The sequence below is a fragment of the Stegostoma tigrinum genome, chromosome 4, assembly GCF_030684315.1.
Source record: "Stegostoma tigrinum isolate sSteTig4 chromosome 4, sSteTig4.hap1, whole genome shotgun sequence".
Taxonomy (NCBI): Eukaryota; Metazoa; Chordata; class Chondrichthyes; order Orectolobiformes; family Stegostomatidae; genus Stegostoma; species Stegostoma tigrinum.
Genome location: NC_081357.1, coordinates 38,991,277 through 39,253,348, shown reverse-complemented (window position 1 = coordinate 39,253,348; position 262,072 = coordinate 38,991,277). Strand labels below are relative to the sequence as shown.

The 262,072-nt window shown below is 42.0% G+C and overlaps 3 protein-coding genes across 4 annotated transcripts; 2 read left to right on the top strand and 1 right to left on the bottom strand.

The window, feature by feature from the left end:
- Positions 1-6,825: 6,825 nt before the first annotated feature.
- On the bottom strand, positions 6,826-11,338 carry smim8 (small integral membrane protein 8). The gene is made up of 3 exons (XM_048531212.1): positions 11,245-11,338; positions 9,612-9,772; positions 6,826-7,864 (listed from the first exon to the last, which is right to left on the bottom strand). The coding sequence occupies exons 2-3, from the start codon at positions 9,744-9,746 to the stop codon at positions 7,706-7,708; spliced, it is 294 nt and encodes a 97-aa protein (XP_048387169.1). The 5' UTR covers positions 9,747-9,772; positions 11,245-11,338; the 3' UTR covers positions 6,826-7,705.
- A 12,027-nt stretch (positions 11,339-23,365) lies between these two features.
- LOC125452175 (gap junction beta-7 protein-like) lies at positions 23,366-44,821 on the top strand. Its single transcript, XM_048530255.2, has 3 exons — positions 23,366-23,484; positions 27,427-27,500; positions 42,954-44,821. Exon 3 carries the CDS (start codon positions 42,980-42,982, stop codon positions 43,736-43,738), a length of 759 nt encoding a protein of 252 aa, XP_048386212.1. The 5' UTR covers positions 23,366-23,484; positions 27,427-27,500; positions 42,954-42,979; the 3' UTR covers positions 43,739-44,821.
- A 364-nt stretch (positions 44,822-45,185) lies between these two features.
- On the top strand, positions 45,186-224,361 carry ube3d (ubiquitin protein ligase E3D). 2 transcript variants are annotated; one of them, XM_059645730.1, is made up of 11 exons: positions 45,186-46,643; positions 70,498-70,621; positions 73,245-73,441; positions 77,630-77,720; positions 81,251-81,491; positions 85,989-86,058; positions 91,078-91,156; positions 92,537-92,645; positions 118,787-118,959; positions 155,917-156,055; positions 224,126-224,361. In XM_059645730.1, the coding sequence occupies exons 2-11, from the start codon at positions 70,545-70,547 to the stop codon at positions 224,192-224,194; spliced, it is 1,245 nt and encodes a 414-aa protein (XP_059501713.1). In that variant the 5' UTR covers positions 45,186-46,643; positions 70,498-70,544; the 3' UTR covers positions 224,195-224,361. The 2 variants fall into 2 exon arrangements, with proteins under 2 accessions (XP_059501713.1, XP_048386211.2); XM_048530254.2 differs by lacking the exon at positions 224,126-224,361 and adding an exon at positions 202,793-203,089 and having other exon boundaries at positions 45,187-46,643.
- The last annotated feature ends 37,711 nt before the right edge of the window (positions 224,362-262,072 follow it).

Here is a 262,072-nt window from a genome sequence, read left to right as displayed (position 1 = left end):
TGGGTAAAGAGGAAACCTGAGGTTGGATTGGGAAGGTAAAGAGAAAAAAGGAGCAGGGGGAAAAAGGGCGAAATAAGTAATGGTGGAATGGTGGGGAGGGAAAGGAAGATAACAAGAGGGGAAGAAGGATGGATTGTAATTGACGGGCGCGGGGAAGGAGCGGTGATAAGGATAGTAGCGGAAGAGCAGACAATCTCTTCAAACCCCCGTCCAATTCAGTGTGGTCAAGGGTGATCTTCTACAGTCTGTATTTATTGATGGGACGTGAGTTCAGTGGCTAAGTCAGCATTTACTTCCCATGCCTAACTGCCCGTGGTGGTGAGCTGCTTTCTTAAACTTACAGTCCCATATGGTGTAGCTTCACTTACAGCAGTGTTAAGGGAGTTCTCGGATTTTGATCCAGCAACTGTGGAGGAATGGTGATATAGTTCTAAGTCAGGGTTGTGTGTGGCTTGGAAAGGGACTTGGAAATACTGTGTTCTCATGCGTCTGTCGCTCTTGACCTTCAAGATGGTAGTAATCATGGACGGGGAAGGTGCTTTGTTAGGAGCCTTGGTGGGTTACTGCGTTATATTTTGCAGATAGTACATACTGCTGAAACTGCAATGGTGGTTGAAGGTGTGAATATTGAAGATGGTGGATGTGGTGCCAGTCAAGTGGGCAGCTTTGTCCTGGATGGTGTCAAGTCTCTTGAGTATTGTTGGAGCTGCACTTATACTGGAGAGTATATCCTCATGTCCTGGTTTGTGCCAATTAAGATCAATGGCAAGCCATTGAACACCATGAATTACTTCTCATACTGTGGGTGCCCACTATCATGAAGGGCAGTCATTAACAGCAGAACTCCATGTGCCCTTCAGTGTTCCAGTGCAGCCTAATGTTAGATGACAAAGACCTCAAACACAGCACCAAGCTCATGGTCTACCAGGCTACAGTCCTCCTTTGTGATTCAGGGAGATAGATAATGTACAGCAGACACTTCACATCCCTGGAGAAATATCATCAGCAACGTATCTGCAAAATTCTGAAAATCCAGTAGCTGTGTCCTCTCACAAACCAACAGCTTCTGTGAAAAAGCTTTTACTCATCTCATATTCACTTCCTTTAAAAAAGCAAACTTCTCAATCCATTTAAGTGCTGGAAAAATGTCTCTGCATCTACTCAGTCCGGAACCCCATGACTCTAAAAACTTCTTTCAAATGTCCTCGTAGCATTCTCCAGTCCAAGGAAAACAGACCCAACTTTTCTGACCTATCTTCAAATGTCTTATCCCTGCAACCATTCTCAAAAAAACTCTCTTCATACTATTCAGATCCTTCCTATAGTGTAATGCCCACAACTGCACACAGCTGATGTCTAACCAGTGTCCTGTTCATCATAGCCTCCCTGCTCTTGTATTCTATGGTCTATTTATGAAGCCTGTAATGCTGTATATTTCAGAAACAACTTTCTCTACCTGTCCAGCTACCTTTAATGACTTATGCACATATACATCCAGGTATCTTAATTCTTGCACACCCTTTAGAATAGCGCCCTTTATCTTACACTGTCACTCTTCCTCTGTTCTTTCTGCCAAAGCATACACCTTCATTTTCTGAAGAAGGGTCTCAACACAAAACATCAGCTTTCCTGCTCCTCTGATGCTGCTTGGCCTGCTGTGTTCATCCAGGTCTACATCCTGTTCTCTCAGATTCTTCAGCATTGGCAGTTCCTACTGTGTCCATAATACTTTCACACTGTCTTTAAAATTCATGAACAGGATGTGGGCATCACTGGCTAGGCAGCACTTATTGACCATCCCTAATTTCCCAGAGGGCAGTTCAGAATCAACCACATTGCTATGGGTCTGGAGTCACATGTAGACCAGATCAGGTAAGGATGGCAGTTTCCTTCCCTAAAGGACATCAGTGAACCAGATGATCTTTCCAACAATTGACAATGGATTCACGGCCATCATTAGATTCTTAATTACAGATATTTAAAATTGAATTAAATTCCACCATCTGCCATGGCAGGATTTTGAACCCAGGTCCCCTGAACGCTATCTGCATCTCTAGATTAGCAGTCTAGTTATAATTCCACTAGGCCATTGCCTCCACTATGTATTGAACTTCACTTGCCATCTATTCACCCACTCCGCCAATGTGTCAATGTCCTTTTGATGTCAATAAATCATTCTCCTCACTGTTTACAATTCTCCCAAGTCTTGTGCCATCCACAAACTTTGGAATTGTACCTTTCAATGAGATCCTCAAGATCTCGATCAATAACATGAAGAAAAGCAAAAGGTCCAATACTGATTCCTGAAGGTCCACTACAAACTTTCTTCTAGCTCCCCCGCCCCCAAAAAATCTGCTTCTGATCCCTCAGCCAATTTTGTGCCTTATTTTGGGTCAGTTAATCGTTGATATAGATTGTAAATAGCTGACAGCCCAACAATTGCAGTCTTCTATCCTGCAAATGACCCATTTATTCCGGCTCCGTTTTGTTCCTGTTTGCCAACATCTCAATCCATGCCACTACTGTATATTACTTCACTTGACACTTTATCAAATGCCTGCTGAAAATCTCAATGCAAACTCTTCTTATCTGCCCTGCCAGATACTCCCTCAAAAATTAATAGATTTGTTGAGGAGGATTTTCCTTTCAAAAGATTGAGGTGAGTCTGTGAGGGAGAGAAAAAGGAGGGGAGTTAAGAGCAGGAGCGAACGCCAACTGAGTTTTTGAAATTACCCAATGGGCTAAAGCTATTTCTGCTGGTGAGCTGTTTTCCATTCAGTGCCAATTCTGTTCTTCATAATAAGCAAAAACACTGGAAGTATTCAGCAGGCCCGAAACGTCAGCTTTCCTGCTTCTCTGGTGCTGCTTGGCCGGCTGTGTTCATCCAGCTCTACACCTTGTTATCTCAGATTCTGCAGCATCTGCAGTTCCTATTATCTCAGGAAATATTCAGCAGGTTGGGAAACTCCTGTGGAGGAATAAAATCCATGAAATATTTGCTGCATTTTTCTCTCCCCATGCATGTTTTCTACCCTGAGCTTCTCAACCTTTCTCTGCATTTTAAGTAAGACTTCCGACATCTGCCGACAGTTGCCCCATTCCATTCTGAATAAGACTTTTAAACATGAAGTTAGCACTTTTACTCCCTCTGGTGGCTGTTGTGTGTAGATAGTTTTAGTTTAAGAAATTCATTACAGCAAGAATATGAGACTGTTCAGAAACAGGGGCAGGAATAGGCCATTCAGCCCTTCAAACCTGCACTGCCATTCACCGAGAACACGCTGGTTTTCTACTTCGGCACTATTTTCCTGCATTATCTCCATATGACTTGACGTTTAAATATGTGGAAACCTATCAGCTTCATGCTGATATATATGTTTTATGCAGCTCTGAATACATCAGTTCAGTTGGTAAAACTACCAATAGTCCTGTTATCAAGTCATCTCCAATTTGAAGCACTGGCTAATAATAATGTGCAATACACATTATTACGCACACGGTCTTTGGTAACATCTTGGTAAAATTCTGAAACTTTTGCCATTAGAGACGCCAAAACTCTCCTGTACCAACCTTTCACTTAGAGTCTCCTATTAAAAGTGTTGCCATCAACCGTAATAAATAATGTTAGCAGCACCATCCCTTGAGCCTCCTCTGCCAGTCAATGAGATCTGTTTGCATTTTGAATTTCACATTTGCATCTACCCCTTGATTACTTTGTCTAAAAAGAATGAGGGGTGGTGAACAGCAAGGGTGATAGCCTTAGTTTACAGGATACCGATGGGCTGATCAGTGGCAAATGGAATTCAGTCTGGGTAAGTCCAGGTGGTGCGCTTGGGCAGGACAAACAATGCAAGGGAATACATAATAGGTGGTAGAACCCTGGGAAGCGCTGAGGAACCTTGGTGTACATGTACACCAGTCCCTTAAGGTTGCAGAACGGTTTGGTAAAGTGGTTAAGAAAGCACAAGAGATATTTGCCTTTATTAGTTGAGGCACAGAATTTAAGAGCGGGGAGGTTACGCTGCAACTGTACAAAACGTTGGCTAAGCCAAAGCTACAGTACTCTGTTCAGTTCTGGAATCGACATTAGAGGAAGGATGTGATATCACTGGAGAGGATGCAGAGGAGATTTACCAGGAGTTGCCTGGTCTGGAGAGTTTTAGTTATGAAGAGAGATTGGACAGACTGGCTCAGAGGATACTGAGGGGGGTCGTGGAGGCAACATGATTGAGATGTATAAAATTATGAGGCAGAAACTTTTTGCCTTGCTGGAAGAATTGGGTGACCGGGAGTAAAGATTGATGGGAAGGAACAGACGATTTAGAGGAGATGTGACAAAAAACATTTTCACCCAGAGGATGGTGGGAATCTGGAACTCACTAACCTGTAAGAGTGATAGAGGAGAAACCCTCATAACATTTAAACGTTTAGATGTGCACTTGCAAATGACAAGGCATACAAGGCTGTGTGCCAGGTGCAGCAGAATTGGATTAGAATAGGTGACCAGTGCAGACTCGATGGGTCAAAGGCCTTGCTCTATCTGTTGGCCTCTATGATATTTGTCTGGGAAGTCCATCAATTAGGCAGAGCTATTTCTTAAGACATTCCTGCCCTGCCAGCCAGATTCTCCAAACTTTATGTTTGCTACACATTATGGTTCCCACGTTATCACATTGTTAAAAAATCTGCAATTTTTTGTGGGGCAAGTTCGGTCACAAACAGCAAGTTTCTGAGCTACTTTCAGGAAAAGAATTAACAATTTACATTTGGGTAGCTTCTTAACATGCCTTCAGGGCACTAAAGAAGCTGTACAACCAATAAATGCATCTTTTTTCGATAACAGAGACCATTACCTTCAAAAACAGTTGTCAAAAATTTGGGTAGAGCAGGGTCTGACAAACAACATAATAATAATTTGTTTGTCATTGATGTTAGTCAGATTTTTTTAAGAGGTTTGAGTCTTGTGCAAACTGTAGCACTCCAAACTATGTGGCAAATGCTCACTCCAGTCCTGCCAGTCAACCTACAGGGGCAATCTAAATTCTGACCAGTCCCATGGATCTGGTGGTCTACATCCTGGGGTTTTAAAAGAAGTGGCAATAGAGGTTTAACTTTTCCAGAATTCCTTAGATTTTAGAATGGTCCTGATGGATTGGAAGATTACAAAAACAACTCCATTACACAGGATAGGAGGAAGAGAGGAAACCAGTAACTGAAGTGTGTATCTCAGTGAAGTAAGCTGATCGTACTGAAGTGTGCATCTCAGTGAGATAAGCACATTGGTGCATCAAAATCACTAAGTCCATCAAATCTCTTAAAATCAGATGCAGATCACACTAAACTGCATACCTCATTGAGAAAAGCAACCGTGAACAGCAAAGCATTCAAATCAATCAAACTGCTTAAAATCTACTGAGGGTCTTACTAAAGTGCATATCTCAGTGAGAAAAGCAACCTTGAACAGCAAAATATCCAATTCAATCAAACTTCTTAAAATCTAATATTTATCATACTAAAATGCATATCTCAGTGAGATAAACAACCTTGAACAGCAAAACATTCCGTTCAATCAAACTTCTTAAAATCTAACATTGAGGATACTAAAGTGCATATCTCAGAAAGATAAGCACAATGACACATCAAAATCCATAGGTACATTAAGTCTCTTAAAATCTGGTGCTTGGCGTCAGTGATAAGGAAAATCGTTCAATTTATTATTCAGGATGAATTAAGGAAACACTGAGAAAATCATAGTTATTTTGTGGGTCAACGTGGAAGAGAAATTTGGTCGACAAATCTGCTGAGTTTTTTTGAGGATGTAACTAAGATAGATAAGGGGGAAGCAGTGATTATGATGTTGTTTGGATTTTTGTGAAGTATTTGATAAGGTATCACATTAGGTTATGATGCAAAATTGGGACTCATTAGACAGGAGAATAATATTAGGATGGTTTGAGAGTTGGTGAATGGCAGAAAACAGAGCAGGAATTCACAGGCCATTTTCAATGTAGCAGAGTATAATTACCAAAGTGCCACAACAACCATTGTTTGGGCTTCTGCTATTTACATTCTAACACAATGACTCAGAGAGGACTGAGTATAATACCACAGAACCCCTATAGTGTGGAAGCAAGCCATTCAGCCCATTGAGTCTGTACAGACCCTCCAAACAGCATTCCACCCAGACTCAGCTCCTTACCCTATCCCTATAACCCTTCATTTCCTATGGCTAATCCAACCAGCCTGCATATTCCTGGACACTATGGGACAATTTAGCATGGCCAATCCACCTAACCTGCACATCTTTGGACTGCAGGAGGAAACCAGAATACCCAGAGGAAACCCACACACATGGGGAAAACGTACAAACTTCATACAGACAGTTGTCTGAAGGTGGAATTGTACCCAAGATCGTGGTGCTGTGAGGCAGCAGGGCTAATCATCGTGCCATATATTCAACATTGCTGACAAAAATAATTTTAAAATTAGATGCTCTCAATGAATAATCTATCATTTTACTGTCACCTATAAGTAATTCTTGTGTCTTTATTTTAACTGTCTGACTTGATGACCATTGTACTGATATTTCCACTGGACACAGCTGTGTGCGGCGAGTGCAAATTCATACAAATTACCGATAAAAAGTACTAACCCTCAAACTTCAGTCCTTCTCCCAGGCCTGTAGATCCCTGAATGAGTCAGTACTGAACACTGTGTTGTTATATGTAGTATATCCTACTTCATATCCATTATCTTAAATTATTTTTTCTAATAGAACAGAAACATTTTCAAGAAATCTAGAACTTTGAAAAGAAACCAGAAAAATGAAACAAAAGATAATCTTTATTTTACATGATCTTGAATGCAATTATCCAGAAACAGGTATCTTCAGTTGGTTCAGAACTTGGCCTGGTGTAACTTAGGGCATCTAACTGAAGTGTTCAGCTTTGTTTCTTTTCTATTCAGATGCTAACAGAGCCGCGGTCTATTTTCAAAATGTGTTTATTAGCAGCAAATGCATTTGACACAATAAACATGGATTTGAACAACTGAAAAATATTAGGTGTCAAGAAATTTTGCAATGAAGATGAAAAGCAAAGGTCACTGAAAAAAAAAAATTTAAAATTAAGAGGCAGTTTAAAAATTACATTAATACCAGGCTGCTGATAAGGAGCAAGTTTCTTTTAGGGAGAGCTTTTCGTGATGACAGACTGAAATAATCTGCTCAATCTGTTTGACCAGAGTGGTACATATTCTCAGTCATTTTTTGTCTCTTTCACACCTAATGCTTCTCGATAAAATAATGACACTCCCTACTGCTTTGATGACAGCAAGAGGAAGTCACACACTTTATAGAGGGTACATTAGGTAAATGGCGTCACATGCATAAAATGGAAGCATTTTTGTCATATTCTGAGATTCAAATTTATTAATGTACCATGTAATAGTTTGAACGCAATTCCCATGAAGGTTTATTCGTACATTTATACATTCTTTGGGAAAGAAAAATATATATTTGGGAATCTAAAGTGACCAAAAAATTAACTAAAAATTTTACTCAATATTATTAGAACTGGAGTTGCTGACGTGTTTCATACATTCACAACTGTATGCTGTAACTACATAACATTAATTACTAACTTTGATACAAATGCTTTTCAAGTTTGTTGGTAGCAGTATTGCTTGTCAGTTTTCATCTGGTATTTCATTCCCACTTTGAAGTCTTTTGTCTCATGTATCTTGTTCCTTCACTGTCAATTGCTTCATACAAATCTGCCTTGTTTTCTGCTGTGGCATTCAAATAAGCAATATAGCTCACACATAGAGTTATGGTCAGCAGTCCAAAAGCCATCACAGGTTTATTCTGTTGCAAGAATGAAAACACAGAAATTAAATATTAAAAAAAGCAATTTTTTTGTTATGTGAAAGAATATTGCTATTTTTAAAATTTTGCCTTATCACACCACTTTGTAGAACAATTTGTAAAATGCGATGCCTCGGCGTACAATTTTTGCTTTTCACAGAAGCAATTTCTTTTAAATTCACAAATTTTGTACTTATAAAACCAAAGGAAATTAGGGAAGTCAGACCATCTGGGTTAGATTTTCACACTGGTTAACAGAAGTAGGGAATACTCCTGGCTCCCGAACCTAATCCCATGAGGAGAAAACAGTCACTCTTCGGGATTTTCATAGAGACATCCCCTTAATTGGCATGGAAAACAGTTCACTGCATAAGGACAGATAGCAGGCAGGATGTCAAAGCTGACAAAGCCAACCTATCTATCTCAGGTTTGCTGCAGTGTTCCAGTGAAGCTCAGCACAAACTGGAAGAACAGCACCTTATTTTGTGCATGTGAACTCCACAGTTTTCTGGACTCAACAGTGCGTTCAACAATTTTACAGCTTGAGGCACCGTCTCCCACATCTTTCCTGCAAACCCCACACACCAGGCATTGTTATCACATGAGTGATAATGGGAACTGCAGATGCTGGAGAATCCAAGATAATAAAATGTGAGGCTGGATGAACACAGCAGGCCCAGCAGCATCTCAGGAGCACAAAAGCTGAGGGCACAGTTTACAACGTTTAAAAGACATATGAAGAAGTGAATGAATAAGAAATGAATAAGAGATGCTGCTGGGTCTGCTATGTTCATCCAACCTCACATCTTATTGTTATCACATGGTCTGCTATTAAACACCACATGTTGTTAGTCACTAATTATCTCCATTGATAGGCTGTTATCCACTCCTTTATCTATCCAACTACTCTTCTCTCTTGTATCAGAGATAATGGGAACTGCAGATGCTGGAGAATTCCAAGATAATAAAATGTGAGGCTGGATGAACACAGCAGGCCAAGCAGCATCTCAACCCTTCTCTCTTTTTGGGTTCTATTCCCACCTATCTCCTTGCTACCTCCCCCCACCCACCCTGTCTTCTTCATAAAAAAACATTTTCCGAGCTACCACCAGTTCTGAGGAAGGGTCACCGGACCTGAAATGCTAACTTTGATTTCTCTCCACTGATGCTGCCAGACATGCTGAGATTTCCAGCAACTTCTGCTTTTGTTTCTGACTTCCAGCATCCACAGTTCTTTTGCTTTTTTACTGCCAGTGAGCGGTTTAGTACTCTGAAGATGTAATCATGAAGAAAAATGCCTTAAATTTTATCAAACTCACTTCATACTGACTCTGACAACTAACAATGTGAAAGATTTATGTCTCTTACTTGGCTAGACTGGAATCAAGGACAGAAGTAAAATAGCAATGGGCTAATCTGTTACAGTTTTTCACGATTATATGTGCAGGCCTGACAGACTGCCAATATAATTCTGATTAGCCAGCAGGAGATTTATTTGCAATGGAGGATAACAATATTTACTACCTATCACCGACTGCTGGGAGAGGTTGAAAGCAAACAAAGCTTAGAATTCTGGCGCTGGTGGAGTAGAGTTAGGAAGAAGTGAGCAAATATGGAAGCAGGTGCTGTGTTGAGCCTGGAAAATGACAGCCAGGTGTTCAGTTGCTTTGTTTTCTCGATTAACCTCGTAGACAATCCTAACTGTTTAAAAGCGGTGCTGTCAAAATTTAAGTGGTAACTTTCTTACAGGTTTAATGAAGAGCTCTGGATTAACAGCTCGAAAGAGATTGGTGGTTCGGATTCCTCTCAGTCCTGGACTTTTGTAACCAGCACTTTTTGGATATTCTGTCTTGGTATCAGTTGGGTTAGGTGAAGAGGACATAGCTGACAACTGTCCAATATATGAACCTGCGGTCAAAATGGTAAATAACATTAATGTACCAAAATATATCCAAGATGCGTCACAGAAACATTATAAAGCAAAGCGATAAACAAAACACCGAGCTAGATAATATCGTTATAGTTCAAATGACCAAAAGCTTAATCAAAAAGGTAAGTTTGAGGAAGAAAGGTGGAGAAGCGTATGTAAGTTTACCATTTGGCGGGCTGATTAAAATTGGGGATGCACGTGAAGCCAGTGCCAGAGGAGCATGGATATCCTGCAGAGGTGTGTGGCCAGAGAAAATTAGACACAGGAATGGAAGAGTACATGGAGAGATTTGAAAGACAGATGAGAATTTTAAGATCAGTAGGGTGTTTCACTGGGAGGCAATGTGAGCCAGCCAGCACAAGGAATGATGAGTGAACAGGATTTGTAGTGAGTTAGGAAATGGGCAGTCGAGTTTGAACAAAATCAAGTTTAGAATGGGGGGGCGGGGGCACAGTTGTTAGCACTGCTGCCTCACAGCACCAGGGACTTGGATTCGATTTCAAGCTCTGGTGACGAGCCGTGTGGAGGTTGCACGTTCTCCGTGTCTGCGTGGGTTTCTCCCAGGAGCTCCGGTTTCCTCCCACAGTCCAAAGATGTGGAGATTCGGTGGACTGGCCATGTTAAATTGTCCATAGTGTCTAGGGATGTGCAGGTTAGCTGGATTAGCCAGGGGAGATGCAGAGTCATGGAGATAGGGTAGGGCAATGAGATGCTCTTTGGAGGTTCGGTACGGATTTAATGGGACAAATGTTGAGTTCTTTATTTCTACGAATGTGAGGGACCCGCCCAGTGTATGTTGGAATAGGCGAGTCTAGAGGAAAGAAAGGGATGACTGAGTGTTAGAGCAGCAGCAGAGCTGAGATGGGATGAAGTTAGGTGATGTTATAGAGGTGCATCACTACAGGATGAAATGTAACACGAAGGTTGCAAACAGACTGGCTCAACGTCAACCTGTTGCCCAGAGAGGGTTGGAGTCAGTAAAAGTTCTAAACAGATGGGGCTGAGGGAGTTTGATGGCAGCTATGTTTAGAAAAGGTCAATTTCTGCTCATTGTAACATAATCCAACACTGTTCACCCCAAACATTAAAGGTCAAATCAATAACATAGGACAGAAATAGCTGCAAAAACATTGTGAACATCACGTCAAGGGAAACGAGTTTATAATGGCCTTTCTGAAAGTCACGTATGCTAAACTGACAGTATGAGTAGTTTAAATGTTGTCTTAGTTAAAGATAAATTCATCTGCAATACACTCGACAGCAATCAATCGAATGCATTAAAACATTTCTTAACCAAAAGATTTATTTATAAAATGAATACTGATTTTAAAGAATCATAATTATAATTATCCTGAATATTTTCAGGGTCAATGCGCCCCTGTACAGTCTAGTCCTTGTTTGCCTGTTTACACATCACCCTGGCAATTGCAGTCAATGTAACACAACTCACTCTGTCTCAGCCGAAACAAAATAAACTGCTCCCGAACTTCCCTTCCTGCCGACAAGCTGCACAAAAATCAAGCTGAACATGCACTTTGTCTCTCTACAAAACAAGCAGCGCCACCGTATGCTCGGGAGATACCACAACGACTCAAATAAATTAAAGTACTCCAGCCTCCAGGTTACTGTGCTAGCAACTTACGGGACGTGTCTGCCTGGATGACTCAACCAATTTATTCTGACCTCGAAAATTATGGTGATGAAAGGACATAACATAATATAGCAGCCAAGCTACTCAAACCTCTTTATCATTATCAGAACAATCACTGAAACACAACATTACTGTCATCCTGGATAATAAAATGTGAGGCTGGATGAACACAGCAGGCCAAGCAGCATCTCAGGAGCCCAAAAGCTGACGTTTCGGGCCTAGACCCTTCATCAGAGGGTCTCGGCCCGAAACGTCAGCTTTTGTGCTCCTGAGATGCTGCTTGGCTTGCTGTGTTCATCCAGCCTCACATTTTATTATCTTGGAATCTCCAGCATCTGCAGTTCCCATTATCTCCATTACTGTCATCTTGGTTCTGCTGCAGCATTCAGGTTGATCTGTACACCTTCATATGTAATTAGTCGTAAATTGAGCTACCAATGCTCCCGATGCTGAATAGCTTGAGGCTCGTCTGTCCCACCCCTGCCACACCATGACATTGGTTTACATGCAGTCCTACAATGTGAAGTTCAAACATTTGGTTCAATTGTCGTATCAAAGTTTTCACCTCAATCTCTCCTTTCAAATTCTAAAGAAATGTATTTCAAAAAAATTGTTTTTCAGTTACTGCAATCCTATGTTGTCTTCCATATTTCTTTACATAAAAACAAAACCTGCATTAAATTGTTTTGTGTTGGGTGGTGTAAGGTCTATACTTAATTCTTTATCAAATAACTTCAATTTCCAGTCAACCAGATTTAGAACAAAGCATTCAGAATGAAGTACTTGAATTTCTAGCACATATTGAAGGCAAAAAAATGACCTGATAACCATGCAGGGACGTGGCTGCAGGTTGATGAACATTGGGTCCTGAATATAAAGGGGTACATGACACTCCGGAAAAATAGGAAGCTAGATAAATGTGGAGGGGTAACATACTTAATAGAGGATGGCATTTGTCTAATAGATATTACATTGGTTCAGAAGATTGAGAAGTACGATCAGTTTGAGTAGAAATGTAGGATCGGAGGGAACATAAGAGACAAGTGGACGTGATTTGGGACAGAGTATTGAAAAATAAATATTGTGAACATGTAATGTTGGGATGGCAATAATCATGAGACACTTTACATATAAACTTGAACAATCAGATTGGCAGCAATAGCCTGGAAGAAGAGTTCTTAGCATACATTCAAGTTTCTTAGAGTGATGTGTTGGAATTGAACAAAGAGCAGTTATATTTGAGATAATAGGAACTGCAGATGCTGGAGAATCGGAGATAACAAGGTATATTTGACTTGGTATTCTGTAAGATGATTAAATTAACTAATGGCCTTAGACTCCTGCTAGCAGCAACCTCAATATGGCTGCATTTTACATATCATTTGAAGAGAGAAGATTGGCTCTAATATTAGTATTTTACACTTAAATATGGGCAACTATATGAATGCTGAGCTAGCTTAATTAAACTGACATTCAAGGGTGGGGAAAGATCAATAGAGACCTAAATGCAAACAACTACGGAAACATTTCAGAATACGTGGAATATTTGTATTCCTACAGTAAAGTAAAATTATAAAGTGAGACTCACCGTCTATGGTTAACTGAAGAAGGTGGGGAAGACATCAAACTCGTGGAAAAGACGTTATTCTGCATGGACAAGTGGCAGGCCAGGTGATTTGTCAAAATATAAAAATCTTGACCCTCCACTCATGACCTCCCAACTGTCCTGCACGACCATTTCTCTATTAACTTTACCCAGGCCTTGGTTAACCTTGGCACTTGCAGCTTCACCATTTACAATTATGTTTGATGATTTTTCTATCATGAACTACTTGAGCAGATATTAATCTTTCTTCTGTCATACAGCTTCCTCTCTCTGTGCTTCATGATTTTTTCTAAGGCCACCAGGATCCAACCTCCCTACCTCAGACTGTCATAACTCATACTAACTTGGCAAGACAGCATCTGAGCTCACTGCAACAGTTCAAACTTTCTCCCCTGTTCTATCAAAATTTTCCATACTTGCTCCAAACCCGGAAGACTGCCTGAAGATACACCTATCCAGGCAAGTAGAGAGTATCCCTTTACACTGTAAGGTGGTGCAGAAGTTAAGGGGAGGCAGGAGGTGAGTTCTCCACTGCAGTATTCCTAGCCTCTGATTTGCTTTTGTATCCACTGTGTTTATATAGCTAATCCAGTTCAGTTTCTGATCAACTGCAACTCCCCAAGATCTTGTAAGTGGGGAGTCAGTGATGGTAATGCCATTGAATGTCAAGAGCTGTGGCTAGATCCTGTCTTGTTGGAGAGGTCATTGACTGTCATTTATGCATCAAGAATGCTATTTCCACTTGTCAGCCCCAATGTGGATAATGCCCAGGTCTTGCTGCATTTGGAAATTGACTACTTTAGTGTCTGAGGAATCGGGACTGATGCTGAACCCTGTGCGGTTGTCAATGACCATCCCCACCTCTGACCTTATGATGGAGGGAAGGTCATTGTTGAAGCAGCTAAGGATGAATGAGCCTGGGATATTATCATGAGGAACTCCTGCAGAAAAGTCCTGGAGCTGCGATTTCTCACTTCCAATAACCACACCCATCTTCTCTTCGTGTTCAATGTTACTCCAACCAACAGAAAGTTTTCCCCCAATACCCATTGACTCTAGTTTTGCTAAGGCATCTTGATGCACTCAGTCAATTCTACATTGATGTTATAGGCACTCACTCTTTTGTCCATGTTTGGAACAAAGCTGTAATGAGATCAGGAGCTGAGTGGTCCTGGCAGAATCCAAACTAGGGGTCAGTGAGCAGGTTATTGCTAAGCAAGTGCTGCTTAATAGCATTCTTAATGACACATTCCAACACCTCACTGCTGGGAATACCGTAGAAATTTATTGCATTCCTCAGCACTGAGAATTACATTCTTACCATATTTGTATTAGGTCACAAGAAGCCTGTAGCTTAAAGGCTGATTGAGAAGCTGTCAAACAATTATTGTGTTTGACTACTAACTTCTTTTCTATTGTTATACATCTAGTTGCAGAGAATGAAATGATCTATAAAGTAAATGTTTGTGTGTTACTGTGATGTGGGAGTAAGTGAGAGGCAATTTCAGGTTAGACCTCTCCTGGATGAGTCACTTTGTTCTGGCGAAAGGGAGGAACATTCCTGGATCCATTTGCCATAAGACTGCACTGATATTTTATCTTTCAAACTCATTTATTCAGTTTAGTTCAACGAATGTCAGCACTAAGGTATAATATTAAATTCAGTTTTGACTACAGAGTACAATTAAAACAACATTCAAGGCACCAATCAAATAAAAAAAAGGATGAATCAGTAAGAATGACTCAAAATGCACAATAATACATAGTTAGGAAATGTAAATTGTAATTGAAAAGGTATAAACAGAAAAAAAACATACATAACGATTAATAAAGTTAGCAATGTCATCCCACAAATGCCATTTTGTGCATCCACGTTCTGCCTAACGTCAAAATTCCCAAACCACTGAATGTGTCATTTTTAATTACTTTATTCAACAATCAAACGTTTGGTCATAAATTCCCTTTACTGGGAGCTCCAGTCGATCAGTTGAGGAATTTCTAAAATATAGCTTCTTCAATAGATGAATATGGAATAGGATATGATACTGAACCATACAGACTGGCTTGCTGCTTGTGTTCTTGGAATTTTGGGAGGTACCCAATCTCAGCCATGGGCCCTGATCTGGTCCGGGGTATTTTCTTTGCTTTGTTTTTTTTTCCTTCTTTGTTTTTTTTCCTTTAGTTGGTGTATGTACCCCCTGGGTAACCCGGAACGGCTTGCATGACTGGGTAGGTGCGTAAATATGTTTTATTTTTTGTACATCTTACGAATAAAGTATATTTTTTTCAAATAAAATAAAAGTTTGCAGATAGGTATCTCTGCACCACCGCACGCTGCCCTCGAGGTGGCTGCGGGGGGGGGACGAGACTGTCGATCACCTCCTTCTGGAGTGTGCCTATGCGCAGGAGGTCAGGAGGGGGATGCAGTGGTATTTGTCGAGGTTCGTCCCGAGCAGCTCCGTGACGCGGGACTCCGTGCTCTACGGGCTGTTTCCTGGGACGCACACCGAGACCAACATCAACTGCGCCTGGAGGACCATCAATGCGGTGAAAGACGCTCTTTGGTCTGCCCGCAACTTGCTGGTCTGCCAGCTGAAAGAACTGATCCTGACCGAGTGTTGCAGACTGGCGCACTCCAAGGTCCAGGACTATGTGCTGAGGGACGCGCTAAAGCTTGGGTCAGCCGCCGCCAAGGCGCGGTGGGGAAAGACCACAGTATGAAACCCCTCGTCCAGAATAGGAAAAAGGGCCCTATCTGGTACCTGGGCCCAGCTGGCGCCTTCCCCAACTGGTCAGGGGGCCAACAGGGACTGTGCGGGGTGACGACTGCCGGGGTATTTTCTTTGCTTTGTTTTTTTTTCTTCTTTGTTTTTTTTTTCTTCTTTGTTTGTTTTTTTTCCCTTTAGTTGGTGTACGTACCCCCTGGGTAACCCGGAGCGGCTTGCATGACTGGGTAGGTGTATAAATATGTTTGTTTTTGTACATCTTATGAATAAAGTATATTTTTTCAAATAAAAAAATATAGTTTGCAGATAGGTGTTTGTAGTACAGTGTTGATTGTATAGCCATCAAAGCCCTTAATTATAAATCCTTGTTGGGAGCAGGGGAGTGTTGACTTCAGTTCATTTTTTGAATTTAAATCCCCTCCAGTGCAATCACACTCTTCCTCTAATGTAGTGACCTGAACTGGACGCAGTACTTCAGCTGTGGTCTAATCAGGCTTTGGTATAACTCCAATTAAATCTCCCTGCTCTTACAATCTGTGCTGTGACTGATTAAAAACACGCATCCCATATAACTAATTACTGATCTCATTTACCTGTCCTGCCACCTTTGGGGAGCTGTGGACAAACACCCTCAGATTCCTGTATGATTCTATTAAATTTTGCCATGATTGAATAGAGTCACAGAGTCATGGAGGTCTGCAGCATGGAAACAGGTCCTTTGGCCCAACTTGACCTGTACAGGAAGGATAGGTTGCACCTGAACCGGAATGGCATAAATATCCTGGGAGGGAGGTTTGCTCGAGCTGTACAAGATGGTTTAAACATAGAAAAGTACAGCACAGTACAGGCCCTTCAGCCCACGATGTTGTGCCGTGGAATAATCCTAATCCAAAAATAAAATAACCTAAACTACATTCCCCTCAAATCGCTGCTGTCCATGTGCATGTCCAGCAGTCGCTTAAATGTCACTAATGACTCCGCTTCCACGACTTCCACTGGCAAACTATTCCATGCGCTCACAACTCTCTGGGTGAAGAACCTCCCTCTGACGTCTCCTCTATACCTTCCTCCCAACACCTTAAAACTATGACCCCTTGTGGCAGTCAATCCTGCCCTGGGGAAAAGTCTCTGGCTATCGACTCTATCAATGCCTCTCATTACCTTGTACACCTCAATCAGGTTACCTCTCTCCCTCCTTCTCTCCAGATAGAAAAGTCCGAGCTCAATCAACCTCTCCTCGTAAGACAAGCCCTCCAGTCCAGGCAGCATCCTGGTAAATCTCCATTGCACCCTCTCCAAAGCCTCCACATCTTTCCTATAATAGGCCAACCAGAACTGGACACAATATTCGAAGTGTGGTCTCACCTGGGTTTTGTAAAGCTGCAGAATAACCTCGCGGCTCTTAAACTCGATCCCCCTGTTAAAATAGATTGGCAGGGGGTGGGGACCCAGACGTGTAATTTAGAGGATGAGGTATTTAGCCTTCCAACAGACACAAGAGGGAGTGAGGTTGTTTATAAAGAAATGTGGTCAATGGAGTGAGATTATGGACACAGGGATGGTTTGAAGTGCGTGTACTTCAATGCTAGAAGTATCAGAAACAAGGCAGATGAACTTAACAGCATGGATCAGTACTTGGAACTACGATGTTGTGGCCATTACAGAAACTTGTGTAAATCAGGGGCAGGAATGGTTGTTGGAAACTCTGGGATTTAGATGTTTTAAAATAAATAGGGAGGGGTGGTAAAAGAGGCAGCAGAGTGGCATTGCTAGTCTGGGCTATTATAGCAGCTACTGAAAGGCAGTTCGACAATGATGTCAACAGAGTCAGTTTGGGTTGAGGTCAGGAACAAGAAAGGAGCAGTCACTTTGTTGGGGTTTTTTTTACAGACCCCCCAAATAGTTGTAGAGAAGTTGAGGAGCGGATTGGGAGGCAAATACCGGAAAGATGCAAAATTCACAGGGTTGTAGTCAGGGATGACTTCAACTTTCCAAATATTGATTGGAAACTTGTTAGTTGTAATAGTTTAGATGGAACAGATTTTGTCCAGTGCATTCAGGAAGGATTCCTGACACAGTATGTAGATAAACCAACATGAGGAGAGGCCACTTTGGAGACGTCAGAGGTATGTTCTTTCCTCAGATAGTGGTAGAGGCGTGGAATGCATTGCCGGAGAGGGTGATGGAGTCGGCCTCATTAGCGGCATTTAAGCAGCTATTAGATAGGCATATGGATGATAGTATAGGTAGGGGTGGAGGTTAGATAGACCTTAGGTTTAGGATAAAATTTCAGCACAACATTGTGGGCTGAAGGGCCTATACTGTGCTGTACAGATCTATGTTCTATGTTCTCTGTTGACATTGCCTCTTAGTTTTCACAATTTAAACTAGTCCCATTTGCCTGTGTGTTGTCCATATTCCTCTATACCTATCCTATCCATGTACCTGTCGAAATGTTTCTTAAATGAATACATTGTACTCGCTTCCACCACTACCTCTGGCAGCCCATTTCAGGCAGTCACCACCCTCTGTGTGAAAAAATTGCCCCTCTGGACCCTTTTGTATCTCGCTCCTCTTACCTAAACCAATGCCTTCTAGTTTTTGACTTCCCTACCAGGGGGAACAGTGGTTGGCTATCTCCTTTATCTATGCCTCTCATGATTTTAAGACCTCTATAAGGTCACCGCTCAGTCTCCTGCATACCAGGAAATAAAGTCCCAGCCTACCGAACCTCTCCCTATAACTCTTACTTTCCAGTCTGGGTAGCATCTTAGTAAGTCTTTTCTGCATCCTTTCTTATTCAATAATACATTGAGGGAGCATCAGATCGTATGAAGGCTTCAAATAGTTTGTAATCTTAACGTTAATTATGAAACAGAAAAAAAAAGATGAAATTCCATTTGCAGTTGAGATTAAACAGAGTTTGTTGGCCTCAGCAGTACCAGAGCATTTGCAGTTCATGAAAGATAACTTCCTGTGACTCAGTTCCATTGTAAGTGAATGGCAAATTTGCCCAGCCTGGGTGGCTGTGGGCAATGAGCTGTAGGATGGTGAAGATCGTGCACCTTCTGAAGAATGGATTTTCATTGCATCCTGTCACATACTCTTGCGGTATCCTCCACTTGTCTGAAACGAGCCATCCAAAAAATAAGCAGCACACTCTGTCTGCTTTGTAATGTATTGAACCACCAGACATGGAGTGCATTGAAATCTGATATTGAGGAGACATTTTATGGCCCTCATTGGTTCCATGGGAAGATATAGTTGCATTGTAGATACACTGGGCATCATGCCATTGTGGTCTGACCCCTAACTCTACACAGAGAAAAGCATCACTGTCCTTCTCCCATCTCCATGTCATTTCATGAAAGATGAATGACTGGATCTCCTGCACTTTTGCCGCATCGTGAGGGCATCTTTGGCTGAAAAATCTGCATGTGGAGACAGCTCCATATCCACTGGATGTTGCTGCTGGTCCTGAGTTTCCAGGTGTATGTGTTCCTTACAAATTCCTGTGGATGCTCATAGCATGGCAAACACAGAGACAATAACAACTTCTGTGCCTGGATCTATTGGGAATGGTTCCAAAGTGTCTTTATGGGCAATATCAGAAATAAAGCAGATCCTTCATAATTTGATCACTCAGCAGTCACAGCACGCAGCCCCACAAACATTGGCACATGGACACCCCAACAAGGAGGTCAATGGAAGGCCTTTACATAGACCTTTTACATTGTAGACCTGATTCAGTAGTACGTGGCACAAGTTGCTTGGCACACATGCAGAAGGAGTGGCAGCAAAAATGAGAACTTCTTTCCCTCCATCACCCCACATTTCACCCAAGAAAGATAGCACTGTATAGAGGATAAATGTGTAGGCATTTTGTAGTCCAAAGTATGAAAGGAGAACAGCTACTGGATCTTGTGCAGGCTAGAATGTGATTGCAAATTGAGGCGGTGCTTGCTTTATATTTCTCATGTTTCATGACCGTGGGATTAATTTATAATGTTCAATGACATGTCTTTTTAGTATGACAGCAGTATTCCGTTAGTAGCAAACTGTTAATGTTGCTCCTGAATAGTAACAGCTTCATTTGTTGCTCATACTTTTGAGATACTTTATATTTCAATGGTAATTTCAGGTAGAAAGTAAGGACCCCACCTAAAGTGGTCAATAATGCTGGCCTAAGGGAATTACCCCGTTTGAGTCATTGGGCCAATGAAAAGAAGTTTTGTCTTTTTATATTTCCATTTTATATAGTGGAACTGAGAACCTTTATCCATTGCATATGTCTGTTACCAATTAAGCTAGTTGATTTTGTTAATGAATTAATTATTTAAAAAATTGCCCATGTAAACTATTTAAAGTACAGTAATCTTCATACTGTAGTTATAGATATTGAGTCTGCCGTCAGCTCATGATCTGTGTACCACAAATAACATGAACTACTGAACTTATGAAGTGGCCCAATGATTGACAAGTCCCATAGGACCTCTACTTTCTTCCAATCAAATTCGCTTCTTCTAGTATTTGTGCTGCTATGATAAAGAAATAAAATGCCTCCTGTCTCTGAGTGTGTAACAATGATTAACTTAGAGATTTATACTTCCCAGGAGTGATCTAATGCAGAAAAGACTTGCCATTCACTGAAATCATAATTGTAATTACTCTTATCCAGCACCATAACGTAAGGATTCTGGTCACTAAGTGAACAGCATCATAAATTTTTTTTAAAGCATTCTTAGTGAAACAATAAGCAGGTCATAAAGGAGCTTAACTTTGACTTTACTCGAAATGACAATCAGAGGGAGGCTAAAAGCTAGAAGTACACTCTGCCATGGAATGTCAGTGACAGTTTTGTCATCAAGATCAGGAGCTCAGCCTTACCAGTGTGACAGACTCTAAGTACCATTCTCAGGTATGCACCCAGACCAGCAGGCACTGCCATGCATTTGTTTGTGTCATAGAGTTTTTAAAGTATAGAAAGAGGCCATTCAACCCATCACATCCACACTGATCATCATTCATCTACTTATACTAAATCCATTTCCAGCACTTGGCCCACAGCTCTGTGCGCTATGGCTTTATTCTTTTATGGATGATTTGGTCATCCATCCTTGGTGTCTGTTAATAAGACCAGTTACTATCTTCTGGATAAAATCTGAGTAAATGAAAGAGAAGGTCAAGTTGTGATTTTCTTGAATGATAGGGCAGCTTTAAAGGGCTGCATACCCTACTTCTGACCCTATTTTCTATTTACCAAGTGGATAGAAAAGAGACTCTCATAAGTAAGTAGAGAAGAGCGACATACTCATTCTTGTAAACTGAGATCATTAAAGGCTAAGATATGAACTGACTCAAATTTTTGTTCAATAAATACGTATATGGCTTTCCTTGACAGCTCTATCATTGGTAAATACTTTAACTGAGCTTACGCTGAGCCATGTAAACTAAGAAATTCACAAATTTAATTATTGAGTTAGCTGATCTTATCTTAGGTGGTCAACATAGCCACTTGTTTTGGGATACAAATAAACCAAAGCTGGCTTTCACAATTCATCACTATCCAATGGACCATGCCAGAAGACAACATTGCAAACAGCTTTAATGGCCTGAGGGTTACAACATTAGTTCATTTAAGGATAGAGACTGGATGACAAATTTCACATTGCCACTCATCTCAAAGACACCTGAAGTAAATCCAAAGCTATACTGACCATGCACAATTTCCAGCTGTCATGGCCAGCTGAGGTCAAGCTAAGGTCAACTGATGTTGAACCCTTGTCTGCTAAGAAAGGACCTAATAACTGCTCATGAACTTGTTGTCAAGACTTGTTGGTGCTGAATTGGGCCAGGCGTGCTTCAGTTAGCTGTTGTTGGGATGGTGGCAATCACAGGATTGCAGCATCATTACAGCACAGCAGGAGGTCATTCAGTCCATCATTGTTTACACCAGATCTCTAGTCATCACCAGAAGGTAGGTCGTTGTTAAAGTTATTTTCCCACTGAGCTTGAAAGCAGGAAGCACCTTCTGGCTAGATAGCTCTCAAGATGGGTGCTGTAACCTTGAGATGTGCCCTTATACCTCACACCATGGTTTACTTGAGGGCTGCTTGTCACAAGACAGATACGTCAAGCTGGACAGTTACTAAGGTTCGCGGTATTGCAGCAGGAACAAAAGCTGCTGGAATAATTCCCATTTAATAAAACAGATGCTTCGTAAAATAGTGGAAGAGTCATCAATATTGGGAGACAACATTAGATCTTCAGGAGAATAATTAGTTGAACTAAGATAATAAAGTGTGAAGCTGGATGAACACAGCAGGCCAAGCAGCATCTCAGGACCACAAAAGCTGACGTTTCGGGCCTAAGACCCTGCAACCACAGGAAATGCTACACTTGCCCCCACACCTCCTCCCACACTCCTATCCCAGGCCCCAAGATGACTTTCCATATTAAGCAGAGGTTCACCTGCACATCTGCCAATGTGGTAGACTGCATCCATTGTACCCGGTGTGGCTTCCTCTACATTGGGGAAACCAAGCGGAGGCTTGGGGACCGCTTTGCGGAACACCTCCGCTCGGATCGCAATAAACAACTGCACCTCCCAGTCGCAAACCATTTCCACTCCCCCTCCCATTCTTTAGATGATATGTCCCTCATGGGCCACCTGCAGTGCCACAATGATGCCACCCGAAGGTTGCAGGAACAGCAACTCATATTCCACTTGGGAACCCAGCAGCCCAATGGTATCAATGTGGACTTCACCTCCTTCAAAATCTCCCCTTCCCCCACCGCATCCCAAAACCAGCCCAGTTCGTCCCCTCCCCCCACTGCACCACACAACCAGCCCAGCTCTTCCCCTGCACCCACTGCATCCCAAAACCAGTCCAGCCTGTCTCTGCCTCCCTAACCTGTTCTTCCTCTCACCCATCCCCTCCGCCCACCCCAAGCCGCACCTCCATCTCCTACCTACTAACCTCATCCCACCTCCTTGACCTGTCCATCTTCCCTGGACTGACCTATCCCCTCCCCACCTCTCCAGCTATCTTCTTTTCTCTCCATCTTTGGTCCGCCTCCCCCCTCTCCTTATTTATTCCAGAACCCTCACCCCCATCCCCCTCTCTGATGAAGGGTCTAGGCCCGAAATGTCAGCTTTTGTGCCCCTGAGATGCTGCTTGGCCTGTTGTGTTCATCCAGCTTCACACTTTATTATCTTGGATTCTCCGCCCTCTCTGATGAAGGGTCTAGGCCCGAAACGTCAGCTTTTGTGCTCCTGAGATGCTGCTTGGTCTGCTGTGTTCATCCACCTTCACACTTTATTATCTTGGATTCTCTAGCATCTGCAGTTCTCATTATCTCTGAATTAGTTGAACTAGTTTTTTTTTGAAAGGTGTCTATCGTGTGTGACTGAATCTATTGCTTGTGTAGTTCAATGTTTCAAAAAACAGAAACCATGGTAGCTATGGGTGGTTCCAGTTTGAAGGATTGGATCCAGGCAAACTGGAACTGTGCAAGCTCAGGTTACATCTGCTGAGATCACAATGAGGGAAGAACAAACAGAAATCACTTTCAATATGCAGTGAAACAGAACGTATTGAGCACTTCCAGTTTGCTTGATGTACAGAGAAAATCATTTTACAGTCTATATAATTAACTTGAGAGAGGAGTTAATCTGGAGAAGATTGTGCTGTCAGCTGTTACAAGGTAAATCCTCTCTTTTTGTGTGTTTTATTTCAAAGGAATAGTTTAATTGGAGCTTAAGGTGTGATAGCTTATTTGCGTTATAGTATATTTCGAACGTTCAGGTCATAATGTGGAAAGAGAGTGAAAATTTGATTCATGTTTTATTTTAAGTTTTCATCAAGTCAAGATCCATTGATAGTGATTCCAACTAATTACATGGTAAAACTAACATTCTGTAAATAAAATAGGGAAACACAAAACATGACAATTGCCATTTTTGCAAACCTTTAACGTTTGTGTGCCTTTGGCTACCTTACAGAGTTGATGATTTTTGATCATTTCTGGGGTAACATTTCACACAATAATGGCAGATAAAAGTGGTTTGAATAATTGGTAATGCAGTTCTGCAATAGTAAAAGTACAACACTGAATTGACTTACGATTTGAATTGAATTATTCAAATGGGGAATTAATGCCATACTTTCCCAGTAGTGATCTCATAAAAGGGAATTGGGCAGCATCAGAACTTATCTCACAATGTCAGTGATGTTAGTACTCAGTGTTAATTTTAGGTTCAATTTGAAGGCATTCGAACTACAAAAAGTCTACCGTACACTGTAGTTAGTTTTTAAATCTAATATAATCCACTCATAACTCTTGGTTATTGAATGCTGACATTTCAACGTTCTTTAACAAGCAGTCTCCCTCTTAATATTTAAAGCTATCCAGGGACTGCAGGTGTTTTATCAATGTGGAGCATAGTCCTGTCTTCACTTAGTGTCCATAGTCCTCTCTTTTCCTCGTTGATGGAGAGCAAGAGACGGTACCTGACTAAATCTAATGCCTCACAATCCACTACCATCTTCCCCCCAATCCCACCTCAGTCCAGGAGTTCTGAGATCCATTGTGGCAGATTAGCTAACTCAGCACAAACCAGGGATCAAACCTGGATCCTTATTGATCTGTTTGGCACTTTTCCATATTGTAAGGCAACGTAACTCACAGAGGTATTTGGCAAGGGGCTGGGAGGCAGAGCGTGGCGGCTTCAGGCTTGCCTGGTAACCTCAGACAGAATCAATGGCACTGTGCAGCAAACTGTGATGTACGTGTACCATGTCTTTAAGAGCATTCATCTTTAAGGACTCAATTTTTACAATGTTGTGACTATGCTTGCCATTTATTCTGTTATGGCTTTACAAGATGCGTGTATCACAGAAATCAGTTGGTTTGCTGTACTATTTGCTTCATAACTGGGAATATGTTTTACTGTTTTAGATAGGCTAATATAACTAAAGGGAGATAATCAATCCCTCATAAGCAATTAAACCACTATTATCAACATGATGTTCTGAACAGCAGTCTAAAACATTGTGTTAATCATGCTAATCTCCTAGTTTAAATTGGGACACAGCAGACATTCTAACAGAATTCAAAATTGTGTTCAAAGCTTGGTTTCTAGATTCCAATGTGCTGAAGTAGAAAAGCAAGCCATTAAGATATGCTAAGTAATGGGGAAGAGGTCTACACAGATTTAACATTTTAGGATTAACATCTGGAAAGCGGAATGAGTCCCAAAAGACATAGATTATTATTTGAAGACCAAATTGGAATCAGGTTAAACTTTCATCAAACAGAATTCATGTCATTAAGACAGAAACCCATGTAATCCATTTCCAACTTGATGTGCAGGTATGAATAAAAGGGCTCACAATGTGGTTTTTCAGATGGAGGTGCTCATAAACGGAATTGTTAAGCCGGTGATTGCACCAGTCCCTAAGGATGTATTTCTAAATAATTTGCTAGACAAACTAAAGACTTACAGCATTGCAGGGCCACTGAGGGATGGACATAAGAATGAATCAATCCTCCCAAGTTGATGAGATTTACAGGTCCTAACTACAAATTCAACAAATGGCAAATCACTAGAACATCCAAACATAGCAAGACATGTATAAGGTGTGCCAATCTGTATGGACCAGGAAAATGTGTGGCTTTCAATCAATTTTGCAAGTGTTTCTAAGATTCCATGTGGTAGAAAAGGCCATTAGCACAGACAGTGCACAAGAACAAAGTTTGATGTAGCAAAGGGCCATGCACCGACCCAAGCAGATTGCTCTCACAAGGAGTATATTCAAGCTACAGTAAAAACCATTCGTGATATCCTGCCAGAGGCAAATGGTATATGCATGAAGTGCCCAACAAGTTAGAATCTTACCATGAGACATAAATAATGAACATATGTTTCACACTGCCAACCTCATGGAAAACATTAACATCATCATTCCATCTAAAGTGTTTACAAATGAAATGACCTGTTCTCAGAAAGCTGATAATTACTTATTATATTGGTGAAGATTGACAAAAGGGGCCAGCACTAATATACTGCCTTTGTGAATTACCCACTGACATGACAAAACCTACAAATGTAAATCTTTCGGCATTTAACAGTTCACCAGTTCATCATGCAGGATCGAGTGCTGGATGGCAAGTACAAGCCATCTGACTGGATGTCACAGATGGTCTACATCACAAACACTGCAGGGCTAGTAATTGCAGGTATACTAGTATGTTGTGACCTAACACTAGTCACTATTCATTGAACCTGACAGACATTGGAGACGCAAATGAAAGTACAACAGGTTATTTAAGAAAAACTTACAGAGCTAAATATGGATGAAGAACAGGCACTTCACTTTCTTCAGAATTAGTGGAGCAAAAATCTCAGCAATCTACTGAGGACAGAAAAGTTAGATTTCAAGAGGAAAAGACTAAATTATTAGTTCTGGACTTGAGAATATCATCTCTGGGGTGAGGAGGTCTTTAGACCATACCTCAGCTGAGTTCATAAAGAATGACATGCACATAAAAGAGAACAGGTTTAGCAGGAGCAGGTACAAAACTGTACTGAGCTCAAAGCAATGCTGAATAAAATGACAGACCTGCAAAACCAGGTAGCGATACATAGTGCACAGAACAAGGAGCCGCAAATCATTCATAAGACATGTTCTTTCAGAAATAAATGTCAGTCATGATACGCTAATGAAAGAGCTCAAGCAGAGTACGGAGGAAGCTAAACAATAAAACATGAAAGCACTGTGGATGCTGTAAATCAGGAACAAAAATGGAAGTTGCTGGAAAAACTCAGCAGGTTTGGCAGCATCTGTGAAGAAAAAATCTGAGTTAACATTTCGGGTCAGGTGATCCTTCCTCAGAATGGAAGCTAAACAATTACTGAAGTGGAGGCAAATGGAAGAGGACCAAGCTTGTAAGAAAACAATAAGAAAAAAAATTAGTTGAAGAGACGGGATAGTAATGAGAGGCAGTTATGAAGGAAAAAAAGTACTGGACCAATAGAAAGATAAAACGCTGATGCGATTAAAAGAATACAAGATGTAAATCCACAAGCTTCAAAATGAGCTGGCAGTTCTTAAGGAGCAGTAAATTCAAACAAATTTGAGCCATTCAATTACAGCTTGAGGAACGGTCAGTGGATCTGGAACAAATTTTGACTGCGCTGCACCATGATAAGTATGTTCAGGAATGACAAATGCGAACAAAAGCCTTGACAACTCCTCTGAAGTCACCATCCCAAAATCTGAATGTATCAGCAAATTACCTTTACATTTTAGGCACTTATCAAGAGTTCTTGTGGTACAGTGATAGTGTCCCTACTTCTGAATCAGGAGGCCCAGGTTCAAACTCAACCTGCTCTGGAGGTTTATGATAATATTCCCGAGCAGGTTGATTAGAAAAGTGTTTACATTTTATTTTCGGCTGACTTGTTATTGGAAACAATTAAACTTTCTTTTGGAAAGGAAAGGGATATTATACGTTTACATTGCCTTTAAGAGAGTTTACACTTAAGGATTCTGTGTGTGGCAGGTATACGATGTTGCAAGTCTGCCTGTCAGTTCGTCCGCTTTGAGTTTGTAAGCTGTAAGAAATCAATTTCTTTGTTACAAGGTAAGAAAACAAGAGGCTGGAAGAACACAGCAGGCCAGGCAGCATCTGGAGGAAAGGATCAGTCACCGTTTCAGGTATTACCCTTCTTAAGGACTTCATTTCAATGTCCAATTCATACTTCCAATGAATTTTACTTTTTTAAATAAACTAAAGTTGACAAGGCGTGATGGTCTCATGGTGTTAAGACTAACTAATAATCCAGAGATAATGGGAACTGCAGATGCTGGAGAATCCAAGATAACAAAGTATGGAGCTGGATGAACACAGCAGGCCAAGCAGCATCTCAGGAGCACCTGAGATGCTCCTGAGATGCTGCTTGGTCTGCTGTGTTCATCCAGCTCCACATTTTGTTATAATAATCCAGAGAACCAGGTAATATGGCAGAATACAATAAATAAGATCTGGAGAAAGTATATATGCTATTCTTTGGGGAAGGAAACTGCCATCCATACCCGCTCTGGTCTACATGTGACTCCAGACCCAAAGCAATGTAGTTGACTCTTAAATGCCCTTTGGGAAATTGGGAATGGGCAATAAATGCTGCATGCTAGCCAGTGGCATTCACATCCCATGAATGAATAAATAAATTGCTGATGACCAATTGACTATTATCAATAACATGACATAACTGTACAAACAAGCAGGCACGATCATCATAAAATCACGGAATTAGTATGGCACGGAAGAAAACCATTTGACCTGCAATGGCTGCTCAAACTAATATTATTATCTAGTGTTAATGTCCTGCTTTGTCTCTATAACCTTACAAATATTTCTACCCAAATAACTATCCAATGTCTTCTTGAATGCCCCAGTTCAATCTGCCTCCATGGCATTTCCAGGCAGTGCATTTCAAACCACATCTACTGGCTTACTGAAAAAGTTTTCCTCACATCACCGTTGCTGCTTTTGCAGGTCTTGTTAAATCTGTACCCTCTCATTTTTGTCCCTTTTACAAGTGGATTATCTTCATTTTTCTCTTTCCAAGGATCATAAAGTTAAATTCCCAGATTAAGCTACGACTCTCTGTACTTTAAACCGAACATGGGAGGATCAGTTTGAAACATCCTACCCTGGAGTATGATCGGGCCGGAGTGAGCTTCAATGGTATCATGTTATTTTGTTCATGAGCATCTTGGAAATTTGAGGGACTGTGCATAGGAGAGCCGTATACCAACATGTCATCGGATAGATCAGCCGTTGTAACATGAAATGATCCTGCTGTCAACATTTTTCCTGAAAACCAATTTGAACCACACCCTGTGAAACTGGTAACAGCAGTTCTCAGACAGTATTGCAGTTTCATTGCGGTTTCCAGTAGAAGTCGAAGGTCACCGTATGGCTATACCATCACATGCGTGGGCACAGTTACCTCCCCAGGCCTCATTTTTGGGTATGGGAAATTAACCTGTACTGTGACCATCGCCTGCAGGTTATACTTGCTTCTCAGATGTTGATCACTCCCTGGAATCCTGCTCCAGTTTTTTCCACTGGCACGCCCAGTTGACCATATTTTGTCTACCTCATTCTGACTGTCTATCATGTATTTGCCTACTTTGACCTTGTTGCAAAACTCTGCCTTTGTGAACTTCTTTTTGCTTAATTACACAGCATGGAAAATTGAGGTCAGCTACCCCTTCATAGCACCACTTTGATATAGAAAGTGTTTGCCTATCCCTGGTTTTGGGACTCTATCCCTTCATTTGATATTCAAAATGGAGCAGACATGCTGAAAATTGGATAACATTGAATTTCTATAATGATATCTTCAAAAGGTCCAGTGGTCAAGGACTTGCTCAAAAACCTATACATATTTACAACACAGGCAGAGACCAAATGGCCCCATGCGTCCAAACGGATTAATAAGTATTTGATTAAACTTATCCTATTTACTAGTTCTTGACCTGTACCCCTAGAGGCCACAGCAAAGGAAATTAATATTTAAAAACTGCTTAAATTTTCTGACTCTACCAGGCAGTGAGTTTTAGACTCCCACCAGCCAAGTGCATGAAAATGGTTTCTCCTATACTCTCTTCTGGCATTCCAACACTTTCCTTAAACCTATACAACCCCTACCCACCTTATTTCCCCTATTGTAATGGTAAAACATGTCTTCCTATCCATTCTATCTATCCCCATCAAAATCTTACACAACACGAACAGGTCCCTTCTCAACCTTTGCTGTTCCGAGGAAAAGAACCTGATCCTATCCAATTGTTCCTTCTAGCTCAGACCCTCCAACCCAGGCAATATCCTGGTGAATCACCTCCATACCCTCTCTGGTACAATTACATCCTTCCTAAAACACAGTGACCAGAACTGTGATAGGGTTAGGCTTAGGGTTAAGGTTAGGGTTAGGGGTTGGATTAGGGTGGTGCATGTATGGAATGAGCTGCCAGAAGAAGTGATGCAGGCTGGTACAATTACAACATTTAAAAAAGCATCTGGATGGGTATATGAATAGGAAGGATTCTGAGGGATATGAGGCAAATGCTGGTAAATGGGACTAGATTTATTCAGGGTATCTGGTTGGAATGGACTGGTTGGACCAATGGATCTGTTTCCATGTTGTATATCTCTATGACTATAACTGCACACACTACTCTAATAGTTGCCTAACTAGTAGTTTGTACAATGCCACATAACCTCCCTGCTCTTGTATTTTATCCTTAGCTAACAAATGCAAGTTTGGCATTGACTTTCTTAACTATGCTATCCACTTGCTCTGCTTCCTTAGGAATCTGTGGATATGCATGCCAAAACCCTTTGTGGGGTCCTACCATCATACTGTAGTCCTTGCCTTGTTAACCATCCCAAATGCATTAACTCACACTTTTCTGAGTTGACTTCCATTTGCCATTGCTCTGTTCACCTGACTGTTATGTTGGTATCCTTCTACAGTTTATGGAAATCTTCCTCACTATTACCACCACACTAATTCTCATGTTAATTGCAAACCTATTGATCATAAACCCCAAAAGATTAATTATTCTCTGCCTCCTCCCTCTTAGGTATCTTTGAATTCAACATGTCATTTTGCATTGAGTCCTGTGGGCTTTTATGTCCATGAACAAACTTCCATGAGAGAACTTAGCAGTACTGAAACACAACCTTTTCTGGTTCCCAGCCCTCTTGGACCAAATTGTATCTTTTCTTATTAACATTAGCCTTTCCTCTGTTTTGAACTTTTTTCCCAACTCATTCTTATCCTTTTCCATAATTATCCTAAGTCTAACTGAGTTACAGTCACTATCTCCAAAGTTCTCACCTGCTGATTAACTTTTCACCTCCTAACATAAGGTCCAGAACTGCTCCTTCCTTAATTAGGCTTTCTACGTACTGAAAAAAAAGTTCTTCTTGATGTAATTTACAAATTTTGTCTCGTCCCTACAAAAATTAATCTGTATTTAGCTGGTTAAAACCAATTTTATTAATGCCTTAATAAGATTACACTTCTCTGAAGTTTGATTACATCTTTTCTTGTCTCTATCTCTTTGTCTCTCCCTGAGTATTACTTGTTCCTTTTGTGTTTTATATGTACCCATATGGCCTCATTTGGTAATTTTTCGAAGATATTATCCCCCCTCACAGTTATAATTAGTTTCTTAATCAATATTGTGATTCCCTCTCCCCTCACCCCAACTCTCACTGTTTTCCAATGGTGAAACTTGTTTCCAAGTGAGATGCACTTGGGAGCTCCCTCACTACCTGCTTGATCCTCTTCCTCTGTCTGATGGTCACCCAATCTCTCTCTGCCTGCTCTTCCTTTAGTTGCAGGATGACAACATCCTTTAAAGTGCTGTCCTCAAACCTCTCAGCCTCATGAATGTGCTGGAGTGCGCTCAGTTGCTGTATAGCTCCACGACTCCCAAGTCTTTGTGGCTGCAACCTGAGGCACCTGAACACAGGGTCAGTCAGCCTGCTTAGGAGCATCCAGGATTTTTCACAGTGCATATACCTTAACTAAAGAGAAGATGGACTGTTGCCTTTATTTAACAATTACACCTGCTTAAGTATAGATCAGAAAAATATTTTCTTCACTGTCGCTGCTGCTGACTCTCAAATAGTTCACCCACTGGCCTGGCACTCTCTGCTCTCACTGCTCTGTGGTCTCACCACCAACACATGCCAGTCTTTTTCTGGGACTTTTCTGCTGTCACTGCTCCTTTTAGTCTCCCTACTGCCATGCCTCAGTCCCACCTAGCGCCTGCTCTGGCCTGTCTGCTTCTGGGAATCCTTCACTCTCACTAAAAAAAAAATGAAAGAACCGCAGATGCTGGAAATCAGAGAGAGAGAAAAGAAATTGCTGGAAAAACTCAGCAGTCTCACAACATTTGTGGAGGGAAATCAGAGTTAACAGTTTGGGTCAAATCACTCTTCCTCAGAATTGATGGTAGCTAGAAAAATGTTGGTTTATATGCATAAGATAGGGTGGGGGTAAGGAATAAATAACAAGTGGGGATAAAGCCCAAAGAGAGAGAAAATCAGTTGGATAGACAAAAGAGTGGACAATGATCTGGCTAGGAGGGTGAAAAAAATCATAACGTCATAGTATTATACAACACCGAAACAGACCCTTCAGTCCAATCAGTCCGTGCTGAACACAATCGTCAACTAAACTAGTCCCCCCCTGCCTGTTCCTGACGCATATCCCTCCAAACCTTTCCTACTCACAAAGGTATTAATGGGGGCTGTTAGTAGCTAACAATAGGTTATGTGTAATAGCAGATCATGTGATAACAAGGCCTGGTATGGGGGTTAGGGTAAGGACATGGGAGAGTTCAAGCCCTAAAGTTATTGAACTCAGTATTGAGTCCTGAAGGCTGCAGGGTCCCCAAGTGGAAAATAAAGTGCTGTTCTTCCAGCTTGCACTGAGCTTCGCTGGAGCACTGCAGCAAGCCTGAGACAGAGATGTTGGCCAGTGAACATGCTGGCGTGTTTAAATGGCAGGCAACTGGAAGCTTAGGGTCTTTTTTGTGGATGGAATGCAACTATGTGCGAAGTGGTCACCCAGTCTACACTTTGTTTCCCCAACATTGAGCAAACAGTGAACGCACTCCACTCTCACTCTTCCTTTTAATCTCACTGTTACTATTCCAAAATCCCATGTAGTTTTGTTGCTGATCCAGCTACTTCTCTGACTGGATAAGATATTAGGTGTTTGGCAGATATGACTCTAATCCACAATTTGTGCTGTGCTGATCAAACACTCACTTCACGAAGTGCCAAAAACATATGCTGATCTAATTAAGACCATAAGACATAGGAACAGAAATTAGGCCATTCAGCCCATCGAGTCTGCTCTGCCTGTTGCAGCTGGTGCCCTCTTTCTTGAACTTGGCATTAATGGCCCTGCCCCATCTGTTCATTAACCAGATTAAATGGGATTCCTTTAATAATGAAAAAAAATCAAAATTCATTTCATTCTCAAAGTTACACATCTCCCTCACAGGTGGGCTACAAATTTAGGAAAGATATAATGTAAATGGAGGCAGGGAGGCAAATGGAGGAGAGAATAAAGTAGAATTGAATAGGTATCACAGGTACTTGGAAAAACTATTTTTGATGCCAAAATGTACATAGCTATTATCTGGGGCAAGGAACTTTACTGCCCAGAGAGTTCACATTGGCTCCAATGTAGCTCAACACACTAATAGGAACTTGCCTTGTGCTTATGGCCAGGATACCTGTTCCCAAGGTGGTGCACCAACTCATTAGTACACTACCACTGCCTATCACACTGTACTAATTTCCTTCTGGGCTTTGCAGCAAGCATCAGAGTCTGTCATTAACGGAAGCTTCTAAACGATTAGAGAGGGTCATCAATCAATGGCTGCCAAGTATCTCATTAGTTAACATTGTACAAAAGAAAACAAAATAGCTAAGTCATTAGGATCTCTGAGCCCATTTTCAGATTGCTATGTATGCCTTTTGAGCTCCAAAATGGCTGTACACATGAAACCAAAAAAAAACTGCAGATGCTGCAAGTCAGCAATATAAGCAAAAACAGAAATCGCTGGAAAAACTCAGCAAATCTGGCAGCATCTGGGGAGAGAAAGCAGAGTTAATGTGTCTGGCCCATTGTACAGGTGCTGAAATTCTCGAATAAAAACAGAATTTACTGGAAAACTCAGCACCATGGCAACATCTAGGAGACAAAACAGAGTTAATGCTTCGTGTCCAGTGACCCTTCTTCCTCTGAGAGAGAGAGAGAGAGAGAGTGAGAGACACTAATATTGGTTTAACCTGAGGGTCACCAAACCTCAGGCAAGAGAAGAGGTTGAGAAGGAAACTCTTTCCTGGTAACCTCAGCTGGTGCAGGAATTGAACACTATTAGCATTACTTTGAAATAGAGCAATCATCCAGCCAACTAAGTTAACTAATTCCCACATAAGCAGCTATCAAATAGTTATTTGGAGAAATCTGGTTCTGGACCTGTGTTTGTGGAGCCTGCTGTTTTGCAAGTTAAAACCAGTTTCAATTAAAGTTATGAAGGGAATGTGCTACTTCGCTTTCAGCAATGAATCCAGCGAGAACAGTAACCAAACCTTCTTGTCTGTGATTATTGTTAATGAAATGGATTTGAATGATGTGTCACAGTCTCTGGAGAAAAGTAATAACCTATATTGGTATGTTTAATGCAGACAGTGGGTGGTTTAATTTGTTTTGCTGCTGGCAGCACACACCTCTCTGAGTTTTGTGTTGGTTTGCTCTTGTTCTATTTGGAGTAATAATTTTAGCAAAGTTCACTGTTTGTTCAGTGCTGATTCTGGCAAATATATTTAGAACTATACCAAAGGGTAGTGAAATCAGAAGAAGGGATGTGTCATGACCAAAGAATTTGTTACAAATTGTAACCAAAGACAGAAAAGAGGGGGTGATGCTAAAACAACAAATGTAGCAATATTTTCATCATTTCTCAAAGTAACTTAATTTAATCCTTTCTCTCACAGCCCAAAGCTTCATCAATGCTCTTGAACTGAAATAGGTATCAGGAAATTGTCCCATCACTCAAAGGCAGAGGTGTTCTTCACTGTAGGTAGGAAAGAACTTGCAGAGTTACCTAAAATTAAATGCCTTGCCCTGAACAATATGTAATGGAACCTACGAGGGAGCAAGCTATCCTAGATCTAGTCCTGTGTGATGAAACAGGAATAATTAATGATTTACAGTTAGGGATCCTCTTGGAAGGAGCAATCACAGTATGGTCAAATTTAAAATACAGATGGAGCGTGAGAAGGTTAAATCCAGTACCTCTGTTCTGTGCTTAAACAAAGGAGACTATGAAGGAATGAGGCAGGAGTGAGCTAAGGTTGAAAGGGAGCAAAACCCTTTTTTGGGTGGGTCAATTCAGGAGCAGTGGAGGACTTTCAAAACAATTTTCCACAGTGCTCAGCAGAAGTATATTCCAGTGATAAAGAAGAACCATGGGAAAAGAGAGTGCCAGCCATGGATGTCTAAGGAAATAAAGGAAAGTATCAGATTGAAAAGACACACACACAAAAAAGCAAAGAGTAGTGGGAAACTAGTAGGCTGGGAAATCTTTAAAGGCCAACAGAAAGCCACAAAAAATTTATAAAGAAAAGTAAGATAGATTATGAGCTTAAACTAGCTTAGAATATAAAAACAGGCAGCAAAAGTTTCTATAAATGTGTAAATCGTAAAAGAGTGGCGAAGGTAAACATTGGTCCTTTAGAGGATGAGAAGGCCAATTTACTAACTGGGAATGAGGAAATAGCTGAGACATTAAACAGTTATTTCGTGTCGGTCTTCACAGAGGAAGACACAAATAACATGCCGAAAACTAATAGCAAGAAGGTTATAGCAGGTGAGGGCCAAAAAACTATCATTCTCACTAAGGAGGCAGTGTTGGGCAAGCTAATGGGCCTAAAGGTAGACAAGTCTCCTGGCCCTGATGAAATGCATCCCAGGATACTAAAAGAGGTGATAGGGGAAATTGCAAATGAACTAGTAATTATTTACCAAAATTCACTGGACTCTGGGGTGTTTCCCGCAGATTGGAAAACAGCAAATGTGACGCCACTGTTTAAAAAAGGAAGTAGACAAAAAGCAGGTAACTATAGGCCAGTTAGCTTAACTTCAGTAGTGGGGAAAATGCTTGAATCTATCATTAAGGAAGAAATAGCAAGACATCTGATATAAATTGTCCCATTGGGAACACCCAGCATGGGTTCAGAAAGGGTAGGTCATGTTTAACTAATTTGGTGGAATTCTTTGAGGACGTTACTTGCATGGTGGACAATGGGGAACCTGTGGATGTGGTGTATCTGGATTTCCAGAAGGCATTTGACAAGGTGCCACACCAAAGGCTGCTACATAAGATAAAGTTGCACAGTATTACAGGTACTGTATTGGCATGGATAGAGGATTGGTTGACCAGTAGAAAGCAAAGTGTAGGGGTAAATGGGTTTTTTTCTGGTTGGCAGTCAGTGGCTAGTGGTGTGCCTCAGGGATCAGTGTTGGGACTGCAATTGTTTACAATTTACATAGATGATTTGGAGTTGGGGGCTAAGTGTGGTGTGTCAAAACTTGCAGATGACACTAAGGTGAGTGGTAGCGCAAAGTGTGCAGAAGACACTGAAAGTCTGCAAAGGGATATGGATAGTCTAAGTGAGTGGGCAAAGGTCTGGCAGATGGAGTACAATGTTGATAAGTGTGCGGTCGTTCATTTTGGTAGGAATAACAGCAACATGGACTATGTTTTAAATGGTAAAAAATTGCAGCATGCTGCTGTGCAAAGGGATTTGGGTGTCTTTGTGCATGAATAGTTGAAGGTGGGACTGCAGGTGCAGCAAGTAATTAAAAAGGCAAATGGAATTTTGTTGGTCATTGCTTGAGGGAATGAGTTTAAAAACTGGGAGGCTATACTGCAGCTGTATAGGGTCCTGGTGAGGCCACAACTGGAGTACTGTGCGCAGTTTTGATCTCCTTACTCGAGAAGAGATATACTAGCACTGGAGGGGATGCAGAGGAGATTCACTTGGTTGATTCCAGAGTTGAGAGGGTTGGATTATGAGGACAGACTGAGTAGACTGGGCTTATACGCATTGGAATTCAGAAGAATGAAGGGAGATCTTATAGAAACATATAAGATTATGAAGGGAATAGATAAGGTGGAGGCAGGGAGGTTGTTTCCGCTAGCAGATGAAACTAGTACCAGAGGGCACCGCCTCAAAATAAAGGGAAGCAGATGTAGGTCTGAGGTCAGGGGGACTTGTTCACCCAAAGGGTTGTGAACCTGTGGAATTCCCTGCCCAGTGAAGCAGGTGAAGCTACCTCGCTGAATGTTTTTAAGGCAAGGTGAGATAAATTTTTGAATAGTAAAGGAATTAAGGGTTATGGTGAGTGGGCGGGTAAGTGGACCTGAGTCTCAAAAAGATCAGCCATGATCTTATTAAATGGTGGGGCAGGCTTGAGGGGCCAGATGGCCTACTCCTGCTCCTAGTTCTTATGTTTATGTTCTCATCCCAACAGCAGCAGTAGAAAGAATATGTGGCAGAGCACTACATCACACAAAAACAGACTTATAGGATTATAATGACCTCCTCCTCAATAAATAATGTTAAAAATAACTATAATCACTAATGCCCAGCATTAATTTTGCTTCTTGGCATCTTACTTAAATCCTTGGTCCCAAAGATGTGTAAAATTGTCTTTGTTTCTCTGGCATCTTTCCCCTCTTTCAGTAGCCTGTACCGATCTAATTTTGCAGAAGTTAAAAGCAGACTTGTTGCTTTGACGACTACACTGCTAATAAAGTCAATGTGTCCAGCTGCAGGCAACAGAAATTCTGGGTGGAGCTATCGCAGCTGTGAGATGAGGTTAGGAACAGGATCTAGAGAGAAATCAGACAGGTCGATGTCAGTTTGCTGTCACCACATTCTTCCACCCCTAGTCTCCCAACCTCCACCCCATATGTTCCCACCACCTGGTAATTTTGCTGAGACTAGAATGGGACCTGGCAGCGGCAAGTAGTTAAACTGTAACAATGAAGAACCCACTTAGGGACAAACTGATAATGCCATAGGAAATGTACTGGCAGTGGACAGGTGACCCACTAAGACCAAACCCTACAGGTCTACCAATGGCAGACAGGGGAACCTTCAGGGCTCCTTTAATTTTCCCCTGACTCCTCCCGGAGTGGCAGTGCCACAGGCACCACAGCCTCAGAACCCTCTGTTACAGGGGCTCTCCCCGCACATTGATGACATTGGCATTGGTGGCCACAGTATATTTTAAGATAACAAAGTGTGGAGCTGGATGAACACAGCAGGCTAAGCAGCATCTCAGGAGCACAAAAGCTGACATTTTGGGCCTAGACCCTTCATCTGAGAGGGTGATGAAGGGTCTGATGATCCCACTCCTGAGATGCTGCTTGGCCTGCTGTGTTCATCCAGCTGCACACTTTGTTAGCTTGGATTCTCCAGCATCTGCAGTTCCCATTATCACAGTGTATTTTAAGTTACTTTTCGTGTTTTTATGATGGCACCTCAATCTTGAGGCACATTCGGAATCCCCTACCTGCACTGACACTGCCTGACTTCCCAGTGGTGGTTTTGACCAGAGCTTCGGGGATTCCCAATTTACCATCCCTAATTCAGCTGGGCTTCCAGACATACTCTTCTTTATTGCTGTTTCTAAATACATCCTGCAGCTGGGTGAGACACACAAATCAACACGGTCAGAGTTTTATCTCCAATGGCTTGGGTTTGTCTGGCTCCACCTTCTGAGAGAGAAGTTTAATAAATATTCCATGCCTCTTGGCCAATATGAATCACACCCTGTCTATGAAATGGATTTCAGGTTCAAACCGACTTACAATTATCCACGTCATGGTATAAAAACCCCACACACTATTGACACGGAACTGCCTAGTCAATCAGGTGGAATTTGAATAAACAGGAGGAAAAAGGTGGAGTAAAAATAGCAAACCCTCAAGCAGTTTTCACAATGAAAAGATACACAAAATTCTTTGAGAAAGGGCGCAAGGGCAACATAATGGTATACATTACAGGATCAAGGAAATCCACTCCTTAAAATAAAACTTCGAAACTAGAAAAATGAAATGCCATTTTTACCCTTATTCCATGCTCCCTACTCTCCCTTCATTGTTGGCGATGGGAAGGCATAAAACCTCACAGTACTATAGCTGGGCTCAGTGCAACAATGTTGAAATTCCGACATTGTGAATGCAGACAAGGAGGGAATACCTAACAAAGTAAAACTTCGGAGAATCGATTACATTTGTGTAAAGCATAGATGGAACATACAAAGCAAGAAAATTATATCGGCTGCTTACCCTATACAACACCCAACATTTGGTTGCAATAGACTGGTCAGTGCTGGTTCAAGTGGTTCCAAACGACTTCAGTGATTCAGGTATCCTTCCACCTGTGAATAATGATATACATGCACCTTTTGGTTGCACCTTTGCTGCTGGCTGAAGAGGCCAATCCTTGAGTGGTAGTTTCTACCACAAGGGCCTCGCAGGAAGATACCAAGAGTCCTTTTGGCTTCAGAAGAAGGTTACTGAATTTGATACATTAGCCCTGTTTCTCACTCTCTCTCGAGATGCTGCCAAACCTGCTGAGCTTCTCTAGCACTTTCTGTTTTTGTGTCCTTGTGGGTTGTCCTTTTCCATGTTGGAGTTTGTTGCTGTTGCCTCTAGAAGCATTTCATTCATTCGGTTAAATGCTTGTGATTTATCCATTCCCTAAAGAAGACAATGGCATGAATATTGCAGTGACATATTTTATTGTCTGTTTTATTTCTTAACTGCACACAACATGACACTTTAACAGTGATGTGCATGCATATTCCTTGGTTTGGAGCTTTCACTTAGTTCCTTCAGATTTCCACCATCTGCTGTATTTTGTTTTGTTTGGATGGGCAGGCTTGGGTGATGTTGTTGGTGATTGTTGTAATGATTGTACTCAGCCTTCTAGTCTGTACTGAGGAGCAGATTATCTCAGCTGTAATCTTCTTGCAACTGTAATGCATAGTTATAAAGTTTCACTCAAACTAATAGGTCACTTAGTTTAATGTGGACTGACACACCCATTGCTCCTATTCTACCAATGACGACTGACCACAGAAAATGCACAGCTCCCTCACAATGTGCCCACAATCTGGCCACTAATCCACCCTGACCACTCCCATAGCTCACTTTGCATTTGATCCTGGGATGACCTTTTTTAAGCCAAAAGCTGAGATGAGCTGGCCAAATGAATTGAAAAATAAATGCTTAGGGATAAATGAAGTGAGTCTGGAGGGTGTAGAGGTTATTTCCTCCTGTGTCTATGTTCCTGCCTTCTAGAACCTTCTCCATACCAACAAAGATTTTTTGTATTATTCCTAGCTCACGGGTACCTGGTGCTGGCACGCAGATGTGGGAGACTGACCAATTCCACATTACTGATGTCCTCTCCTTGAACAGTCCTGATCACCATCTCAGAAAAAAAAACAGTAATGTCACTAAACTAGACAGGAGCCAGACTAAAATTTTACTTTATTGATTAAACTTAAATGCAGAGTAAATTTAAGCCTAAACAAGGACACAAATTATCAAGTGAAATGCTGTACAAACCCACGATAAACATTTGTACACCATAAACAATTGCTTATGAGCTAAACTCATCATATTACTGACAGATCATGGTTGCTCAGGAGCCTGGAGCTTCGATGGCAGTAACAATTGTTGTATAATTACTGGGATCTTAAACTGACAAATTCAACAGCACGACTGCTGACAGAATGAAGCAGGTGTTAGATGGAAAAAGAACAACTGAATATGTTGTTGATCATGAAGGAGTTCCTTGGTTACAGTGAGGTGATTTACACAGAATTTGCCAATTCTGCCTGGTTAAAAAATTGCATGTTCAATATTTCATTCTTCAACATTTATGTTTAATATTCATCGTAGGGAAAGATGTAATTTGTCTCTGATTTGACTTTGGGTGTATTAATGAAACATATGAAAAGAGAATGCAATGAAATTGAATGATGTATTTGCTTGATATTGCTGCAGACCTATGTCAACAAACTCTGCATTGAATTAAAATTTGACTACCAAAACCAGCTTTTTCTATTTACAGAGTCTGTATAAATTTATCAATGCAAAGCAACTTCCATCATAAGCCACAACAAAATACATCTGTGTAATTAATTAATTTAAAATGCAGTATCAATTTACAAAAAACAAGCTTGACTAAGGAAGGGATAATGGGAACTGCAGATGCTGGAGAATCCAAGATAATAAAGTGTGAAGCTGGATGAACACAGCAGGCCAAGCAGCATCTCAGGAGCACAAAAGCTCCTGAGATGCTGATGGCCTGCTGTGTTCATCCAACTTCACACTTTATTATCTTGACTAAGGAATCCTATATTAGACTAAATCAAAAATATATTTGCATTTTTGTTTGGAACTCTCAATTAAACCACTGTATATTAATCTCTTTAAAATGTAGGATCTACAATAATAATAAAAACCTAAAGAATGGTGGATGCTGTAAATCAGGAACAAAAACTGAAGTTGCTGGAAAAGCTCAGCAGGTCTGGTAGCATCTGTGGAGGAGAAAACAGACTTAACATTTCAGTCCAGTCACCCTTCTTCAGAGCTGATGGTGGCTGGGAAATTGTCAGTTTATATGCAGAAAATAGGGAGGTGGGTGGGGTAGGGAGTAAATGATAGGATAGACCCCAAAGAGAGAGAAAGACAGTTGGACAAACAAAGGAGTTGCTAACGATCAGGCTGGGAGGGTGAATAGTTGTTAATGGGGACCGTTAGTGACTAATAACAGGGGGTGTGTAGTGGCAGGCTATGTGGTGACAAGGCCTGGTGTGTGGGGTGGGGGCTGGGACATGGGTGAGTTTAGGCCCTAAAATTATTGAACTCGATATTGAGTCCAGCGGGCTGTAGGGTCCCCAAGCGGAAAATGAGGTGTTGTTCCTCCAGCTTGCGCTGGTCTTCACTAGAACACTGTAGCAAGCGGTGGGGGATGGAGACAGGCTGCAGTGGGGAGAGAGGTTACAGCTGTCCCTTCTTATCAGGCTCCTGGGCTTTCTAAGATGGGTTCCCCTCAGCCCTCAGTTGTTTGGCCACAGCCTTCCTACCCTTTTAGCTGGTACCTCCTTTCCTTCCAGCATATCCCATACACTCTTTTCTCTCTCTAGGGATGCAGTGACGATCTCAGGTGAAGGAGCAGTACAGTACTGGCTGTAGCCACTGCTCCTGATTTGGAGGCCTGTCAGTGTCTGATTGGCCAGCAGCTCTCTGAGGAGGCCCTTCCTGATTGAAGAAAGTCTGTACTATACTCTCCCTCCATTGCCTTCACCTTCTTCCTGTAACGTGTAGACCAAAACTGTAATCAATACTCCAACTGTTGCCTTGCTATGATTTTACATATCACCTTCATATCACAACTTTGATCTTCAATACTGAGTTCGAAAGGAAAAGGCACTCAAATTAAGATGGACAGATAAAGGACTGAGATAGTATTCAAAATGGTTGGAATCAGGGCAGATGTTTTTGAGTTTCAGCTGCTAGCACTGAACCTTGCCCACCAGAATTGCAGATTGGAAAACCCTCACAACTTACCATGGAAAACCAGGGGAACAGCCCTCAAAATTTGCACAAATAATCCTTAGGTAAACCACGAAGGAATTAATGGTTTAAGGGGTCAAAACAGATTCCCTGGATGTGTCTGGGAATGGAAGGTTTGACTTATAAGGAGAGACTGGTTAGGCTGGGACCTTTATTCGCTGGAGCACAGGAGGTTGAGGGGTGACCTTATAGAGATTTATAAAGGATTTTCTTCTCCCAGAGATGGCATTCCCTCTAATTTTCCTTAACAGCTGCATGGGTTCTCAGGGGTCCAAGCATGGCTTCTGGAACTGGATATCAACCACAGGATCAGCATGCCACTGCTGACTGTTGGGTGCAGAATATCAGAGCAGCTGCCTCTAAGCAGCTTAGAGGGAATGTTGCACAGAAGCCAGAGAACATCTGGAATTCTCTACCCCAGAGATTGGATCACTGAAAGTATTTAAAAAGAAGGTAGATAGATTTTTGAAATCTGGGGGAGTTGTGGGCAATGAAGAGCTGGTGAAAGGAGAGTTGAGCCTTGGCCATGATCCTAATGAATGGTAGGTCAGACTTGAAAGGCTGAATGGCCTACACCTGCTCCTATCTCTTGTGTTCTCAATGCTTTGGTCCACTGCCCAATACTCCTTTATGCGAGTATTACAACACTTCTGTGTGGGTTCTTGGGGAGATTTATTTCATTAGATGCTCTACATAAATAAGTGCTGCCATTAAACTAAGACAGTGCAAATTGTGGCGATGTCCCTTGGGGTGCAGTGGTAGACTCCCTAAGCCTGGGCTGAGTGGGCTAGGTTCAAGGCCCAGCTGCCCCAGAGATGTGTCATGCAAGTCTGATAAGATTGATTAAAATAACTATAACTCATCCAGTGCATTAATTTCAAATTTCTTTTCTCTATTCTGTAGATTCATCATCAAGTTATTGAGGAGCCATGAGCTGGAGTTTACTCCGTGATGTTTTGAGCGGAGTGAATAAATACTCCACTGTTGTGGGGAGAATCTGGTTGAGTGTTATGTTCGTATTCCGAGTCCTTATCTATGTGGTGGCTGCAGAACGTGTCTGGAATGATGAACAGAAGGAGTTTACCTGCAACTCAAGGCAAGTTGGTTGTGAAAATGTATGTTTCGACCACTTCTTTCCAGTGTCGCACTCAAGACTTTGGGCACTGCAACTTATCTTGGTTTCTACCCCTTCTCTTCTGGTTGTCATGCATGTAGGTTACAGGGAACACCGAGAGAAGAAGTACAAAAAAAAGCTGTACAAAGACAAAGGGAACATAGATGGAGGTCTGTGGTGGACCTATTTCTTTAGCCTAGTGTTCAAAACAGGAGTTGAGTTCAGTTTCCTGTTTGTGCTGGCATGGATGTACGATGGCTTCATTATTCCTCACCTTTTGAAGTGTGAGATCAAACCTTGCCCTAATGTGGTGGATTGTTTTGTCAGTCGGCCAACAGAAAAGACCATCTTCCTCTACTGCATGGTTGCCTCCTCGGTTCTGTGCATACTGCTAAACATTTGTGAGATGAGCTACCTAATCTTAAAACATTGCAGAGATTGGTGTGAAAAGAGATCTGTGAAGCAGGCAAAACGATTGAAATGTGGATGCCGTCCTTTAGAAACGAATCAGCCTCAACGAAAAGGACTTAAAAATGGCACTTTGAGGTCTTCTGTAAGTATGTGCACTTTGTAAAATCAGAGCAACAGCAAGACAATCTCTGATATTGCGAATGAAAGCTGGCTTTAGAGCAAGAGACTTTGGTGGACAGTTACCTGTTATTTAAAGAAATAAACCAAACATGAATTATTGCATTAACAAAGACAGAGAATGCCAGAGAAACTCAGCAGGTCTGGCAGCATCTGTGGAGAGAGAAACCGAGTTAACGTTTCAAATCTAAAAACGCTTTCCCGAACTTTCACAGTCATGTTGGACTCGAAGTGTTAACTCTATTTTTCTCTCTCCACCGTTACTGCCAACCTTGCTGAACTTCTCCAGCACTTTCTACTTTTACTTTAAATCTTCAGCACCTGCAATATTTTGCTTTTATTTGATTTATGGAGCTACTGCCGAGGAATCTTTGAAGAATGTTTAAAATTTTTACTGAAAAGATTGTGGATGTGTAGAATACTAACTTCAACATGCCTTAATTACATATAATTTTGAACCAAGCTTTGTACAATTGAGTGCAGGACACATGGGTCAGCACAGAACACACGGTTGCCATATTAATTACAAAAGTCAGTTATACCTTTGTAAAAGATTATATCTTTAGTAAAAAAGATCTCCTCCCGAGTACATCTACAAATTGTGTAAACTTGGCAAGTTGATCCTAAGGTGAAAATGACCACTTATTCATTTTGATGAAAAAAAAATAGCTGTTGCGTTTTTGGGTAATCGTGAAAGTGGGTGCACAGTTGAGGAAGTCATTTACAAAGACACAAGAGCTATTGCACAGACAGTATTTACTGTCAGCCAGGCAGAATTATGGGAACATAATTTACGTGTTCTGGCGTAAAGATGTGAGGGTTGTAAGCATGCAGAGATTTTACTTCTCCGTCCTTTCGTCTTACTTTCTGACAATGACTGTAATTTGTATTGTTTATTTTACCCTGGTAAAGTTAATCCGAATTGTATCCTGACTGTTACGTAGTACATGAGAAAATGCAATCAATCATAAACAATTATTTCACTGTACGTGAAAAGACTTCCATTCATAAAAACACATTAAAAAACCCTGAATTGTATCAGTGATAATGGGAACTGCAGATGCTGGAGAATCCAAGATAATGAAATGTGAGGCTGGATGAACACAGCAGGCCCAGCAGCATCTCAGGAGCACAAAAGCTGACGTTTCCGGCCTAGACCCTCTGACGTTTCGGGAGGGTCTAGGCCCGAAACATCAGCTTTTGTGCTCCTGAGATGCTGCTGGGCCTGCTGTGTTCATCCAGCCTCACATTTCATTATCTTTAAAAACCCTGAAAGTGGGAATGAGTGACAAAGATAACAAAGTGTGAAGCTGGATGAACACAGCAGGCCAAGCAGCATCTTGCTCCTGAGACGCTGCTTGGCCTGCTGTGTTCATCCAGCTTCACACTTTGTTATCTTGGATTCTCCAGCATCTGCAGTTCCCATTATCTCTGAGTGACAAAGGCTGACTTTGCCTGTGATGCTCATGACAAAATGAAACATAGGCATATTTTGAATTCCTTTGAGAAGCTGACCCACCCTTTAGAAAATTTTTTTAAAAATCGATCAAATAATAAACACTAGAATTAAGCACTCAAAAACAAATGCAGTATCTTACCCAGAATTTAATTCTTCCCATTTTCCAATATCTTTCATCGTCTTCACCTCACAATAACCAAGTGGTCCCTTGCAAATGCTTGAGCAATATGGCTGCATTTCAGTTTCCAATATAGTTTGGGGTTGCTTTACCTTGATAACTTTTCAGTCTTTCTAATGTATATTATCTCAAAGCTGCCCCCATTCCACCACCTCTCCACTCTCCTGTTTTCTTTTCTTGATGTTACATGTTACATTGCAACTCTCCTTCTTGCCCTATAACCACGTCCTTTCTTCAGTGACTTCTTGCCCTTGATAGCTACACTTCTGTTCCCAGAGTCTCTCAGGTTCCAGAGAGTCACAAACTGTATTTGACAGGGGTTACACCGTGTTCCCAGGGGTGACTCTCTGCTCCTAGCAGTGACAAACTTTACTCCAGGTGATCACATTCTCTGGTCTCCAGAGGTTTCTCTCTCTTTTTCCACTTTGCCCCTCAGGGTCACGTTCTGGCTTCTTGTGTGTCAAAAACGTTACTGTCGGAGGTTTCACAACCTGTTTCTAATGGGGTAAATCTCAGTTCTCAGGAATTACATTCTGTTGATCATTACCTGCATCTTGCCAACTTGTCGGTCTCCCAACTTCGAGTCTCTCTCTTCCCCGCTTGCAAAGAGCTCCCAAATCCTTTTCCCAATTGCTCCAAAAGCTCTGTCCCTCGACATACTTAGCTCCAAAAAGCAACTCTCAATAAACTCCATCCCAGACTTCCCTATATTTCAGGTCCCTCACTACTACCCTATTTAACTGTATAGCTGGGCTCCTGCAGAATGCTTCGGCCTTTGCATCTTTCCCAGTGCTCAACTGTCTGAAAGCAGAAAAGACAGAACTGATGGATTTTTGGATCAAATGATCTTTCAATTGTGAAAACTTTCACAATAAGTGCACACATTTTTACTATAGATTGACAATTGATGTCACGATGAAGGAGAAACAAACCCGGGGCATCACGGAGCATTTACAATAGGACATAATTCTTTATGTAAACCAGGATACAAATAAGTCAATGGGTATTTTCTGAAATGTGACTTCTGAATGCTTAATGTGCTTCGCCCAAATTCCATTTTAATGAGGCTTTTAAATTTGGTTGGTTAGTACCATTGTAAAAATAGCATATAGAGAAATGTAGTGAGGGCTGTTTTTATTTGAACTTGACCAGTTGAAAGGCCAACTTGGACAAGGATCATCAAAGAGTCATTGTTATTGATTTAAATCTATGGCTTAATTCATTGTTGAACTTAGCTGATCTAACAAAACAGTGGTGAGTAGTATGATCGGGATCAATAAGTATATTAAGAGCAGTCTATTTTCAGTGAGGAGATTAGTGCTATGAAAGCTTTGTATGTTAACACTCCAAATCTGGTTTGACAGGCTTAACAAGCAAACAGTGTAGGTTCAGATATCTACATCAATACCATTTATGCTTTTTGGATGTAAGTTATGATTTAGGATGCATTTCTTTTCTTTTTATCTCATGATTGTTTTTCCGGCTGCAAACTAAGGAATTACTGGATTTATTAGATTATTCAATAATTACTACTCAAACTCAAATACTCTTTGGATTACTACAATCATTAAGATATTGTATTTAAACTGTTCCTGTTCATTATTTCAAATGTTGTGGACTCAATGCTTGTCTTGATAGAACATGTGTAGATTTATGCCAATATTTTATATTTGAAAAGTCAAATGTAATTTCAATATTTTACTTGATTATGCTTCTGTGAAGTACTTTGTAACTATTCTATCTATTTAAAGGCGCCATATGAATGCAAGTTGCTGCCTGCACAATGTAATTCTCTGGCAGACTTTGTCTTGAAGAAAATAAACAAATTTGTTTCATATACTTCTCAATTCATCAATTGTTGTTCATTTTACTCTTGGTCATTTTGATTGGGGTTTTCCACAATTAAAAACATTTAGCAGGTTGCATTCTAAAATGCAAATACTCCTATGATTGATGCCAATAGATCTTACTTAATGATCTTTCAGAATTTATTTTCCTCATGCTTTTACACATTTAGCAGATAGGTTTGAGAAACTGGAATGCTTTTGAGTATTTATTATTCTTCCGAAAAAGAAGGCTTGTTTAAAATCTAATTTTGACTTACTGACCGTTCCTTTAACCTAGTGCTTAGCAGTTTGAAGAATGATTATATGTGAGTGTTGCATACTATGCTTAGTCTAATACAACCCTTAAAGTTTAGTTAGTTTCGATATGGATGGGGAAACGGTTTAAACTCAATGCTGTCATGCAATTACTTCTGCTTTAAAAAAAGAGACATATCAAAAATCCAAAAATTCTGTTCCTCTTTTGTAGAATATAAAGAAGAACAACCTGGTTGAAATTAAACTGCTTGAAAATTTTATCAGAAATGGGAACTCACCAATTTGGATAGGAACCAACAATAAAAAGGCTGTTTCAGTTTTCAAAAATGTAAAGACTATTGTAAATAAGCTCCCACAGTCACAATTTGTAGGAAAATTAACTATATTTTAAGTTATTTGTGAAGTTGTAGCTTTGAACCTGAAAGATTAACTGTTTCTCTCCTCACAGATGCTGCCAGACCTGCTGAGTTTTTCCAGCATTGCCTGTTTTTATGTCAGATCTCCAGCATCCACAGTACATTTTCTTATTTGAAGCTTTTATCAGATGAGGTTTATTACTTATTGCTTCGGATATTATAAAAAGCATACCCAATGGAAGCATATCCAATGTTTGTTGTGTGCGCAAAGGTATAATTGGATGACTGTTTGTCTCACTGGGGATGAAGGAGAGTGAATGAGTGGGTAATTGTGAAAAACAGTCACTGGTAGTAAAAATGGATGTACTAAGTGTAACAATGAACATAGTAAGTCAACGATTGCTTTCAATACAACAGAATGACATTAGTGGATTATGATGGATTAGCTTGAACACTGCTCACATAGAGTCTCTGGCACAGAGTCTGTCCCTGCTGCTCAGAAGGGAAGGGGGAAGAGGAGCAGAGTCATTGGGGGCTCCAATGTTAGGGGGACAGATAGGAGGTTCTGTGGGGACGAGAGGGACTCACGGTTGGTGTGTTGCCTCCCAGGTGCCAGGGTGCGTGATGTCTCTGATTGTGTTTTTGGGATCCTTAAGGGGGAGGGGGAGCAGCCCCAAGTCGTGGTCCACATTGGCACCAATGACATAGGTAGGAAGAGAGATGGGGATTTAAGGCAGAAATTCAGGGAGCTAGGATGGAAGCTGAGAGCTAGGATGAACAGAGTTGTTGTCTCTGGTTTGCCCGTGCCACATGCTAGTGAGGCGAGGAATAGGGAGAGAGAGGAGTTGAACACGTGGCTACAGGGATGGTGCAGGAGGGAGGGTTTTGGATTCTTGGGTAATTGGGGCTCTTTCTGGGGTAGGTGGGACCTCTACAAGCAAGATGGTCTTCACCTGAACCAGAGGGTACCGATATCCTGGGGGGGAAATTTGCTAAGGCTATTCGGGTGGGTTTAAACTAATTCAGCAGGGGGATGGGCACCAAAATTGTAGTTCGACTATAGAAAAGGTTGAGAGTAGGGTGGTCCAAAATAAAGTTTCAGGGAAGCAAGATGGCACCGGCAAGCAAGAAGTTGGTTTGAAGTATGTCTACTTCAATGCCAGGAGCGTCCGGAATAAGATGGGTGAACTTGCAGCATGGGTTGGTACCTGGGACTTCGATGTTGTGGCCATTTCAGAGACATGGATAGAGCAGGGACAGGAATGGTTGTTGCAGGTTCCGGGATTTAGATGTTTCAGTAAATACAGAGAAGATGGTAAAAGGGGCGGAGGTGTGGCATTGTTGGTCAAGGACAGTATTACAGTTGCAGAAAGGATGTTTGGGAATTCGTCAACTGAGGTAGTTTAGGCTGAGGTTAGAAATAGGAAAGGAGAGGTCACCCTGTTGGGAGTTTTCTGTAGGCCTCCGAATAGTTCCAGAGATGTAGAGGAAAGGATAGCAAAGATGATTCTTGATAGGAGTGAGAGAGACAGGGTAGTTGTCATGGGGGACGTCAACATTCCAAATATTGACTGGGAACACTGTAGTTCGAGCACTATAGATGGGCCAGTTTTTGTCCAGTGTGTGCAGGAGGTCTTCCTGACACAGTATGTAGATAGGCCAACAAGGGGAGAAGACACATTAGATTTGGTACTGGGTAATGAGCCTGGCCAGGTGTTAGATTTGGAAGTAGGTGAGCACTTTGGTGATAGTGATCACAATTCTGTTATGTTTACTTTAGTGATGGAAAGGGATAGGTGTATACCACTGGGCAAGAGTTATAGCTGGGGGAAAGGCAATTACGATGAGATTAGGCAAGATTTAGGGAGCATAGGATGGGGAAGGAAACTGCAGGGGATGGGCACATTAGAAATGTGGAGCTTATTCAAGGAAAAGCTCCTGTGTGTCCTAGATAAGTATGTACCTGTCAGGCAGGGAGGAAGCTGTAGAGTGCGGGAGCCGTGGTTTACAAAGGAGGTGGAATCTCTGGTCAAGAGGAAGAAGAAGGCTTATGTTAGGATGAGATGTGAAGGCTCAGTTAGGGCACTTGAGGGCTACGAGGTAGCTAGGAAAGACCTAAAGAGAGAGCTGAGAAGAGCCATGAGGAGACATGAGAAGTTGTTGGCGGATAGGATCAGGGTAAACCCTAAGGCTTTCTATAGGTATTTAAGGAATAAAAGAATGATGAAAGTAAGATTAGGCCCAATCAAGGATACTAGTGGTAAGTTGTGTGTGGAGTCAGATGAGATAGGGGAAGTGCTAAATGAATATTTTTCAACAGTATTCACTCTAGAAAATGACAATGTTGTCGAGGAGAATACTGAGATACAGGCTACTAGACTAGGTGGGATTGAGATTCACAAGGAAGAGTTATTAGAAATCCTTCAGATGCTGAAGATAGATAAGTCCCCTGGGCCAGATGCGATTTATCCTCGGACCCTCTGGGGAGCCAGGGAGGAGATTGCCGAGCCTTTGGCATTGATCTTTAACTCGTCATTGTCTACAGGAATAGTGCCAGATGACTGTAGGATAGCAAATGTGGTTCCCCTGTTCAAGAAGGGAAGTAGAGACAACCCTGGTAATTATAGACCAGTGAGCCTTACCTCAGTTGTTGGTAAAGTGTTGGAAAAGGTTATAAGAGATAGGATTTATAATCATCTAGAAAAGAATAAATTGATTAGGGATAGTCAGCACAGTTTTGTGAAGGGAAGATTGTGCTTCACAAACCTTATTGAGTTCTTTGAGAAGGTGACCAAACAGGTAGATGAGAGTAAACCGGTTGATGTGGTGTATATGGATTTCAGCAAGGCGTTCGATAAGGTTCCCCACAATAGGCTATTGTACAAAATGCGGAGGAATGGAATTGTGGGAGACATAGCAGTTTGGATTGGAAATTGGCTTGCTGAAAGAAGACAGAGGGTGGTAGTTGATGGGAAATCTTCATCCTGGAGACCAGTTACTAGTGGTGTACCGCAAGGGTCGGTGTTGGGTCCACTGCTGTTTGTCATTTTTATAAACGACCTAGATGAGGGCGTAGAAGGATGGGTTAGTAAATTTGCAGATGACACTAAGGTCAGTGGAGTTGTGGATAGTGACGAAGGATGCTGTGGGTTGCAGAGAGACATAGATAAGCTGCAGAGCTGGGCTGAGGGGTGGCAAATGGAGTTTAATGCGGACAAGTGTGAGGTGATGCACATTGGTAGGAGTAACCAGAAGGCAAAGTACAGGACTAATGGTAAGATTCTTAGTAGTGTAGATGAGCATGAGCAGAGAGATCTCGGCGTCCATGTACGCAGATCCTTGAAAGTTGCCACCCAGGTTGACAGGGCTGTTAAGAAGGCATACAGTGCTGTAGCTTTTATTAATAGAGGGATCGAGTTCAGGAACCAAGAGGTTATGGTGAAACTGTACAAAATTCTGGTGCGGCTGCACTTGGAGTATTGCATAATAGTTCTGGTCACCGCATTATAAGAAAGATGTGGAAGCTTTGGAAAGGGTGCAGAGGAGATTTACTAGGATGTTGCCTGGTATGGAGGGAAGGTCTTACGAGGAAAGGCTGAGGGACTTGAGGCTGTTTTCATTAGAGAGAAGAAGGTTGAAAGGTGACTTAATTGAAACATATAAAATAATCAGGGGGCTAGATAGGGTAGATAGGGAGAGCCCTTTTCCTAGGATGGTGACGGTGAGTACGAGGGAGCATAGCTTTAAATTGAGGGGTGAAAGATATAGGACAGATGTTAGAGGTAGTTTCTTTACTCAGAGAGTAGTAAGGAAATGGAACGCTTTGCCTGCAACGGTAGTAGATTCACCAACTTTAGGTACATTTAAGTCGTCATTGGATAAGCATATGGACGTACGTGGAATAGTGTAGGTTAGATGGGCTTGAGATTGGTATGACAGGTCGGCACAACATCGAGGGCCGAAGGGCCTGTACTGTGCTGTAATGTTCTATGTTCTCCATGTTCTATAGCGATATACAGCACGGAAACAGGCTCCTTGGTCCAACTCATCCATGCTGACCAGATACCCTAAATTAATCTCGTCCCATTTACCAGCATTTGATCCTAAACCCTTCCTATTCGTACACCCATCCAGATGCCTTATAAATGTTTAAATGTTTTAATTTTACCAGGCTCCAAAATTTCCTCAGGCAGCTCATTCCATACACATGCCACCCTCTGTGTGAAAAAGTTGCCCATTGGGTCCCTCTTAAATCTTTCACCTTAAACCCATGCCCTCTAGTTTTGGACTCCCCCACCCCGGGGAAAAGACCTTGGCTATTTACCCTATCCATGTCCCTCATGATATTATAAACCTCTATGACGTGACCCCTCAGCCTCTGACGGTCAGGGAAAACAGCCCCACTGCCTATTTTGCCTCTCCCTGTAGTTCAAACCCTCGAATCCCAGCAACATCCTTGTAAATCTTTTCTGAATTCTTTTAAATTTCATATTGTTTCCTATAACAGTGCGACAAAATTGAACACAGTATTCCAAAAGCGGCCTAACCAGTGTCCTGTACAGCTGTAACATGATCTCCCAACTACTATCCTCAATGTACTGACCAATAAAGGCAAGCATACCAAACACCTTCTTCACTGTCCTATTGACCTGCGACTCAACTTTCAAAGAACTGTGAACCTGCACTTCCAAGATCTTTTTGTTCTGCAATATTCCCCAGAACCTTAACATTAAGTGTATTAGTCCCAACCCGATTTGCCTTTCCAAAATGCAGCACCTCACATGTATCTAAATTTAACTCCACTTGCCAATCTTTAGCCCATTGGCCCATCTGATCAAGTTCTGTTGTACTGTGAGGTAACTTTCTTTGTTGTCCACTACACCTCCAAGTTTGGTGTTATCTATAAAAGTACTCACCATACCGCCTATATTCACATCCAAATCATTTATATAAAATGACAAAAAGCAGCAGCCCAGTGCCATTCAAAAAGCAACCCTCCACCACATCATCTGTCTCCTACCTTCAACCTAATTTTGTATCCGATTTGCTAGCACTCCCTGGATTCCATGTAATCTAACCTTGCTGACCAGTTTACCATGCAGAACCTTGCTGACATCTTGCTGAAGTCCATACAGACAACGTCCACTGCTCTGCCTTCATCAGTCTTTTTTGTCACTTCTTCAAAAAACTCAACCAAGTTAGTGAGGCACAATTTCCCACTCACAAAGCTACAGTGATTATCCCTGATCAATTCTTGCCTTTCTAAATATTACGTGTTGGATTCATGCTCTGCATGTTGTTTCCCGTTGTAAAAGAGTCACAAATAGGTCAAATGCAGCCTCTTAAAAAAAAAGCAAGAGAGGTAACATTTCTTTGATTATTGCATTGCAAATGAGGTGCATCGTTCTAGACTGAGATATTGCTTTACAGATATCCAACAAGATACAGCAATGCAAATAAATAAATACAAAGTAATACAAACACTGAAATTATAATGCTAACAGGATTTTCAACACAGTTAACAAAATCACTTGTATTTATAAAAACTAAAAGAACTGCAGATGCTGTAAATCAGGAACAAAAACAAAGTTGCTGGAAAAGCTCAGCAGGTCTGGCAGCATCAGTGAAGGAGAAAACCGAGTTAACGTTTTGGGTCCGGTGACCCTTCTCAGTTCTTCCAGACCTACTGAGCTTTTCCAGCAACTTTGCCTTTGTCACTTGTATTTATATAGTGCTTTTGAGGTAATAAAATGCCTGAAGATATCTTGTGGGACTTTTACCCAGCAAAATTTGGCATTGGTCTGAATTTTTAAAGCCATTGAACAACTTGGACACTGGGGAGAAGGGTTGCTGAATTGTGTGAGATTGGCAGTGAGTAATTTCTCAATGTCAAGAGTAAAACATTCTATTTTCCAACCAGGTGTTAAACAACAAACAGAGATTCTTGCTACTAGCTGATAAGCAGCATATTTGCATATATATGCACATGCTAACGTATATATGCAAGTATTATGTAAACTTGCCCAACTGGTAGGCAGTTTCTCATTCTCCCAACTGTCAGACAGAAACTGGAGTGCGACAATTCCTGAAATGAAAGTCAGAGTGGGATAACCTGGTGGCTTCAGCTCTCTGCTTGCTTCCCTGGCCCTCCATCTTGGGCAGCGGGAACCACCATCTCAGGGCATGGTCCATGGGCAGTAATTGTGCATACTCTGCTGTTCATCAGGTCCTCCAGGCCCCTGTTGGCTAGGTGGGGAACCAATTCCCCTCTGTCCGACATGTCTGAGACACTTGACACGAACTGTGCCGGGCAGCTGCGGATTGGCAGCACTTGACCAGTTGCACAATAATTGGGGCATCAGAGGGACATGGTACACAAGTAATGAAGTGAGTTTGGGAGAATTATGTTAGAAAACACATTAGGGCTCCCAGAGGGAAATCCTGCATGAAACTCACCTAAATTTACACAGAGGAGCTCTGGTCAAATTCAGCCCAGGCAAACAGAAATGAGAAAAAGGGGAAAAAAAATGTTTTGCCATTTGTACTGTACGTGGGAAGTCAATTGCTCAGATCATTGATGATAGCAAGTTCTAATGGATTGGAATATACTCTTGAGCCCAGGTTTTCATCATACAGGAGAGCCAGAATTCTCAGGAATCTTAAGTTCTGTCCTTCAACAAAACATTTTGCATTTTGTAGGGCACAAATGGAGTCTGCTCAGGATTTTCAAATGCATGGTTTGTGGAGACAGCTGGCCATTTGAATTATCAGCTACCTACTCTCCTACATGAGTTTGCTGATGTAAATTCCTGACGTCCAAGGCGTACAGATTAGACCAGGTGCGTATGGAGCAGAACCTTGTGGACTCACTTGGTTTGACTGTATACCCTCTTGGAGAGCTAAGGTAGTTCTCTGCACCTGGTCCTGGGACACCTTTGGTGAAGGTAAGACACTGTTTCAGAAAGGTACTGAACCATTTGGAGCTGTTAAAAGTACACATGCTTGTGAGAAAGAAGTGCATTAGGTGATTGGAACTGTCCAGCTGCCAAAGAACTGTTAAACATGTCAAAGGATTACAAAATATGTAGAGTTAAAAAAAAGCTACTTGGTATTTTAATATACATTTTGGTGCAAGTCATTACAGGAATTGGGCTGCATGGCTGTTTTCCCAGTCTGTCATTTTCATATTTGGGGCTGTCATGTGAACATCTTGATGGATAATTCTAACTGCTATATAAATATTTGCTTACATAAGAGATGATATATTTAAGTGATATATTTGTTTTTGTGAGGAATAATTTAAATGTATTGCTTTTTTTTATAAGAACAATATCATTGATAAGCACATAACTTTATTTTTAGTCAACATGCTTCCTGAATTTTACCCATTGCATATGTTAGGTTAGTTGGCCGGGACAGGGGAGGTGACAGGGTGTGAATTGGTTAGGCATGTGCTGAAATTACAGGGATTATAAGGAGCACAGGTTGATTGGGGCACAGGTTGACATAGAACATATGAGGGAACATGAGAGTGGTTTAAAAGGGTATAGGGTGGCACAAGAGATTATATGGATAGGCATATAGACAACTGGATAGATAAAGAGATACAGGGTGGCAGGAGTGTATAAGGTGCAAAAGGGATGAACAGGCATGCATTGGGCATGGAACATCTGAGGTGACATGTGTTGGAAGGACTGGGTTTAGGAGGTGCGTGAGCTGAGAGTTAGAGGTTTGTTCTTGGTTTTATTCTTTATTGTAGTGTAGACGTGACACACTGAGTTCAGCCTGGTGCCCAGCCCACAAACTCCACTGTCATTTTGTGGTCAGATAGCCGGCCTCACAAAGAGCACAACCATCCATCATTGAAAGTCTGACTCCGGGCACAGGCTTACAGAACTTTCTGCCTTTGTGCACTTGGTCTGGCAGTGAAAATCCAACCTTTCGACAGAGCCTGGTAAAGATTTCATATATCTCCAGAAGTGAGAAATGGCCTTTAGTTGCTGTGCTACGTCCTTCGTTTCGTTATCATTCCAGACCCTCCAAGTTCAGGCAAACAGCTGATTCAGACGACACTAACCAGGCATTCAATAATGTAACTGCTATGATATAGGGTGTGTCTATCTGTGGGAGAATGCTTGGCCTCAGCTCATTGTGGACTCACACAGCCCATTGCTGCCTGTCTCTATAGTCCAGCCTTGCTTGTGTCGAGTGTCACTTTATAAACCTTCCATGATTGATGGATGTAATGGTGGATCGTCATGGTAGATACTAACATTACAATTTATTTTTAGACATTTATTTTTGCTCCTTTGAAAGAGGAGAGCGCAGTATTTACGTTTGGTTTAAGCTGCTAACATTGAAGCAACTAAATCTCTCGCTGGATACTTTAGAAAAGAGCAAAATTTTAAAAAAAAGGTCTCCTCTCAGGTTTTGAAATGCAATGTCCTAAATTGTGCATTGTCTCCAATTTCTCTTTTCCATGCCTGGTGAGTGTGGTTAGCACCATTAAAATCATGAGCAATTCTCAGTGGACTCCCCACAGTCTGCGAAAGCACAAGTCAGGGGTGTGTTGGAATGCTCTCTGTTGTTGAAGTAGCCCTTGATCAGTGTGGTATAGATATGGCTGCAGTAACAGAATTAGCATGCTTGCTTCAGCACTTTTGTGAGGTCATAAGTTAGAGTGATGATAGCATTGAGTAGGGGGTAACCCAAGGTAACAGGGTCTATTTTGAACAAAGAATCATACAAATTAAAATACAGGGAGTAGTGCACAATCAGCAGCTGTGGAGGACTGTAAGAGACAGTTTGATAAGAAATATCTAAGAACAGACAGCCTGAAGTTTGTACAAGCATTGAAGGGAAAAGTAGAATCCCACAATTACAGAGACAGAGGCTAAGGGTGGGGTTATGGCTTGTAAAAATCTCAGAGATCAGATAAGTTCATTGAGCTCTTAAATTGGTGAGTTTCAGTCTTATCAATGAAAAGGATGTTGTCTTATTAGGTAAAAAGAGTTAGTCAGAGTAAGGACAGTAAATTTCATCTCAGAAGACAGTATGGGACTAGACTGAGTTATAATGCAGCTGCAAGATACAGGACCAATGTCCATCTGAGCCTCCAAGGTCAATTGGGACCGAAACTGCTCACGACTAGTTAGCTAAAGAACATTAACAGTAGGTGTAAACATAAAACTTTACATATAACTAATTTTATAGCAGAACTGATATTATGAATCTTACAGCAATTAGTAAGAACTAACTTCTATTCGTATCTCCTGTGATTAGGACAGTGGGAAATGTAAGGTGAGTAACAGAAAGATAGAGATAGCTGGGAATAAAATGAATAACAGAATTCGAACGGCCCTTAGAGATAAACTGGTTTGCGAAATGTCTGAAAAAGTGTATAACCTTTAACTTTGGAATGTGAGTTAATGGGACGCATTATAAGATCTCAAGGCGTGACAAGTACAATATCTGGTAAACGTCATGAGACCATGGGGAACCTGGGGCTGCCGATTGGGACGTTCATCATTGATTAGGTGTTTCACAAGATTGGATGCATAGATTAAGGGGGAATGAGCCATGTCAATGCTGCATATAATTATTGTAACATGAAATGTATAAAAATGCTGTATCCCAGTGGGGAAATCAGAGCGCCATTGGCGTCTCTTCTGATCTGACCTCGAATTAAGTGGTCTCTGGCCTCTCTTGCATGTGTGGTTAAAAAGCTCGAATAAAGATCGATTGTACTTCTGATACAGAACTTGAGGCTGCTCTTTGACTTCTTTCTCTAACACTCCTCACTTGCCTGGAATGAGTGCATTTCAGAACACTCAAGAAGTTCAACACCATACCTAACAAAGTTTCATTGGATCCACATTCACAAACGTCCACTCCCAACACCACTGATGCTCAGTATTAGCAATATGTACCAACTAGCAGATGGTACTTTGCATTGCTGAAATTCACCAAGGCTCCTAATACCACACCTTTAAAAAGACAACCACTTTCATTGAGAAGGACGAGGGCAGCAGGTACATGGGAACACCGCCACCTGCAAGTTCCTCTCCAAGCCATTCACCATCCTGACTTGGAAATATAATGCCATTCCTTCAGTTTCGCCAGGTTAAGGTTTTGGACTCCCTCCCTAACAGCATTATGGGCCTACCTGCACCAAATGGTCTGCAACGGTTCAAGAAGACATCATCACTGCCTTCTCAAGGGCAATTGGTGAACAAATATTGACCCAGCCAGTGAATCACATAATCCCTGGCTGATTTGCTTTTTTTAAAAAAATCTTTCTGAGGGCTCTGATATAGTGACCTGCAGGAGGGTTATTAGGGCTGATTCCCTCTTATTTCCTTTGACTATTTGGAACCTATCTGGATTTATGATTTCTTTCTAGGAGCATGTTCCCTCCCAAACCCACTAATTGAACTTATTGCCTTAAACTTTTCTACGTTATGGGTCTAAATTTCAGCATTTTACCCTGTTCATTCAACCAACTTTAACATTTCCAGTGGCCTTTCCTGTTCTAGATATAATGGTTGCAATTCTCCATTGACTAGCCCATTCTGGTAAATATGAGACTTTTTGTTTTGACAGTTATCCTTTGGAACCAACACAATCATTTGACCACCACAAGGGATCTGACCGTGATCAGACAAACTGTGATTTATAGCGGGTTAATCCTCATGGGGGTGTGCAACATTTTGTTTTGAGAGATACTTGACTTCTTGTAACTTCCTATAATTTCTTCAGAATCTGCATATGTATAATCGATAACAAGCAACACTGCATACACGAACATGGTGTACAAGTATTATTTTCTGTCTTTTCTAATACCCTTCCTTGGCCTTACATTTTTAAGCTCCTCTCTCTTTTATATCCTGATTGAAAATTGTTTCTAATGGCCTTACTTTAAATTGGAAGGCTCTATTAACTCTTTGATACTTTGACTTCACTGAACGTCTTTCTGCCATACTGCAGTGCATTCAAATGCTATGTAAAAATAGTACTAATTGCATCCCATTCTGAAGATGGAAATTGATCACTTACTATTGATGCAACTTGAGGATTCCTACCAAAAACTAACATGAACTATATCCTCCTCTTAGCCCATGCTAGTACAGATGATAATATACAGTTTGGCTGATCTGCTAAAAATTTATGAACCAGAATATCTGTTACTGCACGGTTCCTTACTTTTATTATTTTCCTATGGATTATTGATGACTGATGACATCTCGTCAAATCTATAAAATGTAAAATTATATTATTTATCATTATCAAGTACATTTAAGTCCCTAGTCTATATCTCAATCTCTTGCTAATAGCAGACTTAGTATAGGCTGTGATGGTGTCCCTTTTATTTGCAAATTTCACATCATTCATGTATTTCTTCAATATATTTATTGTACTCTCCATCCCATATACCTGCATCTTTTACTGAAACTTTTAACCTTTAGAAGTACACACAGGCAAATTGCCTGTGTAACTCTAACACAAATACATTTGTTTTCTCAAATTTTACTCTCTAATGTCAACAATACTTTTACAATTTCTATAGTGGAGCTTTCAAATGTACATACTTTCCAAATACAATAGCTTAGTCATTTTTTGTATACAGTTTTATCTGTGCTTTCTTCATTGATGGCCTATGACTCAAAGCTGGGTGGCAGTGTGAAATGTGAGGAAGATGTTATGAGAATACAGGGTGACTTGGACAGGCTAGGTGAGTGGACGGATGCATGGCAGATGCAGTTTAATGTGGATAAATGTGTGGTTATCCACTTTGGTGGCAAGAACAGAAAGGTAGATTACTATCTAAATGGAGTCAAGTTAGGTAAAGGAGAAGCGCAACGAGATCTGGGTGTTCTTGTACACCAGTCAATGAAAGCAAGCATGCAGGTACAACAGGCAGTGAAGAAAGCTAATAGCATGCTGGCCTTCATAACAAGAGGAATTGATTATAGGAGCAAAGAGGTCCTTCTGCAGCTGTACAGGGCCCTGGTGAGACCGCACCTGGAGTATTGTGTGCAGTTTTGGTCTCCAAATTTGAGGAAGGACATTCTGGCTATTGAGGGAGTGCAGCGTAGGTTCACGAGGTCAATTCCTGGAATGGCAGGACTATCATATGTTGAAAGATTGGAGCGACTGGGCTTGTATACACTTGAGTTTAGGAGGATGAGAGGGGATCTGATTCAGACGTATAAGATAATTAAAGGATTGGACACTGTGGAGGCAGGAAACATGTTTCCGCTGATGGGGGAGTCCAGAATCAGAGGACACAGTTTAAAAATAAGGGGTAGGCCATTTAGAACAGAGTTGAGGAAAAGTTTCTTTACCCAGTGAGTGGTGGATATATGGAATGCTCTGCCCCAGAAGGCAGTGGAGGCCAAGTCTCTGGATAGTTTCAAGAAAGAGCTAGATAGAGCTCTTCAAGATAGTGGAATCAAGGGTTATGGGGATAAGGCAGGAACAGGATACTGATTGTGGATGATCATCCATGATCATAATGAATGGTGGTGCTGGCTCGAAGGGCCAAATGGCCTACTCCAGCACCTATTGTCTATTGTCTATTTAATAACAATGACATTTTATTATACATTATATCAACGGTGGTGAAATGATTGATTCCAACTATTTTATAAAGAAGACCACTTTTTTCAAAAAGTTTAGAGTATTATCATCCGAAATCTGAAACCTGTAAGACTTTCAAATTCCTTAACTTTGTCCTGATTCTCAATTACACTAGACAGTAATTTCCACAGGCTATAGTTGTGCATTCACTCTCTAAAACTGCACACTTGAAATTCTGTCACCAACACATTCAGCACTGGGCTGAAACTTCTTGTGATCAATACAAAGATGCCTCTGAGCTATGTTTCTATCTTCTTCCTCTGAACCTTTGACTTCATGGTTAGTTTTAAATACTTCATTATACAGTATAGGGCAGTTCATTGGGGAGTTGAAAAATCAACTGATTACACCCTGGCTGTTCCAGGGGTTCATTCTCTCTTTGTAAACCCAAATTCTGTTTGCTTTTCAAACTTATTGGTAACATTTCTGTCCTCATCTCCATTAGTTACAGTTCTCTTTTTGTATTGTTACCTCCATTAGATGGTCTCACCGATGTGTTACCATTGTGTCCGACATTTTCTGGTGCATTGCCAAATGCCATTTTGTGCAGCGTTGGAAAAGAATGCATTCCTAAGAATATTTATTTTATTCTATACTATTTTTCTTCTATTATTTGTTCCAGCAATATATGTATATCTATGTATTTAACTCCCATCAGAACTAGAAGACTGCCCATACTTGATACCCTGGCACAACCCATTAACTTAAATGCTAGAATATTATGGGGAAATTCCCAATTAAATGTCTGCATCCTGCATAAAATATAATAAATTCCATTAAGTACACTTCAGCCTCATTAAGAGTAGATAATTCACCTTTTTGATAAATTTTAAGTGTTCAAACATTCATCTGTGTTCAAATCTTCAGGCTCCGATTCCAAATAAAAGATTTTGCTTCTTATCCTGCTTTTCTTTGGTAATCAAAGTGCGCTAGCCATACCTTGTTTCCTCTTAGGCACGAACTAGCCCAGGTCCACATTATCTTCCCACTTGTCATAAGGTAATTTTCAGTAAACAGGAATAAATAGTCATACCTCGAAACTTTACATTTTGACTTGTCAATTTTCTGCCACTGTTACTCTATACCAGAAGATAACTGTATCTGAACAAAGTCCAAATCCGTAGATTTTGTGAGACCTTTCTTTCATTTAACCATACTCCATAAAACACCTACCTGCCTCTATTAATAACTGTCTACATTTATTCAACCAATTTTGATCCAATTAACCATTTATTAATTAATACATTCATTACTTGTACTCTCATTCCATTAGGTCTCAGGTATTCCTTCAAATTATACTAGATGATAACATTGTGAGCTAAAGCATTTTTACACAAGCCTTCCAGTATTTAAACTAATAATCCTGTAGCAATGACCATGTTCTGGAAGATGTTCTCCCTTAATATGGTCCTTTTCAGCTCGATTGTGGGACATACTATAGTGTAAAGAGAGTAGGAAGTGCTGATGCTGGAGAATCTGAGACAACAAGGTGTAGAGCTGGATGAACACAGCAGGCCAAGCAGCATCTGCTCCTCTGATGCTGTTTGGCCTGCTGTATTCATCCAGCTCTACACCTTGTTGTCTCATACTATAATGAAGCTTTGTTTAGCTCTGTGATTTCTAACAAATGCATGATTCAAGCAGTCCTGGATGTCTAGTCTTTTAGTGAGATATAACTGTGTCCTGGCACTCAGCAACAACTGATACTGGGCCCTGATGATGCACCACTCAGTCATAACAATTGGGATTAATTAAGGGTAACCGGACCTGAAATGTTAACTCTGGTTTCTCTTCACAGATGCCGTCAGGGCAATCCCACTGACTGAAGAGTCCAGAATCAGGTGTCACCGTTTAATGATATGGGGTAGGCTATTTAGAAATGAATAGAATAGAGTATCCTTTATTGTTACATGTATTCAAGTACAGGAGTAAAGTGAAAAGTTTACAATGTCACCCCAAATGGTACTATCTTAGTACAAAGTACCTTGTACAGATCTCAGGTACAAAATACAGAAATAAAGGAAAAGGAAAGGCAAAAAAAATTACTACTTACAGTTGGTCATAGTACAGGTGGGAAAAATGAGAATAGCTAGATTGATAGCAGCAGAAATTTCGCCACCCAGAAACTTTGAGACTGTGGAATGCTCTGCCACAGAAGGTGGTTGAAGCCAAAATTCTTGCATGTTTTCAAGAAAGATGTAGATACAGTTCTTAAGGCTAAAGGGTTCAAAAGGTATTGAATGAAACGGGGGATGAGAATAGGGCATTGAGCTGGATGATCATCCACGATAATATTGGATGCTGGAGCAGGGATGAATGGCCTACTCCTGTGCTTATATTCTATTTTCCTCTGGTAAATAAACAAGACCATTGAACAGATTGTTACAAAGATCTATCCATTTCAACTATGTCCTTCATGGGAATAAACCTGCTATCCTTAGTCAGCCTGAACTACTTGTAGCGCCAGACACAGAGTTAACCATTCTCTGAAATTGTCTAGCAAGGCACTCATCTACATCAGTGATAATGGGAACTGCAGATGCTGGAGAATCCAAGATAACAAAGTGTGGAGCTGGATGAACACAGCAGGCCAAGCAGCATCTCAGGAGCACAAAAGCTGACATTTCGGACCTAGACCCTTCATCAGAGAGCAGAGACCTCTCTGATGAAGGGTCTAGGGCCGAAACGTCAGCTTTTGTGCTCCTGAGATGCTGCTTGGCCTGCTGTGTTCATCCAGCTCCACACTCATCTACATCAAACCATTTGAAGTACTGAGGGTGTATCTGCACCACGTGAATGGCTGTACTGTGAGAAGGTGACCTGCCACCGCATTCCCAAAGCCAATTAGAGATGGTCAGTAAATGCTGGCCTTGCCTACAATACTACCCCGAACCCCCCCCCCCCTCCCCACCTGCCCCACTCCGGTTATACTCTCTTCTACCCTCTTTTTTGGCAGTAGATATAAAAATTTGTATACATGTACAAATAAATTCAAGAACAGCTTCTCCCCTGCTGTTATTAGACATCTGAATGGACCTCTCAAATTTTAAACGTAATGTTGATTTTGCTGTCTGTGCACCTTCTCTGCAGCCATAACATTGCATTCCTCACTCTGTTCTACAGCCTGAGTGCACTTTGTATGGTCTGATCTGCCTGTACTCCATGCAAAACCTAACTTTTCACTGTACCTGGAACACGTGACAATAGCAAATTAAAACAAATCAAATCAAATCAAATCATATTCAAAACTGAATAAAATAAATTTTAGGATTCCTCGAGCTGACCTTGAACCTCAATCCTGGTGAAACATGTATATGTATGGCATTCAAGTTTATCTCTGGAAGTGGATGGACTTAGAGAGTCATACAGCATGGAAACAGACCCTTTGATAGAACTCTTCCATGCCGACAAGCCATCCCAGTCTGACCTTTGGTCCATGTCCCTCTAAACCCTTCTCCTTCATATATCCAAGATAATAAAATGTGAGGCTGGATGAACACAGCAGGCCCAGCAGCATCTCAGGAGCACAAAAGCTGACGTTTCGGGCCTAGACCCTTCATATATCCATCCAGGTGCCTTTTAAATGCTGTAATTGTGCCAGCCTCCACCACTTTCTCTGGCAGCTCATTCTGGACATGCACCATGCTCTGTGTGAGAAAGTTACCCTTCAGGTCCTTTTTAGATTCTTCCCCTCTCACCTTAAACCTATGCCCTCTAGTTTTGGACTCTGCCACCCCAGGAAAAAGACCTTACCACTCACCCTATCCAAAGTTTTATAAACCTCTGTAAGGTCCCCCCTCAGCTTCTGACAATTAATAGAAAAAAGCCCCAGTCTATTCAATATCTATACATCAAATGCTTCAATTCCAGCAACATCCTTCCAAATCTTTTCTTCATCCTCTCAAATTTAATGTCTTTCCTAAATAGAGAGTGACTAGAATTGCATGCAGTATTGTAAAATTATCCTCACTCAGGTCCTATATATATGACCTCCAAATTCCTTTACTCAATGTTGTGACCAATGACGGCAAGTGTACCAAACACCTTCTTTTCCACACTGTCCACCTGCAACTGCACTTTCAAGGAACCATACGCCTGCACCACTAGGTCTCTTTCCAGGGCCCTGCCATCAATCATATAAATCCTGTTCTGATTTGCCTTACCAAAAAACAGCACCTCACATTTATCTAAATTAAACTCCATTCCTCACTTCTTGACCCATTGGCCCATCTGATCAAGGTCTTATCGTGCTCTGAGATACTCTTCTTCAGCGTTCACTACACTACCTATTTTGGAGTCATCTGCAAACTTACTAACTATGCGTCCTATATTCACATCTAAATCACATATATAAATGATGAAAAGCAGCAGGTCCAAACTAATACTTGTGGTACACTACAGGTCTCAGACCTCCTGTTGGAAAAGAAACCCTGTCTCACCAGCCTCTGTTTTTTACCTTTAAGCCAATTTTGTATCCAATTGGCTAGCTCCCCGGATCCCAGGGAATCCAACCTTACTAATCAGTCTAAGATAATAAAATGTGAGGCTGGATGAACACAGCAGGCCAAGCAGCATCTCAGGAGCACAAAAGCTGATGTTTCGGGCCTAGACCCTTCATCAGAGAGGGGGATGGGGAGAGGGAACTGGAATAAATAGGGAGAGAGGGGGAGGCGGACCGAAGATGGAGAGTAAAGAAGATAGGTGGAGAGAGTGTAGGTGGGGAGGTAGGGAGGGGATAGGTCAGTCCAGGGAAGACGGACAGGTCAAGGAGGTGGGATGAGGTTAGTAGGTAGCTGGGGGTGCGGCTTGGTGTGGGAGGAAGGGATGGGTGAGAGGAAGAACCGGTTAGGGAGGCAGAGACAGGTTGGACTGGTTTTGGGATGCAGTGGGTGGGGGGGGAAGAGCTGGGCTGGTTGTGTGGTGCAGTGGGGGGAAGGGACGAACTGGGCTGGTTTAGGGATGCAGTAGGGGAAGGGGAGATTTTGAAACTGGTGAAGTCCACATTGATACCATATGGCTGCAGGGTTCCCAGGCGGAATATGAGTTGCTGTTCCTGCAACCTTCGGGTGGCATCATTGTGGCAGTGCAGGAGGCCCATGATGGACATGTCATCTAGAGAATGGGAGGGGGAGTGGAAATGGTTTGCGACTGGGAGGTGCAGTTGTTTGTTGCGAACTGCGCGGAGGTGTTCTGCAAAGCGGTCCCCAAGCCTCCGCTTGGTTTCCCCAATGTAGAGGAAGGCGCACCGGGTACAGTGGATGCAGTATACCACATTGGCAGATGTGCAGGTGAACCTCTGCTTAATGTGGAATGTCATCCTGGGGCCTGGGATGGGGGTGAGGGAGGAGGTGTGGGGACAGGTGTAGCATTTCCTGCGGTTGCAGGGGAAGGTGCCGGGTGTGGTGGGGTTGGAGGGCAGTGTGGAGCGAACAAGGGAGTCACGGAGAGAGTGGTCTTTCCGGAAAGCTGACAGGGGAGGGGATGGAAAAATGTCTTGGGTGGTGGGGTCGGATTGTAAATGGCGGAAGTGTCGGAGGATAATGCGTTGTATCCGGAGGTTGGTAGGGTGGTGTGTGAGAACGAGGGGGATCCTCTTGGGGCGGTTGTGGCGGGGGCGGGGTGTGAGGGATGTGTTGCGGGAAATACGGGAGACGCGGTCAAGGGCGTTCTCGATCACTGTGGGGGGAAAGTTGCGGTCCTTAAAGAACTTGGACATCTGGGATGTGCGGGAGTGGAATGTCTTATCGTGGGAGCAGATGCGGTGGAGGCGGAGGAATTGGGAATAGGGGATGGAATTTTTGCCGGAGGGTGGGTGGGAGGAGGTGTATTCTAGGTAGCTGTGTGAGTCGGTGGGCTTGAAATGGACATCAGTTACAAGCTAGTTGCCTGAGATGGAGACTGAGAGGTCCAGGAAGGTGAGGGATGTGCTGGAGACTAATCAGTCTACCGTGCGAACCTTGTTGAACGCTTTGCTGAAGTCCAATAGACAATGTCTACTGCTCTGCCTTCATCAACCTTCTTTGTCACCTTTTCAAAAAACTCGATCAAGTTAACAAAACACAATTTCCTATGCACAAAGCCATGTTGACTATTCATTAAAAATCCTTGCCTTTCCGAATGCACGTAAATCCTGTTCTTCAGAATCCCCTCCAACAACTAAACCACCACTAATGTAAGGCTCATTGGTCTACAGTGACCTGGCTTTTCCTTACAGCCTTTCTTAAATAGTGGTCAACCTACAATCTTCTGACACCTCACCCGTGACTATTGGTGATACAAGTATCTCAGCAAGGAGCACAAAAATCACTTCCCTAACCTCTCACAAATTTCTGGGAAACACACGGTTCAGGTCCCAGGGATTTAATAACCTTTGTGTGTTTTAAAGAAATCCAGTACTTACACTTCTGTAAATGATGACTTGTTTTGAGGAAGTTCATATTTTGTGCGTTAAGAAAACTGCTAGAATCAGCTGAGATGCCTACATTATCAATTAACTTGTTGACAGTCATTGTCTACACTTGTGTATGAAAGATGGCACTGTATGCACAATGACTGTATAGATGTATAAAGCATATTTGAATCAAACTTCTGCGACAACTTCAGAGGGTACAGACAAAGAGAACGTTGAAAAAAGAACCTAAAACTCAATCAACTGAAGCAAGTGAACCTCAGTGATAGGCAAACAGGGTCTCACAATCTCCTTTTTAGAGATTTAACATGGAACCAGGTGAATGAGTTGGCACCCATTGAAATCGGAATCTGTTGTTTCCTTTGTCTTGTTGTTGCACAGTTTAGCAGTGATAATGAGGCTAGACTTAACTAGTCTCACTGATTAGTTTTGAAAGATAGAGATTTTTCTGGTTTCCACTTATTACTAAATAGTGCTCTGGTTGTTACACAATCTGCTTTTTTTGGGAATTACTAATTGCATCTCATTATTTCTAATGAGAATATTTGGAAGTGATACTAGATTGGAAACAGAAAACATAAGAGATACTCAGTAGGTCTGACAGTGTTTGTTGGGAGAGATTAATATTTGAATCTGATATGACTCTTTTTTGGAACCCATTAATGAAACAGAGGGGTGAGGGGTGAGATCGTTATCCTCAGTGTATTGTACAATATTTATCCTTCAATTAGCATCACAAGAGGTGGGTACTAAAAGACAGGTAAATAGGGGAATTCTGCATATTTTTATAATTTTTTAAAACTTTTGCAACAACTCTGAGAATAATGGGGCTTAATTTCCAGCAATCCATCTCAGTGAAGTGTAATAGCGTGGCAGCAATAAGTGTAACGTTATTTGGTCAGGTTGGATCATCAGGAAGTTAGGAAGTTGGTGTAGATGTATTAGAGATAGCAGGAACTGCAGATGCTGGAGAATCTGAGATAACAAGGTGTAGAGCTCGATGAACACAGCAGGTCAAGCAGCATCAGAGGAGCAGGAAGGCTGACGTTTCAGGCCTAGACCCTTCTTCAGAAATGAAGAAGGGTCTATAACCCATCTAATCTACACATTCCTGAACACTACGCGCAATTTAGCATGGCCAATCCACCTAGAATCATTGCTCAGTACAAACAAAGATGATTACAAGTGTGCCACAAAGACCCTAGTCATTGACTATTGCATGCATGGAGTTCATAGCTAACAACGGAGGGAAATTGTGACACTTCCAATGGGCTGGTGTACATCACCGGATGACCAGTGACTACAGCAGCTTGGCAACAGATGCCAACAACAGAAAGAACAACCAACAAGGAAGCTTGGTAGGTGCTCATGCCACACTTGTGGCTGTCCCTGTCTTCTGGTTATGACCACTTCAGCCATTACTTACAGAGGTAAAGTGAGAGTGGCAGCCTTTTACATTAAGGATGCATTTGACTGAGTATGGTGCGAAAGTGCTCTGGCAAAACTGGAATCAATGGGAATCTGGGGAATACTGTCCATTGGTTGGAACCAAACCTGGCACATAGATGGTAGTAGCTGTTGCATGGTTTTTACGTCCAAACATCTTCAGCTGCTTCATCAATAGCCTTCCCTCCATCATAGGGTCAGCAATGGAATATTTGTCAATGATTGCACAATGTTCAGCACCGTTTGCAACTCCTCAAATTTTGGAATTTGTGTTCAAAAGAAGCAAACCTGGACAGTGGTAGCAATTGCTGTTGAAATTCAGCAGGTCTGGCAGCATCTATAGAGAGAATACAGAGTTAACATTTCAGGTCAGTTCTGAAGTGTCACTAGACCTTCTGAGTTTCTCCTGCAAATTCTGTTTTTGTTTCAGATTTCCAGCATCCACAGTTTTTTGATTTATTTTAGAGCAAGACCTAGCCAATATTCAGGATCGAGCTGACAAGTGATAAATAACTTTCACACCACCAAGTGCCAGGCAATGGTCATCTCCAGCAGAAGAGAATCTTCCCATTGTACCCTTGACATTCAATGCCATTACTATCGATAAATCCCTCACTACTAACATCCTGGGGTTACCACTGACCCAAAACTGGACTGGACTAGACATTTAAATGTTGTGATTACAGGAGGAGATCAGAAGCTAGGAATCCTGCTACATTTAACTCATCTCCTGCCTCCTGTTATCAAGGCCAGACCTTGTTATCACATGGTCTGTTATTACATACTACCCATTGTTAGCCACTAAAGTCCTCTTTGGTGACTATTCATTCTCTGAGGCTGACCATTAACCACTCCTTTATCTGTCCTTCTTTTGTTCTTCTATCTCCTTAGCTTTATCTCCCCTTATCATTTAATCCCTAACTCTTGTCCTCACCATATCTTCCGCATAAAAACCAACTTCTTCTGAGCTACGATCAGTTCTGAAGAAGGGTCACGGAACCTGAATTGCTAACTCCGATTTCTTTCCAAAGATGCTGCCGGACTTGCTGGGATTTTCCAGCAATTTCTGTTTTTACTTCTGATTTCCAGCACCCGCAGTTCTTCCGGTTTTCTATTAGGCAGGTGATGGAATACTCCCCACTTTCCCGGATTGGTGCAGCTCCAACAACACTCAAGAAGCTTGACAGCATCCAGGACAAAGCAGCCTGCTTGATTGGTGCCTCATCTACCAACATGCACTCCATCGACCCCACCACCAATGCTCAGGAGCACCATTGTGTATTATGTAAAAGATGCACTGCAGAGATTCACCAAAGATCTTCAGGCAGCATCTTCCAAATTCACGAACACTTCCACCAAGAAGGACAAGGACAGGAGTTACAAGGTCCACCACCTGCAATTCCACCTCAAAACCACTCATCATTTGATGTGGAAATACGTCACCAATTCCTCACTCTTGCCAGGTCAACATCCTGGTTAGCCCTGCAGAACAGAATTGTGACTTAATTTACTGCACGTGACTGCAGCAGCTCATCAACGTCTTCTCAAGGGTGACTGGGGATGGTCAATAAATTTTGCCCAGCTAATGGTGGCCACATCCCATGAACGAATTAAAAAAAATTGAGAGATGCTGGATTGGGCCGAATAAAGATTTTGAATTCCTATGGTATTGACTTTCACCAAGTGCCAAACCTCAACACTCCATCTCCCCTTTCCCTCTGTCCCAAAACAGCAATACCAGAGATTGGGTTTGAAGTTCAACACAAACAGAGATTGCTGGAGAAACTCAGCAGGTCTGGCAATATCAGTAGAGAGAGAAAAACAGTTAACGTTTCGCGTCGTCAGAACTACGTTAACTCTGCATTCTCTCCACAGGACGCTATCACACCGGCTAAGTTTCTCCAGCAATTCCTATTTTTGTTGAGCATTTCCAGCCTCCACAGTTCCGGGCGCTGCTTTGTTGGGTTGGGAGGCAGTGGCGCTATACCCTCCCGAGCTGCAGATGGCGCTACGGGGAGATTTCTAGGTCTCGGGAGCTCCAAAAGGCGGGGCGCGTGCGTCCAAACAATTGCGTGAGAAGTCGCGTGCGTGCGTACGTGACGTAGTTGTCGGACGAGAGCCTGACGCTGATTGGCTGCTACTTTGTTACATTTCAGTGAGGATTTCCGAGAAGTAAGGAAGGTGCAGGATTGTCGAGGGACAGATGGAAAGATCGCTGCTGCAAACACAGGGCTTCTTAGAGATCAGGAACAGCACCCAGAGCGGGCTCTTGATCATTGGGTAACTGTTTTAACTTCTCTGAGCATGCAGACTCACAGTGACTGATGACAAACGTTCAGGATCTCCTTTCTGTGTTGAGTCTTCACCACGTTGCAGCGACAGTAAAGCAACCTTTCATACACACTTCTGACAAATAGATGTGAGAATGTTTACTTTCATGTATCGTCAAGATGGGAAGAGCCGATTTTCAGAGCAGGAATGAGGATTTAACCAATAAATTTAGCGGCTAAATTCGCTGGGAGAAAACTGAACTAGATACACGTAGACAACATACCGTTCCTTCAAGACTGGGTTGACCTGTGAGCTGAAATGATTGCTCAAGCGTTGAAAACAAAAAGGCTGGAGGTCACAGCGGGTCAGGCAGCATCCATGGAGAGAAAGCAAGACAAAGTCTTGAATCTAGACGACTCTTCATCAAAGCTGAAGTGAAGGTGGCAGCTTGGAATGCTGGGGGAGAAAGAATGTTGATAGTTCACATCTTAAATCTGACCTACTAACATTCTTTCTCCCCCTGCATTCCAATTCGCCCCCCCCCCCCCACGATTCGTAAATGATGTTCCCTGAACTTCAGCTGTAATGGAGAGTCATCTAGACTCAAAACGTTAGCGTGCTTTCTATCCATGGATGTTACCTGACCTGTTGTGATCACCAGCAATTTTTTTTGCTTGCATCCAGATTCCAACATCTGCAGTAATTTGCGCATTACTGCTCATGTATATCTGGGGAGATGTTGTTCTGTTGGAGATGTCTTTTCAGTGAATTGTTAGATGACTGGATGCTGATGTGGGTGAAGGCCAAGGATCTCTCACCACAAATTAAAAGGATAGTTAGTTGTCCCAAATAAAAGCAAAATACTGCAGATACAGGAGATCTGGAATAAAAGCAGAAAGTGTTGAAAAATCTCAGCAACTCTGGCAGCACCTGCAGAGAGAGAAACAGATGTTCTGAGTCCAGTGCTGCCTTCGGAGCTTGGTTCTATTTCTCCATATGTAGATGCAGCACTTTCTGCTTTTGCTGGTAAACAGTATCCTGACCAAAATTGTCCTTCAAGCAACATTGCTCACAAGTAACCTGATTATTTATAATACTTACTGTGTACATAAAAGCTTGTTTTTATATATTAACTGCTATTATTGAGCACAAAACTACAATTATTACGCTTTGGAAGAAATTATGATACAAATGCAATTTCTGATTTAGGTGAAGGGGCTTTTCATGTGTGGTCAACTCGTATTATTTACATCTTTTCCATCACTTTGAAACTCTCCACTGCCTTGGCAGTGCAGTTTCCTCCAGTTAATGTACGCAAGACCCTTATTATACAATCCATACCCGAGTCACTGATTCTGTTCCCTCGTAGCTGCTGTCTTGGGCTGAACTATAATTTGTTACCTCAGCATTCTGTTTGATGTTGAGCTCTGTTTTTGACTCCTGCCACAAAGAGCCCTTCTTCCACTTCATAATTACCATTCCTGCTGTAGCTAATTTCATGTTGAAGCCTTCTTAAATACCTTTGTTACCTATGATCAGATCAATGCTCCCTTGTCCACATGTCAATATTGACCTGAAAATTTTCAGTTCATCCAAAGCTCTCTATTTTGTATCCTATATTGCATCAAACACCATCTACCCAATATCTTTGTCCTGGATAAACTCATACTGAGATCTTCAGCACCTCAAATTTGCAACCTTAAACACAACCTTGTGTTTAAATCCCTGTATGAGCTGATCATTCAAGTTCGTCTGAGAATAGAATAGAACAGAATGGTTATTTATTGCTACTTGTATTTTTTACAAAATAAAGTTTAAAGTGTTTAAGTTGCTACCTCTCAGTCATCTATACTGTAACTTCCAACCTTATTGTATTATCTCACCTGAACTATCTGTTCCATGGCTTTGGCATCTATCTCTTTCACTCTGCCATCGATGGTTACACATTTAGTCACCTGGGCCTCTGCTTTAGAATTTTTCACTCCTTAAATTCCTTGTCTGCTCCGTATTTATCTTCTTTAAGATTCTTCATCTAAGTCACTAAACCTTTAAATCTCCTTTGGCTATAAGGCTTTATTTCTCCTATTATTCTTCTGTGAAGTGCTTTGAGAGATGTTTCCATGATAAATGTGCAGTATAGATTTTATTTGATATATATTTATATGTACTGATTATTCTTGGTACTTGAAGATTGAAAAAGAAGCATTTTCTAAATGACCTTGCATTTAATGAAACTGGCTCTCTATGTAATGCATTCTTATTAGTCTTGATTTATTTCTGCCATTACTAGGCTTAGGGTGACTGATTTAAATTAAAATGTGTTTCTACTTTTTATTAGCTGATTCTTTGACAGTGAATAATACAATTTGAAGAATTCACTAATAAGTATACTAGCCACTGCTAACCAAGGTCCCTATTATGCAGCCTGACTGCTAATTGAATCCACATTGAGATATTGAATCTTGTCACAGTCATCAGCTGATGTTAAATGATGTTCACAATATTTCATGGAAAGGAAAAGAATGTATTCAGATTTAGGTGTGTTTCAAGAATGGATACTAGATCTTTCCATTATGGCGTGCAGTGTTGGCGCTCACTCAAAAACATAACTCATTGTGTCTTCTTTGAGCAGAAACGTTCCAGAGAAATACTCTGAGCTGCAAGTTACTCTCAGCCCATCATCCATATGTCTTTGTACTGGAGGGCAGCGCATCAACCTAGATTTGCCAGTAGGGGTCAGAATTGTTCCTCCCTCCTGCCGCAATCTCCACTACGTCGCAGGAGATGGATTCCACATGAGGCTGCAAGTTCAGATTAATCAACCTGCAGGTGACCAGCTCTTATATTTTTAACTAAATTAATTACGCTGAAAATTATTGGCCAATATAGTCGAATTTAAATGTGTCTCACTTTTCACAAAATTGTTATTCATGCAAGAGCTTTGTTGGTAATTACAATCCATGGCTAACTATTAGGTTTCTGGCTGAACCTTAGAAATAGCCCATTTCAGACCTGTCCTTTTCTTTTAAAGTGTACTACTTCACACACCCTTGAGCATTCAAACATCAATTTAAAGAATCACAGCAAAGCTATTCAAGTACCTTGGATGTTTAGAGATTTACAGCTAAAGAGCACACTATAAGTATAATTTTAAGTGAAAAAATGTAAGCACAATTTATCTTGTTCTCAGAAAAACTTTCAACAATCCTTTCTTTAATGGCTACAAATTAGCTTCAAATAAGCCTGATTTCTAACCAACTTCAAGCTCAAATTCTATATTTTGATATGTTCTTTTAATTGATGTGGTCTTGTTAGTCCTTAATATGTGCAAGCTTGCCCAATCGGGAAGAGCAGTAAGTATCTTTTAAAGTCATATCAAAGTTGTCTCCCCACCCACCAATCCACTGTACCTGAGCATTTGCAAATTGAGCATCCTTGGCTCAGTGCTTAAACATGCATTGTGGTCAGGAGGGTCTCTGTTTTAATCTCTGCTGACAGTCAGAGATTGTAATGTAGCTGTTGGGCTCATCGTCCTTGGGCTAAGAATAGGCGAAAGTGACATGTCATCTATTTCTAATTGCATGCTAATAACGCCTACTGAGAGCTGTATGCCTGTGTACCACCTGGAGAATTTATTGAGCTTGATTAGGATGGCACCAATGTTCACTGTCCAAGCTTGTACTGCACCTCTTTCCCACAGAGGAAGAGTGCACAGAGGGACAGAAAAAAATCAGTACATGTCAAAGAATGCTTTCGAAGATTCCTTGTGATGAAATTAAGGAGAGGATTGATTCCTATTCATCCAAGCCTAAACTTTAATATTGTAAATCCGTCCCTGCTTGTCACTGCTGTATGGAATGGTACTTCCGAAGATCTTTCCCACTTTGACCCCATATTGAACAATGAAAATTGTCACGACTCTTCAGTGACATCTGAAAGGGATTGCAATACAGCGGCTTGTAAGAGCAGGAACTCAGCTTTTATAAATTAGTTGGAGCAGAATGGCAGCCATTCCTGCTTTAGAGCATGGCAGCAAATTTCCAGCGTTTGACCTGACTTGGGGAAGTGCTGCTACAGGATTCTAATCTCCTAAACAATTTCTGTTTTGGAAGTGAGGATAAGACATGGAAAGCTAACCCTTGAAGGATATGTCTGAATGGAGAAGTTTCATGGTCTGTCGGTATAACAGCACTTACAGATTCACTGGTACATAGAATAACGGAAAATAAGAAGAGGAGTAGGCTATTCAGGCCTTTGAGCAATATAAATGGAGAAGTATAATGAAAGAGGGTGAGGAATTAGTAACGTGTAATAACAGTAATCAATGAAAAATTGGAATCAACAGATTGGTGACAGTTTGAGAACAAAGGAGGTGCAATGAGATCTGGGGGCCCTTGTACACCAGTCACTGATAGTAAGTATGCAAATACAGCAGGCAGTAAAGAGGCCAATGGAATTTGGCCTTTATCATGAAGGATTGGAGTACAGGAGCAGAGCGTCTTGCTGAATTGTACAGGGTCTTGGCAACACCACACCTGGAGTATTCTGTGCAGTTTTGTTTCTTTATCTGAGGTAGGACACACTGGTTATGGAGAAAGTGCAAGGAATGTTTGCCAGATTCATTGCTGGGACAGCAGGAATTCAATATGACCATGGCTGTTCATCCACCTCAGTAACTTGCTCGTGCCTTGTCCTCCCCACACCATTTGATCTCTTTAGCCCAAAGAACTGTATCTATCTCCTTCTGGAAAACATAGCCACATTTGCTACTTTGTGTGGCAAATAATTCCACAGGTTCACCACTCTCTGGGTGAAGAAATTTTCCCTCATTTCAACCCTAAATGGCCTGCCCCCAATCATTTAAACCATGACTCCTGGTTCTGGTCTCCCCAGATATTGGTAAATCCTTCTTGTGTTTATGCTCCCTGGTCCTGTTAGAATTTTAAAAGTTTCATTGAGATTCTCCCCTCCATTCTTCTAAATCATTCCTAACCGATCCAGCCTCTCTTCATACCTCAGTGCTGCTGTCCCAGGAATGAATCTGGCAAATCTTCCTTGCACTTTCTCCATAACCAGTGTGTCCTATGTCAGAAAAGGAAACCAAAATGGCACAGAATACTCCAGTTGTGGTCTTACCAAGACCCTGTACTGTTAAGCAAGACGCTCTGCTCCTGAACTCCATTCCTTTCGCTATAAAGGCCAAATACCATTGGCCTCTATACTGCCTGCTGTATTTGCATACTTACTATCAGTGACTGGTGTACAAGGACCCCCAGATCTCACTGCACCTCCTTTGTTCTCAAACTGTCACCAATCTGTTGATTCCAATTTTTCATTGATTGCTGTTATTACACGTTACTAATTCCTCACCCTCTTTCATTATACTTCTCCATTTATATTGCTGGTTGCATCGCAAAAAGTGAAGATTTCTATATTTAAGGGGGTTTGTTATTACAAAGAGATGATTCAGTTGTTAAATTGCATCTAATTTAAAGGTGAAGATCACTGCACAAATCTAAACACAGCAGGAAGCAAGGTTATCAATGATGGTGGTCCATTATACAAAGCAAGTTCCCACACACACCATGTACTATAAATAATCAGCTTAGCGGTGTGCAATGTTGCTTGAGGGACAGTTTTGGCCAGGCACTGAATTCTCTGTCACAGAGTGGTTGAGACCAAAACACAGAATGTTTTGAAAATGGGTATAGTTCACAGGCTCACCTCACTCTGGGTGAGGAAATTTTTCACTTCAGTCCTAAGTGACTTTCTTCTATCGCTGTAATTGTGACCCCTGGATCTGGGCATCCTGGTCATCGTGAACATCATTCCTGCATTTCCCCTGTCTAATCCTGTTAGAATTTAATAGCTTATGGTAAGATTCCTCAATGCCCCCGTTTCATGCTTCTATACTTCAGTGAATATCGCCCTAACTGATCCAGTAGTTCTTCATATGGCCTGCTGCCCCAGGGACCAGTCTGGTAACCATTTGTTGCACTCCCTCAATAGCCACAGAAACCAGTGGATGGATGGATAATTTTTCAATCCATAGTGAGCAGGCTAAGTAAACTGAACAATATATCCTTTTCACTGTTACTGTTTTGAACTGGTGTCCAGAAGCAATGTGGGAGCAGCCAATTTACAAAAATTATGTTGCCTTTTTGTTCTGAACAACCTGTTCAGAGATGTTCTGACACACCTTTGGAGCAGATGGGACTTGAAACTGGACATACTAGCTCAGAGGCACTACACCACGAGAAATCATTCTTCTGCCCCCATCAGTTTCTAAATTGAGCCGAGTTCACTTATGCCTGAGGCAACTGTGATTTATGTAGGGAGTTTATTCATGGATAGAAAATGTGTACAATTGTACTGTCGACCACCAGCATGTTCATTACTTTTCTTTTTTGCAAATCCTTTGCTTGAAGCATTTTTGTCAGTTAGATATGGGGCTGGCAGTTCATTTGGTAACTGCATCAGGCTCGTAATAGAAACTGAGCTCGAGGGGACATGCCTTTCAGGGTGAAATGTTACCTTGATTGACAGGCACCTCATTATTAATCCAAGATATCACAAACCATTAGTGATAAGCTTCAAAGCAAGAAATACCCATGCATGAAAAATGAGGGTTATTTTCCTGGATAAGAGAAAGTCTGTTAAGTACAATGGTTATGACAATGTAACACAGCATGACATGTAACTATGGGCAATTAATCTTGCAAACGTGGAAAGCATGTGTAGTTCCTGCTCCTCTGATGCTGCTTGGCCTGTTGTATTCTTCCAGCTGTACACCTTGTTGTCGTAGTTTGTTATGTGGTGTTTTATTATTAATACCTTAAGGTGGAAGTTTATCTGTGAATGTTGGATTTTTGACAAAACTTGTTAAAATACTGAGACAGTTAAGTTTGTACCTAATTTTCTTGTAATATGCATGTAATTATTCTCATGGTAAAATCTTCATTTGCAGAATTAATCTCCAGTGTTTTGCAATAATATTAATATTTCATGTTTCTTTAGAGCTGGTACCAACTGTCATCGAAACTTTGCAAGCCCAGACATCCTATAACTTTCAGTGCCAAACCTGTGGACAATCCGTGCTCAAGAGGCAGTAAGATATTTTTGATCTGTTTTTCGTATGGATGACAGTGGGATACTATCTGTAACAGAAATAGCACATGTGCATAGTTAATACATTTTTCAATATTGGAAATGGGTAGGTCAGCTGACTAAGTGCGTACTAGTAGGTCATAGAGTCAAGTCCCACGGTAGAGACTGGAGCATGTAATTTAGGCAGGTATGAGTGAGTGTTGTGCTGCCAAATCTGGCAGATGTTGCTTAGCACCGACGGGTGAGGAGAGGTTGAATTGGCTAGAAGTGTATTCAATGGAGTTCAGAAGAATGAGGGGGGAATCTCACTAGAAACCTACAAGTGTAGGGAAGGATGTTCCCAATGATTGGAGAGCCCAGAACCAAGAGTCACAGATAATGATATAGGGTCAACCATTTCGGACTGAGATGAGAAATTTCTTCACCCAGAGAATGGTAGGCTTGCAGAATTCACTACCACGGAGAGCAGCCGAGGCCAGAACGTTGTATGATTTCAAGAAGGTGTTGGATATGGCACTTGGGGCTAAACGGATCAAAGCACATGGAGGAAAAGCAAGAAAAAGCCATTGAGTAGGATAATCAGCCATGAACATAATAAATGACCATTTAATGAGGTCATGGATAATATGTGCTCTAACTTGTAATTGCCTTTACCTTATTATCCACTAATATCTTCATATAACAAAAATCTATCAAGATTAGGTTTAAAATTTATAATGAACCTAACATCCAATTCCAAGTTTTGCAAAAGAGCTCCAAATTTTCATCTTCATTTGTCTGAAGAAGTGTTTGTTTTAATTTCTAGCTCTCGCTTTGATACTATACCCATGACAAGTAGAAATGGTGTAAAGAGAGAGAAACAATTTGTTCTCTTAATGTACTGAAAATTTATATCACCCTTTAATCTGCTAAATTCCATGGAATACAATGCTGTTTTGTGTAATCTTGTTTTGTAATTTATCTCTTTGGAGTGTGGGTCCTATTTTACTGAATATTTAGGAACATAAGAACTAGGAGCAGAAGTAAGCAATTCAGCCCCTCGAGTCTATCCCGCCATTCATTACAATTTTGGCTGATCTCACTACAGTCTCATTCCTTCCTTCATGCTCCTTGTAACCCTTCAACCCATTACTAATGAAAAATCTATTTGTCTCCTTAAATTTACTCAATGTTCCAGTATCCACCACACTTGGGGGTGGTGAATTCCACAGATTCGTGGCCCTTTCAGAGAAGTAATTTTTCCTCACCGTTTTTTTAAACCTGCTGCCTCTTATCATGCAATATTATGTGTTATGTTTTGTCTGCTATTAATAATCCTTTTTAAGGTGTGGTACTTACACAGTACTCCAGGTCTGGTTGATCCAGGGCCCGATAGAGCTGAAATATGATTTTTACCTCCTCGCATTCCACTGCACTATATATTTTGACTATTTTCCACATTGGTCCTTGACATTTTAATGATCTATTTGCCTGGTTCCCCAAGTCTGTCTTGATCTCTCTTGTTTCTAAATTTTCACCATTTGGAAAGCACACAATGCAATCCTTTCTTAGCTTCAAAGTGGGTGACCTCACATTTGCTTATATTGAAGTCTGTTAGCACTATTTTGCTGAGTCACTTAATCTATCACTATCTCTTCGCAATGTTGTGTTTCTATATACATAACTTATAAGGCTGCCCATCTTTGTCAAGTTTGTATTTGTGGCTTTCTCTCCCATGATCTAAGTTATTAATGAGTATTGTAAATAATTGTGGCCCCAAAACAGTGGTTTGTTGGATACTGTCAAACACATCCTGAAAGTTAGACAGTTTGTCCATGATCCTTACTCTGATTCCTGTCACTCAGCCAGTTCCTGAACTGGATCAGTGATTTACTTTCGATTTCAGAAGCCTAAATGTATGTCTCTAACATGAGACTTGATTGAATGCCTTCTGTAAGTTGATATAAGTAATATCCATTCTTCAGTCCACTACTATCACTACTTCTCGAAAAGGTTTAGTCGGGTTCCACAGTCATCACCCCTCCATTTAAATGAAAGTTGGGATTCCTCTAGGTAGGGAAACATGCTGCATAAATGCAAACTTCTTCCTTTCTGTCATTTTGGCAATTTTTAAAGGAGCACTGTGCCTCAGGCATAGTTTGTTCATGATAAAAGTTCTGGATGTGAGATTGCTCGCTGAGCTGGAAGGTTTGTTTTCAGACGATTCGTCACCATTCTAGGTAACATCATCAGTGAGACTCCGTTGAAGCGCTGGTGTTATGTCCTGCTTTCTATTTATCTGTTTAGGTTTCCTTGGATTGGTGATGTCATTTCTTGTGTTGGTGATGTCATTTCCTGTTCTTTTCTCAGGGGATGGTAGATTGGCTCCAAATCAATGTGTTTGTTGATGGAGTTCCGGTTGGAATGCCATGCTTCTAGGAATTCTCGTGAATGTCTCTGTTTGGCTTGTCTTAGGATGGATGTGTTGTCCCAATCAAAGTGGTGTCCTTCCTCATCTGTATGTAAGGATACGAGTGATAGTGGGTCATGTCGTTTTGTGGCTAGTTCATGTTCATGTATCCTGGTGGCTAGCTTTCTGCCAGTTTGTCCAATGTAGTGTTTGTCACAGTTCTTGCAAGGTATTTTGTAGATGACGTTCGTTTTATTTGTTGTCTGTACAGGGTCTTTTTTCAGGCCTCAACCTGAGCTGCAAATGATAAAAGTGCTAATGATTCTGAAACTTAAAATGCTCTCTATTTAGCAGCGTCAGTAAAACTGAAATCATATTTCTGCTATTTCATCAGGTTTACTAGTCTTTATGTTTTTGCTTGGGCATTGACATTTCTACAGTTAATACTTCTCATGTTTGGCATGTTGTGTGATGGTAGAGGGTATAGTCTCACTATTCAGCCTTTGTTATATCAGACTGGGAGTTTTACGGTTCTCTATGGCAGTGTGAAATTGAGGCTTATCTTAACTATTTTAAAATCTGATTTCAAATTAGAATCATAATATACTTTGAACAATGAAAACAAGTTTGCATCTTGTGCCTGTCATTTCTTGGTCACATTTCAAATATCACGTAAATTTCTGTCTTAAAAATTCAAAGGAACAAAAAAACTTCATTTGACACAGGTGGTAAAGTCTCCTGGTCCTCATAACTAAATGACATGTTTGGAAAAGAAAACATGTTGTGTAATTCTGGCCCTTATTTATTGCTTATTTGACAGTGATTGGGACTTTGTAGCACTCGATACTGACCACTGACCTCAGCAGCACAGCAATTGCAGTGTACAATATTCCAATTGACAGCCTATCAGTTGAGTTATCACAAGTAAAATCATCACAATCTGCCAGTATTGGTGCAAACCCTGAACTAATTATCTTCAATACAGTGGTCAGTGAAATGTATTTTTATCTTAACAGTAAGACCTCTTTATGTGCATTCATCATATTGCAATTGAATTGTCAAGACTGTGTTTTTGCATTTGAAGTGAAAAGGCAAGCATTGTGGTTTGTCTGATTCTAATAAGCTGTCCCTTTTATATGTAGGATGTTTCAGAGAGTTTTACCGTTGCCTAGTGGAAATTGGACTGATTTGGTGGAGCACTGGTGCTGTCATCCTGATCCATTTGCCAAGGCCTTACAACCGAGGTTGGATGATTGTTTATTAGGCGACACTTTCCTACTTGTCAGTGTGGCGAGCATTGATAAGACTGCAGTGCATGAAGAGCCAGCAGGGCAGTCAAATGTCAAGCAGGATGCAGTTCACAGTGGAACCCATGAGGTGCAGGTAGGGCTTTTGCTTGCAACATACAGGACTTGCCCAATCCTTCAGCTTGACTTTGTTGACAATGTTAGATACTAGGGTTGAAGTCTTTAATTTTTACGTTTCTACTTTAGTAGAGAGAGAAAAAAACTCTGCATTTATTGAGCAACATTGAAAACATAATACCCCAAAGTCCTTTACAGCTATTGCAGTACTGGTGAAGTGTGGTAATGAAGGAAAACGAATCTGAAATATTTCACCAGTTATTTTTTAAAAGAGTACCTCGGGAAGAGGAGAAAGGGACACCCTCTTAATTTCTGTACTTTTCAAATTTAAATACTTGTAGAAAAGAGGCACCTCATGTCGATATTCCATTACATTGTTCCGTGGCCTCAGCTTCCAGATTTACCTCATGATTAAAATTTCAGGTGCCTGGGAGGGAATAATTTCTTTGAAGAAAGTCGGGAAATCCACAGGGAGCACACAGTTCAGGTTGATGTCACGCACTAATACCCACTTTATCTAAGAGTAACCCTCAGAGAGCATCATGTGATCATGTCCTTGATGGGGTTTTTGTGAGAAAACCATACTATATTATCCCTCCTCTGTCATCAGAGGTGGTTGATGGGCTCTGAGAATGTGCCATGAGGCAGTTTGCTGGTGGTATAGAGGAGAAAGATTGGCTAGCTGAGTGCTGGTTTAGATTTTTGAGTATTGTTGGAACTGCACTCATCCAGGTAACTGGGCAACACTTCTTCACACTCCTGACTTGTGCCTTGTACATAGTGGACAGGCAGTTGAGTTATTTCCTTCCTATTCTCAACCTTTGACCTGCTGTTGTAGTCATGGTGTTTAAATGCTTGGTCCAGTTCAGTTTATGACCGATGGAAGGATGTGGTGGGAGATTCAGTGGTAGTAAGGTAAGGGGAGTTGATGAGATTTCCTCTTGTTGTTGGTAGAAATTGCCTGGCCCTTGTTTGGCGTGAATGTTACTTTTCAATTATTAACCCAAGCCTGATGGTTGTCCAGATGTTAATACGCATTGGCATAGACTGCTTTATTGCTTCAGGAGCTGTGAATTTTGTTGAACATTGTCTTATTACCAGCAAACATCGCAACTTTTGGCCTTGTGTTGGAAGGAAAGGTTATTGAAGAAGTGGACCACTACCTGGAGGCACTGATGCAGTGATGCCCTTGTACTGAGATGATTTGTCTCCAACAGCGACAGCTGCTTTACTTTGTGCTAGCCATGTGTCCAACCAATGGGGAGTTTCCTTGATTCTCATTGACGTCAGTTAGAGCTCTGTGCTACTGTACTTGGTCAAATACCGCTTTAATATTAGCAAGACAATTTTAAGTATACGCTCAAAAAAGCCCCTTGAAATAAATGACAACATATTGTCTGCCTTCCTAATTGCTTGCTGCACCTGCAAGCTAATATTTAGTGACGCATGGACAAGGACATGCCAGATGTTTGGACACCCAATCTCTCATCATTTAATTATATATCATTTATATGACGCTTAACTGCCCTCTGAGCAATTTGGGATGGACAATAAATGCTGGCCTAGCTGGTGACACTCAGATCCCGTGAATGAACAAAACAAAAATTTATCAATTAAATATGCTGGCTTTTTATATTTTCTACCGAGGTGAATGCCCTCGTATTTATTTGCATTACATTCTGTCTGCTATATTCTGGTCCATTTACGTAGCCTGTCCCAGTACTCTTAAAGACTCCTCGCACTCTCCTCGTAACTTGTGGTACTACCCATTTTGGGGTCACCAACAGATTTAGAAATATCAACAATAGGTCCCCACATCCAAATCATTTAGATTGTGAACAGTTGTAGACCCAGCTGTGATGCTTGTGTTACCCCCATTAGTAATAGCCTGCTGTCCTGAAAATGGTCCATTTATTCCTGTTCTGTATTCCATCTATAGCCAGTTCTCAATCTATAAACTAGAACATTCCACCCCTCACCCCTCAACATCATGTGCTCTGGTTTTATTCCCTAAAGCCCTTTGAAAATCCAAATAAGCCGTAATCATTGGTTTTCCTTTGTTTATGCTACAATTTGCATAAAACACTTCCAAACAAGTTTTTTTTTGTCAAGCATGATTTCCCTTTCAACAGTTGGTGTTGGGTCTGTGCAGTTCTGCCAAGATATTCTAAATATCCGGCTATCACATCGTTCAGAATTGATTCTAACATTTTCCCTGCCATGAACATAAAGTTTGTATTTTTCATCCTTCCTTTTCCTCCTTAAATAGTGAGATTAAATTTACATTCCAGGAAACTTTCCAGAACTGATAGAATTATGAAAGATAATCTTTATTGTTTTTTCTTCAACACTGTATAAAGTTCATCTGGTCCAGTGATAATCAACAATGGATTCATGGTCTTAATAAAACTCTTAATTCCAGATTTTTGTTGAATTCAAGTTCCACCATCTACCATGGTGGGATTCGAACCCGTGTCCCCAGAACATTACCTGGGTCTCTGGATTATCAATCCACCAATAATACCACTAGGTCATAGCTTCTCTTGAGTATATATTTTTTTAATTAGTTTTTCAAACCTTGTAGTTAAGGAATAGAGTCAGTAGTTCTGGGCATTAAAAACAAGTGGGAAAATGCTGTGCTGTTGCCTAGTGACTGAAGTGTAAGTAATTTTCAGTTTAGTTTGCAATGACTTGGGAAGACCATCAGATGAAGAAAATTAGAGACTCAACAAGCAAAAATTTACCAGAAGAAAACTGGTTACAGCTATGTCAGCTTGAGCAAAAAACTGTAATGTGGAGACATAGTGATAAACCCTTTGTTGGGATTTGGTGATTATAAGGATATGCTAGGGAAAAAAAGGAATTCTGTGGGTTGAATCCTTTTGTGATTTTTGTAGTGAAATCTTTTCAATTTTTTTATGTTGTGTAATACAGTTCTTGTTTGATCTTGTCATTAACTTATATTTTTAGTAAAAGAACGCTGGTAACTAGAAGCGTTAGTAACAGACCATTCAGCCCCTCAAGTTTGCCTTGCCATTCTATAAGATCATGGCTGATCTGCTGCAGGCCTCGACTTTTGTGTGAGCTCCTCATAGCCCTCAGCATTCTATTTCAAAAGTCCCTGTACCTCCTCTTAAAATACTTTCTATAATCTAGCCTCAGCAACTCTCTGGGAGAGAGAATTTATTACCCTCCAGGAGAAGAAATGAGTTTCCCCTTATTTTGTAAATAGCTTGAGAATATTAGTGGAAACATCTTTTCAACATCTACCCTGGCAAGCCCTTTCAGAATCTTTTATATTTCAATCAGATCACCTGTCCTCCTTCTAAACTCTAGTAAATATAGCCTGACCTCTTTTGCCATTCTTTATAAGTCAACCCCTTCATCCCACCACTCAATCTAATGACCCCCTTTTGACCTGTCTCCAGTGTCCTTTCTTAAATACATAACCAAACACGGTACTTAAAAGCACTGCACAATTATAATAAGATATTTCTGGTTTTAAACTCCAACCCGCTAACAATAAAGACCAAAATTATATCTGCTGCCTCAATTATATGCTGCACCTGCTTGCCAAGGTTTGTATTTCATGTACAAGAACATCCAGATTCCTCTGTGTTGCTTTTATTTTTGTGATCTCTCTCTATCTAAATAGTAGTCTGCCTTTTGACTGTCCTTGCCAAAGTGATCACCTCATAAGTTCCTACATCAGACTGTATCTTCCCAAGTTTTGCCCATTCTCTCAACTTCAATCTCTTTCAGATTCCTTGTTTTTTTGATTGTGGCTAAGACAAAGCAATGACTGGTGTTTCTGTATTTAACAAAAACTACTGTTTAACACAAATTAATGGATTCTAATCACAACTAACAACTATAAGCTGTCCAAATGTAACTCGACCGATCAAAACTATTACTCTTTTACCTACTTGGTTGGCAACATAAAAAGATGGCAATAAAGACTTAATTTTTTTTGCCTTGGTCAATTGATATTTCTCCCCGATCCAGGAAAGGAGTAAACCTGATAAACATTGATATGTGTACATTATTCATTTCCCATGATTAGCATCTTTTGCTTGGAACTTAAGATGCTCATTATTAGAGTCTTTTGGCCTTATGTTACTGTCCTGATGCAGGGTTACAGTTCTATTAAGAGTCACATTGAGACAGCCAATTAAAAACTATGCTGTATTTTTTCATTTCCCTAGGAAGCCTCTCGATAACTTTCTAGCAGCCAAAGTTGGCTCGATTCAGTCATTTCTCTGGGATTGGTCAGTGGGAAATGTGTTAAAAAGGGCCAAACACTTTTATCCCCTTTTCCTTGCTGTATGCTGAAATAGTCACTTTTATGCCACCTTCCATCTAAAGTGGCAGCTGCCAAAGCTCCCGAGTTGAAGCTTAAGGGATTTGGAACACAGTCTAATATAGAGTTATATAGACTGCAAGGATATCTCTGTTTTACGTAAAAATGAATGCCTGATCAGTATCATCATGTTGTTCACTTTTTGGTTTCTTGCAGATGGAAAGTGAAAATAACACAATAGTTTGCACTCGCTGTAGAAAGTTGCTGGGAATTGTGACTTCATCAGGTATAATGTGGATTTGTAACTCTGATACTTCAAAATAGTGTCTACATATTTGGATTTCCCATTGCCTCTGTCTTGAGTTTAGCTCTTTCTCTTGATTGCATTTTACTCCTTTTAACTTTCTACTTTCTCTTTCACTCCACTGTTGTGTCTACCTCTGTAAACGTGCTGCTGTCTTCCGCTGTTTCTTTCCCGCTCCTTTGGTTCGACTTGCTCACTCAATTTCTTTAATCCCATTGCACTGACTTGCTTAATTATTGTCTGCAGTCTCAACTTTGCCTGTGTTCAGCTGCAGGGCTTGGTGGTGTCCTGAAAGCCTGTGCTAATGGCAGTACTTGGAGTAGCTGCATATTTTGCTTATTGGGTTCTATGTGGGATTGATTGGACGGCCAGCTAATGAAAGTTTTGAACTGCACTCTTAAGAATAGAACTGCATGTGGTTGAGGACCAAGACAACAGCCCACCACTATGGTCAGCATCTACATTGGGACTTAGTTAGAAATTGAGCAGAACAGTTTGGCTGGGTTCTCTCTGAGGAATCAGTTCTGAAGAAAGGTCACTGGATCTGAAACGTAAACACTGCTTTCTCTTGACAGATGCTGCCAGACCTGCTGAGTTTTTCCAGCAATTTCTGTTTTTGAGGCTGTTCATCCCATTGTACCTGTACCAGCTCTTTGAGAAAGCTGTCTGATTTAGTCCAGCACCTTTATATTCTAAGCCCCTAATGCAGTGCATTACTCCTCGTCATTGGAGAGTTCCTTTGGGATCTGCCTTCACCTTCTTTTCATTTATGGTCTTTAAAATTTTAACAATCATTTGGAGGGGGCATGGTGGGTGTGGGGGCGCATTTATGATGGGTGGGGGTGGGGGTGTTTCTTTCCCCTCTAACTCTATTGCCAATTATTTTAACTCCCTGACCTCTGGTCAGTGACCCATTCCCAGACGAAAATATTTCCACTACTTCTGTTTTTAGTTTTCACTCACTGGTTTGACCGTAAGACCATAAAACATAGGAGTGGAAGTAAGGCCATTCGGCCCATCAAGTCCACTCCGCCATTTAAATCATGACTGATGGGCATTTCAGCACCACTTCCCTGCACTCTCCCCGTAGCCCTTGATTCCTTCTGAGATCAAGAATTTGTCGATCTCTGCCTTGAAGGCATCCAACGTCCTGGCCTCCACTGCACTCTGCGGCAATGAATTCCACAAGCCCACCACTCTCTGGCTGAAGAAATGTCGTCTCATTTCAGTTTTAAATTTATCCCCTCTAATTTTAAGGCTGTGCCTACGGGTCCTAGTCTCCCCGCCTAACGGAAACAACTTCCTAGCGTCCACCCCTTCTAAACCATACATTGTAAGTTTCTATTAGATCTCCCTTCAACCTTCTCAACTCTAATGAGTACAATCCCAGGATCCTTAGCCGTTCATCATACGTTAAACCTACCATTCCAGGGATCATCCGTGTGAATCTCTGCTGGACACGCCCCAGGGCTAGTATGTCCTTCCTGAGGTCTGGGGCCCAAAATTGGGCACAGTATTCTAAATGGGGCCTAACTAGAGCTTTATAAATCCTCATTGGACCTGCATTTGTTGCCCATCTCTTATGGTGCTGAGGAAGTAGTGGTAAACTGGTGTAGTCCATGTGCTGTAGCAACACCTTTGGGGCGTGTTAGAGAGGGATATCCAGGATTTTCAATTAGCAACATGAAGGAACTTGTCAAAATCCTTCATTGTTTTGAATTTCTCTATCAGGCTTCCACTTGACCTTTAAAAGGACAAGGTCATTGCTCCCAGAACTTCTTCCAATCTTGATCCCATTTTAACGTTTGAGAATTGATGCAAACCCAGAGCTGAGTGGGGAGTGTTGGTGGTTGGTTGGGTAGGGAGTGAGGTTGTGTGGATTTCAGTGGTTTTGAACACATGGATGCAACCTCAGAGCTGGAAGTTGTGTACCCATGTCAGTGCTAAGGACTGTCTCACCATAGTTACCATTGATGCGTGTGAACTAGACCCCCCATCTGATTGTCCCTGTAGTTGCGGTTTGGGAACATTGACATAAGATCCTAGGAAGTAGGAGCTGGAAAATGCCATTCAGCCCATTGGGCCATTCTGTAAAGTCATAACCGATCTGACCATGGACTTTATTGCTAACCCCCGATATCCTTGACACCGGTGTAGATGAGAAATCTACACAGGGTGAAAAGATGAGACCAGAGGATGGCAACTCTTTGGGAGCAGATTACAACAGATCTCATTCTTACATGTCTTACCCTGACGCACTTCATATGGTACGATCTGCCAGTATAGCATGCAAAACAACATTTTTAAGACCAAAGACTAGAAGACATAGGAGCAGAAATTAGACCTTTCAGCCCATCGCGTCTGCTCCGCCATTCAGTTATGGGTGATAAGTTTCTCAATCCCATTCTCCTGTTCTTTCTCCTTAATCCTTGATAATCAAGAACCTATCTATCTCAGTCTTAAATGTACTCAATGACCTGGCTTCCACAGCCTTCTGTGACAGTGAATTCCATAGATCCACCACTCTCTGGCTGAAGAAGTTTCTCCTTATCTCCGTTCTAAAGGGTTCTTCCCTAAGGCTCTGCTCTTAAGTTCTAGTCTCTCCTACCAATGAAAGCATCTTCCCAACATCCACTCTCTCTAGGCCATTCATTATTCTGTAAGTTTCAATTAGATTCCTCCTCATCTTTCTAAGCTCCATCAAGTATAGACCCAGAATCCTCAAACATTCCTCATATGTTAAGCCTTTCATTCATGGGACCATTCCCGTGAACCTCTTCTGAGCCGGCTCCAGGGCCAGTTCATCTTTCCTGACATTTGGGGTCCAAAACTGCGCACAATACTCCAAATGTGGCCTGACCAGAGCCTTATGGAGCCTCAGAAGTACATCCCTGCTTTTATATTCAAGTTTTCTCAACATAAATGCTAACATTGCATTTGCCTTCCGAACTACTGTATCTTTTTACATGTGAGAACAATAATCAAAATAAAATCTGCCATCAGTAATTTTAATCACCCAGTCTCCACAGAAAAGGATTTCAGAGATGACTGAATCTCTGAGAGAAGACACCCTTCTGCATCCCTGTCTATCACCCCTCACCTTTTAAACTCCAATGAGTTGACATGGACGAGTTAGACTGAAGGGTCTGTTTCCATGCTGTACAGCTGTGACTCTGAGCAAGTCGGGCCTATATCCAGTTTTGAATGTTCAGATGTGACCTCAGAGTTTTCTTGATTGTATGATATTTTCATGGAGAAAATGATGATGGAAGGGAAAAAAAATGCCCTCTGGCGCGTGGATCATTTACAAAAGATCAGAGATTTGCATTCAGTGGGGAATTCCTGAAGCCAGGTATCAGAATTATCTCCTCTGTAGTGATGTGATTGTTTCTGTGGATATTACAAGAGTGGCCAAACTTTGATTCTTCACCTCTGGTTTTCACTGCATGACTGCAGATAGGGAGAAAGTGAGGGTCATAGAGGAAGAAAGAAACAGAACGGACATTAAACCAAAAGATCTGTAGCTTGTTTTCACTTTCTTATTTAAATAATTAAAAATTGACATTTGTAATTTTCAAATTCAAATGGAAATTCTTAAAGTTATAAAGTCTGGGAAAAAACTGAATTTATTTTTTGTCACTTTGGGATGTTAGTTATCAGGTTCTGAAGATTTATCTCTCTCAAGCCCTATTATTTTCTACACTGCTGCTTCATTAACAATTTAAGCACAAGTTTGTCCCAAAGTTTTCAGTTCACCTTTGCCTTTTGTTCATTATCCAGTATTGTCTCCTGTTTTAATACATCCACAGACAATTACAGTACAACTTGTTTAATATAGCTTTTCCAGTTAGCCTTGCTATTCCCAGGCAGCTTTTTCTCATTTATTAACTTCCTTTGTTGCTTTTTATGCCTCTCCCAATCTCCTACATGAACTATAAGGAAATAGTTAGAATTTAATGATAGATACATAAAGGGATCGTGAAGAGAAATATGTTGGATATATCAAAGCTGACAGCAAATGTTTTGCAGTGCTGTGCAAGTTAGAAGTGTGTTGCTGCTTTACAGTGTGAAAATGCATGATGTCTAAAGGCCGGCTCTTCATTATTTTATCAGTGTGGATATGTTGAGATGGCTCTGGTTTTGAAGTCTTCACCTGCATTTGATAGTTTGTGGGCCGAATTAAATTATGTAGCTTGGCAGACTTGGCCATGCTTTTGAAGTAAATTTCGAGTTACTCACCACTGTATCCAGATGCTTATTTTGTGTAGGAGCGTAAAGCATCCTGAGAGAGAGGACGAACTGTTGGTGTGTGGGGCTGGAGGAGCACTGCAGGCCAGGCAGCATCAGAGGAGTAGGAAAATTGATGTCTCGGGTCGGGACCCTACTTCAGAAATCGTCCATTTCCATACTGTGTTATCTCCGATTCCAGCATCTGCAGTTCATGCTATCTCTGAGCTGTTGTTGTGGTGTGTGCTAGCTCTCGCGCCGAAAACACCTGGGGCCTGATTTCATCTCCATGTGTGAATCTGTTTTGTCCGTGTTAAAATCTCACCCTTTGTGTTTCTGAGAAGTAGCCTGAGTAGCTAGAAGGAGGGGTCCTGAGGGTAGTGTAAATTACAGGCCTACATCCAGTGCAGGGCAGAGGTGTGGACTTCGCCCAGAAATCTCTCTTTAAGGCCGGCAGCTATCCTCACATTTCTTGGTTCAGGTGCAATGTATAGGATTTGAGGAATGTTGTATTTAATGTATCTCCCTTAGTGTGCACACTTTTAATTGTCAAACTCAAAACCTGATTTTTTTAATTTTAAAAGATGTTTTCCTCATTAATTTAGACTTCAAGATCAATAAAATAATAGCTACTGGAAGTTATAGTATAAGCATAACTAAAGAGACAACAGTGCATATGACAATTTGATAGAATATGTTTTCAAGTGATATGTAAAGCAGAAATTTCTGCACCAGTTCCATTACATTGCAGGTGTTTGAATTATTTTCTTACAGATACCATTAAATTTTATATCACTGAGGTACTGGTCCAACCTTTGATAAATAAGACTTTGAACAGACAGATACATGAAAGGTAATATTTCTTCACATTGATAATTCCAACATGTCTCTGTGATTATAATGCTAATGTTTGTTTGGCATTGATGGTGGCTGAAAGCTGACTTTATTACCTTTAACCCTGACCATTATAATCAAGCATTACAGTTGTAATCAATAAAAGACATAGCATCTTTCATCGTATAATGAGCTAGCTATCTAGCCTCACAAACCCTGGGGATTTCACAGCAGGGGTGAACATAATTCTTTTTCTCGATGTCTCCTTTTTGATTTTCAAGTGCAACTTTTGGTGTTCAGGTGTGTTTCTTCATTGTCACTAACTCCTTGTTAGATAATGCAGCCACGTATGAACATTACAGCCTGTGTTTTTATTGATGTATTGGTATTTGGAATGAAGTGAGACAGAATTGAAAGAATTCAACCATGTCCTTAAAATCAACACTTGCATTAAACTTAAAACCACAACGCAAGGAAAGCATTAAGTTTCCAAACACTGCTATCCTGAAATTGACACAAGACATCTGACATACGTTAGCTACAAAAGTTAATTTTTAAAAAAGTAGTCCTTTTACCAATACCATGATCATGTTTTCTGTGGACTGGTGAGGCTTTTGCAAAATATTTGCATGTTTCTCTGTAAAAGAGACACAACACCTCAGACAATTCTCAGGTATCTGAGACACTTTGAGATATGACAACACATAAATGTCAATTGTTCTGAAATAAACCTGCTCAGTATTAAATTACCTAATTGACATGCTGTTCATTCTAATGACATCTGCTATTCCTTTGTGAAATGGTTAAAAACTTTTCTGTCCCCGCTTCGATGCTCCCTGTCTCCCTCCTTTTGAAGTCTCTTACCTCCCCTTCTCTCTCTCTCTCTCTCTTTCTCTTTCTGTCTCTCTCTCTCTCTCTCTCTCTCTCTCTCTCTCTCTCTCTCTCTCTCCCCCCCCTGCCCTGCCCACTTCTCTAGTTCTGGCAGTGCCACCCATTCCCTCCAGCATTCCCCCGGCAGCTTGATTACTTGCTGCCACTCACCCTCATTCTGCTCCTCCAATCCCAGGCTGCTTTTCTCTCTGTGTTTGCTGCTGAAAGGTTCATAGTTTGCATGTGAGAATCAGCCTCCGAGTGGAGGAGCAGCTTCTCATTGATTCTGGACGTTCCATTTATGGAGATGACTTTTCTACAGTTTGTTAGCAGACTTTTGGGGTTGAATCCACCTGCAAACCCTGCCCCCCACCTCTCCCTCCACCACCATCAATGCATTTATCAGCGTTGCTTTGAAGAGATGTTGGCCTCTGTAGTGTCCTGCCCTGGTGTGAATTATCATCTTCCAGTGGGGGCAGTAAATGGAAAGATTTCACTGATTGAAATGTAGCTTTAAATTTTTCTTCAGATCTTGGTTTGTGGAGACTGTGATTGCTGGCCGGCTGAAGGAGTTATCATCTGCTCAGTGTAGCTTCAGATTCTGTATTCAAGGGCACAATGGTAAAACCTATATTCTGGTAAGAATCCTTTTTTTCTGGACCTTGCAATACAATGCCATGTCTGCTTACTACTCATGACAGCTCTTGAGTGTTTATGAAATGTCAGGAGTTGATTTTACCTTTCATTATAAAGTTACAGATCGATTCTTTTCCTGAAGATTGACAGTGGGTTGCCTTTCAAATTTTACCTCTAGATGGCAGAGTTTGAACATGTACTTGAAAGCAATTGGTGGAGTGGGTATTGTACACAATTTGACACAGCCCTTTTATTGTCCTTGAAAAAACAGTCTCTAAAGTGATATGGCAAACATTTTGTGTCTCATTAATTGGCATTTTCAGACTGTCACTTTCAATGTGTGGTGCTAAAGTGTTGCTCTTCCGAGACACCTCAGTGTACTTTGATTAATATTCTTTCTGATCCTGTTTGTAGGAAAGAGACATATACTGTGCCTGACATTCAAAAATAATTTATTATTAGAATAATAATTAAACTGCTCTGATGTAGTTTAAACAACCTGTCAGTTACAGTCTTTCTGTTGTGGGTAATAATTCTGTCCTTTTCATGTGTAGCTTCTTTTGTTTTGGATCTATTCCGCATTGCATCTTTCCTGCAGAAGGGTGTCTTTGAGGGAGCAGTAAAATAAGTGCATCCTATAGTAGAAGAGATACTGAATCCAGACACAGACTTTTAAACAGCAATTGTGCAGTGGTTTAGTTTCTGCTGAGGTGATATTTTGAAATTGTTGCTCTGTGCACTTTAGTTATTGCAAAATGAAATTGTGAAATATCTAGGCAGGGTTGGAAACCTACCTACAGCTGAAATACTATCGCTGTTCTCATCAAGATAAAATTGAATGTATAATGTAGGGTATGAAAGATCATGTCAGCTGTGAGCATTCAGAATGATCAGGAATTTTGATGAGGTAGTTGAGGAAACCTTTTATTCACCACTTGGTGAATTGGTAGCCAGGGGCAATACATTTGCAGTCATTACCAAGGGAATGCAGTGAAAGGCTAGGAATTCTTTCCATGCAAATCAAGAAAGTATCAGAAACTGTGATGGATACAAAATACCTAATTGGCTTTACTGACAAATGGATAAATGTTTGAAAAACAAAATCTATAAAGAGCACGGTGTAGTGATTAAGTGGGGAGGTCTTTCAGATAACCAGCATTGTGTTGAATTGAGATCAGGGATAATGGGAACTGCAGATGCTGGAGAATCCAAGATAACAAAGTGTGGGGCTGGATGAACACAGCAGGCCAAGCAGCATCTAAGATTTTCTGCCTCACACTTTGTTATCTTGTGTTGAATTGACTCTTGTGTAGTAAGTTTAGAGCACTTTTGAATGATTTAATTTAAGTGTCTGATGAGGTTGACAGTGGTGATTGGGACAAATAATGGAGATTTGTCTTTGAAGTGAATTCTGTTGAGTTCATGACACAGACATGGAGCACAGTTTGGAAAAGAAACTAGCGAGATAAACAAGTTTACTTACTCTGTTATTTCCTGAATTTGTATTTTCTGAGCTACTAATTGATTTTTCTGTGTTATTTTTTGAAGAGGGTAGGAGAATTGGATCAGGAAACATAGAAAGGCCAAGTTAATTAGGCGTAAGACTTTCAAGGAAAAGGAGTACACAGTATTTAAAAACAAAAGACCTTTCTTTATTGAAAGTTTAAAACTTTGCTGTCATTGGCTCCAACTGTGATTGGTCTGTGGTAGCATTTGAATAGTACACAGTGCCAAAGACTCAGTACTGAGTAAAAGTTACACTGACTCAGAAGTTTTAATAATATTCATAAAGATTGAACCTGTGTGATTACTGAGTAGCACACGTCTATGGAAAAGCTTACCAATAACATTGTGAGGTGTATTAGAGTTTTCAGGAACAGGGAAAGGTTTTAAGGCCCTTCAGAACTATTAAGCGATCAATTGCGTCTTCCTACCATCTTACTATAATACTGAATCCTTTAGTTCTATAAACCTCTTCAATCCATTAACCTGATTCACCTCAGTGGCTATTTTTTAGTTAATGGTTTAACGTCTCCGACCATGTGGTTGGAAAATTTCCACTTGACTTTCCATGCCTCCTCCACTCTCCACGACCACGCCACCCCCTCCTCCACCCACTGCCACAGCTCCCTGACTCCCAGCACCACCACACTCCCCCACCTCCACCACCACCACACCCCACTGCATTTTCTATTTTCTTATTTCAGCCCATCATATTTGAAGTTTTCATCTGAGTGAACAGTTTGACCTTTTGAACTTTGCTTTTTCATTTCCATTAATTAGTTTAATATTTAATTAGGATTAGAGTTGATTCCATGCTAATGAAAACTTTCATTTTAATTAAAGTGAATTGCTCATGCTGATAATGGTGGTGTTTGGATACTATACATTTCTTGTTGGTAGCACTTTATGAAAACTCTGGTTGGATCACTAATGTATGGAACTAGGCTGTGACTGCTTTATTATTTCATGCAAGTATTTCATAATTTTAGAATTATTAACACAATGAGACCAGGCTGCACATTTATGTCATGTACTCTGTGAAAAGGATATCGTACCAAGGGAAAAAAAACTTGTAAAAAAAATGCAACGATTCAGTGGTATAATGGCATAATGAGAGTGGGAAAGGTCACATGGGAACCTTATTGCTATTGTGTTCTTGCAACATTATGAATCAGTGGACTAAATCCTACTGAAAAATATGGTATGTTAATGATACATATTGCCAATAGTACGCAAGTTGAATATCAAGTTCCGAGAATTAAGTGTTGTTGTGTGGTTTAAACATCTCCAAACCTGGGCCCAGGAATAAAATAATCTGTGGCAGAATTGGAAATCCAGAATGAATAGTCTCCTGAATGTTGTGCACAATCTAACTGCAATGTCAAACATTGATGGCTTGCTGATGGTGAATGGAAATACTGTGAGTCTTGTATAGCATTGCTCATCAGGCCTGGATAAAGCATTTCTACCTTTTTGCATTGACTAGGACAAAAAAGGCAGTTACCTCATAGATTCAGCTCCTCTTTCCTCCTTTTAAGCTGCTAATTTTCCTGAGCCTCGAGAAACTCAGCTTCCAGTGATTTAAAACAAAATATCAATTGAAATAGAGAAACGCAATCTCTCAATATTTTTTGAAAGACCAGCCCATTTTTAACAAGTGACATACCCACTTATTCCTTGTCTTGGAGGTGGATAGGTTCACGATAGCTTTGTTTCTCTCTCTCATTTTTTTGTTGCGTTTTAACCTCTGCAGTGATCTGCTTTTGAGAGATGAGGCGCAGCCCATTATTCCTGCAATTCTTGACTTGGGATTTCCTGGAATAATATTCCTTTGACAGAATTGTTTAACCTCAGTGTGAAGCCTGGACTGGTTATACCAATATTTTAAAAACTCTGAAATGCCTGGGGGGAAGTAATGCAAAATACCCAAAAGGCCAGGATTAGTCTGTGGCTGCAGACCACAGATTCGACCAGAGCTTGTAAAATGTGAACAGTAATAGTGCAGACATGCATGGGAGCATTGTAAAAACATCAGCAATGTTCGGGTCTTAATACCAGATGTGTTATTAGCATAAACATCCAGGGAAGAAGCTAGGCACTTGCCCCATTAGAATCAGCGGGAAGCATTCTGTGTTCGTCAATGCCCCCGTATATAGATTGTGTTGCATGTTCAGCCCTCATTATATTGCTCTGGCAGTGTTCTGGTTTCTGAAGTTGAAGGAGATGTGCACCAATGGGTTAGATAAATCCATGGCAGCACTGATTTACAATGTCAGTTTGTCACTTTATGAAACTTAATGCAATAAATTCAGCTTCTATATCCATTGCGGTTTAATCTGTCAATTTATACACCAACACAAACTGTGGAGCAGAACAAGCCTGCCCTGGCAATCCTATAACTTGATTTAAGGAGGCAAATCTTCTACACCAGCATATCATGTGTATAATTTTTCTTACTTTCCGCAGCATCAACGCTTAACCATGAATTATATTTTTGTGTGGATTCATAAACAAAATTATCTTAGATTTTTTTGTTTAACGGCACAGATGACCAATTGTAATCCTAACTAGGGCAATAAGAATAAACAAAAGAGTACACGTATTGCTGAGAAATTGAAGCTTGTGGTTTTCGACTAAACAGATCCATTATGCACAGTGGTGGATGTTCCTTGGGTTTGTTCATACTAAAGTGGTGATTGCACGATTTGTTTGGAAGATCACGTGAAAAGTGCACAGCAAATGATAAGGGAGAACTTGAAGATTGAGGGTTGGTCCCGGACCCTTGAGTACAGAGTGACAGAGATTTGGAGAGCTCCCAGCTTTGGATACATTATTTATAGTGGTGTAGATTTTATGACAGTAACAGTGAAAGTGGAAACTGGCAGATACGTCTGGGACTGTAATTTCAGATGCTCTCAGGGTGGAAGCTGGGTGTGGGAGCCATTGTTTAAAAATTGTAGTGCCAGAGGGCATCTCTGGATGGACTTTTACCAGCAAGCTTGCGGATTTTCTTTTTCTTTTCTTCTGTTACTCTAAAAATGACTAGATTCATATCGAATGTAAATTCACGTTATTGGGATGTGAATGCATCACCTCATTCTACACTATTCCCATTGTCCCATTCCCTTTATATTTGCCCTGACAGAGTTTCATTTCACACATCAGATGAGATCTGGCAGTGGACTAGGGCTGTTAAAGTTGAACATGTGAGAGTTTACACATCAGTTCCTGTGCAAGTAAATTTTAACTCATCGCTGATTTTACTTTGATCTACCCATGGGTATGAAATATGAGTGGTTGGCACTTTTAGCACAGAATGAAATGCTTTGCTTTGCTTCAGTTAATTCCAGCCCTTAGCATTGTGACCACCATTATACCACACCAAATTATCAAATTTGTGAAAGAGAATTCATACCAGAAAAATCCTAAGCAAGACACCCAAACAAAGGGATAGTAACTCGGAATCTGTGGAGAGAGCTTTAGCATAGAGTTGACACTGCTGTCCCGACCAGTCTGAATAAGTCTGAGGAAAGTTTTAAATGCTAACCGGGGTCTCTATGCACTGAAAGATGTTTTCAGCTTGTGAAAACTACAGGCCCATAAACAGCATCTATAAATTTGAGAAGCTACCTTTCAAGTCTGATGTCCTTTTACTGCGATATGACATCACAGATCTGAAATGTTAATCCTGTTTCTCTCCCTCCATCTACGCTACCAAACCTGTTGACTCTTTCATGCATTCTCTGTTTTTATTTTGAATTAGGACTGTTTTGAGAAGTAAATTAATTCTGACATTAATTGGCATGACTAAACAAACAAATCTGGTAATAGTAGCAGTGATACCAATCCCAAGAAGAAAAGAGAGTCTGTAAAAGATGAACGGAGAGATTAAATCTGGGCTGCTCAGATGTATTGTTGTGTTGATTCACTAGCTGTGAGACTGTGTTTTTATTTGTGTTCAGTGAGTGACATCACTCAGGAGGGCTTAACAAATAGGAGTAGACTTTTGGGTCCTTTACAGCCTGTTCTTCCACTAAATATGTTCGTGGCTGGTCTTCTACCTTCAAATACTGGCCCTTTTGCTTTGATTCTGAGAGACCCAAAATCTCTCTGTCTTAGCTTTGAATATATTAAAATATTCAACAATATATTCACAACCCTCTGGAAAAGACAATTCCATGATTCACAACTCTGAGTGAAGAAAGTTTTCAGCATCTTGAATGTGTCTGATGAAAGTCTGATTGAAGAAGTTAAGCCAGATGATGCGCCCAGCATCAACTGAATGGCACCGGTGTCTACGGCCCTGTTTGCTGTGCAGAGTCCTTCTCCCCAATATCTGGGAGCCCGTGCTGAATTCGGCAGCGCTGCCCCAACGTCTAGTCAAGCAACAACTTGATTCAGTCAGTCTCTTGCAATTGTACCTTCGAGCAGTGGGACTACATGAGGGTTCAGTAGCCAGAGCATACAGCTCCAGGGGACCAGATACGCTTGGGTTGGGGCATGTGGAGCGGCTGTGTTTAGGTCATCGGGGATCAGGCCCCGTGATTTATGCTCCTGGTTATGGTTTACAAACATTGTCCCAGCCTTTTCCATCACCATTCCTTGGTATGTCCCATACCCATGTCAAGACAGGTTCACCAGGGCTGGCAGTCCACTGTTATTCAGTGGGGAAGGAGCTGCTCTGGGAGTCCTCAACATTTAGTCTGGACCCCATTCTACATCATGATGTCAGATCAAACAGGCACAAGGACATCTCCCGGTTGTTTGCCACCTACTACCCACCCATTCCGGGCAGATGTATCAGTGTTCCTCCATGTTGAACACCACTTAGAGGCATCACTGAGGGTTTCAAGGATGCAGAATGTAGAATGTACTCTTGGTCATAAACGTCGGTGTCCACCACCAAAAGTGTCCTGGTAGTGCCTCTACTGACTGAGCACATGGAGTCCTAAATGACATAGTCACTCGACTGGGTCTGTGGCCAGTGGTAAGGGAACAAACAGGAGGGAAAAACATACTGTCCATGATGGTATACTATATACCGCTGCACAGTGCTTGTGGAGATGAAGTCCTGCCTTCACATTGAGTATGCCCTCCAATGTGTTGCTTGGCTGTATCACCATGCTAGAACAGACTTTGATCAGACTTCAGGACTGGGTATCCATGAGGTACTGTGGGCCATCAACAGCAGTAGAATTGTAATCCAGCACAATCTGTAACCTCATGGCCCGGCATATCCCCCACTCAACCACTACCATCAAGCCAGGGGATTAACTTTGGTCCAGTAGACACTGCAGGAGGACATACCAGGAGCTGCACCAGGCATACCTAAAAATAAGATGCCAATCTGGTGAAGCTGCAACACCAGACTCTTGCCATGCCAAACCACATAAACAGCAGTTGGAGGAATGCAGTCCAAACCATAGTTAGCAGCCCACTTGATTAGCACCTCAGCCAACATCTTCCAGGCTCACTCCTCATTGACCAGAACAGAGCATACCATCTACAAGATGGACTACAATTCCCTGAATCCTCAGACCTCCAAGCTCTTTAGACAGCACCTTCTAAACCTCCAACAGTGACCACCAGAAAGCTCAAGGGCAGCAAATATATAGGAACACCATAACCTGCAACTTGCCCTGTATTGCTGGTTTCTGAATCAAAATCCTGGAACTCCCTCCCTCCCTCCCTAACTCCACTTGGGTGAACCGACACAAAGTGGTCTTCAGCAGTTCAAGAAAGCATCTCACCACAACCTTCTCCAGGGCAATAGCAGTGGATAATAAATATTGGCCCAACCAGCAGTGGCTACATCCCATAAATAAATTAAAATTGGCCTATGTGATTGGCTCCTTCTCCTGAGCTTATGCCCCTGTGTTAGAAGCTTACAAACATATGAATTAGGAGCAGAAATATGCCGCTTGTCCCCTCAAGGTTACTGCTGGTTTCCTACCACATCCTTTCACCCCTGGCGTGTGATGAATCCGTCTAGCTCCAGCTTAAATCAATTCAAAGACTTTGTTCTATCTTTCGGGGTGAATTCCAAAGACTCTCGATACTCTGAGAGAAAGTTTCTCCTTGTCTCTGCCTTCAGTGGTGACCTCTTAATTTTAAACTACGACCCCCCGACCCCCCCGCCGAAGTTACGTTTCTCCCAGAAAAGGAAACACTGTTGTCACATGCACCCTGTCAAGATCCCTCAGGATTTTGTACATTTCAACCAAGCCACCTCTTAACTTTCAAAACTGCAGCAGAAGCTAAAGTAGCCAGTCCAATTTCTCCTGATAAGGCAACCCAACCATTCCAGGTATGTCAGATAAACCTGGTCTGAACTGACTCCAGCATGTTTACATCTTGCGTGACATAAGACACATGGATGTTTACAAAACTGAAGGCCATCAACAAAGATCGGATACTAATTCCATTTTCCAGTTCTTGGCTCAATGCCCTGGAGCCTATGTCATGCAAGTAAATAGTCAGATACTCTTTAAATGTTGGAAGAATTTCTGACTCAACTACCCGTTCAGATAGAGAGCTCCAGACTTCCACTAGTTTCTAATTTAAAAAAAAAATTCTCAACCTTTTATCTCTTAGCCTTTCCCTTCTTACCTAAAACGCATGCCCTTTGGTTACTGACTCCTCTAGTAATCAAAAAGTGCCTTCCTATCATCTCCATCTATGCCCCTCATAAACTTGTAGACCTCTGTAAGAGCCCTCTCAACCTATGATAAGAGATAACCAGGCGTGGAGCTGGATGAACACAGGAGGCCAAGCAGCATCTTAGGATCAGGAAGGCTGACATTTTGGGCCTAGACCCCTCATCAGAAAATTTCTAGGCCCGAAACGTCAGCTTTCCTGCTCCTAAGATGCTGCTTGGCCTGCTGTGTTCATCCAGCTCCACACCTTGTTATCTCAGATTTTCCAACATCTGCAGCTCCTATTACCTCTGATACAATTTTAACTCTCTCAAAGACAGACCTAGTCTATTCAGTCATTGCTCATAACTCAGATCTTCAGCCCAGACTACATCCTGGTGAATGTCGTCTGCAAATGTCTTCCTAACAACCTGTCCACCTGCCCTGCTACTTCAGGGAAACGATGGATATTCATACTCTGATCTTTTGTATTCTGAAGGGCCCATTTATGTATACTTTGTTGGCTGTTCTCAAGTGTGTTATTTTACATGTGTCTAGGATGAATTGGATTTCCCAGCTGACCGGTTCTCTGATGACCTCCTATAGTTTATTGCTATCCTTCTCACTACCACTTATCTATTTTTCTATCATATGCTAACTTTTTGATCATATTCTTGATAATTACGTCCAAATTATTAAGGTGCAACGCAAACAGCAAGGGTCTCAGCATTTAGCCCTGTGAAACTACACTGGAGTCTTCCAGTCTCAGAAATGCCCCTGTATTCTCACCCTCTCCATCTTGCCTCTTGGCCAAGTTTGGATCCAAAATGCCTTCGTCTTGGATTCCGTTGGCTTTTTGATTTGATTTATTGTAGCCACATGTACCTAAATACAGTGAAAAGCTTTGTTTTATGAACAGTACAGGCAGATCATAGCAAACAAGAACATACAGATTATAGAGTGCTTAGACAAAGTGACACATACAGGTTACACTGCACAGGAGGTGTGCAAAACAAGGTCAACGTTATTTGAACTTAGATAGTCCATTCATCAGCCTAATAATGGCAGGGAAGGAGCTGTTCTTGAAACTGTTGCTGCAAATGTTCAAGCTTCTGTATCTTCTGCCTGATTGAAGAGGTTGTAGGCGATCCTTATCAGGGTGCGATGGGTCTTTGATGATGTTGGCAGCCTTTCTGTAAATGGAGCCCATGGATGCGAGGTTGGCTTCCGTGATGGTCTGGGCTGTGCACACCACCTTTTGGTAGTTTCTTACGGTCCTGGGCAGAGCAGTTGCCATACCAGCTGGAATGCACTCAGACAGAATGCTTTCTGTGGTGCATCTGTCAAAGTTTGTGAGCGTCCTTATGGACGTGCCAAATTTCCTAAGCAGCCTGAGGATGAAGAGGTGTTGTTGTGCCTTTTTGACCATCACATTTGACTATCGATCATACAGTAGCTCCATCTTCACATGCTATTTCTTTATCAGAATTGCAGTGTAAATTCAGGAACAGTAATCTTGGCTGCTTTTCTCTCCTTTCCAAGGAAATCTCAGGCATGTTACACAATACAACAGCTGGCATGCAGCAGTCAGAGAAAGATTTGCATTTCCATGTGGCCTCTCATAATTCCAGGTCTTCCCAAAACTTCTTGACAACTGGTGTAGCACCTTTGAAGTAAAGTAACAATGTAAGAAACAATGCCGCTCTTACACAGCACTGACCCTCCGACAGTGCGGCGCTCCCTCAGCACTGACCCTCCGACACTGGGGCGCTCCCTCAGCACTGACCCTCCGACAGTGCGGCGCTCCCTCAGTACTGACCCTCCGACAGTGCCCAATCCCTCAGCACTGGCCAGGACAGATTGTCATTTGTGGTTATTCCTATGAACCTGATGGTCTAGAGCCTCTCTACCTCAGCCCCAATAATGTACATGGGAGCGTCTCCTCCTCCTTCCTGAAGTCAATGATTAGTTCTTCTGTTTTGCTGACGTTAAGGGAGAGGGTATTATCATTACACCACGACACCAAGTCCTTTATCTCCTTCCTGTATTCTGTATTTATGTTTGTGACCAGTCTACCATGAGTCATCTTATCAAAAGCTTTGCTAAAGGCCACTTCGAATGTGTTGCCTTTGCCAACACTCCTGTTTACCTCCTCAAAAAATTCAAACAAATTTGCCAAACGTAACCTTCCCAAAACAAATTCATGCTGACCATGCTTGATTAATCCATTGTCTCTCCAAGTGTGGGTATATTCTGTCCCTTAGAATTCTTTGTAATGACTTCTCATCACCATCAAAGTTTGTAATTTCCTGGCCTATCACTTTGTCTCTTTTTAAATACTGGATGATGTTTGCAGTCCTCCAGTTGTCTGTCACCTCAGCTGTGGATAGGCAGGATTTGTAAGGGACTGCCAGGACCTATTCATAGAATCCCGACAGTCAGACAGCGACCATTTGGCTCATTGAGTTTGTACCGATCCTCTAAACAGCATCCCATCCCATTCTACTCCCCCATCCTATCCCTGTGACCCTGCATTAACCATGGCTAATCCACCTAGCCTACACATCCCTGGACGCTATGGACAATTTAGCATGGCCAATCCACCTAACCTGCTCATCTTTAGACGATGGGAGGAAACCAGAGCTCCTGGTAGAGAAACACACAGACATGGGAGAATATGGAGACTCCACACAGTCACCAAGACTGGAATCTAACCATGGTCCCTAACACTGAGGTTGCAGTGCTAACCACTGAGCCACCTTGTTTCTGTGAACAAACTGGGATGCCTCTCTTCCAGGCCTGCAGATGTATCCACAATTAAATCTGCTAAACCTTCTGGTACCTCCTGTCTACATTAATTTCTCCTAATATTTCACAGTCTCCTACCCTGATGTCTATACCTGTGTCATCCATTTCTGTTGTGAAGACCATGCAAAGTATTCACTGAGGACAGTGCCCAAGTCTTCTGGATAATTTAGGAATTACCTCTGTGGTCTGTAATGGGCCCTACTCTGCACAGTTATTTCCTTCCTCTTCATATATTTTAAAATCTCATGCAGATTTTCCTTTATTCTGCCTGTCAGTGTTTTCTCACTCAATCTCTTTGCATTCCTAATTTCCTTGTTAAGTTCCTCTTTCCACTTTTATTCTCTGCTAGGACCTGTTCTGAACTGAGATCACTGTATCTGCCATAAGTTTGTCCTTTTCATTTCAAGTCCTAACTGTTACATCTGATGGCGTCCAGGATTCTCTGGATATGTTCTCTTGGTCTTATCATTTGTCTTTATGGGAATGTATTTGTGTTGTTCTTGCATTGTTTTTCTCCTTGAATGCCTCCCTCTGCTCTGACACCATTTTACCTGCAAGTAGTTGCTTCTAGTCCAAATTAGATCTTATTTTGGTGACATTTACCTTTACCCAGTTTTAAGTATATTCCCAACCCATTTTCATACTATCCCAAATATAACTGAATAATGGTCAGTATTTCAAAAAGGCTTCCCTACTGACAGTCCTTATACCTGTCTGGGCTCAATTCCGAATATTAGGTGCGGAATCCCCATCACCAAGAAGATCAACACTGTGCACAATATTCAAGATGTGGTCTTGCCAGTGCCCTGTATAACACTAAGCATTACCTTGTTACTTTTGTATTCAATTCCCCTTGCAATCGACAATAACATTTTATTAATTTTCTCTCTGATTAGCTGCATACTGTCCTTTTGTGACTTATGCATGAAGACATCCAGATCTCTCTCAAAGCTCTGCAATCTCTCAGCATTTAGATAGTATGCTTTATGTTTATTCTTCCTGCTAAAATGGACAATTTTACACATTACCACCCTATTCTCTGAGAGATCTTTGCCCACTAACTAAACATATGTATGTCCCTTTGTAGTCTCTCCTACACAACTTCTTTTTCTACCTGCCTTGTCATCAGCAAGTTTTGCAGCCAATCTTTTGGCCCTTTCATCTGAACCATTTGAATAAAATGTAAATAGTTGCGACTCCAGCCCTAGTCCCTGTGGCATACAGCATGTTGCATCTTGTCAACCAGACGTTGGCCCATTTATGTCTACTCTCTGTTTTCTGTCCAGCCAAATCTTCTATCAATGCCAGCATCCTTCCCCCACACCATGAGCTCTTACTTGCCACAACAATCTCTTGTGTTACTCTATTAGATGTTTTGTTGAAATCCATGTGCACTACATCAGCTGTTACCCTTTTTGTGCAACATGTCGCCTTGTCATAAATCTTTATTATGCTTACAAAACATGATTTCCCTTTCGTAAAGCCATGTGACTGCCTAATTACCTTGAATTTCTTTAAGTGCCCTGGTATAATGCCTTTAATAAAAGCTTTTAACTTTTCCTTCATGACAAGGGTTAACCTAACTGGCCTGTAGTTTCCTCTTTCCTGTTTGCCTCCTGTTTGAACAAAGGATTTACCCCTGATCTAGGGAATTTCAGAAAATTAAAACCAGTGTATCAATTATCTCAGTCGCTACTTCTTTTGGACCTGAGAATGATATCTCTCAGGAAAGGTGATGGCCTAATGGTATTATTGCTAGACTGTTAATCCAGAAACTCAGCTAATGTTCTGGGGACCTGGATTGGGATCCTGCCACAGCAAATGGTGAAATTTGAGCTCAATAAAAAACATCTGGAATTAAGAATTTATTGATGACTGTGAAAGCACAGTTGATTGTGGGGAAAAACCCATCTGGTTCATTGTTGTCCTTCAGGGAAGGAAATCTGCCACTCTCATCTGGTCTGGTGATGGTCCACGGTAATGTGGTTGTCTCTCAATTGCCCTCTGAAATGGCCTAGCAAGTCATTTAATTGTACTAATCGCTACAAAGTCTGAAAGAAATGAAACCGGATGGATCACATGGCATTGACCTAGGCATCAGAAAAGACAACGGAAGAAACAGCCCTGTCAACCCTGCAAAGTCCTCCTCACGAACGTCAGTGGGGGGGAGGGGGGGGGGGGTGTGGGGTGGGGGGTGGGGGGAGGCGGGGTGGGGTTAGTGCCAAAATTGGGAGACCTGTCTCACAGATTAGTGAAGCAACAGCCTGACATTGTCTATAAGGTATGATTCTGTGAGTATGACTATGTCTCAGACAAAAGTTCAAAAGTCACTGGTGGCTGTTCCTCTATCAAATAGATATTCAGTTTTCAGAACTGTAGAAGGGGATAGTCTGTCCGAGGAAATTGGAAGGAGCAGTCAGTTATTGATGTTTTTTATGTTAGGCAGCATTTGACAAGATTTACTAGAATTATTATTACAGGGGACTCTCCTGTCAGGGGCATAGACAAGAGATTCTGTGGCAATGAGCTAAATTTAGGATGGTTTGTTGCTTTCCTGGTGCTAGGATTAAGGATGTCTCCAAACATTTCAAGCATATTGTTAAAGGTGAGTTTGAGAAGCCAGAAATTACTATACACATTGGTAGGAATGACAATTTTTGGAAAAAGATTAAAGCAGTACAAGGTCAATTTAAGAGGTGGGTAGAAGATTAAAAAATAGAACTTTAAAATTAGTAATTTCTGGTTTGCTCCTCATGCTAAACTCAAACGAAGGAAGGAATAAAAAAATTAAAGGAGATAAATCAATGGCTAATTGTTCAATTGTTCAGGGATTCAGGTTTTTGGACAATTAGTATGGCTTTTGGGATAGAAGAGACCTGTTCAAAAAGGATGGGTCTAACCTAAACTAGAAAGGGACCAATATCTTAGCAGGGAGATTTGTTCATTCCATGAACAGAGACGTTATACTGATAGAGAATTCTAAGTAGCAGTGTAAAAAGAAGGATTGATGGGGAAGTTCTGAATGTGAGGAAAGCACGTCAATTAGAAAAGAAAGACAAGAAAACTCTGAAGCATTAAATTACATTTATTTCAATGCAAGGGGTCTTACAGGTAAGGCTGATCAACCCAAGGCATGTTTAAGAACATGGGACTGGGACGTCATAGCTATTACACAAACTTGGTTGAGAGCTGGACAAGACTGGCGGCTCAATGTTCTGGGTTTTAGATGCTATAGGAAGGATAGAAAAGGAGGCAAGGGTGGACACTGGGAGTTTGTTTCCGTCAGGCGGGTAGACTAGGACCTGTGGGCACAGGCTTAGAATTAGAGGGGGTAAATTTAAAATGGAAATGAGGAGACATTTCTTCAGCCTGAGAGTGGTGGGCCTGTGGAATTCATTGCCACAGAGCGCAGTGGAGGCCGGGACATTAAATGTCTTCAAGGCAGAGATTGATAAATTCTTGATCTCACAAGGAATCAAGGGCTGCGGGGAGAGTGCAGGGAAGTGAAGTTGAAATGCTGATCAGCCATGATTTAATGGCAGAGTGGGCTTGATGGGCTGAATGGCCTTACTTCCACTCCTATGTCTTATGGCCTTAAGAAAGGAGGGGGCTGGTGGCGTTTTCGATCAAGAATTACTGCTGTGACAAGGGAAGATATTTCTGAAAAATTGTCCAGTAAAAACATATGGATAGAAATTACAAGTAGAAAAGGAAAGATCACTTTGATGGGATCCTACTATAGGCCCTCAATAGTCAGAGGGAAATTGAGAAACAAATATATAGGGAGATCTCAGATATGTATAAGCATAGTAAGATTGTTATAATGAGGGATTTTAATTTTCCAAGAATTCCCTGGGGCTACCATTGTGTTAAAGGTTTGGATGATGAAGAATTTGTCAAATGTGCTCAAGAAAATTTTCTTTAACAATATATGGATACTCCTACCAGAGAAGGGGCAAAACTATAGCATCTTTTGGGTAATAAGGTAAGGTAGGTGACTGAAGTGAAAGTGGGGGAACACTCTCGGTCCAGTGATTGTAATTCTGTTAGTTTCAAAACAGCTATGGAAAAGGATAAACCTTCCATTAAAGTTCAAGCTTTTAATTGGAGTAAGGCAAATTTTAATGGTATGAGAAAAGAACTTCCAAAAGTTGATTGGACTAGACTGTTTGCAGGTAAAAGGATGTCTGACAAAGGGGAGGCATTCAAGAGTGTGATGACGAGAGTTCGGGGACATTTTGTCTCTGTTAGGAGTGTAGGGTCAAGCTGGTAAGATTAAGGAGCAATAGATGAATAAAGATATTGAGATTCTAGTCAAGAATAAAAGAGAATCTTGTTTTAGACATAGACGACTTGGTTTAACTGAATCTCTGAATCAATGTACAGAGTGAAGGGGCATTCTTCAGCAAGAAATCAGGAAGCCAAAGAGGGAATTTGATAATATTGGCAGATAAGATTATGGATAATCCAAAGAGATTCTGCAAATACATCAAAAGCAAGCGGGTAACTAGACAGGGTAGGGTTCTTAAAGATCAAGGAGGTTGTGTTTGTGTTGAACCCCATGTGGTGGGAGAGATACTAAATGAATGTTTTGCATCAGTTTTTACTGTGGAATAAGAAATGAAATCTAGAGAATGCAGGGGAATAAACTTTGATGTTTTAAAAACAGTTCACATTACAGAAAAAGAATTTTGCGAGGTCTTGGAGAATATAAAGAAGGATAAATCACCAGGATCTGAGCTAATGTATTGAAGAACATTGTGGGAAGTAAGGGAGGAAGTTGTGAGACCCTTTGCAGGAATATTTGCGTCATCAATAACTACAGGTGAGGTGCCTGAAGACTGGAGGGTGGCTCGTGTTATACGTTTGTTTAGGAAAGGTTGTAAGGACAAATCGGGGAACTATAGACCTGTGAGTCTGACTTTGGTTGTGAGTAAATTGTCAGAGGTGATTGTGAAAGGTAGAATTTATGGACATTTAGAGAGGCAAAAATTGATTAGTAACAGTCAGCATGGTTTTCTGCAAGGAAGATTATGTCTCACAAACTTGGGTGAGTTTCTTCGAGGAAGTTACCAAAATGATGGATGATGGCAGTGCAGTCGATGTTGTTTTTCACAAGGTTCTGCATGGGAGTCTAATTAGTAAAGTTAAGTCACATGGGATTCAGGGTGAGTTTGCCAATTGGATATGTAATTAGCTTAATGACAAGAGACAGAGAGTAATGGTGGAGGGTTATTTTTTTGGACTGGAGGCCTGTGACCGGCGATGTTCTACAGGGACTGGTTCTGGACCCTTTTTTGGTTGTCATTTGTATAAATGATTTTTACGAGAATGTAGAAGGCATGTCTAGTAAGTATTGCAGACAACACCAAATTTCATGGCATAATAGAGAGTGAAGAAGGTTTTCTAAGATTACAGAGGGATCTTGCTCAAAAGGGTCAATGGGCTGAAAAATTGCAGATGGCGTTCAATCTGGATAAATATGAGGTATTGTATTTTAATAAAACAAACAAGGTTAGGGCTTATACCATTAATGGTGGGGCCGTGGGTAGAACAGCGGGACCTAGGGGCGCAGGTACATGATTCTTTGAAGTTTGCATCATGTATAAGCAGAATGGTTAAAAAGGCGTTTGGTACACTTGCCTTCATTGCTCAGTCCTTTGAGTGTAGGAGTTGGGATGTTATTTTGAGGTTGTACGGGACATTGGCAAGGCCACTTCTGGAATATTGTGTCCAGTTTTTCTCCGGGTGCTCCGGTTTCCTCCCACGGTCCAAAGATGTGCAGGTTAGGTGGATCGGCCATGCTAAATTGCCCGTGGTGTTCAGGGGTGTGGGTCTGGGTGGGATGCTCCAAGGGGTGGTGTGGACTTGTTGGCCTGAAGGGCCTGTTTCCACGCTGTAGGGAATCTAATCTAGTCTAAAATCATGAGTGGGGAAGGATATAGTGAATGATATTTGGCTTTTCCCTAGGGTGGGGGATTTGAAGACTAGGAGACACATTTTTAAGGGTGAGGGGTGAGAGATTTAAAAAAAAATGACATGAGGAAATTTTTTTACGCAGAGGGTAGATCGTGTGTGGAATGAACTTCCTGAAGAAGTGGTGGACGTGGGTACCGTTAAAATGTTTAAAGGACATTTGCACAGAGCCATAAATAGGAGAGGTTTGGAAAGAGTTGGGCCAGCAGCAGGTAGGAGGGACTAGTTTAGTTTGGGTTTATGTTCGGCATAGGCTGGTTAGACGGAAGGGCCTGTTTCCATGCTGTATGACTCCATGATGCCGCCATCGCCATCCCTGGATATGTCCTGTTCCACTGCCAGGACAAACCTGGCAGAGGAGGTGGTATACAGCTGGGAGGGATTTGCACTGGGAGTCCGCAACAATGACTCCGGATACCATGATGTCTCATGTCATCAGGTTAAACATGGGCGTGGAAACCTCCTGCTGGTTACCACGTGCCATCCTCCCTCTTCTGATAAATTGACACTCCTCCATGTTTACCAACATTTGGAGGAAGCACTGAGGATGGCAAGGGCACAAAATGTACTCTGGGTGGGGGATTTCGATGTCCACCACTAGCAGTGGCTCGACAGCTGTACTACTGATCGAGCTGATTAGGTCCTAAAGGACATAGCTGCTGGACTGGGTGTGCGTCAGGTGGTCAGGGAAGAACAAGAGGGAAAAACATACTTGACTTCATCCTCTTCAATCTGCCAGCTGCAGATGCATCTGTCCATGACAGTATTGGTAAGAGTGACCACCGCACAGCCCTTGTGGAGACAAAGTCCCACCTTCACATTGAGAATAACCTCCATCATGTTGTATGACACTATCACTGTGCTCAATGGGACAGACTTCACACAGATCTAACAACTCAAGACCGGGCACCAATGAGGCGCTGTGGGCCATCAACAGCAACAGAATTGTATTCCAGCACAACCTGTAACCTCATGGCTTTGCATATCCCCCAGTCAACCCATTACCATCAAACCAGGGGATCAACCTTGGTTCAATGGAGAGTGCAGGAGGGCATGCCAGGAGTGGCACTAGGCATACCTGAAGATGAGGTGAAGCCACCAAACAGAACTACTTACACGTCAAACAATGAAAGCAGCAAGTGATAGACAGAGCTAAGCGATCCCACACGGATCAGGTCTAAGCTCGGCTGTCCTGCCACATCTAGTGAATGGCGGTGGACAATTAAACAACTCACTGGAGGAAGAGGCTTCTCAAATATCCCCAACCCTCAATGATGGAAGAACCCAGCACATCGTTGCAAAAGATACGGCTGAAGTATTCGCAGCAATCTTCAGCCAGAAGTGCTGAGTGGACGATCCAGCTCTGGCCTCCTCCAGTGATCCCCAATTTGACAGATACCAGTCTCCAGCTGATTCAGTTTACTCCACGTGATATCGAGAAACAGTTGGAAACACTGGATACTGCAAAGGCCACCGGCCCTGCCAGCATTCCGGTAATAGTACTTTTGCTCCAGAAGTTAGCTCTCCCCTAGCCAAGCTGTTCCAGTTACAAACCAGGCATCTACCCGACAATGTGGAAAATTGTCCAAGTATGTCCTGTGCACAAAAAGCAGGACAAATCAACCCTGGCCAATTACCGCTCCATCAGTCTATTCTCGATCATCAGTAAAGTGATGAGGGGTGTTATTAACAGTGCTATCAAGCAGCACCTGCTCAGCAATAACCTGCTCAGTGATGCCCAGTTTGGGTTCTGCCAGGATCACTCATCTCCTCGCCCCATTATAGCCTTGGTTCAAACGTAGACAGAAGAGATGAATTCCAGAAATGAGATGAGAGTGACAGTCCTTGACATCAAGGTTGCATTTGACCAAGTGTGGCATCAAGGATCCCTTACAAAACTGGAATTGATGGGTATCGGGGCAAACTGTTCACTGGTGGGAGTCATACATGACACACAGGCAGATGTTTGCGGGTGTTGAAGGTCAGTCATCTGAGCTGCAGGACATCTCTGCAGGAGTTCCTCAGTGTAGTGTCCTTCGCCCAACCATCTTCAGCTGCTTCATAAATGACCTTCCCTCCATCATAAGGTCAGAAATGGGGATGTTCACTGATGAATGCACAATGTTCAGCACAATTTGTGACTCCTCAAGCCCTGAAGCAGTCAATGTTCAAATGCAACAAGATCTAGACAATATCCAGGCTTGACCTGACAAGCGTCAAAGTATGTTTGTACCATGCAAATACCAGGTTACAACCATCACGAATCACTGCGCTTTGACATTCAATGCTGTTACCATAACTGAATCTCCCACTGTCAACTTCGTGAGGTTATCACTGACCAGAAACTCACCAGTACTCACTACATAAATTCAGTGGCTACAAGAGCAGGTCAGAAGCTAGGAGTACTGAGGTGAGTAGCTCACCTCCTGACTCCCCACAGCACATGCATCATCAACAACACAAAATTCATGAGTGTGATGGAATGCTCCCCACTTGCCTGCATGGTTGCAGCCCCAACGATACTCAAGAAGGTTGACAGCATCCAAGACAAAGCTGCACACTTGAATGCTATCAAATCCACAAACATCCACTCGCTCTACCTTCAATGCTGAGTAACAGCAGTGTGTACCATCTACGAGAAGTACTGCAGAAATTCGCCAAAGATCCTCAGACAGCACCTTCCAAATGCACAAACGCGTCCATCTAGAAGGACAAGGGCAGCAGATACATGGGAACACCACCGCCTTCAAGTTCCCCTCCAAGCCACTCACCACCCTGACTTTGAAATATATTGCTGTTTGTTCACTGCTGCTGGGTCAAAGTCCTGGAATTCCCTCCCTAATGGTATTGTGGATCAACCCACAGCGGGTGGACTGCAGTGGTTCAGGAAGGCAGCTCACCACCACCTCTTGAGAGCAACTAGAGATGGACAATAAATGCTGGCACAGCCAGTGACACCCACATTCCATAAATGAATAATTTTTAAAAAAAATCAGGAATTTGGAACTTGTCAACCTTCAACTCTAGCAGTGCCACTTTCCTTCTGAATGTCACTTTCTTGTGTTCCTCCCTTCCTTCCATTTCCTGAATTGTAGCTATATCTGGGATGTTTCTTGTATCCTCTGTAATGAAGACTGATGCAAAATAAATGTCCATCTACTGTTCTCCCTCTCTGCTATTAATTCCCCAGACTTATTTGCTATCGGGTCAACATTCACTTCATGGCTTTTCTTTTATAAAGGCTGATTAAAGCTCTTACTTTCTGCTTTTATATTTTCAGCTGGTTTTTTCTTATTTTCTAATTTAGTCCTCATTATTATTCTCTTGGTCAATCTTCACAGTTTGTTCATGTTTCGTCCAGTTTTCTGACCTGCCATCCACCGTGATGTGTTTACTTTAGGTATATTTTTCCTTAAACTTATTGAGTTTATCACAGATGCACTCCCCTTAGAAGCTTTCCTCTCTATTGGAATGTAACTAGTCTACATTTTCTGAAATATCCCTTCAAACATTTGCCACTGCATCTCCATTGGCCTATTCCTTAATCCAGTTCACTTCTACCTCTGATTTAATGTGGTGAGTAGTCACTGATGTTAACTAGCATTGGATCCATCCTTCTCTCCCTCAAACTGAATGTAAAATTAGATCATTTTATGATTGCTCCTGCCTAGTGGTATCTTGACCGTGAGGTCATGAATTAATCGTGTCTCTTTGGATAATAAATTCTCATATAGCCACCCCTCTGGCTGGTCCCAGAATATTCTGTTATAAGAAACTATCCTGACAATTTTCTGTGAACTGCTTATCTGGGCTACCTTTGACCGTCTGATTTATCCAGTCTGTAAAGATTTTAGCATCTTTCATGATTATGGCTCACAGTATTCCTCCTTTTATACTACAGTTTATCATGTGGTTACTGTTAGAGAGCCTGCACACCGCTCCTACAATTGCTTTTATCATTTACCATTTCTGCCTAAAGAGCTTCTACATTGTTGTTCCCTCCACTTAGTCAACCCATCTCTATTGTGATCATACTTTATGAATTAACAGAGCCATAACCTCCACCTTTTTGTAGTTCCTCTCCTTCCTAAATGTCCTGGACCAGATATAAACATTTTGAATTGATTTTAATATGACAGGACAGGATCTGGCCAAAGTGGACTGGGAGTAACTATTTGGCACGGTCGGAATTTTTCAAAAAGGAAATAGTGAAAGTGCAGAGGTACCTTCTTCCTGTAAAGGCCAAGAGTGGGACCAAAATTCTGGAGAAGCCTGGTCATTGTGGAATGCACAGGACTGGATGAGGAAAGGAAAAGGAAGCTTATGGTAGATAAGGTGCCATGGGCCATCAACAGCAGCAGAATTCCAATACCCCAGCACAGTCTGTAACCTCATGGCCTGGCTTATCCCACATTCAACCATTACCATCAAACCAGAGGATTAACCCACGTTCAAGGCAGAGTGCAGGAGAGCATGCCAGGAATAGCATAACCTTAAGGCATAACCTAAAAGTGAGGTGCCAATCTGGTGAAGCCACTAAACGGCATAGCCAGCAAGTACTAAGCAGGACTAAGAGCCTCTGTAACCAGAGGATGCAGTCCTGCCAGATGAATGAAGGTGAGGAATTGAACTGGAGGTTGAGATTCCATAAATATTCCCATCCTCAATGATGGAAGAGCCCAGCACTTCAAGGCAAAAGATAAGGCTGAAACATTCACAACAATCTTCAGCCAGAAGTGCCGAGTGGATGATCCATCTGTTTCCCAGCATCACAGATAACAGTCTTTAGCCAATTCGATTCACTCCACATGTTGTCAAAAAACAGCTGGACTCGTTGGTTAGTGCAAAAGCTACGGACCCTGACAACATTCTGGTAATAGTACTGAAGACTTGTGCTCCAGAACTTGTTGCTCCTGTAGACAAACTATTCCAGCACAGTTACAACACTGGCGTCTACCCAACAATGTGGAAAATTGCTTGGGAATGTCCTGTTCATAAAAAGCAGGACAAATCCAACCTGGCCAATTACTGTCCCATCAGTCTACTGTCAATCATCAGGAAAGTGATGGAAGGTGTTGTCAACAGTGCTATATAGCAGCATCTGCACAGTGACGCCCAGTTTGGGTTCCACCAGGACCATCAGCTCCTGACCTCACTATAACCTTGGTTCAAACATAGACAGAAGAGATGAATTCCAGAAATGAGATGAGAGTGACAGCCCTTGACATCAAGGCTGTATTTGACCAAGTGTGGCATCAAGGAACCCGAGCAAAACTGGAACTGATGGGTGTCAGGCACAACCTCTCTGCTGGTTGGAGTCATACCTGGCACACAGGAAGATGGTTGTGGTTGTTGGAGGTCAGTCATCTCAGTCCCAGGACATCTCTGCAGGAGTTCCTCAGGGTAGTGTCCTAGGCCCACCATCTTCAGCTGCTCTATCAATGACCTTCCCTGTACTATAATGTCAGGAAGTGGGGATGTTCACTGATGATTGCACATGTTCAGCACCATTCGTGACTCCTGAGATACTGAAGCCGTCTGAGTTCAAATGCAACAAGATCTGGACAATATCCTGGTGTTGGCTGACAATTGGCAAGTAACATTTGCACCATACAAATGCCAGGCTATGACCATCACCAATAAGAGATACTCTGACCCTCGCCTCTTGGCATTCAGTGGTGTTTCCATCACTGAATTCCCCACTGTCAACATCCTGTGGGTTACCATTGACTAGAAACTCAACTGGACTTGCCTTACAAACACAGTGGTTACAAGAGAAGGTCAGTTATCAGGAATGCTGCAGCAAGTAGCTTATCTTCTGCCTCTTCAAAACCTGATCGCCATCTACAAGGCACAAGTCAGGAGTGCGATGGAATATTTCCCACCTTCCTGGATGAGTGCAGCCCCAACAACACTCAAGAAGTTTGACACTAGCCAGCATGAAGCAGCCCATGTGACTGGCACTACATCCACACATCTACTCCCTCACTATTGACACTCAGTAGCAGCAGTATGTGCTATCTTCAAGATGCGCTGCAGAAATTTACCAAAGATCCTCGAACAGCACCTTCCCAAACCCACGACCATCATCACCTGTAAGCGCCCCTCCAAACCACTCACCATCCTGACTTTAAAATACATCGCCGTTCCTTCACTGTCGCTGGGTCAGATTCCTGGAATACCCACCCCAAAGGGCATTGTGGGTTGACATACAGCAGGAGGACTGTAGCAGCTTACTATTACCTTCTCAAGGGCAACTAGGGATAGGCAATAAATGCTGGCCAGCCAGTGATAACCACGTCCAACGAGTGAATGAAAAAATACTGAGGGCTCAGATCATCATAAACTCTAGATGCATGCAGAAACTAAAGAAATCAGGAAAGCAAAGAGGGGCCATGAGAAAATACCGGCAGGCAAAGTAAGTGAAAATTCAAAGGCATTTTATAAGCGTCACGGTGGCAAGATGATGACCAGGTAATGAGTGGAGCCCATTAGGGACTTGAATGGCAAATTCAGTCAAGTAAAAATAAAAGCAAATAATGTTTTAAATAAGTATTTTGCATACAGAGGGGGCAGGAAGGATATCAAAATCAGGGCAGAAGCACGTGATATACTTGAACAAATTGTCATTGAGAGGGAGGAGGTATTAATAGTTTCACCAGGTTTAAAATCAGATAAATCCCCAACCCAGACGAGATGTACCTCAAGCTGTTGTGGGAGGTAAGGGAGGTGATGCAGGGGCCTTGACACTGTGTTATGTAGTTAGAAAAGACAGAACACTGAAGACAGGATGGATGAGTAATAATGGTTTGGGCAACACCCAAAGCTGCTGGTGGAGTGGGCACCAAAGACAACACTGTCACTCTTGTGATCAAGTGTGAAATGGTTCTTAGATTCACTTACCTTGTCAGTGGTAACTATGACCAGGAACTTCAGATGGAATATTGCTGTTCATGGATACAACTTGGGTATCAAAATGATTGGATGGCAAGTGAGAGCTCTTACAAAAACAAGATCAATTTGGAAATATGATGAGATTATAAACAATACCAGATTTGAGTAGGAAATGATGAGAGTGTTTGTTAGTAAATTTTCTTGTAGTGCTTAATCTTTTGTTTACATTTAAAATTTCCTCATCTGTTAATTGAATGTTTAAAGTGAAATATTGTCCAGTGGTGTTCTTTCCATTAGTTTTATGGGGACTTTTTTCTCCTTGAATAGCCTCTGTGGGAATTATAACAAAATGTTAGAAACATGGAAACTAAGAACAGGAGTAGGCCATTCCACTTTCTCATCATACTTAACAAACCTTTAAAATCTAACAATGTACATATCTCTTTCGCAGATATAGAACATAGAAAAGTACAGCACAGTACAGGCCCTTCGGCCCACAATGTTGTGCCATGGATTAATCCTAATCCAAAAATAAAATAACCTAAACTACATTCCCCTCAATTCACTGCTGTCCATGTGCATGTCCAGCAGTCGCTTAAATGTCGCTAATGACTCCGCTTCCATGACTACCACTGATAAACTATTCCATGCGCTCACAACTCTCTCTGGGTGAAGAACCTCCCTCTGACGTCTCCTCTATACCTTCCTTCTAACACCTTAAAACTATGACCCCTCGTGGCAGTCAATCCTGCCCTGGGGAAAAGTCTCTGGCTATCGACTCTATCCGTGCCTCTCATTACCTTGTACACCTCGATCAGGTCACCTCTCTTCCTCCTTCTCTCCAGAGAGAAAAGTCCGAGCTCAGTCAACCTCTCCTCGTAAGACAAGCCCTCCAGTCCAGGCAGCATCCTGGTAAACCTCCTTTGCACCCTCTCCAAAGCCTCCACATCTTTCCTATAATAGGGCGACCAGAACTGGACACAATATTCCAAGTGTGGTCTCACCTGGGTTTTGTAGAGCTGCAGCATAACCTCACGGCTCTTAAACTCGATCCCCCTGTTAAACTAGATTGGCAGGGGGTGGGGAACCAGATGTGTAATTTAGAGGATGAGGTATTTAGCCTTCCAACAGACAGGCGCACACAACATTAAAAATATAACTGGAAACTGAACTGCAGCAAACAACAGTGCCGCAGTAAGGCACGTACATCATCCACAGCAGTGACGGCATAATCCCTCTCATCCAAATCTGTTTTCCTCATCATATGCTCCAGGTTTATTAGTGTATATTCAATGACTTGGCCTCCACAGGCTTCTGTGCAACCGCACCTCCCCACACCCCCCCAAACAAATCCTAGAGTCTCGAATTGGAGAAAACATCTTCCTTTCTTCTAGTTTGTCCCGCCCTGTTAGAATTTTGTACGTCTCAAGCAGATCATCTCTCATCCTACTAAATGTTCGTAAATATAAGCCCAGTCAAATGAACCTCTCCCCATAGGACAGTCAAACCAACCTTGGTAACAGCCATATGAGTCTCCACTGTACTCCTTCTATGGCAGGTTTGAGAGGGAGACCGAAACTGCACACTAACTAGAGGTGTGGAGTCGCCAAAGGCCCTATGTAACTGCAGTGAGACATCTTAACTTCTGAACTCAAATCATCTTCCAATGAAGGCCAGTATACCATTTGCCTTCCTAGTTACTTGCTGAACCTGCCTTTATTGACTGATGTACAAGGACATTCCGATCCCTTCATATATCCACACTTCCTGTTATATTACCATTTCTGAAGGAAATGTACCAGTTCACATTTCGCCATCTGCCATGTGCTTGCCCAGTAATTCAACTTGTCAAAATCACCTTAAAGCCTCCATACTGCCTCCTCACAACTCTCAATGCTGCCCAGTTCCGTATCATCAGCAAACTTGAAAGTGTTGCATTTGGTTCCCTCCTCCAGTCATTTATATAAATGTTAAGCAGCTGGGAACAACAACTGATCTTTGTAGTACTGATCATGTCAGCCATCTGGAAAAACACCTATTTATTCCTGCTCTCTGTTCCCAGTCTGTCAACCAATTCGTAATCCGTGCCAATGTATTACTCCCTATCCCATCTGCTTTGCTTTTGCCAACTCAGCTCTTTGAGGCAAAGCCTCTGAAAATCCAAATACACCGTATCCACTGATGCTGTGTCGATTTGAAATGAACTGCTGGTGACTTTGCAAATAGTCATCTTTTTAAAAATTGCAATTAACTTTCTCATGCCTCGCTTACAGTCAGTTGTAGTAGCTACCTTTTTAAATATAATCAGTTGTTTTTCTTTCTTACAGCTCTGGCTTTTGAATTCTGATAGCCTGCTGGTGAGATCACACGATGACGTAAAAAGTGATTTTGCTGGAGTTGACAAGAAGGCTGTAAAGCCAGAGTCATCTCACAAATTTTGTGAGGGAAGCAACGCCATCAAAGTACTATATCAGCCCTGTTTAAATGGCAGAAACAAAATGTAAGTAATACTGTTTTCGATATTTCTGTTGAATTTTGGAAGAGCTAAAAGCTTCATGACCGCTGAAACGTGGGATGAAACAATATCTTGGGGCTGTCGGTGCTCTTAATTATAATATTATGATGTTAGTGAAGAAAAATTCTGCTCCATTGACCTAACAAGGTATAGAGCTGGACGAACACAGCAAGCCAAGCAAGGTCTTAGGAGCAGTAAAGCTGATGTTTTGGGCCTAGACCCTTCCCAAAATGTCAGCTTTCCTGCTCCTAAGATGCTGCTTGGCCTGCTGTGTTCATCCAGCTCTACATTTTGTTATCTCGGATTTTCCAGCGTCAGCAGTTCTGATTAACTGTGCTTCATTGATTTTCCTGTTGTTTAGCTCGAGGATAGCTGTGTGGCTGTCAGATGCTGTCCCTCGTTATTGCACTGTGCTCTTGGAGCAGAGTCACTCCGGAGTTCACTCCGCTGTTGGGAAAGACAGAAATCTGCGGATAAGCACAAAGTCAACTACCGTGTGATTTTGTTTTTGAAGAAAACATCTCGCAGGTGTCACTAGCAGAGTTGACACTTGTGGTCTGGTGCAGATGGTGCTTTGCAGGCACTTTGTTGAACAGTTGGAGTTGATGTGATGAAGATACTTGTGCCATTATGTGGAGGGGTATTCGGGATTGTGACACAGTGGCAATGAAGGGATGGTGACATATACCCAATCAGGCTGGTATGTGATCTGAAGAGCAAGCTGCAGGTGACGATGACAAAATCACCCTGTAGTTGACTTTGTGCTTATCCGCACATTTCTGTCTATTCCAACAGTGGAGTGAACTGCGGAGTGACTCTGCCCCAGGAGCACAGTGCAATAACAAGAGACAACATCTGTACCTGCTGCCCTTGATCTTCTCAATGGTAGATGTTGAGGACATTGAAAGTGCAGGTAGAAGCAGCCTTGATGAGTTGCTGCGGTGTCCCACGTCAGTGGCATGGACTGGTGACACTGGGCACGTGGTGGACTGTGTGAATGTTCGGTGTTGTTGGCTGAGGGACAGTTATAGGTCGGAAAACCATTTGGAGAACACGTTGGTTCTAAGCTCCGTGAAGTGGCTATCTGAGATGGACTTTGGTTCTGTGGCCTGGATTAGGTGCTGAACATGCTCGCCCTGCACTACAGCATAGATAGTTAGTCAAACCTGATTCTGTTTGGGCAGTTTGCCCTGCTCTGATGCATTTGGCTGGTGACACTTTAATTGTTATGCAGAGAAACTTAAGCTGCCCTCCGTGTAGGAGGTATGCCTCGGAGAGCTGCTGGCCACTTTGAAAGTGGCAGCTTGGTAATATCAGTGATGGCCGCAGACCTCCAGCTAATACTGGGATTTCTCTGATATGGGGCTAGCAGGTCCCAGCTAGGTGGGTTGGCTGGGAGAAGGGTTATCTGGTGTAGGATAAGGTTGGTGTGGACTTGCGAAGGGAAAACTGTGGTGGAGGCAAGGCTTCAATTATATTGTTGTTCTCCTTCCTCTTCCTCCCTCTTGCCCATTGACTGGTGAGCAGAATGTGGGGTTAGACTGGTCGGGCTGCATGTTGATCCCATTAAATTCAAGTGGCAGAAGGCAGAGGGTATGAAGCTGGCTTTTAAAGGCGCAAAGCCCTGTTTTGTGGATCCAACCACCAGCTTTCTGGCTCATGAATGCTCCATAAAATCCAGCCCAGTTTCTCTCCCAAAAAGGTGACAATTCTGACATTAGAATAGTCTGCACTGAAACATCGATGTCAGAATTTTCATACCTCCATCATCCTAACATTGTATTTGTTTATCATGTGATGTCACTGTATCCGTTTGATAAACAAATCACACTTGGTTAATCAGTGGTTCTGTACAAATTGTCAAAAGATTTGAAGAGAATTAAAAAGCGACGTTTCCCGGTTCCAAAGCAATACTGTTACTTATAAACCTGGAGCATATGATGAGGAAAACAGATTTGGATGAGAGGGATTATGCCGTCACTGCTGTGGATGATGTACTTGCCTTACCTTGGCACTGTTGTTTGCTGCAGTTCAGTTTCCAGTTATATTTTTAATGTTGTGTGTGCCTGTTTGAATTTGGGTGTCTCTGGTGATTTGGAAAGGTCTGTTCTTAGCACCACTTCGTCATAGGTGAAATTAGACAACAGATTTCCACTATAACTGGGGGTTGCCAGTTGCATGGAAGGAGGTGAGAAGTGTGGCAGAGATGGAAGAGGGAGATTGCTTTTTAGAATGTTTAATTACACGATATTAATTTTTAATCTGTCTAATTAAGCTGAAGTGAGAACAATTTTTAGTTGCGCTCAGCTTTGTAAAATTAATTTATGTTTGCAATATGGCTGGGGGCTCTTCAATGTGAATGTAATTAATTCCAAACATTTTCTACTTCAGAATATCTGATTGGCAGCAGAGTCTTTGTGGGACTCAGTGACACAGAATGGGTCACGAATATTTTTCTCTTTTCATGTGGCCTACTGCGTTCTCTGGTCGGCAGTATAATGGTCACTCTGACAAAAAGTTTGAATGTTCATGATGTTGATCATCTGATAAATACTTGGTTGGTGGCAGAGCATATGTTTCCCATTTTTGCTGCTGCCTCCTTTGTCTGCGTTACCCAGCGCCTCTTGTACAGCTGTTGCTCTCTGCTTTTGTTTAAAATGAATTTTATTGATGAAATAAAAATGAGTGAAGTGCACACTCCATCTTGGTTTCATCAGAAAGACAGAAAAAACTTTTCCTGAGCAGAGCAGGCCAAGTATAAATATCAATAAATGTAAACCTGTATCCGTTGATCCTTTAAGCATTTATGTCAAATTTCTAGGCACAGTAGTTGATGAAATCGTTGGTTTTTCGAAAATGAACTGGGTAGGCGCTGTGTGATCTCACAACAACAACTTAAATTTTTACAAACCAAAAGAACTGTGGAAGCTGTAAACAAAAATGGAAATTGCTAGAAAAGCAATGGCAGCATTTTTGGAGATAAATCAAGAGTTAATGTTTCCGGTTGAGTGACCCTTCCTCAGAACTGATGGTAGCTAGGAAAGTCTCGGTTTGCTTTCAGGAGACAGGGTGGGGGGAGGGGGTCAGGAGTTAATGATAGATGGAGATAGAGGCCAGATAAAGAGCAGAACGGTTGGACAGACAAAAGAGTGGATAACGATCAGGCTGCGAGGATGAATAGCTATTAATGGGGACTGTTAGCGGCTAACAATACCACCAGACACACATTCCTTTCTTTCCTATGTCCCATTTTATATCACTGTGAATATAGTGGGACACATCAAGGAGTCTCACAGGTGATTACAAAATAAAGTATGACATTGAGCCACTTGAGAGAGTCAGATGAAAAGTTTGGTTGGCGAGATGGGTATCAAAAAGTGTGTTAACTGAGAGCTAGGTAGGGAAGTGGAGAGGTGTAGGGAGGTATTTCCAGTATTTTTGGCCTCGGCAGCTGAAAGCACAGCCACAGATAGCGGAGTGTTTAAATTCAGAGATGTACAAGAGGCTAGACTGAGAGAGAGTTGTGTGGCTGGAAGAAATCACATGGATGAGGAGAGGCCATGGAGAGTTTAGGGAATCAGGGTGAAAATTTTAAAAACCAAGACGTTATAAGTCAGCAGCAGATGTGATAGGGGGCAGGGACTTGGTGCAAAATAAGACACAAACAGTGGAACTTTAGATGACCTTAGGTTTACGGGACAGATACAGTGTGGGAATACCGTGGGGCTGCGGTGAAGTGGTGGGGTCTAGAGTAATGAAGGGCTGAATGAGGGTTTTTGCATTAGCTGTGATGGGAGTGAAATCCAGTGATGTTAAGGAGATGGAAAAGTTGTTGTCAGTAATGGTGTGAATATGAGCTCGGTAGTTCACCTCTGATTAAACTGCGACTGTCAGGAAGAGATATAAAGTCAGTAGCTGGAAATGGAGTTTGGAGTGCAGATTGAACTCAAATGGGTCAGCTCACTGGAAATCAAGCCTGTCTGTTCCTGGAGTGGTCACAATAGTTAAAGATTATATCTAAGTCTGCAAAACCAGCAATTTGCCTGCCTGGTACACTCAAGTTAACAGGAAACATGGGACAGCTTTCTGTACTTAACAGGAGTTATTACCTATTACAAGAAACCTGGTTCTAACCACAGGTATATAACTATTCCCTACATACAGCCAAAAATCATTGATTTTATAGGTGGAGGAGGATAAACATCTCAGGAACAATTCAATCCGTGAGATTGAGTGGAGGTGTTCCATTGGATTTCCAAATCCTTTGGTTTTTTTGCCTCACCACAGGAGGCACTGAGCAATTTATTCACAAATTATAAAGTCTCTGTCCTATTACATAAAAGCAACATCTTACAGAAACGCTGGCGGAAGAAAATAAACTGGCTTTCCTCAGGCTTTAGGTATTTTCCTGGAGAGAGAGAGAGAAAGTGATTTCGTTACTCTGGAGCCAATCAGATAGTTGTTGCCAGGCTGGTTACTACTTCACAAACCAATCAGCAACTTGCTGTCGGCCAAATCTCTCACCACCAGATGTGGCCCGTCTACAGTTTTGCGCCACTGCTCGAATAATGAGTTTCAGTAGCTTGCTTTTCAAAAGTGCAGCAATTGCTTCAGCCATCCTAGGGGTTTTTAAGAGACTGTTTTTCCCATTTCATTCCATAGTTAAAAACACAGAAAAATATGAAGATGGTGTTTACACAATGTTGGGCCAAGAGTTTTTTTTTAAAGAAGAGAATGATGACAACAGATTTAAAGGAGAGAAGATCAATAAATGGGAGAAAGCCATTCATGACATTGGCTATGATTGTGTCCAGGAGAGATGTTGGATCATTTGCACCTTAATGGGAACAAGCTCAAGGGAACAGGAGGTGAGCTTTATGGACCATATGGGCTCAGAGAGGGCATGAAGGGAGATGAGAGAGAAACTAGAGAAAGATGATTGTCAAAGGAATTTGGCCAAATGGGCTGGAGGAAGTGAGGGACTTGGTAGAGGCAGCTAATTGGATTGTCTTGGTTTCAGTGGCAAAGAAATCCATATATTCCCTGCACTTGCTGCTGTTGGAGGTGGTGGTGAGGCTTAGGGTGGAATGTGAGTTGAGTTTCAGGAGATGACTTGCAGTCGAGGAAAGGAGCAGACATTGTTATTGCATTCCAGATTGATCCTGGAATAGTGGGCAGCTTCAGCAGGTGAGAACACAATCTGGTGGTGTTTTAATTGGTCCAGGCAGGTCTGGCTAAGCCACTGCCTAGCCTTTCACTTCAAGTCCCTGTCCCTCGAGTTTTAGTGAGTAGAAATGAATGCTGTTACCAGTTGAGACAGTAATTGTTTTGTTGTGGAGTAGCTCCTCAAAATTTACGGGGATTGCCTGATTTTCCTCTTTGTACTCGGCCCACGTGATGCTTATGCATCCAGATAGTGTTTCCTTGCCAGCTGCTTAAGTTGGCAAAGAAAAAAAACCTTTACTAAGGGACATACCAAGAACTGCAGATGCTGGAGTCAGAGACAACACAACCTGGAGCTGGAGGAAGAGAGCAGGCCAAGCAGCATCAGAGGAGCAGGAAAGCTGACGTTTCAGGTCAGGACCCTTCTTCAGAAAACCTTTTCTGAATTTGCTGCTGCTAGATACTGCTGAATTGTTCAGCGCCTCAACAGGGAAATAATTGCACCGTTCACACATGTTTAGACAGTATTTCAGGTCCAACTGTGCCCCTTGATCATTATAAACAATCACAAGGACCGATTGATTATTTCAAACCAGTGTTCACTTTAGACAGATTCTTGAAATTGAAAGAAAAGGTATGGTGATTTTATTTAACTTTTGGGAATTCCACTTATCTTCCATCTCAGCACAGAAAAAACATGGATGCTGTGCAATGGATCATGAAAACTTAAATTTGATTCTCATTGTTCCCTGATGGAGATTTATATAACTTGGTACTTGACCTGCAGAAACGTGTGTGGATTGTCGAAAGCTGAGGACTGCACATCAGGGAACAGATGAAACCATGTGTTTGTCTTCAATAACCCATTGAACCAAGGCTAGATTAGTAAAACTGTCAAATCCCATTTGTGCAAAACGCTTCACCCTCTCATGAGCAATTTGTGTGATTTCTATAAGAATTTAACATGAATACTGTGACTGACCTAATTTTTCACAATGTGAGCAGTGATTTTTATTGTCCTTTTTTAAATGAAGAAGCCACATTTAGGCCAACTAACTATGGCTGCTACTAATAGATTGAGTTCTATTCACTTAACTTGCTTTTAATCATGTGACGACATTTTGATTCTACTGAGAGACTCCAGAAGGAGGAGAGGAGGGTTGATGATGACAGCAGAGAGGGAGGATGGGTAGGGAATAGTGGCTGGTGAACGAAGAGGATGTTTGCAATTTGACAGTGGGTTCTGGTTGTTTATGTAGTTGTGGGAATCATCAGTACTGAGCTGAACTGTTCTCAACCCATGTTCACATGGGCATCTCAATAGGGCTCAATGAAGCATTGATTCATGGCCAGGAGTGACAAAATGTATCCCTCCCCGACCCCATAAAAAATAGGCAAACCTCTAGATCGTGAGCACTCTTAGCTGCCATGTCAGCCAAAGTCTGTTAAATTGATAAGGGTTAAAGTAGAGGCTTTCTGCTGTCTAAGGTCTGATAAACATGTTCAGCCAACAGGGAGTCTTGCTTCTAATTTTCTCCATTTGTATTCTTCCTTGCAAGACTCATGGATTAAACTTGTAATTTTTCAACAACCCTGAGAGGAGCAGATATTTTTATTCATAAAGTAATAGTGAGGGATACTGTGGTAATGTCAGTGACTAAGAATGTAGAGGTCCATAGGTCATGAGTTCAAATCCCCACCATGGCAATAATTGACCCATACAGATCTGGAATGGAAAGCTACCATGACATTATCGTCAAATGGTACAAACCCATCTGGTTCACTCATGTCCATTTGGGAAGGAAATCTGCTATCCTTAAATGGGCCGACTTAATTTGACTCCAGACACACAACGATGTGGCTGACTCTTATATGTTCTGTGAAATGGCCAAACAAGCCACTCAGATGTATCAGACTGCCACAAAAATTAAAAAAAATATATATTGTATGGGCTGCCAGTCATTGTCTTAGGCTTTGGGAATGACTATTCCACACCCAAACCTGTTACAAACATATCGGGGTTTGTGCCAAAGCTGGAAGAGTTATCCCAAGACAAGTCAAGCAACTGCCTCACTCATCTTACTGAACGATTCACACCATACAGCCAATGTGGCAGACAGTGCTGCCATTAAAGAACAGACCCAGCAGAAGTGGTAGCTTAGTGGTGAACAATTGGTAACCCCATCATTAACTCAAAAACCCATGACTTCTCATAGCATCAGGTCAAATATAGGTAAGGAAACCTGCTGATTACCACCTTCTTCTCCTCCTCGGCTGATGAATCAATTCTTCTCCATGTTAAACACGCCTGAGAGAAAACACTGAGGGTGACAAGGGCACAGAATGTACCCAGGATAGTGGACCTCAATGTTCATCAGTAAGACTGCTTGGTTAGCCCCGTTACTGATCAGATGACCAATTTTTGAAAGATGGATCTACCAGGCTGGATCAGCGGGAGGAACAGAATTCTCCAAATGCACATGTCCATGATATTGCTAGTAGGAGTGATCACTGCAGATTCATTGCACCATGGTGATAAATGTGATAGATTTAGTACAGCTCAAGCAGCTCAAATATAGGCATTAATGAGATGGTGTAGGCATTGTGCCAGACAAACTCGTTAGAATTCTTTGAAGAGGTAACAAGTAGGTTAGATCAGGGAAACCCAGTGGATGTTATCTGTGTAGACTTCTAAAAAGCCTTTGATAAGGTGCCTCACAGGACACTGCTAAGTAAGGTGAGGGCCCATGGTGTTTGAGGTGAGGTACTAGCTTGGGTTGAGGATTGGCTGGCTGACAGAAGGCAGAGAGTTGGGATAAAAGGCTCTTTTTCGGAATGGCAACTGGTTACAAGTGGTGTCCCGCAGGGTTCAGTGTTGGGGCCGCAGCTGTTCACTTTATATATTAATGATCTGGATGAAGGGACTGGGGGCATTCTGGCGAAGTTTGCCGATGATTTGAAGTTAGGTGGACAGGCAGGTAGTACTGAGGAGGTGGGGAGGCTGTAGAAAGATTCAGACAGTTTAGGAGAGTGGTCCAGAAATGGCTGATGAAATTCAATGTGAGCAAGTGCAAAAAAGAATGCAGGCATGGACTAGTTTCTAAGCCGTGAGAAAATTCATAAAGCTGAAGTACAAAGGGATCTGGGAGTGTTTGTCCAGGATTTTGTAAAGGTTAACTTGCAGGTTGAGTCCACGATTAAGAAAGCAAATGTAATGTTGTCAGGGTGGACTCTGGGAAGTTGTTTCCGTTAGGCGGGGAGACTAGGATCCGTGGACACAGCCTTAGAATTAGAGGGGGTAAATTTAAAACGGAAATGAGGAGACATTTCTTCAGCCAGAGAGTGGTTGGCCTGTGGAATTCATTGCCACGAAGCGCAATAGAGGCCAGGACATTAAATGTCTTCAGGACAGAGATTGATAAATTCTTGATCTCGCGGGGAATTAAGGGCAATGGGGAGAGTGCGGGCAGGTGGAGTTGAAATGCTGATCAGCCATGATTAAATGGTGGAGGTGGACTCAATGGGCCGAATGGCCTTACTTCCACTCCTATGTTTTATGGTCGTGTGGTCAACTGTTGTATTCAACTGTAATTTGTAATCTCATGGCTCAACAGTTCCCTTGCTCTGCTGTCAAGGCAAAGACCAACCCTGGTTTGATGCAAGCAGGCAGGAGAGCATGCGAGGAGCACTGTCGGGCATACTTTAAAATGTTGCAAAGCCACAACATGCTTGCATGTTAAAGGGTGGAAGCAGTGAGCAATAGACAGAGTTCCCGTAACCAACGAATCATATTAAAGCTCTGGGGCTGAACTATTCTGCAGCTATCAAGGGGAGGAATATTTCTATTCTCAACAAGAAAAGACAAGGCTGAAGAATTTGCAACTACCTTCAGCCAGACTCTCCAGCAAAACAGATTGAATTTAATTGAATTCACTCCACATGATGTCAGGGAGTGGCTGAAGGCACCCAATACATTGGGCCTCGGCCACTGACAACTACTGGAGATTTGAGATCCAGAACTAGTCACACCTTTAGACTAGCTGTTGCAATATGGCTACAGCAGCAGAGTCTGCCCAGCAAGGTAGAAAATTGCCCAGGTATGTCATATCCATGGAAAACAGGACGATCCAATCTGTCAATTACTGCCTCATTAACCTTCTCTCGATTAATATTATTGTGGTAGATTACTTTACCGCAATAATCTCAGGAGCCTTGAGGTACAGGTCAGTGATCGTTTATTGAGGCAACGATGGGGGAATCCAACTCAGGAAAGATCCTGAGGTAACAGTGAGGATTTGTCATATACTTGAATGTTGTAAGCCATGTGGGCAGTACATTACTTGAATTCTGAATTGATCTGTTTTAGACTAACATGGTTTATCTAACATTTCAAAAGGTCCCTGTTACCCCTGGTCTCTCCCCTCCCTAACATCCCTATCATCCCATCTCCTCTCCTAATCCTGTGCTTGTTCCCATCCTTTATGCAACCCCATTGCATTGTTTTTCTTGGTGTGCTACAAGGTCATTTTCACATTCAATTTCCAGTTTAAGGCCTCGGGGTTAATGCTGGTTCATCTATGTTTCATTTTCAAAGAAATTCTGTCTGTCTGCTACAGCAGCATCTGATCAATTTTGTGCTGTTTAACTAGCTTTTCATTTAAACTGACTACTTTCTTGAATAAAGATAAATTTTTTAAAAAGTGATTAGTGTTTATGAAATTGACTAAAACGCTCTACCTAGCTCTAATCCCAGCTGGAGTGTCAAGTGGATTTACAAGTTAACTCATGTCATACCCACACCTTCCCCTAACATTGACAAAGTAATGGAAAATATCGTTGAGGATGCTTATGACTTGCCTTCCATCATAAGGCCCAAAGTAAGAATGTTCAATGATATTTACCGTGCTCGTTTTCATTCACAGCTCCTCAGATAAAGCCTGTGTGCAGCAAGCTCTGGTCAACATTTCGGCTTGGGCTGACAAGTGGGAAGTAACATGCAGGCCACATAAATGCCAAACAATTACCATCCCTACAAAGAGAGAATTTAACCAAATCTCCTAAACGGTCAAAAGCATTACTATCACTGAGTCCCCCACTATCGATTTTCTCAGGCTCACTCTTGCTAAATTCAGCCAGTAGAATCCAACAGCACCGAAAAAAAACATTCAGGACATCACACCTCCGTCTCCCCTTTGAAAGAGTCATCTAATATGTTCCAACACACTACTCATTCTTCGTAGACTTGCAATTCCTTTCCTGCCTTAAGTACGAAACTCAATTTGCTTTTAAAAGTCATCACAAAATTTGCTTCCACAACTGTTTCAGGCCGAGTATTCTGGACTGTAATAATTCTATGCATAAAAATAATTCTTCATCTTTTCCCAGTTTTGTAAGTTAACTTAAACCTGTGCTTTCTGGTTATCGATCCTCCTGCCAGTGCAACCAGTTTTGTTTTATTTCTATTCACACCAGTCAAACATTAAAGAGTTTTGATGATTGCTAATATCAAAAATGCCAGGGTAGTTGCAGCCATCATTGAAGTGACAGCTTATTTTACTGTTTGCATGGTGCACATTTTCATATTGACTTTAAGGGAAAATGCTATTATCAGTGTAACTAATTGTTTACATTGACATGTTTTGCAAAAGGAACAAGGTATGACACATTTGCAGGAAATAGGCAAAGATCCCCCAATTTGTGTTCAAAGAAGAAAGACCATCAAATCTGTAGGTGAAACTTATTTTTAAAAATAAAAATAATGAGGTCTAGGTTTTACTGGCATTGATAATTCATCCCTGACTGTGGTGGTGAGCTGTCGTCTTGAAGCTCTACAATCTTTCTGATTTAGGTACACACTGCTGTTATGAAGGGAGCTATGGGATTTTGACCCACTGATAATGAAGGAATGATGACATAGTTCCCACTCAAAAGAGTTATGGCTTGGAGGGGAGCTTGCAGGTGATGGTGTTCCCATGTATCTGCTGCCCATGTTCTTCTTTGTGGCAGTGGTCAAAGGTTTAGAGGTAGCCATCCATCAAGCACTGACATCTCTTTTTGTTCTATAATTGACAAGAACCATTAAAGAGATTTCCCTGATTCCCAGTTTAATTCGGGCTGCTTTGTTGCCATGGTGTCTCTTAAGTTCAGTTCTTTTTTTTCATATTTTCCAAGGTTGTAAAAAGCTTAGTGGCCCTAGCATAGCTTTTTGGATTGCTTTGGTAATAAGTTTTAATTCATTTGAAATTATTGAATACAATGAATTTATTTTCATAACTTCCAAAACTTGTACTGGAATGTTTATCCAACGTATGTACGTGGTTCATCAGGAGTTTGCAACTTAATTTAAGTTGGTCGTCAGCTGACAACAAGATCACAAAGAAAAGCTAACTGAATCTCAATAGCAAATATTAACACCAATGATTGGTCTACTCACTTTTAAAAGAAATGTTTTTGTTTTTTTTGATTATTTTGATAGTTGAAGTTACCAAACACCTTGATCTAGAGGACTAAGTTGATGTGTGATCACCAAGAATAACTGAGGTTAATTTACTTAATATTATGTTCCCAGGGAACACCATTTTCACAAGTTAACACCCTGCTTGATGTTTTCAATACTTCTTGGCTAAATAAATATAAAAGATAATTGATAATCATTCTTTGTATCTGAGCTATGCTTATAATGACTGCTGATGCTGCCAGTGATAGTGGCTCAAAAATATTGATCATTATCAATATTACTGTTCTTATTATTACCTATTAAATCCTATCACAAAGAAGAAGACCACATGAGAAATTGGAACAAAATATCAACTGAATCAACATATTAGAAACACATTAGGATTTTACAAAATTACCTGTTCCAGTATCTTAGTCTTAAAGCTCCTAACTTGCCTGTTATATCTTGGGCCCAGTGAGGATGTTTGCTTCAGAATGCCACTAAGCAATTATGTAATTAACATGAGAGACTTTTATTTATATCAAAATACATCATGAAGGTTGTAACACCAAAATGCCTGTTGACATAAGGAGTCTCGGTGGGTCACGTTTTTTTCAGAATCCTGCTCTGAAGTGAATCAAGTTTTGCTGACTTGCTCATTTGCTATACTTGTGTCAAGTCTCGACATATGTATGTTGCATAGAAAAGATAAATCTTGTCTTCGCATTGGGAAAGGGTTTACAAAAAAGTTAATTAAAACTTATAGTTTTATTACACTGTCATGAAGTGGGAACCGGACCCCCCTCCACCTCAGACTGACTTTAAATTAAAGAAAAACAAGCTTAAGATGCAACCAATTACTTCTTGCATTTGAGGTATCATCTATCTTAATAAATGCATTCTGCTGTTTCTTTTGAAATGTCCAATTACTGTCTTCTGTTTTCTGAATCAAAGTCTGGGTGCCTGGAGTGCACAGCAGGTCGAATCCCAGGCCAGGACTAAATTACATTTGCTAAGGCAGATTTTAATGGGGGCTCAGTGGGTTGGACTGCAAGCAGAATGTAGTCAGACCTTTCCTAAACTGCTATATGCCATGTACAATTAAAAAAAAACTGGTTCCACCTGATTTTCACGCAATTAGATTTTCCTATTACTACATAATATGTTTCAAAATTTGACAAAATGCTAACTTCTGTCACCAATTTTTTTTAAAACTGGGATTGACGCTGAGCTTGTTAGGACCTATTTTTAGTTTCTGCAGATATTGTCTAAGGACCACAATGACATTTAATTCATGAAGCGACTCTGAGACAAATTGTATTCCTCATCAAATTGGCAATAGCTTGCCAGAAGTATGCAAAACAGGGAAATCACAATGTAAGTTAGGGGGAGGCAATGGCCTGGTGCTATAATCGCTGGGGTGTTAATCCAGAGACCCAGATAATATTCTGCGGGTCCAGGTTCGAATCCCACCATGGCAGATGGTGGAATTTGAATTCAAATAAAAAATACCTGGAATTAAGAATCTAATGATAACCAGGAATCTAGTGTCGATCGTCAGAAAAACTCATCTGGTTCATTAATGTCCTTTAGGGAAGGAAACTGCCATCCTTACCTGGCCTGGCCTATATGTGACTCCAGACCCACAGCAATGTGGTTGACTCTGAACTGCCCTCTGGGCAACTAGCGATGGGCAAGGAATGCTGCACTAGCCAGCGACACCCTTGCCCTCTCAATAAATAAAGAAAAAAAATTGCTTAATTTTATCCATTAGATTAGAAGATGTGGGAGCACACTAAGGCTGTCTGGCTCATCAAGTTTCTCCACCATTCAGTGAGATCATAGCTGATTTAATAATCCTCAAACCACTTTTCCCTTTTCCCCATAATCTTGACTCCCTTACTGATTAAAAATCTGCCTGTCTCAACCTTTTAATATATTGAATGATCCAGCCTTGATAGCCCTCTGCTGTAAAGAATTCCTCATCATCTCCAACTTACATGTGCACCTCCTTATTATGAGATTGTACTCTTTGGTCCTAGACTCCTTCTCAAGGTATAAAGAATTTCTCCGCATCTACCTTGTCTTATATGTTTCAATAAGGGCTCCTCTCTTTATGCTAAACTCCAAGGAATGCAAATCCAATCTACACAACTTCTCATAAGAATATTCCTCCATAACTGGGATCAATCTGGTGAACTTTCTTTGGATTGCTTCCAATGCCAGTATATCTTTCCTTTCATATTGGGTTCATAATTGTGCTCAGTATTTCAGCTATGGTCTAAATTGTACAGCAAACCTCCCAAATTTCATACATCATTCTCTTTGTCATTCCATTTGTATTTCCTAAAATGCTGTGAACTTGGGATTTATGCACATGGCTACTTAAATTCCTCTATGCAGTAGCTTCCTGTCTTTTAAGTAATAGCCAGCACTTCTTTCTGTGAAAATGCTTAACCTCACGCTTTCCCAAATGTTGTTCTATTTACCAAGATTTTGCCCACTCACTTAACTCGCCTGTATTGCTTAATAGACTTTATATCATCTTCACCACTTGCCTTTGCACCAACTTCTGTGTCATCTACTGTCTGTCTTCTCTTAGTCAGCCAAACTTCTGTCCATTCTAATGTATTGTCCCAAACACCAAAGGCTCTTATTAAGTCACCTGTTAAGGTATTAATCAAATGCCTTTCGGAAATCTAAATAAAATACACTGACTGCTTCCATTTTATCTATTCTGCTATTACCACCTGAAAGAATTCTAGTAAACTTGTTATGCATGATTTCACCTTCACGAGGCAGTGCTGACTTTGCTGGATTATATTATGTGTTTCAAAATGCTGTGATATTGCATACTTTGTAATAAACTTACAACATTTACCTAATAACAAATGTTAAACTAACTGACCTGTTACCTTTTACTTGTCTCCTTACTTTTTGAATTAAAGTTGTTAGATTAACAATTTTCCAGTCCTCTGGAACTATTCCAGAATCTTAGGATGCTTGAGAGATTACAATCCTAGCTTCCCTTTAACAACATTCTCATATTCTTGACCTTCCTTTTGTCACTGACCATCACCTTGTTATCTTGGGCACCAGACAAAAGTTATCTTGGGCATCAGTCAAAAATAAAGGCCACCACAAAATAATGACACTTAAAAGTTGAATGGAATATGTATTTGGATTCAAATGTAAAATAAATCCCTTTGTTCTCTCGCTTAATGCCTCTTACCCTCTTGTAACTGTGCCATGGAAGATGCTGAATTTCCCTGGGAGAGACTGCAGACATGTTAGAGAATGCACTCAGATGACTCTAGATCTAGAAGACCTGATGACATCACCCTTGGCTTGGGTGGCATCAGTTTGAGCTGGCTGACTGTGAATGATAAAGGCAGGGGTGAACATGAATAGCATAATGCCTGAGAAACAATAGCTAGTTTGTACTCTGTGAAGTCCCTTCACTCCTAGGGTGGTGTCTGTGTAGGATTATGACCCCCCTTTAGAACACCGGTATCTACAGCCATATTGGGAGCAGTAAGAGTCTGTATGACGCAGTCTGATTTGTCTGACCACTTATGCTACCGGAGTTAGCACTCAGGTCAATGACCTTTGACCAGAGGTTATAGTTTATAGCATTGGCAATGTCTTTCTCTCCAGTGATGCTGCCAGACAAATTGAACATTTCTAGTATTTTCTATTTTCATTTCACAATTCCCAGACTATGTAGGATTGTACTTTTGTATTGCCTTTATGGAATAAAGCAGGCTAACTTCTCACAACACTTTCTTAAGCAAGTTACAATTTTGGGATTCCTGCTGATGGAGCTGCGACTGAACAAAACGTGTAGAATGCAGCAATCATTCTCAAGAGCCTGCTTTGTTTTCAGTCATTGGCACAGGTTAATCATTCATCCTGGTGTCCGTGTCCATTTTTTTGAGCTTATGCAATTTAACCCCTCACTTTTTTCTTTTCATTTGGTGTCTGAGCTATTTGAGTTATAGATGGTCTGGATCAGTGTACAGAAAAGCCTTCTATCATTGGCAATCTTTTGGGGCTGCTTTTTAGAGACTCCTTTTTCATTCTTGCTAAATCATTTATGAGGTGATACAGTTATATAGTGAAAATACTTTGTGTTGATATTTGGGCATTTCGATTCTGAACAGAAGCAGTCTTAGAAGAATTCATCAATATCCTCAATAATGATCAACTGCGCATTAAATTTAAAGCCACAACACACAATGGAAGCACTAATTTCGAAGACAGCACAGTAATTAAATTGGCACAAGACAGTGAACACGTATTAGCATTTAATGTTATTCTGAAATTAACTGACTCCTACTTCTATACATAAAAAACCATCACCCTCAATGATCTGTGAGATCACAGCTAATGTGTTTCCACCATATATACTCAAAGCTGAAGGATTTTAGCCAGGCAGTTACTACCCCTTTTTACCTCATCTCAGGTCTCAACCCTAGATTCAAACTTGATTATTGACACAGTGTTCATTACAATACCATCAACCATATATGTTCCTTGCATAGTAACTCCTGAAAAAAATGCAGCCTTAAAGTAGTGATTTCACATTTGTTTACAAGGAATTTATTACCCCAGTAATTTTAAGCTTCCCTGGCATTTGTGTTTCATTATTGACAGTTCTGTCTCTTTCTAGCTTTCCAATGCTCCCCTCCCCGCTTCAAACACCACCTCCCACCCCACATTGCACCTCAGATAGCGCTGGAATGGTGACTGTAAAAATTTCATTATACTCGTGTGCTTGAGTACATGCAACAATAAAATCTAATTCTAATTCTGGAAAGTCTTCCCTCCAGTCAGAACACTACTGATGAACCCGGGCTACTGTGGAACCACTGATCTTGTCTAAATGATATGATCCCAGTTAATGCAGTTTCAGTCGCAGACTGAAATCTGGATGAATAGATTTTTTTTTCAATAAGGTGGTCTTTCACTGTGCCACTAGTGCTCAATGCTGTAGATTTGGTTTTAAAAATAAAACCTCTTCACTACATAAAGAGATAAAATAGAACAAAACAAGCCATTTCAATATGATACAATTTGAAAGACTTTGAAATATTTAGTAAAATTACTGAGAGATCTGGGAGAAATGCTTCATATGTTTAATTTCAACAAGGAGCTCTATGAACTGATAATAAAAGGTTTCCAAGCTATGGGCATTTCCCCTAAGCAAAAAAAATCTGAGCCTTCCAAACAGAAAGCAAGCTAGTATTGTTCATTGTTAACCCTGTCCATTCATAAAACTCTCCCAGTGCAAACAGATGCACATTATCGCTGCAGGGTCTCCCCCTCTCGTACAGGTCTAAAGAAAATCATGGCTGCAAGAATGCTGATAAGTTCATTACTAAACCGAGGCCCTCATGCACAGAGACAAAACCTGCGTGCTTTCATAAAACATCTGGATGGGTATATGAATAGGAAGGGTTTAGAGGGATATGGGCTAAATGCTGGCAAATTGGACTAGATTCATGTCGGCTTCCTGGATGGCATGGATGAGTTGGACCGAAGGGTCTGCTTCTGCGCTGTGTACCTCAATGATTCCGACTCTAATTCAAAATGTAAAACTCTAAAGTAAATGATCTTGTAAATCACTTGGAGTATTGTGTACAGTTCTGGTCACCGCATTATAAGAAGGATGTGGAAGCTTCGGAAAGGGTGCAGAGGAGATTTACTAGGATGTTGCCTGGTATGGAGGGAAGGTCTTATGAGGAAAGGCTGAGGGACTTGAGGCTGTTTTCATTAGAGAGAAGAAGGTTGAGAGGTGACTTAAATGAAACATATAAAATAATCAGAGGGTTAGATAGAGTGGATAGGGAGAGCCTTTTTCCTGGGATGGTGACGGCGAGCACGAGGGGGCATAGCTTTAAATTGAGGGGTGAAAGATGTAGGACAGATGCCAGAGGTAGTTTCTTTACTCAGAGAGTAGTAAGGGAATGGAACACTTTGCCTGCAACGGTAGTAGATTTGCCAACTTTAGGTACATTTAAGTCGTCTTTGGATAAGCATATGGATGTACGTGGAATAGTGTAGGTTAGATGGGCTTGAGATCGGTATGACAGGTTGGCACAACATTGAGGGCCGAAGGGCCTGTACTGTGCTATAATGTTCTATGATATTAAAATATATATGAATGACGCATCTTGCATCATAAACTTGGACTGTATAAGAAATCATAGAATCCCTATCGTGTGGAAGTAGGCTATTCAGCCCATCGAGCCCACACCAACCCTCCAAAGGGCATCCCATCCAGACCCATCCTATCCCTGTAACCTTGCGTTTACCATGGTTAACCCACCTAACCTACATATCCATGGACACTGTGGGCAATTTAGCCCATAGGTTGCTTAATGACAGTTCAACTTGAATGGAGCCACGTTTTCACTGAAGATTTTCAATTGGTTGAACTAAGAGGGGGAAGTGATCTCAGTCACTTGCCACATTGTATAAACCCTAAGAATTGAACAAAAAGTTTGGAATGTTCAGAATTATGTTTTTGCTTAGGGGAAACACCCGTACCTTGGAAAGCTTTTGTTTGCAGCTGGGGCAAGTAAAACATCTGCACCTTCTTCAAATGTGTAATTTTAATAAGTTCAAGTGTAATAAGATGTGTAAATGCAGTTACCTCAATTCGAATAGATATCTGATGTATTGGCCGTGATGAAATTGAACAGACTGAATCATGCTTTTAATTCTGCTGTTATTATACTTGATGTTTGTATCTGCTTCTCTAAAACCAGGGTCGGAAATCAGCCTTGACAGTGGATCAGAAAAGGTGCATCACTCAGTCTGGGCTCTCAATTAAATACTAAACAAAAACTGAAACAACTGCGGATGCTGTGAATCAGGAACAAAAACAGAAGTTGCTGGAAAAGCTCAGCAGGTCTGGCAGCATCTGCGAAGAAAATAGTCAGAGTTAATATTTTGGGTCCAGTTCTGGAGAAGGGCCACTGGAGCCGAAACGTTAACTCTGACTTTTTTCTTCACAGATGCTGCCAGACCTGCTGAGCTTTTCCAGCAACTTCTATTTTTGTGGGCTGTCAGTTAACTGTGCTATCTATGCTGGAGTTTACGATCCAGTTTCATTTTTATTTCCATTTGTATTTATCTTCTGTGCTTAAGAAGCATTTGGCTTTTTCACCTAAGTTTGAATTTCTTCATTGAAATTTTCCATTTAATTTAATACCTGTTTCACTGGACTTTATCCCACTTTTTCTATTAATAACTCTAACAATGATCAGTTTTCGTACTTTGGTGGTGGTACAATGAATAAGAAGTGAATTCTGTTTACCTATACAGCAAATAAAATCATTTTAAAAAATATTAAATCTGTTACCAAATGACCTCTTAAGTTACGAAATTGCCTTAAAGATTTCACTTTTTGTAGCATCAATCAAAGCCAAGCAAACTTAAACAGTAATTCATGGACATGTGATATTTTAAATACAAAAAAAAACACTTTGAATAGTTGAAACAACAAAGAAATATTTTGCATGACCAAAAGCACCCATCTTTCTTCTGGAAGACATGCGATGTCATGTGCGGTTTTAAAATTATCCTTAGTTGTGGTTTGGCACATAGTACCTCTCGCTTTTTCAGTCAGTGAATTTGATCCTTGATTCGTGTATACAACAGTTGTGTACGTTCTGAGGTCCCAGAGATTGTTGTTATTTCATTAGCTGCAGAACTTCCTTAGCCTGTTTCATGGTAGTCCAGCTGGCGCAGATTCTCCAGAAACTCCTTTATCTGATCTCCACCTGTTCTCTTCTGTCCTTCCTGATTTCCTTTCAGCCTCTTCTATTGTTTCTCTTGTACCACCTTCTTTGCCTTCCTGCTCAATAGTGACATTGTTTCTCTCACTTTTCCTCCCATCGCAAGTGTCACCTTATCCTTCCCTGCACACTTGTTTTCCAGCAGTACTCCATCCCCCATTACCCCACCCACAGGGCCTACCTTTGCCCTGTCCTTATTCCCTGCCCTGTGACTTATATCTCATCCATATGTGCCTTCCCTTTCTTGTGAGGATGAACGTCTATTTGATTTGAGAGTCCCAACAGTTTGTCTTTTTCAGTACTTTTTGAAAAAAAATTAAATATCGCCGCAGCATATTCTCCTGAAGAACAGGATAGAAAGTATTGTGTTATAGAGAGGAAGACGGCCCCACGTCACAGTTGATCCCCAACAGAATGATGATGATGGGTGAGTTGTGTGTGTAAAGGAATGAGTTTCTGCCTCGCCAATAGAATTTAATGCTAATTCATGGAAGACACTGGAGCTAATGGGGAAATGAAATTGTGGCCCGGAGAGACTATGTTTTCAGCCTGACAGGAGAATTAATTACATTTTCAAATATCAGCAGTATTTCCGAATTTTAAAATATGCAAAGAATGATTTCTAAAAATAATCCCGAGTTGGAGTGGAGTCACATTGATCATATTAAAAGCTGAAAAATTGGAAGTGGCACCAGAGCCGACTTCAGTAAAAACAACAACCATTAAGGAGCTTTCATCATTTCCAGAACTGGAAGGTCAGTGCACACAGTGTATTGGTTTAGTTAACTGTTGAAGAAACGAGATTGCCTGATCTCGTGCAGTGGATGAATGCTCTTGGCTGACATTTATTCAACGTAAATATCAGCAAACTGAGTTCATAGAAAATGGAGCTATCGCTTCTTAACCTGTGCTGGAGCGGTACGGGTTGAAATCACTAGCCACTGTTACCCTTCCTGAGCGATCCAGTAATCCCTGTCAGAAAGTGTCTGCCAATATAAGTGAATTATGAGTGACTGTGGTGTTGAGTGTGACTGTGGTGCTTTCTACAGCTGAGTAGCCCCCTGTCACTGATGTATAGATAAGGGGTGTTTAGGTGAAAAATTGGAAGTTTGCCAGACACAGTGGAGCTGCACTAGGTACAAAATCTCCAAGAGTACCAATTCAGTCAGGGTCTGACTCGAGACCTGCAGTTTTTATTTTACTTGCCTAATCCCGCTATGCTGCTATGTAGACTTACATTCATTCTTCCATGGAAGTCTTTTCATTATTTTCACACTTGGGTTGCAATGACACTGATGAAGGTGGAATTGTAGTGATTGTTTTCTGCTATGTTTTCAATGGGCAATGACACAATTGAAAAGGATGAATGTCATAGGTGGGTGTCCTGTAGGGTCTTTAATTACCAGCTTTTATAATCATCTATCACAGTTCATTTATGACATTTTCAAGAGTTTAAATACAGGCATGAATTTTGAGGGGTTCCTGTGTGCTTGACCGCACTGCGCTACAGGGAGAGTACATTGGTACAGTTAGGTTTGTAATCATGGCTGCTCATGAGCTGGGAGAAACATTATATAAAAGTTGAAGCAATTTGTGTGAGCTTGTTCCCTTTGGGCTTTGTTGGGATAGGAGGATTAACAGTTCTACCTACATTAAGTAATGATTTTGTTCAGCAGGGCTGGAAGAGTTGCTCTTGCTTCATTCTTTCCTTATCTTTTTAACAAACTGGTAGAGCAGGAGGCAGTAATGTTCTATGAGAATAGCTTAGTCTTTTTTTCAGTTAAATTATACTTTCTTTAAAAATTCATCATTTAATGTTCCATATCCAAGTGAATATCAGACTGAAACTTGCTTGCAGGGATCTTCAAAGGCAACTTGTAAGAATGGCTTCATACCTGATCTTCTTGGCAAATCCTAAGGGGTTAAATTTTGGTCTACTCTTCTCCTATTACTTTCTACTCCCTGTTGAATGCAATGCTATCATATGATTCATGGCTTACAGTTTTTTGAATGGATTTTCAAACAGGGCTGAAACTTCACACCATGTAACACGTATTGTTTCTGACTATTACAGTCTTTCCCATGGGAACTAGCTGCACAGAGGCCAGTATCCCATCACCAAGTCACCCTTTATTTACTTGCCCATAGTACATTGGTCTGTGATCTACCTAGCTCGGAGTCAGTCTCCTGAACTGAGGAGATTCTAAATCTCCCATTTACATTGGTCAGCAAGGACTTTCCTGATAGGCCTGGGTTGACAAACCTAATCGAGGACCTTATTAGTGAGATCCACCTGTTTCCAATCACCACATCAAGTAATTTAAATTGTTGTGAAAAATATTAAATATATGCTGTATAGCAAGCTATTGCCTTTACATTTTGCCACAACTGTTCCCTCTAGTTTGATAAAACCCCGTGTTTAATATGCCCTTTAGGGGCATTTTAACTGCCGTATACCAGTAGGTTGGGATTGGATGAGATTTAAAATGTTTAAAATCTGACTCTTGTCCATTACCAGCTTTAATGGAGATAGATCAAGAAGCAGGCAACTGATCTACTTATTGGAGCTGAATTGGTCATGTGTTATTCTGGAACTGATAGACGCTTTGAAGTTTACCTTGTAGGTGGGAATGGTATCTTTGGCCTTGGGATATCTGGCAGTTTGAAGGATTCGCACAGATTGAGGAAAAGTTAATTGATTTTGCAGCACTGTATGGACCAATAAAAATAGAAGTGTATCCCTAAAACTTCCTAAGCTACTGTATTCTATGCCCGCTGTTGCTCTCCTGCCTCTGATCTCCTCCCTTTAGGTTCAGACACCATTTTCCCTTTCCTCCATGCTGGGATTGGGCATCTCCCTTACTTTCGTTTTGGGAGCAGAGGTCTGAAAGAGTGGCTCACAGTCATGTGGAGAAGACATTGTGCAATTAAAGATATTGGACAGTTTTCCTGCTTACCCCAAGAAAAGTTACTGGACGGACAGCCGTGGTTCAGTTGATTGTAATCTTGCCTATGAGTTGAAAGGTTTAAGGCGTTCATGTCCCATTCCATTGAAGTGAGCACAAAATTTAGACTGATACCTTTCTGTAATACTGAGGCTGTGTCGTACTGTTTATGATAACATGTAAAATCCCAAACTCATCGAGGGGATAGAAACAGTTCCATGATACTATTTAAAAGACTGAGCGTGTTTTCTCAATGGTCCTCAGTCCAAAGTCACCTCTTAACTTGCATCACTAAAACAGAATATCTGATTACCAAACCATATTGCTATTCTAGAGCGCGTACTGTCTGCGAGTTACTGTGTTTTGTAAATTCACAGTGAATACACCGAAAAGTACTTCACTGGTTGCAAAGTGCTTTGGGACGTTGTTACATTTCCAGGGCCACTGTGGGGAAAAAGAAAGAAAATCTTCAATTTATAACATGCATTGGAGCCTTTGAATTTTAAAGTAATGCATGCCTCTCGCTTTCCTCTGCCTGGTGATGTGTATTATCTAGGTAGGGAAGTGTGAATGTTATGTAAAACCTCAATAACGATGGCCATCCCTAATGCATTTTTACAGGAGCAGTATTTTTAACGTGATACATAAAGCTGTACTGGGTACAGAGTTGAGATTCAGCTTTATCAACAGTGCCCTATACGATTTACCAGATTGTAATAACCTTGATTTTTAATGAGAGTTTGTTGTTGAATTGGATCAGTCAAGTCATTCCACCAAGTTGAATAGAGTTGTTAAGAAAGCGTATGGTGTGTTAGCTTTCATTAATAGAGGTATTGAGTTCAAGAGCCGTGAAGTTATGCTCCAGTTATACAAAAGCCTGGTTCAGCCACATCTGGAGTATTGTGTCCAGTTCTGGTCGCCTCATTACAGGGAAGATGTAGAGGGATTGGAAAAGGTGCAGAGGAGATTTACCGGGATGCTGCCTGGAATGGAGGGAAGGTCTTATGAGGAAAGATTGAGAGAGCTAGGGCTTTTCTCTTTAGGACGATGAAGGATGAGAGGTGACTTGATAGAGGTGTACAAAATGATCAGAGGTATAGATAGAGTGGATAGCCAGAGACATTTTCCAAGAGTGGAGGTAGCTATTGTGAGGGTCCGTAGTTTTAAAGTGAGTGGAGGTAGATATAGGGGAGATGTCAGAGCTAGGTTCTTTACTCAGACAGTGGTCGGGGCATGGAGTGCATTGCTGGAGAGGGTAGTGCAGTTGGCCTCATTAGGGGCATTTAAGCAGCTATTAGACAGGCATATGGATGATAGTAAAAGGTAGGGTCAGAGGTTAGTTAGACATTATGATTAAGATAAATGTTCGGCACAGCATCATGATCAGAAGTCCCTGTACTATGCTGTACTGTTCCATGTTCTACTTTCTATTCCCTTTGCTGGTGTTATGAAGGGAAGGAGGAAGTTGTAATGAGGGTGGCTGGATGTTGGGATAACGGAGATCTCCAGAGGTGTCAGCAGATGCACTCACATGGATAATATACTTACTCTCAGAATTAGTTTATTTGAAGGTACAATAAATGTTTGCCTGAACAATTTTTTTTGAACAACTCACCAGTTTGCTCCTTCCCATGAGGTCAAAGATCAGGAGCATTTATTGCAGAAACTACATATTGCCTGCCAGGCACAGTGAGATTGCATTTGTTCAAACCAATTACTATTTTATTTTGAGCAGTGCAAGGAGTTGGAATATCACTTTCAGCCTGCTTCAAGTACTTTGTGCCCCATAGAATCAATCAGTCATTTTCGACTTTCAAGGTAGCTCTGTTAATTCTTTTAACCCTGAACATTAATCTTGACTGGTAGTATCAGTAAATGGAAGTGGTGTATTTATATCTAAATTGTCTTTGCACTCAGCATGGGGAGCATATCTTATAAACCACAGTTCAGAGCCCATCAAACACTTTGGTTCATTAATTTAGCAAACATTGAGACCTGGACTCGGCTGGGACCCAGGCTTTCAGGAAATTTCATGTTGTGCCCATTGAAGGATCTGTCTTTCAGAAATTAAAATAGGTCAAAAGTAGCTGTAAAGTCTTGCGCAAGGTTCACGTAAAATTTCTTTTTCATTAAGCTACTGCAGTTGTCTTTCTTATTAAGAATTGGTTGCCTGCCAGTTCCTGTACATAACAATACTGAAGAATTGGTGTGACTCTCCTGGGGTGACTTGCAGCAGGTTTAGAAAAAGAATATGAGGTAAAAAAGAAACAGCTTTTTATAACTGCAGATCCATTTTACTATGTTTAATTATAAGCCATTTCAACCACGGCTTCTGTATTCCAAACTTCCATTGCTTAGTAATTCATCCAAGTTTGAGAAAATCTTGCAATCATGTTCTGTCAGGGTTTAACGCGGCCTATATTTAATAAATATTAAAGTACCTAGTCATTTATTTCCCATGCTTAATTATCTGTCAGAACCATTTTAACATCATGGATCAGTGACGCATGTGGTTTCTGTATATGAACTAAAACCATCATCACTCTTCTACCTGATCTGCAGCTGGCAACTTTATTTCATTCTGGGATTAACTTTGATTTAAAACCAAAGGTAATTTAGTTCCAGCTCTTGCCCACGTGCCTGTCTCTTTGCGGGGTACATGGAACATTTCTTGTTCCTCTGCTATTCTGGTGGCCACCCTCAATTCTTCCACTGGTATATTGATGATGTCACCGATGTTACTTCCCTTAGTCGTCTGGAATTGGAAAAGTTTGTCAATTTTGTTTCCGATTTTCACCCCATTCTCACTCTCACCTGGATCATCTCTGACTCCTCCCTTCCCTTCCTTGATAACTGTTTCCATTTCTGAGGATAGGCTGGCTACCAGCATCTGCAGTTACCTTGACTATACATCCTCACACCCTACTGCCATTCTCCCATTTCTCTGTCTCCATTGCATCTATTCGATGATGCCAACTTTGACAAACGGGCTTCCAACTGGTCCACCTTCTTCCTCAATCAAGGATTCCCCAGCACTGTAGTTGACCGGGCCCTCAGCCAGGTCCCACACTTCATCCCTCACCCCTTCTCTTGCATCCCACCTTAGTGATAGGGGACCCCTTGCCCTCACCTACCATCCCACCAGCATCCACATGCAGAGGATCATTAGCTGCCATTTCCACCACCTCCAGCAGAATGTCCCCAGCAGACACATACTCCTCTCCCCTCCCTTGTCAGCCTTTCATAGGGACCTGGTCTTTTCTTCCTTCACTCCCAGCACCTCCCATAGTCCCGTAGCACCTTCCCCTGCAAATGTAGAAGGTGTAACATCTGCCTGTTTACCTTCTCCCTCCTCATTATCCGAGGCTCCAAACACACCTTCCAGGTGAAGAAGTGATTTACTTGCAGTTCACACAATCTGGTCTATTGCATTCACTGCTCACAGTGTGGTTCCTTCAACATTGGGGAAGTAAAGCGTAGACTGGGCGACAGCTTTGTAGAACATCTACATTCTGCTTGCAAAAATGACCCTGAGCTTCCAGTTGCCTGCTACTTTAACACACCACCCTGTTTCCTGGCCAACGTCTCTGCTTCAGGCTTGCTGCAGTGTTCCAGCAAGGCTCAGTGCAAGCTGTAAGAATAGCACCTCATTTTCCACTTAGCGACCCTGCACATTTTGGGATTCAATTTCGAGTTCAATAATTTTAGGACTGACCTTTACCTATCCCTTTGTCATTCAAACTGTTTTCCTTTCCCCTGGCTCTAACTCCACCTCGCAATTACTCTTCCACTCTCCCCACGCCATCTTCAGTATAAACACCAACCTTTTCTTAGCTATAATCAGTTCTAAAGAAGGGTCACTGGACCAAAACATTAGCTGTGATTTCTTTCCACCTATGCTGCCAGATCTGTTGAGTTTTTAAAGCAATTTCAGTGCTGGTTGTATATGATCTAGAAGATGCAGTGCTGAAATTCACCAAAGATCCTCAGACAGCACCTTCTAAACCCACAACCATTTCCATTCAGAAGGACAAGAGCAGCAGGTATATAGAAACATCACCTGCAAGTTCCCATCCAAGCTACTCACAATTCAGACTTTGAAATATATCACTGTTCCTTCACTGTCGCTGGATCAAAATCCTAGAATTCCCTCCCTAAGGGCATTGTGGATCTATCTACAGCGCATGGCCTGCAGCGAGAGAAGACAGCTGCCCAACATTATCAAGGGCAACTAGAGATGGACAATAAGTGCTGGCCAGCCAGTGATGCCTGTGTGATTAAAAAGGAATGATTGAGTGTTGTCTACGTTTATGACTGAATTATAAAGCACTGAAAAGGCCTTGCAATTCATTAGGTCAGTGCAGACTCATCTACGCTAATCGCACTTCCCAGCACTTGACCCATAACCATGAATGCCATGACATTTCAACTACTCATCCATGTATCATTTTGGACGTTATGAAATTTCCTGCCTTTGCCGTCCTCCAATGCAGTACATTCCAGACCCCCACCACCCTCCGAGTGAAAAATGTCTTCCTCAAATCCCCTCTAAATCTTTTGTGCTTCAGCTTAAAATGATGGCTCCTTATTATTGACCCTTCAACTAAGGGGACTAGCTGCTTCCTACTGAACCTGCCCGTGCCCCTTATAATCTTACTCAGTTCAATCCATTAACGCCCCCCCCAGCTTTCTCTGTTCTAAAGAAAACAGCCTGAACTTATCAGTATCTCATCGTAGCCAAAATGCTCCATCTCCGGCAACATCCTAGTGAACCTTCCCTGTACTCACTCTTGTGCAACTACATCCTTCCCATAGTGTGATGATCAGAACTGCAGACTGTACTCCAGCCGTGGCCCAACCAGATTCTGTACAACTCCAATACGAGCTCCCTGCTCTTATAATCTATACCACAGTGATAAAGGTAAACATTCTGTATGTCACCTTAACCACCTTATTAACATGTCCTGTTGCCTTCAGGATTTTGTGGCCAAATACCCCAAGATCACTGTGTTCCTGTGAGCCTCGTAGTATCCTGCTATTCATTGAGTCCTACCTTGCCTTGTTGCTTCTTTCAAAGTGTATCATCTCATAATTTTCAGGGTTAAATTCCATTTGCCACTGATCTGCCCATTTTAATAATCTGTCTATTTTTCCTGTAACCCAAGACAACCTTTGCAACTTTTAATCACCTGGCCCATCCCCAAAATTATTTAGCATCGTGCCCCTCTGAGTCCACCCATTTCTTATTTGTATCGATTGCATATCACAAACAATATGGAATGCAGCACTGATTCCTGTGGTACTCAGCAGGACACCGGCCACCAGTCTCAGGACCAACCTTCTGCCACCGCCCTTTGCCTCCAGTCACTAAACTGATTGTAGATCCAGTTCCCAGGTTACCCTTTCCCACGTGCTTTCACCTTCTTTATCCGTCTCCGGTGTGGGGCCTTGTCAAAGGCTTTGCTGATCATCTACATAAACTATATCAACTGAACTACCCTAATCTACACACTTGATCACCTCCTCGAAAAATTCATTCAGATTTGTTCGGCATGACCTCCCTCACATTTGAACATTGGTGTTCTCCTGGGAGCCTTGGCTTTTGGGAGTCTGAGAAGAATTCCAGTGATGCCAAGATTCAGTTGGTGGTGGGCAAGAAGATCACCCATGGGCCTTAGCACCATGGATTTACTCGGGGGTAGCAGAGGAAAGGTGGCAGGAGTCTGACACACCATTCATGCCCCACCTCATTAAATGCGCTAAATGTGCCACACGGGATCGCATTAGATTGCACCCAATGTTCTATGTGAATGACCTTTCACCAGAGCTGTACAAAAGCAAGTGTTTTTTTCATTTCTTAAATTTAATATTTTCTGTGACAGAGCATTTATGTTTTTACAGCTCACTTTCATGTGAGGTACAGATGCTCTCTCCTTTGCTGTTTCTTGGTCTTCAACCTCTCCTCATATTTGTTTAGTCGACAATACGTGGCACGGGTCTTCTTGGGTTGCAAGTCCAAAGCCTTGCCTTGTAGAATTTTCTCAGGTTGTCTTTTTGTGTCTGATTGATGACAGTCAGCACTGTTTCAATGGACTTCCATACCACATGAATTTTGGACAGTTTGGATGCAGTTACTTCAGCTACATGGAGATGGGAGAATTCAACCTTGTGGACTTGCAACTGTTTCAGTAACTGCTGTTTTCTCTTGCTGTGCAAATCAGTGCTTTGATTTTTGCCATTTTCTTGGGCAAGTGCAGGAAAATTCAAAAGCACTTTGATTTTGATTTTCAAGTAGTCTTTGTTCAATAATGAATGTGAAAAATACTCTTCATCTAATTGAAACACATGCAGGCTCTTATTTTAATGGCCAGATGACATGGCCCTCCTTCAGCTCTACATTTGCGCTACGGGTCGGCACGGTGGCTCCGTGGTTAACACTGCTGCCTCACAGCACTAGGGACCCAGTTCAATTCCACCCTCGGGCAACTGTCTGTTTGGTGTTTGTATATTCTCCCGCTGTCTGCATGGGTTTCCTCCAGGTTCTCTGGTTTCCACCCACAGTCCAGAGATGTGTCGGCTAGGTGGATTGGCCATGCTACATTACCCGTAGTGTTCAGGGACGTGTAGATGAGGGGATGGGTCTGGCTGGGATGCTCTGAGGGTTGGTGTGGGCTTGTTGCCCGAAGGGCCTGTTTCTAACTAAAGGAATTCTATGAAGTCTACCTTCCCAAACAATGGTGCCCACCCACCACCTCCCCCTGCTATCCTGCTATCCACTGAATGTTGTAAATCTCTCCGATAACTGCTCCGTACTTTGCTCTCACCAGAGTGGATTGTGATGATTTTGCAAGCAGGTGGCACAGTTTTCCACTACATTAACCACACAAACAGGGAGTAACAGAACATATGGTCTATCAGTGAGAGTGCCCAGAGATTGCACTGCTAGCCATTTTCCACATTTAGACGCATGGAAAGAACAGCATTGTGAATAAACCTCTTTCCAGTTCCAGCTGCTGACGGGAGTTTCTTGTGCGTGAAACTGAGAGAACTGTGGATGCGGAGAAATCTGAAACAAAATCAGAAATTGCTGGAAAACCTCAGCTGGTCAGCCAGCATCTGTGGAGAGAATCAGAGCTAATGTTTTGGGTCCAGCGACCCTTCTTTTCCTCAGAATGAAAGACCCGAAGTTTTGACACTGATTTCTCTTCACAGATGCTGCCAGGCCTGCTGAGATTTTCCAGCAATTTTTGATTTTGTTTGTTTCCTATGTGGCTTTTATGCCCAGTTTGGTCAGCCCTATTCTGTCATAAAGCAGCTGGTGTTATGGATTGATCTCAACAGTGGAGGAAAATGTGACCTTCTGGAAACCTGGCCCTTGGTCCTGAACATGTGCATGAAGTGAATTTTTAAACTCTGCTGTTTTTGTAAACTTGAACTACGTGACACAGATTTAGTTCACTTTAAGAAAGATATTAGGTATGGAGCAAAGATTGTTCTTTGAATTTTCTTAACAGACTGATTAGTTTTATGTCTCTCAGGCATCATAGTTACCATGCATCCTTTGATTCTGAATTTGACAATTAAAATGTCTGTAGGCTTATACTGTATTTGAATAGATCAGTTTTTAAAATTGAACTTCTTAGATGCCCTCCATTAGTTAAAGCTGACTGAATGGCTGAATCTTTCTGTAAAGTGCAGTGTTTTGCGGTAACTATAAATTTGCAGATTAGGAGCATGTCATTTGACTGTTGTTCGATTCTCTACCACAAGTATTTCCAAAGAATATTGGGTGCTAATGGAAAAGCACAGCATCAGAACAGGCTATCTGATGGAACAAGCTTACAAAATTCACAGATGATCCATGTTTAAGGCAGCAAAATCGAGTGACTTTTATTCCTTCTACAATTTTATGTTAACTGAGGAAGATTGGCATTGAATGGAGTTCTGTTGTCCAGACGTAAATCTCCATATTCTAAGGTATGTAAATAGATCACAAGGTCGTAGAAACCCTACAGTGTGGAAACAGGCCAATCAGCCCATCGAGTCCGAAAAGTATCCCACCTGGACCTACTCCCCTGCATTTCCCTTGGCTAATTGACCTGACCTGCACATCTTTGGACTATGGGAGGAAAGTGGGGCAATTGGAGAAAAGCTGTGCATAGACAGGGAGAATGTGCAACCTCCACACAGACAGTTGCCTGAGGGTGGAATCGAACCCTGGTCCCTGTGGTGCTGTATGGCAGCAGTACTAATCAGTGCTAGGGGTAGTACTGATCTTAAATGGTGCCAAAAAGAAACACAAAATTGAAGCTTTTCATCTTGCACTCGAGGACACAGAAGTAGATTCGGGGACCAAAAAAAGGCACCATTTTATACAGAATTTGGAGAGGGTGCTGATTGGTTGAGCTATGTCTGACTAATCAGAATCTACATGTGTGATCTGAGAATTGAGATAGACAGTTAATGCACTTGCTATATCTTCATGTCAGTGATGACCCAGCCAATCTGCGCCATCTCCTCATTCTGTCTAAAATGATGCTCCTTCTTTTGAGCCTATATTCTGTGTCGTAGGTATGATGAATAAACTACAAAAAGCTTCAACTTCTAGGCTTGTTTTAGCAATGTTCATTCTCCACATTCTCTCTGATAAGAAAAAGCAACATCGAGCTAAATATATCATGTTGAGCCAAATGAATAAGCATGAAAATAAAATTGGTTGCCATGGTAAGGGTCCTGTATGAATCTGTTCTCTGTCTCTCAAGTCTTGTTTCTCTCCAAGCCCATGTTTGATGGAGCTAGTTCTAATAACAGTGACTGCTTTATAAAGGGCCATTTTCTCCATCACACTTCAGTTGCTGTTTTTGATCTTGAGCTATTTACTCTAATCCTACTCTTCTGCAATATCATAATGTACTATTTTTTCAGGATACACTTGTATCCCTTGTAGTTTGATAGCTGTAACGTTATTGCAGTACTGAGTATGAAGGAACTTATTAATTTTCAGATGAGTACATAAAAACGACTTACATAGGTTGTGTCCCTGTATTTTTTTCCACTTTTCACTAATGGGTCGCATTCTGTGGCATGTGGAGGGCACCCTGTTTGAAAGAATGTGGCATGTCTCACTGTGGGGAGATCATCCTAACATTTCACTGACTGACTGAGACTCCTCTGTTTCTAAGATATGGAAGAACAAAAAAGACGAAGTGTAACTATTAGTCAACTTATTTACTAAGATTATCTGACTATATCAAAATATTATTTGTAAACTCCTCAGATGTTGCAGCTTGTGCAGAAGCAATCTGTTTGGCTAAATGAAGAGCGGGAACCTCATTTTGCATTCGCTTGGCACCTTGTAGTGTTGCTGTTGCAGGGTTTAAATAGCACTTAATTACTTGGGCGTCTGATTCGGCAACTATGGGATTGAAGCACAAAAATATTTTAAAAATGCATGTAAAGAAATGGCCAATTCATGCAATGTTTTAAAATAACCTGAATGTACATTTTTAGATCTTCAACAAAGGAATCTCAAAACTCAATTCTCAACACTTTTCCAGTTGTAGAAAAGCTGTAAGGTACAATGGGCTCATCTTCTCTTTGGAAGAGTAATAATTGTAGCCTTAAGCATTTATTCTGTGCAAAAAAAGTATGTATGAATTGCAATTCATTTTCTTCACATATTGACTTTGCATCATTTTGCCTCTAATTCCATTTAAATTCCTTTCCTTTCTCCTCCTGTTTTTCAGTTACTCTGTGCCGTAGCTGAGAGGCAGAGTCAGTGACTTTCACCTTGATCTTTGCCAATGCTGTTATGTGTCCCATGCCAAGAACTACATGAGAGCACTGTGCGATGAGTCACTGATACTCCAGTTTTCTTAACCCATTCAATGTGAAGAACCAGTGACATCTCTGTTTAATTGATAAGTTGACCAGTTTTCCAGACTTACTCCAATATGGTTGACAAATAACAGAAGGACAATAACTGCTGGCCCAGACAGCAATGCCTATGTCACATGAATAAATAAAAATGAAGTGGCCAACTTCTGACGCTTCAAGCTAATACGCGTTCTTCAAGTCCAGACCTTGGTAGATGAGTGTTAACAAGCCATTAAATTATTCAAGGTAGACCAGTAGAAGATAGTGTCCAGTACTTCTGAACAAATTACTTCCAAACCCTGGCAATGTATTATGAAATGCGCATTGCAAAATACAAAACTGAAAAGAAATTTCAATATGGATCCGTTTTCTTCATGGAAACTTATACAAACATAGTTACTTTACAAATTTAGATCTCGCTTTACTAAGTTTAAAATTTTGAGATTCTGAAGTTGCAGTCAGTTAAATGGAGCATCAAAATTTGTTTTCTATTTATAAACATCATTGAAATATTAACTGTTAGTTCAAGCATTTAAATTAATGTCTCTGCAAAGGTTGCTTTGCAACAATCATGTCGTTACTATTTTTATAGCATCTATACTGTTAAAATAATATTTGGATGTGTAAATGAGTAATAATAGTTGCTCATTTTTTGAACGAGAATTGTCAGTTGAAACGGGAGTTGTTTCAATGTCCTTTGCTGGATTATAGAACTATTAAACAGATTAATTTAAATCTCCAAGAATTAATAACATATTTAATCTTTACAGGAGGATGACACGATCTTTCTAATCAGACCGAAAGCAAGTTTATCTCAAAAGACAACTAATTCCTTGTGTGTTGCAGTTTTAAATAGAGTATGTCAGTTGGAAGAGGCTTTAAATAGTCACCTTTCAAAATGCACAAGGAACAAAAAGAAACCTGGGTACCATTGTGCCTTATCTATGATTATTTAAATTTCTAATAAGTTCTCATGATAGATGAAATTTAATTTACAAGGATATGCTTCACACTGATTAATATAAATTGTCATTTAATGGATCGTATTTATACAATACAATACAGTACAAGAACAGATCCTTCAGCCCACTAAGCCTGCACGAATTCCTAATCCTTAAACCACTATTTATTGCCGATACTTGGTTTCTATTCCTCTATTTGCCTCCCATTCATGTGTCTATCAAGGTATTGTTAGACATTGCTAACTTGCCTGCTTCTACTACCCCTACTGGTCATGCATTCCAGGCACCCAATACCATCTCTGTGAGAAATTTTCCCAGCACGTCTCTCCTAAACTTATCCCTTTTGCCTTGAGCCCTGTGCGCCCTTTGTGGTTGACCTTTTCCACCCTGAGAAAAAGCCTCTGACTATCCATCCTATCCACGCCTGTCATAAATTTTAGACCTCTATCAGGTCACCACTCAGCTTCTGTCTTTCCAGTGAATACAAAGTGAATTTATCCAAATTCTCCTCATATGTAAGGACCACCAGACCAGGCAACATCCTTGTAAACCTGCTCTCTCTCCAATGCATCCATGTCCTTCTGGTAGGTTGGAGACCAGAACTGCATGTAATAATCCAAATGTGGCCTAACTAAGGTTGTATACAGCTGTTAAGTAGCTTATCAACTATTATATTCAGTGCCCCGGTTGATGAAAGCAAGAGCACTCTCCGCCATCTTTGCCACCTTATCTACCTGTGTTGCCACTTTCAGGGATCTGTGGGACTGTACGCTGCGATCCCTCTGTATATCAGTGTTCCTAAGTGTTGTGCCATTTATTGTATAATTCACACCTGAATTTGATCATCCAAAATATATCATCTCACATTTGCCCAGATTAAACTGTATTTACCACTTTACTGCCCAAATCTGCAATCTGTCTATATCTCGCTGTTTTCTTTGAGAATCCTCCTCACCATCTGCAACTCTTTGGTATCATTCATAAACTTATGAATCAGACGACATACATTTTCATCCAGATCATATTATAAACAACAAAGGTACCAGCACTGATCCCTGTGGAACATCACTGGTTACTGATCTCCATTCTGAAAATTACCCTTCCACTGCTACTGTCTGTCGTCTATGACCATGCCAGTTTTGAATCCATCTAGCCAGCTCACCCTGGATCCCATTACACTCTTGCCATGAGGTACCTTATCAAATGCCTTACCAAGACCATGTAAACAACATCCATTGCCCTTTTCTCATTAATCATTCTTGTCACCTCCTCAAAAAACTCAATCAAGTTAGTGAGACATGAGTTTCCCCTCATAAACCCATGCTGTCTACCACTAAAAAGTCTATTTGCCTCCAAATGTGAATAAGTCATGTCTCTCAGTATCTTCTCCAACAGCTTGCCCACCACTAGCATGAGTCTTACCAGCCTGTAATAACGTAGATTATCTCTGTTTCTCTCCTTTAAAAAAGGAATGACATTGGCCGTTCTCCAGTCTTCTGGAACGTCTCCTGAGGCCACAGAGGATGCAAAGATATCTGCTAAGGCCTGAGCTGTTTCCTCCTTTGTCTCCCAGAGTATCCTGGGATAGGTCCCATCTGACCCTGGAGACTTGTCTACCTTAATACAATTCAATACGCCCAATAATTCCTCCTTCATTATCTTCTCTTAGGAAGGAGACAATATGTTAATTCATTATTTATGTATTGCTAAAAATGTATATACAATGGGCTGCCTGCTGGCCAAAAATGATCAGGTGTTCTTGGCCACATCCTGGACGTTTTAAAACATGCCTATCCTCATAGAATCATTTTATTTTAAATGCAAGATTAAAGAGCCAAGTTAACGTTTCAAGTCCAATGACTCTTCTGCAGAACAGTTCTGAAAAAGAGTCACTGGGTTCGAAATGTTAACTCTGTTTATGCTCCATAGATGCTGAGTTACTCCAGCAATTTCTGTTTTGTTTCAGATTTCCAGTACCTGCAGTTCTTTATTTTATCCAAGAATAAAGTTGTTTCATATACTTTACAATATTTTTTGTATCAAGAAACTTGTCCTAGTTAAAGTTTGGAATTGTGTTTGGTGATAACTGATGCAAAGTATGTTCAGTGACAGCATTTAATTGAAATGTTTATTGCATAACATGTCTTAGAGCAAAACGACCATAACTCCGTTTATCTGCACTTTAACTAACTCATCTCTTGAGCAGGGGTGAAAAGAAAGAGCACATTGACTGCTGGCATTTTTATTGGATTCACGGAAAGTATAAAGAACGACAAAATCAGTTGGAGAAAGGGATGCGAGTTTGACTCACCTTCTATAATTCATTTTCATTTTTTTTTATTAATTTTTCTTCAGTAAGGAACCTTGGGGCAGTATTTTCTAAATTAAAGGAACTATATTGAGTGCACATTCATTTCTGCAATGTGTCCAATAGTATGAGCAGTGCCATTTATTATTTTGCACACTACTTTGTTTCTGAAATTGTAGCTGTGCTACAAAAGAAAAGCATTCCTGTTTTTGAGCTACTGGGAACTGCAGATGCTGGAGAATCCGAGATAACAAAGTGTGGAGCTGGATGAACACAGCAGGCCAAGCAGCATCTTAGGAGCACAAAAGCTTCCGGAGGGAGGAGGGTAGCTTTTGTGCTCCTAAGATGCTGCTGGGCCAGCTGTATTCATCCAGCTCCACACTTTGTTAACTCGCATTCCGGTTTTTGCTTGCTTCCCTAAACATGAATCGCTTTTCACTTTGTCGGAGCCTGCAATGTATTTTATCTTTGTTCGTGGTCGAACATTGCCAATCCTGAATTGCCCCTAATCACTGACTTGAGTACAATTGCATTGCTTGCTCAGAGAACTGTTAGGTTACTGTGAGTTTGAAGTCACATGGAGACCACACCACAAAATGGTTACAGGTTTTCTTCACACAAAAACATTTTTGAACCAGATGGGTTTTAAGGTTTTCTGTTGTACTTTTGTGGTGACCAGTGCAGTCTGTAGCTACTTTTAAAATGTACATTTTAAAAAAATGTATAAATCCTGTACAGTGGTAGAGTTAAAATTCATGTGTTCAGACTTCTAATATAGCCTCTGAAGGAGTAGTGCAGTATCTGCATATGTGGTGTGTGTGTGCGCATGCGTGTGTGTGTGTGTGTGTGTGTGTGTGTGTGTGTGTGTGAGTTAATGTTTTGAGAGAGTTGGGGGAGGGTTGCTGCTATGCTTCATTAAACTGTGATTCAATAATTTCATTTTCCAGAAAAAAATGGAAATTGAAATTAACTGGAGACTCAAATTAGTTTCATTAATCGTGTACAGCTGCACTAATGGGATTTTTTTTATTGAGCGAGACATTATTTTTGGTTTTTCAGCATACATTTATAAATTAATCTAGTGTCATCCAAATGAATGAAATTATGGACTTGATCTGATCTTTGCAATGCCCGAGAATAATTCGCTGCCCTAGATTTGCACCTGGATTCCTCTTCTTCTGTCATTTTTCTCAACTTAGATAAGAAACTGTTTACTTGAAATAAGTATCTGCATTTGAATTCAACTGTAATTTATTCCAACCTATTTAATGCAAGTTATTAGATGTATAGTTCATATATGTGTATTTATAAATGCAGGATATGATGTTGTGATTACCTTTTTGCTCAGTCATTTATCATGATTTTAATTAGAAGTTCAGTCTTTGACATGTTTCCTTGGACATTTGTAAATATTGGGCTTTCAAAAGAAGCTTTTCTTTCTTTTCAGGGCAGAAGACAAGTGGGAGAAGAATATTTCTGTGCACTGCATGACCCTTCCAGTGAGCACCTGCCTGCAGTTGTTACTCATCCTAGCTTCATCAACTGCCTTTCTCCCTCCTTCACTACAGAACATGAACTCTTTCAAGGTATTGGTTTCTATCTTTGGAAAAATAATTTGTTTTGAAGCAGTTCAGCTTAAAAAGTAACCGTGCTGCGATAGCAAGTGTCAACAGCTGCTTGAGAAGTCACATCTGAATGATTTATTTTGGCAAGTTTGCACAGGCAGTAATTGTAATGTTGAAGAAGTTGCGAGAAAGTGCATTGCCAGCCATTTTGAAACTCTTGGCCATCAACCTACACTGGCCACAGCATGGTGGACAGGAAATTTGCACTGACCCTTGTTTTAAATGGGTAGGGACTGTATTTGAGCGTTCAGACCATTCCATACCTCTCATTAGCTTCCCTCATGCAGTGAACATAGTCCAATTTATTTATTGTACCCAAGTCCTCTCTTTTCATTACATTTCTTTTATGCTTTTTCCATAACCTTTACTTTGTATGCTTTATGCACATTGTAGCAAGGTTTCTAAAATTGGGCACAGTACCCTCCATTGTGGTCAAGCCAGTATTTTGTACAGACCCCATCACCTTCTTGTGCCAATCCAATTACTCTCTTTATTGCTCAGCAGGTCTGGCAGCATCTGTGAAGTGATATTGGAGTTAACATTTCAGGTCCAGTGACCCTTCTTGAAGAACTGACCACCTGACATTAACTCTGATTTCCCTTTGCTGATGCTGCCAGACCTGCTGAACTTTTCCAGCAATTTCTGTTTTTCTTTCTGATTTACAACATTTGTAGTTCTGTTGGTTTTTGTAACTGCATAACTGCGTTTAAGTATCTGTACCCTTAAATCTCTGTACCCTTTCACAGCTTTGAGAAGTTTATTTTTGGTATCACTTAAATTTGCTGTTCTTTTTCAGAAACTGTTCTACTTGACTTATTAGCTTGGTTCCCCTGAATTTGCACAAACTGTCTGCTCCTGTAAACCCTCTCTGTCAATACTCTCATCCAGCACCCTGCATTCTTCCTGTCAGTTTTACCATGCTCCTGATTTAGTGCCATCAGCAAATTTTCATATCCATCCTTAAATCTTTGTCACTCAGATCACCTGAGCTTCGAACAAGGTATACATTGCCACTCTAAGAAACTTTCATTTACTCCTGTTCTCCCTTTGCAGACATCCATCCCCATGTATTTCATGTATCCTTTAATCTATCAATTAGCACTGCTCCAAGAGCTTTTTTCTAAAATATTTAAATGGTTCAAATCACTGGATTCTCTTTGCCTGTACATGGTACAATGTCCTATAAGAGTTTGATCAAATTAGTTGACCATGACCTACTCTTTACAAATGTGAATTGACAATTATTAGCCCAAATTGTTTGCTAGTATTATCCCTCATTATTATCTACAGCAATTTCCCTGCCATGATGTGAGTTCCTTGATCTGTAATTACCTGACCTACTCCTTTCCTGAATGTGCCTGTGATACATGTCATCCACTAGTCCTTTCACACAACCACAGTCTTTCAAATAATTTTGATACTTCATGGTAAATCCTTTTGCTGTCACAGATCAACATCTGGAGATGGCATCAGCACCAATACGTACCCTTGTACGATTTCCTCTTCCTATCAATTGGAAGTTTCTCCACACACTCCTGTAGTATTGTGCAATTTTCTTTTTCATCTTCCTTCTGAAGACCTGCTGTCCTGATCAATACTTATCAATCAACTGACATCATATAAAGAAATAGATTATCTAGTCATGAATTCCTTGTTGTTTGTAGGACCTTTGTTTCTATTCCAGTTCTCCAGCTTAGCCTGTAAAGAGAAATCGTGCCAATCACTCTCTTTTTGAAAGATGTCAAGGCATTGGTGAAGGTATGGAGGAGTTCTGCTGTTATAATACTGGAGATGAGGGATTTCAATTATGTGCAGAGATTAGATGTTGAGTATAAAGGTAGTAACTGTTTCTATTGCTAGGAAAGGTCAGTTACCAGAATACACAAGGTAAATGGAAAAATGAAAGACCTGAGAGAAAGGAAAATTCTTTGAATGCTCCACTATTCAAAATGATCAAGCTCAATACCCAAATCAACCCCAACATCCGCTCCCTCCTCAACCATATCCCTTGACTCCTTTAACCACAAGCACGGTACCTGCCTCCTCCTCGAAAACACATAATGTTTTGATGTTAGACTGTTGCTGTGGTACTGAATTCCTGAGAAGGTGATGTTCTTTGCCAGAATAAAAGAATGGATAGCAACTCATTTTTTCTGTGTATGTGTCTGTGTATATGTACTCAGTTTTTTTAAACGCGAGCTCCACTTTAGCTTTTTTTTTAATTGGGCAGAATTTAATAGGATAACATCCAGCTCAATGCCCAGGAGGAATAATAGTGGCCAGTGACAGACTCAGACGAAACCTGCCCCAATGCCATAATACACCATGTGTAGTTAGATTGATGCAGAGTGGGAAGTTCATCTCTTGGTGGGAGAAACTCCCATCCATTGGACCTGTCAGACAACCTACTTGGCCAGCAACACCACCTCTCTGGTGTGGTGAAAATGCCATAAGAAGGAAATAATCCCAAGTCCTTCCCATCTCTTCTTCTCATGGGGGCAGTCCATAGTTCACACATTTTCTGCGGGCAGCTGTCAAATGAAATAGCCATCTGCCTTCAGTAAAGGCTGAGTTTAGAGTTGCTGGTGTCTGGGATTCTACAACGTAGAGATTAGACCAAGTAAAACGAGGCCTGTTCTTTGTGCACTTATTTTAGATAGACAGTGTATCCCTGTAGACATAATCCAAGGAAACCTTGGGCATGGGGATCAGGGTTTATTGTTGGGAAATGTGGGTGTTGGCAGGGCCGTCACTTATCCTGTGGTGGTGGGCATCATGGACCCTTGTGAGGGAGGGCGTGTGTTCTGGTGATTAGGTGTGCTTTAGGAGTTAACGGTAGAGAAGGTTGTGTAAAAAGTGCATAAACCAAATGGAACTGTCCAATTTGTGAAGATGTGTCAAGACCTGTCGGCAAGCATTGACATGTCAGGAAGTGTCACTGAGAAACAGTCTGTTGAGAAGTGTCAGCAAAAGCCAAAATGTGTTTTCTCCTGAATGAGAATGTTTATTTTTCAGTGAAGTGTAGTCTGTGATAAAGAACATCAAGAAATGAAACTAAATTTATTTTTTCCTGTGTGTATGGTTACTTGTAGACACTTAAATGAGATTGTATGGTAGCTGAAGGGGGAAAGTATGGTGAGTGAAAGTAGGCACTAAGTTAGCGTAAGTATGTAAGAGGTCATGGCAATAGGTAGCACGGCATAGTGTAGAATAGGGGATATGAGGGGCTATGGAAATGTGTAGATGGCATTAGATAGCATGGATGCAGCTTGGGCAGTGTGAGGGGTGAGGTGGAGCGTTGGAAGTGTGAGGAGTGAGAACTGGGGAAATGCTTTCTATTTCTCCTCTTCTGGAATTGCAACATATCTCTATAGATCTGATCCTGGAACAAGTTTGGGGAAGATAAGTTACCTCTTGTGTGAAAAGTTATACTTCTGCATAAGAAGTGTTTAAACTCATTGGGACTGTCACCGTTATCAAGGAACTATCCAAAAATGTATGCATTTTTAAAAAGAAATACTGTGCCAAGGTCGGCACAACATTGTGGGCTGAAGGGCCTGTTCTGTGCTGTACTGTTCTATGTTCTATATGTTTCAGAGTGGATGCTTTAAGATGCTGTTTTGCGGGCGACTCCAACTTTTTATTGAATGGGAATGATTATTGGCATAAAGGATTAAGCCCCTAAGTGAAATTTTTGTTTTCATAAGGGATTAGTTGAAGTAATGTATTGAACGGTTTTGCGTGAATGAGAGCCTTGTTTTGTTACAACAGTGACATCACCGAGAGGCAGATAGCTATATTTTTTGTGAGCATGTTTCCTGAATTCTGCCCATGCTGGCTAATGGACTCATTGAAATGGAAGGGTAAAAGGTGTTAGTTGGTAGCAGTGCTTTGGGACTGCGTTGGAAAAGGAGCTAATAAGAGCTATTGGGTATGCGGAGGATGAGGGTCTTTGTGAGATAGGCAGATTGGCCCTGTGGTTAGAAAGATGAGCATAGGGTAACATAGAGATATGAGTGGCTACAAAAAGGATATAGCTAAGTTAAGTGAGTGGACAAGGATCTTGGAAATGAGTATCATGTGCAAGACATAAAATTGTCTACTTGGCAGGCTGAACCAAAAAAAATGTGTAAGGCAAGTTATTTTACATAGAAGATGGTAGGTGCCTGGAACATGTTGCCAGGGGAGATGATAGCAGCAGTTACAATGGCAATTAATTTAAGAGGCATTTAGACAGACACATGAAACAAGCAGGGAATAGATGGATATGAACCATGTGCAGGCAAATAGGATTAGTTTAGAATGGCATCATAGTCAGCACAGGCATTGTGGGCTGAAGGGCCTGTTCCTATGCCATACGATTCTATGGTCAGTGTTCTAACAGTGAGAGAGATTGCAGAGCTCTAAGATGCAGAAGGATCTCAGCATCCTAGTGCATGAATCACAAAGGGTTTCTATGCCACTACAGCAAGTAATTAGGAAATGAGGATAGCACAAGAGTCTTTTTTTTTGTCTTTATTCATTCATGGGATGAGGGCATCAGTGACTAGGCCTGCATTTATTGCCCATCCCTAATCGACCAGAGGGCAGTTAGGAGTCAACCACATTGCAGTGGGTCTGGAGTCACATGTAGCCCAGACCAGGTAAGGATTGCAGTTTCTTTCCCTAAAGGATATTAGTGAACCAGATGGGTTTCCCAACAATCAACATTGGATTCATGGTCATCATTAGATTCTTAATTCCAGATATTTATTGAATTCAAATTCCACGATATGCCGTGGTGGGATTTCACCCCGGTTACTCAGAATGTTATCTGGGTCGGTGATAATACCACTAGGCCATCACCTCCCCCTCTAGGTTAAGAAAGGTTATGTGAGTGGACAAAAAGTTGACAGATAGAATATAATGTGGAAAAATATCCATGACCTGGCATCCAGTTTCAATGGGTAGTAGGAAGGCAAATGGAAGGTTGGCTTTACTTTGAAGGGAATAGAGTATAAAAGTAAGGATGTTTTTTAAAAACTACACAATGCACTGGTTAGACCACATGTTGCATGCTGTGAATGACTTTGGGCCCTCTATCTGAGGAAGGATATACTGGCACTGGAGCCAGCCCAGACAAGATGCACTAGAATGGTATAGAGGGACTTCTTATGACAACAGGTTGAGTAGATTCGATCTCTCCGTGTTCGAATATAGGAAAATGAGGGACAGACTTATTGATATATACAAGATTCTTAGGAGACTAGACAGGGTAGATGCAGAAAGGTTGTTTCTGAAATGACTTCACAGAGCTCAGTATCCTGTCACCAGGTAATCCTTTGTTTATACATGGAAAGTCTTTGACACTGATTCAACTTCCTCAGAGCCAGCGATCAGAGTGAACAGAACTTCTGGCATTCCTGTTGATATATGTCAACCAGATTAACAGCCCCAGTCAGGGAACTCATATTCTATGAGGTCCACCTGGCTGACCTTGTGGAAGAGTCTAGGATCCACTCATAATCCCAGAATATGGAGCTATCCATTAAAAACAGAGACAAGGACGAATTGTATCTCTGAAGGTGGACTAAATGGGCTGAATGGCCTGTTTCTGCTCCTACATCTTACAATCCAATTACTGCACATGGGAATTTAATACAAAAGTAAGGAGGCCATGCTTTAGTTATGTGGGGCACTGGTGAGACCACATATGGGGCAATGTGTACAAATATTGGTCTCCTTATAGTAAAAAACAAATATAAATGCATGGCAAGCAGTTGCAAAGAGGCTTACTATACACTGATACCTGGAATGGGCCGTTTGTTTTATGAGGTAAGGTTGGGTAGGCTTGGTTTCTGTCTGCTGGAGTTTAGAAGAGTATGAGGTGATTTGATTAATATGGTTAATGTCCAGAGGGGTGTTGATGGGCTCGATGTGGTGAAGGTGTTTCCTTTAATGAGAGCTGTGAGACATTGTTTAAGGATTTGGTGTTGCCAGTTTAAAACGAAGATGGGATTTCTTTCTCACAGAAGGTTGTGAGGCTTTAGAACACTCTTCCAGAAAGGATGTGGAAGATTATCTTTGAATAATTTTAAGACAGAGGTGGATACATTCTTGGTAAGCAAGGGTGTGAAAGGTTACTGGATGGGTGGAAATGTGGATTTGTGGTCATGATTTAAAAATAGCAGAGCAGGTACTACGGGCAGAATGGCCTAAATTGGTCTTTGTTTATTTACAGAAGGGCATAGGTTGGCACAGGGGCATGAGGTGCCAAGTGGTATAGGTTTATAAAGGACTATAGGACTGAATGCAGGAGCAATGGTTGGCAAGATGAGCATGGAAGTGGAATGGGGAGTAAAGGGATGAGAATAGGAGGGATGTTTTTCATTTAATCTCTGTTTTGAAACCCAGAAAACAGGGCTGGAGTACCCAGATAGGCTTTCTGCCCAGCTGGCCTCGAGAGCCTCCCCCCACCAACTTTTCCCTGGTCACCTGGCCCAACTCCCAATCCTGCCTACCCTCCTCAGATTGAAGCTGGGAAGGTTTCAGTCATAAAGAAAGACTGGATAGGTTGAAGCCTTTTTCACTGGAGCATACAAGGTTGGGAGGTGACCTGACAGAGGCTTATAAAACATTTAGTTGCAAAATCGAATCAGATTTTCAGACAGAGTTTCATACTTAGAGCCATGGAGTCATACAGCATGGAAACGGACCCTTTGGCCCAACTCATCCATGCTGACCTGGTTTCCCCTACTAAACTAGCCCCATTTGCTTGCATTTGGCCCATATCCCTCTGAAACTTTCCTATTCATGCACCTGTCCAAATTTCTGTTAAATGTTGAAACTGTACCTGCATCCACCACTTCCTCTGGGAATTCATTCCACACACGCAGTACCCGCTGAGTGAAAAGTGTTGCACCTAGTCTCTCTTAAATCTTGCCCCTTTCACCTTAAACCTATGCCCTCAAGTTTTGAATTCCCCTACCCTAGGGAAAAGCCTTGGGTATGCACCTTCTCTAGGGGGAGCTGATGGCGTAGTGGTATCATCGCTGGATTGTTAATCCAGAGAACCACATCACGTTCTGCGGACTTGGGTTCAAATCCCACCAGGGCAGATGGTGGAATTTGAATTCAATAAATATCTGGAATCAAGAATCTAATGATGACTATGAATCCATTGCCGATTGTTGGGGAAAAAACACATCTGGTTAATGGAAGGAAATCTGCCATTCTTACCTGGTTTGGCCTACATGTGACTCCAGACCCGCCGGCAATAAATGCTGCCTTGCCAGCAATGCCTTCATCCTGTGAATGAATAAAGAAAAAAAAAATGCTCTTTGTGATTTTATAAAGTTGTATCAGGTAACCCCTCAACGTCCTCTGCTCCAGGAAAAACGTCTCAGCATAACCAGTCTCTCCCTATAACTCTCAAACTCTCCAGTCCCACTTGAATTCACAGATTACATCAGAGGACATTAAAACAGATAAACTAAAAGCACTCCTGACGGGGGGTATAGAAAGGGTTAATGACAGGTGTCCTATCCCTGGGATGGGGAATTTCAAGATTAGGGGACACATTTATAAGATGAGAGGAGAGGGTTTTAAAAAGAAAACGAGGGGCAAATTTTTTACTTGGCCGGGTGGTTCACGTGTGGAATGAACTTTCTGAGGAATTGGTGGATGTAGGCACAGTTACAAAGTTTAGGAGACAGTTGGATAATAACATGAATAGGAAAGATTTGGAGGGATACGGGCCAGGAGCAGGCAGGTGGGACCAGTTTAGTTTGGAATTATAATTGGCACGGACTGGTTGGACCGAAGGACCTGTGTCTGTGCTGTATGACTGTGTATGTGGGCAGCCAGATTAAAGGCCAGGTTTGCAGAACTGGCTTCTCTGTGCTTCCAGGCCTGGAATGAACATCGAGGCCTTTATGTTCGCATGTGAAGAACTTACTGGCTGGACAAGATCTATTACTGCTTCCAGAAGCCCGAACACATACAAGCAGGTTCAGGAACAACTTCTTTCCAGCCATCAGACTGATGAATGGACTCTGGCCACAAGTAATGTAACCTGTATGCTTCCAAGTCTTTTTCATCTGTACATCCTTTGCTTGCTACGATCTGCCTGAACCGCTCGCAAACAAAGCTTTTTGCTGCATTTCAGTACACATGACAATAAAATCGAAATCAAATCAATAACCAGAGTGAAAAAAGAAACACTATTAGGGAAAAGACAAGGAGAAATTTGCAAGTAAACACGTCACCCTGATGCATACACCAGAAAATGGTTTGTCTTTAATGACACAATATCATATGAGCAGTCAATATACTCAGTGAGCCATCAGGAGTGCACCTAGTTTATCCGTTTTAATGTCCTCTGATGTAGTCTATGACTACAAGTTTGAAATTCTGTCTGATAGTCTGATTCCAGTTTTGCAACTAAATCGCAGCATTGATCATGCTATCTTGTTCACAAAATCAAAGTAGAAAATTGTTTTACATCTTAAATTTGTGAGATTTATAAAATTATGCTTACTGAGATGATATTTTCACTCCCATGCCTCATTTAAAAATTAGATTATGCTTATGTTCATACCTTTGAAATGGAAATAATTTATCCTGTTATTTGACACTGCCATCTGTAAGTAAGTACTCAGTAATGATTGTCTACAAGCCTGCTTAAACATCATATCAGTTTACATCAAAATTGATTTTAATTCTGTTTCCCCTGCTATCTTCCAAATATAATATTACAGCTTCAAATTAAGTTTATTGTGCAGCTGAGGAAAATATGAATCACTACACATATCTATTTTATTCCTCACCACAAGAGCTTAAAGTACTTTGATACTCCTGAAAGAGCAGTCTGAAGAGAAATTAAAGGCTTATTTAAGGCGATTGTAATTTTTTTCTGTGTTTCTGGTACTTTAACAAATCTTTTTTGTTTGTTTGTTTTCCTAAAATCTATTAAAAACGCTTAGAAGGGTGATCAAAATACCATAAAGGACAAAGCCACAATTTCCGATATCTATTTAATGGAGAGTGAAATATCATAGCACCCACTTTGGTACTACTTTTTGTAAATCTATAATTTGACTTAATTACCCATGTATGAATAATGACCTTTCTCTTCATACATAACATTAATAGATGCAGTAAATCATTCCATTGGCTCTGGATGGTGATAATGCAGCAGCAAATGTTATCCCTTTGTTACACGAATTGCAATTTTAACTCTTTGCCAACTCTTTTGCTACCGTCTTAATTGTGATGATTTTGTTCAAAAACCGTGAATCGAAGGTTAGAAAACATGATGAGGCAGCAAGAACTTCAGATGCTGGAGTCAGAGATAACACAGAGTGGAGCTGGAGGAACACAGTAGGTCAGGCAGCATCAGAGGAGCAGGAAAGCTGATGTTTTGGGTCGGAAACCTTCTTCAGAAAATGGGAAGAAGGGTCCCGACCTGAAACATCAACTTTCCTGCTCCTCTGATGCTGCTTGGCCTGCTGTGTTTGTCCAGCTGCACACTGTGTGTTATATTAGAAAACATGATGACTTTTGCAAGAAAGTATAGGTGAAGAAGCTGATGTTACATAAACAGGAGCTGGCCTTAACATCCCAAACTGGCTGACAGAATAAAAGTTTAGCCAGAGCTTCAACTCCTGGCTGCAGTCCGGTCCTTGCTGGAGAGTGTCCTAAATGAATCGACTGTACCACTTATTTAGGCTCATGTATAATGGTCGGATTTAGAGAAAGTGGACAAGAAAACAGTGGCCCAAAAACTATCAAGTGTACATTGTGTCATCTGTCTTATAATATCATGTGTTTTCCTAAAACAAAGTTTTTGTTATCTTTTTACTGCACCCAGAATCTTTTAAAGCCTCCTGTGTTATTGAAACCAGGTCTCAATGCCCAGTCCAGTGCATGTACTACTCTGAAACAGATGATTGAAAGGTTCGAAAATGTAATCAAAACTCACAACAGTGATGCAAAAGCAGGACCCTAGTATCACCTTTATTCCCCTCCCCATATTATTCATATGTTAATGAGCTTTCTCTAAAGATTTACTGAAGTATTTCAGAATTATGTATGTGTCTATCTTATCATTTGCAGTGCATGACTGTGAATCATCCTTCATATTTAAATGCCGAACCTCAATTGTGTGTTTAAATTTTCCTTGAATTGAGATCAAAAAATCAAATGAAATTTGAAGTTTTGGTGTATATGTTTTCTTGGGTCAGAACTATGGCAGAGCACTAATGATCAGAAAGCTTTGGACATGGGCGTTGAATTTTGTCTGATAAACCTCGTGTAAGCTGCCTCGGGATATTTTGCTATCTTATAGATGTTCCTTAAAGGATGATTTTATTGCTAATCAGAAAGCTGATCTGGGAAGAAAATGTATCATATGCAATCAATATTTTTTCCCAAATTTTAAAACTAATTGTTATACATAAATTGTGACCTTGGCATTTTTTCATGTGCACTATCCCAGAACTGAAAAACCATATCACTGATGTTTTTCATCTTGATTTTGAATTCATTATTTTTGGGTGTAGAATAGTATTTGTTTTGCTTGTCAGAAAGGTTAGTTCATTTGTTTAAAAATCACTGACTGGAATATTTTTGACAAACAGGCCTTTAATAGATACCACTGTTGCCTCACAGCACCAGGGACTCGGGTTGGATTCCAGCCTCAGGTGACTGTCTGTGTGGAGTTTGCACGTTCTCCCCGTGTCTGCGTGGGTTTCATCTGGGTGCTTCAGTTTTCTCCCACAGTCCAAAAATGTGCAGGTTAAGTGGATTGACCGTGCTAAATTGTCCATTGCATCCAGGGGTTTGCAGGCTAGGTCGGTGAGCCATGGGAAATGCAGGGTGGGTCTGTGTGGGATGCTGTTCAGAGGGTTGGTATGGACTGGATGGGCTGAATGGCCTGCCTCCACAGTGTAGGGATTCCATGATTATGTGATTGTTGCTCCCCTTCACAATGAATAGTGGTGCCTTATCCACTTTGGCCTTTCTGGAGCTATCTTTAAGATGTAGACTCACTTGATCATGTTTACATCTTTAGCAATGTTTTCTGCTTACTTTCACCCACCACCTCCCTCCTGTACTACCCGTCTGTACTATATCATGGGTTTTCCTCGCTGTCCTCTACAGTGACTGCCTCTGTTTCTTTGTGAGATCATCCACAGGTATGGAATTAGTTTCCATGTGTCTTGTAATGCCCAACCCCATCTCTCCACTGAGTTCTCACATGCTGTTGGACTGTTACCCCAATACCAAACACTGTTGCCAGAGGACATTGTAGACCCCTACAGACAGGGCCACATAAAGTACCAAGGTGATATTCCTGACTGTTTTAGGGAAGACATCCTGACAAGTCTATTTTCAAAGCTGATCAGTCACTGGATTTTCTAGCTGCATGGACTGGTCAATGTCAGGAGTATGCATTTAGTGGCACATATAAATCAGAGTCATGCATTTGTATGCCTTTCTGATCCTGCACCAACTCTTTAAGCCCATCACCTCTGTCCTCGTGTCTCACTGTCCATTTCAATTGTGAAATACTTTGAGATTTGCTTTTAGTTTAAAGTCAATACCCAGATTGAAACTATTCAGGCTTGCTGTTCTAGAGAGAAGTCTTGTGCAAAAATGTAAAATAAAAGGCCGTAATGCAGAATATGTATACATTTGCACAGCTCCTAATTCAACTGTCTATCTTTCTCCTTTCTGACACATATTAATCATCTTTATTGTGCCCGTGACCCACTTACATTTGTGTGTTGCCACAAATCTACTATGTTATTCCTCTAGTTAGTCACATTAACTGATGATGAGTGTGTGCAGTATCTTGGCTCCTCATTGTGCTAGCTTCTGTCTTGGTTTGTAGGGACTGGATTTCTGATTCTTTTTTCTCATCTTGTGATTTTGGTTCCCTTGTCTTCTCAATGCTGATTAAATTTGAAACCATTGCGTAGCAAGACTCAATGCCAAGATGCTCCTTTCAGAAGAAAATTGACAGATTGTGATTTAAACTCTGTTAAATTTTGAAACAAGGGTCTCTACTTATCCAGCTCCTGAACCGTGTGGGCAATGCTGGGTCAGTTGGAAAGATACAGCAAGATCTGAGAAATGTGATTCTTCTCAACGGCAAGATAAACAAAAAAATCTGATTTCCACCCAAAGTTTGAACACTAAGATGACAATTCTGTTTGAGAGTGGTGAGATGCCTGTTTGGGTGCATTTGCATCCTATTATTACCAACTGTTGCCACATTTATCACAATTTGCCATTCTATGATGCGGTGGTGAGAAACTTGTTGGCATCGCACTGTGGTGTTGAAGATAGAGTGGGTACCAGGCATCTCCAGCTTGCTGCTAGCTCCTCTGGACCTCCATCTTGACCAGCGCTCCCCCACATCTTGGGGCATGCGTCATGGGCAGCAACTACTTGCAGCCGTCGACCATGGAAGTTGGCATCAGACAAGTATCAGCCTCACTGCATCATCATGGCACATCTCGCGTAGAACACTTGGAGTACATTGGCACCTTGTGTGTAATGATGCCAGGCTAAGTCTCATTTAGGAGCAAGCACCCAATTTCTGGAATGGAGCAGGGTTCATCTTGGGGCTGTTAGCTTGTTCTCTTGGCGTTCACCCACTCCGTGCCCATATGAATGCCCACGGAATTCTGCCACACCTTGCCTTGCCACCTCATTCAGGTCAGACGAGCTCTCAGTACAGGCTCCCTCACCTTTCGGACACACAGACACACAACTTATCAGCAATGCTCACTGAAAGGAGTTGTATGGCTACATCAGTATCACAATCACAGCATGTAGCTAGCAGCTATGTAGCAAACATACTGAACATGCTGCAACGAAGAAGCTGTGTCTTAATGTTTAAGGGGAGTAATTCTTAGTTAAGTTTATGCATGTGTGCAGTCAGGGGGGACCGGCCAGCTAGCCATAGGCATCGCTTTATTTCAGTCCAGGAGCAGGAATGTCACTTGGAGCTCCCCGGGTCAGGTACTGTTATCACTGCAGTGGAGAGGATTGTGCTATGGCCTGTCCTGCAGGTCCAGTTCAATCTGTTTGAGGATTAGCATTCAATCAGTCAGGGATCTGGTGGGTTATGGCAGGCTACAGCATGTTGTGGCTAAGTCGGGGAAGTCACTTGTGCTGATTGGAGGTAACATGCTTGGATGAGGAGGGGAAAATAATTGTAGAGCAGAGGCAACTCAACACATGAGGGTGGGAGACAATAGAACAAGGGGTTAAAACAGATCCTGAGAGAGGGAAGGGCCACCACCATCCGGCCTTTCATGGGGTGACAGTATATCACAATGTTTGACAAAACTAAGTTATATGCCCAGGGGTCAGGGGCTGAAGTGGGGAAATTAACAGTTAAATAATCAATCAAATAAAAGCAAAATACTGCACATGCTGGAAATTCAATACAAAACCAGAAGGTTTTGGGTCTGATAGAACTTATTCAGAATGGAAGAGTCAAACTGAACTCGAAACATTGATCCTGTTGCTCTTTCCACAGATGCTGCAAGACCTGCTGAGTTTCTCCACTCACTTTCTGTTTTGTAAGAGAGGTTGGGTGGGAACATGGAGAAGATCAAGGATTTGACAGGGATTCTAAGGCAGAAGGATACATGGAAGTTCTTTGGAGGGGTGGAGAATGTTGCACACAGACCGAGCAGATGAACCTGCCTCTCACTCAGTGCAGTACCTGCCTGGTGTTGCTTCCCATCTGCACGTGTAGTGGGCTTGAAAAATGGCTGCCCTCAGTCTTAGTGTGGGTGATATAGTTACAGAGCCATACAGAATGTAAACAGACCTTTTAGTCCAATTCATCCATGCTGACCAACTTTCCCAAACTAAACTCGTCCTACTTGCCTGTCTTTGACCCACATCCCTCTGAACCTTTCCTATTCATGCACCTGTCCAAATGTCTTTTAAATGTTGTAGCTGTACCTGCATTTATCTATTCCTCTGGCACTCGATTCTACATACAAACCATCCTTTGTGTGAAAAAGTTGCCCCCTGCCACCTTTAAATCTTTCTCTTGTTGCCTTAAAAATATGCTCCATAGTTTTGAACTCACCCACTGTGCGGTAAACATCTTGGCTATTCACCTTATCTGTGCGGCTCATGATTTTATAAACCTCTATAAGGCCACCCCACAATCCCCTACACTCCACTGAAAAAAAGTCTTGGCCTATCCAGCCTTTCCTTATAACTCAAACCCTCCAGTTTGGCAACATCCTGGTAAATCTTTTCTGAACCCACCTCAAATGTAATAATATCCTCCCTGCAGCAGTACTCCAAAAGTGGCCTCACCAACAGTACAACCTCAGCACAACGGCCCAGCTCCTATACTCAGTGGTCTGAGCAATGAAGGTAAGTGTGTTAAATGCTCTTAACCACCCTGTCCCGGTGATTGCAAATCTAAGGAAAAACATATCCACTGGTTTCCTTTATCCAAAGCATGTTTTATCTCCTTATTGAACTGTAATAATATGGTCAAACATAAGTGCTCTTTTGCAAAACCATGTTGATAATACCTGATTACCTTGAACCTGCCAAGTGCCCTGCTAGAAACTTCGTTTTAATAAAAATAGCTTCTAACATTTTCATATGCTGGATGTTAAGCTGTTTTGGCTTGTAGTTTCTTGCTTTCTAACTCCCTCCTTCAGTCTCCCCTCTCTTCTAAGTGTGCAAGTGTGAATTTAAATCATGCATTGTGCATTAAAAACACAGTGCATTATTTAATCCTATCACATTACACAATCCGAGGCCTAGTTTAGCCTGCTATTGTTCTCAGAAGCTGTCCCAAAAATATGCTAATGAATTCCTTTGCTCATCTTATTTGATTGAGTTCTTTTTTCCTGAAGGGGTGGGCTTCTTTCTTTTGAGACGAGAGGCCCATTCACTCAATGAACCCCTCAGTCAGTGGGACTTCACTGATAACAAAGTGTGAAGTTGGATGAACACAACAGGCCAAGCAGCATCTTAGGAGCATAAAAGCTGACATTTCGAGCCTAGACCCTTCATCAGAGAGAGCTATCATCAGAGTGGGACTTCACTGCATGAGTTTGAGTGTTGGAATGGTACATTTTGTATGTAGGACTGGGGTTCTGCTTTGTTAGTGCAGGAGGTTGTTCCTGAAGTGGCTAAACAATCATTCAGTGTTCTGCTCTCCAGGAAGGCCAAGTTTGAATTCTAGTCTCTGCTGAGTTGTTTGCATCATCGGACTGATTTGGACGCGCTAATTAGGAAGCGAAGTCGACCAGAGTCTTGGTCCTCTTCGCTATTTAAAGACTCTTGAAGGTTTATTTGTGTTGGATGAGAGGAGCATTGCATGCAACTTTGCTGTTCTTCTTAATGAATAACCTGCCAACACTCATTGTTCTAACAAATATATGGAGATAACCCTTTAGGTGGTCATTTGGGAAGAAATTAATGGTTTCCTGAGAAGGGAAAATAAGCTGATGCTCAAGGACTAATTTTCCAAAATTTTGTTCCTGGCGGCAGGGATTCTGGCTGTGAATGCCAAGATTTCCCTAATGAGATTGCCAAAGCTTATGCATAAATAGGTAATATTTGTTGTTCTGTATCAAACCCTTATCAGTTGATGAGCAGACCTACAGCTTGTTATTAAAACATTTTTTTCCTCAGTTGGAACTGTTTAAATTATTCAACAGATTATCTATCCCAGTTTTTTTTGCTCATTAGCTGCATGGTTTTCCTGTCCTTACTGCAGTTACTCATCAGAATTTGACTGACTAGCCACATTACATAGCAATAAAGGATCGGCACTATTTCTAGGAAAGGACCTATTGCAGCATCTTGATAATCGAACTCTTATTTGTCTTCAGTCTAGTGAATGACCCCCACTATTTTGGACTGATGATATTATTAGCAGTACTTGAGTAGGATTTTAAAATTGCACCCTGTACAAATGTATCATCTTTCAGTGGCACATGCTGCTTTATTTTTTGAAGAATTTAATAACCTGTCCATTGGAAGGTAGGCAGGCTGAAACATATAATGTAGCTTTAATGATACTGAGGAAATGTTTTCGCAGTTCATTTTTGCAAGTGTACTTTTACAGTGATATGTATCACAACACAGTGGAGATTTGTGAACTTCTGTAAGCTTTCATTAAGCTGAAGCAATTCGATTTCCATAATAACCTTCCCCTTTGATTCTGGCTACTACAAACGCAGGAACTCTTTAGTACACCAATGCAAAAGGGCTGGAAGTTAGATTATTTCCAACCACCCCCCACCTCCAACCCCAACCCAACTCTGTTAGAAGAGCTTGCAGCCAGCTGTATCACTGAATAGAAGCTTCCCGCACAAGCTATAAATTACATTGGGAGGCCAACTGAACTCCGAATGAGACTTCAGCCCCTCACTGGAGGATGTCTCATTGTCTGGAGATGCTGATTGTCCAGCAGCTCCAGTAGATCTGGGACAGGGGCCAGGCCCAGGAAGAAGGGCACGGGGATGACAGAGGAAGATGCATATAGAAGCCTTGGGCGAGTGGGGGTACTGTTGTGGGTATGTTTAAGGAGCTCGGGTCAATGCTGCAAGTGGATAGAAAGGAAGGGGATTGCTAACCTGTCTGGAGATGCCAGAAGTAGCAGCAGTCTGCCTTCTTTCTGACCATTTTAAACAGGTATTAATAAAAATGGTCTGCCTACAACAACCCTCCACCCACCTTCCACATTACAGGTGGACTCAGGGCTGGAGCACCCTCCCTCTATTACATAGCCCTCCTTTCGCAAAACACGTCAGGTGGGGGCATGCAATATCCAGCGCAAGCAGTGCATGAGAGCTGTTCAAGGATGTTGCTGTGTCCAGCTATCACCATCATGATCCATTTGTGGGGTGATCAATATGAATAAAGCATGCTGTGGTGGGAAGGGGCTCAACTTAGGTCAAATATATGTATGAGCTTGATTTTTGGAAACCAGTAATGGGGTTATTTTATACATTGGGTTGACTATATGACATGAGATTGTGATAAAATACATGTTTACATCAGGAGGAGAAAGCAACCACTGACTTAGCACCTTATGTCCGACAGCCTGGATTTTGGGCTATTAGTCAGTGAATGATAAAAATCTACTTCGCCTTAATCCCGTAAAATTTGAGTGCTGAGTGCCTTTGGCAGTGCAGTGTTTGTCACTATTATATTGTAGTGCAATGTTGGCAGCTCAGGTACTGTCCCCATACTGTCCAGCATGGTGCCAGTGCTTAAATTCCGACAAAAGAGAAAGCAAAACATGGTTTGCTAATGAAAATATTATTTACCTTGAAAAGTCAATAGATTGCTATCATTGTAGACTGCAGGAATGTGGATACAAAGAAAGGCCATTTGTTGGTCAGACTTGTTCTGCCCTTATGGCTCATCTGTGCCATTACTCCATATACTGCCCTTAGCCTTGTATCTTTTTGTATCTTTAGCTGTTGTCTTTAAAACATGATCAAATTTGAGCAATGGATTTATCATCAGATGGTGTATGCAGAGGTAAATTCCAAGCTTCCTTTGCATATCCTCAATGCTCTGACTCTGACTTGTAGAATAGACCCCCTTATCCTAGATCCTTTAACCATCAGGTATCAGGCCAGAACCTGCAGTTTCTGGCTTTCCTCTTGGCCCTCTAACTACCTCCCACCTGATCCTCCTACTCCCCTAACTCCATCTATTGACCTCACTGAACACTCCTTCAAACATGTACCCCCTCTAATCTTCCAAATTTTGTTTCTAGATTCTCAGACCCGACAGACCATTCAATGTTGTCCTGACGTACTGACCTTTTCCCCAGCCCCCACTCTCTTAATCTGCTCCCTGATCCTCCAACTTCTCCTTGTCTCTCTGTCTCTCCCATTCTCCCCACCCCCAAGCTCCTCCTGACCCACCTTTACCAGCTTCTCCAGCTTGTCAACCATCTCACTGTGCCACTGTGACTGCTTACCTCACTCACATTCATACGCTGACAAACTGAGAAGCTATTTAACTAGTCTTAGTGAATGAAAACTTGCCAACCACAACACAGGATGTGGCTTGTCTTCCCTCTGACAACCCTGTGCTTAGAAAAAATGACTCAGAAAGAAAAATGTTCTGCATTTCTAGAAAAGGTGACTTTGAAAGCTCATAATTTCCAGAGCTCTCCTGTTGTTTAACGATGTAGGAGGGAGTGGTGCTCTGATGATTATTGCCTCCTTGGAATTTTTGACATATTATTCTTCTTCATTTGTTCAACTAATCTGCTGACCCTTTAACCAAAATCTTGGAGTTTATGAATCTCACACTTTCTTTTTAATTGAAGACATATGTTACTTATAGACTTCAGGTAAGATGTTGAAATTGTAACCAATCTGGAAATTGTGAACAGGTAGGTGGGTAGAATAAGTGACAGGATATGGAATTTGCAGAAGAGATTGTTGATGATGGCTTTGGTCACCTTGATGTTTAGTTTGATAGAACAGTGGCTCAGTTACTGCTGGGTGTTAGACAAATGGTTTTAGCAGTGCAGTTTATATGGGACTTCCAGGAGAATTAGCAAATACTTTTGAAGCACAATGTGTGATGTTGTCCAGGCAAAATGCAGCTTCAATTCTTCATCAGCAAACCCCATAAACAACAATGATGAATGGCCAGTTTAGTTGTTTCTTTTTTGGGTATGGTTGAATTTTAGCCTGCACATTGGTAGAACTCCCGTGCTTTGACTCATGCCTTTAGATCTCATGTTATTTGGACCACTAATACAGGCAGACTGGCCATGGTACAGAAGATAGAATCAAATCCTAGGTATTATTTTTAACTTTCTGAATGCACGTTCTTTTGTGCTGTACGTCAAGGGAATGAAACCTAGAGCCTAACGTTAACACCAGTATTTGAAATTGAGATGCTATTGAATTGAATATTGTGTAATAACAACTGAAAGGTTTGCACATGTCTCACTCTCCCTCCAAACTGTGCTTAAAATAAATGGTGTACTTGTGAAAAAATATATAAAAATTAAAAATCAGAATTACCATCAGCTATGTTGTTTGCTAGTCTGTGGAATATGAGCATTAACTTCTATATCTTCAACCATCCTCTTCTCCCATTTCCTTTTGCAGTAGTTCTAAACCTAAAACAAGGAAGCTTTTGCATATGTAGGAATTTTTTTTTTATTGAAGATTTATTGCATCAAAGCAAGAAGTCATTGCTTTATTGTTTTCCTGCACTGAAAATTCAGGAAAAAAGGATTATGACATATAAATTGTTTTTCCTCACACTGTTCAGATTGTAATAATGAGTGTGCTTTTTAAATTGTTTTATGACCAAGAATAGAAAATGAATTGAGAAGAAATACAACATGCCAACTCAATCATAATAGCTGTTTTTAAATTAAAAAAAAAGCTGTGTGCCTAGTACTGAATTGAAATAGATAAACCAGCAAAGCTGAGGCTCAGTGTTCAGTCTCGCTCTATTAGTTGATCCTAACCAAAGAGAATGGAAACTGACTTTTCAGCCCAACTCGTCCATGCTGAACAGATATCCAAAACTGATCCAGTCCCATTTGCAAGCATTTGGCTTATATCTCTCCAAACCTTTCCTATTCATGTACCCATTCCAATGCCTTTTACATGTTGTAATTGTACCCACCTCCACCATTTCCTCTGGTGGCTCATTGCATACACGCACCTCCCACTGTGCGAAAGAGTTGTCACCTGGGTCCCTTTTAAATCTTTCCCCTCTCACCTTGAACCTGTGTCCTCTTGCTTTGGACTCACCTATTCTGGGACAAAGGTCTTTGCTCTTCACTGTATCCGTGCCCCTTATGGTTTTGTAAACCTCTATAAGGTTGGCACTTAGCCTCCGAAGCTCCCCAGCCTATTTGGCCTCTCCTTATAGCTCAAACCCTCCAATCCCGGCGACAGCCTTGTAAACCTTTTCTGAATCCTTTCAAGTTTAACAACATCCTTCCTACAGTAGGGAGGCAAGAATTGAACACAGTATTCCAAAAGTAGCCTCACCAATGTTCAGTACAGCCTCAACGTGAAGTCCCAACTCCTATATTCATTGCACTGACCACTGAAGACGAGCGTGCCAGATACCTTCTTCACCCCACTGTCTACCTGTGACTCCACTTTCAAGGAAGAGGCCACTTGAATATCCCTAGTTTGAATCCACCATTGATGGCGGTGTCTTCAGTTGCCTAGACTCTAACTGCTACAATTCCCTGCTGAAATATCTCTCCCTGTCACTCTTCCTTTCAGATGCATTTTTTTTGACCCAGTTTGTAATCATCATTCTGCATATGTCCATACAGTGTCCAATTTCATTTGATAATCATGCCTGTGGTGTGCTTGGTGAACTTTTCACTATGTTAAAAGTGGTGCATCATTTTAAAGGCTGTTGTTGGGTAGCTACAGTTGTTCTCATTGCTCTTGCACTTTAGATCAAGGAGGGGAAAAAGTAAAACCAGTTTTTCACTTAGGATTGCTGTCAATGATCCCATCAAGAAACAGCATGTGTATAGTTGTTGGTTTAGAATGAAAACAGTGAGCTTGTTGATTCACCTGCCTGATGTGAATAACCTGTCATAACCAATCCAGGAAGTACAGCAGTGCTTACTATTCAATGGACTGGCAATGATGTAATAAGTAAAGCCACAAGCAGAAGTGCCCTTCAAGACTTGATGATCATCCAATCACCCTTTCAGAACCGATATATATTACTGATGATTGTTGCTATGGGAAAAAGTCTCAGGAGTTCTCTGTATTTTGACCATGCCATCTTTATGAACAGAGTTGGTGAATTGTTGTTGGCGTTGCCCTTTTGATAATTAGACTGTACAGGCTGTATGCTGTTTTAGATTTTTGTCCACCATTGGACCCCCACCTCTCCCATCCTTCAACTTCATTCTTTACTAATTGCCGAAGGGTTGAAAGGTAATTGAGTGTTAATGTGCTGCTGAAGGGAATATGGTGGTAAGCTAATTGATGCTGCAATGTTTGCTTGCTTTAGGTCATCCTGTTCAAAGTTCTCAACTTGTCCTGTGTCCTTTCCTGAAGGTGACATAGGCTAGAGTAGTTTCTCATGCACCAGCAACCTTCAGTCCCATAGAAGGACAGAGACTGTATGCTGCTGAGTAAAGCTTGCCATTACTTATTCAAACTTATAGTTTTATTTTGATGCTGTTTAATGATGCGCCTCATTGCAGTGCTGTATAACAAGTCAATTCGTGGGGAGGGTTGTAGCAGTGTAAAGCTAATAGTTCATTAGCCAATGCAAAATGGCATGCCTATCAAACTCTCACTTGTGATATGGGCTTTATGTGGTAGAAACAAATTAAATTGTAACTGTTTCAGAATATTTAAACATGTGAACAATCAGGATTAACAGAAAGCGTTTTTTCATTTGATTTCACAACAATTCTCCTGATTGGTACATAGCTTTTACGGATTTGTCTTGCATTCCACAGCTCATGTATTGTGGCCTACTAAAATTAGCCAAAGTAACATAAAGGAGTAATAATGGTCCAGGTATTCCTGACAAATTAATGGTGATATTCATGGTGCTTCCATTATTTATATGGAAATGGTGCAGCAAATTCAGGCATAGGGCAGTTGTGAAGTTACATTAAAATACACAAAAGTTGATGTTGAAGTTGCACAGTCAGTCATTAAGCTTGACAAAAAGAACAGATCGCTGTCTGAGTCACCATTGAAATAACTGAATGGTAAGAAATTGCTGTAGAAACCAAAACTGCACAGAAAGTTAAATCTTGTCCATTCCAATACTCTTGTAATGATGCCGCAACTATTAGTGAACATCTCGAACTTTGAAAACTAGGGGATTATTTTTCCTTCATGTCTTAGTTTTGGGAGATTTCTTTTAAAATTGAACCTAACATTTGCATTTTTTTGTTTATTTCAAACCATTTTTTGTTTTCTCCTCTGTACTTTTTTGACGCATTATTCGCAAACTCAAATTTGCATCTCCTTCACAGTCTTTATCTTGTCTATTTGGACAGTTTAATGGGTTAAGGAGATGCACAATTATTTGTTCTGTTTGCTGATGTCTCAGACACTCATTCTGCAATATTATCAGCTCTCAGAAGTTTAAGGTGCAAAAATGTTTTCAACTGTAAGGTTGCCAGGGCAGGTCTCATAAAACACCAGACATTAGATTGGCACTGTTACAACAAATAATGGCTTATTTATCTAAATTTCATGACAAAGGACATGGTGCAAGCTGGACAAAAAAGACTTCTTGCTGGCTGTTGTTTATAAGCAATTTCTTCTCAGCTTGGAAACTTATCCCTGCATCAAACTTAATACCGCACTTTCCTTCAAATCTTTCCCTTGCTAAGAAATCTTAAAGAAGTATGAACTAGGTTCACAACTTGTGGACATTTTCATATTATCACTTCTTTGGTGAAGACAATTGTGAGTCTCTTATCGCTAGACATGGGGGAATTTATAGTGGGATCAAAGAAATTATGACTAACTAAATACATACTTTGGTTCTGTGTTCACAAAGGAGGACACAGATAACATACCAGAAATGTTGATCAACACTGGCTTTAGTGTGAGGGAGGAACTGTAGGAAATCAGTATTAGTAGGGAACTGATGGTGGGGAAATTGAGGGGATTGAAGGCAGATAAATCCCCAAGACCTGATAATCTACATCCCAGATAGATTCTTAATCATCAAGGGGACGAAAAATTATTGGGGATGTGCAGCATTGTAAAGTTGAGACGAAAGCCATATCAACATGATCTTCTTGAATGGCCAAACAGGCTTGAAGGGCTGAATGGCCTACTCTTGGTCCTTGATTGTACATTTGTATTTAGTTGACAGGATATTTTAAAGCTGAAGCACAGATAATTAGGAAGTAATGTCAAGGAAAATAATGGTAAAATTCATGACCCTACGTTGAAAATGAGCAACGAGCATTACATTATACGCATAAACCATGTTCCAGGAGTTCCTCAGATAATGTCCTTGGCTAAAATATCTTCAGCTACTTTCTTAGTAGTTGTCCTTCCATCATCAGGTCAGAAGGGGGGATGTTCACACATGAATGCACAATATTCAGCACCATTTGCAACTCCTCAGATACTGAAGCATTTCACGTCCAAATGCAGCAAGATAGACAAAATGCAAGTAATAATGGGAACTGCAGATGCTGGAGAATCCAAGATAAAAAAGTGTGAAGCTGGATGGACACAGCAGGCCAAGCAGCATCTCAGGACCACAAAAGCTGACCTGTTCTTCCTCTCACCCATCCCTTCCTCTCACCTCAAGACGCACCTCCATTTCCTACCTACTACCTCATCCCGCCTCCTTGACCTGTCCGTCTTCTCTGGACTGACCTATCCCCTCCCTACCTCCACACCTATACTCTCCTCTCCACCTATCTTCTTTTCTCTCCATCTTCGGTCCATCTCCTGCTCTCTCCCTATTTATTCCAGAACCCTCTCCCCATCCCCCTCTCTGATGAAGGGTCTAGGCCCGAAACATCAGCTTTTGTGCTCCTGAGATGCTGCTTGGCCTGCTATGTTCATCGAGCTTCACACTTTGTTATCCTAGACAAAATGCAAGTTTGGGCAGAGAAGGTATAAAGTAACATTCACACTACACAAGTTTCAAACATTGAGCATCACCAACACACTAGAATCTAGCTATCACCTTTCAATGGCATTACCATTGCTGAATTCCCTGTTTTCATCATGGGGGCTACTATTGACTAGAATCTGTTTAGATTGGCTGTATTGCCCACACTGACAAAACTACTCTAATTTCACCTGAATATATGTCCCCTTGTTATTGACCCTTCAACTAAGGGGAACAGTTGTTTTCTATCCACCCTGTCTCTGTGTCTCATGATCTTATACATTTCAATCAGATACCCCCTCAGCCTCTAAAGAAATCAACTTGTGCTTATCTGGCTTCTTTATCTAGCTGAAATTATCAGAGGGTGGTAGTTTTCAGACTGGAGGCCTGAGCCCACTGGCATGCCGCAGGGATCGGTGCTGGATCCGCTGTTATTTGTCATTTGGATGAGAATTTTGGAGGTGTGGTTAGTAAGTTTGCAGATGACACCAAGATTGGACAGTCAAGAAGGTTACCTGAGAATGAAGTGAGATCTTGATCACCTGAACCACTGGGCTGAGGCATAGCAGATGGAGTTTAATTTAAGTAAATGCAAGGTGTTGCACTTTGGGAAGGCAAACTACAGCAGGACTTACACAGTCAATGGTAGGGCCCTGGGAAGAGCTATAGAACAAAGACATCTCGGGGTACAGATTCATAACTCATTGAAAACGGAGTCACAGGAAGGCAGGGTAGTGAAGAAAGCTTTCAGCATACTTGCTTTCGTTGGTCAGAGCATAGAGTATAGGAGTTGGGATGTCTTGTTGCAGCTGTACAAGACGTTGTTTAGGTCACATTTGGAGTACAGTTTGCAGTCTTGGTTGCCCTACTACAGAAAGGATCTTATCAGCTAGAAAGTGTGCAGAAAAGGTGCCACCGGGACTGTAAGGTTTAACTTATATGGAGAGGTTGGATAGACTGGGACTTTTTTCCCTGGGAGCATAGGAGACTGATGGGTGACCGTATGGGTCTATATAGTCACAAGAGGCTTATATTGATTAGGTAGGGGAATCTAAAGCTAGTGGGCATAGGTTTAAGGTGAGAGGGGAGAAAAACAAAAAGGTCCAGAGAAGCAATTTTTTTCACTCAGAGGGCAATGAATATCTGGAACAGGCTGCCAGAGGTAGTGGTAGAAGCGAATACAATTTTATCATTTTAGAAACATTTAGTCAGGCACATCAAAGAGATAGGTATGGAGGGATATGGACCAAACACAAGGGAAATTTGACTGGTTTAAATTGTGAAAACTGGGTCAGCATGGGCAGGTTGGGCCTGTTTCCATGCTGTAGACATCCATGACTCTGTGAAATACTCCATCTCAGGCAACATCCTGGTGAATCTCCTCCAGTGCTATCACATGCTATAGTAACCAGGACTGCACACAGTACTCCAGCTGTGGCCTAACCAAGGTTACCAGTGTCCCTTCAAAAACCTCCAACGGGTTCATCAAACATGATTTTCCATCCAAAAATCCATATTAACTATGCCCAGTCAGATCATTATCAACCAGTTGTCTACTTTTCATGTCCTTTCTAATGGATTCTAACATTTTCCTAATTACTGATGTAGGGCTGACAGGTCTGTGGGTCGCTGACCTCTCAATCTCACTCCCCTCTGATATAGTCGGGTGACACTTCCTGCTTTCCAACCTGTAGGATTCATTCCAGAACCCTTAGAATTTGTGAAGATAATCACCAACGTATCAACTAGCTCAATTGTCACCTCATTCAATACTCCAGGATTTGAAAAACAGCTCCTGTGGATTTATCATTTTATTTTCAGCCTTATTAATTTCTCCAGTACTGTCTTCTTGCTGATACTAATTCCCTTCAACTCCTCATTATCCTTGGCCACTTCAGCCTTGAGTTCTTGGAGATTTCTTGTATATTTCTCCGTGAAAGCAGACACACAGTAATCAGAGATAATAGGAACTGCAGATGCTGGAGAATCCAAGATAACAAAGTGTGGAGCTGGATGAACACAGCAGGCCAAGCAGCATCTTAGGAGCAGAAGCTGATGTTACGCGCCTAGACCCTTCACCAGGAAAGGGGGAGGGGAAGACGGTTCTGAAATAAATAGGGAGAGAGGGGGAGGCGGATCGAAGATGGATAGAGGAGAAGATAGGTGGAGAGGAGACAGACAAGTTAAAGGGGCGGGGATGGAGCCAGTAAAGGTGAGTGTAGGTGGGGAAGTAGGGAGGGAATAGGTCAGTCCGGGGAGGACGGACAGGTCAAGGGGGCGGGATGAGGTTAGTAGGTAGGAAATGGAGGTGCGACTTGAGGTGGGAGGAGGGGTTAGGTGAGAGGAAGAACAGGTTAGGGAGGCAGGGATGAGCTGGGCTGGTTTTGGGATGCGCTGGGGCGAGGGGAGATTTTGAAGCTTGTGAAATCCACAATGATACCATTGGGCTGCAGGTTTCCCAAGCGGAATATGAGTTGCTGTCCCTGCAACCTTTGGGTGGCATCATTTGTGGCACTGCAGGAGGCCCAGAATGGACTTGTCGTCTGAGGAATCATTTAGCTTCTCTACCATTTCTCTATTCCCCATTATAAACTCTGCTGACTATGTCCTCAACAGACCCACATTCACTTCAGTCAAGCTTCCCTGTTTTGATTATCAATTGCCGCTTTTAGAATCCATTTTTCTTTTCTCTTTGCTAGATCACATTCATGTTCTATTCTCCTTTTGGACCTCTTGCTGTTCTCTACAATGCTCCCTGGCTTCAGATTTTGTCAATGTTTCTGGCAAACCTTTCTTTTATTCTTATACAATCCCTTGTCAGACAGAATTGACTGACCTTTTTTAAGGAACGTATAGTTATTGTAAATCATGTAATGGTTCTTTAAAGACTACCTGTTGCATGTGTACAGTCATGGCTATTGAAGTAATTCTCAATCCACTTTCGCCAATTTGTGCCATCATAACTTCCCTTATTTAAATTGAACTTCCTTGCTTCAGATTGAATGACCTCACTTTCAACGTAATGTAATATCCTATCGTGTTGTGGCCATTCACCCCTTTAATGCTCATTGGGTTTACCCAGTCAAAATGCAGTTTGTTGTCACTCATGCAGAACATTTCCCTCGTCTCCTGATTAAAATCACACCTCACATTGCTATTAGTGTTTTGGTGGCCTGTATTTACATCCAACCGATGTCTGCTGCCCCCTTGCTGTTTATTTGTTCCACACAAACTGATTCCACGCATTGTCCTTCAGATCCAAGATCCGCCCTTACTCATGTACTGATGTCGTCCCTCATTATCAGCACAACTGTTTGTCCTTTTACTGCTTATCTGTTTTTCCCAAGCATCAAGTATCTTGAATATTCGGTACGCAGTTCTGGTCATCATGCAGCCATGTTTCTGTTCTTGGAGTTAGATCATACCCATGTATATCTATTTTTGGCTGTAAATCATGTACCTTGCTATTGCTGTGTTCATTCAGCTGACACAGTTCCACTTTTGAAGCAACATTTGTTGCTTGGCTTTAGTTCTCCTGGTTCCTATTGTACCTAGCACCTTTTTGGTTTCCTGTTGCCAACTCCTTCCTTCCAATTCGGGTTACCACTCAGTTTTCCAACTCCCTGACAACTAGTTTACTCCCAGCTCTAGGAATTCTCCCTACAACGATCTTGGTCCCAGTCTCATTAAAGTGTAACCCTTCTGGCTTATATAGATCCCACCTGCCCCAGAACTGGCCCCAGTTTCTCAAACCTGATGCCCTGCCTCCTACACCAGTTGTCCTGCCACATATTTAACCAATCTATCCTCCTGTTCGTATACTGACTAGGACATCACATTGGGAGTAATCTGAGGTTCCGCTCTTGAAGTCCTGCTTTTCAATTTTCTCGTCAGCTTTGCCTGTATATTTCACAGAAGGGTGGCTGGTTGGAGCTGTTAGCTTCCTAAGTACTGCCTGATTCTCCTGCTTCCTCCCTGTGTGACTTTGTCTTGTATCTGATAACAGATCTGGGCACCACACCTTAGGAAGGACGCATTTGTCTTGGAGGGAGTACAGCATGGGTTTCCAAGAATGATACCTGCACTTCAGGGTTAGGTTATGATGAGCAATTATACAAATTAGGCCTGTTTTCTCAAGAATTTAAAGGGTCAAAGGGTGGTCTGATCAAAGCCTTCAAGATAATAACAAGAAAAGGCAAGGGAGGTAAAGATAAACTATTTTCACTAGTTGTGGGTTCTAGAACTGTAGGGCATAGTCTCAGAATTGGGGTCAGACCATTCAGCAGTGAGTAGAACAGGTTTGACGGGCTGAGTGGCCTACTCCTGTTGCGATGTTCCTATACTTTTATAATAGTAAACCTGGTCTTGGGAAGCCCTCACTCAGATCATGGGAGGCAGCTGCACTTTTATTTTTCCTCAGCAGCATAATAGAAAACAAGAATCCCACTGATTTATGGAAAAAAGAAAAACCAATAAAACAGCTGGCCCAATTACTAAACTCAGTGCTAAGATGAGTCGTGCAGTGTGTAAACCAAAATACACTTCTTGCAGCACTCTATTTTTGAACCATTCTGTTTAACAAAGCTTTATTTTAAAATGATTAATTTTCTTGTGGCCTGCCTGTCATACAGCTATTCTCAGTGGTTGCACTAAGATGGTTGTTTCCCTGTTGTAATTGATGTTGAGAATGTTTCACCTGTCTTTATTCCTTTATCCTTGTGGCACCACTTCCACAGCAACTGATCCTCTGGGGCTGTCTCTGACTGTAGAGTTGGTTATTTACTGTAACTTATTTCTGGGTCATGGAGGCATTTAGTATTGTGGTGAATAAAAGGAACAGATGTGACTCTCAGGGTGATTTGGAAGCGAGACTAATTTGTGTTCGAACGGAAAGTTTTTTTTAAGATAATTAGAAAATATTGAACTCGTCTGTAACCCTCTTCATAATATTTGCTTTCAATAATTTATCAAAGATATGTTTCTAATTCTGTCAATTTTACAAGGAGAGCCATGGCTATGAGCACTTACTGTGATTTGAAGCATGTTTTTTAGAAATCAACATTTTTATACAGTTCAGAAGAAGAGTAATATTGGTCTTGACATGTTAACTCCTTTTCTCTCTCCACAGATGTTGCAACACCTAATTTTTCCAGCAGTTTCTGATTTTGACCCAAGTTCATGTTTCTTTTTCTCTTCTGAATAAAATTAAATGTTAGCATTCTTCATTTCAGATATATTTCTTTGAATTTAAATCTTACTTGGCAATTGCATAGCTCAGTGGATTCCACTCAAAAGAAGCAGAGCTACAGTGACTCGGGCATTATGTGGAATTGTAATCCTGCTTATAGAAAGCACTTAGGGGCAATAGTGAACAGTACAAGCTTCTGGAAGGAGCAGGGGGAAATGGGCTTTTAGTAGAAAGCCATGTTTACCCAGAGTATTCGGGGAACGACTCACCTTCCTGAACTTCCCTGATTGAGGAACAGCGTGTGTGAGACAACACTGAAATCTGCCAATTGCTGTAGCCTGAACTGCACCCTCAAGGAAGGACAAAGACGGCTTTGCCAGAGCAGTGAATTTTTCTACATCAGCGTTCATCCAAGCTGAAACAGACAGTATTTGCTGTGCTCGTTGTCTATAGCTGCTGTTGCAGATAGACACTTGGCTCCTGCTTTTAGGCCAATGAAAATCTGAGCAAGTCCTGTCCACTAGCTAAACATGTGGTGGCAACAAGAATTACCCATTACCAGGAGATGTTACCAATCTCTTGGTATAGAGAATACTTTAGCTGTGAGATGAGGATAGTTGGCATGGAGTGCCCACAAAAAGGGCTGTCTCATAAACTTACACATAGCAGGAGAAATAAAACCTTGGTAACTGTATGTGTGGATGCTTGCTGGCCAGGAGAGCTGACTGCAAAATGCTGGCATCCCTATTGGCCAGATGCATGTCACTTTCCGGAAACCTCGTCAACTCCGAGGCATACGGCAGCAAAAGAGATTTCACTCCCTCGATATCCAGCTTGGCGAAATATCCTGGTGGCACTCATGAGGTCTTTGTACCACGACAGTCCACTGTGTCATCTACATTTTAGCTAAAAGCTATGAAATTCTAAAGGAGTAGTAAGAGAGATTTGTTCGAGCAGATCATTGTTTTCACTTCTACTGTCTGGTCCACTGTACACAAACCCTGCAGCACCCAGTGAATGGCAAGGTAGGAGGATGCTGCATGGCTGATCCAAGGTACGCAGTGCTTGTTGTCAGCTATATAGCAAAGGCTGCGAGATGACTGCCCTGAGAGCTGCTTTCTCTGCAGTGGGTTGTGAACTGTGATTCCAGTATAAGTGACTCCAGTTTTCCATTCTCTATCCATACCCCGTCTCTGTTACTGACCATCATAACCTTCTCTTGGACCACAAAGCTGGAATAAAAGTAACAAATTCCAAGCCAACTTTGTAAAATCCAACACTCACCAATTGCATACCATTGCCAGCCAGAAAGGATGATTTGCATTTTTTATAATGTACTCATGAGCTGAGGATATCACTGCTAGGCCAACAGTTAAGATCCATTTCCAGTTGTGCAGAAGGAGGTAACCACATTACAGTGGGCTTGGACTTACATGGAGACCCAACCAAGTAAAGGATGACACTATTTTTTTCCCCAAACAGTGCAGTGAACAAGAGGATTTTCACCATAGCTGTAGTCACATAAGGTTAGCTTTTTGTTTTTTAAATTCAAATTCCTAATGGGATTTGAACCCACGTACCCAGAACATTAGCTTGTTTTTCAGTGACATTACCACTACTCCAACAGCTATTTCATAATCACTGGATATCTCTCACGCTTTACAATTTTGAAGTGTGTTCACTTTTGTAAGGTAGGCAGACAATTTGTGCAGAACTAGCTCCTAAAAATAGCACTGAGATAATAACCAGATAATTGTTTTTAATTTCTGACATTGATTGAGGAATAGTAGTTAGGGCACTGGGGTGAAGTCCCCTGCTCCTCTTCAAAATAGTGCCTTGAGATCTTCCATGTACACATTAGAAGATTGACAGGACCTCGGTTTAATGCATTATCCAAAGAATGGCATCTCCAACTGAGCAGTATTCCCTCAGTACTGCACTGAGGTGCCAGCCTTAATTGTTATGTTCCAATCTGAAGTGGGACTTGAACCCATAGTTTTTTAACTCAGAAGTAATATTTTTGAGCCCTTAGTGCTTGTATTTTGTGCCCCTATTCCTGTCCTGCCATACCTTCGAAAAGCTGCTGACTCTCAGTTGGCAAACTTGTAGAATGACCTCGAACTGTTTTGGGCCTATGGGCACTGCACTATCTCAATAATTCTGTCAGGCTACCAATGGGCAACCAAGGCCATGATTGGTTTCACAGAAATTGGAGGGGGTGAATACTGCCATCTTGAAAGGATAACAGGTTCATTCTGCACAAAGTCACTGCCTGCCCAGTCTCTCTTCAGGTCAGGTCATTGGACTGCTGAGAGACCCTGAGATAACAAGGTGCAGAGCTGGATGAACACAGCAGGCCAAGCAACATCAGAGGAGCAGGACGGCTGACCTTTCGGGCTGAGACCCTTCTGAAGACTCTCTGATGCTGCTTGGCCTGCTGTGTTCATCCAGCTCTACACCTTGTTATCTCAGATTCTCCAGCATCTCCAGTTCCTACTATTGCTGAGAGACCCTGCTCCTTTAGGCCCTGATATCTTCCCTAACGATGAAAGCCTGAGTTTGCAAGGAGCTCAGTCTGATTTTCATAACAAGTGGGCATTGCAGGCTGGAACAGCAACTTGTTTACCCTTTCCTCATTGCCTTTGTGAATTGGTGTTCATGCACAGCTGGAGTTGCATGCAGCAACAGTGCAGATAGGAAGGAAAGCTTGAACTTGCACAGCAGCATGCTGGCATTGGGTGCCTTTGGCTAGTGCTGCTGTGGAGCCTAAGACATGACTCTACAACATATTTGCATCCACCAGTGTGCCAATTGAATTTGCTACCGTTTTTAAGCTGGAAGGGATAGACTCTAAACTCTAGGAAAACCCTTGGCCAGTTGGTGCCAAATTCTACTATGCTCCTTTACATTGACTCTGGGCATTCTGACTGGCTTGTCCAGATACCGAGCATATTACTATCAATCCTCTTCATCTTCTAAAGGCTGTCACAAGATCTCCATACTAAAAAAAGCCCTCATATATTCATTTTCACCGGAATATTTGTGTGTGGCTTCATCATCCTCTGCTATCTTTGCTGAGCTGACCTCACTGCAGACCCAGTTGTGCCCACCTTCTCACTATGTACCTTATCTTGATAGCCTGCGTGAACTCAGCATGCTGCCTTACATCAGAAACAAAACATCCAGGCCATCCGAGCTCCACCCGGTTTCCCAGACATGATCACATTTTGCCCCCCTTTTACCGTAAATTTGAGAAAGTGGTTTTCACGACAATTTCTGAGGGGCTTCTTGAAACTGCACAATTTGTCAAATGTTTTGTCATCAGTAAAACTGAGGCATCAGATTTTAATGAAAAGGCCACTAACGTTAAACCAAATGTTCTGGCTCATGAATCAAGCAACTTAAAACAATTGAACTGATATCCATTGGCTCGTTAAGTGCAGGGATTAGATAACTTTATAGTAAGTCCAGTATTGTTAATAGCTTGTTGCTTGTATTTTGGTGAAAACAATATATTTGAATGGAACAAATTCACAGCCGTATTGTGCTTTTCTGTAGATAAGCAAATGCTTTGGACTCAGCCAATCCAAGCTCCTTTCACAACAACAAAATAATGAAAAGGCATTCTGCTTTTTGTGTCCCATTTCTTCAACGGATCATGCATAATTTATGGGAACGTAGTTTTTTTCTGTTTCCTTCATGGTTAAATAAATTGAGAAACAGTAATGCTAGTACCAATGTCCTACAAAGTTCCATTCATCCTCAAAATTAAGGCAAGAATTGAGGGAGATTGGGTTAAATATATGTGAATTAAAACTACTAAAACAGTAACAGATTAAGGGGGAGGGGTGGGATGAGTGGGAGGTGTAAGGGTGGGGAGATGTTAACTCCGTTGGCTGGATGGCTGATTCGCAATGTAGAGTGATGCCATTGGCTTAGATTCCATTCCTGCTGTAGCTGAGGTTACGTGAATGACTGTCCTTCTTGATCTCTCCCCTTGCCTGAGGCATGGTGACCATCAGGTTAAACCATCAATAGTCGTCTCTGTATAATGAGATAGCAGTCCTATGGTCTGGTCAGGCTATGATGACTTTACCTTTACTTTAATGCAATCCAATCATGAGGAGCTTAGGCTTGTTGGTAACTCCTTCCTCAAAGGTTATGAGAAAATGCTCTTTTTGCTAAATATCTGGAAAACTAAGATCCTGTTCCAGCTGGCCTCCAGCACACAAAAACTTCTTCCCATTGATTAAAATTGGTGGCATAATCTTGGAAGGTTTGGATGATTTTCTGTATCATGGGAGCGACAAAGGCAACAAAATTTATCATTAAAAAACAAAAGAACGGCAGATGCTGTAAATCAGGACAAAAACAAAGCTGCTGGAAAAGCTCAGCAGGTCTGACACCATCTGTGGAGGCGAAAACAGAGTTAACATTTCGGGTCCGGTGACCCTTCCTCACTGATTCCTCACAGAACTGAGGAAGGGTCACCGGACCCAAAACGTCAACTCTGTTTTATCTTCCACAGATGCTTCCAGACCTGCTGAACTTTTCCTGCAACTTTGTTTTTGTTCAAAATTTATCATTACCTCCACGGTGCCAACCCAGCTTTTAGTCAATTAAGGAAAAGAGGACCAAGATCACAGGGCAGCAGTGGTTTCTTCATTCCTGTATGCTTCTGAGAGTTGGAGAACTACAGTAGGCACCTCAAAGTGCTGGAGAAGAGCTATTGGTAATGCCATTGCAAAATCCTCCAAATCAGATGGTAAGAAAAATTGTCCAAAAGTAGAGTCCTGTACCAACATGACCAGCATTGAGGTGTTAAGCATCCAAAACCAGCTCCACTGAGTGTGACACGTCGTTTCTACGCCTGACATCATATTCCGAAAGCAAATGCTTTACTCGGACCTTGGTTGTGACAGGATCTCTCTGGAGGACAGCAGAAATACTTTTGAGAAGCCCTCAAAGTGTGCCTGAAGCAATCAAACATTCCTGTTCATTCCTGGTTTGTGACTGACCAAATTGGAGACCAAATTTATTCAGAAAACCATTGTATATATTGAAAGATATTTTTGGGGGAACTCGGATGCAAAGCCGAGGTGTTGGAGAAAACGCATTAACTCCCAAACCAATCATTTGTTTGACCCTGCAAACACCACTCACCCCATAGGTAGCAAAGTCTGTTGATTGAACATTGATTCTGAGCTGGCTGAAAAGTCCTTTCAAGCCTGAATGGAAACAGGTTATCCTCAATCCTGAGGCATTTCTAATGAAGGAGAACATAAATATTAAGAATGGGGCAAACCATTCAACCCTCAAAGGTCAATCAGGCATTTACCTAAATCATGGCTGAAATATGGATCTGCTCCATTTACCCGCCCTTTTTTCATATTTCTTAATGTCCTTAACTTAAACTATCCCCATCTTAGAAATGCATATTTCATTTTATGTCTGTGGTGTATGTCATCCACACAACAAAAACAAAGCTGTGAAAAGCTAGGTGTAAAGTCGTTGTTTGTACTATAGAGGCAGGCAACTCTTATGATTTCTTTTTAATGTACATTTGATATGATAGAGGTATCATGGTCCTGTTAAATTAATTAGTCAAAGTGATGCTTTGTTTGAATCATGTCAATTAAGCTTGTGTCTGCTGACTGGAAAGATCTGTTACTTAAGTTAAAGTTGAAGTTATGAAAGTTCTGAAAGTTGAAACTTGAAAACTTGAAAGGCCTAGTTTACATTATAGTCAAGAATTTGCCATTTCTTGATCAGAGAGATATAACAGATGTTAACACCTACCAAAGTTGTTAAACAATATCTAGTCATATGAAGATAATAAAATGTGAGGCTGGATGAACACAGCAGGCCAAGCAGCATCTCAGGAGCACAAAAGCTGACGTTTCGGGCCTAGACCCTTCATCAGAGAGGGGGATGGGGGGAGGGAACTGGAATAAATAGGGAGAGAGGGGGAGGCGGACCGAAGATGGAGAGCAAAGAAGATAGGTGGAGAGGGTGTAGGTGGGGAGGTAGGGAGGGGATAGGTCAGTCCAGGGAAGACGGACAGGTCAAGGAGGTGGGATGAGGTTAGTAGGTAGCTGGGGGTGCGGCTGGGGGTGGGAGGAAGGGATGGGTGAGAGGAAGAACCGGTTAGGGAGGCAGAGACAGGTTGGACTGGTTTTGGGATGCAGTGGGTGGGGGGGAAGAGCTGGGCTGGTTGTGTGGTGCAGTGGGGGGAGGGGATGAACTGGGCTGGTTTAGGGATGCAGTGGGGGAAGGGGAGATTTTGAAACTGGTGAAGTCCACATTGATACCATATGGCTGCAGGGTTCCCAGGCGGAATATGAGTTGCAGCCATATGGTATCAATGTGGACTTCACCAGTTTCAAAATCTCCCCTTCCCCCACTGCATCCCTAAACCAGCCCAGTTCATCCCCTCCCCCCACTGCACCACACAACCAGCCCAGCTCTTCCCCCCCACCCACTGCATCCCAAAACCAGTCCAACCTGTCTCTGCCTCCCTAACCGGTTCTTCCTCTCACCCATCCCTTCCTCCCACCCCCAGCCGCACCCCCAGCTACCTACTAACCTCATCCCACCTCCTTGACCTGTCCGTCTTCCCTGGACTGACCTATCCCCTCCCTACCTCCCCACCTACACCCTCTCCACCTATCTTCTTTGCTCTCCATCTTCGGTCCGCCTCCCCCTCTCTCCCTATTTATTCCAGTTCCCTCCCCCCATCCCCCTCTCTGATGAAGGGTCTAGGCCCGAAACGTCAGCTTTTGTGCTCCTGAGATGCTGCTTGGCCTGCTGTGTTCATCCAGCCTCACATTTTATTATCTTGGAATCTCCAGCATCTGCAGTTCCCATTATCTCTAGTCATATGAAGATAGGTTGGTGAGCATTTGTATTTTAACCAATTTCATCAGCAGTTGCAAATTTTGTTAAAACCAAGTTTATGTTCATAATTTTTAAGCAATCTCATTTTAATCAGGTAATAGCCCCTGTTTCAATGATGCGATTCTACCTTCATGTTGTGTCTTGAGTGCAATAACTAGTCATATCTGATACATTGCCTATGAGAAGAATCTTGAATAACTGCCATAAATCATTGAAATACGCAATCTCATTGTCTTTATGTAGTCTGAGAATTTTGAAAATTATGTACGCTGGTTGTGAGGTTTTACTAAATGAAAGAAATAATAATTGCATTATTGCAATAGCCCAATGTTCATTTGCCGATCAGTCAATCACCGGCATACCCTTGGGGATGATTCTCTATAGTGTCCATTAAGGTGGCCTAATTGCCTACTCTTCTAGCAGGAAGAGCTGTATTTGTGCTGAGGGAAGTTTTGTACATAATTTTTTTTTCAAAATAGTCACAGAGTACCAAACTCCAATCCATTGGTGACTGGCTGTTGGTGCTATCCCTAAATTGGACTGTCTTGTCAGCAGGTAGCTGTATCCAAGTTAATTGGATGAGCAAAAACTTCCTCATCAAATGGCACAATAAGGGATCCAATTTGAAAAGGTTTTGGTTTCATCTTCAGAAGGCATTCTCCGAGATTTCAGACATTATTCAGAACTATCAAGGACTGGCCTAGCGAAGGGGCTCTTTCAGAGAAATGTGCGCACAGCAAAACAAGGAGTAACACATTGGAATGTCTACAACAGCCTCTTCACTTCTTAGTTCAGTTAAGATATCACATTTTCACAAAAACTGAGAAATATTTTTGAACAATATATTCCTATATTGTAGAACATCTACATTTATAAATATTCTGCGTGACAGTACATATGAGATGTTGGAAGCTCAGTTTAAGATTAAATAGGTTACAATGGTTGGGAATGGTTCAGCCTAAGATTGGAGGGATATGGGATCAGTGCTAGGAAACATAAGGTTGAGGATAGTATCTCACTCTTGATCAATTTAGCGTCAAATCAGCACCTACAGTGTCCACAGGGCCCTCTGCAATGGCACCATGCTTTGTCATTCACAGTCTGCCTTTCCCTGGATGAATTTATCACATTTTCTCACGACACAGCTAACCATTCAAAGATTTTAATTTCCTCAGGAGACTTGGCATCCTCGTAAATCAGGAGAAGTTACTGTAGAATCTGCCCTTCATCTTCATCTAACTTATAAATAACCTTAGGCATTGTATGGTAATGTGAAGCATTAAAATTTATGACCTGAGGTGAGTTTCTGAATTTTTTTTCATTCAGCTCAATAGAACTGAGGACTGTGTTGTGGAGGACATCATGGTCAACTTTAGAAGTCAATAGCAGCATAATCACTGCTGTATTCAGTGCCATCATCAGAATTTAATAACATTATTGTGTGCATTGGCATTCTAATTACCAATAAGACAAAAAGATTTGTTGGTAAGTTACATTTAGATACTTTATTTCCTTTGGGTATAAGTTCATTTTCTCATAACCGAGAAAAGTGGCAGCAGCCATTTCACTTCAAGTGTTGTTTTAATAGTTCACAGCTCTTACGTAAGTAGGATTCACAACTGTTCTGCAGGTTAGTAAGATAATAAAATGTGAGGCTGGATGAACACAGCAGGCCAAGCAGCATCTCAGGAGCACAAAAGCTGACGTTTCGGGCCTAGACCCTTCATCAGAGGATCTGATGAAGGATCTTCACCTCTGATGAAGGGTCTAGGCCCGAAACGTCAGCTTTTGTGCTCCTGAGATGCTGCTTGGCCTGCTGTGTTCATCCAGCCTCACATTTCATTATCTTGGAATTCTCCAGCATCTGCAGTTCCCATTATCTCTGCAGGTTAGTAACTTTGGCTTGTTCTGGACCTATTACAGCACTACTGTTTGAACAATTTATTTTGCTAGAAAAGTGTTTAGAAAGTATATTGAGTCAAACATGAGTTGAGAGTGTTGGCTACATGTGGTGCATTGTAAAAGCTGCTGTAGTAGCTATCCCGATATTCCTACAAAGCCACAATATACTGGTAAATGAGAAAAGGAAGCTATTAGTCAATATTCACACTGCTAATAAAAGCAAAATACAGCTGATGTTGCAAATTTGAAACAAAAACAGAATATCAGCTTTGGCAGCATCTGTAGTGAAATGAAGAGTCTGTGAACTTGCAATGGTAACTCTGAGCTGGTCTTTATGTTTTATTCGCTAAATCTGAGTTGCATTGAGTTATTTTGGAAGGGTTTTTACCATGAGATCTAATGGGTTACTCACTGTATATAGCCAAATTTGCCACATTAATTACCTACCCCACCCCATGGCATCTCTCATGTCCAATTTCCAGCTCATCTTATCAAGAGCCATTCCCAGAACAATTCAGCACTCAGCCTATACCTTTCAAGACCAGGATTCAACGTGCCAATGCCATCTTTGAAAAGTTAATGTGCACGGGGCCAAATGGTGGCAATCTCCCATTGTCCCTCACCAGCAATCTCATGTCCAGCAGCCAGAAAACCACTCTGCCCACTTCACATAGCCAGCATGGATGGCACTGCCATGCACACATAGACTCTTTTTCTAACCCCTAGTCGCTGTTTAACCACCAGGCCACATACTTTACTTGTTCATATCTACATCCTGTCTGAACATCCCCTAAGTTAGCCCTACCCAGTACCCACAGTAGACTTGATTAATCATTATTCAGTTGAGGAACATCACATACAGGCAAGCAATTGAGCAAATGCAAACTTGAACTTCTGTTTGTAGAAAGTGGAAGAGAATACAAGCAAAACTAATAGAGGCTGCAAATCAGTTGTCGTCATCATGACCACAGATTAATTTACAATCCATGATTGCCCGCTGTGCCCAGCTCTGTTCTGTTGGAAGTGGGTGTCAGTCTTATCTGTCGTGCCTGATGCAGCTGAGCTGTGTCATGGACAATGACAGCTTCCTCCTCCTTAGTGTCTTGGGAACACTGCCCATGCTTTCCAAGTTCCTCAACATCTATCACATTGCCGCACCGACTGCTTCAGTAATGCAGAGCACAACACAACACATCAGGATGATGTGCACACTTTGTCTAGGTTGTACTGTACTGGGCGGTACCCCCCTCAAGACTGGTCCAAGCAGCGAAACCTCATTAAAAGCAGCCCTTTACTGGGCTCCACCACAGCCCTGGTCAGAACATAGTTGTCATTGTATTTGTGCTCCACATTGGGCGAGAGTTGTGCAACGGTGTCATGAGCCATGGTCGCATTGTGTAGTTATTGTCCCTCAGTACCTGGCCTTGCAAGATAGCTGGACTCTCAAATGCTCCAGATACAGGAGAGTGCTCCAGGATGTAGGAGTCCTGACAATTTCCACGTTAGCAGGCACACACCTCCAAGAAATGGTAATGGTGATCACAGATCATCTGAACATTAATGGAAAGGAACCCCTTGCTTTTGATGAATTTTGCAGTGTTATGATAGCGCCCTATCTCTGCCACTCGTGTGCAGTCAATGGCACCTTGCACAAGGAGGATCTCAGCTCTGAATCCCACTACCCTCAGCTGTGGCATGGGGGAATGAAATGAACTGGTGTGATCTTGCACAAATGATATTAACCATGGCTGCCAGTACAGTCCATATGAAACAGTTACATGATAGATGAAGAATTGATATGGTGTGGCTTACACAGGGCCCTTGGATATTGACCATATTGTGATTCCCCAACATTGGCTTTTTGTAGCATCATTACCGCTCACTTCCATCTTAAGATCCCTGAATTCAATTTACAAGCATCAGTAGCAGGTTGCAAATTACCTTTGACCAGCATCTGACCCCTCAGCACCATTACCTACTGTGTAGCAAATGGGCAATGAAGTGATTGCAAATTCAGCGTCCAGCAAGATGCTGGCTAGATAGGAGCCTCTTGAACTCTCCTGAGAGACAGAAGACTGACTTCCAGATCACTATTTGCCCCAGATCTCTGACTAACTTAACTGGATAGAAGACTGGTCCGCACTAGTTCCTGATGTGGCTGTATGGTTGAATGAATGTGCAGTGTTTTGTCACACAGGCAGTTGGCACATGCAGTAGGTGGTACAACAGAATATCTCCACCCCAAAAAAAACTGGTGAACAACCAGCATTTGTTAAATCAACAGTTCATCAGTCTCCTTCCTTCTATGGTTCTCAGCAATATGCTTTGAGTAATTATGAGACACCGTGTGAAGGAACAAACTTAATGACACAGCAAGGTAAGTGATCATTATAGAACAGTAGCTTCGGGCTTCATTCTGTATTCAGCTCTCCCACTAACTTCGGAAACCATTCTCCTAGATACACCTTAAATTCAAAAATGTACTTTGTAGTTAGGAGCTCATGATTTATGTGGTTCCAGACCCTCTCAGGAACTACTCAATTGTGTAAACAGTCATGATTGTTTACTTTGAATGAGCTAAAATTCATAATCTATCAATTCTCCAATTTTTTCAAGAACAGTTATTAACAGATTAATTAAATAAACATCCATGCTATCCCATGGTTAATTGATTAGCTCATCAAATGTTTATTTTACGAGTGACTAAGTGACTAACATGATCCATTAATCATGGTCAGTATTGCCCTGGTCATTTATTTCCATGCACAGATAGTTTGGGTGGATAATTAGGCATTTGAGCAGAACAAGATCCATTCTTTTTTTTTCTCATTAGCATCCTAGTGTTCTTCTGTTTAACCTTGGGGAGGCTGTTGCTGTAAGACCAGTTATACCATAACTCTCCGAATGTACCCAACAAACATTCACATCATGTAAATCCTGGTAATAATCACCTTGGAAAGAAGCAGTGCCTTCAGTTTGAATAGAAGAACCATTGTGTTTCATCTCTACTCGAAGGGGTGAGCAGCATTGAACTGTATGAAACGTACAAACAGAGGCTGGATGTACTGTTACAGTGGATGACTTGTTGACCCCCTCAGAGCATCTGCACTGAGTATGAACCCCACCCTCCCCAACACACACACACACACAAAACAGGGAAGAGTGCAGGTGCAATGTTGTGTGAAGTCCATTGCATCCATTTTTCCCTTCTGGTCTCTCACATTGATGGTTTTTTAAAGTGCATCATGGTTGTTTCAGTGTTCTGGGTTTGAATTCCCTACCACACACTAAACACCATCATTGCAAGGAGAATGCCCACCACTCCAGATCAGATGGGACAGCCGACAAGTCACAAAACTGATGTATATCCAGAAAACTCTAAAACAATTTTGCTCATCTTTTTAAAAGTATTCGTTAGCTACTCCATTGTAGTATCAACTGCTTCTTAAGTGAATCTAGATTTTTCACCATTACCACTATACTAGAATAGCCATTTCCACATTCCATTTATTCTATGAGGAAGTTTACTAACACTAATCCAAAATTTGCCTATTGTTATTTTGAACTTGGGTCCTTTATCCTTCTGTATCAAACAGTTGAAAGTAATGCTGTGTATTTCCCTCTTCATATACCACAGTATGTACCTCTATGCAACCACCACATAAAGCTGGTGTAGTGTTAACAGTGTGTTTGATATTTAGCAAGACCTCTAAGAGCTCATTGACCCTTTCACATAGAATCCAGAATCTCTCAATGTCACAAATGTCAGCTCGCCAGTACTTGAGAATAAATACTGCTCATTACTAACGTTTTATTTGTTTTGAACTCTTATAGCTTGACTGAGATTTACATTGCATTTATGTAAAAGGTGTTGATTTTGTTTGGGTTGCTGATACTTAAGGAAGTCGTGAAGTTCATGTGCTTGTAATGATTTAGTGATTACCGTTACATTAATTTTCACTCTTGACTTGATGATAGCTTTCTTGTCCAAATGGCCATTCTTCAGGTGAATAGGGAATGTTTGGCTGACTATTTAACAATGAAAGCATCATCATTTTTTTTTCTCAGCTCATCTTTTCACGCAGTTGTACTTTCCAGTACAGGTCAGTAGTTAGTCAGTGGTGGAAGGATCTTGGGTGCTGCTTAACTTCAATGATAGTTGTTTAAGACCAGCTAATCCACCACAAATCTAAATCAAACGTGAGATGTTTTGGGTCTGGGTCTGTATGTGTTGGTGCTATAGCAGGTGTTACACATAAGGATGTCAGAGTACCCTGCCATTACTTGAAGGCAATGGGAACTTGATTCTACAAGACCACAGTACATTCTAAGATGATGAAGAGCATTATTTTTGTAATTGCTATGAAATGTCCTTCTGTTGTATCTTGCTTTGAGTTATAAACATAAAAGCACCTTTCTCTGGTTTTGGTATGTTTAAATATGTTTGGGATTTATGGAAATTTATGCAACAGAATAAAAGGCATGATATTAGTGTTTTAAATCTTTCCACGAATAAGAATTTTAAAGAAGACATCTTTAATACATTGAATTCAGTAGATGGGTGCACACTCTGTTGAAAGTGCATTAAAAAACTGCTTAAGCTAATTATGAAAGTGTTCCCATTTACTTGCAGCCCATGTTACACTTCTAGTTACAGCTGTAATAGTTGATTTTGATGACAAAGGTGACCTGTATTTGTCACATAATGGCAATGTGACAAATAGCTGCTGTTTTATTACAAGAATATGTGATTAAATGCCTTCGGTTTGCTCGCGCTTACGCACTTTGGTTTCTGGATGTTGCTGTGGTGTGGATTTGTCAGCATCCTCAACACCACTACCATTTGTTTTGCTTTCTAGCCTTGCAAAATTTCATCTTGAAACTTTTTTACTGGTGTTTTTTTGCCTCTTTAAAAAAAATCTAAAAAATAGCTCATTTAAATATGTTTAACCTTTTTTATATTACATTATAGCACCACTGCAACAACCTTTGTCACACTGGCACAAGGCTTTCTTTATGGAGCTTTCCGCGAGCCTAGCTCGATGTATGAAAACAAAACCTCTGCTTTCATCTTCTCACTCTTCTTTTGCCACTTCTGCTAGAGTGGGAACTGCTGCTTGAGTTGTCCTCAAGGCTGCAAGTGGTATTTCAGAGCTGGTAGACCCCACCAGGGCCATAGGGCTGAGGTTTGCGTGAAATTCAAGCAGCTTGATAGGTGAATTTGGGGTTCAAAGGGACCAGGGGTCACATTAAGGAGGGAGCACCATGCCTACATCCACCAGTCCTTGCAAGGAAAACCTGCCAGGATGTCCCCTGTTAATCCTGGCAGGAGAGTGAAACCCTTAAGTCAGCATTAGAGCCTCTTGAGATCCTTAAGGGAGCAATCAAACACCCCCGCCAACCACCCACCATCACCACTACCACGCTTCGCCTCCCTCCCACCCCACACCCCATCCTTATCTCTCTCCCTAAAACCCCATCCTGATCTCCACCACCGCCCCATCCCTATCTCCCACACCACACCCCATGCTTATCTCTCCCCCCAACACCCCATCCCTATCTCCCACACTACACCCCATCGTTATCTCCCACACCACACCCCATCCTTATCTCCCCCCCACCCCATTCTTATCTCTCCCCCTAACCCCATTCTTATCTCTCCCCGCAACACCCCATCCTGATCTCCACCACACCCTATCTCCCACAGCACACCCCATCCTTATCTCTCCCCCCCAACCCCATCCTTATCTCTTTCCCCCACACTCCATCCTTATCTCCCACCCCACACCCGTTCCTTTTCTCCCACCCCACACCCGTTCCTTTTCTCCCACCCCACACCCGTTCCTTTTCTCCCACCCCACACCCGTTCCTTTTCTCCCACCCCACACCCGTTCCTTTTCTCCCACCCCACACACGTTCCTTATCCTCCCCCAACACCCCATCCTTATCTGCCCCTCAACATCCCAACCTTATACACCCCCAAATCCGTCCTTATCTCTCCCCCCAACACCCCATCCCTATCTCCCACCCCCACACCTCATCCTTATCCCCCCCGCCATGCACCATCCTTATCCCCTCCCCACACCCCATCCTTATCCCCCACCCCACACCCCATCCTTATCCCCCACCCCACACCACATCCGTATCTCCATCCCACACCCCATCCTTATCTCCCACCCTCACACCCCATCCTTGTCTCCCCCCCAACACCCCATTCCTATCTCACCCCCACCACACAATATCCTTATCTCCTCCTACACACCATCCATATCTCCCTCCCACCTCAACCTTATCTCCCCATCACACCATCCTTATCTACCCACCCCACAACCCATCCTTATCTCACCCCAAACCCCACCCTCACACCCCATCCCTATCTCCCACCCTCACACCCCATCCCTAACTCCCACCCCCATACCCTATCCTTTTATCTCCCCCCCACACCTCATCCTTATCTCTCCCCATACCCCATTCTTACCACCCCCCCACACCCCAACCATATCTCCCCCACACCCTATCCATATCTCCCCCCCCCCACACCCTGCCCATACTCCCCCCCCCCACACCGCATCCTTATCTCCCCCCCCCACACACCATCCCTATCTCCTACCCTGCACACCCGATGCTTATTTCCTACTCCACACACCCCATCCTTATCTCCTACCCTGCACACCCCATCCTTATCTCCTACTCCACACACCCCATCCTTATTTCCTACTCCACACACCCCATCCTTATTTCCTACTCCACACACCCCATCCTTATTTCCTACTCCACACACCCCATCCTTATCTCCTACCCCGCACACCCCATCCTTATTTCCTACCCCGCACACCCCATCCTTATTTCCTACCCCGCACACCCCATCCTTATCTCCTACTCCACACACCCCATCCTTATTTCCTACTCCACACACCCCATCCTTATTTCCTACCCTGCACACCCCATCCTTATGTCCTACTCCACACACCCCATCCTTATCTCCTACCCCGCACACCCCATCCTTATCTCCTACTCCACACACCCCATCCTTATTTCCTACTCCACACACCCCATCCTTATCTCCTACCCCGCACACCCAATCCTTATCTCCTACTCCCTACACCCCATCCTTATTTCCTGCTCCACACACCCCATCCTTACTTCCTACTCCACACACCCCATCCTTATCTCCTACTCCACACACCCCATCCTTATCTCCTACTCCACACACCCCATCCCTATCTCCTACTCCACACACCCCATCCTTATCTCCTACCCCGCACACCCCATCCTTATCTCCTACTCCACACACCCCATCCTTATTTCCTACCCCGCACACCCCATCCTTATCTCCCCCGCACACCCCATCCTTATCTCCTACTCCACACACCCCATCCTTATTTCCTACCCCGCACACCCCATCCTTATCTCCCCCGCACACCCCATCCGTATCTCACCCCCACCATACACTATCCTTATCTCCCCCCACACCTCATCTTTCTCTCCCCCACATCCCATCTTTATCTCCCACCCCCACACCCCATCCTTATCACCCACCCCACACCCCATCCTTATATCCCACTCCAATACCCCATCCTTATCTCCCCCCCACACACTCTATCCATATCTCCCACCCCCACACCCCATCCTTATCTGCCCCTCAACATCCTAACCTTATACCCCCCCACATCCCTCCTTATCTCTCCCCCCAACACTCCATCCCTATCTCCCCCCAACACCCCATCCCTCTCACCCTCCCCACGCACCATCCTTTTGTCCCCCCACGCACCATCTTTACCCCCCACACCCCATCCTTATTCCCCCCCACACCCCATCCTTATTGCCCCACACCCCATCCTTATTCCCCCACACCCCACACCACATCCTTGTCTCCATCCCACACCCCATCCTTATCTCCCACCCTCACACCCCATCCTTATCTCCCACCCTCACACCCCATCCTTATCTCCCACCCTCACACCCCATCCTTATGTCTACTCCCCATACACCCCATCCATATCTCCCCCCCACACTCCATCCATATCTCGCCCCCGACACCCCATCCATATCTCGCCCCCCCCCACACCCCATCCATATCTCCCCCCCACACTCCATCCATATCTCGCCCCCGACACCCATCCATATCTCGCCCCCCCCACACCCCATCCATATCTCCCCCACACTCTATCCATATCTCCCCCACACTCTATCCATATCTCCCCCACACTCTATCCATTTCTACCCCCACACCCTGTCCATATGCCCCACCACACCCTGTCCATTTCTGCCCCCCACCCCATCCTTATCTCCTACCCCGCACACCCCATCCTTCTCTCCCCCACACACCCCATCCTTCTCTCCCCCGCACACCCCATCCTTCTCTCCCCCGCACACCCCATGCTTATCTCTCCCCCCACACTGCATCTTTACATCCCCCCCAACACCCCATCCCTATCTCACCCCCACCACACACTATCCTTCTCTCCCCGCACACCCCATCCTTCTCTCCCCCGCACACCCCATCCTTCTCTCCCCCGCTCACCCCATCCTTCTCTCCCCCGCACACCCCATCCTTCTCTCCCCCGCACACCCCATCCTTCTCTCCCCCGCACACCCCATGCTTATCTCTCCCCCCACACTGCATCTTTACATCCCCCCCAACACCCCATCCCTATCTCACCCCCACCACACACTATCCTTATCTCCCCCACACACTATCCTTATCTCCCCCACACCCCATCCTTATCTCCCACCCCCACACCTCATCCTTATATCCCACTCCCACACCCCATCCTTATCTCCCCCCCACATACCCCATCCTTATCTCCCACCCCCACACCCCATCCTTATCTCCCATCCCCACATCCCATCCTTATCTCCCACTGCGCACCCCTTCCTTATCTCCCCCTCTTTCTTATCTCCCCCCACATACACCATCCTTACCTTCATCCCCCACCCCATCCTCATCTTCACTTCCCACGCCACCTTAACACCACCCAGTAGAAGAAAGTATATTCCAGCCTGTGTTTGTCCTCTTACTTACTTAAGCTGTTTAGATCAGTCGATATGAAGATGCCTCGTGCTCAATATTTTCTCTCCTCCTCTTGCAGGTAGCATTTTTGAAACTGGATTGATCAGTCATTCCCAGATTGGAGGAGTACTTGGACTAGAGAGAAAAAATCTTCCTAACTGTGAAATAATTGGAGAATGATGAAGATCAGTTGACAAAAGTACTATTTATAAAAACGTGAATGTCATATAATGAGCCATGTGGCCAACTTTGATGAGGGAAATATAATGTCTGCAGGCAGCGGCTCATCAAGACAAAATGTAACTTCCGGTTTCCTATCCGGGGATCAGCAAACCATAAATTGCTTACCAGAATAAATCTTTTAATCCCACTGAAACTAGTGTTTGGTTAGAAATATTTCTTCTCTGAAACATCTACATTATGCTGTCAAAATCACTGCAAACCTGCATATTGTATTATGATTAAGTTGATTCTATAATCCATTTAGGTGAAATAACATCGTCAGCTGTGACCTTTCGACCTTATATTTCTTATCCTCCTGGGAAACAATTTGCATTTATATATCACTTTAAACATAATAAAACATCTCGAGGTGCCTTGCAAATGCATTATAGAGGAAAATTTAACATTGATTCATAGAATGAGTTTTTTAGGTCGATGTTCAAAATCTTGCTCAACGAAGCAGGCTTTAATGGATGTCTTAAAAAGAGAATAGGAAGGAGGAGAGCATTAGCATAAGAATTCCAGAATTTAGAGTATATTAACATTAACATTGTGAACATGTTAATTATGGCAAACATTGTTTTAACCAGTTTTGGCACTCCTGATAAACCAAATTCACTCAATGTCCAGTTCATGGGACAGATGTATTTTGCTCAGAGGTCTGTGAACTTTGTGGAGTTACCTTGCAATATGAACTAGGAATGGAATCAGTTTTATTGCATACCAACCATGAGCACAAAACTGACTTTTTCATATTACAGATGTAGTGATTGAGATTGTCAGCTAAAAGGGAATTAATATGTCCTATTTGTGTGGAGGTGAACAAAGATTTCCATATTAGGTTTGTTCATATCAAAATCTAAATTTCAAATTTAGTTCTGCATCGTGCATTATATATACTGCATGTCTGATCTGTTTTCAGCTTAATCCTGGCCAATACCCCAGACTGAGAAAGTGTTAAAGAAGGAAGTATTCCTGTCAATTTCAAAGTGAGATATTGTGAAAAGCAATGGTTAATAGTCTATTTATTATTTTTCTTCCTTGATTTTTGAAATTTTAACGTTTCTGTTTATATTAATGGGTTGCTGTCTGCAGTGAGGATTGGAAGATGGGATTGTGAATTTACAGTAGTAAATTATGGTTGTTTATCCATCAGTTGTAATATTTTACTTGTGCCAATTAGTACTTGAGCCTTTATTAAAAGGACTTATTTGGCCATTGACACAGCAAGAGATTGAGGCCCCTTACAATTCACCATGCTCAGCTTCAAGTCAACTTTCTAGACATATCTTAAGGCATAAAAGTAAACATTCTGTGCTGGTTTCCATGAAGAATAAAACGTAGTCTTTTTAGCATATGATGTGTTTAATTTTCCATTTATAATAAATCAAACAACAATCAACAGACCTTCTGCTACATGCATAACACCCTATCCAACCAAAGTGGGGAAAGAAAAAAAAATCTATGGCCAATTTAGGAAAAGGGCTGAGAAATGCTCCCAAATTTCCCTAGATAATTATGTAACCCAGTTCTTAGTTTATGCAGTATTTACCTAATTGTACATAGTCTAGCATATAGAACATAGAATATTACAGTGCAGTACAGGCCCTTCAGCCCTCGATGCTGCGCCGAGCTGTGAAACCAAACCGAAGCCCATCTAACCTGCACTATTCTATTATCATCGATATGTTTATCCAATGACCATTTAAATGCCCTTAAAGTTGGCGAGTCTACTACTGTTGCAGGCAGGGCATTCCACGCCCTTACTACTCTATGAATAAAGAACCTACCTGACATCTGTCCTATGTCTATCACCCCTCAATTTAAAGCTATGTCCCCTCATGCCAGCCATCTCCATCCGAAGAAAAAGGCTCTTACTGTTCACCCTATCTAATCCTCTGATCATCTTGTATGTCTCTATTAGGTCACCTCTTAACCTTCTTCTCTCTAACGAAAACAGCCTCAAGTCCCTCAGCGTTTCCTCATAAGACCTTCCCTCCAGACCAGGCAACATCCTGGTAAATCTCCTCTGCACCCTTTCCAATGCTTCCATATCCTTCCTATAATGCGGCGACCAGAACTGTACGCAATACTCCAAGTGCAGTCACACCAAAGTTTTGTACATCTGCAACATGACCTCATGGCTCTGAAACTCAATCCCTTTACCAGTAAAATCTAACATACCATAGGCCTTCTTAACAACCCTATCAATGTGGGTGGCAACTTTCAGGGATCTACGTACATGGACACCGAGATCTCTCTGCTCATCCACACGAACAAGAATCTTACCATTAGCCCAGTACTCTGTATTCCTGTTACTCCTTCCAAAGTGACTCACCTCACACTTTTCCACATTAAACTCCATTTGCCACCTCCCAGCCCATCTCTGCAGCTTATCTATGTCCATCTATAACCTGCAACATCCTGCGCACTATCCACAACTCCACTGACTTTAGTGTCATCTGCAAATTTACTAACCCATCCTTCTACGCCCTTATCCAGGTCATTTATATAAATGACAAACAGCAGTGGCCCCAAAACAGATCCTTGTGGTACACCCCTAGTAACTGAACTCCAGGATGAACATTTCCCATCAACCACCACCTTACAGACTTCTTACAGCGAACCAATTCCTGATCCAAATCGCTAAACTACCCTCAATCCCATGTCTCTGTATTTTATGCAATAGTCTACCGTGGGGAACCTTATCAAACGCTTTACTGAAATCCATATACACCACATCAACTGCTTTACTCTCATCCACCTGTTTAATCACCTTCTGAAAGAACTCAATAAGGTTTGTGAGGCACGACCCACCCTTCACAAAACCATGTTGACTATCCCTAATCAAATTATTTCTTTTTAGATGATTATAAATCCTATCTCTTATAATCCTTTCCAACACTTTACCCACAACCGAAGTAAGGCTCACTGGTCTGTAATTACCAGGCTCGTCCCTCCTTCCCTTCTTGAACAAGGGGACAACATTTGTAATCCTCCAGTCTTCTGGCACTATTCCTGAAGATGATGACGACATAAAGATCAAAGCCAAAGACTCTGCAATCTCCTCCCTAGCTTCCCAGAGAATCCTGGGATACATCCCATCTGGCCCAGGGGACTTATCGATTTTCACACCTTCCAGAATTGCTAACACCTCCTCCTTGTGAACCTCAATCCCGTCTAGTCTAATAGCCTGTATCTCAGTATCCTCCTCGACAACATTGTCTTTTTCCTGTGTGAATACTGGTGAAAAATATTCATTTAGTGCCTTTTCTATCTCTTCAGACTCCACACACAACTTCTCACTACTGTCCTTGACTGGCTCTAACCTTACTCTAGTCATTCTTTTGTTCCTGACACACCTATAGAAAGCTTTAGGGTTCTCCTTGATCCTACCTGCCAAAGATTTCTCATGTCCCCTCCTGGTTCTTCTTAGCTCTCTCTTTAGGTCCTTCCTGGCTAATTTGTAATGCTCAAGCACCCTAAATGAGCCTTCATGCCTCATCTTTACATAAGCCTCCCTCTACCTCTTGACAAGAGTTTCAACTTCTTTAGTAAACCACAGCTCACTCGCTCGACCACTTCCTCCCTGCCTGACAGGTGCATGCTTATCAAGGACACGCATTAGCTCCACATTTTAATTGTGCCCAGCCCCTGCAGTTTCCTTCCCCAACCTATGCATCCTAAATCTTGCCTAATTGCCTCATAATTGCCTTTCCCCCAGCTATAACTCTTGCCCTGTGGTGTATACCTGTCCCTTTCCCTCAAAAATGTAAATGTAACTGAATTGTGGTCACTATCACCAAAATGCTCACCTACCTCCAAATCTAACAACTGGCCTGGTTCACTACCCAGTACCAAATCCAGTGTGGACTCGCCTCTTGTTGGCCTATCTACATACTGCCAGGAAACCCTCCTGCACACATTGGACAAAAACTGACCCATCTAACGTACTTGACCTATAGCATTTCCCGTCAATATTTGGATAGTCTCCCATTACAACTACCTTGTTACCTTTGCTCTTCTCCAGAATCATCTTGGCAATCCTTTCCTCTGCATCTCTGGAACTTCTCGGATGCCTATAGAAAACTCCCAACAGGGTGACCTCTCCATTCCTGCTTCTGACCTCAGCCTATATTACCTCAGTAGACAAGTCCTCATCAAAAGTCCTTTCTGCCACCATAGTACTGTCCTTGACTAACAGTGCCACACCTCCCCCTCTTTTACCACCTTCCCTGAACTTACTGAACCATCTAAACCCCAGAACCTGCAACAACCGTTCCTGTCCTTGCTCTATCCATGTCTCCGAAATGGCCACAACATCGAAGTCCCAGGTACCAACCCATGCTGCAAGTTCACCCACCTTATTCCTGATGCTTCTGGCGTTGAAGTAGACACACTTCAAACTGCCTTCCTGCCTGCCAGTACACTCCTGCAACCTTGAAACCTTATTCATGACCTCACTACACTCAACCTCCTGCACACTGGAGCTACAATTCAGGTTCCCATTCCCCTGCTGAATTAGCTTAAACCCTCCCAAAGAGCATTAACAAATCTCCGCCCCCCCACCCAAAGGATATTGGTTCAGGTGTAGACCATCCCATTTGTAAAGGTCCCACTTACCCCAGAATGACCCCTAATTATCCAGTATCTGAATCCCTCCCTCCTGTACCATCCCTGCAGTCACATGTTCAACTGCTGTCGTTCCCTGTTCCTCACCTCGCTACCACGTGGCATGGGTAACAGACCAGAGATAACAACTCTGTTTGCTCTAGCTCTAAGTTTCCAACCTACCTCCCTGAATTTCTGCCTCACATTCCCATCCCTTTTCCTGCCTACGTCGTTGGTGCCTTTGTGGACCACGACTTGGGGCTGCTCCCCCTTAAGGATCCCTAAAACACGATCCGAGACGTCTAAAATATTCTTTACCTCCCCACATGTTAAAGTGGACCTTTTGTAAAGTTCCTCATCTCTATAACCTTTAATAGTTACTGCTGTGCTGGATAAACAGATTTTGAGTCACCCTGATCAAGGTTAAGAGGATTTATTTTCATTGAATGCTCACTACCGCACTTCGACCCAGGCTCTAATATCTCCAAATTTGTACTTAGCCTAAATTTCCAAGAACATTTTATTTATTTGTATCAGCAAATATTGTCGACAGCATAATTTATGATAGACCTTGGCCTCAATGTTCAACCCTTTGAAACGCTATTCTTGGCCTTGTGCAACATAGATCTACTTCACTTACTGATAGCCCTCTGTGTAAAGATTACTTATCCAGGTCAGTTTCTGACTACTAATCTCATAAAGCACATTATTGGAAACATTCATGGCATATGATACTTCATTAAAGGTTTTCTGGAAACCAAAGTACTTCATGTAACAATTACCAAACAGCCATCCTTCAATGATTTGCGAACTCTCAAAGAATTCAGGACAGTTATTGAAGCGAAATTGATTCACTTCTTTAGGAAACAATAACAATTTAAATCATACAATTAAGTATGTTTGATGTTCTGCCAGTTGAACAAAAGCAGAATTGTGGCATTAAAAATAAAATGGATTAGTCAGTCAACGGTGCAACAAATAGGTGTGTATTAAAATGGGTGAACTTTCACCACAGCCATGCAAAAACACAACTGAGAGACTTAGGATTATGTGTGCTCAGTGATAGTTGTAGGACAACTTTTAAAAATGGTCATTGAATCTTTCAGGATCCTATATTTTATAAATAGTACAAAACAAAGAAATTAAGATTTAGAAAATATTGTTTCAGCTCCGATTGGAGTATTGTCTCCAATCCTTAGAATCTTTTAGGAAGGACATAGGGTGCTGGAAAGGCATCTGAGAATGTTTTTGCAAAGATGAGAGAGCTCATTTACAGGGTTCAATTGATGATGTTGTCTTTTTAGAAGAGCGGAGAGAATATTTGATAGAGATATTGAAAAAGTACCATCCTTATCTGATCTGACTCACATGTGACTCCAGACCCATGGCAATATGGTTGACTCTTATCTTCCCTGTGGGTAATTAGGGATAGGCAATAAATCGTGGCCTGGCCAGCAACACCAATATTCCATGAATAAATTTTTAAAATGCTAATAAAACTGTATGATTTATTAACAGCTGTCGCTACAGTCATTTACAAATTATGCAATTACATAGTTCTGTCTGATCCTGAAGACATATTTTGAATAGTAACCTATTTTTATATAGTTGTTCCATGTTCTTTGTACCAAAGTGTATCACTTCACCACCCAGTCCATCAACAAGTCATTTTTTTCTTTTAGCTACAACACTGTCCTCCTCTGAAGGATATCAGGGAACCTGATTGCCTTTTCCTAACAATTTGGAAGTGGTTTTGTCAAATTCATTTCATCTGCCATAACAAGATTCGAACCTGGGTCCTCAGAATATTACCTGGATTAATAATCTAGTCTCTCAGCCATAACCTCCCCGTGTTAATGAAAAGTTGACAAGTCTCCAGGATCTAATGGATTTCACCCAAGGTTCTTAAAAGAAGTGGCTACAGAGATCATAGATGCGTTGATTGTAAATTTCCAAAATCCCCTTGATTCTAGAATATTTATATCAGAGTAGAATTTCCATCAGACTAAATGTAACTATTATTCAAGAAAGGAGGGGGATTGAACATGGATAACTCTCGGCAAGTCAGTTTACCACCCATCTTTGGGAAAATTGCTAAAATCTAATATTAAGGAGGTTATAGTAAATCACTTAAATCTGAACACATTCAGGCTTCGTCAAAGGGAAATCATCTTTAATTTATGCAAGATCCTTTGAGATTAATTTATGAGTAAAAAGTAACTTGGACATAGGGGTAACAGTGGATGTGGTATACTTTACAATCTGTATCACTGACTTGGAGGAAGGAACCAAATCTATGAAAACCAAATTTATTGATGGGACAAAGAAAGGTGGGAAAGTAGATTTCTGAAGACGGGTCTTGACCCGAAACATCAGCTTTCCTGCTCCTCTGATTCTGCTTGGCCTGCTGTGTGCATCCAGCTCTACACCTTGTTATCCAGGAAAGTAGGTTGTTGGGTACTTGTAATGATGAATGCCTTGAAGCTTATGAACAACTTTTAACTAATTACACAGCTACAGTATCACAGAATTAACAAATAATATAGGTTCTGTGATTGCTAATGTTGCTATATATTGGATACACGTAGCTGACTGACTGAACCCATTAAACTGACTGATTCCTAGACTAAAGGGCATTTAGACCTGAATGACACATGCTGGTAAGTCATGTCGTCCTGAAGGTGCAGGCCTTTCTGGTCTGGAATAACACAACAAAGACAGCCATTGATTTATCCACAACCTTTAGATTTAACAAGGTGATACATTTGCAGCAATCTTCAGCCAGAAATGCCAAATGGATGATCCACCTCGGCCACCTCCAGTGGTCCCCATCATCACTGATGCTTGCCTTCAGTCAATTTGATTCACTCTACATGACATTAAGAAGCAGTTGGAAGCATTGGATTCTGCAAAGGCTATGGGCTGTCACACCATTTTGGTAATAGGACTGAAGACTTGTGCTCCAGAACTTGCCATTCTCCTAGCCAAGCTCTTCCTGTACAGTTATAATACTGGCATCTACCTGACAATGTAGAAACTTGCCCAGGTATGTCCCATACATAAAAAACAGGAGACATCCAACCCAGCCAATTATTGCCCCATCAGTTTACTCTTGATCATCCACGAAATGATGGATGTCATCATCAACAGTAATATCAAGCAACACTTATTCTGCATTAACCTGCTCAGAGATAGCCAGTTAGCGTTCTGTCAGGGCCACTCAGCTTCTGACATCATTCTAGCCTTGGTTCAAACATGGAAAAAAGAGCTGTATTCCAGAGGTGAGGTGAAAGTGACAACCCTTGACAACAAGGCTGCATTTGATTGAGTGTAGGGGCAACATGGTGGCTCAGTGGTTAGCACTGCAGCCTCACAGCACCAGGGACCCGGGTTCGATTCCAGCCTCGGGTGACTGTCTGTGTGGAGTTTGCATATTCTCCCCTTGTCTGTGTGGGTTTCCTCCGGGTGCTCCGGCTTCCTCCACACTCCAAAGATGTGCAGGCTAGTTGGATTGGCCATGCTAAATTGCCCGTAGTGTTCAGGGATGTGTGGGTTATAGGGCGATGGATCTGGGTGGGATGCTTCAAGGGGTGATGTGGACTTGTTGGGTCGAAGGGCCTGTTTCCACACTGTAGAGAAGGTAATCTAAACTGGAAACAATGGCTATTGGGGGTAAACTCTCCGTGGGTTGGAATCATATCTAGCACATAGGAAAATGGTTGTAGTTGTTGAAGATCCGTCATCTCAGCTCCAGGTCATCACTGCAGGAATTTGTCAGGGATGTGTCCTCGGCCCAATCAGCTGCTTCATCAGTGACCTTCCCTGCATCATAAGGTCAAAAGTGAGGATGCTTGCTGATGATTGCACAATTTTCAGCACCGTTCATGACTCCTCAGATGCAGAAGAAGTCCATGTTCAAAAGCAGCAAGGTTTTGACAATATCCAGGCTTGGGCTGAAAAGTGATAAGTAACATTTTTAGTACAAATGCCAGGCTATGACCATCGCCAATGAGAGACAACCTAACCACTGCCTCTTGAAATTTAAAAGTGTTACTATCACTGAATTCCCCCCCGTCAACATCTTGGCATTTATCATTGACCAGATCAACTGAACTTGCCGCATAAAGACAGTGGCTACAAGAGCAGCTCATACCTGTCAGAGATAGCAAGAACTGCAGATGCTGGAATCAGAGATAACACAGTGTGGAACTGGAGGAATACAACAGGTCAGGCAGCTTCAGAGAAGTAGGAAAGTCAATGTTTTGGGTTGGGACCCTTCATCATAACTTCATCAGAATACCCTCTGCAACCTCTCTCCCAAATCCTACAGCAACCCAAAGTCCACAGATACTCCAGACTGGAAACATGTGTAGTCAATACTATTGGCTTAGGATGCAGGGTGAACCATAGTGGCAGATAGGCAATTAATAACCTCCCTAGAAATTAACTGAAGTCAAAACAGAGCGCAGAGGCAGGACAGAACTTTGGAAGACTTTGAAAGTGCAGCTGAGTACAAAGTGGGAAGACTTCCAAGACCTTGGAAGACTTGCAGAAAAGAAATGTGGCAAAGAAGAAAGCTGTGAAGGCAGGGAGAAGACACATGTACTCACCAGGACAATCAGGCATTATAATCCATCGGGATGGCAGCTTATGGCTCCTGTAATTGTCATCATCTCAACAATTTGGTGACATAGAAATCTCACAAGTCTGGAAGTGAGGACTCTGATTGGAGCATTAACAGTGAAGACCCACCAGGGAATTTCTGGAAACAAAGCAAGGAAATTATGTGTAGCGGATCATAAACACGCTAAATTGAGTAGGAAAATTTGCAAGACCTCTTTGGGAGGGTTTAAACTAATTTGACAAGGGTGTGGGAATCAGAGCTATGGATCAGAGGATGGGGTAGCTAGTGTACAGGCAGATACAGTATACAGATAGATTGTGAGGAAGGACAGACAGTTAATAGGGCAAAGTTGTAGTCAGTGTGACAAGTTAAAGTGTGTCTATTATGGTAAATTAATTGGGGGAGGCTATTAGACAGGAACTGCAGAGCAAAAATTTGGAACAGATATTCTCAGGGAAATGCACGACAGAAATGTGGAGGTTGTTTAGGGAGCAGTTGCTATGAGTGCTGGATAGGATTGCCCCAAAGAGGCAAGGAAGGGATGGTAAGGTGAAGGAACCTTAGATGACAAGACAAGTGGAACATCTAATCAAGAGGAAAAGGATTGGACAGGGCTCTAGAGGGTTACAAGGTAGCCAGGAAGGAATTGAACAATAGACTTAGGAGAGCTAGAAGGGGGCATGTAAAAGCCTTGATGGGTAGGATTAAGGAAAACCCCCAAAACATTCTATACTTATGTGAGGAACAAGAAGATGGTCAGAGTGAGGGTAGGGCTGATCAGGGATAGTGGAGGCAACTTGTGCCTGGGGTCAGAGGAGGTAGGGGAACCTTAATGAATACTTTGCTTCAGTATTCATGTGAGAGGGACCTTGATGTTTGTAAGGACAGCATGTAACAGGCAGATATGTTCGAACAGGTTGATGTTAGGAAGGAGGATGTGCTAGGAATTTTGAAAAACATGCAGATAGATAAGCCCCCTGGGCCAGATGGGATATACTCAAGGTACTCTATGGGAAGCAAGGTAAGAGATTGCTGTGCCTTTGGCGATAATGTTTGTGTCCTCACTGTCCACTGGAGTAGTACCAGACAACTGGAGGGTGGAAAATGTTATTCCCTTGTTCCAGAAAGGGAATAGAGATAATCTTTGGAATTACAGATCACTCAGTCTTGCTTCTGTGGTGGGCAAATTATTGGGGAAAATTCTGAGTGATAGTATTTATGATTATTTGTTCTGGGACCTTTGCTCTTTGTGATCTTTATAAATGACTTAGATAAGGATTTGGAAGGGTAGGTTAGTAAGTTTGCTGATGATTTGAAGGTTGGTGGAGTTGTGGATAGTGCGGAGGGCAGTTGTAGGTTGCAATGGGACAGTAACAGGATGCAGAAATGGGCAAAGAAGGGGCAGATGGAATTCAACCTGGAAAAGTGTGAAGTGATTCATTTTGGAAGGTTGAATTTGAATGCAGAATACAGGTTTAATGGCAGGATTCTCGGCAATTTGGAGGAACAGAGGGATCTTGGGGTTCACGATCGATTCCTCACCATTGCTACCCAAGTTGATAGGGTTGTAAAGAAGGCATATGGTATGTTGGCTTTCATTGGCAGGGGATTAAGTTTAAGAGCCATGAGGTTATGCTGCAGCTCTATAAAACTCTGGTTAGACCACACTTGGAATATTGTATTCAGTTCTGGTTGCCTCTTATAGGAAGGATGTAGAGAGGGTGCAGAGGAGATTTATCAGGATGCTTCCTGGACTGGAGGGCAGATCTTATGAGGAAGGGAGCAAGGGCTTTTCTCATTGGAGCGAAGAAGGATGAGAGGTGACTTGATAGAGGTTTAAGAGATGATGAGGCATAGATAGTATGGATAGCCAGAGACTTTTTCTCAGGGTGGAAATGACTATTACAAGGGGGCATAATTTTAAGGTGATTAGAGGAAGGTATAGGGGAGATGTCAGAGGTAGGTTCTTTACACAGATATTGGCGGGTGTGTGGAATGCACTGCCAGCGGTGGTAGTGGAGTCAGATACATTCGAGACTTTAAAGTGACTCTTGGATAGGCACATGGATGATAGTAAAATGTAGGGTATGCGGGCTAGGTTTGATGTTACAGTAGGATAATAGGCTGGCACAACGTTGTGGGCTGAAGAGCTTGTACTGTTCTATGTTCTATGTTCTAAAATTTGTTGCCATGTTAGCCAGTCTTACTCATCCCATAAGGGAAATTTTGAAGAAAGCTTGGCAATGCTATTGGAGTCAGCAACATTTTGCAGCTTTTGTAAATATTAGGAGAAGTTACTCTCTATTGATGTTTTGGCACATTTCAAACCAGATTTATTCATTTTTGTAGCCATGTTGTATTGTCCTCAGTGCTACGAGTCCTTATTTGAATACAAACTTTTGGCCCATGAAAATTTACGTCTAATTTATGTCAAGAGCTTTGATGGAAGCTGAACAGATACTCAACTGTAAAGAAGGAAATGTTAGCACTTACATAGCAATCTGTAAGTTTCATAGAATACCTGATTTGACTAAATTTCTGATCAAAATGGATCACAAACCTTTGGTAACATTATTGCTTTTGAAAGAAAAATCAGAAGTGCCTAAATGCTTAAAAATATAGGTTTAAGCTGATGAGACTCAACAATGGAATAGTTTATGTTCATGTTGAGAACAAAATGAGGATCTTATTCTTGTAGGGAATGGAATGGCTGGATTGCCTAATGAGGAGCGAGTGAAGAGACTGAGTCTGTATTCACTAGAGTTTCAATGAATGAATAAGACGTGACTTCAGTGAATAAAATTCTTACAGGGCATGACACAGTGGATACTGATAAGCTGATTTCCCCTTCCTGATGGCTAGAAAAACAAGGGACTTAATCTTTGGATAAAGGGAAGGCCATTTAAGACTGAAATGAGGAATAATTTCTTCATTCAATGGGTGATGAATCTTTGGAATTCTGAACGCTGGAGAATTGTGAAAACTCAGTCAGTGTGTCAAAGACAGAAAATCAGATTTCTGGGGATCAGTGACACCAAGGGATATGGAGATCCTGGGGAAAATGGCATTGACGATGATGATCAGCTATGATCAAATTGAATTGAAAAGCAGGTTCAATAATTTGAATGGCTTATTCGTGTCTCCATGTTCTTACTCCGTTAGAGCAATGCTGTTGAACAATGGGTGCTTGCCACGTGGAAGAGGTCGAAAACTGCTCGTAGCAGTTTTAGAGCACAACCTCAGGGCGAATGTAACCTTTCGAGACCAGGCGAAGGTGAAGCAACTCGAGAAAAAGCAAAAACAAAAAGCAACAATGGTACAGCTGTAAACACAGGGTGAAAACTTTGACAAACTTCAATGCTAGAGCTGAAGATCTGGTTAAAGGTCAGGAAGTTAGGAGCCAAGGTTACCAGAGAAACAGAACAACTCAGATCTTATATCATCTAAACACCTGCAGGGACATTCAGGAACAACAAGAAAGCATTGATATAACTAAAACTGAGTAATGAGACCACATATGATTATCTAAAAACGTGGGGCAATCACATTTATACAACATTAGATAGAGTGCATTCTGGTATAAATACCCAAGATATGGCAATAACTGCATCACCTTCATCCTGTGAGCTTAAGCGAACCAATCAGGATGTTCAGTCATTCTGGTCTGAGTGATATTAAGAGGGGCAGGGAACAGGATGAATTGATAATGGTGATGAAAGTTTTGATCATAATGATGATAATAGTGATATGAATGATTACAGCGGTCATGTAATTAAGTAAAAGTAAACTATTTTAGAATGATGGTTCAGAATCTCAAAGTATTTAACATTTTTTACTTCTGGTTTCCAAATATTTTGTTTTTAAAAGAGGACAGTTATAGAGAGAAAAGAAACAATGAATTTAAATTCAGTGACAGTCTGGCAAAGTCCAATGTAAAACCTAAGGTATGTCTCACATGTAAATTATCAAGGAAACTTCAAACAGTGAGAGAGTTGACTGGGTTAATACAGTGTGGAGCTGGGGTAACACCGCAGGTCAGGCAGCATCAGAATAGCAGGAAAGCTGACGTTTTGGGTTGGGGGAAGAAGGGCCCTGACCCAAAATGTCAGCTTTCCTGCTCCTCTAATGCTGCCTGACCTGCTGTGTCCCTTCAGCCCCATTCTGTGTTATCTCTGACTCCAGCATCTACAGTTCTTACTGTCTCTGAGAGTTGGCTGGGTAACTGGTTTGTGAGGCCTACAGTGTGTGTTCAATTCCTCCAGAGACTGAGGTTACCATAAAGGACTCTCCTTCTCAACCTCTCCCCTTTGCCTGAGGTATGGTGACCCTCAGGTTAAACCAGCACCAGTCATCTGTCTCTAATGAGAGAGCAGACCAAAGCTTTGGCAGGACTCTAGTGACTTCACCTTTAATAAGGAAAGGTGAGGAATTGGCTGCCTCTCCCGTCAGCAGCAAGCCACCTCGTGTAGATCTGTCTGTTTTACCCTGTGGGAATGCACAAAGTCAGGGGTTGAAAAGCCAGTTTCAGTTCCACAAATGGGCTGAACACTCCCATGTGCATCAGCTGGGTTTGAGCATCAGTGAACTGTGAAGGTCACAGTTGAAGAATGATCCTCTTGATACTCCTGCTTTCCAAGTAAAAACCAAGGTCAGCAAGAACTTTCTCTCATCCTGTATGCTGGAATTAAATCCCAGGTAATAGGCATGGGAATCACAGAATCTCAACCAGTCTGCAAGGCTAATGATCGTGAAGCTGATGGGTCGCCTAGCAACGTCAATGTTATTGGTAACCTCCACTGCTATGGCCACAATGTTTAATATCTCTTCTTCACAAACAATTTGGACACTGATCTGTATAATGTTTGAAAACACTTTAACCCTTTTCAGTTCACCTCATGCTTCTAACCTGTATGGATGTGTATTCCTAATTCTTCTTGTGTTTAGCGCTTAATCAACCCATTCTTTGTTAATTCAAGAAAGCCTGGATATTAAACATAAGTTAATTTTGGGTCTGGAGGGGATGATATCCACGAGGAAAAGGACCTTTTTTTTAAATGAACGTTATTAGAACCAACTGAGAGGGTGGTGAACAAAGAAGGTGAGCTCCCTCCAAATCCAGGAGGTTCCCAGGAGTATCCATCCAGAATTGGAACAAACTGCGGAACCTGGCCCAGGATCTGGGGGAACAAATACAGAAATAGCGTATTTATTTGTCATTACCATCTTGAAGATGCGCAGCAACAACTTAAGAAAATTCCTTTGACAGCACGATCTTTAACACTGGAAGGGCAGGCACAGGGGCAGCAGATCCATGGGGACACCACCATCTTCAAGTTCCCCTCCAAGTCACAAACCATCCTGAGTTGGAATATATCCCCTCCTAACAGGATTGCATCTTCCTGTATCCCCAAATCTGCAGCAGTTCAAGAAGGAAGCTCACCACCACCTTTTCAAGAACGATTAGGAAAGAGGCAACAAGGACTGGCCAGCCACTGCTGCCCACGTTCCCTTGAATAGAACACAGTATAGGACAGGAACTGGCCCTACTGCCTACTATGTCTGTGCCAATCAAGGCATCATTCTAAACTAATCCCATCTACCTGCACATGGCCCGTGTCCCTCTATTCCCTGCCTATTCATGAGTGTGTCTAAATGTCTCTTAAATGTTGCTATTGCATCTGCTTCTACCACCTCTCCTGGCAGTGCCTCCCAGGCACCTACCACCTTCTGTGTAAATAAACATTCCTCACATGTTACCCTTCAGATTTTCCTCCGCTTATCTTAAACCTATGCCTCCTAGTATTTGTCATAATCACCCTGGGAAAAAAACTCCAACTATCAACCCTTGCTATCACCCATCTATGTGGCTAAACCTTGGTGTGACCAAATCCCTGAAACTCTTATCTATAAAACTTCCTGCTTCCTGCATGCTCCTCCTCAATGAGTCCAACTGCTGCTCACATCAATCGTATTGCTGTGGCTCTGAAAGTATGAGTAACCCAAACCGGTTAAGGATGACTGTTTTCCATCCCTAAAGGGTGTTCATAAATCCGATGGGTTCTCGCAGTTCAAATTCAGATTTCCAGGATCTGCAGAATTTTGCTTTTGTTTGAACTGTGAAAACCCATCTGGTTCACTCATGTCCTTTAGGGATGAGAAACTGCCATCCTTATCTGGCCTGAGTTACACGTGACTCCAGAGACACAGCAAAGTGGTTGACCCTAACCTCCGTCTGAAATGGCCGAGCTAGCCACTCAGTTGTACCAACTGCAAGAAAGACTGGAAGAAGGGAACAAACTGGATGGACCACCTGACATTGAATAAGGCACTGGAAATGACAACAGCAATCTCAGTCTTTCTGACTGCACAAAGTCCTCCTGACTAACACCTCGGGGCTTGTCCTGAATTGGCAGAGCCGTTCGCACAGACCAGGCAAGCGACAGCCTGACAGTCATACTCACAGAATCGTAGCTTTTGATAAAATCATAACATGGCGCTCCTCCATACTGAACATCATTTCGAGGAAACACTGATGGTGCCAAGGGCACAGAATGCACTCATTGTGAGGGGCTACAGTGCCCAACAACTAGGAATACCTTGGCAGTAACACTACTAACTGAGCTGGTCAAGTCCTAAAGGACATTGCTGCTTGATCACTCTGTGGCAGCTGGCGAGGGAACCAGCAGGAGGAGATAACATACTTGACATGATCCTCACCAATCTAACTGCCACAGATGCATTTGTCCATGACAGTATCAGTAAGAGTGTTCATTGCATAGTCCCTAAGGAGATGAAGCCCTAGTTTCTCAATGATAATACGCTCTACTGTGTTGTGTGGCATTATCGATGTGCTAAATGGCTCAGACTATGAACACATTAACAACCCAAGAGTGGGCATCTATGAGGTGCTGTGGGCCATCAACAGCAGCAGAATCATCATTCAGCACAACCTGTAACCTCATTATCCAGCATATCTCCAAATCTATTATTCCTATCAAGCCTGCAGATCAGCTCTAGTTCAATGGTGAATGCAGAAGGACATGTCAGGTGTAGCACTAGGAATATTAAAAACAAGATCCTAACATGATGAAGCTAGAAAGCAGGACTCCTTGCCTGCCAAACAACACAAGCAGCATGCAATTAACAGGGCAAAGTGGTTCTACATCCAATGAATAAGATTGAAGGCCAGTTGTGAATGGTGGTGGTCAACTGAGGAGGAGGAGACTCCCCATGTTATCCCATCCTCAATCATGCAAAAGATAAACCTGAAGCATTCGCAACAACCTTGAGCTGCTTCACCCATGATTTTACTTCCACCATCAAGTCAGAAGTAGGGATATTTGCACAATGTTCAGTGCTATTTATGAATTTCTCTGAAGCAATGAATTACTGAACCAGTCCATGCCCAACTAGTGCAAGACCTGGATAAAATCTAAGTTTCAGCTGGTAAGTGGCAACATTTGCACCATACAAGAGCCTGGCAATGACCATCTCCAACAAGAGAGAATGTAACCATTGCCCCTTGACATTCAATTATATCACCATCACTGAACGCCCACTGTTAACACCCTGTGTTACCATTGACCAAAAACTGAATTGGACCAGACAAACAAGTACTGTGGCTACACGAGACTGATGTTTTGATTTTGTGTATTATGCAAACAGCAATTTGATTGTGAAAGAAATAGAAAATAACCATGTGGAAACATAGTGACATTGTAAATTAAGTCATGTGGTGTTATTCCATACTAAAACATGATGAGAAATTAAGTTCATTGCAAAGAAACACAAAAAAAGTAACAAAATCATTTCATTTCATTATTTTTACTGCTATAAGGTCTCTGTCACTGAACTTTCTTTCTCCTTCCATATCTATAACAGGGACACCCATGCCTCCAGGCTGCCTTCTAATAGATACAAAGCATCCTGCAGTGGTAAGTCACCTCAGAGAGTCATGGACTAATAGGGATTTACAACCTGGATAGGGACCCTTCAGCCCATCATGCCACATAGCCCTGTATGCTTTGGCATTTGCTGCATTCATATCAATACTTCTTAAGTATTGTGATAGCTTCCCCATCTCTACAACACTTTCAGTTCTGGATACTCACCACCCTCTGGGTGCAAAGAATTCCATTGAAACCTCCTGCCCATTATCTTAAATCTATGCCCTATCTTCCCAAAATCTGCCCATCATCAGGGTTGTAACACAATACTCTTTTCCAACCTAGAGAACTGAGATACCACGCCAAGGAGTTGAGAAGCTACTGTGTATAGATGTAAATAAAACAATGCCACAAAACTTAACAAATTGAAGAACTTGATTTAGTGATGAGATGCAAACAGCTTCTGAGATAGCTTACGTGCAGAGATATTACAAACCAGTTTCTCAATTTACAGCAGCAGTGTTGTCTTAAAGCACAAATAAAGAATCGCTCACTATTGAAATGCATCGAATAAACCCTGAAGTTGCTGTATTTTGTGATACATCAAAAGTCATCACATGCTTAAGACTTATTGGTTTTAGTCTAAGTAATCTATGAAAGCGACAAAATGCACAGGCAAAGTTTAAGTAACAGCTGGCATTTCAGAGTTCTGCTACAGCAAATTCTGGCCAGATGTGATTGGAAAGATATTTTAAAATCCCAACTAACAGAATGGTAAGAAGCAAATGCAAGAGAAGCTGGCTTGGACTGAAGTAATTATACATGAAAATAACTAACACATCATTCATTTATAGTATCAGAGATAATGGGAACTGCAGATGCTGGAGATTCCAAGATAATAAAATGTGAGGCTGGGATGAACCCACTGCATCCCAAAACCAGTCCAACCTGTCTCTGCCTCCCTAACCGGTTCTTCCTCTCACCCATCCCTTCCTCCCACCCCAAGCCGCACCCCCAGCTACCTACTAACCTCATCCCACCTCCTTGACCTGTCCGTCTTCCCTGGACTGACCTATCCCCTCCCTACCTCCCCACCTACACTCTCTCCACCTATCTTCTTTACTCTCCATCTTCGGTCCGCCTCCCCCTCTCTCCCTATTTATTCCAGTTCCCTCCCCCCATCCCCCTCTCTGATGAAGGGTCTAGGCCCGAAAGGTCAGCTTTTGTGCTCCTGAGATGCTGCTTGGCCTGCTGTGTTCATCCAGCCTCACATTTTATTATCTATTCATTTATAGTCGTATGTTTGTGTGGCTATAGAAACATATTATAAAGCAGCCTTAAAGCATGGTATGTCCCCAATACAGCCACAGAGGGAGAAGGTAAGTTCAGGGACCTTGCAGCGGTAAAAATAGTGTAATGAAATAAACTTGTTACTTCTACTTTTTTGCAATGGTTTTCATTTCTCATCATGATTTAAAATTACATAACACACATTGACTTAATTCACAACGTAATTGTATTTTCACACAGTTATTTTCTAATTGTATTATGACTCAAATGGTTGCTTGCATAATAGATAAAAATAAAACATTTGCAATGTCGGCTAAAATACTAACAACTTCCAGCGTGTTTTATCTTTAATGAAGCTACTGACTGTAATTACTCTCACTGCAGCCCGGCATCAGTCCCTTTCTGCTTCTGATTGAAGCCAGCAATAGTGGTGGTTGCTTTACTACTGCTGTTTGCAAAAAGCACATTTGTGACCCCACCACACACCGCAACACCCCCACACACACACACACACACACGCACACACACACAGACCCACACACATACACGTACAGACACACACACACACACACATACACACACAAATATACACACAGATACACACGCATACATACACACATAGACATACACACATAGACATACGTACACACACGCAGACGCACACATACACACAGACACAGGCACACACACACACTCACACGCACACACAAACACACACACGTGCACGCACGCAAGACGCAGAGACCCTAATTTAACACTGAAATACCGGATGATCTCTGAAAGTAATGTGCCAGCGTCAAGCAATCTCTCAAATAGCTTGGCCGTGGGGTCTTGGGGACCGCTTTGCAGAACACCTCCGCTCGGTTCGCACTAAACAACTGCACCTCCCAGTCGCAAACCATTTCCACTCCCCCTCCCATTCTTTAGATGACATGTCCATCATGGGCCTCCTGCAGTGCTACAATGATGCCACCCAAAGGTTGCAGGAACAGCAACTCATATTCCGCTTGGGAACCCTGCAGCCCAATGGTATCAATGTGGACTTCACCAGCTTCAAAATCTCCCCTCCCCCCACCGCGTCCCAAAACCAGCCCAGTTCGTCCCCTCCCCCCACTGCACCACACAACCAGCCCAGCTCTTCCCCTCCACCCACTGCATCCCAAAACCAGTCCAACCTGTCTCTGCCTCCCTAACTTGTTCTTCCTCTCATCCATCCCTTCCTCCCACCCCAAGCCACACCTCCATCTACCCATCCACACCTACTAACCTCATCCCACCTCCTTGACCTGTCCGTCTTCCCTGGACTGACCTATCCCCTCCCTACCTCCCCACCTATACTCTCCTCTCTACCTATCTTTTTTCTCTCCATCTTTGGTCCGCCTCCCCCTCTCTCCCTATTTATTCCAGAACCCTCACCCCATCCCCCTCTCTGATGAAGGGTCTAGGCCCGAAACATCAGCTTTTGTGCTCCTGAGATGCTGCTTGGCCTGCTGTGTTCATCCAGCCTCACATTTTATTATCTCAAATAGCTCTGCTATTTTTTATTTGCAATGGTTCATTGACAATTCTGGAATGATATGAAAAGAATGGAGTTATAAATCCATCCTCTATGTAAAGTTAGATCAGGGACAGGTATAGTTCATAAGCATTGCTTCTGATTTATGCTGTGTACATAAATCAGATTCTATATTTATCAAACAGGAAATAGAACATTAACTCATATTTTGGCAATAGAATGCCATAGGCAGAATTTAATGAGATCCTCAGGTTACAAGGCCAGGGCAGGGCTGGGAGCCAAGAATCAGGAGGGGACATGCTGGAGCAGAAACTCTTTTGCACAATGTCAGATCCACATTCTGAGAGCAGCTGGAAACCTCCAGTACAGCAACACAGCAGCATGGCAATTGAGTTCATTGTCGAGGCAAGTTAGTACCCGTCAGATGTTTTGTATTGTGATTACTGCATGATTCTGGGTGACACAGAGGGGCCATGACCTTGCAGATATATCACTTCAAGTTGTCTCCATCCAAGTGAAGTATCAGGTTTGCATGTTGAAGTCAGCCATATTCAAATTGGTTTCAGTTGTCTTTCAAATGAGTGGAGGAGAGTAGAGAGGAGCCCATTGCAAAGGGACACCTCCTAATTTTGGCTGCAGGAGCCTCAGAGGAATTCAGGCGAGCAGTGGGAAGGGAGTGTGTTTGTGGCCTCACAGCAGGCTGCTCAGACAGTCACTGTCATTGGGTCAAAGTGAGTGATAAGGTCAGGGTGCCTGGAAGGGTGTGTCCATGGACAGTGGGTGAGAAAAGATGAGGACCAATAACCAAGTGTCGCCTCCTCCTGGTTCTCATGGAGGGAAGGGGAGGGGAGGGGAGCTAGTTCTGCCCCTCTGTCAGACAGATTTTGGTGATGGTAGCAATATTGCAATTCCATGTGTGAATCCACACCAAAACCTGAAACTTTTGGCGTGTGCATGACTCACTATGCAGCAACATTTTAAAATGTAATTTCCTCCTCTATTTCCTAGCACCAAAAGTAGCTGCTGGGTGAGCCGCTTGTTCCTGAATCTCTGGCAGCACAGCTTTATGACTACTGCGGGTTAAAGCCTTATAATTTTTTTATTTCACTTACTGAAGTATATCCCCCAAGTACTCTTTACTGTGCATTTAAAATTGGATCTCATATTATATTAAAGTAAATTGCAACAGTATTGTTCAAATACACCACTTACTAAATATGCCATTTACAAAATTACTAAATGTTTATTAAATACTAATTGCAGGTGGACTCCAGTGCTTCAAGAAAGCAGCTCACTATCACCATCTCAAGGGCACCTCGGGATGGGCAATAAATGCTGGCCGGCCAGTGACACCCACATCCCACAAATAAATAAAAACAAAACTGATTGTACTGCCTCCAGGACCTCTGCTCACAGGTATAATAAAGATGTGTTATTTCAGCCTGATTTCAGCTCATTCTACAATGATTGCAGCTGTTTTTAAGGTGTCCATTGTATGTATGCCTCATGTTATAGTCCAAGTGATTCCGAGAAATAGGTTTCTAGTTTTAGAAATTGAATTTTAAATGTCAGTTCAGTTGGAAACTAAACAGGCTTAGCTTGCCTGGTAGTGAGTAAAATGCTCACAGTCCTTTATAAAAGATTCAATACAGAACATGGTGGGCCGAAGGGCCTGTACTGTGCTGTACTTTTCTATGTTCTAATACTTGGAGAACAAAACATCATTGGACAGAGTCACCATTGATTTATCATATTTGATAATCTACAGGAACTTTTTGAGGATGTAACTTATATAGTTGACAAAGTTGACTCTCGGAAGTAACACGCTGTGGAGATGGATGAACACAGCAGGCCAGGCAGCATCAGAGGAGCAGAAAAGTTGACGTTTTGGGTCGGGACCCTTCTTCAGAAGTGTGCTTTAAAGAAGCCTCTTCTAAGGATAAGAACATTTCCTGCTACTCTGATGCTGCCTTGCCTGCTGTGTTCTTCCAGCTCCACACTGTGTTATTTCTGACTCCAGCATCTGCAGTTCTCATTATCGCTGTTTGAGTTTCAGAATGTGTTGATCACATAAGAGATTAGTGTCTAAAACTAAAGCACATTAGATTGAGGGTATTATATTGAGATCGATAGAAAACTGGTCGGTGCACAGGAAACAAAGCGTAGGAATAAACTGAGATAACAAGATGTAGAGCGGGATGAACACAACGGGACAAGCAGCTTCAGAGGAGCAGGGAAGCTGATGTTTCAGGTCTGGACTTTCTGGAAAAGAGTCCAGACCCGAACCATCAGCCTTCCTGCTCCTCTGATGCTGTTTGGCCTGCTATGTTCACCCAGCTCTACACTGTGTAATCTCAGATTCTCCAGCATCTGCAGTTCCCACTATCTCTGTAGGAATGAGCAGGTCATTTACCAAAATGGCAGGCAGTGACCAGTAGGATATTGCAGGGCTCAGTGCTTGAATACAGATATTAGAGGTACCTCTAAGTTTGCAGGTGACTCAAAGCCGGGTGGGAAAGTGAGCTGTGAGGAGGATGCAGAAATGTTTCACTGTCATTTGGACAAGTTGAGTGAGTTGGCTAATGCATGACAGAAGAAATATAATGTAGATAAGTGTGAGGTTATCCGCTTTGGTAGCAAAAACAAAATGAGACCACACCTGGTACATTATGTGCAGCTTTTGTCTCCTTATCTGAGAAAGGATGTTCTTGCGATAGTGGGAGCGCAAGGAAGGTTTACCAGACTGATTTCTAGGATGGCAGGACTGATATATGAGAAGAGTCTGGATCAGTTAGGATTGCAGTCATTGCCTTATTCAAGAATGAGGGGGATCTCACAGTATTCAAAAAACTCTAACACAGTCTAAATGCAAGAAGATCATTCCTGATGACAGGAGAGTCCAGACCAAGGCTCAGGGCCAGGTCATTTAGGACTGAGATAAGGAGAAAATTCCCACCCAGAGATTGATGAACCTGTGGAATTCTCTGACAGGAAAGTGATTGAGGTCAAGTAATTGAATTGTTTCAATAGTTCTATAGTTCTTAGGGATAAATGATATGAGGAGAAAGTGAGATCATTGTCCTGGATTGGATGATCAGTCATGATCATATTGAATAGTGGAGCAAGTTCAAAGGACTGAATGGCCTTTCCTGCTACTCTATGCTGCCTAGCCTGCTGTGTTACTCCAGCTCCACACTGTGTTACTCCAGCTCCACACTGTGCTACTCCAGCTCCACACTGTGGTACTCCAGCTCTACACTGTGGTACTCCAGCTCTACACTGTGGTACTCCAGCTCCACACTGTGTTACTCCAGCTCTACACTGCAGTAATGATATGAGGAGAAAGTGAGACCATGATCCTGAGTTGGATGATCAGTCATGATCATATTGCATAGTGGAGCAGTAGGGGGAGGGGAGATTTTGAAGCTTGTGAAATCCACATTGATACCTTTGGGCTGCAGGGGTCCCAAGCAGAATATGAGTTACAGTCCATGCAAACTTCCGGTGGCATCGTTGTGGCACTGCACAATTTCACAAGCTTCAAAATCTCCCTTCCCCCTACTGCATCCCAAAACCAGCCCAGCTCGTCCCCGCCTTCTTAACCTGTTCTTCCTCACACCTATCCTCTCCTCCCACCTCAAGCCGCACATCCATTTCCTACCTACTAACCTCATCCCGCCCCCTTGACCTGCCCGTCCTCCCCGGACTGACATATCCCCTCCCTACCTCCCTACCTACACTCACCTTTACTGGCTCCATCCCCACCCCTTTAACTTGTCTGTCTTCTCTCCACCTATCTTCTCCTCTATCCATCTTCGAGCCACATCCTCCTCTCTCCCTATTTATTTCAGAACCCTCTCCCCCTCCCCCTTTTCTGATGAAGGGTCTAGGCCCGAAACGTCAGCTTTTCTGCTCCAAAGATGTTGCTTGGCCTGCTATGTTCATCCAGCTCTACACTTTGTTATCATTGACCAAAGGAGATGTGAATGATACATGTGTCATCATGTAACCTGGAACAGGGAACTGGTATTTGGTATAAGCCAAAGTGGAAAGGGGAAATTGACTGGAACATTTGTATAACTGGAAGGTTAAGGAAGAAATTTACAAAGCCAGCTAAGCTTATTTAAGTTATAGGTCTGTAACCGTTTGAAGTTTGAAACCATGGAAAGGGTCTGTTAGAGATTTTTCCAGAGATAGTAGGAACTTTGGATAATGATAGGCTGGTGTAGGGGAAGGGGCTTAGATTAGTTCACAGATCGGTGCAACATCGAGGGTCGAAGGGCCTGTTCTGCGCTGTATTGTCCTATGTTCTAAGTTGTAACTGCAGATGCCGGAGAATCTGAGAAAACAAGGCGTAGAGCTGGATGAACACAGCAGGCCAAGCAGCATCAGAGGAGCAGGAAAGCTGACGTTTTGGGCCTAGACCTTTCATCAGAAATGGGTCGGAGAAGGTGGTTCTGAAATAAATAGGGAGAGAGGGGGAGGTGGATAGAAGATGGATAGAGGAGAAGACGGGTGGAGAGATTTTTGATGTTTTAAGCCACAGCAAATGTGTTTCAGGGAGTCCTGTGCTAGACTGTAAAATTCAGAGCCATGGTGTTGGTAAAGAAATTGGAGAGTTGCTGAGCCAAAAGATAAGGGAAAGTCTCCCATGAATTCTGGAACCTTGGTGATTGCTGAGATGTTGAAGAGAAATCAAAGCGGATTCTCAAGAGCTGGGATAGACATCCTAAGCTAATACCAGGAGAACTGAATGGACCTTAAAGATCATGCAAGAAAAGATTTTAAGTGGGGGTGTGGAAACGGAGAGTAGAAAGAACCAAATTTATACCATAAATCTTTATCAGTTATTGTTAAATTACTGTGATATTCTTACTTATACGCAATAAACTGTGATTTTGTTTTAAAACATGAATTGCTGTGTCATAGTTCCATTGGTTAATTACTGATTGTTTGGATTTCTATAAATGTTGACAGTCCTAAATAGGATCATAACAACATTAACAATGACTTTGTATAACCTTGCTGATGGGACTGGAACAAAAGTTTAATCGTAGGATTATGAATATACCTTAAACTTGCAAAACACCACCATTAGTTGGACATCAGCTCTTTATAGAAAAATAAACGCCTTTGAAATAGTTCTCAGATATGTTCGTTTAACCGACTTTGGGGTATTTTTTGTGACAGGCAACTTGTTCAAAGATGGTGTGGAACTTTGGAAATAACTTGTTTTGATAGTGAAAGTGATTAATTAGACATGTTTTTCTTACCCACTTGGTTGAGCACAGGAGCAGTTTGCAGTTCGCTCTTTGCTGACAAATGCACATTAAGGTAAACAGAGAATGGCTTTTTGAGTTATGTGGCATGACAACCATCCATCAAAGAGTTGGCAAAGGTAAAATAGGCCTAAGGACTTTTTCCTTCACTGTGAGACTCTATGATTACACAGCCTTGCTGTCAATGGGATAACTAAACTTACAAAATAGGGCTATTATTAACTTATAACTTTTAACTATAAATTTCTGTCGCAGAAAGAGGTTGAGGCCAAAAACATTGAACGTTTTCAAGATGGAGGGAGATCTCGTTCTTAGGGCTAAAGTGATCTTGCCGAGGGTATAGCAAGAAACCAGGAAGTGGGTACTGGGTAGGATGATCAGCCTCAGTGATATTAAATGGTGGAGCAGGCTCGAAGGATGAAACGGCTTTCCTCTGCTCTGGAGCTGGAAAGTAGTTAATCGAGAACTGCTTTCATAGCATCCTTTCCGTGAGGAAAAATGGTCATTTAGCTCAACAGATTTGTACCAACCCTCTGGAGAGCATCCCACGCTATCCCCCCAACTCAGCATTTCCCATCACTAATCCACCCAGCCTGCTCCACCCTGGACACTATGGACAGTTTAGCATAGCCCATCTACCCACCCTCTACATCTTTGATCGGTGGCCAGAAATTGGAGCAGCCGGAAGAAACCCACACAGACAGAGGGAGAATATGCAAACTCCATGCAGTCACCGGAGGCTGGAATCGAACCCAGGTCCCTGATGTTGTGAGGCAGCAATGCGTGCCATGATGCCATCCCTTTCCACTTAGTTTCTGTTGACTCTGGCACACTGTACCTTTGAAGGTTGCTAGGAACTGGGTGCAGATCTGTATTTAGACCCCACTTGGAGTACTGTGAGCAGGTCTGGGCACCACACCTTAGGAAGGATATAATGGCCTTGGAGATTTACAAGCATGTTACCTAGACTTCAGAGGTTAAGCTATGAATCAAGAATATACAATATAGGCTTGTTTTCCCCAAGAATTTAGAAAGTTTAGAAAAATTTAGGATGATCTGAGTAAAGTCTTCAAGGTGATAACAGGAAACGACAGAGTAGACAAAAGTAAAACAGGTTGGAGATTCTAGAGATTGTAGAATCTGGAGACTTGCGTAGTTTGCAAATTAGAGCCAGACAGTTCAGGAAAGAACTTAGAAAGCACATCTAAAGAGGTTTGGAACTCTTTTCCACAAATGGCAGTAATTGTTAGATCAATTGTTAATTTAAAATCTGAGATAGATTTTTTTTAAGCGAAGGTAGTAAGGGATGTGGATGAAAAGCAGGTATATGGAGTGAGGCTGCAGATCAGCCTTGATCTCATTGAATGGTGAAATAAGTTTGAGGGGCTAAATGGCCTATGCTCTATCTTCCTATGCTCTTTACCGGGTCCTGTGATATATTTCAGGATTTCAATGGCTAAGCACTTGCTTCTGATACTCTGCGAGGTGCAATTGAGGGTTGACAAACTTAATCATCTGCCCTTAAAGATAGGGCTACAGGCTGCTTCTAAAACTTGAGCAAGACTAGCAATGGTCTGACGCTGAATTTAGTGGGTCTGATTAGAGGATAAATCCTTCTTCTGACCCCATATAATCTTCCTCACCTATGGCCTCCAATACCCTCTCCCTCTCTTTTTTTGAACCCACTTCTGGTTCAGGGTCTGTAACAGCCACTGGAAATCTTCCACTTGCCCACCTCTGTGAGCTGCTCATGCAATGGCAATACTGTAACAATACCATGCGCTGACCATACAAAAACTGGCATTGATTCCATCAATTGGGCAACTGGTGAGTTCCAACTGTTAGGATCACACACTAGTGTCCCTCAAAATATCTTAGGAAATCAAGAAAATGTTCCCAGGATTTCTGTACATGTGTAAATCATTTCACAAGGGAATAATGGAACTGACCCTTGGTAGTTATTTACAAGGTTAGCGAATTCAAGCTGTTATTGTGCACTTCCTGTGCAATTTCCATGAGCACATGTTGGGCTGTGACTATGAATATGTGAAGAATGAGGAATGTTGCAGCTCTGAAAAACATCTTGAAGTTTGCTGTGTCTGATTACTGCTGGGTTCGTGGTCCATAATCCCTGGTTTCTCTGATAATGTGGCACAAGCCATCTCCATGCAGATTCTAAATAGCGCGTTGATGTCTGGGAGAGGTTTCCTAGGTCACTTGATTGGCCCTTAACTTAAGTTGACCTTGGTGTGGGACTGGAGTCACATATAGGTTAGAATAGGTAAAAACAGCAGGCTTTCATCTCTAAAGTGCATTGGGTTTCGTTGGCAGTCTTACAGCTTCACAGACTTTTCTGCTGATTCCAGTAAATATTATTTACTGATATTTGTTTAAACTGGTTTCAGATTCTTAACCTGTCATGATTCAGTTTGGAATCATGGTCCTAAATTATTGCTCCAGTCACATAAACAATACTCTCCGATGCTCCTAAGTACCAAAGCTTTATGAGCAGTTCCTGAGACATGTCAGGCATTGCTATTTTCTCAAAAAAGACTGTTTTTGTTTGTACATTATCTGGGCTGATACTTCACTGTAAGATCTTTTAAAAAAACATTAAAAATGTGGGCATTACTGGATAGGCCAGCATTTATTGCCTGCCCATAATTGCCCAGAGGGCAGTTAAGAGTCAACTACAATGCTGTGGGTCTGGAGTTACACGTAGGGCAAATTGTGTAGGAGCAGCAGGTCCCTTTCTGGAAAGGACATGAACAAACCAGGTGAGTTTTCCTCAAAAGTCAACAAACTCACCGTTACACTCAATTCCATTTTTGGTTTGTAAATTGAATTCAAACTCCATCAGCTGCTGTGGTAGAATTTGAACCAGGGTCCTCAGAACATTAGAGATAATAGGAACTGCAGATGCTGGAGAATCTGAGAGAACAAAGTGTACAGCTGGACAAACACAGCAGCAAAGCAGCACCTTAGGAACAGAAAAGCTGACATTTCGGAAGGATCTAGGCCCAAAACATCAGCTTTTCTGCTCCTAAGATGCTGCTTGGCCTGCTGTGTTCATTCAGCTCAGTATCTTGTTGTCATCAGAATATTATCTGGGTCTCTGGAATAATGATCTAGCAATTATACCGCTACAACATCACCTCACCACATGAGGGAGGGTTGCTCTGTCAACATTTTATGTGGGTAACATTTCATGATCATTTATTTCAATGATTAAATGGTAACATGCTTCCTACAGACTAAGGGGGTGGCCATGGGCACCCGCATGGGCCCCAGCTATGCCTGCCTGTTTGTAGGTTACGTGGAACAGTCCCTCTTCCGCACCTACACAGGCCCCAAACCCCACCTCTTCCTCTGGTACATTGTATTGACTGTATCGGCGCCGCCTCTTGCTCCCCAGAGGAGCTCGAACAGTTCATCTACTTCACCAACACCTTCCACCCCAACCTTCAGTTCACCTGGGCCATCTCCAGCACATCCCTCACCTTCCTGGACCTCTCAGTCTCCATCTCAGGCAACCAGCTTGTAACTGATGTCCATTTCAAGCCCACCGACTCCCACAGCTACCTAGAATACACCTTCTCCCACCCACCCTCCTGCAAAAATTCCATCCCCTATTCCCAATTCCTCCGCCTCCGCCACATCTGCTCCCACGATAAGACATTCCACTCCCGCACATCCCAGATGTCCAAGTTCTTCAAGGACCGCAACTTTCTCCCCACAGTGATCGAGAGTGCCCTTGACCGCGTCTCCCGTATTTCCCACAACACATCCCTCACACCCCGCCCCCGCCATAACCGCCCAAAGAGGATCCCCCTCATTCTCACACACCACCCTACCAACCTCCGGATACAACGCATCATCCTCCGACACTTCCGCCATTTACAATCCGACCTCACCACCCAAGACATTTTTCCATTCCCACCCCTGTCTGCTTTCCGGAGAGACCACTCTCTCCGTGACTCCCTTGTTCGCTCCACACTGCCCTCCAACCCCACCTTCCCCTGCAACCACAGGAAATGCTACACTTGCCCCCACACCTCCTCCCTCACCCCTATCCCAGGCCCCAAGATGACATTCCACGTTAAGCAGAGGTTCACCTGCACATCTGTCAATGTGGTATACTGCATCCACTGTACCCGGTGTGGCTTCCACTACATTGGGGAAACCAAGCGGAGGCTTGGAGACCGCTTTGCAGAACACCTCCGCTCAGTTTGCAACAAACAACTGCACCTCCCAGTCGCAAACCATTTCCACTCCCCCTCCCATTCTTTAGATGACATGTCCATCATTGGCCTCCTGCAGTGCCACAATGATGCCACCTGAAGGTTGCAGGAACAGCAACTCATATTCCGCCTGGGAACCCTGCAGCCTAATGGTATCAATGTGGACTTCACCAGTTTCAAAATCTCCCCTTCCCCAAATGCATCCCTAAACCAGCCCAGTTCGTCCCCTCCCCCCACTGCACCACACAACCAGCCCAGCTCTTCCCCCCCACCCACTGCATCCCAAAACCAGTCCAACCTGTCTCTGTCTCCCTAACCGGTTCTTCCTCTCACCCATCCCTTCCTCCCACCCCAAGCCGCACCCCCATCTACCTACTAACCTCATTCCACCTCCTTGACCTGTCCGTCTTCCCTGGACTGACCTATCCCCTCCCTACCTCCTCACCTATACTCGCTCCACCTATCTTCTTTACTCTCCATCTTCGGTCCGCCTCCCACTTTCTCCCTATTTATTCCAGTTCCCTCTCCCCATCCCCCTCTCTGATGAAGGGTCTAGGCCCGAAACGTCAGCTTTTGTGCTCCTGAGATGCTGCTTGGCCTGCAGTGTTCATCCAGCCTCACATTTTATTATCTTGGAATTCTCCAGCATCTGCAGTTCCCATTATCCCAAATGGTAACATGTGTGTTGTTTGAGGGCTAAAACCCATACCTACCTAACTTACAAATCAATTAAAAATAACATTTAAAGGGTCCCGACATGAAACGTCAACTTTCCTGCTCCTCTGATGCTGCTTGGCCTGCAGTGTTCCTGTAGCTCCACTCTGTGTTAACTCTGACTCCAGCATCTTTAGTTCTTGCTATCCCTTTAAACGTCTTATTTTTGGTTTATGTCTTTTACATAGTGATTGTAAAAATTGCAAACAGACAAACTCAAGCCCTGACTGCAGTCAAAGGTGGACATATATATTTATTCAAAGCAAGGGTGTTCTCCATGGTAACAAAGTATGGAGCTAGAGCAACACAGCAGGCCAAGCAGCATCTTAGGAGCACAAAAGCTAACGTTTCGGGCCTATTTCCCATTATCTCTGTCCTCCATGATAACCTGGTTAACACCTATATCTCAACGAACATCACCAATAGATACCAACACAGAAACTCAGCAGGTCTGTCAGCATGAATGGAGAGAGAAACGGTGTAAACACCTCAAAGCCAATATGGCTCTTCTTCAGAACACTAACAGATGATCAGGCCATTTGGGCTTACAGTTGGTTCTGCTATAACTCGTTTTCCGGCAATGCAAATTAGCTGTAATGTGACTGATGATTTGGGAACACTATTTCTAAAGTACAAATTTGTGTTGTCTGTAATATGATTCCATCGGTGCATGGAGGAGTACGTATCAATCTAACATGATCGTTTCGCGGGATTTGTCCTGAGCATGTGCAATGGTAACACCGAAAGTGTCTCTGCGCAGGTATCATGTGATCATTTCGCAGACTTTGTCATGAAGCGCTTTCTGTGAGAGGTACAGGACTCCGTGATTTTTGTTCTTTTTTTGCAAATAACTGTTTTTCACCCTAACCCTGCAAACACAACTGCGCCTGAAGGTGATGATGATGATGATGGCTACCCTCAACCCCTGCGTTAACAGCAGAGCTGCCTCAAAACCTCCTCCTCCAACAAGTCATTTTGACATTTTTTCAAGGGTACTGTTAAATTTACTTTTATTTCATTATTAGACATGAATTAAACATTTATTCACACTGTGCTATCCATTGTGTTTGGCTTTTGAGCGATTTTGAGTGTATTTTTTGGTAGTCAGTCCCTAACTGCCCTTTTACACATAGGCCTCATTGTTTCTATAGCGTGATTTTCTATACTGTGATGTTTCACATGAACACAACTATCACGTTGTAACAGAATTGATTGTGTACTGTTTTTAGGTTGTAAATTTCCTACATTACAATGGTGACTACATTGCAATAAAAATATTTAATTAACCATGAAGTGCTTTGAGATGTTATGGAAATCACAAATCAATGCAATCTTTTTACAGGGAACATACTTATCACTTCATACCCTTTGAGTTCCAGTCCAAATCATCAGTGTTGGTAATATGGCTCCTGAACTGGGGGTCGTGCTGCATTTTTAAAGATGTCAGTATGGTTCATGGTCAACTGCATCAACTCAATACAATGCATAAGGACCTTGCTCTAGTGAAATCGTCATCATTGTGCAGAAACAGCTTGGCAGTGAATGCAATGGATCAAGTAATTACTGGTGCTCAGGCATTTGTCTTCTTTAATAAACTGAGGCTTGGAGTTCTTCATCCATGCCCTTTGCAGAAAAGCTGGGACACAAGCTCATTCTCTGGAGAACTATATTCGCTGCATGACCATGCAGCTTCTTACTTGAGTTAGTTGGATCACATGGAACTCAGATCCTACTATGTAGTTGTGCTGATTTCCAATGTGGTCTTTGTGAGGTTTGGAGAGATTAAGCTGTATTCTTTTTCCTCATGAGCAAATGATTTCAGACGTGGACCTAGACAGAAGGAAGATAAATTCAAATTAACACAGCATTCATTGGCTAGGTGTTAATGAGTGGGAAGTTAATGGGCCAGCAATTCCTCATTCAGTGACTATATCAATTATCAAGAAAAAGGGGAAGATTGTCAGACATCATGATGGCCCAGGACACTTGCCTCAGCCTTCAAGGATCAGACGGGCACTAGGCCCAAATCTTTGCTAATGACACCAAAAGCCATCTTCTCCATTGCCAATGGAATCAGATTTAGTTACCTTCATCATGTGCACCATCAAACTGAAACCTGCAGGTGAGATTTGAATTTTCACCTCTGAACTGGCCAGCCATTTTATAATCTGGATGGTTTTCCTTTCTGTTTGGCAATGGCTATGACATATAGTTTGTTTCTTCCATTGCCTCCTTCCATTTTCTCTCATAAGCTTACCATTGCACAACCCTCATACATCAAAAGAATTTACTGATGTGAAGTAACAACTCTGAACACGCCATGTTTGCAACTACATTAGGTCCTTAAAGCACACGGTATTGCATGTTTGGGTATGACATTGTTGGAAGAAAATCGATGAAGCTGACAGCAATGCAGTTTCACTTTGTCCTGCTTTCCTTCTAATGTCTCCTATCCCCTCTCATCCTTTAAGTTGCAATCTACATCTTTCAACAACATTTTGCTCATCTGTTCAAATATCCCACCATTTGTTTCGGTGTCAAATTTTGACTGATAATGCTTCTGTAAAGAACTTTAGGGCTTTTACTTTTGTCTATTCTATAAGTGCTATATTAATTCTCGCTTTTTCACATCAGTGTGTGTTAAGGTGACCCAGCGTCAACACCCATCAACAGGAGGAGAATTGAAGTCCTGTCTTATGTGAATGCTCGTAATGATTACAAAATGATGGCTCAGGCATCAACTTCATCTCTGGCTTGACCTCAGTATTTTCCTTCCATTAAGCATTGGATTTGTGTCATAGAGAGGCTGACATCAATCACCAGTGGGCTAGATCGGGTAGAAACTGCTGAACATGTTGAATCCAAGTGCAGTAAAGTTGTAACAAGATTTATAACCCCTAGACAATTTAAGGCTGTAAGGAGTTATTGTGAAACCTTGTGATAACTGTGTTTAGCTAGCCAGCATTCTGGTGAATCGTAGTCCTGTACCCTAAGCTCCTGGGCTGATTTGAAGTGCGGCTTTCTCCCCAGGATACATTTCTGTGAGTGTACTGAGTAACAAGTTTAATACCGATAAGTGATTTACTCTGGGTGATTGCAATACTGCTTCATTGAACAATGACAATTCTGCAAAGACATCATTTAGGCCTCAAGAATACTTGAGGGAAAGTTAAAATTAATGTTTCAAACAAAAATACATTTAAGTTAAAGTGCAGTATTACCTAAGGCCAAAATAGAAAGTTTGTTTGACAAGTTTAAAAACATGGCTAATTGCCTTCATTTGACACACATCGAACTTATAACAGATTGTGTTTCCTTTAAGAAGTGCCCACAGCCATTCCTTCCTGCTATAAGTGCCTTCCACTAGCTGAGATCCAGGCTATATTGATTGATGAGGGTCAACTATTTACAATCGCTGCAAAACACGCTATTCTTTTCACAGGATCCTCAGGAGGGCATTTGGCCCATTAAGCCTGTGCAAACTCTTGGAAGGAACTCTTTCCCCACTGTCCTGCAAACAATTCTTTTTAAGTACATAACTAGTTCTTTTTTGAAAGTTTTATTGCATCTGTGATCCTTTCAAACAGTACATTCCAGATTACAACAACTTGCTTCATAAAATAAGCTTTCTTGCAGTTCTGCTTCTTCACTTAGCTATCTTGATCTTTTGTCCCCTAGTTGCTGATGGGTGATGTACATTGTTTTTTATTCATTCAGAGGTCATAGGTTTCTCTGGCTGGGCCAGCATGTATCGCACAGCCATAGTTGCTCTCGAGAAGGCAATGCTGAGCTCCCGGCTAACACTTTTCATTTAGTACAGGTACACCCACAATGTTGTTGGGAAGAGGCTTATGGAATCTTGATCAGTGGCATTTAAAGAACTGAGCTGTATTTCCAAGTCAGGTTGGTGAGAATCTTGGAGACGGAATTGTAGGTGCTAGTGCTCACATGCATCGGCTGTTCTTATCCTTTGAGATGGGGTTTGAAGTTGATGCCAAAGGATGCTTGGTGAGTTGTTACAGACTCCTGCCAATGTGTGTCAATGCTTGCGGGAGTGAATGTTTGTGGTGCCAATCAAGAGTGGCTCAGCCAGACAACTGGGGAGTATTCCGTTCCATTCCTGATTTGTACTTTGCAGATGGTGGACAGACTTTGGGAAGTCAGGAGGTGAGTTACTAGCTGCAGGATTCCTAGCCACTAACACGTTAAGGATGGGGATGTTTGTGTAGCATCCTCCTCCAATGGAGTTTCTTTTTAACTGCCCAGCACCATTCAGCGCTAGATACAGTACGATAGTGACAGGATTGATAGCTTTGCCTTGTCTTTGCATGCTGCTTATGCTATTTGGGACACAAGTATTCCTGCTTTGTACCTTCACCAGGTTGGGACCATTTTTTTTAGGCATACCTTGTGCTGCTTCAGGCACTGCCTCTGCACTCTTCATTGGACCACAATTCACCCTGGCTTGCTGGTACTTGTAAAGAGGGAGTATACGTCAGACCATGAGGTTGCAGGTGGTTTCAGTGTGATTCTGCTGCTTCTGATGGCCCACAGTGCCTCACTGATATTAAGGCTTGAGTTGCTGCATCTGTTTGAAATTAATTTCATTAATTTTCATTGAACATCGTGATAGTGCCACACAGCAGAATGGAGGGTATTCTCAAAGTGACGACGGGACTTCCTCTCCACAAGCACCATATGATAGTCACTCCCATTGACATTCTCATGGACGACGTATCCGCAGTGAGGATGAGGTTAAGTATGTTTCATCTGCTTTTTGGTTTCTTCACCACTTCCTGCAGACCCAGTCTAGTAACTATGTCTTTTGGGACTCAGCCAACTTGGTCAACATTGATGCCACCAAGCCACTTTTAGTGATAGGCATAGAAATAGATCACTCAGAGTAGACCATAAGACCATAAGACATAGGAGTGGAAGTAAGGCCATTCGGCCCATCAAGTCCACTCTGCTATTTAAATCATGGCTGATGGGCATTTCAACACCACTTCCCTGCACTCTCCCTGTAGCCCTTGATTCCTTTTGAGATCAAGAATTTGTCGACCTCTGCCTTGAAGGCATCCAATGTCCCAGCCTCCACTGCACTCTACGGCAATGAATTCCACAAGCCCACCACTCTCTGGCTGAAGAAATGTCACCTCATTTCAGTTTTAAATTTACCCCCTCTAATTTTAAGGCTGTGCCCACAGATCCTAGTCTCCCCGCCTAATAGAAACAACTTCCTAGCGTCTACCCCTTCTAAACCATACATTATCTTATAAGTTTCTATTAGATCTCCCCTCAACCTTCTAAACTCTAATGAGTACAATCCCAGGATTCGTAGCCGTTCAATATACGCTACCTACCATTCCAGGGATCATCCATGTGAATCTCCACTGGACATGCTCCAGGGCTAGTATGCCCTTCCTGAGGTGTGGGGCCCAAAATTGGGCACAGTAATCTAAATGGGGCCTAACTAGAGCTTTATAAAGCCTCAGAAGCACATTGCTGCTTCTTTATTCCAACTCTCTTGAGATAAACGACAACATTACATTTGCTTTCTTAATTACGGACTCTACCTGCAAGTTGACCTTTAGAGAATCCTGGACCAACACTCCCAGATCCCTTTGCACTTCTGATTTGTGAATTTTCTCAACATTTAGAAAATAGTCCATGCCTGTATTCTTTTTTCCAAAGAGCAAAACCTCACATTTACTCACATTGAATTTCATCAGCCATTTCCTGGACCACTCTCTTAAACTGTCTAAATCTTTCTGCAGCTTCCCCACCTCCTCAGTACTACCTGCCTGTCCACCTATCTTCGTATCATTGGCAAACTTCGCCAGAATGCCCCCAGTCCCTTCACCCAGATCATTAATATATAAGCTGTGGCCCCAACACTGAACCCTGCGGGACACCACTCATCACTGGTTGCCATTCCGAGAAAGAGCGTTTTATCCCAACTCTCTGCCTTCTGTCAGACAGCCAATCCTCAATCCAAGCCAGCAGCTCACCTCGAACACCATGGGCCCTCACCTTGCTCAGCAGCCTCCCGTGAGGCACTGTATTAAAGGCCTTTTAGAAGTCTAGATAGATAACATCTACTGGGTTTCCCTGGTCTAACATACTTGTTACCTCTTCAAAGAATTCTAACAGGTTTGTCAGGCACGACCTCCCCTTACCAAAACCATGCTGACTTGTTTTAGTCTGACCCTGTACTTCCAGAAAATTTAGAAATCTCATCCTTGACAATGGATTCTAGAATTTTACCAACTACCGAGGTTAGGCTAATCGGCCTATAATTTTCCATCTTTTGCCTTGATCCTTTCTTAAACAAGGGAGTACATTCAGTGCCACATTCAGTGCTTCCTCGTTTTGGTGTTCAACATGGAGGAATACTGATTCATCAGGAGATGGAGGGGTGTGGTATATGGCAATCAGCAAGGGATTTCTTTTCCCAAAAAATATATTTTTAAGTCAATTGTTTTGTAGTCGTTATTAGACTTTTAATTGCAGAGTTTTGGTTACTAAGTGGGAACCTCTTGTTCAGTGGATGCAAGCTCTGACAAGGCAATTTTACTTTCCACCTCAAAACTAGCCACTTTCACACAGGTACCCTATGTTGTGCATACTGTTCCAATCATCCTTCTTTTTTGTGAAATATCACACCAACCTCTGTATTTTCTAATCAAGCTGGCTGCGGTGATGTTATTACACACTTTGCGAGGAAGTGACTCTTGACCTCAGACCTCCTAGCTCAGAGGTAAGGACACTACCACTGCACGCAAGAACCCTGTCTGTGACAACTTTTGTATCACAATTCACCATGGCAGTCAACTAACTGTCGATTTGATCAATCATTTTCTGTCAATTGAAAAGTGGTTTAATCAAAGCCAGGTCAACTCTGCAGACATTGAGTTACGTCCATGTTTAGAAACTAACGTTCTATCAGTTGATCCCCATACATCATGTTATAAAATATTAAGGATGCCTGAACTGTACAGCACAAATGAAACACACGGATGACTAATGTTTAGTTTAGCCAAAGAATCATTATTTATTTCTGGATCTAACTATAAATAATAGCAGTTTCTTCTATGCTTTCACTTTGGCTAGCAATACCTTCAGAGGAAAAGATAATACACATCATAATACTCTCTAAAATTTAGCAGATAGTGAAATTATATAAGGCAAGATCGCCTACAGATACTGAATGAGCAATCCCATCAGGCTATGGGGTAGGCAAGACCAATTTTAAAGATTTATCTAATTTACATAATTCTTTCTTCACTTGCAGTGTTGTAACTGCATTTACAGATGCCTAACAGATCCTGCCTCTGTAAAATTTCCAATTAAGTGGGTGATGGTAGGAACATCTTCCACATTTATTAGCATGTCATGGATGCTCATTAACACTCAACTGTATTGGAATTGTGTTTACGGGTACAGTCTTGTTAGCCAACAATAGGAAGCACATGTATTCACAAGCCTGATTAGCTTTATGTATCTGGCAGGGTAGACTGCTTCCTCCAGCCTCTGGTTCATAAAGACTTCTTCACTAAATTGGTTCATTCATGGACCAAGCCATTTCATAGAGTGAATACCATACACAGGGTGAATCCTCTCAATGTTCAACTGCTCAACAGAAGTATCAACCATTTGCAACCTGCCTTCTTGTGGATAAAGGCTTGTAGTGTAAGACGTTAAACCTCCTCATTTTTATCAAAGTGCAAAGATGTGCAGGTTAGGAAGGTTGGCCATACTAAATTGCCCATATTGTCCAGGGATGTGCAGTCTAGGTGGATTTGTGATGGGAAATGCAGGATTACAGGGATAGGATGGTGAGTTGATTCTAGGTGGGATGGTCTTCGGAGGGTCGGTGTCGACTTGATGAGCCAAATGGCTTGCTTCCACACTGTGGGAGTTCTATGATTCTATCATTTGATGGTCAGTTCATGAGGATTGCCACTGTTGTTGAATGTGAGGTAGTCATACTGGCTGGTACCGACTGGGGCAGGTATGTGGGGATCAGTTCAGAAGGGGGATTAACCGAAAAGCTGCAGTTAAGCCGGGGTTGGGTGGAAAGAAAAGAAAGGGAATGGAACCTTAAAGGCAGCTTAGAGGGTGGTGGAGAATGGGGGTAACAAACTGGGGTGCAGAGGGGAGAATCTCAGCAATAATGTCAAAGGGTACAAGGAAAAGCAGGAGCTCTCTTCTCAAATCCATGACATCCTCCTTCCTGGTTATGTAGGGGCACCCATGCTGCTCAAAATTATTCTTAAAAGATTATTTTAGACCCTAGCCTGCAGAGGTTGTAATTTATAAAGCTGCACAGTGAAAGTGCACTGCAAAGATATCACCTTTGTCCACGCAGAGGGGATCCATGCTTACAACAGAAATTGCGCAAAGATAAATATGTAATGTGCAAGAGCCCCTTAAGTTACAGAAATTGAAAGATCTTTAGCTCAATTCTAACAAAACATTGCTCAATCAACACAGGAGGTTGTGACAAGTGCAGTTTATCATTGTTTATCATGTAGCAATGAAAATAATATAAGGTGAAACCATTCTTTTATTGTGAGCCAAGTGAAAGGTGTTCTGTACGATTACCAGTGCTGCTCTTTACTCTGCCCTGATTTGCATAGGACAGGATCTGAATAATAGGGACAGAGCAAGCAAAAGCTTTTGTGAGGGATCATAAATGAAAGCAGCAGCGAAGGTGATTTACAGGCCATGTTTTATATGGTGAAGAAAAACAGAATAGCTGTCAGCAGTGCATAGTGGATGTAAATATTTAATCAAAGGAAACAGGGACTGAAATAAAATGGTTTGTAATGACTGAAGTGCTGTGTACTGAAAGCTGAGTAGGACATGAGAAACATTTGCTAGATTCTGGCTTCAGCTTTGCATATTCTGAGCCATTGCAAAGTGGAGATAACCACCATACCTATCACTGTTGTGAAGATACAAATAGCATGAAGTCTTTTGCAAACATTTCACTTTATCCTAGATTTATCTGATCAATGGACCTGATGGTAACATGTATTACTCAATGTTGAAATTTCATGTGATATTTGTGCTTAGCTTTTATTCTTGTAAAATTTTAATGTGATGTTTGATTGCTCTCTCAAATGTAACCTAATATCTTTCAATGAATTATTCTGAAGTGGAACACTTATTATATGGACAGCCATGAACAATACAGGACAGATGCAGTGGTCCTATTACATTTCTTTCAATATTATGGGGTTATATGAAAAATTACTCCATATCTAAGAGCAAGACAACAGTAATATTAGTTATCATCTGATATAGTTTGTAACATAAATGAGATGAGGGCGACAGTCTTGACATCAAGGCTACCTTTGACTGAATGTAGTATCAAGAAGTCTGAGCAAAACAGAAGTCAATGGAAATGAGGTTAAGCTTTCTGCTGTTCAGAGTTATTCCTGGCACACAGGAATATAGCCGTGATTGTTGGAGGTCAGCCATCTCAGCTCCAGGACATTGCAGCAGGAGTTTCTCAGGATCATGGATAACCACCTTCAGCTGCTTCATCAATGACTTTCCTTTCATCATAAGGTCAGAAGTGGAGATGTTCGCTGATGATTGCACAATGTTCAGCACCACTTGCGGCTCCTCAGACACTGAAGCAAGGTACTACAAGGTGGCAGCTCTAGCAAGCTAGGCAACATTTGAGCTCCTGGGCTCATCCACTCCAGATGGCCGCTTCCTCCCTTCTTTCCTTACCCTTTCTTGTCTTCTTTCTTTTTCTTTTCTCTTTTCCTTTATCATCTTCCTGGTGGCAGTGGACAGGATGATATCGTATTGGGGAATGGCCAAAGTGGGAGTCTTGGCGAGGTGGCAGCCTGGCCTAGTGGTGGATCCTTGGACTCCTGGTTATCGAGGCAGTGGTGGCAACTCCTGGTTGTGGTAAGCCTGGAGTCAGAGTCTCCTGGTTGTCGCCGAGATAGCAACAGCATTGGAGCTGGGAGCTCCTGGTTGTGGGGTGTGGGGTGAGGGGTGGTTCAGCACAGGACCTGGCATCAGTGACCTGCCGGTGGTGTGGGTCCAGCGTCAAAGCAGCAGCACTTGAAGAATGATGTTGGTGGATCTGGTGCCGGTGGCGACACAGTGTCATTGCAGTTGCCCAGCTCAGGGCTCGAAGCTCATGGTGGAGGTGGCAGAGAGAAGATGGACTATCTTTTCTTCTTGCAGTATTTGAATGGCACTGGATTGTGGTGATAGTTGAAGGTTTTCACTGTATTTTCTTGCGTCATCTATTGTAGAGTACAAATGGCAGCAAAGCATCATTCATTCATTACCGATTGTGGCAAGACTTGGGCAGTATCTAGGCTGAAAAGTGGCAAGTAACATTTGAGCCAAACATATGAAGGCAGTGACCATCTGCTCTAAGAGACAACCAAACCATCACCCCTTGACATTCATTACCATTGACTAGAGGCTATGAACATTGTATTGAGTAACTCTCTTTCTGAATCCCAAAAACCTGTTGACCATCTACAAGGACGTCAACAGTGTGATGGAATATTCCCCACTTCCCTGGACGGATGCAGGTCCAACAGTACTCAAGAAGCCTGACATCAAACCATTTGATAAGCTCCATTTCTACAAACATTCAAAACCCTTCAATGTTCAGTAGCAGTGGTGTGTACTAATTGCAAGACACACTGTAGAAATTTGCCAAAGATTCTCAGACTGCACCTTCCAAATACATAGCCACGTCCACCTAGAATGACAAGGGCAGCAGACACAAGGGAATACCGCAACCTGCAGTTCCTCTCCAAGATGGTCGTTGTTCTAGCTTAGGAATATACTGCCATTCCTTTACTGTCACTGGGGCAAAATCCTGGAACTCCCGCCCAAGGGTATTGTGAGTCAACTCACAGCAGGTGGATTACAGCAGTTCAAAAAGGCAGCTCACCACAATCACCTTTGTAAGGGCAACAAGAACAGGCAAAAAATGGTGACCCAGCCAGCGATGTCCACACCCCATAAGTGAGTTTTTAAAAATTACACAATAATTCCCGAGAGGAAAAATCAGGAAAAAACAATTAAAAAATTCAAAAACTGCAGATGCTGCAAATCAGGAACAAAAACAGAAATTTCTGGAAAAACTCAGCAGGTCTGGCAGCATCTGTGAAGAGAAATCAGAGCTCACCAGTTCTGAGGAAGGGTAAATGGACCCTGAAACGTTAACTCTGATTTTTCTTCACAGATGCTACCAGACCTGCTGAACCTTTCCAGCAACTTCTGTTTTTGTTCCAGCAATACTTGGAAATAAAGACATTAGCCACACCGGACCTCAATTTTGAAGTAATACGACCACTTCGACCAGTATGTGAAAGTTTGGCTGGTGTTTCATTGCAGCCATTTTGTACACAATAAGATGTGACGAAGCCTTGAAATGGATTGGCTGGGGAGCAGAATGCTTGTTTAAGAAAAGAAGCCTTTCAACGCTTCAAAAAGTAGACGTATGTTATCCTCTGCACCCCAACCCTGTCCTGCTACCTCAAACCATATCAATCACATCATTTACCTAATCTTGGTGTTGCCACCATGACTCTATTCCACCTGCTGAGCACTGTTTGAGTGCGTCTTTAACTGTGGAGCACTGTTTTTAACAGTGAAGGAGGAAGTATGTGCCCCTCCGCTCCCGTGCTAATTGCTGGTTTCCATATGATTACAATAAAATTTATGTCCACAGCTTTGCTGGATCTCTCTGCTCTTTTTCAGTCAAGGCTAATGTTGGGTCAATGCAATCCTTTGTTTCTAACATCTATCTTTATTTTCATTGCTTGCCATGGGTAAATCTCAAAGTTATAATTACCCCTTTGTTTAAAACGCCTACATTCAGAAAGGGGCTTTCAATCCATACTCGGAAATTTGGTCGCCATCTTCCTGATGCTCCCTTTCTTTTATGAATGTTCGTGACATGTAGGGGTTTATGGTAGTGAAGCTGTGAAGCTACGCTGTGTGGACACCCAGCAATACATCACTCTAATGGCTGTGACTCAAACTTTTGTGTTTTGAGCCCTTTTTCCTCTTGATGTGCGAAAGGCTCTCAAGGTTATCTCAATGGCCCTATCATTTCCACAGCCATTCCACACAATTCAGAACTGACTCATTGCCAGCACAGATCAGTGCATTTGTACAGAGATTTATTTTCTCCCTCAGGGTCCTGGTGTAAATGTGACTTCTGCACTACTTCAAATCTTGTCTGAGATCTTTTCCTGTGTTTTTCAAGTTTGTATTACTACCTTCATTTTTTTTAATGAAAGTTCAAGAGTAATGACAATATTGCATCCTTGTGTTGTAATCCTTTACATAGAATGATCACTTTCACACTGGATTAGAGGTAGTTTATGTTCAATTTACTTAAAAATCTCAACCAGGTAGTCCTGACTGACACACTGACAGCTCACAGCTATAAAGCAACTGAAGCAAACATTTTTTCATCTACCAAGCTGTTGTTTGTGATCCTTGCAGCTTCTGGTTGTGTGATGTCATCTTTGTCCATGATTCACTTGTGCCCTCAGCTTTTAAAGCAAAAACACAACACTAAGGAGCCAATTTCAGGAAAAGTGAATAAATTGCAGCATCACTTCATTCAATTTCACAAGCCTTTGGCTTGGTGAATCGAACCGCCTCTGGAATATGTCACATCAATATAGATTCTCAGTAAGGAGCAAATATCATATGTTTCCTACCAGGTAAAGGCAAAGTTTACAGCAGGGGTCCTCCTATTAGGGAGAGATAACTGGAAGTTTAACCTGAGAGTAACCACACCTCAAGTGAGGGGAGAGGTTGAGTAGGAGACTCTTTCATGGTGACCACAGTCATTGTATAAATTGAACCCATGCTGTTGGCATCACTTTGAATTGCAAACTAGCCATCCAGCCGACTAAGTTAACCAACACCCCCTTCCCACCCTATACCAACAACGCCCCCCTATCTATGACTAAACAAAATGGAAATATACCAACACTATTCTCGATCTTTCTTGTAATTACGCTGCAGTCTATTCCTATTAGGTGTGGTAATAAGCTATTGTACCAATGATAAACTCTTCAACCTTGACCACAGTCAATAACCACAATCAGGAAAACAACCATTTCTGTAATGGAACTACAAGATGCTGATGGTGCACAAGTTAGCGCTCACTCTGAGGATGAACTACATCAGAGAGTTGATATATTAATTTAAATCTACGAGAGCTCTACCAACATACACAGATACATCTGATCCAAAGCCATTGATTGTGATTCATGTTGATGTACATCATGTCCCATATCTTGAAAGTTATCTGTTCCAAAAAGCTAACATTGATTAAATGTATCCCTGAATCCAATGTGCTAGCCCACTCTGTACGGATATGTATTTTTGTGAAGACAGGTAGAATATTTGATGTTTATAAAATGATGGGGCTGGGGGGCGAATGCATGGTCTATTTAAAAGATAATGTGGTTTTACAAAAGATTAAACAAAAAATGTGTAGGTGTGCAGAGGGCTCCTGAAATTGAAAAATTATATCAAAAGCCTATGTGGTTAATAGCCCTGGCAGTAGTTTGTTTAGTTATTAAGGCAATCAGTTTGAAAATCAGCCAATTAATTTAAACCAGGCACTTAGAAACTAAAAAAAACTAAAGTTAAATCTGTTATAGAGTTAGAAGGAACTGCCGATGCTGGAGAATCTGAGATCAAATGATGTAAGGCTGGCTGAACAGGACAGGCCAAGCAGCATCAGAGGGGCAGGAAAGCTGACGTTTCAGGTCAGTTTTCATAAGAAGGGTCTCGACCCAAAACATCAGCTTCCCTGCTCCTCTGATGCTGCTTGGCCTGCTGTATTCATCCAGCTTCACACCGTTTTATCTAAAGTTAAATCTAATGGTTTTGACAATCTAGGACCAATCCTACTGTAAGAACTTGATCGGTCATCAAGGGTATGAAAGAAGAAGGAATTTGAAAATTGGTATGAAAACTTCTGCCATCTAGCAGAGTTAAAAACCTATCAACTCTAAAAAGAAAAATCACTGGCTCTGACAGAGCTCTCTAACCTCTCAGAAAACAATAATCTAATGAAAGGTACAGCAGCTCTCTTAGCTAATATTCTTGAAACAAGACTTTGATGGAGAGAGTTGTTCCTGACTGAGGATCAGCAGAGAGAGTGTGGAGCATTCCAGAAGACATATCCTAGTTGTAATTTTGAGTGATTAAGTTTTAATTTATTTTGTTATTATTTTGGTTTATTTCCGTGGGAACAGCATACCTTTAGAATTTTGTTTTTTTGGGAATAGTTAGTAGTTATAGGACAAACTGTTTGGTTTGTTGGTAGTTCTATTAATTTGTTCACTATTAGCATTAGATAAATAGCTTGCTTCTTGTTGACTACAGGGTGACTGTCAGGAGTTCATTTAATTTAACCACTCCTTTATAACAGATTGGGAGATGAGAGGCAGGTTGTCCCACTTTACTTCCTTTAACAGATTATGAGGTGAGGCATGCCTCGCTGGATGTTTCAGACTTAATTATCACAGGGGAGTTGACCTCTGCTTCATAACAGTATTTTTGATAAGTGTGATATGAGACCTGACCCCAAGTTCAAAACCTTTGAGGTGGTGGTCCCTCATTTGACTTCTGTATAGTGCTGAACATTGGACAGCTTCCAATACCTGAAGGTCTTCGAACAACATTAGCAGTGGTAACTCATGACCAAAAATCATGTCAAGATCTTCCGATAAACAGAAACTAACCTCTGAGACAGAATGATAAGAGAGAAAGGACAGGGATCAACCTAATAATCGGCCACTATCTCTATTGGCCAACAAACATTAGCCTGTAAGGCTAAAGTAGGTTGTGAAAAGGGTCTAGGCCCGAAACATCAGCTTTTGTGCTCCTAAGATGTTGCTTGGCCTGCTGTGTTCACCCAGCTCCACACTTTGTTATCTTGATAACCTATCTGTTGTCCCACATTCAGCACTGATATCTCCTTTCCTCCCAGTCACCACCACCATAAGACCATAAGACCATAAGACATAGGAGTGGAAGTAAGGCCATTCGGCCCATCAAGTCCACTCCGCCATTTAAATCATGGCTGATGGGCATTTCAACACCACTTCCCTGCACTCTCCCTGTAGCCCTTGATTCCTTTTGAGATCAAGAATTTGTCGATCTCTGCCTTGAAGGTATCAAACGTCCCAATCTGTCCATCCACAAGGGGGCATTCTTCTCAAAACATGGGATTGCTGCTGATGATGATGGCAGAACATCAAAACTAAAACAGATTATGCCCATTATATCAATCAACAGGTGCAAACAGGAAAAGCAAGTTTATTTCTGAATCTGCACTTTGCTTCTTTTCCTGCTTTGAGAAGTCTGATAACTTTTGATTTTAATTGGATGTTTTAATTTTGTATCATTTCTATTCATACTTCGAAACTTCACTTACTTGTTAGATGAACAAATTAACATTGGCCCCAATTGATTTAAAAATAATGTCCCCTGTGTGTGCAGTAATCATCATCAAAGGATTTAGCATGACCTGAATGTCTAGATAATGTGTGCCTCCGGTAGAGGAACTTTACCTGAAACAGCAATGCTTATGTTATCTTTTATGACAAAAGAAACTAAGACACACGTGATATGGTATTGAAATATCCAACAGACATTTCGTTTAGCTCATTATTGTAGATAACTATTTCTTACACAGGTACTTCGGCATTTGGGCTAACATTAGCCTATTCAGCTAAAAAGAGTAGCATGTTCCCATCAGCATGCCATGAATCAAATGACTAGGGTTAGGATGGGACCTGAGACTCTTATGACCACAATATGTTACAGTGATGATCTCATGATCATGTCTCTTAAAGATTTCCAGACGTACTGACTGTGAGATTCAGCATCAAATCTGCTTCCTGACAGTTGTACATGATGATTAAATCCTAAAAAGATATTTTTAATCAATACCCCTCAAAAAAAGGGAACCTACTGGTTGGGCATGAACAGTAGGGGACAGAATGTAGATAAACATTATGGTGTTTGGTCTGTTGGCATCGGGGGTTAGCAGTGATTACAGGCAATATATATATCAGAAAAAGCATCTAATTATTGATATTACACAATGAGTTTGACTGGACATAATCTGTGGGAATGAGTGAGTTATTGCCCCAAATAGACTTTATTCTTTCATACTTTTGCAGGTTGCACTGTAAACCGTAAGCTGTAGGAGCAGGAGTTCGCTTCACCATTCAATGAGATCATGGTGGACCTGATAATCACCAACTCCATGTTACTCCTTTTCCCCATAACACTTGATTCCCCTACTGATCAAAAATCAGTTTACCTCAGCCTTGAAAATACTTAATGATCCAGCTACAACAGCCCTCTGCGGCAAAGAGTTAAATTTGTTGATCCTTTATTCTTATTTAGGAGGAGCTGTTGATGGATCAGACAATCAACACTACAATATTGCAGCTTTATTTCCAATTTACAATCCCTGTGAGTGCCTTTCTTCACTGGAAGCATAGTAGCAATGCAATACATTTTCATTTTTTTCCAAGGTTTGCTCTCTCACATTATAGTCTTTACAGAACCTCTGAAGAGCAATAACATAATTGGTCTAAAACTGCATTTTCCAAATTAGTTGCTGTCTCTTTAAACTATGTTGTGACACTCACTTTGTTTTCTGAGAGAGAGCCAGTCCAATTTAGAGGCATTTGGTTGTCGACTGTGAAAGCCAGTTGTGTAGGTCACAGCAAGATCGCTTTGATGCTAATCCCTAACTGTCAGTAAATATCTGGTGTTGATGCTAAGGGAGGTGGCGGAGTCAGATTCATATTTAGGAGATTGGGAGAACAAGGAGAGAATGTTGTAGAGAAGGCAGACTGCTTAGGACTGACAATCAGAAGGGGAAGAGAGCAAGTTCAGGATCATGGTTATCTGGTAAGGGTTGATATTTCAATAGAGACCTGGTATCAAATGGGTGGAGTATGGTGGGGGGAGGGGGGGGCCTTTCTCTTACTCCTGTTGTGCAAGCTGTGCTTTAAAAATCAGTTATCTGATGGGTTCTCCAGCTATTGGGATTACAAATGGATGGTTGAGAAACAACGGCAAATATTTAAGCAAATAGTTGATGGCCCACAAAAAAGAGCTATCGAAGTGAGAAAGAGGGATTCTAGGAAGGGGATAAGCCAGCCATGGTTAACCAGGGAAATTAAGGGTAATATCAAATTTAAAGAGAAACCACGCAGTGTAGCAAAGATTAGGCCAAATTGGCCCATATAAGACAGGGGATTGGGAATGTTTACAAAACTAACAAAGGATGACCAAAAAAAATGTGAAAAAAAAATCATAAATGTAGTATAGCTGGGTTTGAGAATGGCACAAAAATAGTTGGGCAGGCAAGTGGTGAGGATCTGTAGTTCTACAATATCAGGGACGGAAAGCAAACAGTCATAGGTCTCATCTGCCGTAGAAATGCTGCAAATCACAAACTGCATCTCATACTGCAGAGATAATGGGAACTGCAGATGCTGGAGAATTCCAAGATAATAAAATGTGAGGCTGGATGAACACAGCAGGCCAAGCAGCATCTCAGGAGCACAACATACTGCAGGTCTGAAATTAATCTGCAGTCTCATCAATTCTGAAACATGTTAACACGAAGATGTCAAATGGTTCTTACAAAATGGTCTCTTTGCATAAACAAATGAATCTGATTGTATGTTGACAGATGGTGTAAACAACAAATCAATGTTTGGGTGCTTCTGCTGAACAAAGAGGTGATCAGCTTGCCCTCTGAATGAGTCAAAGGGTCACTCTAACAAATGAAAACTGAGAATGGCATCACCATTACAGATTGAGATCGCAATTTTGGACTGGCTGTCATCGCGCTCATCATTTTCACCAAAAATCCCCAGTTTTCTGTTTTCAGACTAAGGGGACATAGATTTAAGCGAAGTGGCACAAGGTTTAGAGGAGATGTGAGGAAAAACCTTTTCAATGGGAGCAGCTGGGTGGGGTGGGGAGGGTGTTGAGGTTTGGAGGTTAGCGAGGGAGTGGGTATTTGGAACTCACTGCCTGTGTGGGCGGGAAAGGCAGGAGTGTCTAGTAGTTAGAAGTTCATTTGCAACAGCAAGACATACAAGGCTATGGGCCAAGTGCTGGAAATAGGGTTAGAATAATGAGGCAGTTGTTTGTGACCAGCATGGACATGATGGGCTGAAAGATTTTCTTTCCATGCGATTGATCTCGAAATTGGAAGCAGCAACAGTTAGTGAAGAGAAACCTGTGGTCTACATAGAACATAGAACATCACAGCACAGTACAGGCCCTTCGGCCCTCTATGTTGTGCCAACCTGTCATACCAGTCTCAAGCCCATCTAACCTACACTATTCCATGTACATCCATATGCTTATCCAATGACGACTTAAATGTACCTAAAGTTGGTGAATCTACTACCGTTGCAGGCAAAGCTTTCCATTCCCTTATTACTCTCTGAGTAAAGAAACTACCTCTGACATCTGTCCTATATCTTTCACCCCTCAATTTAAAGCTATGCTCCCTCGTGCTCACCGTCACCATCCTAGGAAAAAGGCTGTCCCTATCCACCCTATCTGACCCTCTGATTATTTTATATGTTTCAATTAAGTCACCTCTCAACCTTCTTCTCATAAATGAAAACAGCCTCAAGTCCCTCAGCCTTTCCTCGTAAGACCTTCCCTCCATACCAGGCAACATCTTAGTAAATCTCCTCTGCACCCTTTCCAAAGCTTCCACATCCTTCTTATAATGCAGTGACCAGAACTGTACACAATACTCCAAGTGTGGCCACACCAGAGTTTTGTACAGCTTCACCATAACTTCTTGGTTCCGGAACTCGATCCCTTTATTAATAAAAGCTAAAAAAAACTGTATGCCTTCTTAACAGCCCTGTCAACCTGGGTGGCAACTTTCAAGGATCTGTGTACATGGACGCCGAGATCTCTCTGCTCATCTACACTACCAAGAATCTTACCAATAGCCCTGTACTTTGCATTCTGGTTACTCCTACCAAAGTGCATCATCTCACACTTGTCTGCATTAAACTCCATTTGCCACCTCAGCCCAGCTCTGCAGCTTATCTATGTCTCTCTGCAACCTACAGCATCCTTCATCACTATCCACAACTCCACCAACCTTGGTGTCGTCTGCAAATTTACTAACCCATCCTTCTACGCCCTCATCCAGGTCATTTATAAAAATGACAAACAGCAGTGGACCCAACGCCAACCCTTGCGGTACACCACTAGTAACTGGTCTCCAGGATGAACATTTCCCATCAACTACCACCCTCTGTCTTCTTTCAGCAAGCCAATTTCCGATCCAAACTGCTATGTCTCCCACAATTCCATTCCTCCGCATTTTGTACAATAGCCTATTGTGGGGAACCTTATCGAACGCCTTGCTGAAATCCATATACACCACATCAACCGGTTTACTCTCATCTACTTGTTTGGTCACCTTCTCAAAGAACTCAATAAGGTTTGTGAGGCACAACCTTCCCTTCACAAAACTGTGCTGACTATCCCTAATCAATTTATTCTTTTCTAGATGATTATAAATCCTATCCCTTATAACCTTTTCCAACACTTTACCAACAACTGAGGTAAGGCTCACTGGTCTATAATTACCAGGGTTGTCTCTACTCCCCCTCTTGAACAGGGGAACCACATTTGCTATCCTCCAGTCATCTGGCACTATTCCTATAGACAACGACGAGTTAAAAATCAATGCCAAAGGCTCAGCAATCTCCTCCCTGGCTTCCCAGAGGGTCCGAGGATAAATCCCATCCGGCCCAGGGGACTTATCTATCTTCAGCCTCTGAAGGATTTCTAATACCTCTTCCTTCTGTACCTCAATCCCATCTCGTCTAGTAGCCTGTATCTCAGTATTCTCCTCGACAACATTGTCATTTTCTAGAGTGAATACTGTTGAAAAATATTCATTTAGTGCTTCCCCTATCTCATCTGACTCCACACACAACTTACCACTACTATCCTTGATTGGGCCTAATCTTACTTTCGTCATTCTTTTATTCCTTAAATACCTATAGAAAGCCTTAGGGTTTACCCTGATCCTATCCGCCAACAACTTCTCATGTCTCCTCGTGGCTCTTCTGAGCTCTCTCTTTAGGTCTTTCCTGGCTACCTCGTAGCGCTCAAGTGCCCTAACTGAGCCTTCACATCTCATCCTAACATAAGCCTTCTTCTTCCTCTTGACCAGAGATTCCACCTCCTTTGTAAACCACGGCTCCCGCACTCTACAGCTTCCTCCCTGCCTGACAGGTACATACTTATCTAGGACACACAGGAGCTTTTCCTTGAATAAGCTCCACATTTCTAATGTGCCCATCCCCTGCAGTTTCCTTCCCCATCCTATGCTCCCTAAATCTTGCCTAATCTCATCGTAATTGCCTCTCCCCCAGCTATAACTCTTGCCCAGTGGTATACACCTATCCCTTTCCATCACTAAAGTAAACATAACAGAATTGTGATCGCTATCACCAAAGTGCTCACCTACTTCCAAATCTAACACCTGGCCGGGCTCATTACCCAGTACCAAATCTAATGTGGCTTCGCCCCTTGTTGGCCTATCTACATACTGTGTCAGGAGGCCCTCCTGCACACACTGGACAAAAACTGACCCATCTATAGTACTCGAACTATAGTGTTCCCAGTCAATATTTGGAATGTTGAAGTCCCCCATGACAACTACCCTGTCTCTCTCACCCCTATCGAGAATCATCTTTGCTATCCTTTCCTCTACATCTCTGGAACTATTCGGAGGCCTATAGAAAACTCCCAACAGGGTGACCTCTCCTTTCCTGTTTCTAACCTCAGCCTATACTACCTCAGTTGACGAGTTCCCAAACATCCTTTCTGCAACTGTAATACTGTCCTTGACCAACAATGCCACACCTCCGCCCCTTTTATCATCTTCTCTGTTCTTACTGAAATATCTAAATCCCGGAACCTGCAACAACCATTCCTGTCCCTGCTCTAGCCATGTCTCCGAAATGGCCACAACATCGAAGTCCCAGGTACTAATCCATGCTGCAAGTTCACCCACCTTATTCCGGACGCTCCTGGCATTGAAGTAGACACACTTCAAACCAACTTCTTGCTTGCCGGTGCCATCTTGCTTCCCTGAAACTTTATTTCGGGCCACCCTACTCTCAACCTTTTCCTATGGTCGAACTACATTTTGGTGCCCATCCCCCTGCTGAACTAGTTTAAACCCACCCGAACAGCCTTAGCAAATTTTCCCCCCCAGGATATCGGTACCCCTCTGGTTCAGGTGAAGACCATCTTGCTTGTAGAGGTCCCACCTACCCCAGAAAGAGCCCCAATTATCCAAGCATCCAAAACCCTCCCTCCTGCACCATCCCTGTAGCCATGTGTTCAACTCCTCTCTCTCCCTATTCCTCGCCTCACTAGCACGTGACATGGGCAACAAACCAGAGACAACAACTCTGTTCGTCCTCGCTCTCAGCTTTCATCCTAGCTCCCTGAATTTCTGCCTTAAATCCCCATCTCTCTTCCTACCCATGTCGTTGGTGCCAATGTGGACCACGACTTGGGGCTGCTCCCCCTCCCCCTTAAGGATCCCCAAAAGACGATCAGAGACATGACACACCCTGGCACCTGGGAGGCAACACACCAACCGTGAGTCTCTCTCGTCCCCACAGAACCTCCTATCTGTCTCCCTAAGTATGGAGTCCCCAATGACTACTGCTCTGCTCCTCTTCCCCCTTCACTTCTGAGCAGCAGGGACAGACTCTGTGCCAGAGACCTGTGCCCCACTGCTTTCCCCTAGTAAGTCGTTCCCCCCCAACAGTATCCAAAACGGTATACTTATTGTTGAGGGGAATGGCCACAGGGGATCCCTGCACTGCCTGCCGGTTCCCTTTCCGTCCCCTGACCGTAATCCATCTGCCTTTTTCCTGTACTTGAGGAGTGACTACCTCCCTGTAACTCCTGTCAATAACCCCCTCTGCCTCCCGAATGATCCGAAGTTCATCCAGCTCCAGCTCTAGTTCCCTAACGCGGTTTTCAAGGAGCTGGAGTTGGGTGCACTAAAGTTGGGTCTACTTTTGTCAGAAGGGCTGCCACATCGAATACCAATCAGACAACTAATTGGTTAGTGACAGTAAGAGCTGCCAATGTTGGAGACAGAGATAACACAGTGTGGAGCTGGAGGAACACAGCAGGCCAGGCAGTATCAGAGGAGCAGGAATGTTGACGTTCCAGGTCAGGGCCCTTCTTCAGACCCATTTATTTTAATTCATTTATGGCATGTGAGCCTTATTGACTGGACCAGCATTTATTGCCCATCCGTGATTGCCCAGAGGGCAGTTAAGAGCATATCACATTGCTGTGGGTCTGGAGTCACACATAGGCCAGACCTCGTTCGGATGGCAGATTTCCTTCCTTAAAGGACATTAGTGATCCAGATAGATATTTTCTGACACTCATCAATGGTTTCATTGTCATCATTAAGCTATCATTTCCAGATTGTTATTGAATTCAAATTCCACCATCTACCATGGCAGGATTTGAACCAATATCCCCTGAATATTACCTGGCTCTCTGGATTAATAGGTTAGTGATAATATCACTAAGCCATTGTCTACCCAGCATTGCCTTCATTAACTTGCACCTCTTCAAAGAATTCCACACAATTAAATACAATTTTTCTTTCAAACAATGTTTGTGCTGACTCGTGGTAATTAATGCACGTTTTTCCCATGCGGCTATTAACTTCATCATAAATAATTATATGAAGATTTTCCCCTGTGCCGAAGTTAAACTGACTGGTCCGCAACTACTGAGCTTAATTTTACAACCTTTCTGAACAAGGGGGCTACCTTTAGTTTTAAGATTCCAGACCAGAGAGCCAAATTTCAGCTAAAATGAGATCTGGTTTGTCCGGTAATAACATCAGCAAGGATCAAGGGTAACTAAACAACTTGAAAAATTTCAGCCAGGAAATTATCATTGGTTGCACATGAATATAAATGGCTAATATATTCATGTGGCAATTTTCTGTATTTAATTGTATTGTAAGTACTGCTTTACTTGAAATGGAGTAACACATCTGCTCGAATTGTGAATGAAGTACTATCACAGTGAAAAATAAAGCAAAGAACCGCAGATGCTGCGAATTTGAAACAAAAAGAGAAATTTCTGCAAAAATTCAGCAGGTTTGGCAGCATATGTGGAGAGAGAGAGCAGAGTTAACATCTCGAGTTAAGTGATCCCTCTTCAGAACTGGTAACATCAAGGAAAATGTATTTATCTTGATGACAAGGACTGGGTGGGGGAAAGGAATGGATAGGAGGAAAGTGGCCAAAAAGGGAGTGAAGGGAATAGTTCGACAGACAAAGGGGTTGTTGATAGTAAATCAAGGAAGAAAAGCTGTAAAAGGCGATAACACCCTCCTGTCAAGATAGCAGCAGATTAGGATGCTCCAACTGGAGCTCCTCCGCTCCTTCAGTTTCTGTCTCGTTTTATCCTTGTTTTATCCCTGTTTTCAGTGGATTCAGTTTCCGTGTGGTTTGTGGTGGCTCCTGGGTCTGATCTCTCTGTGGTGTGGTGGCTCTCAGCCTGGTCTCTTAACAGGTCCTGGCAGACCCCAGCCTGGTGTCTCGGCGGCTAGTGGTGGGTCCGGGATATGGTTCCTTGGCAGTATGTTGGTCAGTCTTTTGGCAGCTCATGGCGGTGTCTCAGTTCAGCGTGTGAGTGGTTCCTGACCAGGTATGTTCCTGAAGCACCGGGGGGAGAATGGAGAAGCGTCAGTTTCAGCAGCAGCGATGGTGTCTGCGGTGGTTGCTATGAGAACAGAGAGCTGAGGTCTCTCAGAGAGTGAGATAAGCGGACGACTCATCAAAGAGCGTTGAACAATTAGCTTATTCCTTTATTTTCCTAGTTTAAATTGCAAAAGACTTTAATGTAAGCTATTACCTATTTCTTTATTTTTCCACTATTCTATGAAGTAATGCTTCACTTTTTAACTCTCGTTTGCCTTGCTACTTTGTACCTGAGCATTTTTTTGTACCCAGATACTTTGGTGCCTAAGATGGCACCATGTGTGGCGACACTAAACACTTTTCACTGCACTCCTGTACTTCTGTACTTGAGTACACGTGACAATAAAATCTAAAATCTAAACAGGGACTATGAAACAGCAGCTCTGGATGCCACATTACAGGAAGGATTTGGAGGTTTTGGAGAGTGGTAGGAATCTGCAACACGCTGCCAGGGGTGAAGGCTAGGGACATTTTAGTGGCTTTTAGATAAGCATTTGATTATGCAAGGAAAGGAGGATATTGACTGAAGGCAGACAGAAGAGATTAATTTAATTTGATGTTATGTTTGATACATATCATGGGCCGAAGGGCCTGTTCCTGTGTTGTACTGTTCTATGTTCTATTTGTATGAAATGGTAAATATTGGTTAGCTATGTTGAAAACAAACCATGTCATGACAGGACCTGGGGTACAGGAGAGGGGGAAAGACATAGAAGTTATTCTTGAAATTATTGAACTTGATATTGAGTCCTGAAGGCTGCAGGGTCTCAGAGTGTAAGATGAGAAGGTCTTCCTCCAGCTTGTGCTGAGCTTTACTGGAGCAGCCCAGAGACAGAAAGGTTGGCCAGGAAATGCAGTGGTGTGTTGAATTGGCAGGCAACTGGAAGCTTAGGATCATTTTCATGACAGAATGCAGGTGTTCCGCAAAGCGGCCACACAGTCTGCATTTCACGTCCCCTATTACGTAGACACTCGGTCTGTATATTCCTACTTGATACAAAGCAATTTGTACATCATTCTAGAGGAGAGCTGGGTTGTAAGGCACACTGAGAAAATGAAAAGTAAAGATGGACAGTTGAATTTTGAATTACTGAATAATTTTGAAGCAGACGTCTGGCGTGCGTGTAAGTAAGTATTGAAGACCTACTGCATAAAGATTTTGTGTCAAGGTCACCAATTTCTTCTTGGACGCCTAGAGTGTGCTGATATTTATTGTTATTCTACTACAACTAAAAAAAAACTACTTTGACAGGAACGCAGGAACAATTGATTTCTTTGGCAATTGACTTGTCAGTGAAAATAATATTTTGGGATGTAATGTTGAACAGTGGAGAGCAAGAAGACATCTATTGAAGACAATACACTGAAGAGTGAAATTTAACAGTGGGGGTGAAAGAGGTCCTTCCAGGTAAGATAAAGTTACTGAAGATGCCAGACTGACTCTCAGCAAAACCTAAGGTAGGAGAGTAATTCAGAATGTAAGCATAGATGCTCCAATCAACAGTAAGAAACAAGCTCCAGGACACTATTTCTTAACTGAACTCTTAAAACTGGATTATAGCCGAGAATCCTAGATTATGGACTCCATCTCATTCTCCTTCTTGATTTGGCAATAAAGTTTGATCAAGAACGCATTAACCAAGCAGTAAAGCTGCTCCAATATTGGCTAATGAGTAGAAATATTCAGCAAACATTGGCAAGCTGTTCACCATTTACCTGGACAGTGATCTAAATGAGTAACGTTCTCTCATGCTCCTCTCCAGTAATTGGACATTGCCATTTAATTTGTGGGAAGACATGTTGTGATAAGTCCTTTTTCTTTGTAAGTATTCTCTGCGCTGCACAAACCAGCATTTTATGAGAGAGTGAGACTGAAAGTTACTCTAGACCCATGTACTGCTCGCTCAGTAAAGAGAGATGGCTGGTAGTGAGGTTATTCTCAGGTCATCACAACTCAAGAGAACATTGAAAAATGGAGTCTCATTATGGTATCAGCTTGAACAGGAATTGAACCAATGCTGGTGGTGTCACTCTGCATTGCCAACGAGCTGCTCTTCTGATCATGTAAATGTAATATTCTGGACACTCTTAGATTCTTTTTAGCACCCCCATACTGTGTATAAAGGCCTTTCGGCCCAACAAGTCCATGCTGATCCTCTGAAGAGCATCCCACCCAGATCTAACCCCCACCCCATCCCTCCAACCCCCCCATGGCCAACGCACCTAATCTACACATCCCTGAATACTGTGGGTAATTTGGCATGGCCAATCCACCTAACCTACATATCTTTGGACTGTGGGAGGAAACTGGAGCACCTGGAGGAAGCCCATGTAAGAACACAGGGAGTATGTGCAAACTCCACACAGACAGCCATCTGAGGATAGAATCAAACCTGGGTACCTGGAGCAGTGAAGCAGCAGTGCTAACCACTGAGCCACCATGCCACCATTCCAAGGGGTTATTCCATGTGGCTGCTCTATTGCATTAATTCATGCAATTGTGTCTAGAATTAGGTCCAGGGCTAATTGTAAGGTTTTCAGTCAGTCTCTCAAGACAGATCAAGGGTCACTGAAAAGGAGTTAAGGGTAACAGGTACTGAACCTGAATTTGGTGAGTATGTCAGAGGGAGGGAGAGAGGGAATTTCCATTTTAGGAGTGCAGTTCTTCTTTTGGGAGGAAAATTAAACTCAACAGATTCTGTATAGTGGACACAGTGACAAGTACCAAGAGCTGTTGAGTATCTCAGGAGATAGAACACATGAATTAGGAGCTGGGGGTGGGTCATACAGTCCCTCAGACAGAATGCCCTGCCATTCAATAAGATCATGGCAGATTTGCTTGTGTTTTGAATGCCACACTCTCATCTGCCCCCATTACTTTTAATCACTTGCTTAATAAGACTATCTCAAGTTCTACCTTAAATTTATTCAATGATGCTGCTTCCAGGGCATTCTGAGATAGAGAGTTTCAATGTTGCAGAACAATCTGAGGGAAAAAAGAAGTCACCTTCATCTTTGAGCAATTCCTGGTTCTGAAATAAAAACACAGAACTATGGAAGCTGGAATCAGAAACAAAAATAGTAACTGCTGGGAAAATTCAGCAAATCTGGCAGCATCCGTGGAGGGAAAGCAGAGTTAATATTTCATATCTGGTGATCTGTCTTCAGGATTCCTTGTTCTCGTTTGCATTGTGGGAGTCATCTTCAGCCTCTACTGGTTTTGTTTGTGTTCCCTTTCAATTTCTGAAAATAAAATCTCAAGTTTTTATTTGTCCAATCGATTGGCTGTGCGTGGTATTTTGTGCTGACTTAGAGGGTGCTCAGATAGGTGTAGATACAGACAGTTAACATGACTAAGGTGAGATATGGGGCTGCGTGAATGAGGGAGTGTCAGCCCTGCCAGCTATGTGCATGTCGATAGCATGGCTTTGTGTTTGTTGTGCCATTACTTTGCCAATGAGAGGTAGAAACATAGAAGATGGAGGCCATTTGGCCCTTCAAGCCCGCTCCACCAATCTTCATGATACTGGCTGATTGTCCAATTCAACAGCCTGATCCTGCTTTCTCCCCATAACCTCTGAACTCATTCGCTCCAAGTGCTAAATCTAGCTGCCTCTGGAATACAAGCAATATTTTGGCATCAACTACTTCCTGTGGTAATAAATTCCTCAAACTTGCCACTCTTTGGGTGAGGAAATGTCTCCTCATTTCCGTACCAAATAGTCTACCCTGAATCTTCATATTCTGACCCCTGGTTCTGGACACAACCACCATTGGGAATATCCTCCCTGCATTGACACTGTCAGGTCCTGTTAGAATTTTAAAAGTCTCTGTGAGACCGCGCCCCCCCCCCCTCTTTCATTTGATTGAACTCCAGTGAAAACAATCTCAGCCTACTCAATCTCTCGTCATATGTCAGTCCTGCCATGCCCGGAATCAGCCTGGTAAACCTTCGCTGCACTCCTTTGAGAGCAAGAGCATCCTTCCTCAGAAAAGGAGGCCAAAACTGCACACAATATTCTCAGTACAACTGCAGCAACACATCCCTGCTCCTGCACCTGAAACCTCTCGCAATGAAGGCCAACATACCATTTGCCTTCTTAATGCAGGATTGGCAACAATTGACCAGATGCACAGCAATCTCTTAGAGATGATGGGGCTCGAGGAATGCTGTGCTGGTCTTTCAATTGATACCCCGAGCGGAGAGTTGTTCTGGGAGCGCTGTATGGTAAGATGGGGTGGAAATTGGACATGACAGATGCCATGGGTCCATGGAAGGTAATTAATGGGGTAAGTTGGTAATATTTGGCAAGTAAACTCACTAAGCCTTGCAGAGAAAATCTCTCCAATGAAATCAAAACAACTTGGACTTGGCCAAAAGAAGCAAGACGAAGCTCAAAGTTAGCATTTCAAGCCCAATGTGACTTTTTTTTGGAACTTACCCATCTATCTTTGTGTTATCTGCATATTTAGCTATCTACCATTTCATTGTTTCCTCAATTATATGATTGATAGAAATTATTCATCTAGTCTGGGAGCAGGATTAGGCCATTTAGCCCATGGTGTCGTCGATTATGATAGATATGTTTCTCAACTCCATTCCCCTGCCAACTCCCAGTAACCTTTGATCGAGAGTCTATCTATCTCTATCTTAAATACACTCAATGACTCAGTCTACACAGCCTTTTGCAGCAATGCGTTTCACAGATTCATCACTCTCTGGCTGAAGAAATTCCTCCACTCTCAGGTCTAAAGAGTCATCTCTTCATTTTCCCTGTCACGTTGTTGGCTATAGACTACTGCACACATGTTTGGCAACAAAGTGGTCCTTACATGGTGTTGAAGTCAAGACCAAACCCCTCAGCACCTGCCAAACCACTTGCAACAACTTAAGAGAAAAGCACAAATGACCAAACACTCTAAAGTTCATTAGCAGCTGGTAGCAACTAATACGAAACACGTAAACAAGGAGCAGAGTTATGAAAGCTTATGTTTTCACATAAACCTGTTGGACTATCACTTGGTGTAGTGTGATTTCTGACCCGAAATAAAAACATCGAGCTCTGAGAAACTCAGCAGGTCTGGCAGAACCTGTGGAGAGAGAAACAG

What these genes read in the sequence shown, in the direction of transcription:
- LOC125452175 (XM_048530255.2), top strand. Translation starts at nt 42,980, where the DNA reads ATGAGCTGGAGTTTACTCCGTGATGTTTTGAGCGGAGTGAATAAATAC.
- ube3d (XM_059645730.1), top strand. Translation starts at nt 70,545, where the DNA reads ATGGAAAGATCGCTGCTGCAAACACAGGGCTTCTTAGAGATCAGGAAC. An exon ending in AGCGGGCTCTTGATCATTGG is followed by an intron (nt 70,622 to 73,244) that starts GTAACTGTTTTA and finishes TTCTTTGAGCAG; the next exon opens with AAACGTTCCAGAGAAATACT. An exon ending in ATGGTAAAACCTATATTCTG is followed by an intron (nt 92,646 to 118,786) that starts GTAAGAATCCTT and finishes TCTTTCTTACAG; the next exon opens with CTCTGGCTTTTGAATTCTGA.
- smim8 (XM_048531212.1), bottom strand. Translation starts at nt 9,746, where the DNA reads ATGTCCTCTTCACCTAACCCAACTGATACCAAGACAGAATATCCAAAA. An exon ending in CAGAGCTCTTCATTAAACCT is followed by an intron (nt 7,865 to 9,611) that starts GTAAGAAAGTTA and finishes TTCTTGCAACAG; the next exon opens with AATAAACCTGTGATGGCTTT.